General features: G+C 52.0%; 5 protein-coding genes and 1 non-coding gene across 11 annotated transcripts in view; 2 read left to right on the forward strand and 4 right to left on the reverse strand.

The window, feature by feature from the left end:
- The window catches only part of UBR7 (ubiquitin protein ligase E3 component n-recognin 7), a 16,307-nt gene extending 358 nt beyond the window's left edge, over nucleotides 1-15,949 (reverse strand). The window contains exons 1-12 of one of the 3 annotated variants that reach the window (XM_060166632.1): nucleotides 15,757-15,894; nucleotides 14,354-14,651; nucleotides 13,216-13,349; nucleotides 12,318-12,378; nucleotides 11,347-11,442; nucleotides 10,346-10,399; nucleotides 9,707-9,812; nucleotides 8,303-8,511; nucleotides 7,978-8,127; nucleotides 7,306-7,468; nucleotides 6,216-6,277; nucleotides 1-1,852 (exon numbers count right to left, since the gene is read on the reverse strand). The exon at nucleotides 1-1,852 is cut by the window's left edge and continues 358 nt beyond it. In XM_060166632.1, the coding sequence (XP_060022615.1) occupies nucleotides 1,760-1,852; nucleotides 6,216-6,277; nucleotides 7,306-7,468; nucleotides 7,978-8,127; nucleotides 8,303-8,511; nucleotides 9,707-9,812; nucleotides 10,346-10,399; nucleotides 11,347-11,442; nucleotides 12,318-12,378; nucleotides 13,216-13,349; nucleotides 14,354-14,359 (1,134 nt within the window). In that variant the 5' untranslated portion in view covers nucleotides 14,360-14,651; nucleotides 15,757-15,894 and the 3' untranslated portion in view covers nucleotides 1-1,759. Of the gene's footprint in view, nucleotides 1,853-6,215; nucleotides 6,278-7,305; nucleotides 7,469-7,977; nucleotides 8,128-8,302; nucleotides 8,512-9,706; nucleotides 9,813-10,345; nucleotides 10,400-11,346; nucleotides 11,443-12,317; nucleotides 12,379-13,215; nucleotides 13,350-14,353; nucleotides 14,652-15,756 lie in introns of all 3 variants that reach the window. The other 2 variants (XM_060166551.1, XM_060166716.1) reach the window with 2 other exon arrangements.
- Nucleotides 15,950-16,119: 170 nt separating this feature from the next.
- GON7 (GON7 subunit of KEOPS complex) lies at nucleotides 16,120-19,809 on the forward strand. The gene is made up of 2 exons (XM_060165786.1): nucleotides 16,120-16,368; nucleotides 18,922-19,809. Exons 1-2 carry the CDS (start codon nucleotides 16,161-16,163, stop codon nucleotides 19,014-19,016), a joined length of 303 nt encoding a protein of 100 aa, XP_060021769.1. The 5' UTR covers nucleotides 16,120-16,160; the 3' UTR covers nucleotides 19,017-19,809.
- A 10,852-nt stretch (nucleotides 19,810-30,661) lies between these two features.
- LYSET (lysosomal enzyme trafficking factor) lies at nucleotides 30,662-32,281 on the reverse strand. 2 transcript variants are annotated; one of them, XM_060166919.1, is made up of 2 exons: nucleotides 32,225-32,281; nucleotides 30,662-31,317 (listed from the first exon to the last, which is right to left on the reverse strand). In XM_060166919.1, exon 2 carries the CDS (start codon nucleotides 31,299-31,301, stop codon nucleotides 30,906-30,908), a length of 396 nt encoding a protein of 131 aa, XP_060022902.1. In that variant the 5' UTR covers nucleotides 31,302-31,317; nucleotides 32,225-32,281; the 3' UTR covers nucleotides 30,662-30,905. The 2 variants fall into 2 exon arrangements, with proteins under 2 accessions (XP_060022902.1, XP_060022824.1); XM_060166841.1 differs by lacking the exon at nucleotides 32,225-32,281 and adding an exon at nucleotides 31,773-32,218.
- Nucleotides 32,282-65,273: 32,992 nt separating this feature from the next.
- LOC132504686 (U6 spliceosomal RNA) lies at nucleotides 65,274-65,377 on the reverse strand. Its single transcript, XR_009535030.1, has one exon. It is a non-coding gene; the product is annotated as a U6 spliceosomal RNA (small nuclear RNA).
- A 16,228-nt stretch (nucleotides 65,378-81,605) lies between these two features.
- ITPK1 (inositol-tetrakisphosphate 1-kinase) lies at nucleotides 81,606-243,016 on the forward strand. Of its 2 annotated transcripts, XM_060167033.1 has the most exons (11): nucleotides 81,625-81,721; nucleotides 82,194-82,425; nucleotides 121,607-121,631; nucleotides 175,389-175,514; nucleotides 198,587-198,704; nucleotides 223,375-223,473; nucleotides 223,798-223,838; nucleotides 227,548-227,713; nucleotides 233,357-233,424; nucleotides 238,084-238,246; nucleotides 240,874-243,016. In XM_060167033.1, the coding sequence occupies exons 2-11, from the start codon at nucleotides 82,331-82,333 to the stop codon at nucleotides 241,230-241,232; spliced, it is 1,260 nt and encodes a 419-aa protein (XP_060023016.1). In that variant the 5' UTR covers nucleotides 81,625-81,721; nucleotides 82,194-82,330; the 3' UTR covers nucleotides 241,233-243,016. The 2 variants fall into 2 exon arrangements, with proteins under 2 accessions (XP_060023052.1, XP_060023016.1); XM_060167069.1 differs by lacking the exon at nucleotides 82,194-82,425 and having other exon boundaries at nucleotides 81,606-81,721.
- Nucleotides 243,017-246,710: 3,694 nt separating this feature from the next.
- Nucleotides 246,711-259,723, reverse strand: CHGA (chromogranin A). Of its 2 annotated transcripts, none has more exons than XM_060167194.1 (8): nucleotides 259,477-259,723; nucleotides 258,612-258,658; nucleotides 256,243-256,336; nucleotides 255,334-255,402; nucleotides 252,605-252,703; nucleotides 250,637-251,056; nucleotides 249,423-249,895; nucleotides 246,711-247,192 (listed from the first exon to the last, which is right to left on the reverse strand). In XM_060167194.1, exons 1-8 carry the CDS (start codon nucleotides 259,520-259,522, stop codon nucleotides 247,109-247,111), a joined length of 1,332 nt encoding a protein of 443 aa, XP_060023177.1. In that variant the 5' UTR covers nucleotides 259,523-259,723; the 3' UTR covers nucleotides 246,711-247,108. The 2 variants fall into 2 exon arrangements, with proteins under 2 accessions (XP_060023177.1, XP_060023158.1); XM_060167175.1 differs by having other exon boundaries at nucleotides 250,631-251,056.
- Between the last annotated feature and the right edge of the window lie 19,294 nt (nucleotides 259,724-279,017).

Here is a 279,017-nt window from a genome sequence, read left to right on the forward strand (position 1 = left end):
GACTGGGTCCTGAGCTGTCATAAGGAAGGGAGGAACTTTCTGATAGTTAAATCAAATGTCTGAGAAGATATAAACTTTCAGGCCACAACGGTACACAACTAGTACCACCTTGCAGAGGGGGTTCAAAAATCCTCAGACTTGGGACAGAGTTCCCAAGCTGGGGATGTAAACCATCTTGAAGATGCCATGAGCGCTCACCCTAGCCTTTCCACCCTTTCTACAAGGCCAGCTCAGAGCACACAGGCATCTCCTGTGGCCACAAGACCTTCCAGCTCCACACGTCACTCTTCATCAGGATCTGTAATTAGGAGGTTTGATGCAGAAAAACGAGTTGTACTATTTCTTTAAGTCCTTGACTTTCTGTAGGCCTAGTTCACCTTATCCAGGGATCGGTGGGCACTTGTGACTGCTGGACACACAAAAAATATTAATATACACTTGTGGCCCCAAAGCCTCAAATGTGTATAGTCTCACACCTCAAAGTGTGTCGTCTACTGTCAGGAAAGACCACGCTCCTCCAGAGGGAGAGAGCAACTGAGGGCTCTTTGTTTATCAAAAGGTGTTTTCCACATAGACTGAGGGGCTTTAAAGGGATTTCAAACCAACTGAAAGGACATCCCCTCAAATATGGGGTTTTCTACAACATCCCATGAGGTTCTTCAAAAGATCTCACAGTCATTAGGGACTCAGCTGTGGACAGTAACATTTATATACATAAAGCTCATCATTTGCACATGGGATCTCTTCCACATCGTCTCCCAAAACAGAGCACTCACTGCCCTGCTCGCTACAAGTAAGCTAAGCCAGTAGCTTTTTTCTTCAACACAGATTTAAGGGGAAAAATAATAATTTATTGGGGGTTCTAATACCATTTTCTTAACAGAACAATATCAAAATAGGTCTGTTTATAATCTAGGCTTATGAATATCCCTGATAATATAAAGAAACCCAGAGGACTTTGTAAACCACCATGATTTCACAGGGTAGTACCCGGTCTATTTTCTAGGCAGTAGAGAGGGACTAGTATAATGGCAGATTTTCTCCAGGAAGCCCTGTGAGCACTACAGTACTGAAATTCTAATATTCTAGTGCCAGTAGACTTGTGAATGAAATTTTAACTTTAAATTTTTTAGTAAAATTTGTAACAAAGGTAGTCTTCCTCAATCCTGCCATCAGCCAATCTCCTTGCCTGTGATAAACATCTAGGCCAGAAAACCATCAGTCCTGGCTACTCCGGAGGTTCGGCCTGGAGGAAGCAAGCTCTGAGATCCCTTCTAAGCTGTGACCAAAGCTCAGAAAAGAGAGATGTGGGAGAAGGGGCAGAACAGGCTTGAGGAAGCTTTGACCCAAGGCACCATGATCGTAGGGGTGGGGGGAATCTACAGAGGTTGGAGCTGACAGGAAGAGAACTTGACAGAGCAGGTCCTGGAAGACAGCGGCTCTGTGACAGGGCAGACACACTCGGGTGTTAAAGAGCAAATCATAAGGGAAAACAAAAACTAGTTTACTTTCTCAAAACCAAATCAAACTTCTTGATACTCATGAGCAAATAACCCTGGCTGGACTGGCGTGGTGGGGCTCAAGTCTGTGGAATGAGCTGCATTTAGCTGAGTCAGAAAGAACGCTGGTTGTGAAATCAGCAGGAGGAGGACGCTCCAGGGAGGACAGAAGGAGGACCGAAGGTGAAATATGCCTCTTTTATCCCTGGAACAGTGAGTGGCATCTTCACTGGCTGGACGAGAAGGCGCCATATTCCAGTCTAGCTGCAATAATACTGCATCCCATCCACTCTTCTTCTCTTTTTTGACTGAAATTCTTCAAAGAACTGCTGGATGTCCTCTCTCTTAACCACCTGTTGAGGGAGAGCGAAAATTAGGAAAGGGAACATCACAGAACAGCACTAACTGGTTGTAACATTCACAATCAAGTCCAACAGTACTGCTGATAAGGACTGTGTTAATGTGTAATTAATTATCCTATCTCCATTGCATAGACAAGCTCATCCTGGCTCAGAGACTGGCCAGTCAGAGTCACGCGGTAGGCAGACAGCACACTGGTACGGAGCGTGGGTTCCACCACCGCCCTTGGTTTCCTCATTAAAATGAGATGAAAGCAGCACCCACCTAACAGGGCCGTTTGAAGAGCAGATGAGATGTAACACCTGTGAAACACTGCCCAGCACAGAGCAAGTTCTCAGTGAATATCAGCTGAGAAGACAAGGGGCAGAGCCAGGATGAAAACTAGGTGACCAACGGTCTCCCGAGGCCACTGCTCTCCCCACGACACAGCCGTCTCGGGAACGTCCTTCAGTCCCGCAGAAGCACCCACAGCAAACAATCTGCTTTTTTTGAGATCTGTGCTCTCTCCTTTACTGAAAAAAAAGGAACCCCCAAACTCTTCCCTCTTCAAGAGTCCAAAATTAAAGATGTTTGCTATATAAATAGAAAAATAATTGGCAAAAACTATGGAAGCAGTACCCCCAGTAAATGGAATAATCATGTTATGCAATAAAAATGAGAAATTTATCTTGTATTTTATCGGAAAAAGGACTAGAACATCACATAGAAGTGTTTCTATTAGCAAAATAAAATATCAAAAATAAGAAAATAAGGGGAAATATGGATAAAAAAGTAAACCAGGCCTACCCGGAAGGAGTCCCTGCTCACCCCAAGAGTGAGTCTGTGCTGCAACTGACAGGTTTGTTAACATGGTTTTTAATTACAAAGGTAACACATTCTTATTATTATAAAGGAATAAAGGTGGGGCGGGGAGAGGGAGGGAAAGAGAAAAAGAAAAAGAAAGCACTGTAATACAGTGAGCAAGAGGGAGAGACAGAGAGAGAGAGAGAGAGAGAGAGAGAGAGAGAGAGAGAGAGAGAAGTAAGAAAGAGGACAAATACTTGTGTGTAAAGCGAAAACTGCCCTCTCCACTCCCCAGGGGTAAGAGCGCGACATCCCCAAATGGCACAGGCAACCTGAATAACTCACTGGGGGGAGACATGATCTGACAACTCCTCGAAATGAAAGAACTCCACACCAGACTGGCAGCTGACACACCAGTCTCACAGGCACCAAGAGTCAGCCGGGGGTCAACCTGTGAGGAATTAGAACCCCTCACAGACTCAAGATAGAGATGCTAACGCACTCTGAGGCAACCACAGCTCAGAGCTCTAGGGCCCTGGGCTTGGGAATGCACACTTATAAATGCTAGTAAATAGGATACTGGGGAGTTCCAGTGTGAGGGATCTGCCCCAGCTCAGATCAAACATTAAACGCTGAAAGGCAACACAAGGACATTTCTCTGGCAAGGAAACAGTAGGAGGAGACCTAAAGCCCACAAATTAGAGTGTGTAATCTTTAGAGTTTCTAGGCATCCTCAAATGGTCACAGCCAATATGCAGAGTAGAAATGTTAAAGAATAAATACCTGGGTCCAATAATGAATCATTTTATTGGTTTGTCCTAGAAAATTTGTAGTGTCTAAGTGTTATTATTAGTTTTTAGTCAGACACAAACATTAAATAAAGGGCAGTCCCTCATTTGACAACACCCAGACCTTATTAGCATTCTCTTCTATAGCCAAATACAACCAAAGCAGATGAGCTTTATGACAACTTAAGGTGTTTGTAATGTCGAAAACAAACAATAAAAAATATTTTTCTGTCCTTTTAAGTCATCACATCAGATAATCTCAAACTCATAAAGAATGGCTCTAGCTGTCACAAAGATCCATACACTGGAGACACATGTGAAGACTGGATAAAATTGTTTCAAATATGAATGGAAAAAGACAACATACCTACTTTTTTTCTTTTACATGAATTTAAGTGTGTGTGTAATAAAATCAATAAAGAGCACAGCAACCACAAACTACACAAAAGCAGAGGCAAGAGCATGTGCTTTGACACAACTGAAAGACCCTGAACGTCCACTAACAGTGCCAAGGTTAAAACAGTTACACCCGGGGCTTCCCTGGTGGCGCAGTGGTTGAGAGTCCGCCTGCCAATGCAGGGGACACGGGTTCGATCCCTGGTCCAGGAGGATCCCACATGCCGTGGAGCAACTAAGCCCGTGCACCACAACTACTGAACCTGCACTCTGGAGCTCGCGAGCCACAACTACTGAGCCCATGTGCCACAGCTACTGAAGCCCGCGTGCCTAGAGCCCATGCTCTGCACCAGGAGAAGCCACTACAGTGTGAGGCCCGCATGCAGCAACGAGGACCCAATGCAGCCAAAAATATATAAATAAATTTATTTAAAAAAAAGAACAAAAAAACCCCAAAACAGTTACACCCACAGACCCTCTTAGTTCCAGTAAGAGAGAAGCCTGAGGCTGCATTAAGCAGAGGACAGCCTTTGCAACAGAAACGAGAATAACTGTCTGTTAAGAGCTGCTGGGAAGCAGGAAGACGTCCGTCCCTAGTGACAGTGAGGAACATTCTCTAAAAATGAGAAAACCATTTAGGAAGTCTCTTTAACTTTGGACTTCACAATTCATTTTGCAGAAAGGCAGCATTGCCAGATATCCAGGCAGCTACAAGTTCTTCCCACATTTATGAGAAAGCACTTGGTTGGCAGAGACTTCTTCCAAGAAAACAAGTTTCCGGGCACGTCCCGAGTGTCCGTCAGACCCATGTCTGACTTCATTTGTCTGTCTAGCTATAGCAGAGCAAAACATTTTCTGTCCAGAAGGACAACTGTAGGCCACGAAAAGAAAAGTTTTGCTTTATATCTGCCTTTGGAAGATAAAGAAGTATTTTAGAAGAAAAAGTCCATCATAAATGTATGAGTAGTAAAGGGCTAGGAGGTATTTGTAAATTCATCTGGAAAACTATTTTATCTATTTATTTATTTTTTGGCTGCACCCCGTGACATGTGGGATCTTAGTTCCCCGACCAGGGATCGAACCCACGCCCCCTGCAGTGGAAGTGTGTTGTCTTAACCACTGGACCAGCAGGGAAGTCCCTGGAAAACTATTTTAAAAGATTACATGGGAATTCCCTGGCGTTCCAGTGGTTAGGACTCCTTGCTTCCACTGCAGGGGGCATAGGCTCATACCTGGTCAGGGAACTAAGATCTCACGTGCCACGTGGCCAAAAAAAAAAAAAAAAAAAAATTTATACGTTATAGAGTTAGTGTCACCCTTAAAAGCATATAGACCGTCCTAACCAGCAAGAGAAATGTTTTAGCCCCCCAATATAAAGTTGTTTTATTTTAAACTAGAACTCAAAAATCACAGAAAAGCGGTCTGGCTTTCATTTTTCCTTCCTTCTCCAAAAATCCCTGCTTGAAGGTCAGGACTGAGAGAATCAGTATGGCTGATCCAATGGCCCTCTCCTAAGCTACGATTCTCTCCAGATCAGGCATGACTGCTCCGTCTCTCATCTAGAGGGTTGGGAAGGACTCCTGATGTGGCTAGTCCACTGGTGTTTCACTACTATTGATTTCCCTTTCCTCTGCCTGCATTAAGCTCTCAGTCATCTTCTTCATCAAAGAAAATGAACTATGGAAAACAGTATGGAGGTTCCTCAAAAACCTAAAACGAGAACTACCATATGATCCAGCAATCCCACTTCTGGGTATGTATCCAAGAAACTGAAAACACTAATTTGAAAAGATACATGCACCCTAATGTTCACAGCAGCATCATTTACAATAGCCAAGATATGGAAGCAACCTAAGTGTCCATCAACAGAAGAATGGTTAAAGAAGATGTGGCACACACACACACAATGGAATATTAGCCATAAAAAAGAATGAAATTCTGCCATTTGCAACAACATGGATGGACCTAGAGGGTGTTATTATGTTTAGTGAAATAAGTCAGAGAAAGATAAATATTACATGTTATCATTTATATGTAGAGTCTAAAAAATAAAACAAATGAATATAACAAAACAGACTCACAGATATAAAGATCAAACTAGTGGTTACCAGTGGAGAGAGGGAGGAGGAGGGGCAAGTGAAGGGTAGGGGATTAAGTGGCATAAACTACTATGTATAAAATAAACAAGCTACAGGGATATATTGTACAGCACAAGGAATGTAGCCAATATTTTATAATAACTTTAAATGGAGTATAATCTATAAACATGTTGAATCACTATGTTATACACCTGAAACTAAAATAATACTGTAAATCAACTATACTTCAATAAAAAAGATACTTTATTCCAAACATACAAGGCTCTGATTAAAAGTCTAACTAAACTTACTGTGCCTTCATCAGCAAATCTCTTGAGATAGTCTTTAAGTTCAGTCTTCAAGTCATTGTATTCTAAATCAAAACACCAAAAAAAGGACATAAACTTTAGATAAGCCATTTGCATTTAGAAACAAAATATTTCTTGACCATTGACATTTGAGTATGTTAGTCTAAACCACATTTTTCTTTAAGTGAAATCTGCATAGAAACTTGTTCTCAATTTCTCTCAAATTCCTCCATTTTGACATCTGGGACACTTTTTCATTTAAAAACCCTCAAAAAACAGAGATATCCTCATTCCCAAAATGATTAGCTAAGAATTTTTTTTAAAGTTTTCCATCTCTCTGGAATTCTAGTGCTTGAAATATCTTGGACTTGTCAAACATTAAGTTTTAAAACTCGTGCACTCACTCAACAATTTATATTATGTACAAGGCACCTTGAGGGCTACAAAAATGTTTTAGATGCAGCCTCTATCCTCGGAAAGCTTTTACTCCAATAAAGGTAAAAGGAAATTAATCAAACAGTTACAAATACAAGACAGGAATAATCAATGTCCAAAAAGGGGCACAAAAGTGGTGGCATCCGAGTAGAAATGGCTAGGATGGAAATCACTAAAATAGGCTGCGCATACTGGGGGAAAAAATGTAAAAGCCTGTAATTAAGGATTTGGGAATGTTTCCCCTCTAGTGGTTTCCTGTGAACCACTGAAGTATCCTCAAGAACTGTCAAAAAGATGGCATGCTTTGCTCAAAAAGATGACATGTAATGTTCAATGAAAATTATTTCAGTGGATGGAAAAAGAAATTGATTTCCTTTTATTCTTTACTCATACATCTATCCTTAATCAAAATAGCATGTTATGGTTTCTCAAGCATGTAATTATTCTAGCATGTAACCCTAATTCAATGGAAATAGCAGCTAAATACCCAGCAACATTACAATCAAGCAAGTGTAGGTGAGGCCTACTATACAATTCCAAATTTAAACCATCTTTGTGTTAAATTAAAATAGGTTATTAGTTGTCTTCCTTATACATAAGTATTTTAATGGTGAAGGAAACTTCATGAACTTCATGAACTTTCACAAACAATATTTACCACAAATAAGTTCCACTTGCTGGACTCTGTTCATGCTGTTAAGGGTGTCCATTAGAGGGTCTCTACTGTCAGCTGCCTGGTCAACCTTGCCTTTGTTTTCATAAGCCAGAACTGTGTCACATTCATCTGTCAGGAACAGGACATCTAGATCGCCATACATTTTCTTTAAAAAATAAAACCAGTTTCCCCATTAGAACTGTATGTCATTCTCAGAAAGTCAACCTCATGAGAATCACTAAAAATTTATTTAAATAATACCCAGAAAAACCTGACCCTTTTAGCAGAGTTGCTTGAATGTTTTATTCTTTTTGCCCAAATCTTTTAGAAACCTCCCAACTTCCCAGTAGATATTATACGATCTAAGAGATGTTTATTTAAAAACCACTGACTTACTGTAAATTTCAAGTAATACGTGTTTCCAAGCAATTCTATGATATAAAAAAGATAAGCTATTTTCCACTGAAATGAAGCTAATAAAAAGTATTGCATAATTCTTAATTTCTTCCATAAGCATTCAGACTGCAAATACTATTTCATAAATTTGCTTAATATAAAAAAATTTTCAGTTCTCTATACTCTAATATCAGTTTCATAAATATACTTTTCAGGTGCTCTTATTTTAGACATCAGTCCACAAAACATACTAATATTGAAACTTGATCAGGTACTTACCATACAGTCTTTGCAGGTACATAACTTGCTACGCCAGTTCAGGGGCCAATAGGTGGCAGTGTCTTTCTTTATAAACTGCTTAGCTTTAAGCTCCTCAAGTTTGCAGCCAGACTGTGATTCTGTGTTGAGATGTTGATTCTTAAATGCTGTCTGAAATTAAATTAAGTTTTGAAGTGTGTTTTTTAAACTATCATAGTTTTCATAGTTTAGATTTTGTCAAAGGATTTCTTTAGGCAAAGGGTACAACTGAAACCCAAAGCTATATAGGTTACAGAATTAATTTTGCTTAAGTTTTATTTCTTTTATAGCTCAGATTTCATGTTACCTGGAGATCAGCTTCAGAACTAGAGCTGGTACATGGTTCGTTCATCTGCTCTGCTTTAACTTCCTTCTCAGCAGCCTTTCCATGATCTGGAACATCCTCTTTGAGGGCACCATCATGATGAGCTCCATTTTCAGGTTGGATAACTTCCTGGTCACCTACCGCATCAACATTCAGCAGCAACCCATCATCTTCAGCAGTTACTTTGGTTACTGTGGGTTCAATGAAAAAACACACACATATCCACAGACCAGTTAGCCAATGAAATCACTTGGTCTGATTAAAACATACTTCAGAATCTGGAAAAGGAGAAAGTCAACCTTAATCTCTGGAATAATAAGAAAGGAAATAACACTTTTTTAGTTTATGCCTGCGTAATCCAAAGAGTCAAATAACTGAAAAGATCATTTAAAAATACCAATCACTACTTAAGCAATTTCTATGTAAAGGAGAAAAAAAAATGCTATAGATGTTAAAGACAGGGACACCTCAAGAAGCAAGAGGCAATAGGAAGAGATTTAACTGCAAATAGAGGTAGAAGGGCAGTTTTAGAAAAAACAACAGCTTTTCTTTATGAGAGAAGGAAATCAGAAAGGGTGCGTGTAGAGACAGAAATACTGTGGAGAGAAGAGAAATGATAAGGGAACTCAGTTTGCATGATGGCATTTCAGTTTAGTAGGAAATGAGGCCATCTGCTGACAGGGAAGGAATGAAGGAGGGGCAGAGGGGAACTGTTAAGAAAACCTGATGAATGTGAAATAAATTCACGTCCAGCAGAAAGTGAGATTTAATTGTAAAGGGTATGAACAGAAAGGAAGCACACCAAGGTTAAGAGCTTCGAGACAAATCAAAATGTCTGATGCTACTTGTGGTTTGTATGGTGAAGTGTTCCCTAAAGGTGAGAAGGGCAAGAAATTATGAGGCCAGAGCAGGAGACAACTGACACTTTAAAAATAAATTAACACATATAGCATTACAAATAAAATAAAATATTTAATGCCTCAAGAACGTTCATTGCTGATTAGTGGTTTGGGGTCAATTTCTTAGAGTATAATAAAAGCACTATATGACAAACTATACCACCACCCTCTCCCCAACCAATAGCATGTCTTACATTTAAGAACAATGTTTATCTCTTTATCTTTCAAAATCCCGTTCAAAACTGCTTCCTCCATTTTCTCTAATTCTGGTCTCATCCATACTCTGTATCACGCCATTTAAGTACAAATTTGTTCTTGGTAGTCTCCCAATCTATCTATAAGCACCTTGTGGAGAAGGAACAGATCTTATACTTTTTTCCACAGAGTCCAATTAAAACTAGTTGATAAAAATTATGTACTGAACATACAAATTGTTCTGAACATACAGCACAAGTTGGTGGAATACCAACTCCACAGAGACATTTACCTGCCAAGTGTGCAGCATAAGCCCACAAAAAAGAACAGCGTTTCATGCAAGCCTGGCACACCATCTCTTGGAAATCTCCACTCTCAGGGGGAACGGCACCAAGATGCTGTGAACACAGAAAATCGAACATTTTCCTTGTGATCACCAAGTTGTCCAAAAAGCCCATTATTTTATAAAATATTGCGGGACTTCCCTGGTGGCACAGTGGTTAAGAATCCGCCTGACAATACAGGGGACACGGGTTCGATCCCTGATCCGGGAAGATCCCACATGCCGTGGAGCAACTAAACCGGTGCGCCATAACCACTGAGCCTGCACCCTAGAGCCCACGCGTCGCAACTGCTGAAGCCCAAGCGCCTAAAGCCCATGCTCCGCAACAAAGAGAAGCCACCGCAATGAGAAGCCCGCGCACCACAACAAAGAGTAGCCCCCACTCGCCGCAACTAGAGAAAGCCCGTGCGCAGCAACGAAGACCCAATGCAGCTGGGGGAAAGAAACATATTGCACTAGTATGCTGATCATATCTTTACTATATTTTTAGAAGAGTAATTATAATGTAAAATATAGTAAATGCCAAAAGACAAGATCTTTTCTCTTTCTGTAAAGACAATGTCTTTAAAAGGTAAAAGCTTTCCTTACCCTTCCATGGAACCAGTCTTCACAGACTACACACTGGATCATCTCATCTGGAATCTAACACGGGAAAGCCATTTGTTTGCTAATGATTACAGCGAATTCTGGGATACCAAAGTAGATCTGGCACACATTAGAATTAGATATTAAATAATCCTCTACCAATTCTGTAAAACTGCTATCCACATGCCAGAAGTCAGGGGAACAGGGAGAAACAGCAGTTCAAGGGGCCAAAGAAGTTCATTCTCCATGAACTGGTGTTACAGAAGGATTACATTAAGATAAGCACTTTGTGAGCAATTATCAAAGCTTTCATATCAGTTACTTAATATATGATTCCCATAAAACTTTATAAATAAGTAATGTATTCTCACTTCAGACATAAACCCAGGGCCAGGGAGGTAATGCGAATTGCAGCAAGTTGCAGATGTGAATGCACAGAATTTTCACTTTTGTCAAAATAAAAGAAAACTAGAAATTAAAACTCACATTCACCCACTTATATGTGCACAAAAAAAGGTTTAAAAATACATATACCAAAAAGTGTTAACAGTGGTTGTTTCTGGAAGGTAAGAAGGTACAGGAGTGAGGAAGAAGAAAAATTCTTTTTAAATTTTGTGTGTACGTCTAACTGAAATTTTTAAGAGGATCCAGTTTGTACACCCTATTTCTTTCCTTGCAGGGATGCAAGAAACTGAAGGTCATTTTCTGGAAAGTGTTCAGGGGAATGGAGCAAACAGGCAGGCAAAGAGGGGGGGAAAGGAAAAAAGTTCTGGCCTTGAGAAAGTCCTGTCCAATATTTCATTCTCATGATGTAAGAATGAGAATAATAGTTGGGATCTGTTCTGGTTGTAGCTCCAGCCCAGATTCATAAGAAGGGATACATCTAGAATCCTTTCACAATCCCCAAATCCCTGCTGAACAGCTAAAGGGTCAAATATGACAAAAGGCTGAGGAGTGAAGGCTAGAGATGACACAGTCCCGGTGCTAACCTCTAAATCTCTTACCTCATCTTCAGGATCAGGATAAGGTCTCTTGCAAATGCAGTACAATCCAAAAAAGTTGTCATTGTACTTATTGCCACAATTTATCTTTGCTTTGTCCTGAAAGATATTAACTTCAATATATAATATGGTCTAACTTTAACTATAATTTCATGCATCATGAAATTTATGCATTCAATAAATTTGTGCATTAAATATCTCCATCCACCAGAAGCTGGTCTTTAACTTTCAAAGTACAAAGGAAAAAAATTCATTCCTATTAAAGGGATACTTTTTCCAGGATACAGGGAAAAGTTAAAATTTATTTTCTATGTCTTCTTTGTAGCAATTGGAGAAAATGAATCATAAATATTAATTATCAACCTATGTAAGCTGACATTGGCCTAGAATTTCAAAAGACTTCTTAATGCCCAGCTGTGATAGCCAAAGCCCCCAGGTTACTAGGAGGCAGGCAAGGAAATTATCTAAAAATAATCTTTGAGGAGGGAAAAAGCATGACAGTTTTAGCAATACGATTGAACAATGTAAAGTCCCTTATTTTCTCTTTCATTTCTGTTATTTCATTGAAAGTTAGCGAATAAGCATAGTTTTTTTAATCCAAAAAGCACTGAAAAACTTCTGAGTGCACATAACCCACTCATTATTACCAAGTTTTATTTATTCAGTTTTTAAAGTCATCCCCTTTGCTTTAAAAACCTTAAAGCATAAGCATAATCAACATAACTAAACCTGAATCACTTTAGAACATTCCCCCACAAACCCTTCATATTAATTACAATCTATATTGTAGGCTCTGAAAAGGTTACTTAGTTTTCCAAAAAGTAATAAATGGGATACAGTCTAATACTGATTTTTCCATTTACAAAGAATAAGCATAAGAACTTCCTTTTTGGAAAATACTTGATTTTTATCCACTTGGACAAATATCAATCTCAGCTACTTTTCATGCATTTATAGTTACGGTGCTTACTTACAGGAAATAATTTGCATTCCAAATTTTTAAACTTGCTGTTTCCACAATCACAACGAAAATTTCTGAAACAAAGAAGGAAGAGCCGATTTTAATTTTTCTTCTAAATCTAATGACTTACTCTTTAAATTCATGTCATAGCCTCTTCCCTTTCAACTGGCTTCTAGGATCTAAAAAGTGACCTTGGTTGTTGTTCATGTATCCAATCCAGAATTTCTCCAAGCACATAACAATAAAAGATTTAATAATTCTAGAGATTAACATGCATAAAGACAACTATCTATATTACACAAACACTAATAAAATCATGGCAGAGCAGCAGGAGTAGTTGAGTTTGCACCATAATTTTATTTTAAAGGGCCCTCTGGGGACTTCCCTGGTGGCGCGGTGGTTAAGAATCTGCCTGCCAGGCTTCCCAGGTGGCGCAGTGGTTGAGAATCTGCCTGCCCATGCAGGGGACACAGGTTCGAGCCCTGGTCCGGGAAGATCCCACATGCCGCGGAGCAACTAAGCCCGTGCGCCACAACTACTGAGCCCATGTGCCACAACTACTGAAGCCTACGCTCCTAGAGCCTATGCTCTGCAGCAAAAGCCACCGCAATAAGAAGCCCATGCACCGCAACAAAGAGTAGCCCCTGCTCTCCACAACTAGAGAAAGCCTGCATGCAGCAACAAAGACCCAACACAGCCAAAAATAAATAAATAAAATTAATTAATTAATTTCAAAAAAAAGACCCTCTGGAAAAACTGCTCTCTCCAATTATATTATATAAAAACACATTACATTTTACCAGTGCACAACTACTTTGAATGCAAAAAAAAAAAGATTAAGAAAAAAAGTGCAGCTGGAAAAGAATCTAAATATTTGAAAAGCATTCAGCATCAGTCTCTGACCATTTTACCTTTTTGTGTATAGCTCAAAAAGTTTATGACTTCCATGACATTCATAACTGCAAGCTAGGCAAATTCCTGCTGGTTCTTCTCCCTCTGGGGTGCAGGTACTACAGGCATATAGTGCTTGTCTCTTTACTGAGCCCTAAAAGACAGCCCCACAATGGAAAAAGAGAGAAAAAATTGAAGAAACATGGCAGAGTCACCTAATGCCCATACTGTGATCTAAGAAATAACTGAAATCAGATTACCTGTGGTCAAGATTTTCCTGTAAAAAACACTGAGGCTAATAAAAAAGCTTATTCAACAGAATACCAAAACACTGTTGCATGTTTCATACACTAGTGCTTGTTTTCATATAATCTTTTCTTAAAGTGATAGAAAGAAGTTTAATATTTTCAGTCAGCTGTGAATAAGCTGGTCTGCTTAATCATTTCAACACAGAAAAATGTAGGAGAGGGCTTCCCTGGTGGCGCAGTGGTTGAGAGTCCGCCTGCCAATGCAGGGGACACGGGTTCGTGCCCCGGTCTGGGAAGATCCCACATGCCGCGGAGCGGCTGGGCCCGTGAGCCATGGCCGCTGAGCCTGTGCATCCGGAGCCTGTGCTCCGCAACAGGAGAGACCACAACAGTGAGAGGCCCACGTACCGCAAAAAAAAAAAAAAAAAAAAAAAAAAAAAAAAATGTAGGAGAATGTGTCTAAGTTTATGTAAGTAATAATCATACTTAATTTTGGAAAATGCTTGTGGTTCCACCAAAGAGAAAACCAATGCATTAAATGAATCCCTTTGATTTTTAGATGTATGCTGAAGTATTCAGAGGTGTAGTGTCATGGTCTGCAACTTATTTTCAAGTGGCTGAGGAAAAAAGAAAAAAGAAAGTCTATTACAATGAAGGGGTAAAAGAAAAAACAAATGTTGTAAAATGTTAAAAAGTGAATATATGTGAAAGTACACAGGTGTTCATAATATTATTCTTTCAACTTATCTGTAGACTTAAAATGTTTCAAAATAAAAAGCTGAAAGAAAAACAAGCAAATCCTGATAATGGATAGTACCCTCTTCTGGGAAGCGGGGAGACACAAGGAAGATACAAGGAAGCTTCTGGTATGCCGGTAATGTTCTATTTCTTGATCTGGGTAGTACGTTACCTGCATGTGTTTGTTTATTTTTTTTATTTTTTATTTTTTGTGGTAAGCGGGCCTCTCACTGTTGTGGCCTCTCCCGTTGCGGAGCACAGGCTCCGGACGCGCAGGCTCAGCGGCCATGGCTCACGGGCCCAGCTGCTCAGCGGCATGTGGGATCCTCCCGGACCGGGGCACGAACCCGTGCCCCCTGCATCGCCAGGCGGACTCTCAACCACTGTGCCACCAGGGAAGCCCTGCATGTGTTTTTGTTTATGCTTTCCCAAGACTTATACATGGTTTGTGCACTTTTCCACATATTTCACTACAATAAAAAAAATGTTAAGGAAGTCCGTTTCAAAAACCTAACTACATTTCAAAGGTAACTTACAAACAGACTTTTTAAAAAAAGGAAAGCAGGGAAAAAGTTGTTTCAGTGGTGACCAAAGGTTTTTAAATACCAGACAACATTAAATACATCTGACACAAGGTGTATTAAAAAAAAATGTAACCACTTTGCAGTGTAAACTCAACTGGACAACGATGACAACTGGTATTACGATCTCAGTCCGCACCACATAATGACCCCAAATCTCTCTCCACATCCTTCAGCGTTCCACTCCACCCCCTTGGAAGGTAACCTTCTTCCTCCTACCAATTCTCACCTCTTATTAGTTTTCTTCTACCCACCTTTCTCCATTTTTGTACCTACAAATATGGGATGAGTCACCAAACAAAGACATCACACCCCCTCAAATCCTTGTTCACGACATCTTCCAAATGCTTTCTCTCCTCCCCTCCCCTCCTCTGCCACTGCCACCAGCTGTTCGGGTCCCGGTCTATCCCCCTGGGGGGCAGACTGCAGACAGATGCAGTACTTGCTTCTTCTCTCCAAAAACCCAGCTAGCACTTGTCAAACTAAATTGCAGAGGAACCAGCTGTCCAAGAGCCCAGCCCACACGGGGAGATTTTCAAATCCAGAGCTCTCTCCTTTAACTCTGTTTTGACTCTCCCATTCGATTCCTAATAAATGCTCTAAAGATGCGAAAAGTAGAGACAAAGATGTCTGGATGTGAGAGGTCACGGGGACGATGTCGTGAAAAGCAGCTGAGGCACCGAGAAGAGACGGGAAAGGAAGGAAAGAGCAGCCGCTCCAGGGCCAAAGCCTGGAGAATCGTGGGGGCGGGGGGGAGCGGACGGAGGAAGACCGAGAAAGGAGGGGAGCCCTGCTGGACACAGGCTGAGGAAGGGGGCTCGGGAGACTAAGGGTAATAGAACAACTGGGCCTGCGATGGGGAAACGTACTACGAACAGCGGCCCCGGACCACCACGGGGGTGCCGGCCGCGGCAGGCGGGAAGACGGTAAGTCCAGCGGGGAAGAGAAGGTTCAGGGGAGCCCGGGGGAGGCGAGGCCCGGGCCGCGCGCCCACCTGCGAGTAGGAGCACTTCTCCGAGTCGCTTCCGCCCAGGACGGCGCACGCCTCATTCTCCAGCTCCTCGTCCTCCTCAAGTACGTCGACCAACGATACCACGGGCTCCAGCTCCGACTGCCGCCCAGCGGGCTCCCCGGCTCCGGCCATTCTCAACTGTCACCCGGACCGCCTCTCGGCCCCGGCGGAGGCGGGAAAAGCGGCCGCGAGGGGCGGGGCCGGAGGAGGCGGGGCCTCAGTGCCAGGCACCAATCCCAGAGACGGGGAGCGAAGGAAGGGGGAGGAGCGACTCCCGACAAACGGAAGTTACTCCTCTCCCTTCTCCCGCCTGCGCCAGCGGCGAGCTGGCTTCCGCTTCCGGGTGGCGCGTCATCGCTGCGCGCTCTGGAAGTTCGGCGGTGTCCATGGAGTTGTTGGCCGAGTACGTCGGGCAGGACGGGCAGCGACAGCAGCTACGGGTGCCCTGTGAGGCGCCGGGCGTCGCCGACCCTTTCCAGGGCTTGTTGTCGGGCGTGGCTAAGATGAGGGAGCTGGTGACCAACCTCCTTGGCTCCCCAGTACAGCGGGAAGCACAGGACCGGGTGACGGCGGATCCAGAGAAGGCGTTGGACGGTGAGTTCTGAGACGGTGCTGGAGCGACAGATGGGTGGGCAGGGGCGCCCAGGGAAAGTCTGCTCAGGGAGCCTACGTGGAGTGGCAAACTTGGAGAAAGTGAGCCTGGGGGGAAGAACTCCAACTAAAACTTCTTAGCACCTTCCGCCAGATCTGGGCTGTACCTGGGCTCATTTACCAGGGCTGCTTTTCACGATTCTCTTTGCATTTAAATCACACACACACAAAAACGTGCTGAACGTCTACTGCTCTATGCCAGTCATTGGGCTGAGCTCTGGAGAAAGAATGAAACTCAGTTCCTGTCCTTGTGGAACTCTGACCGCTGAGGGGTTAGACAGACAAACACTCTTATTAAAGAGTAGAAGGATGACCCTAGGCTCCTCTGCAGCTATTGCAAACCTAGAGAACCCAAGAAGACTTCAGAGAGGGCGTGAATTCTAAGCTGGGTGTTGAAGGATGGAAAGGAATCTTCCCCGGTGTAAAATTACGAACAAGTTTGGAAGACTGCCATCTGTCACAGAATAGGAGCAGGTTCCGAAGATTGCAGCAGATTTTAGATGAACAAGTCTTAACTCTCAGGGACTCCTTTCCTTTCCCAGTTTTGTAGGTGCAGTTTGAAAGTAGAAAAGGGAAATTTAAGTGTATTCGTTTTTTTTAAGTCTTGTCTTGACTACCCTGAGCTGAAGAACCTAAGAACTAAATATTAGAATCAGGACTTAATTTCTCTGTAGAGGAGCTTAAACTGTACTGTACTTTCCTTTCCATCTTGTTTACATCTTGATTGCCAGATAATGTGAAGGAACCAATTCAGAATATTACACGAACTTCAGATAATAGATTGTTTCCATGAGAGAGAAGTCCTGGTTCTTGCCTCCAAAAGTTCCTCTCTGATCCGTTGAAAATATTATCATTGGAATAAGGACAGGTATAGGTAGAGCCATTTTTATATATATATAAATATATATATAAATATATATAAATATATAAATATATATATAAATATATATATAAATATATATATAAATATATATGAATATATATATAAATATATATATAAATATATATAAATATATATAAATATATATATAAATATATATAAATATATATATAAATATATATATATAAAATTACTTACTGGAAAAGTAACTGCTGTCTGTTCTACTAATAGTGGGTCAGTAATATCTTCATACAGGAAGACATGCTTTTGTATATTTAATGAGGTCCCTATAAAGCTTCTGTTTGAATTTCCTTTGTTAAAAGCTGTAGAGATTAAAATGACAGATTTTATCTTATATGAATCATATCTTAACAAATACAGAATTTTAAAAATGTAACAATTATGAAAGAAAAGTGGTAGAACGCAACACTAGAAAGACAAAGAGTGGTGATCATTTTGTAATGTACAGAAGTATTGAGTCACTGTGTTGTGCACCTGGAGCTAACAGTGTTGTGGGTCAATTATACTTCAATTGAAAAAAAGTCATCATAATGACCAAAAAAAAAAAAAAAGAATCCAGTTACCAAATGTGCAGAAGACTTGAATATCTTATCTCCAGATAAGATATACAAATGGCCAGAAAGCACCTGAAAAGATGCTCAACATCATTGACTTTCAGGGAAAGGCAAATCAAAGCCGCAGTGACATACCATGCCATGCCCACTAGGAAGGCTGTAATCAGAAAGAACAATAACAAGTCTTGGCTAGGATGTGAAGAAATTGGAGCCCTCATACACTGCGGGTGGAAATGCAAAATGGTGTACCTTCTTTGGAGAACACTTTGTCAGTTCCTCAAAAAGTTAAACATAAATTTGTCGTACGACCTAGCAATTCTACTCCTACGGATTCCTAGTTCCACTCCTCGTTCTCCCGAGAGAACTGGAAACATGTTCCCATTAAAAACAAACGCACAAATGTTCATAGCTGCATTATTCATAATAGCTAAAAAGTGGAAACAACACAGATGTCCATCAGCTCATGAGTAGATAAACAAAATATATATCCATACAATGGATATTACTCAGCAACAGAAAGGAATGAAGTACTGATAAATGCTATACAATATGAATGAACTCTGAAAACATGATAAGTGAAAGAAGGCAGACACAAAAGGCCACATGTTTTACGATTCATTTGTATGAAGTGTCCACAATAGACAAATCTAAGAGATAGGAAAGTAGATTAGTGGCTGCCAAGGACTGAGGGGAATGGGAAGTGACTGCTAATTTGTATGAAATTTCTTTCTGGGAAGATGAAAAGTGTCCTGGAATTAGTGGTGATGGTGGCCCAACCTAGTGAATATCTAAATAAACTGTACGCTTTGAAAGTGAATTTTATGGTATATGAATCATATCTCAAAAAAAAACTGATAGAAAAGAAAGGTTTTAAACACCAAAATTCCCAAAGTCTTTTTAACTGTACATATTTCTAATTTGATATATCCATTGTTCTATTAATCCCTAAAGTGAAATGGTCTTATTATCAGCTGCTTTAGCTATGTATATTTCTTTCAACCAATGAACATATTGTCATACAACAAATATTTATTTTAAAAGGTGATGATGAAGATGATGCAGAAGATGAAAATAACGTTGATAACAGAACTAACTCAGATGGACCCTCTGCAAAACGGCCAAAAACACCAACTTAACTGTAGCTTTTATGAAATTTAAAAGACTGCTATGATATCTTATTTATCACACACTGACATTTAAGGAAGACTTGTGCTCTAATTTGGAAAGCATTTGCTTTGTTCCCCTGGGACAATTTTGTCAAAGAAGAAGCTTTTCTGCTGTTTCCATCAAAGAAAGATAGAATAAATGTTTAGAAAGGAATCTTTTTTCTTGAGTGAGAAGTAAGTTTCAGACCATGGAGATAAAATAGACATTTAATAATGTATAAAATCCACTATGTTGGCAACTGAATTCTTTCTTTATACTTTTTAAATACCCTCTGGATTAAATTGTGTGATGTCTACATCTTTTAGCTTCTGTTATAAAAAGTACATGTCAAGGTTCATGGACAATTATATTTCAAGGAACTGACATGAACAAGTGGTGAAAATTGGGTATTAAATTTAAGAATGGCAGTTCTGTATAAGTAGAAGTAAAATGGGAATAGAGAGAAATACTGAAGAGAAAGGAGAACCCTTGAGAGAGATCCAAGGAAACCTTGAATCCACACTCACACCCAGTACGCAGACTTCTGGAGACGATACCACTCAATGGATATATGTTTAACCTGTACCTTAAGAGAGTTATAAATGGGGTGTGCTTTTAGGCTGTGATGTGCTATTTATGTTAACACAAATATAAGTCTTTAGGTAAGCAACCTGTGTTGAATATAAAAAGATATTTCGTGTCATCCTGTAGTCAAACTTTGATTTTGCTTAGCAAAGGACTATCAAATCCTTTAAATATACATATGTATATATTCCTAAAATATATGTGTGTGTGTATGTATTCCTTTTCTGCTTGTCGGAGGGACTAAGGCATTTTTCATTTATTCTGCGTGTTTCCTGATTCATTTAGATAGCTAAACTGCAGAGAAATCAAGTAGCATGTACCTACTGAAACACAAATTGTCATAGAATTTTAGAGTTGGAAGTAACCTTACAGATTATATGATTTATTTCAGAGGTGAATCAAATGTGAGGTATTTGCCCTGAGTTACAGAGCTTATTGGCAGAGCTTGGGTTATACACATAGCCTTTGAAAGATTCCCGTAGCACTTTCCCAGTTACACATTCTGAAACCTCTAGCTTACAAAGTACATGCTATTAAGGAAACTGAATTTACACACCTTTTCATATCTTTAAAGTATTGTTTTACTTGGAACATCAGCCTTCCACTAAGTACTCTTATGTAATTAAAACAATACCAACTAGAAAAAGTTTTATAAATGGTCAGAAATTACCTTGTTTAGTTTGTGATAATGTCTCTAATATTGGGATTTCAGCTCAGTTACTGATTTGTAATAATCTTTTATCTTTATACAATCCTTAAAAAAACAAGCTGTATAATTAAAATAGTTCATACTTTTAAAGTAGTAGCTGAACTTTGCTCCTGAACATTTTGTCTCCTTCTGTGTTTAGTAAGTATGTTTATGAAGAAGAAATGTCAACATATTTTTGCTTGTGGTCTAGTGTTTGGAGGTCTGGGTTATAGGTCTGATCGATCTTTTTCTGATTCTAATACTGTCTTCCTAAGTGAGCCACATGCATGACAAAAAAGATTTTGAAGGTTTGAGGGACCGGCTTGAAGGACCAGTAGAAAAGAAATGCCTTGACTGGTTTTCTAATCTGAAAACCAGAGGTAAAACTGTTGGCCACAGGCATACAGGATACAGTTATTCTCTGAAACAGCTCCAACTTTACTGTTATACAAGAAAGTCAACCCCACAATCCTACCTAATCCTACCTTGATGCTAGACTTAGGTAATTTTTATTTATTTATTTATTTATTTTTGTGTGTGTGGTACGCGGGCCTCTCACTGTTGTGGCCTCTCCCGTTGCGGAGCACAGGCTCCGGACGCGCAGCCTCAGCGGCCATGGCTTACGGGCCCAGCCGCTCCACGGCATGTGGGATCCTCCCGGACCGGGGCACGAACCCATGTACCCTGCATCGGCAGCCGGACTCAACCACTGCGCCACCAGGGAAGCCCTTAGATAATCTTTTAAAATATGAAGTTCTAAATATGAAATATATGGACATATGCAAATATGTATATATGTAAGTGCTTTTGTGTCACATTAAATACTTATTTTAAGAGTTCTGTGGCCAAGGACAAGAACTTTTACTCTTTTATAATAGGTTACTGTTGCTTGGCTGTAATATTAGTTAGGAAGTTTGAACATTTAAACATTTCCTTCAGCAGAACTTTCTCAGCTTCTGAGACAATGTTAGGTCCCCATACTATATGTTTCTGTGGAACCTGGCCCCCTGTACTTACCCCCTCATAAAATGTACTTTATTAGAAGTATTTCTTCAAGCTGCTCACATTTTTTTTTATATATATAAATTCATTTATTTTTTGGCACAGTTGGGTCTTCGTTGCTGTGCATGGGCTTTCTCTAGTTGTGGTGAGCGGGGGCTACTCTTTGTTGCGGTGCACAGGCTTCTCATTGTGGTGGCTTCTCTTTGTTGTGGAGCACAGGCTCTAGGCACGCAGGCTTCAGTAGTTGTGGCACGCGGGCTTCAGTAGTTGTGGCGCACGGGCTTAGTTGCTCTGTGGCATGTGGGATCTTCCCGGACCAGGGCTCAAATCCATGTCCCCTGCATTAGCAGGCGGATTCTTAACCACTGCACCACCAGGGAAGTCCTGCAATATTTTTTTAAAACTTTTATTGAGAAGGCTTGTATTTTTAAGGAAATAAAGTTTGTTTTCTTCCAAATGGAAAAATGAGAGACATCTGTGGCCCTCAGTTTATTATGTAGTACTTTTCCCTACATCCTATTTAGCCTATTAAAGATACACCTATTTCTCGGTAGAACTGTTCAATCTACAAACATAGAATATCATTTCTTATCTAACATTCTGCAGTAAGATGCATACATAAGATATCTTAAAAACCTAGGCTTTAACATGTTTGGGGAAATTAATCATACTATAATCGTCCTGTGATGTCATCTTGCACATTTAAGTATATAGTAAGATTAGAGTGTAAAATTATTATAGAAATTGGAGAATATTTGTAAAATAACACTTTCGGTTTTAACAAATGAGAAACAAGTTGGTTAGTTTTTGTGATGAAGTTGGGTTCTTTTCTCACTACCTAGGGCATAATAAATTTCAGGTAGATTCAAGATGTTTAGTATTAAAAAAAAAAACCTGTAAAAGTACTAAAAGAAAATGGACTAAGAGTTTTTATAGTCTCAGAGTGAGGAAGGTTACCTAAGGAAGCTTTTTAGAAATCCAGACACCGTGATAGAAAAGATTAGTAAATGCAATTACATAATAATGAAAATTTCTGAATATTCTGTAAATGAGATTAAAAGACAAAGCGGGAAAAAGTATTTAGTATTTTCAACAGAAATGACTAAGAACTAAAATTCCTTCAGAAAGACAATAGAAAATTTCACTTCAAAGAAAAGTAAAACCACAATGCAATACTGTTTTCTTACTTCTCAGACTGAAAGGGCAAAAATTTTGATGCAATATTGAGCTGGAAAGGGTGTGAAGTCCATAATATATTGGTGGTGAGAGTGTAAATTGGTATAAGCTCTTCAAAAGTCAAGTTGATGATTCTGTCAAAATGTTAAATGTGAGGGGCTTCCCTGGTGGCGCAGTGGTTGAGAGTCCGCCTGCCGATGCAGGGGACATGGGTTCGTGCCCCGGTCCGGGAAGATCCCACATGCCGCAGAGCGGCTGGGCCCGTGAGCCATGGCCACTGAGCCTGAGCATCCGGAGCCTGTGGTCCGCAACAGGAGAGGCCACAGTGGTGAGCGGCCCGTGTGCCGCAAAAAAAAAAAAAAAAAAAAAAAAAAAAGTTAAATGTGCGTGCTCTTTGACCCAGCAGTTTCACTAATAGAAATTTATCCTATGGTTAATAGCACACATATGCACAGATAAATATATAAAACTATTCATTGTAGCATTATTCTTGGTAACAAATGATTGTAAACAATCTAAATGTTCATCAGCAGAAGACCCTAGTTAATTAAATTAAAAAAAAGAAGCACATTAGTACAATAATTCTGTGCAGCCATTAAAAAAAGACCAAGGTATAGCTCTATGTGTTATTAAGATCAATATGCAGTATATGTGTTAAATGAAAACTAGCAAGATGTAGAACAGAGTGCAGAATGCTTCTAATGGAGAATATTGGCTAGATATGCATATAGTATCTCTGAAAGGATAGTCAAACTGCACCTGGAAGAAGGAGTTGGGGTTGAGAGTGAGACTTTTCATTGTATGCTCTTGTTCTCTTTGCTTTTTTTAAATTTATTTTATTTTTGGCTGCATTGGGTCTTCATTGGGCTTTCTCTAGTTGCTGTGAGCAGCTACTCTTGGTTGCGGTCCATCAGGTTCTCACTGTGGTGGCTCCTCTTGTTGCAGAGCACGGGCTCTAGGCACGTGGGCTCAGTAGTTGTGGCTCGCGGGCTCTGGAGCACAGGCTCAGTAGTTGTGGCGCACGGGCTTAGTTGCTCGGCGGCATGTGGGATCTTCCCAGACCAGGGCTCGAACCCGTGTCCCCTGCATTGGCAGGCAGACTCTCAACCACTGCGCCAGTAGGGAAGCCCTCTCTTTGCTTTTTTAAAAAAGCATATGTTACGTATTTTTCTACACAAACAGAAAAACAAAAAAGTCATGCTTTTTTAATAAGGGCAGATCAGCCATATTAACAGTTTGTTTTATTTTATTTATTTATTTTTTAAACAGTTACTTTTAAAAAATTAGTTAATTAATTAATTTTTGGCTGTGTTGGGTCTTCGTTTCTGTGCGAGGGCTTTCTCTAGTTGTTGCAAGTGGGGGCCACTCTTCATCGTGGTGCGCGGGCCTCTCAGTATCACGGCCTCTTCTACTGCGGAGCACAGGCTCCAGACACACAGGCTTAGTAGTTTAAAACATTGTCATGTACGTAATTCAGGGCAAAAATTAACGAATCCAGACTTAAACAAAACAAAATGTCCACATTTCCCATCTGACTACTACTTTGTCAGAAAAGGGAGTATGCAACTTCTAAAGAGGTTTACGAGAGCTGGGCTAAATATGAGAATAGGGTACCATTAATGAAAGGGAGGAGGTATTTCTAAAACTGATGGGCCCAGCCTTAACCCTCTAGCCAGTGCAGTATTCTCAGAGTATAAAAAGAATTTCCCAATGTTACTGTAACTATTCCAGTTCTCAGGTGACCTTTGGGATCAGAGTTGCTCTATTTAAAGACATGGCCCAGACTTCCCAGGTGGCGTAGTAGTTAAGAATCCACCTGCCAATGCAGGGGACGCGGGTTTGAGCCCTGGTCCAGGAAGATCCCAAATGTCGTGGAGCAACTAAGCCCGTGTGCCACAGCTACTGAGCCTGCGCTCTAGAGACTGCGAGCCACAACTACTGAAGCCCACCCGCCTAGAGCCCTTGCCTGCAACAGTAGAAGCCACTGCAATGAGAAGCCCGCGCACCTCAGCGAAGAGTGGCCCCCGCTCGCCACAACTAGAGAGAGACCGCACGCAGCAGCGAAGACCAAAACGCAGCCAAAAAAATAATTAAAAAATAAAATAAAATAAAGACATGGTCCAGGAAACAGTGAATGCTAGACAGTAAGCCTCTATTTAAATCTTTTAAAAAATAGCAGCTCACGTTGGGGCAGCAACAAGGCAATTGGGGTACAGTTTTAAATAGAAATTTACTCTTATGCCAGAAATTCTGCTGGGTATAGAAGTAACTTCTGGAAGCACATTACTAGTTTAAATGAGTGCTTTATAGGGCCAAGGTATTGCCCCTTGATACCAGAGTACTGAAAGTGTGTGCTGTAGCTCTAAGATGTCCTCATGATATTTGCTGCGTATGTTTGGTGGTTTAGGAAACCATTGTTTTCATGATTGTAACTTAAGAATTTCTCAAGACTAACCACCACTTAAAACCTTGTTTGTGACTGTGGTCTATGTTTTTCTCGCATGAATAAGGAAAATCCCAAGACAGCCAACATCACAAGAACTGTTAGAAAAAATAAATTGAGAGACTCATTTTAAATCTTGGCCTTGAAAAGAATATATCCCTACATGCTGAAACTGGAAAGAGCTAAGTAACCAAACTTACCTAGAACACATGACAAATTATGCTATGCACTTGGTAACTTTGTTCTCTCTAGATTGTTTTGCAGCCTCGTGAGAGAGCTGTTGAGTGGCAATAAAAATCACTCATGCAGTAAATAATTACTGAGCACCTACTATGTGGCAGGCACTGTTCTGGGCATGGGGCACATGGCATAAACAGACAAAGTCCCTGCCCTCATGAAGTTTAGATTCTGACAAAATGTATAACATGTTATATGACAGTAAGTGCTCTGGAGAAAAGCAGGGGAGGCGGATGCTTAATTTTCAATAGGGTGGTCAGAGGCAGCCTCACTAAGATGACAGTTGAGCAAAGGTCTGAAGAAGGTGATGGAGCCGGTCAGGGCTGAGCATCCAGGCAGAAGGTACACTGAGCCCAGAAGCCCTGAAACATGTTTTTCTGGCATGTTCTAGAATCAGCAAGAAGACCAGTGTGGCTGGAGTGGAGCAAGGGGTGGAGGGGGTTGTAGAAAATGAAGTCAAAGTCGAGGGCCACTTACTTAGAACTTTGTGTGCCATGTTAAGGACTTTGGCTTTTATTCTGAGAAGGGGAGCTATAGAAGGATTTTTGAGAGGAATAACTTTTAAAATGATCCCTCGCCTCTTGTTTGATAGTAGACTTTTAGGGGACTTGAGCAGATTTTGGTGGGTGGAGAGATCAGCAGCTTATCTTTATAGACAGGTTAAGTTTCAGGTGCCTGGTAAGATATCTTAGTAAATATCAAGTAGGCAGTTAGATATTCAAGTCTGGAGCTCAGGAGCGAGATCAAGGAAGTGATAGAAATTTGGGTTTTAAAGCCATGAGCCTGGATGCAATGACAAGGGATTAAGTGTAGAAAAGAGAACTGAGGCATGCCAGCACTTGGAAATTGGGCAGATCCTCAAAGAGGAAACAGCAAAGGGGATAGGAGGAGCTGGTGAGGAAGGAAGCAAATCAGAAAAGTATCTAGAATTGGACTAATACATGGTAGCTACTAGCCACATGTGACTTTCATTAAAATTTAAAATTCAGTTCCTCAGCCGCACTGGCCACATCTCAAGGGCTCATTTCATGTGGCTCCTGGCTATTCATAGGGACAGCACAGATACAGAACATTTCCAACATCACTAAAATTCTATTGGGCAGTACTGATCCAGAAGCCAGCCGAAGAAAATAGCTCAAGGACAAGGGAGTGTGTCAAAAAGTAATTTGAGGGACTTCTCTGGTGGTCCAGTGGTAAGACTCTGTGCTCCCAATGAAGGGGGCCCGGGTTTGATCCCTGGTGGGGGAACTAGATCCCACATGCATGCTGCAACTAAGAGTCCACCTGCCACAACTAAGACCCGGCACAACCAAAATAAATAAATTGTGTTTTTTTTAAAATCCATTAAAAAAAATAATGAGGGGGAATTCCCTGGCAGTCCAGTAGTTAGGACTCCATGCTTTCACTGCCAAGAGCCCAGGTTCAATCCCTGGTCAGGGAACCAAGATCCCACAAGGCACGACACAGCCAAAAAAAAAAAAAGTAATTTGAGGACTGAGACTTGACCATTGGGTTGTTACATGTAAATGACTGGCAACCTCTTGACAAGAGAGCAGCTTTGGTAGAGTGGGAGGCAAAAGCCTGACAGAAGTGTATTCAGGATAAATTGGACGATAGGAATCAGAATCACAAAATATAGACATCTCATTCCCGACCTTGGGCTCTGGCTGGCAGCTGTCTGCAGTCTACCTGGTATGGTCATATCTACTCTGCCACCACTGCTGCTGAGGGGCCTGACAGGCCGGCCTGCAGCTCCTGGTGCTGCATGCCCAGATGCATTCCAAGCCACCATGGGAGCAGCTCAGGACCATGGATGTTGCCGTTGGGCTCACCTCCTGCTTCCTGTTTCCTCCTGCCTGGGGCAGGGTCTTGTCATACCTGGAGAGCTACAAGAAGCAAGAGTAAAGAGGGGTGTCCTTTCCCTTCTCTGTGACATGACCACCCCTAGCCTGTCCTGATCATGTCTACTGCATTCCTGGCTGGCCTCCCCTAGATCATGGCCTTCAGTTAGTGACCTTCTGCAGCTGATCTTCATGACCTCTCTTTCTCCATGCTTGACATCCTGGGACCACATACATTAGTTTATAAGTCTGCTTAACAATGAAGTCTATTTAAACCTTGGAAAAAAAAGAAAGAATATATAGACACCTTTTTAAAGATTTGCACAATTCAGACAGCTGGGGTAAGCCTACCATGAAATAATTGTTGACACTGTTCCAAAGACAAACACAGTTCTCACGAGTAACAGCTGAAGCTTTATGTTGCGTGAAAACCCCTGGCCCAGTAACTCTCAACCTTAATAGACTTGCTTGAAGACCTCCTAAAACAGGATTGCCTTGGCCCCTCCCCCCAGGGATTGATAGTTGGGAGGGACCCTGGCATTGTTTATGAGGAGTTTTGCTTTGTTTTTTATTTCCTTGAGTGATTCTAACATTCAGCCACAGTTCAAGACCCACTCACTGCCTTAGACCAAAACAAAAATACCAATGCATAATGATTCCCAACCATGGTCCAGAGTTATATGGAACTTTATCAATATATTGGAGAATTTATAAAGTGATGGCACATACTTGATGCAAAAATGAGTCATGTAGTACTGTGGTAAGCTTTTCTGCCAGTGATTTGGAGATTGAGAACATTAAATCCATCAAGAAGGAAATCAACACCAGATAATCTTAACATAGACTTTAACACCACCCGTGGTGAACAAACATACAGGTTTGATTATTTTATGGGTGCTGTAGCACTTTACCTGATGATTCCACTTCTGCAAAGAAAAGCTTGTTAATTATGAAAGCTTTGTTTGAAGTAGAATCAAATTCTAATCTTGGGGAATCACATTTTTTACTTTGAAACTGGTAACGTCTTTAAAACCAGAAAATTTGGGAATTCCCTGGCGGTCCAGTGGTTAGGACTCCGCGCACCGCCACTGCAGGGGGCACATGTTTGATCCCTGGTTGGGGAACTAAGATCCCATATGCCGCAGGGCAACTAAGCCCGCTCGCTCTAGAGCCCATGTACCACAATTAGAAGCCCAGTGCCACATCAAAGAGCCCGCATGCCGCAACTAAGACCCGACGCAGCCAAATAAAATAAATATTAAAAAAAAAACAAAAACCCACTAGGAGCTGTAACTGTTTTTCTCAATCTGGAAGCAAATATCACTGAGTAGCTATAGATACTAGGATGTGTCCCTTCCCTAAAATCCCTGAAGCACTTTTTACATTTGCCATTTATCTCATTATCTAATCCTGTATTCACAGCTTTTTGTATTGTGATGTGACTATGAAATAAGTGATCTGTTACAATACACAGGTCTCCTATCCATTGGTTTCAACCTCCACCTCAATCTAATACGGCTAAGGACTAATTTCACCTTTCTCTCTTTACCAAAAGAGTGCTTTGAACTATTAAATAGCCATTGAGAAAATAGGAATAATCTAAAACTTGGATAATTAATTCCTAAATAATCAAAAAACAGATTAACCCTGCAGTCTAAACCTTTGTGATTGCATTTGGAAATACATTACTCCTACTCTAATTATTTTAATATTTCTACTATCAAGGCAATATCTTGAAAGAAAGAGATGGACTGAGCATTTGCTCACCAAATCCCAAAATACTAGAATCTTAAGTGTAAGAAAGTCTACTTCAATAAAAAGGAATTACTGCCTTACAAGACAAATAGCAAACTCACAAACCCTGCATTACATCAAGCATTTATAAAACAAAAAGTAATGGAAATAATTTCCTTAAATCATTTCCAAACTATCACTGCCTCAAGACAAAACAAGAAACTGCTCAATGACTTTCCTTAATCTTTTCTTTGATAAGCAGTATAGTGGAATGATAGAGCTGGAGATCTGAAACCAGATATCCTGGGTTCAAATCCTAGCTCTTCCACTTGCTGTGTGACCATGAGCAAGTTGTTAATTGGTATGTGCTTCAGGTTTCCTCATTTTCCTCTACTCTGTAAAATGGTACTAGTACCAATACATACCTGCCTCATAGGACTCTTGTGCAGCATGAATGTGTATCATTCAGGAAACTGCCTGCAGCATGCATATTTTTAGTAAGTATTCAAAAGATACAAGTGATTTGGTTATCTGACCCTTGCAGAAACATATATTTCAAACTGCTGCTTAATTTGAAGATTCAATGTATTGTAGCAAAAAATATATCATTTCAGTAACTAGACCTTTGGAAGTAGTAAAGGAGAGAAATGAGATTAATTGGAGAAGAACAGAAGAATCTGATCGTGCTGCTTTTGAGTTACAAGAGTACCTGCTTTATCTTTCAAGTAAAAGCTTGCTATGGAATGCTCAGCCTTCCATTCTGGTCAAACCTGATATAAGGTAAAGGTTGAGCTTGCTTGAAAACTTTCAGATTTTCAGTAGCTCACACAAATTGAGAAAAACCTTTCTCAGTTCTTTTCCAATCTTTAGCATGGTTAGGCAGACAGTACCCAGTGCTGAAACATTTGTCATTTGTGAGAAGCACTACAGTTCAGTGATTAGGAATAAAGGCATCAGATGCCAGGTTAGAACTCTGCCTCTGCTTCTTGGCTGTGTAACCTTTGGCAAGTTACTTAACTTCTCCACCTCACGGTCCTTATCTGTAAAATCTGGATAATAATAGCTGTTATCTCATGGGATTGTTGGAAGGACTAAATGAGTTAATTCATTTAAAGCTCTTAGGACAGGGCCCAACGGAGTAAGCACCAAAAAATGTTATGATTCTTATTCAAATCGGTCAGTGTAAACATTTCCCTGGTATTGATGACATTAACTGTATAAAAATATATCTTGATCTCACCCAGAAAAGAAGAAAAATAATCCTAATTTCTAATTTTCCATGTTTTAGTTACTTGTATTGTTACCAGACATGAGGTAGTAAGTACAGATGCAAAGGAGGCAGTACAGGGATCACATCTTCATGCAATTAACCTAACGTCTGAAGACTGGACCCTAGGCAGAAAAGAAAATCAGGATGATGACTTGAGAGCATCTTTTAGATGTCACACATCTAACAGGGACTGTCTTAAGTATTTTCACTGAACACCTTGTTTTTATCTTCTATGTGTTAGATTTCTCAACTTTCAAACACTTAGTCTCTTCCCAAGTAGTTTAAAGAAAAAAGTTGCATGAATAATTCTAGCTAATTAATAATGCCAGTAGCATTACCAAAACGAAGAACACATTTTGCTTCTCAAGACAGCCATCACCTCAATAATTTTATACCAATTTCTCACAAGCTGATAGCAAGCAAGTATAAATAGCTGGCTTGGCTACAACAGGATGAACTGGTGTTTTAGTCTGAAGAATTTTAAAGCAAGCCAAGTAATTGTATAAAATTTAAATTTTATGACTATGTTTGGACCTTTTTACATTAAACACAATGGAAATGTTCATTTTTTTCCCCAAAGGAAAAATTTCTGAATCATCACTATGTTGCACAGTAGAATAAAAATATGAATCCAGGTACTTATTCAAGTTTCTAAAGAATTCAAATAACAGATAAAATTTTACTTCCAAAATCTGAAGTCATCAACATGATTTTGTAGTACTGTATCACAGGCTTTACCTAAAAATTCAATATTCAGATAAAGATAGTCCCCTAGTCACATTCTTTAAAAAGCCTCTGCCCCACCACAGCTTCCTGAGATCTGTGAAGAAACTGCAGTCTTGTGATCAGGCTTCATACAGTACTGGCAGTTTTGTACTTGTAAGGAAAAAATAGTGACTGATTTTATGTATCAATCAGTTGTAGTCTGCTGATCTGATTAGAAGCCTTGACAAATGCCTGGTGGCGATTGCATATAACTGCCAAGCATATGGGAATAATACAGTAGCCCATCGTTTTGGGGTCAGCTCTTGTACAAGAATAAAGGAACAAAAACATCTGCAAGTAAGGTATCAGAAAAATAACTGTCCAAAACCAGAAAGGTAGGGAGAGTAACCGAGCTTTCAAGGAGTGTGTCCATGTGGTTCCTTCAAGGGGCTCCTCTGGGTGCTGCTGAATGTGTTCCAAGGCCAGCCTATTGTAAGTCTCGTTGATTTCAAAAACATAGTAAAATGCTGCTGCACTTGCTAACAGATACAATCCCACTCCAATCCATCCCATACGCTGACGGAAGTTCATCATTCTCCATGCTCTGTGCCTTTGAGTTAAAACAACAATAACAACACAGTGAGGGTCTAGTAATGCTGTCATGTCAGCTATTCCAAATGTACTTACTTTTTGTCCAATGAGCTCTAAAATACTCCCTAACACATTTGAGGTTTAAAATAACTAAATTAAATTTACATCTATTAAGAAGTATAAACATCTTACAGGTTGTTTTATGTAATAGTTATGCGGAAGTAAAGTTTCAGCATATATAAAGTGTGCTTTTTACTGAATCCCACAGATAAATAAATCACTAAATCTGGCTTAAATAGGTCCAGCACACGTTCCCTTAAATTGTAATTAAACTAGTTCCCTAGGGAACATTTCACTTCTATACTTCAAATACTTTCTGAATTAACAGTATTGCTTCAGACATGAAAACTTGGTTCTACAAGTCAAACCAATATCGGAGCCCCCAAGTTAAGACAGCAACTCTTAAACACTTACAGTGGTCCCGAAAATCTTCCTGTTCCCACGGCAAGCGTTAAAGAGTCACTCAGCTCTGAATAATCGGGTGGCTTTGGCATTTCAGAGAAAGCCACCATAAAAGAAATCCCCGGGGTCACCGGCTGGGAGAATGGTGCGCACGGCCAGCCTGGAGCAAAAGCTAATTGTGATTAAGCACAGCGTGACTGCAGCCGGTCACGCGGCGGCCCGGCCCCTGTCGCCGCTGCCGGAGCCCCAGCCTGTGTCACTCGGCCCAGCCGGGAGACTCCCCAGCCACCCTGGCCTCCCCTGCAGCCGGCCCCGCCCCCTGTCGTGCTGCAGCGCCCGCCGCCGCGACAGGGCTGCGCGGGCGGCGCCAGACCCGGGCCTCTCCGCCTTGCAGCGCCGGGAGCCCAGTGCCCGGCAGCGGCCACAGGCCGAGCCTGCAGAGCTGGGCAGGTCCCGGATCTCACCTCCTGTCCCGGTTGGCCCGCCCGCCCGCCGTCCCGGATGCTGCCACAGCCGGGGCTTCCGGCTCGGGCCGGAAGCGCGCTTGCCCCGCCCCCCGAAAGGCCCGCCCCCTCGTGACGTTAGGGAGCCTCCGCCGTGGCACCGCCTCCCCGAGCGATCCCGGAACAGCTCTGCTGGGACGCGGGGGAGCTACGGAGGCGCCGGTTGTAGCTCTACCCTTCAGGTGGGCGGCAGTCTGGGCCTGGCCGCTTCAGCGCTCCTCAAAGCCTCTCCCTGGTGCTTCGCTCGTGGCTCTGATCGCCCCCGTCGTTCCTCGCCGCGGAGAGCACCGCAGCAACTGACGGTCAGCCATTCCCCGGCGCGCCTCTGCGCAGTTCGGATACCCCTCTCGATTGTCCATCCGAGTGCAGGAGAAGCCGCTCTCCCGCTCCTCGGACCTGGCCGCCCGGGAAGCGTCGGAAGCAGGCCCTGGTGCCTCGGCCACCGGCGACGGACCCAGACATGACTACTAGATAACTGCGAGGTGAAGTGGGACCCCGCTGTCTGCTGCGGGGCGCCCGAGGCCGGGAGAGGATAAGGTGGCTGCTTGCCGCAGTGCGGCCGGCCGCCGGCGCGGGTGCGCGGGGCTTCTCCGGGCTCGGGTTATTCATTTACAACTTGAACTAACGTGACTACTTCATCTTCACTGCCCGTCGGAACTGCAGACGTAGACGAGAGTTAACTCGGTTACCGTGGAGGAATACTGTGAATTGCAGTAGCATCAGTGGCCGGGACAAATTGGAATTTAAATGTGTTATTTTGGGCATCATGACGCTAAGCCTCTTAGAAGACTGGTGTAGGGGGATGGATGTAAACCCGCGGAAAACGCTGTTGATTGCCGACATCCCCCAGACCTGTAAAGGGCAGAAATTGAGGAGGCTCTGCGATCTGGTTTTGCTCCCTTGAGCGAGTACCGACTGCTCGGGAGGATGTTCCGGAGGGAAGAGAACAGGAATGCAACCTTAATAGGACTTAACTGAGGAGACGAGTCATGCTCTGGTCCCTAAAGAGATACCCGGAAGCGGGGGTGCCTGGAGAGTGATCTTTAAGACCCCTGACCCAGACAATGAATTTTTAAGCAGGTTACATGAATTCCTAGAGGGAGAGGGCGTGACATTGGGTGAGTTTACCAGAGTTCTTGGGTATGGAAACGACCTTTTTGACCTAGACCAGGACATGATCCCAGAAGTGCGGGCCCCTGTGTTGTCACAGGCATTAGATGAGGCTCTTCAGCCTGACCTGCAACACCTGGAATACAAAAAGCTGAGAGTATTCTCAGGCAGTGATCCTCCAGAGCCAGAAGAAGAAGAGTTTGAATCCTGGCTGTTTCATGCCACTCAAATGATGAAGACATGGCAGGTGTCAGATGCCGAAAAAAAGAAGGCGATTGCTAGAGAGCCTTAGAGGCCCGGCATCTGATATCATCCGCGTCCTCAAGATAAACAGTCCTTTAATTACAGTCCCTGAATGCCTGCATGCTCTGGAGCAGGTATTTGGGGTTACCGATAATCCTAGGGTGTTGCAGGTCAAATATCTGACCACTTACCAGAAGGATGAAAAAAAATTGTCTGCGTATGTACTAAGGCTGGAGTCTTCACTACAGAAACTGGTAGAGAGAGGAGCAGTTGAGCAAGAAGTTGTGAATCAGGCCCGCCTGGAGCAAGCCATTGCTGGAGCACACCGCGCAGAAAGTTTGCTCTGTCAGAGGATGGCTCAGCCCCTGGTTTATTGCAGTTACTGACACTAATAAAGGATGAAGAGGCAGCTGAGGAGGAGGCGGCCCTCCTCCAGGCAGGATTAGAGGGGCATTTCACCTGGATCTTGGGAAATCAGGAAGGGCTCTATGGCAGTGAGCAGAGCATAAGGTAGAACAGTCTGTATGCTCAGTGACAGACATTAACCAATCCCTGTCTTGTGTTGCCAAGTAACTCATTTTTGTGCAGTTCTCAGTATAATCCTTTGTCATTTCTGTGCCCATTTAATGTCTCCTAAATGTGTCATTGACTAGAAGGATGTAGTTCTGCACTGGTATTTATATATTTAAATTCACCCTGTGAATTTTTTTTATCACACACAGTTGTACAAAAAGTCTCATCACTACGCACATGTGATACTCTGAGAGGACACCCAAGGCTCAGGTGCACATGGTGATCCGATCTCGTTCAGATGTCAGCTTGTATGATAATAGGTGCAAGTGTAGCTGTCAGATGTGATAATGTGTCATAGATAGTTTTGGGCTGTGTACGGCCCTACATTAATCATGAAGATCGTGAGCAGTGGTTAAGAGGTCATTTTCTGTGTGAATCGGAATTTTATTGATTCTATGCCATCAAAACAAGAGGCAGAATTAAATGCTGCAGTTGGTCAGTTTGCAGCTTCTACCTCTAACCCCAGATTTCTGATGTGTGTCTCAAAGCATCTAGTTCTGAATATCATTTTAATAGGTTACAAAATTATAGATGTGAACTTATAAAATAAAGAAGTGTGAATAAAATGACCTTTTTACCCAGTTTGTTTGTATCAAGTTTCCAAGGGAGATTTCACTTGAACAAAGGGTTCCAAAAGCATGAATCTGAAAACCACTGAATTGCACAGTCTTAGTCCCTTGGACACTTTCCTCCTGGAGCCCAGGTGGGTAGGGAGTAGTTTTCTAAGTGAGAGTGCTGGCAGGACCTTCTCCTGAAGTACAATAGAATGAAATGAGACTGTGTAAATTAGTGCAAGTAGCAGGTTCAAAGGCATCAGGGCGTTGAATCTGGAGGGTGAAAAGAAAGACAGGAACATTGCATACCTCTGCACGGCAGACTGGACTAAATGTTCCATGTGCTTCCTCACTTAATCCTCTTAAAAATCCTGCAATATAAGAAAACAGCTAGTTTCAGAATTCTGTCATCTGCCTTACTGCAAGGTCAATGTTCTTTCCATTGCTAAGAAAGAGAAGCAGTCCTAAGGTGTCTGGACCCAGCCTCACAAGGGAAGCAGGGCAGATTGTTAACAACATTTAATAAATGAACTATTAGTATGTGTTAGTGTGGACTACATCTTAATCACTACTGCAAACTGGACACTAAGAAGTGGGGAGTATGAGAACCTGTAAGACCCACAGGCAGCAGGGAGGGTGGACATGGGTTAGTGATTTGGTCTCTAAAAAAAAAAAAAGAATGAAAGCATGAAGAAAAAATGAAAATTGCTGAAAGCTCAGACTGAAAGTCTTTATCTTTAATAAAAAATACCCGCAAAGAACCAATCCTGGGATATACGTTTTTGGTTTAGATTCGAAGGCATAGTATAATGTTTCTGTTATGATTAAATGTCATGGTTTCATTCTTTATAAGTTCCCGTAAGTTCTCACACTATGGAAGGTTAAATACACATCAAACCATCATGTTGTACCCCTTAAATGTATATAATTTTAACTTGTCAGTTACACTTCGATAAAGGTTAGGAAAGAGAAACTAAATACTAGATGACATATGGATAAATTCAAAGATATAATTCCGATCTTGTTTATATGCGTATAGTCATTTATTTGCCACCTTAGTAGTAAGAAGTGTTATTAGCTGCATTTTGCTGATAAACAGACACTGTGAATGTGTGCACACATGGGTGTTAATAAATGTTGCACCTCGAGGCTTCCCTGGTGGCACAGTGGTTAAGAATCCGCCTGCCAATGCAGGGGACACGGGTTTGAGCCCTGGTCTGGGAAGATCCCACATGCCTCGGAGCAATTAAGCCCGTGCACCACAACTACTGAGCTTGCGCTCTAGAGCGCGCGACCCACAACTACTGAAGCCCGCATGCCTAGAGCCCGTGCTCCACAACAAAAGAAGCCACTGCAATGAGAAGCCCGCGCACCGCAGCGCGAAGAGTAGCCCCCGCTCGCTGCAACTAGAGAAAGCCTGCGCGCAGCAACGAAAACCCAACACAGCCAAAAAAAATTAATTAATTAGAAAAAAAATGTTGCACCTCTCCTGTATGTGAGGCACTGAGATGGGGGGGGGGGCGGGGGAGTAGATTGTATAATTAAATTTAGGTTGTAAGCCCTGCCATGGAGGTCTACCCAGAGTCAACAATAATAGCTGACACTGAGCATTTGCTATGGAATAAGCGCTGAGCACCACTGAATGCATTTGGTCCTCCAACAATAGTGAGAAGCAAGGCCTTTTGTTTTCCCATTTTACAGATGAAACTGTGGCACAGAGATGTTAAGTAACTTGCCCAGGGTTTCCTAACTAAATCCTTCCAGGGTCAGGATTTATACTCAGGCCATCTATTTCCAGAGTTCTTGCTGTTAATCTACTCTATGCTGCTGTATTAAATTCTGTGAAAAACATACCATCATTTCCTCCCTTTTCTGAACGAGAGGATTGAAGAGCAAAGATTCAGTGGTGCGGGGGCGCGGGGGGCACATAGTCGGACTCCAGAGAGCTTTTCTTAAGGTGTCCTGGCATATGCATCTGGTAAACACAACATAATTGTAAAAAATGGCAGTTACGTTTATGAAATCAGGTGAAGTAATAGAACATGTTCTTTATAAGCTATGTTTCAAAAATGTAAATGACAAACAGATCACTAAAACACCAGTTGTGTTGGGATGATGGGACTATAAGAGTAATTTAGTTTTCTTTTGTTTCCTAAATGTGTTGTTTTTTTATATTAAAAATAAATATGCAAAAGAAGTGCTCATAAAGCAAAAATCAGTTGACGCATCAAAGGAACACAGGAGCAAGCCTGAAAGAGCTCCCACTGGCGAAAGCTACAATTTGAGGAACAAAGTGGATAGCGTAGTATTGGGTTATAACCCAAAGTATAAAATAAATATCCATGAGTTCATTATGATATAAGTAAATGTGGGAGAAGAGTCCAGTTTTCCTTACAGAAGAATTTCAAATCATTAGTGTGGCTATTTCCCCTTTTAGGAGTTGGAGTTTATTCCTGTCCCCCTTTAAGTGTGGGCTGAATTGAGACATAGAATATGGAAAGGAAAAATAGTAACTTTTCAGTGAACAAGCGTGGCAAGGACTACCATGCTAGGATAAGGTTAATATCAGTGATCAGTCCCATTGACGGCACGTATTCATGATAACGATGCAATGACAAGGGCACTTTATTTCCTCAGAACCCATAACCCAGTCTAGTTATGAGAAAAACACCAGACAAACCCACATTGAGGGACATTCTACAAAATACGTAACCAACACTCCTTAAAACTGCCAAGATCATGAAAAACAAGACTGAGAAACTGTCACAGACCAGAGGAGAGTAAGGAGACCTGGTAACTAAATGTAATGTGGTATTCTGGCAGGGATTTTGGAACAAAAGACCTTAATAGAGAAATGAAATCTGAATATGGTCTAGAGTTTAGTTAATAGTAACATGTCAATGTTAGTTTATTGGAGGTGACAAATTACTAAGGTAATGAAAGATGTTTAGGGGCTTCCCTGGTGGCGTAGTTGTTAAGAATCTGCCTGTCAGTGCGGGAGACGGGTTCGAGCCCTGGTCCGGGAAGATCCCACATGCCGCGGAGCAACTAAGTCTGTGTGCCACAACTACTGAGCCTGCACTCTAGAGCCCACGAGCCACAACTACTGAACCCGTGTGCCACAACTACTGAAGCCCACGCACCTAGAGCCCATGCTCTGCAACAAGACAAGCCACTGCAATGAGAAGCCTGTGCACCGCAACAAAGAGTAGCCTCCGCTCGCCACAACTAGAGAAAGCCTGAATGCAGCAACGAAGACCCAACACAGCCAAAAATAAATAAATTAATAAATAAACTTTTAAAAATATCTTTAAAGATGTTAATAGGGGAAACGACGTGAGTATACGCAAACTCTGTACTGAGAAAGACAAGTACCATATGATATTGCTTATATGTGGAATCTAAAAAAAAAAGATACAAATGAACTTATTTACAAAACTGAAACAGGCTCACAGACTTAGAGAATGAATTTATGGTTACCAGAGGGGAAGGGTGGCGGGGAGGGATAGTTAGGGAGTTTGGGATTGATATGTACACACTGCTGTATGTAAAATGGATAACCAACAAGGACCTACTGTACAGTACAAGGAAAAAAATACCAATAGCCAAAAGACATCAACAGCTATTTGGCTGCTCTAGTAATCAAAGAAATGCAAATAAAAATGATAAAATTCTAAAAACGAACAAACAAAAACTCTCTGCACTATCTTTGTAACTTTTCTGTAAATATAAAACTATTCTAAAATAAGATGTTCGTTGAAATATATACATAGATACTTAAACATACATACGTACGCAAGCAGGTAACAAATGGCCTGGGAATTAAGTCACTAGGGAGTGAGTAACTGGAGTGCCGGCCCTTCCCCAAAATGGTTATTCATCTAATCACCACCAGGTGGCGGTAAGCACTCAGGTTAGGCCTTAGCCAGAACAAAGCAGGGAAAGGGATTATTTCTTATGTAAGTGTCGTCATACCTAACCCCCCTCAAGGACTGGAAAATTTCTCGTCTTTTTAAAAATTTATTTATTTATTTATAAAAGTTTATTTATTTATTTTTGGCTGCATTGGGTCTTCATTGCTGTGCGCGGGCTTTCTCTAGTCACGGCAAGCGGTGGCTTCTCTTGTTGTGGAGCATGGGCTCTAGGCGCATGAGTTTCAGTAGTTGTGGCTCGCGGGCTCTAGAGCACAGACTCAGTAGTTGTGGCGCACGGGCTTAGTTGCTCCATGGCGTGTGGGATCTTCCCAGACCAGGGCTCGAACACCACGTCTCCTGCACTGGCAGGCGGATTCTTGACCACTGCACCACCAGAGAAGTCCCTGAATGTCATTGTCTTTCAAATAAGAGACTTCCAGTGACTTCTCTGGTGGTCCAGTGGGTAACACTCCGCGCTTCCAATGCAGGGGGACTGGGTTTGATCCCTTCTCAAGGAACTAGATCCCACATGCATGCTGCAACTAAGAGCCCACCTGCCACAACTAAGGATCCCATCTGCCACAACTAAGACCCAGCACAACCAAATAAATAAATAAATATTTTTTTAAATAAAATAAAATAAGAGACTTCCAGAAGCTCATCTCTAAAATCATCTAGTTTCCAATTTTGTGAAATGCACTGGGAGTGTGGTGGAACCGCTAAGGATGTTCTTCATTTGTACAGATGCATCAGTCCCTTTGTCATGGCCAGGCCTCTCTGCCAAGGTAGTTAGAAGATTCTATAAACAATAAGGTCTTACTGTATAGCACAGGGAACTATATTCAATATTCTGTGATAGGGGATTCCCTGGCAGTCCAGTGGTTAGACTTGGCAATTTCACTGCGGTGGCCCACGTTCAATCCCTGGTCAGGGAACTAAGATCCTGCAAGCCGCACGGCATAGCCAAAAAAAAAAAAAAAAAAAAAAATCCTGTGATAAACCATATGGAAAAGAATATTAAAAAAGAGTGTGTGTGTGTGTGTGTGTGTGTGTGTGTGTATATATAGATATATCTATATCTATATATATATATCTGAATCACTTTGCTGTACAGCAGAAATTAACACAACATTGTAAATCAACTATACTTCAATTTAAAAATAAAAGATTCTAGAAGTGTCATGGACCTAGAGAGGAAGTCACTGTTTCACATTGAGTATTTAAATATTTTTCCACATAAAGGCTTGAGAGAACTTCCCTGGTGGCACAGTGGTTAAGAATCCGCCCCCTGCTGCAGAGTAGCCCCCTGCTCACTGCAACTAGAGAAAGCCCGCGCACAGCAAAAGATCCAATGCAGCCAAAAATAAATAAATAAATAAATTTATTTTTTAAAAAAGAGAAGAACATTTAGATCGACAGTACTAATTCTTTTAAAGTACTATTTGCTTCTTTTTCAAACCTGCTTTTTAAAAAATATATATATATATTTATTTATTTTTGGCTGCGTTGGGTCTTCATTGCTACACTTCCTACCATACCCTTCCTCCTTTGTATCCAAAGCCATATTTGTTCACCCACTTCACAGAACTGTGTATTTCAGGTGGAACCTAGCCTTTCCCTGGCCCCTGCAGGGAGTAGGGGTGGTAAATCTTGATCAGTTTAAGATGATTCAGTACCCTTTGCCAAACTGCTTGTTTCAGGCGTGGGCAAATAATTCAATTCTATCCGGTGAAATACGAGCAGCTCTCTTTTCATCTTTATTTATGTGAGCATGACTCTGGTGCCAGAATACCTCAAATAAGATTCCAGCGTCACCATTTTCTAACTCTATGGCTTTGGGAAAGTTTATTAACCCTTTCTGGACTTCAGTTTCTTCAACTGAAAATGGGAGTAATGACAGCACTTACAGCGTCATTGTGAAGACCAAATGAATTCATAATGTAAAGTGCAGGGAACTGTACCTGCTGCACAGTAAGTTCTCAACAAACAGCTGTTGTATTTGTTCTCTGTTCCTGCACAACCAATTGCCCCCAAATTTAGAGGCTGAAAACCAACAGTTGATCCCTGGATCAAAAACCTGGGAGCGACTTAACTGGGAGGTTCTGGCTCTCTGACAGAGGTGTCAGCCAGGGCTGTGGCCGTCGCTTAGGAAATCTTCCAAGCTCACCCATGGAGGCCTCGCCACATGGCTGCATTGTGACACGGCAGCTGACTTCCACCATTTCCACCAGAAGCAAGCAATCCGAGAGAGACTGAGAGAACACCCAAGATGGAAGCCACAGTCTTTTTATAATCTTATCAAAAGTGGCATCCCATGACTTCTGCCGTATTCTACTCATTAGCAGCCAGGCAATAAGTCTAGCCCGTTCTCAAGGAGAGGAGATTGCATAAAAGTGTGAATTCCAGGAGGTGAGAATACTGGGGGCCATTGCAGAGGCCATGGCAGCTACTGGTGGTTTGTTTGTCTGTTTTACAAAGTCTATATTTTTGTTACTTCTACTTTGTATTTACCCTTTAAATGATTAAATTCCTCTATTAGATCCAGGTTAAAAGAAAAATAATCCTCCATTACATTCCTTTTCTCTAATTTAACTCTTTCATGGATCAGAGTAAGAAACACAGATTTGCCCTTTGTTCCTTCTAAAGGCTGCCATGGGCCTTCTCAGGTTTTACAACCAGCATATGTTCAGCTTTTTAGAGTTACAGGCATAATGACCTCCTCAGTCTCTCTCTACTCCAAGGAGTAAATGTCCAGCTGCTTCCTAGTTTCTGATTCCCTTCTGATTTCAACTCCTTCCCTTTGACTGCCCTTTAGGGAGAAGCAATAACCCCCAGGGCCCCTGACACTCCCATCATCCGGGGAGTGGGGAGAAGACTTACCTTGTCCCAACAAGCTCTGGCTTCTCAGAAACTATTCCTTCAGTATGCAACAAAAGCTTTTAAACTGTGCATTCCTTTGTGGGGCGGGGGGATAAATTGGGAGATTGGGACTGACATATACACACTACTATATATAAAATAGATAACTAATAAAAACCTGCTGTATAGCACAGGGAACTCTACTCAGTACTCTGTAATGACCCATATGGAAAAATAATCTAAAAAAGAATGGATACATGTATATGTATAACTGATTCGCTTTGCTGTACACCTGAAACTAACATAACATTGTAAATTAATTATACTCCAATAAAAATTAATTTAAAAATAATAAATAAAATGTACATTCCTTTAATCTAATGTATTCCATTTATAGAAATGTATCCCAAGATACTAAGTAAGAATGGCCACAAAGGGACTTCCCTGGTGGCCCAGTGGTAAAGAATTCAACTTCCAATGCAGGGGACGGGGGTTCAATCCCTGGTCGGGGAACTAAGATCCCACATGCCACAGGGCAACTAAGCCCGGGAACTGCAGCTACTGACCCCACACACTCTGGAGCTGTTGCGCCACAACTAGAGAGAAGCCCACGTGCTGCAACGAAGATCCCGCGTGTCGCAACTAAGACCCGACGCAGCCAAAAGAAAAAAATAAGGCCACAAAGAATGGGCTAAAAGAGTTTTCCTTTGCAGTATTTTTTAATCATTGTGAGAAAAAAATTGGAAACTAAGTGCCCAATAATAAGTGATAGGCTGAATAAATTATGCCATGCCCAAATGGCTATAAAATCTGCAGTGGTTAAAACAAAATTATGCTGGGTGAAACCATATGCAATCACTGTTTCTGTAGTTCAAAACTGAATTTTGGTAATTTCATAGGTTCAGCCTAATAAAAGGATATTGTTTGGTATACAGATAGATTTACAACCTACTATTGAGTGAAAAAAGTCGAGTGCAACAGTATTTATGGAACAATCTGTTTCTGTGTTGACAAACAGATAAATATATTTGTAAAGACAAAATCTGGCAAAGCATACATCAGAATGTTAACAGCAGTTATCTTTGGGTGGCAGAATTATGTGCAGTTTTATCCTTTTCTTAAAAAATAAAGTTTCTGCTTTTTTCCAATGAATACTTCCTATTGGTGTAATGTTTACACATTCTTAAATAAGTAAAAGAAAACCCAAAAAAGCGTAAGAAATAAACTCCAAAAGGCCAACCCTATTCTCTCATTTTTCATAGTAACTGATAAAGCGTGAAGCCCAGCAGAGGCTAAGCAACTTCTCCGCAGCGAGCAGGTGTATGAGTCCCAGCCAGCGGCGGGAGATTCCTCTAGTGTTGGGAGACTGGCCAAGCAAGGGATGCTCAAAAGATAGGCTTTTTCTCTCAGTGACTTGGGTTTGGGTTTAGTTGAGAGCAGAGCGACTGAAGAAATGTGCAGGTCCCCCAGGACCTCTGTGCTCGATTCCGAGTTTGCTCTCTCTTTTTCCAGCAGTAGCCCCGGTTTTGTTTGGGGATTTTCTCCGCCGTAGCTTAGCCATAGTTTAGGGGTGGATACGTGACCCAGACCTGAACTAATCAGCGAATCACATTCGTGCAAGGTGAGCACGGGACCCGAGCGAAGCCGCAGAAAGATGAACTCCATCTCCTCAGCGCCCTCTGCCAGCCTTTCTGTTGAAATTTTTTTCTTTTTCTTTTCTTTTCTTTTAAAAATTAATTTTTTAAATTGACCTATAGTTGGTTTACCATGTGGTGTCTGTCGAATTTTAAATTCAGATACAGCGTTACTTCTCACTCATCCATATTGTGTGATTATTCCATTTTTACTGACTTTCTGTCCTAATTTCATGGCTGTATTACTTTTACTACCAATGATCTATTACTGCCTAACTAATTACCTCAAAACTTAGACAACAAAAATCACTTATTATCTCTCACAGTTTTCTTGGGTCAGGAATTCAGACAGGGCTGAGCAGGGATGGCTTGTCTCTGTTACATGATGTCTGGGGCCTCAGCTAGAAGACTCTGAGGCAGGGGACCTAGAATCATCTGAAGTCTTATCACTCCCTTGTCTGCCCATTGATGCTGGGGCCAGCTCAGGGCCAGCTGGGGAGGGGTGGGTGTTGTCTGCCAGAAGACAGGATTTTGTCTGCCAGGCCTTTCCATGTGGCCTGGGCTTCCTCACAACATAGTGGTTGGGTTCCCAGGGGAAATATCCCCAGCTGTCAGGCAGAGGCTTTTTATGACCCAGCCCCAGAGGTCCAACAGCATCCCTTCTGCTGGACTCACCGGTTACTGGCTGGGCAGTCAAGACCCCTCCGCCACCCAGATTTAAGGATTTAAGGAAAAGGCATAGATCCCACTCCATTCCCATTGTGAAAAGAGCATGTGGAATGGGATAAATATATAATTGGAAAGTGCAGTCTGTCTCAATGGCTCATTATCCTTCATTATCATTCAGGATTTTTATTCCAGTTTTTTTTGGTTTGTTTGAGTTTGAGTTTATATTTTTAGTTTTCTACTGTTCCCTACCTTATTCCTGTTTCCCCCAGTCAGATCCATCCTTGTGTAAGGACCTGGGAAATACTGTCCTGAGCCCCTCACATGAGTGGAAGCCACCAGGGGCTGCATCTTATGATGTTTATGGGCAGCCCTGCATCCTAGTTTCTTTCCTCTGTTTGTTTTATTCTCTTTTGTGTTGGAAGCTTTTCTCAAATGAGTCTGAGAAAATGTGTGGTGGGTTCTCAATTGTGCGATGCTCCTTAGCTGTCAAGTCTCATCTCAAAGTGGGGCACTGAAAACCTGATTTTAAGCTCTGTTTTCATGGGTGGAACTTGAGGCTTCACCACAGGGTGCTGGGATAGCAGGCCAGCTTCTTGGTTGGGGGAACCCCCAAATGTCAGTAGCTAAAGGTCTTTTCTCTCTGACTGTTCAGTTTCTCCAGGGAACGATCCTTAAATTTCCTGCCCAAGGGGGATGAGCCTGACTAGTTACACTGCAGGAGTCAGATGGGATACGGAGGCCCTGCATCCCCTGCTGGGAATGCGGACCCTCATTACTCTCCAGGTTTTCCATCAAGAGCCTCACTTCACCCTACCTTGTGTCTGGCATCCCTGAGTCAGGAGCATCTCTGGTTCAAGTTCAACTTGTCCAGAGAATAAGCCTCCATCTCCTGCCAAGGTGGGGCAGCACAGGTTAGGGTTGGGCTCTGGGTGTCCTACTGTTCCTTTATCTGACTTTCAGCCAAATTGCCTGAATGTTTCCTGTGGCTGTTCTAGCAAATTACCCCAAACTTGGTGGCTTAAAACAACAGAAATTTATTCTCTTACAAGCCTAGAGGCCAGAAGTACAAAATCGGTTTCACTGGTCTAAAATCAAAGGGTCAGCCGGCTACCCTCCCTCCAGAGGCTCTAGGATAGAATCCATTCCTTGTCCCCTGAGGTGTGCTGGTTGCTGGCGTTCCTTGGCTTGTGGTCACATCCTTCCAATCTTTAAGGACACCATCTTTAAACCTCTTCGTCTTCATATGGCCTTCTCCTCTGTGTCTGCGTCAAATCCCTCTCTGCTTCCTCTTATAATTACATCTGTGATTACCTTTAAGGCCACCTGGATAATCCAGGATAATCTCTCCATCTCAAGATCCTTAATTCAGTCACATCTGCAAAGACCCTTTTTTCCAAGTAAGGCAACATTCACAGGTTCCAGCGATTAGGACCTGATATCTTTGGGGGCCATTATTCAACCTGTTACACCCTGTCTTCAGTCCCATGTCCTTAACAGTGCCTGCTTCTGTCCCTGGTGCCTTTAATGTCTTTGGACTTTCTGGAAGGGGTGAAGATTTGCTTTGCATTGCCCCCCCCCCCGCCCGCTGCAGGGACTTCCTCTTCCTCTGTACCTTCCTCTGCTCTTGTAGGTCAGTACCATTCCTTCAATATTTATCCTTATTCCAAAAAATGTGTTGATGTCTTGCTGTGGTCTGAATGTTTGTGTCTCTCCAAAATGTATTTGTTGATATCCTAACCCCCAAAGATGATATTATTAGGAGATAGGACATTGAGATATGATTAGGTAGTGCAGATGGAGCCCTCATGAGTGGGATTAATGCCCTTTGTAAAAAGAGGCTCCAGAGAGCTCCCTCGTCCCTTCACCATGTGAGGATACAATGAGAAGCCTTCAACCCGGAAGAAAACCCACACTTGACAATGCTGGCCCCCTGACTGCTGACTTCCAGCCTCCAGACTCTGAGAAGTAACTGTCTGCTGTTTGTAAGCCACCCAGTCTGTGCTATTTTGTTATCCTGCCCGAGTGGACTGAGACACAGCTCTCCCCGGCAGCAGACACACCCCCTTCTCCTTGTTCTCTAGGTCCATCTTTGTTTTAGTCCTTAGGTGAGTTTCAGGTGTAAATAAACACGTGTGTTTAATATACAGGGTTTAACCTAATATCTCTCCAATGTTTTTTTTTAAATTATTATTTATTTATTTTTAAGTTTCACTGGAGTATAGTTGATTTACAATGTTGTGTTAGTTTCAGGTGTACAACATAGTGATTCAGTTATACATATACATATATTTATTCTTTTTCAGATTCTTTTCCCATATAGGTTATCACAGAATATTGAGTAGAGTTCCCTGTGCTATACAGTAGGTCCTTGTTGATTACCTATTTTCTATATAGTAGTGTGTGTATGTTAATCCCAAGCACCTAATTTATCCCTCCCCCGCCCAGAAGTTTGGTAACCAGAAGTTTGTTTTCAAAATCTGTGTGTCTGTTTCTGTTTTGTAAATAAGTTCACTTATATCATTTTTTAAAATTAGATTTCACATATGAGTGATAATCATATGATATTTGCCTTTCTCTAACTTACTTCGCTTAGTATCATAATCTCTAAGTCCATTCATGTTGCTGCCAATGGCATTATTTCATTCTTTTTTAATGGCTGAGTAATATTCCAGTGTGTATATATATATCACATCTTCTTTTTTTAATTAATTTTTACTGGAGTATGATTGCTTTACGATGTTGTGTTAGCCTCCACTGCACAACAAAATGAATCAGCCACACACATACAGGTATCCCCTCCCTTTTGGACTTCCCTCCCATTTAAGTTACCACAGTGCATTAGGTAGAGTTCCCTGTGCTATACAGTATGTTCCCATAAGTTGTCTATTTTATACATAGCATCAATAATGTGTGTATGTCAATTACAGTCTCCCAAGTCCTCTCACCCCACCCCTTCCCCCCTAGGTATCCATACATTTGTTCTCGACGTCTGTGTCTCTATTTCTGCTTTGCAAATAAGATCATCTATACCATTTTCCTAGATTCCACATATATGTGTTATTATACGATATTTGCTTTTCTCTTTCTGACTTGCTTCACTCTGCATGACACTGTCTACGTCCATCCACGTCTCTGTGAATGACCCAGTTTCATTCCTTTTTATGGCTGAGTAATATTCCATTATATATATATACCACATCTTCTTTATCCATTCCTCTGTTGATGGACATTTAGGTTGCTTCCATGTCTTGGCTATTGTAAATAGTGCTGCAGTGAACATTGGGATGCATGTATCTTTTGGAATCATGGTTTTCTCCAGATATATGTCTAGCAGTGGGATTGTTGAATCATACGGTAGTTCCATTTTTAGTTTTTTAAGGAAACTCCATACTGTTCTCCATAGTGGTTGTACCAATTTACATTCCCACCAACAGTGTAGGAGGGTTCCCTTTCTCTGATGATTTTAAATATTTTTACAAATAGCTTTATTGCTTCTTCCATTTGTTACAATATGATATGTTTGTTTTCAAAATGGTCTCATACTAAGGGCAAGTAGATAGACTGCTAGAAATCACATCTCTTACCTAAAATCAATGGTCAAAATTTGAGTCCACCATTATAATGTTTTCAAAGCATATCCCAAACATGATGGCATTTGGTCCCTATGTACTTCAATATGTACCTCTGAAAAAATAGACCTTTTCTTATCATGCCAATATCACATCTGACAAAAGTGTCCCTAATGACCTGATATCCTCTAATACCCAGTTCATATTCAAATTTCCCTGATTAGCTCAAAAAAGATCTTCTTACAGTTGATTTATGGGAATCAGAACCCAAACAAGACCACACATGACCCTTGATTGTTATGCCTCTGAACTCTGTTAATTAAAGCGGCCCCTCTCCCTTTCTCCATGCCATGGCCTTGTTGAATCTCCAATGTTAAAAAGACACATAAGAAATACCTTTATACGCCCCACACTATTTCAAAGTGGCTTGGAGAGAGTCTAACAGGTGGCACTAGTCTTTGCTAGAAAGGCTGTAGATGTGACTTGGAGTCTAGCAGAATCAGCTGAGGTCGTCCTCATATCAGACTCCAGCCCTACACATTTTGTCCCCACAGCAGCCCCTGTACCCTGAAATACAGACTTTTTGAAGAGACATATATTTTCCTCCAAGGGTCTGGAGTAACCCTATCCAGGCAAAGTTATCTTTGGACCAAATGGGATCCAGGAGAAGGAAGAAACCCAAAACACCAAATTCCTTCTTCAGGGGCCATGGTGCCCAGAGGACGCCCTTGCAACACTCCCTTGAGCTGATGTGCAAACTGCTTTTAAAGAAAAAACAGGGACTTCCCTGGTGGTCCAGCAGTTAAGACTCAGTGCTCCCAATGCAGGGGGCCCGGGTTCGATCCCTGGTCAGGGAACTAGATTCTGCCTGCCACAACTAAGACCTGGTACAGCCAAAGAACGAAAGAAAGAACATTGAAGAATCCTCCGCTTGAATTCTTGTTTCAGAATATTACTGAAATAAGTATGAGGAAAGGGAATTTGTTGCGGGAGGGCGGGGAGCCTTTATACCTCCTTCTTATACGTGGGGATTTGCCCACTGCATTGGTTTCCTGGAGCTGCTGTCACAATGGACCACAAACTAGGTGGCTTAAAACAACAGAAATGTATTCTCTCGCAATCCTGGAGGCTAAAAGTGGAGAGCAAGGTGTCAGCAGTGCTCTGCTCTCTCTGAAGGCCTTAGGGAAGGATCAGTTCCATGCTCTCTTTTTGCTTCTGGTGGTGGCCAGCGATCCTCCGTGTTCCTTGCTTGTAGACACATCACCAAATCTCTGCCTCTTTCATCACATGGCCTTCTCCCTGTGTATCTCTGTGTCAGTTTTCTCTTCTTATAAAGATACCAGTCATTGGATTAGGGCCCACCCTAACCCAGTATGACCTTATCCTAACCTGCAAAATCCCTGTTTCAAATAAGATCACATTCTGAGGTTCCAGGTGGACGTGAATTCTTGGAGGACACTATTCAACCCAGAGGCCCCACACTGAGTCCGATTGGAATACAAAAGATATGGAGCCCACCTACTTCTATAGAAAAAGCAACACCTGATATGCACTTTCCCAGTCTTCCTGTGAGGTGCACACAGGTGTGTGACCTGGACTTTGCCGGTGGACACCTCCACAGAGGATTTTGTATCTGGAGCTGGAGCTCTTTTGTAAAGAAGCAGGGCAGGAGAGATTCTGCCAGCTGGTCATGTGTATTTGTCAGCTTCTACTGTGTTAACAAATACCCCCAAAATCTCAGTGGCTTCCAACAGCAAATGTGTGTTTGTCATTCACGGTTCTGTGGATGGGTTGTTGGTGTACTGCATCTTGGCTGGTTTCTCCTCGGTGCCTGTGGGCTGGGCTCCAGGCTGTCAGCTGGGGTCAGAAGTGCTTCACATCTTTCCCGAGCTCATGCTGGAGAAACAGCAGGTCCCTGGAGTAGTCAAGAGCAGGGCAGAAACGCTGCTCAGAAAGGGCACACAGTCAAGTTGCCCACATTCCATGGATCAGTGCAGGTCACACAGACAAGCCCAGAGTCAGCAGGGCAGGGAGGCATGGGGCGGAAGAGAGAAGGACTCCGTCCTGGAAAATAGCAGAATCTATCACACCAGGGCAGCATCGTCAGATGCTAGATGGCAGCAGTGTCCTTTCTGATCTGGTTCTGGGCTGTGATCCTGCCGGTGTTTCTGGCCCAATTTCTAATCTTTGGTCAGTTCCTTTTCAGCTTCAATCAGCCGGAGTGGCTTCTGGGGCTTGTAGCTCAGGGTCCTGAATGAAAGACAGGACATTAACTCCTCCCTGGACTTAAATGTGGTTTGGTGGTCACTGGCCTAGTGTCTTTCTGTCCAAGCCCACCCATCTGCCTGCTCTGGGGATGGGACTCTGAAAACCACATTCCAGACCTTGCCAGATGGCTTTCTGATGGGTCCAGCCCATCTAGAGAAAGGCTGGGAGGGAGGAATGGAGAAGGGACATCTTTCCTGCTGCTTGAAGCTCTTGTCTGCGTCGTCTTGGAACTGCGGTTGGTCCCAGCCTCCAGATTCCTTCAGCACCTCCAAGTCCGCTTCCTTGTGCCCTCTCCCATGTACCAGCAGCAGTGGGGCAGTGCCCCCTCCTCGGGGATGTCTTTTGACACGGTTGATTGGTGCCTGGATTGTCTCCAATCACTGTCCCAGGTTGGGGGCCTCCAGCTCGAGTTTGTCATTCCCCAACTAAGTACAGCCATGGGGCCTCCTCCCATCCCTCTCTCTGGGTGGCCAGGCGTGCCCTTGGGGCCCCTGGGGTCCTGGAGCATTTCAAGGAGGCATCCTCAGTGCATAGTCACTTGGGGACAGAACACAGTCTTGTGGCATCACTGGGTGTTGTCCCTGCCAGAAGCTGATCCATTCTGCGTGCAGACGACAGAGGCGTCTGTATCCAGAGCCTCCTGGGAGAAGCTGGTGAGGTTCCAGCCCCGGGCGGGCGGGGACTCAACAGCGCCTCACACTCAGCCCTTCCCGCTTAATCCCTTCACACAAAAGCCCTAGTCTCTCTCTCTCTTTCCTGGTAGAGCCTGATGGGCCAAAAAAACTGGACAATAAATCATTACCCATTGAAAAACTGGTTACCCTTGCCCCGAGGGCTGGAAGGACTCATTTTTTCATCTACTACTGGGAAAGGGAAGGGAAATGTTCAGAAGTATTTGCCCCCCGGGGCATGTGCTTGGGGCTGGGGGTGGGGAGAGACTCCCTTCCTAGACTGTGTTGAATCCTTCCAAGGCAGGGAAGAAAAACAAAACTGTTAAATTTTCATATTTAGAAAGTTCACGTGCTTCCCCAGCTTTTAAATGAAAGTAAACTTAGCAATACAAACAGGGCTTCCCTCGTGGCACAGTGGTTAAGAATCCGCCTGCCAATGCAGGGAACACAGGTTCAAGCCCTGGTCCGGGAAGATCCCACATGCTGCAGAGCAACTAAGCCCCTGCGCCACAACTACTGAGCCTGCGCTCTAGAGCCCGTGAGCCACAGCTACTGAGCCTGCGTGCCACAACTACTGAAGCCTGCGTGCCTAGAGCCTGTGCTCCGCAATAAGAGAAGCCACCGCAGTGAGAAGCCCATGCACCGCAACGAAGAGTAGCCCCCGCTCGCCGCAACTAGAGAAGGCCGGTGCATAGCAACGAAGACCCAACGCAGCCAAAAATAAAATACATAAAATAAAATAAATTAAAAAAAATACAAACAGAAACTCATGAACTTCAAATTAACATTAAATCAGCGTGATGGATGGTGCTTTACCGACATTGGGTCACTGTGAATCACTGGTGTGCGGTTTAATGGCAGAAAGATGTATTTTCAACTTGACCTTTTTTTTTCGGGGGGGGGCAGGTAATGGACTATTATTTGAGTTACTGACAGTATCAATGTTGATTTTTTGGGGGGGGTTGAATAATAAACTCCTTTTTAACCGCCTGTCCATTATTTTAATGAGCCAATCAGTTTAATTGTGCACCCTGCCAAACATAATACAGGAAATGTTTTGAAAGCATTTAGTGAAATTCTTTTATTGTTTATTTCTACCACACTTAACTGCTAATGCGTATCGTCACTAGTTGGATGGAAAGGAGATGAGAGCTGCAAAATCCATCATCTCGCAGGACCACCCAGTTCTCTTGCCATCTTCCTCTTTTTGAACTCTGGTGAAATATTTGCCTTCAATGATACAGCACACTGATTCATCTGCCATGAACGTGACCTTAATCCAAATGGAAAAGCAAGTTTAAAATGGTGAAGTGGTGCTTGGTTCTGGGGTGGTCATCTAGATGATCCAAAAATGAAACCACAACTTTCAAAACTTTTGGTAGAACCCATAGACCCCCAGTAATATGCCTACAGACCCCAAGATGAAAAGCACCACCCGAAAATAGATAGTTAGTGGGAAGCTGCCGCATAGCACAGGGAGATCAGCTCGGTGCTTTGTGACCACCTAGAGGGGTGGGATAGGGAGGGTGGGAGGGAAACGCAAGAAGGAGGAGATATGGGGATATATGTATATGTGTAGCTGATTCACTTTGTTATAAAGCAGAAACTAACATACCATGGTAAAGCAATTATACTCGAATAAAGATGTTAAAAAAAAAGTACAGTAAAACAAAACAAACTTTGCTTGAGGGAGCAAATTAGAAATACTTTACATAAAAATGAAAATTTTGCCATCTTGTAAAAAACCGTCAAACAGTAACAAAACTTCCTTACATATTTCTGGCGTTCATTCACTTCTGCAAAATCTCACAAATAAAAATATAAATGGAGCTGGAAAAAAGAAAAGAAAAGCACCACCCAGGGTTTCATGGGGAGAAGAAAAGAGAGATTTCTCAGTGGCCACATGCATGGGCCCTGGAGACGTCCTCTGCTGACCTGCAGAAACAGCTTGGGAAGCCTTCAATAGATGGAAGGGCCTGGGGGTGAGTTTCCAATGACAAATGCAGACAGCTCGTATACATTCAAGGAGGAGGCTTGATGCAGTCCTGGTCAGAGTGAGGTTCCTTCTGGAAGTAAACAACATAAGATATGATTGCCTTTCCTCTGTGCTTCTTTGAAACTTGAGCTGCAAATTTCCCCAAGAAGTCTGACATGAGTATGGTCTGAAAAAAAAAAAAGGAAAATAAACAGTTAACAATGCTTACCTCTGGAAAGTAGGAAGGAAGTAGTTAAGGAACTTCCTTTCCACCCTACTATATGCATTTTTCACATAAGCATGTATAATTTATTTTATAATTCATTTTATTAAATAATAAAGAGTGCCTCAACTCTCCAAGACCAATACTGTCCAGAGTGACAGGCAACCAGATATCTTGGATTTTCTGACTCAGCTCCAGTCTGTTCTTCTTTCGATGAAGTAACTTTCCTTGATTATACGAGTTAGATTCATAGTAGAAAATTGGGAAAATACAGTAAAGTGGGTAAGAACCAAACAAATTCCTACTAGTCAGAGATAATCATTACTAACTTAAAAATTTTTTTGTTAATTGAAATACAGTTGATTTACAATGTTGTGTTAGTTTCTGGTGCACAGTCAAGTGATTCAGTTATACATACATACATACAGATAGATGTATGTATGTGTATGTGTATATATATATATATATATATATATTCTTTTTCAGATTCTTTTCCATTACAGGTTATTATAAGATATTTAATATAGTTCCCTATGTTATACAGTAGGACCCTTGTTGTTTATCTATTTTATGTATAATAGTTTGTATCTGCTAATCCCAAACTCCAAATTTATCCCTCCCTGTCCCTCTTTCCCATTTGGTAGCCGTAAGTTTGTTTTTGAAATCTGAGTCTGTTTCTGTTTTTTAAATAAGTTCATTTGTATCATTTTTTAGATTCCACATATCTGATACCATATATTTGTCTTTCTCTGTCTGACTTACTTCACTTAGTATGATAATCTCTAGGTCCATCTGTGTTGCTGCAAATGGCATTATTTCATTCTCTTTTTACGGCTGAGTAATATTCCATTGTATATATGTACCACATCTTTTTTTTTTTTAACCACATCTTTATCCATTCCTCTATTGATGGACATTTAGGTTGCTTCCATGTCTTGGCTATTGTAAATAGTGCTCCAATGAACATTGGGGCATATGTATCTTTTCAAGTTAGAGTTTTCTCCGGATATATGCCCAGGAGTGGGATAGCTGGGTCATTTGGTAGCTCTATTTTTAGTTTTTTTAAGGAACCTCCAGACTGTTTTCCATAGTGGCTGCACCAATTTACATTCCCACCAACAGTGTAGGAGGGTTCCCTTTTCTCCTCATCCTCTTCAGCATTTATTATTTGTAGACTTTTTGATGATGGCCGTTCTGACCATTCTGATGGGATACCTCATTGTAGTTTTGATTGGCATTTCTCTAATAATTAGTGATGTTGAGCATGTTTTCATGTGCCTGTTGGCCATCTGTATGTTTTCTTCAGAGAAATTTCTACTTAGGTCTTCTGTCCATTTTTCGATTGGGTTGTTTGTTTTTTTGTTATTGAGTTCTATGAGCTGTTTGTATATTTTGGTAATTAAGCCCTTGTCGGTCACATCATTTGCGAATATTCTCTCCCAGTCTGTAGGTCGTCTTTTCATTTTGTTTACGGTTTCCTTTGCTGTGCAAAAGTTTATATGTTTGATTAGCTCCCATTTGTTTATTTTTGCTTTTATTTCTATTGCCTCGGGAGACTGACCTAAGAAAACACTACTATGGTTTATGTCAGAGAACGTTTTGCCTATGTTCTCTTCTAGGAGTTTTATGGTGTCATGTTTAAGTCTTTAAGCCATTTTGAGTTTATTTTTGTGTATGATGTGAGGGAGTGTTCTAACTTCATTGATTTACATGTAGCTATCCAGCTTTCCCAGTGCCACTTGCTGAAGAGTCTGTCTTTTCTCCATTGTATATTCTTGCCCCCTTTGTCAAAGATTAATTGACCATAGGTGTGTGGATACCACTAACTTTTCAAAGTACTTTCCTCCACTTCTTTGTGGTAAAAATGTCCTTTCCTTGAATATAGTTGTAATCACGACTTGCAGTGAGGGCAATTCAGTAGACTTTTTTTCCCCCAAGCAATATTATGACATAAGCGTTTCTCCCATGGTTCAGTAAAGACCAGGAGATCACTAACATTTGAAAATATATTCTGCAGATTCTGTCTTTATCAATTCATTGCCTAAATTTAAAAAAAATGTTTGCATTGAAAGATAATTATAGTCTCACAGGAAGTTGAAAAAATAGGACAGAGAGTTCCATGTACTCTTAACTAGCTTCCCCTAATGGTGACATCTTACACAACTACAGTACAATACCAAAACCGGGAAATTGACGTTGGTACAATGTACAGAACTTATTCAGATTTCACCAGCCTTTTCACACGCTCGTGTGTGTGCGCATGTTTTTATTTTCTTTATTTTTTTATTTTGTAAAGATTTAATTTTAATTTTTTTGGCCGTGTTGGGTCTTTGTTGCTGTGCGCGGGCTTTCTCTAGCTGTGGTGAGCGGGGGCTACTCTTTGTTGTGGTGCGCGGGCTTCTCATTGTGGTGGCTTCTCTTGTTGCAGAGCACGGGCTCTAGGCGCGCGGGCTTCAGTAGTTAGTTGTGGCACTCGGGCTTCAGTAGTTGTGGCTCGCGGGCTCTACAGCACAGGCTCAGTAGTTGTGGCACACGGGCTTAGCTGCTCCGCGGCAGGTGGGATCTTCCTGGACCAGGGCTCGAACCTGTGTCCCCTGCATTGGCAGGCAGATTCTTATCCACTGCACCACCAGGGAAGTCCCTGTGCGCATGCTTTTAACCTCAATTTTATTTGTAAAGGTAGAGAAACCTAAGGCTCAGATTGCTTTAGCCTCTGCCCGAGCTGCACTACTGCTGAAGCTGGCATATAAACCTAGGTCTGTCTGATTTGAAGCCTGCATATTTCTCACTTATTCTGAGGGGTGGAAGGAGCATCGGGAGACAAAAAGTTTTTAAAGGCACAGCTGAAACATCGAAAGCTTAAACAGTGTCTGAGGATTAGTATCCAGGAGATCCAGGCGTTGTTCCAGTAAGACGTTGGGGAAATCTTTTACTTCTCTATTGGCTTCAGCGTCCTGATCATAAAATAGGAGTGACCCCCGCAGCGCCCTCCTCCTAGAGCTGCTGTAAGATAGACACAATGCCCACAGAAGGACAAGTGTATCACACACACACACACACACACGCACACACACTGTTATTTTAATCCCCAATTTAGTAGCCCTCCTAAAAATGTTCTGGATGGGAAAACTTTAATAGAAACTTCTGAATCTGGAGTTAAAAGATTTAAGTAAATCGATTATAGTGTAGTTCCATGTGATGCTCATTTGAATTGTGGAAATCCGAAATAATGGAAGAATATGAAGAAAGCCTGATACTATGCCTCATAATTGAAATACAGAACCCCACCCAATTAAAATATTAGTCAAGAACCCCTTCATTTCAAAAGTGCCGAGCCTGGGTATTGTACACCGTTCATGACATTGCCACAGGGTGGCGCCACTTCAACAGGTAAACAAATACGTAGGCTGCGTCAAGTGTGGGAACCACAGTGGTGTGAAGGTGTATTGGGACTTTGAGTTCAAGTGGTCTTGGAAGGGCTGAAGCTGAACAGTGCATTAACGTTGTGATCACTTTTGCAGAAAGGTTAGCTGAGATAAAGCGCTATGAAGAAGGCCAGTCACTGTGATAGCCCTTGCTATTAATTTATGTGTGAGAGTTCTGCAAAATATTAGAGATGGTGCAGAGAGCAAAGGTCCAATGAAAGCACAAGACTACAGTGGTTGTAAAATCTGTGCTCTGAGGATTGTGCCCCCAACTTTAGAATTATTCGTGTGGGAAAATTATCCTTAGACTACTGAGTTTTGTTTTTTTTTTTTTTTTTACTGAGTCTTAAATAATGCAAATCTCTAGAAGCCCATCATTCTCATGACATATGATTGATCAGATTCGGATCCCTAGGAGTAGATCAGCTCAGCTAGAAAGGAAGTTCTGCTCTCCCAACCTGGCCCAGAAAACCCAATTGCCTCCAGGACACAAGTGAAGAAACAAACACTTTTTGCTCCATTTCATGTTAGGTTGTGCTTATTCTCCTTCTCTTGTTTAATCCTTATAACTCTACCTGGTTCTAGTACCCACCCAACCACCCCGATGGCTGATCTTCTGTCAGTGTCTTTTCCTTCCTTCAATAATGAGGAAACCAAGGCTCAGAGAGGTTAAGGAATTTGCCCAGGACCCCACAGCTGACAATCAGTGGAGCTGGAATTTGAACCTAGGTCAGGTGATACCAAAGCCTGCTTTGTTCCTGTGCAACAGGGTGACTCTAAGCTATGCTTGTGCTGCACCATCAAAAATTCAGCAGGAGCGGACTTCCGTGGTGGTCCGGTGGCTAAGACTCCACGCTCCCAATGCAGGGACCTGGGTTCGATCTAGATCCCGCATGCCGCAACGAAGACCCGGTGCAGCCAAATAAATAAATATTTTTTAAAAATTCAGCAGGAATAAACAGGTGTCTGTCTTTGATGGAGGCGGAGGGAAGGTATTTCTCAATAAGATATAATTGCTCTTTCGTAACATATTTCAATGTTCAAAGCGTTCTTGCACAGGATGATTTTGAAGATTGTTTAGATGGAAGCAGTCATTCCTTTTCTCCAGACATAATGCCGCTATCTGTAGTTCACATAGCAATGGCATGTCTATCAGCAAACCTCTATATCCGTGATTCACTTGCGAGATTTTATTTTAGTTGAGTCAGCAGCCTTTTAGTTTCCTGGAGTCAAGGAGAGGTTGATGTAGGCGGGGCAGAAAGGGTAGAAAATTGTGACATAGCAGCAAGGCAGAAACGGCAAGTGCTTCCCAATTCTTTGGGAAATCGTAATGTTAGTTTTTCCATCCACTCACCAAACACCGATGAGGAAGAAGAAAGCATGAGACCCTGGATAATTTACTCTTATTTGCCAGATAACAGCATCTGCCTTATAAGATCAGAATTATTCTGGAAGTCGGGTGGCTGTGTTCCTGATTAAATCGAAGCAGAAATGCAATTGAACTGCCTAAGTATGATGATAGGGGACATACATAACACGTTTTTCTTTTCGAAATGCTTTTACATCCGTTATCTTACTTTATCTCTGCACAGCCTCCCTGCCTTGAACAAACTTTTATTATAGCACTTATCGCCCTGTAGTTAATGTTCAGTGTATATGTCCATCTCTCCCGCTGGTTTATGACCTTCTTCAGGGCAGAAATCCTGCCGAATTTATGCATCTATAAAGCTCGAGCACTAAAGTTAGGGTTTGTTTCGTTGCAAAAGATAGAAACGCACTGGATGCAATTTAAGCAAAAAACGGGCTTTGTTTCAAGGATCCCCAGGGTAGGGGTGCAGCCGCTGCTCGGCAGAACAGGAACCAGGCTCTCTGGCGATTCCTCATCTCTTGCATCTGCCTCATTAACACCTCCTCTCCGTAGAAGTATCTTTCACTCCTTTCTGGTCGCCTCGGCTGAGAACTCGGCTGCCAGCATCTCCTGAGTGGAGATGTAACTTGTCCAGCCCTGAGCCAAGAGCCTTATCACTCTCTCTGTCCCAACCTCGCCAGTCTCCAGGAGTCAAGACCCTGATTGGTCCAGCCTCGGTGAGGTGTTCACCTCTAGCCCAATCAACTGCGACCAGAGGGGTGTGGTTCAATCTGGGACCCAGGTTGTTCCTAAGGTAGGGCACCCGGTGGGGCAGGAAGGAACAAAGCACAGTTCTCTGAAAACAGTGTGAAGGGGCGGGGCAGCTCAAACTATAGGGGGCCTCGTCTTCGTATATACTTAGTGCTCTGTAAACGCTTACCGACCTGCCTGGCTCTACGTGCTGCAGAATACTGGCCTTCTTTTAGTTCCCCAAACCCACCGAGCTCTTTCTGGACTTCAGGCTTCAGGATGGCTCTTCCTCGCCATCATGCCCGTGGCCTGGCTAACTGCAGCTCCTCCTCTGGAGCTACATTCGGATTCACCACCTCTTCATCAGATGGCCTTTCCTGACCCCGCCCAGAATATCCTGCTCTCTTTCTTCAAAACACTCATCACCTTGCAGTTACTTGTTTAATTCCTGCCTCCCTGCCTCTCTCCCCACAAAGACTCTAAGTTCCAGTGTTCCCAGGGGCCCCAGTAGCTCCCGGCCCCAAGGGCAGCCCTACGACTTGGATGTGGGGCAGCAGGGGCATCAATGCCCCGCTAGGCAAACCTTTGACCAACGGGAGGTGGGAGAAGGGGATAAATTCTTACCCTTTTTCCCTCAGTGGACTGTCCTGAGATGAAGCTTATGAGCTTTTGAGAGGACAGTCCTGGAAGACGAAGCACCCTGATATTGCCAGCGCCCCCTTCTCGCCCACCTGTCTTGTGGAGGGACAAGGATTTCTGCTCTCTGGAATTGCACTCCCTTAACGAGTAGCAGAAGCCTTTGCCTCACGCTCTGCTTTCTGGGGAACCAGGCCAAGTGGCTGACTCTAGCTGGCAGACATGAAAAATTAAGTGTATTGGCTTCTGCTTAGCACAGTGCTTCAACAATGGACCAGAAATCCCACTCTCGCTAGGCTCTGCTTTTCTCCACTTTAGTTGTCTTTTTTTTTTTTTTTTTTTTGCCATGCTGCGCTACTTGTGGGATCTTAGTTCCCCAACCAGGGATCCAACCCGTGCCTCCCACAGTGGAAGCTCAGTGTCCTAACCACTGGATTGCCAGGGAACTCCTCAGTTTTCTTCTTATTCAAGCTTTCTCTGAATGCAGGCAAGGTTGCTACCCCCAACTCCAGCTTGCTCTCATGCAAAGAATGCTTCTTACCTCCTGGCTTCACCTTGAGTCCGGAAGCTGACCCTCATGGTCTCTGACCGGCCCAGGTAGGGTCACACGTCTTCCTCTGACCCAGTCTCTGGGGGCGGGTGAGGTCCAAGCTCCATCTCCAGGTATTCTCGTCTTTCAGATTTCAGGAGCAGTGAAGATGTGGGCAAAGAGGCAAGATGAGGCCCAGGAAATGCCAAATTGGGTTTGGTGTTGGGTACGGGAGCAACACAGATGCAGATGGCAGGGAATCTATGAACCCTCTCCCCCCGTCCAGTACAGACAGGAGGAGGAGAGATCTGGGCGGCCAGCTCTCCATGCAGTCAGCTGGGGAGGCCAGAGCTGGGGCTGGCCAGGCTCACTTCCACAGCGGGCTGTCCCCAGAACAGGCTCTGCGGTCAAGGCCTAGGAGCAAAGCTCAGGCCCCTCCAACCCTGATGCCCAAGGTGGCACTGGCCGTCTCCACTCCACGGCACCATCAGGTCCTGTCTACCCTAGAGCTCTCAGACCAGAGCCTTCCCAGGGGCCCAGGAACACCACTACCAAGCACTGGGTTCAGACAGAGCTGGGGACCCCAGCCTGGAGGTTCCTCATTCACCACAAGCTTTCAGCCAGCTAGATGCTCCCCCTTCCCCGGGGAGACACTACCTTAGGTAAGTCACCTTCTAGAGGACAGCCAGAACTTACCCTGAGGCCAGGCCAGAGGCTCCCTCTGGGCCACCTGCTCAGTTACGGGGTCACCACCCCACACTTTGCAGGCCTTCTGGGCCTCAGTGCTGCTTCTCTTGACGCTCTTATTCCCACTGTGATATGGAGTGTCTGCAGTTTCATGGGTCCTGGGGCCCCATGGAGTTAGTTCTCAACCCCCAATTCCTAATGAGAAGTGTCAACACTCACAGAGCACTTAACCATACCAGGAACCATCTAAGAATTTCATGATTCTCAAGTTCTGGCCACACCAAGCTACTGTTCCCCATTCATGTCCTGCACTTTCTTGTCTACAGATTTGCACATGGCATTGCTAGAACGACTTTCTTTGTTTGCCTTTCTTTGTTTCTGCTTGGTGAGTTCATCCTTTAAGATCCACTTCAAATTTCGCCTCCTGCGTTAGTCATCTATCGCTGTGTAACAAATCACCCCAAAACTTTGCAGCTTAAATCAAAAAATATTTATTATCTCCCATCATTTGTGAGGGTCAAGGATCTGAGAGTGGCTTAGCTGAGTGGTTCTCGCTCAGGGTGTCTTATGAGACTGTAGTCAAGCTGTTAACAGGGCTGCGGTCTCCTCTGAAGGCTTGACTACCCACCTCGCTCGCCTGGCTGTTGGCAGAAGGCTTCAGTTCCTGGCCCCCTGAGCTTTTGCCATAGGGCTGCTCATGACCTGGCAGCTGGCTTCCTCCAGAGTGAGTGATCCAAGAGAGCAAGACAGAGGGGACCCAACACGGAAGCCACAGTCTTTCATAACCTGTGCTCAGAAGTTTCCTATCATGACTTCAACTTTATTCTATTGGCCACACAGACCAACCCTAGGGCAGTGTGGAAGGGAACTACACAGCGATGTGAATACCGGGAGGCAGGGCTCACTGGGGCTCTCTCAGAGGCTGCCGGCCACCACTCCCCCGTGCGGTCGTCAGGGGATCGGCAATTCGAATGTACTTCTGTGAAGCCTGTGTCATGGACGTTTTGTCTCTCTCCCAGATGGCAAACTCCTGGAGGATGGTTACTAAATCTTATTCAACTTCCCCTTCCTTTTTAGCCCCACATATCCTCTAATATAGAGTATATATTCAATAAACCTCAAATTAATGCTGAATGCATGAATAAATGAGTAAATAAATGAATGAATTAGTGATTCTCTAGGTGGATAGTTCAAGACTAGAGGAGACAGCATGAACTATTATATGATTAATTTCCCCTGTTTCCTGCCTCAAGATACCTAAGGAGTTGGTGGCTCAGAGCTCGCTTCCTTTTCCTCTGGTTACTTCTCCTTCCCCAACACCCCAGACTTGCAGCATCAGAGGGCTTGCTTGCCATCTTGGTATAATGATGGCCTGCCCTCTCATCACAGCTGATTGGACCAGGGCCAAGCACCTGACCCAAGCTGGGCCAATGGACTCCAAGGAATTTGAAATTGGACTAAGAGAGGCCAAGCTTCAGTCTGGCTGGTTTTTTGTCAAGAGGGAAAATCTGGAAACTGTTGGCAGTAGCAGTTCTTTGATCCATGGACTGGGGAGCAGAGAAAGCCAATCTGCCTCAACAGGAGACAAGAGTGCAAATAGAAGAGTGAGAAGGAGGAGAGAGGGGAAGGGTAGCCGAGGTTGCAGAAGCTCTCAGTTCCTGCTTCCAGTCCTATCGGAAACCTGGCTGCAGCTCCAGCTTGGTCCCCATGAGATACACATATATGTATACGTATTTTTAAATTTTTATACAATTTTTAAAGGTTACTTTCCATTTACAGTTATTACAAAATATTGGCTCTAGTCCCCGTGTTGTAAATATATCCTTGAGCCTGTCTTACACCCAATAGTTCGTACCTCCCAATTCCCCACCCCTATACTGCCCCTTCCCCTCACTTATATTCTTATAATAAATGGGTTTAAGCAATAGTATCCTGGAGCTGGTTCGCACTACCTCCTGAAAGCTAATTGTCCATCTTTCTCCATGACGTCACGTTGGGAGCTCGACATAGGCCACAGCTGCAGTATTTACACCACAGAAACTGGCAAATGCTACAAATCAGTGTCCCCACTAAAAACTGGTTATTAAACATTAACAAGCACATCGATGGTTTTAAGACAATTCCAGGGGGTTTCCGTAACATACAGTCCAAATAGTCTTTCTGACTATATCATCGGGGCAAACTCCTACTCATGCTTCGTGACCAGTGCATCTCCTGTGAGAAGCCTCATCTGGTGTTTGCGGGAAGCTGATTCTCTGCGTACTCACATAACCTAGGAGATACCATTAGACAATGCAGAATTCTGAGGGCTACGTGACATAGGCCAGGCGTAAGACAGACACCCCTCCTAGGCAGTAATTGCCTATTGGCCTTGGAGTGAAGTCCAGGCTCCTTATCACGGCAGAGGCTCTTCCTCTGAGCAGGGGCCCGTGCCCTCCTCGCATCTCGTTCCTGCCCACACCATCCCCACCCCATCGCCACACCCTGACCTCCTCAGCCTTCTCGATCTCTAGCCCAGAGTCTCTACCCCATGAGTTGTCAATCATTTAGAGAATATGATAAAGGTCATGGACCTTCACCCTGGAGGAGACACACATACAGACACACAAAGATTTGCATATAGTTTCAGGGGATTCATGGACCAAATAACTTCTTTTCTCTGAAGCCCTTTCTGACTCCTACGTCCTGTGTGCCCTGCTTTACCCCAAACATACCTCTCTCTTAGCACCTTCAGTGCTCTTAAACTTATGTTTAGTTTTGAGTCTTTTGCTACACTGGCTGCTCCTTGGGGAAGTATCTATCATTGCCTTATTTAGAGTACATGAGTGACCGAGGGATGGCTGAGGTGTGTCCTAACACCCAAGTTCTAATCATGAGATCAGGGTGTAGCTACAGACACAGCCTACTGTCTAAGCACAAATGTGCGTCATTGAGGCTGGCGTCAACATTGCTAAAGGGAGAAGATGCCAACCATAGACAGATTGAGACACACGCGGAAAGTGAGAGGCAGGCACTGCTATGGCTGGTGTATTCCCAGCACCAGTGGGGCGAGGCGTGGTTAGGGACCTGGGGGGTGTCTTGGACAAAGGAAGAGCACCCCAAGTGTGGTACCATGGGAAAAGCCAGAACTCTGGGTCTCAGAGATCTAGGTTCCGATTCTAGCTCTGTCACTCATGGCTTGTGACTGCGAGCACATTACTTTGTCTCTCTGAGCCTCAGTTTCCTCACCTGTCAAACCCTACTTTATTGAGTCACTGCTAAGATTCAAAGAGATGATCTGTTTGATGTGCCTGGGACACAGGAGTTGGTCAATAAAAGTTAATGTCCCCTTTTCCTGTACTCCTCTCATGTTGGTCACATGCAACAGAAATCAACTCTGTTTAACTAAAGCAAAACAAAGAATTTATTTGTAAGAGTGGCAGAGACTGCTAACTGTCCCCCAGTTCCTGTTATCCCTTTCTAATATGGTAAAGTAATTTTTAGCTAGGTACATAGTTGCTTAGCTAACTACTACATTTTTTTCCGCCTGCTTCCCTTGCAGATTGGCACAACTTGGTAACAATGTTCTGGAGAGTGTGATGTAACCAGAAGTGATATGTACAACTTCTAGGTCATGTCCTTAAAGAGGGCAAAAGGCGACAGGTCCCGTTACGTTTCTTCCAAAAAAAAAAAAAGAGAGAGAGAGAAAGGGCACATACTCACCTCTTCTCTTTTCTTCTGTCCTTCTGCCTGGAACAGGGATGTGCTGGCAGGAGATGGAGCAGTCACTTTGACCCATGAGGTAGAAGCTGAGTGTTGAGGATGCGGAGAAAGAAGACAGAAGGAACCTAGGTTCCTAATGACTTAGTGGAGGAGAGGCACCATACCAGCTCAGACTTTTTTTTTTTTTTTTTTTTTTTTTTTGCGGTACGCGGGCCTCTCACTGTTATGGCCTCTCCCATTGCAGAGCGCAGGCTCCGGACGCGCAGGCCCAGCGGCCACGGCTCACGGGCCTAGCTGCTCCGCAGCATGTGGGATCTTCCCGGACCGGGACACGAACCCGTGTCCTCTGCATTGGCAGGCGGACTTTCAACCACTGCGCCACCAGGGAAGCCCCCAGCTCAGACTTTTAAGGGCAAAAGAATTAAACTTCTATTTGTTCAGCCATTGTCAATCTTAGGGTTTTATTATAGCAGCCAAACCTATACTCTATCAAGTACTCAGTGCTATAGACTGTATACCGCTAAAATTTGTATGTTAAATCCTATCTCCCATATGATGGCATTTGGAGGTGGGGGCTCTGGGAGGTCAAGAGGACAGAGCTTTCATGAATGGGATTAGTGCCCTTATAAAACAGACCCCAGAGAGCTCCCTTGTCCCTTCCGTCATGTGAGAACAGAGGGAGAAGACGGCAAGCAGGCTCTTGCCAGAAACAGAGTCTGCCAGTATCTTGATCTTGGACTTCCTGACCTCCAAACCTGTGAGAGAGAAATTTCTGTTGTTTATAGGACACCCAGTTTATGGTATTTTTGTTATAGCAGCCAAATAGACTAAGATACTTAATAAACTATTAAGGTGCTCATGGTATCCAAAAAAGAGCCAGACAAATGCTTACATTGTTTTGACTTTGACTATTGTCAGTTTGACAATTATCTATTTGACCATTCGGTTGACTCTTGTGTTACTTTGATATACACACATCATTTTGCTTTTTTGAATATTCCCTTACATTTGGCACAAGATGTTCCAGGCTCATCTTGTAATTTCCATGCCTCAGCCTTGGACTCAACCATTTGAATAATGAGTTTTAGTGGTTTTGGTGGAGAATGGTGATTAGAAACCATGACCTGGGGACTTCCCTGGCTGTCCAGTGGTTACGACTCCGTGCTTCCAATGCAGGGGGTGAGGGTTCGATCCCTGGTCAGGGAACTAAGATCCCGCATACCATGTGGTGAGGCCAAAAAAAACCAAAAAGAAAAACACCACGACCTGTGTGCTATGTGTGCTTATTGATACAGAGCTGACACTGCTTCCAGGCTTTCCGGCAGATAGGAGTAGGAAATACATGTGTATATACGTATGTGTGTGTGTCTAGGTTAATACATGCATCTAATACAAACTCCTGCACCTATATATCCATTTAAAAACCATGAGTTTACACCAACATTTCTAATTCCAATTCAACACTCAGGGTTTACTCTAGTCCTTTCCTCTTTTTTTTTTTATAATTGTATTGCACAGTTAAATGTTACGTTTTGTATACTTCAATTATTTCGCCATGCAGCTTATGGGATCTTAGTTCCCCGACCAGGGATTGAACCCCTACCTCCAGCATTGGAAGCGTGGAGTTTTAACCACTGGACCGTCAGGGGAGTCCCCCCCGCCTTTTTTTTTTTTACCATGGACCGCTTCACGAACTTGCATGCCATCCTTGCACAGAGGCCACGCTAATCTCTGTATTGTTCCAATTTTAGTGTACGTGCTGCCCGAGCGGGCACTCCCTCTTTTCCATCAGACGTTACTCTCTCCTCTGATGGTGAGAAACTGGATCCCATTGTCTCCACACTATTTCCATGTTTGCTTGGTCTGCCTGTTTGTACCAATCCCTTGACCACTCAGGTCCCTCCTCGAGCCTGGCCCTACCATGGCCCCAGCCTGACCAAGGGCAGGGGGAAGAGACTAGATGCACATCTTAAGATATTATCAATCCCTTTACTTCCCCCTGCTCATCAAATAGCCTCCTCATTATAACTTGGCCTCCTGTTTAGCTTGCTTATAGGTACAGAACGAAGTGACCTTCTGGAGAAAACATTTCCCCCGTAACTCTGGGCCACAGGGAAGCTGAGATTGGATTTGCCTTCTGCTTGAAGAAAGAAGGTGCTAGTCAAAGGGCCTGGACTGCAGAACACCTTTGAAGGAGGATGCTGGAAGCACGAAAACTGGATGGTTCTCCAGCAAGAGCCTTGGGTGGGGACTCCTATACTTACTGGGGAGGCCGGCGCCCAGGTAGCTATTCTTCAAGAGCATCCAGCTAACACCCTTCTCGTCTTCTGATCCCATCCTCAAGTACAGCAGCAACCACAAAAGCGGCATCCCTGCCAGGCATTGTGCTGGTGGCTTTGCATGTCTTATCTCTTTTTAGTCCTCACGGTAATATTAGGGGGAGGCGCTGTGATGGTCCTTATTTTACAGATGAGGATACTGAGTTAAGGAGACGTGAATGAGGACTTCCCTGGTGGCACAGTGGTTAATAATCCACCTGCCAATGCAGGGGACATGGGTTCGAGCCCTGGTCTGGGAAGATCACACGTGCCGCAGAGCAGCTACGCCTGTGAACCACAACTGCTGAGCCCGTGTGCCGCAACTACTGAAGCCCGCGTGCCTAGAGCCCGTGCTCCTCGACAAGAGAAGCTACTGCAATGAGAAGCCCACGCACTGCAACGAAGAGTAGCCCCTGCTCGCTGCAACTAGAGAAAGCCCGCGCACAGCAACGAAGACCCAACCCAGCCAAAAATAAATAAATAAATAAACAAAAAACCAAAAAAAACCATATAATCTTAGAGAAGTGAGTGAACCTGCCCAAGGTCACGTGACAAACATCAAGGCCAGAGCTTGGGCCGTTGAAGTCCAGCTCCACCGGCTCCATTATCCTGCTCTGAGCCCTTGACCTCTCACTTCAGTGTTCTCTTGACCTCCACCGGTTGGTCTGACGCTACCCATGCTCTGGCTAGTTCTGTCTTTGTCCAGGAAATAGAGTCCTGGGCGCACAACAGATGTCAGTGCCAAGCTTTTTAAAAAGTACCACTGTGTGATATTTAACAGGTGCCCCCCCCAAAATATGTAACATACATATGTAAGTGATAAGACATAGTAATAAAATAATCCCCCGCCCGCAGACCTACCGCCCAGCTTAAACATCTGCTAACAAGTGCTTTTTAATTAGGCTTAATTTTTTACATTTTTAGAGATCCTTTGTATTTTCAAAGTGCAAAACTTCTCTCAAATTAATCTCCTAACTGGAAAGCTGAATATCCCCTATAGATTAGCCAGCTCCCTCCTTTTGTCACCCTTTCTCTGAGGAGTGAGTCCTTGACTACTGTGTGTGTGTGTTTTTTCAATCACATTTCCATCAACAAATTCTGTGGGTTTTACCTTCAAAATATATCACAAATCTGACCACCCTGGCCTCCTCCCCTAATCCAAGCCACCGTCAAGGCTGGACCCCTGCAGTAGCCTCCTAGCCACTGTCCATCACGCAACCACAGTGAGCTTCAAAAAAAAAGAAGGAGTTAAATTATGTCCCTTTCCTGCTTGGTCCTGGCCCCTGGGACATGTTTGTCCTGCCAGCTCAACCTTGAATCCTCAGCGCTGACCTAGGGCCTGGGACAGAGTCCATGGTCTTTGCCATGGCTGACAAGGCTCCCTTCCATGGGTCTTCTCTCCACCAACCCCCTGCCCCCATTCACAGACCGTATTGCTTCTGCCTGGAACACTCTTCCCCAGATATGCTCATGGCTCCTTCCTTCCCCCTGTAGGGCCCCTGCTCATTAGCACATTTGCCCCCTTTTATCACATTTTATAAGCATAAAAGAAATTCACGTAAGCATAAAATAAAACCTACCTAAGCACATACTTTTTTTTTTTTTTTTTGTGGTATGCGGGCCTCTCACTGTTGTGGCCTCTCCTGTTGCGGAGCACAGGCTCCGGACACGCAGGCTCAGTGGCCATGGCTCACGGGCCCAGCCGCTCTGCGGCATGTGGGATCTTCCCGGACCGGGGCACGAACCCGTGTCCCCTGCATTGGCAGGCGGCCTCTCAACCACTGCACCACCAGGGAAGTCCTAAGCACATACTTTTAAAAAAAAATCAATAGAATGTACAATAATTTAAGGGAAAAATAAAAGGAAATGAATATTTAATATGTATTTTAACAAATAGATGTTCTGGCAGCTCTCTGCACTTATACCTAGAGTTCTTATAAATGTGACAGCCACAAAGATACAACGTGTTGACTCAGATTCCACAGAGATGTGATTTCTTAAAACAGTGAACAACTCTTGGTGGAATCCCAAACAAAACATAGTGTAACCTTCCCTCTGTATACATAGTTCTTGAATTCCTGAAGATGCAGTGAGTGATAAATCTGTGTATAAAATACTTGCTGCTTATTTATAAAACCAAGTTAGGTTCTAGGTTCATATAATTATAAGCAGATTTTTCGCCTACATAGATGTCTGCTGGGATATTCCAGAGTTTCATGAAGGAGGTCAGTTTTCAGCCCCTCATTGCTTCACGTGTCTTGTGCACTGCAGGATGTCTGGTGTGCCCGCACCAGCCAGCTAAACACCGGGTATGCACCTGCCCGCCCTTATTGTGACAAGCAGAAAAAGCCCTGGAAATTGTCAGAATGTCCGCTAGTTGGCACAAGAGTCCAGGGTGAGAACCAGAGGTGGGCCCCAGTTCTGATTTTTCCTCTCTGCACACACCACTCCTTGACCTTGTACAGTGGTCTACATTTTTTGTTTCTGTTGCTTGTTTCTGAGACCAGAATGTGAGCTGCAGGAGGGCAGGGCTTTGTTTCTTTCGATGCCACATCTCCAGTGCCCAGAACAACACCTGGCACATGGAGGGCGCTCAGTGAGGGAGTGGATACATGAGTGGTGTCCAAGATCACCCTAATTTCCATCCCTAGAACTCAGCATTAAAGTGTGTGCAGAATCATCTCAGTAGAGAGGCTGGGAAAGGTTCTCAATGTCATGCCTCCACCAGGCGTAAGGCCTGGGTTTTGAGTACCAGGCACTCACCAGCCACATGCAGAGCCACCAGGCTATATACCCCTCCTGATAGACTCTGGGCAGGACTGTGTGTGACAGCAGAAAGAAGGCCGGCTTAGGAGCCAGAGACCCGGTTCAAGGTGTTGTTCCGCCACCCATCTGCTGTGTGACTTTGGGCTGGGTACTTGGCCTCAGCCTCCTTATCTATGAAGGGCAGTGGTAGAACCAGTCCAAAAAGCTAATTTGATACGAGGCCACGTAAACAGACATATCTATCTCAAGGGAAGAGATTTTGACTCTGCCTTAAGGCAGCCAGGCAGACCTAGGTGGGCTCAGGTGAGCCTGGAGCAGGCTCAGAAGAGAACAGCCAGCTGGAGGAAATGGGGCCATTCTGGCCTGGAGATAGAAGACCAGCCAGTGGGTAAGGGTGGGATGACTATCTGCTCCTCCCTGAAGGGCAATCAGAGGACAGAGAGTCTTGTTGGGTGTCCCAACGATGCCTGGTACTCCTGACCAGGGGTCAGAGTCCAGGAGGGAGGTCAGTGCTCACACTGCAGAAGTTGGAAGAGAAGGACTCCTCAGGGTGACCTCAGCTTCCAGCAGGCTTTTAGAGTCCTTTCACACCAAAACGTTGGGGAGATGGTCCCTGATGTCTCTTTAAGCTTGAACACACCCCATCCCTCAGCCCCCAACTGTCTGCTTCTTAAGGCTAAGATGCTCTTTTCTCTTTCCACTGGCCTTGAAAATCCATAAGGGACTTTCCTCAAGGACACCAAGGAAGAAGCTGCTCTGACCTATTCCATCAAGCCTTCTGGGGCCAGGCCTGCCTGGATATTTCTAGCTCTCCCCAAAGAAAACAAACATTTACCCACTAATATAAGCAGGCAAAATCTTTACCCAACAAAACAAACAAAGCCAGCTCCTCTAGGCCATGCCCAGCTTTCTTAATCCGGCATCGGGGAGAGGACCCTTGGCATCCAATCAACAGGGATAGTCCCACTCCCAGGAGAACGGAAGGAACTAACCCCAGGGGGCAGATGAAGGTCACATTCACAATGAGAGGGCTTCAAATGTTGGATGGGCTCTTCCTGGGTAGGGTTAGATACATCTGGGTAAAATACAGGAGGCCTAGTTACATTTGAATCTCAACAACAAATCCTTTTTTAAAGTATAAGTGTACCTCACAGCCCATTTGGGACATACTTATACCAAAAAATTATTCATTGTTTCTCCGAGATTCCAGTGTAACTGACCTCCAATATTTTTATTTGCTTGATCCGGCAACATTTGGGAGCTGCACGTAAATACGGTAAACAACTGGGGTCTGACTGGTGTCTTAAAAGGGAGTCAGCACCTGTCAAAGAAGGACTTCGTGCAGGTAACTCAGAGACTTAGTACCTGATGTCATTTACATATGAAAACTCAGCCCCTTTGCACTAAAAAACAGCTGAAAAACTGAGCAAGGCTGCTTCTGAGTAGGTATTACCATTTTAAAAGCTGCCCAGGAAGTTTGAAGTCAGTTGCAGCCTTTGGGAAATACTTTTGACTTTTTGATACTGAGGGAGTTTGGACCCATTATTCCCCTCATTTCCAAGGACAAAAATCATAAGTAAGCTTTAGGGATAAAGACATTCATCCAGAACTATCTATAATAATTGCTAACACGTTCATGGCAGTGCTGTACGTAAGAGAACTGCTGAATCCTCACAATAAGATTGAAAACCAGAGAATAGCTCAGGTCCAATATCAGGGGATTAGTTACGTGAGTTGATGGTCTAGTCACCAGACAACTAGGCAGTCGTTAAAACCAATGATTCTTAAGGCTGTTACAACATAGAGGATGCTTAAAGTCTGACGACGAGAGAGGCAAAAGCAGGACACGAAATTAAAATAAAAACTTGTTACCTGTTGAGAGAAAAGACACTGGAAGGAAATAAATGCTAATCCTGATTGTTAGGTAATTTTTTCTTCCATAGTTTCCTTTTTCCAAATGTCCTTTAATAAATGTATATTCATTTTATCATTAAAACAAAACAAAACAAAGCTGAAAAGTCTTCCACGATCCTCCCCATCTTCCCAGGTAGCCAGGCAGAATCCAGAATCTACCCAAGGTTATCTCCCAGAGGCCTACACTGTGATTCTCTCATCTTCCTTCCCTACCTTCTGATGAATTAAAAATATTTAAGAAATGCCTCTCAGGTGCCAGGCACAGCCCTGCAACAGAGCAGTTGGAATACGGAGCTGAGAAACACACAAAGCCTGCCCTTGAGAGTCTTACAGCCACACTTCTATGTAGTACCTGCTAATTCACCATTCTAGACTCACCTCCTCCAGGATGCCCGCCAGGATATCCACTTCTCATGGTCTCATACAGCTCTGTACATACTCGCCTGATTTTCCCACTAGATCATGAGCTTCTTGAAGCCAAAGTCTGTGTTTCTTTCTTCTGACTCCCCAGAGTATGTAATTGGCCTCAAGAGATATTTGCTAAATGAATGTTTCATATATCCTACAAACACATGGAAATAACTTGGTGGGTACTTCACCCTCTTTAGTTTGTCATTTTGATTTTCTTAGTCAGCTGCTTACCTCTTCCAGGCCTGGTCTAGCCTCTTCCAGGCCTGGTCTAGCCTCCAGTTGCTACATACCCATATATGAGAAAGGTTAAGATTTCCTTTTGTTGTAAATGTTTTTATGGCCTCACACATCTGAACACTGAACACGTTTGTATTCATGGGCTTGAATTCATCCTCCAGAAATCTCAGACAATTAGTTTATTGTTGTATGATCCTATAAAAGCTACTTTATACATGCTCGAATTTAGTAGTTTTAGGATAAAAACAGCGCTCATTTAAGTATAAAAAAAGAAAAGCGGAGAATTTATAAACGGGGTAACCATTCAGAGCAGAGGTCAGCAAAGCTTTTCTGGAAAAGGCCAGATGTAAACATTTTCAGCTTTGCTGGCCATACGGTCTCTGTCACAATCATTCAGCTCTGTTGCTACAGGAAAGCAGCCATGGACAAGACAGAGAAGAATGGGCGTGGCTGCATGCCAGCAAACCTTGATCGGTGCACACTGACATCTGAATTTCGTGTAATTTTCACATGACATGAATTCTTCTTCTGTGGACTTTTTTCCCCAACCATTTAAAAATGGAAGAACCATTCTCAGCTCATGGGCTGTACAAAAACCAGCATGAGGCCAAGTTCAGCTCCAGCCTCACCAGTCACACCGACCTTGGGGCAATTCCTTAATCTCCCTGCCCCTCAGCTTCCTCGGGTGTAAAATGGGAGGAAATAAGTGTGAACCCAGCGTAGGGCTGTTACGAGGACTGACAGTGATCCTGCATGAGCACTGTATATGTACATATATAAGGAGACTTATAAATGTATGCATAGTAGCTATTATTCTTTTAAACTGTAAAGAACATTGGGTACCTGATTATAAATGATGATGATAATTTTGTGATTCATTTCTTTCTGTATCTTGGTATAGTGTTCAGTCCCCGCGTGCATCCAAATATCTTGGGGAAGACTCTTCTCTCTCTCTCTCCTCTCTCTCTCTCTCTCTCTCCCTCCCTCCCTCCCTCCCTCCCTCCCTCCCTCCCTCCCTCTCTCTCTCTCTCTCTCTCTCTCTCTCTCTCTCTCTCAGACTCTAATTTCTTGGATTTCTTTACGTTGGTCTTAGAGGAACAGGGTTTTAGAATTAGACTCTTCGTTTCACTGTCCATTATCATCATGGTCTATGCTAGGTGCCACTCATTTATTTTTGAGTCTCACTCTCTCTCCAAGTTCCCTTCCCCTCATCAAGAATTCTGATCCATTGGTCTGGGGTAGGGCGCAGACAGAGGTATTGATTGTTAAAATCTCTTCAGCGATTCTAAGTACAGCCGTCTGTGTTTCATTACAGTTTCTAGTGTCTTGTCAGAGTGGCACGTTGACCAGCAGCAACAGCATCGCTGGCTGGAAGTGCAGGGTCTCAGGCCCTGCCCCAGGCCCAGTGAATCAGAACATGCACTTGAGCAAGATCCAGGTGATCGTGTGCTCGTTGGAGCTGAAGAAGCACACGGCTCTTGGGTCGTGTGTGTATGCTTCCCTTTCTGCAATCGACGTGTGCTTGGAAGTGGTGTTTGAGACTCGCTGCTGTAGATGGACTCATGTTCTAGACCCAAGGTTGGCCTGGGAAAGCGTCAACTGCTGAGACACGTGGGTTGTGAGCTTGTTTATACTTTTCCTTTTAAATCTTGGGTTCTTGTAAAGCGAGGTCCCTTTGCAGGCCTCTGACAGAGCTCAGAGGGCAGGACTGTGCCAGGAAAAGCAATTTAGGACCCGAGAGGCCACCAGGGGCCTCTTTCCCCATGACCCCAGAGGGTGGATGTCACTGGGGCTCATGGGGCTGCCAGGGGTGGGCTGTGGGTGGCATTGCTTAATATAGTTGGTCAATAGCTGTGTTTTCTAAGTGCCACAGAGGACTAAAGGAATGTCGCTAATGTTTGGCATGGAGGTTACTGATGGCTTTGAGAGGGACGTTTCCCAGGCCTTGGAAGGAGAACAGATGTCATAGAAGGGGGGCATCACGGAGACAAATCCCCGTGCACAGGCCTGGTCCCTGCTTTTTCACCACTTTGGCTTTGGGCATGAATATAATGGTGTGAGCAGAGAGCTGGCATCGCCCAAGGAGACTTTGGCCTCGCAATCCTTGGAACTTGGCTTTGCTCAGGTCACAGGCAGAGCTGGATGCTGCTGGCTTTCTCCCTCTGCCTCGGTTTATTGGCCTATACAAAGGGCATGTTGCTGCAGGCAGCCGCATTGCAAAACTCGATTGCACTGCCTCGGTTCTCTGAGTGTTTCCTTCCTTCTTTCCACCGGAGGTCTTGAGAAGAGGGTTCCTGTCGTAGACCTCTCTGCTTCTTCCCACAGCAACAGGGAATGGTGGGGAAAGCCCAGCAGGAGGCAGCAGGTCCCACTCTGCCATCCCTGTGTGGCCTGCAGCTGGGCACTTTGCCCATCAGGGTCCTCATTCAGTGTCAAGACGGGGAGAACACACCCTTCTTTGCATGTGTCTGTAGAAGTCTGTAAAGCAATGTACTGGGGAGTTCTTTGAAAACCAGTTTCATGGTCTCAGTAGCTGTGTATACTCTAAATGAACATCTCTTGAATTGAATCGTCTCTCTCCCACTAGACCTGCAATGTCAGTTTAAATCTCTCCTATGCCACTTTTTTCTGGCAATGAGAGCTGATTTAGAGTCTGATCAGTTAGTTCTGCAATCTTCAAGGAAATCAACAATTCTGGCAAAATCATCTATTGGTGTTAAAACCATTAGGAAGTCTATCAGCAAGGGAACGGACAACAAAATTGTGGCATATTCATCTAATGAAATAAGACAATCATGGGGGAGAAACCTTGATACCCACAAAAATATGTGTGCATATCACAGATAATGTTGAGTGAAAGAGTTCATATTATAAGACGCTGCTTATATGGAGTACTGAAGCAGGCCCAACTCATCTGTGTGAAGAAAGTCAGAATAGAGGTTTCCTTTGTGTGTGGGCTGTTATCTGGGAGGGGGCATGCGAGGGAGCCCGTTGGGGAGCTAGGAATGTTCTCAGTCTGGATTTGGGCTGTGGTTATGTGGGTGGAAACATATGTAAGCATCTCAGCACAAGAGGACCTTATGCATTTTCTGGTAAACATAACACCATCTATAATGTATTTCAGCCCAAAGCTTTTAACTTGAATCTAATCAAGATTTTAGATCTAACTTCTAGTTTCCAAGAAATGGAGACATAGACGGACAGGCTAAATGGTACCACGAGGAAGACGCTGAACAATCCCAGAAAGTTGGTCCTTCTGTAGGACAATCAACTCAGTGTCTTTCACGAGGGGAGTTGGTTGAGGTCAGAAGAGCTCAAGAGACATCACAACCAAAGGCAACGCAAGGTCTTGGTCTGGATCCTGGTTTGGACAAACCAGTCATAAAGAAAACTCATAGAGGCAAATAGGGATATGTAAATATGGATCAAGTTTTAGATGTCATTAAGAAATTGTTTACCCTGTTTTTGTTTAGTTTTATTTCTTTGTTTTTCATGTTTTAAAGTATGATAACACTAATTATTGGAAAATGTTATTTTCAAAAGATGCATACTGGCAAAAATCCGGATTCATTATCATCTTGGTGAAGACAAGCCAACCCACGGGACTGCCTTGGAAGTTTCCCTTTCTGTAAACAAACCTTTCAACAGGAAATGGACATTTACTGGACTTCTGTTACAGGTCAGCACTTTATATATATTTCTCATTTCATAATATCCATGTGTTTTTCCTTTTTATAACTATGTTTAGTTGGAAAAGCAATATAAATTTGATGAAAAAATATTTTAATCACTTAACAAATATGCGATGAAATATGATTCCTCTCACTGTAGGAACCTCCTTTTCCCAGTTCCTCTCCCTAAAAGCAGCCACTGTTTTTTGTGTATCTTTTCAGAAAACAGACATTCTCTGTCCACGCAAATATATACATGGATATGGGGTCCCCTACGTTTTTTTACTCAGTGGCAGCCTACCATCCACACTGTATTACACCTGGGTGTTTTGATTTAACGTATACGAGACAGGCTTCCATATTTGCTCTTATGAAGGCCACCGATGATCTCCCTGTGTTCAGATCCAAGGCCACCTGTCAGTAGTCCCCTTACGCCACCAGCTGATGGCTCTGTCCCCCAGCCAGGCATCCTGCACGAGGCTTCCGGGGCTAGTACTCTCCTGGGTTTTTCCTCCTATCTCTTCAGCTCTTTTGCTGTCTCCTCCTCTCCTCCCTGACCTCTGAATATTGTCATGTCCCTGGCCTTGTCCTTGAACTTTTCTCTGTCTACACTCACACCCTCAGTGATCTCATCCGGGCTTTATACCACCCCTATATTGACAACGCCCGATTTTATATCTCTAGCCTGAGTCATGCCTTGAACTCCAGATTTCTTATCAAATTGCTTGCTTGACATCTCCATCAGATGTTTGACCGATGTCTCAAACCGAAACTGTTAAAACAGAACTCCTGACTTAAGCTCCTAACGCATCACCTCCTGCCGTCTTCCCCATTTCACCTCCATTTTTCCAATTGCTCGGACTCTAAACCTCAGACATCCGTGAGTTTTCCCCTGCTCTCAAACCCTATATCCCACCCACAAACAAATCCCATTGAGTCAATATCTGACCAATTCTCACCATCTTTGCTGCTGCCTGGGTCTGAGCCACCATCATTCATTACCTAGATTATTGCAAGAGAACCCTAACTGGTCCCTCTCTCCTCCATCCTTGCCCCCCCACCCAGTCTCTCCTCCACACAGTAGCAGAGTGATCTTGGTCCTGTATTCCTCCAAGGAATCCTATCTTGCTCCGAGTAAAAGGCAGCATCCTTGCAGTGGCCCAGGAGCCGCGTGTGGTCTCTTTGTAGACTCACTTCCTGTTCCTCCTCCGTTGCTCATTCTGCTGCAGCCCGTCTAGCCTCCTGCCTGTCCCTTGTCAACACCAAGGCTATCTGAGAGCATTTGCTCTTCCTCTGCCTGAGAGCTCTAACCCCAGATATCTGCATGACTTGCTTGCTCACCTTTGTCACAGTTTGGCTAAATGTCACCTTCCAGTGGGATTTACCCTGACTCCTGGATTAAGATGGCGATCCGCCATTTCCCATCTTCCTTGTACACTTTATTATTTTTTTGTAACATGTATCACTTACTAATGTACTAGGTCATTTATGGGAATATAAGCTCCACAAGGACAGGGGGTTGGGGGGGGATCCATCTGCCTCCTATTTTTGCACTGTTTTCATCACTGCAGTAGCCCTAGTGCCTAGAATAGTTCCTGGCACATAGAAGATACTTAATAAATATTTACTGATTGAGTGAATGAACAGATATTATCCTATTGGATTGTTTAAATGGCCATAGGGGTCCACTTATGGATGATGGCGGCTAACACTCAGTAAGGCGTGTCTGATACAGTCCTTTATGAATTTAGACTCATTCAAACTTCTCGCTAACCTTGTGAGCTACTTTTGATAATCACTCCCACATAATAGATGATCAGGGCTTCCCTGGTGGCACAGCGGTTGAGAGTCCGCTTGCCGATGCAGGGGACGCGGGTTCGTGCCCCGGTCCGGGAAGATCCCACATGCCGCAGAGCGGCTGGGCCCGTGAGCCATGACCGCTGAGCCTGCGCGACTGGAACCTGTGCTCCGCAACGGGAGAGGCCACAACAGTGAGAGGCCCGCGTACCGCAAAAAAAAAAAAAAAAAAGATCAAACGGAGGTTTAGACAGATGTATTAACTTGCTCCCAGTCACACAGATAATAAATACTCATGCTGTTGTGGCCTCTCCCGTTGCGGAGCGCAGGCTCAGCGGCCATGGCTCACGGGCCCAGCCGCTCCACGGCATGTGGGATCCTCCCGGACTGGGGCACGAACCCATGTCCCCTTGCATCAGCAGGCGGACGCTCAACCGCTGCGCCACCAGGGAAGCCCCACGTTAGCTATCTTGAGCTAGCACATTTAACTTTGTGTCAGACTGTTGAAGAATGGGTTTACTTAACCAGTCTCCTACAAATGGACACCATCTTATGGTTCTCAGGTGAGGCAAGCAAGGCTCAGAGAGGTTAAGAAGCTTGCACAAGGTCACACAGCTAGAATGCTGGTCTATCGGCTGAACCCTATGTCTAAATTCTCCATCACTACATTGTCTCACCTCCCAAAGCCTCCTCCCCCAGAGGAAGGATTGGGGTTAGGAGGCCTTCCCTACTTCCCAAGTAGGAGGTGCCCTTCCTCCCCAAGGCCCTCTCTCTACTGTTCCTCTCCCCGCTCCAGAATCCTCTCCCAGAAGGCCCTAGGCCATGGACACACACTACCCCATTTAATCCCTTAATGGTTCATCTGCCTCCCAAAGGGAATGTAGATGTCTCCAGACTTCCCTTCTGGAGTTTCCCACCTCAGAGAGGTCAGGGACCACCTGGAGGGACTTACCTGAGGTTCATTTAATCAGTCACTTTTAACGAGCACTTCTGCAGGTAGGGAACTGTTAGAGGCAGTTTGGCTTCCTCTAGAATCCAGATAGCGCCCAGCCAGTATTATCTACTGTTTTTTAAAAATTATTAATTAATTAATTAAAAAATTTTTGGCTGCGTTGGGTCTTCCTTGCTGGGCGCGGGCTTTCTCTAGTTGCGGTGAGCGGGGGCTACTCTTCGTTGCGGTGTGCACACTTCTCACTGTGGTGGCTTCTCTTGTTGCAGAGCACGGGCTCTAGGCTCATGGGCTTCAGCAGTTGTGGCACGCGGGCTCAGTAGTTGTGGCCCACGGGCTTAGTTGCTCTGCGGCCTGTGGGATCTTCCCGGAGCAAGGATCGAACTCACGTCCCCTGCATTGGCAGGTGGATTCTTAACCACTGCGCCACCAGGGAGGTCCCAAGTGTTATCTACTGTTGTGTTATGGGAATAATGGTGAGCAGAGAAAAGCACAGTCCCTGCCCTCAAGGGGCTTACAGTCTAGTGGTGAGACAAACATTAGTCAAGTATACCACTCAAAGGGGCAAGTGGGATGACAATCCTCATTGGAGGTGCAGAGAGCTAGATGGTTGAGATGCCAGGAAGGGACACCTGGGCTAAGAGCTGGTGGATGAGTTAATAAGCAAAGAGAGGGAAGAACATTCCAGAAAAAAAAGGGCTGCATAGCTAAAGGCTCTGGGGACAGCAAGGACCACAAGAGGAGGCAGCAGGGTGAGAGGAAGGTGGTGGGAGATGAGGGTGGGAGGCCTTGACCTTATCAGGGAGTTTGGGTTTTACCCCAAGTACAGTAGAAAGCCACTTCAGCAGCGTGGGGTGCGGGGAGGGCAATGGTGCAGTCTGATTGGACTGATCAAATCTGACTTACATTCTGAAGACTGCTCTGGCTGAAGGGTGGAGAACAGACTAGCTGAACTAGTGGGCACAGAGAAGTGGGCAAGGGTTTTGGGGAAGGGTTGATGGGCTCTGTGGCACTGAAAGAAAGGAGAAAGTGGTGAATCTGAGAAATATTTGGCCTGAGATTGTGCCTCTTCCTTAGGTCAGCCCATATTCAAAGTCTGGTTGATTGAGCAGGGATGGGGCAGGCAGAAAGGCCCACTCCCTCGGTCAAGGTGGGACAGCTCTGAAGGGTGGTTCTAGCCCTGGAGCTCCCTGAGGGATGACCAACAACTTAAAACAGAAGTAAAAATATATAGTTTCCCATGCTCAATGGAGAGGAGGTTTGAGGCCATGAACTGCCCAGGGTTCCAGAGAAGTGTGGGTAGGTCCCTGGTCTTACCAATGCATGGGAGGATCCTGATTTACCCTGGGCTGGGGTCCTGGCCCTCAGAACCTGTCCCTCTCCTCTCACATCCCTCCCATCTCCAGAATGATGGTGAGCCATGGGGGTGAGGGGCCTCTTGACCTTGGGATGCTGGTTCTAGCTTTCCCTCTTACCTGCTCTGTGATCTTGGGCAAATCCTTTTCCCTCTCTGGGTCCATTGCTTCATTGCTAAGACAGGAAGTTGGAGTAATCAGTGACTCAGACTCTGAGAGTTTGTTGAAAGCTACGGTCATTATACATATAATTTCTGGCAGCTGCAGGGGTTCTGGAGGGGACTTAATTGGGCCTCAAGTTAAGAATCCTTACATATACACACTACTATATATAAAAATAGATAATCAGCAAGGACCTACTGTATAACACAGGGAACTCTACTCAATATTCTATAATAACCTATATGGGAAAAGAATCTGAAAAAGAATGGATATATGTATAGTATAACTGAATCACTTTGCTGTACCCCTGAAACTAACACAATATTATAAATCGATTATACTCTAATATAAAATAAAAATTAAAAAAAATAATCCTTGTATAGAAGCAACTTAAGTGTCCATTCATAGATGAATGGATAAAGATGTGGTACACACACACACACACACACACACACACGAATATTACTCAGCCATAAGGAAGAATCTTACTGTTTGTGACAACATGGATGAACCTAGAGGTTATTATGTAAGTGAAATAAATCAGACAGAGAAAGGCAAACACCATATGATTTTACTTATATGGTGAATCTAAGAGAACAAAACAAATGAACAAACATAATAAAACGGAAATAGACTAATAGATACAGAGAACAAAGTTGTGGTTGCAGAGAGGGGGCGGGGAATGGGCAAAATAGGTGATGGAGATTAAGAGGGACAAACTTCCAGCTCTAAAATAAATAACAGCACAGGGAATGTAGTCAATAATATAGTCAATCATATTGTAATCACTTTGTATGGTGACAGATGGTAACTAGACTTATCATGGTGATCAATTTGTAATGTATTGAATCATTGTTGTACACCTGAAGCTAATATAATATTGCAAGTCAATTATACTTCAGTTTAAAAAGAAGAGTCCTTGGGTGAGACAGTAACAAGCCCCATGTCTGATGACCTGCTGAGGACCAGTCGAATACCCTGTCTTAATCCTCCCCAAATATTTCTCAGGTTCACCACAGTTCTTTAAGGCAAGCATTACTTTCTCCACCCAGAGCTCAGAGGCAGAACTTAAGTGACTTGTCCAAGCTGGGAGGAACTGAACTAGGACCCCCCCCCCCCACCTCAAGCCAGGTCTTTCTAAAGCCAAAGGCTGTTCTTCCCATTTCAATGAGAGACATCTCTCCTCTCCTTCTGTCCCTACTCTGCACCACACCCCCTCATAACACCATACATTTTAGACCTCATAGCCACTGGTCTTTTGCAGCCTGAAGTGCTCTCATGAGGCAGGGCTTACCTCCTAAGGTAAGAGGGAGGACCTGAGGCCCAGAGAGGGTGAGTGGACTGTAAGGTCACCCAGCAGGGGTGCAAGGGGAGGGGAGATGGGGGAAGGGTGGAGCTAGCTGAGAGGTGGACACAGAGGACCTGTGTGCTCACTCCTAGTCAGGTGTGGACAAGCTTCACCTGGTTGTAACTGGGAAGCCCTGCAGGAAGAAGGATGGGGGAAGCTGTAATTAGGGGAAGAAGGCAGGCGCCTAGGGCTGGGCCTTAAAGAATGAGCTCCAGTTTGGTCAAGGAGAGTCTGTCACCCCTAACAACTTTGTTTTCCATTTCTCCCTGCCTCTATTCAAGCTATTCCCCCTTCTCAGGCCCGTCAACATCCTCGTTATTTTTCAAGGTCAGCTTAAATGTCTTCCCTGAAAATCTGAGACCCCTCCTACCCCCCATTCATTTTTTCTGCCGGGGCCTGGGGAGAGATGCCCACTTCTCTCAGACTCTTTGAAGGCAGGATGCTTCCCTACCGCCTCACAAGGCTTGGGCAGGCAGGGTGGGGTTAATGTATCAAGAGCGCTGAGGCTGCGGCCGCCCTGCACCCTGAAAGAAAAGTGTCTTCTGGGAGTGTCCCACCCTGATCCCTGATACTTCTAGTCTCTCCCCTCCCCCCCTCCGTTGGAGGGGGCCCAGAGTGTGATTGGTGGTTAACTTCCTAAGCCTGAGAAGGCCCCTGGGTGTTCATGTCCCCAACCTAGGGGCCCCCATCCTGGGCCTGGGTCTGTCTCCTCCGGGGAAGACAGATGATCTCATTTATTGCCTGCATCCGCCGCGCCCCCCTCCTCCCGCGCCCTCTGCAGCAGTTGGGACTGAATAGTGCTGGGGGTACAGAGATGCTTTTGATGAATGAAACTCAGTGGCTCGATCACTCCCAAAGGACAAGCAGAAAATGCCCACACCACGACTCCTCTCGCTTCTTTAAAAAGTAAAAGCACTTGGCAAGGGCTGCCCTAAATTCAGTCCCGCGCCCTCAGTCCCCAAGTTCAACAGCCAGAGCCTCGACACAAACACGCACCAAAGGACTAGACGGGGGAAGGCGCGGCGCCTTTAAGAGGCGGCGGGCGGTGCTGCCCCCTAGCGGCCGCCGCGGCCGCGCTTCCTCCGCCCCGGCGGGGTCCAGCGGGCCGCCCGGCCGGGTCAGCACGGCGGCGCCGGCGGGCTGCGGGCTAGGCCGAGGACGGGGACGAGGAGGAAGTGGCGGCAGCGGCGGGTGAGGACGACTGGGCGGGGGGAGCGGGCGGCCGCGTGCGCCACGCCGGGGTCCGAGCGCGCCGGGAAGGGCACGCGCCCGGGTCGGATCGGCCGAACGCGCCGCCGGGGACTCGGAGTGGGGACCGCGGGCGAGAGCGAGAGGGAGGGAGAGGAGGAGGAACTCGGGGGCGGCGCGCAGCCAGAGCGCGGGGGCGATCCGCCGTGGCCGCCGCTGGAGGGCGTGTTTCTCGGTCTCGAGCGCCGGGAGGGCGGTGGGCTGGGCGGCGCCGGCGAGGGAGGGCCTCCCTCCTCTCCTCCCCGGCCCGGCCTGGCGCTCGCGAACTTGCGCGCCGGGAGCCCGGCTGGCGGCGGGGGCGTGGGCGGTGGCGGCGCGGGAGGCCCCGACGCGGCGGCAGCCAGTGGAATGCCGCGCTGAGCGCCGCTCCCTCCGCCTGGGCGCCCGCCCCGCCCCGGCCCGCCCCTCCCGGCAGGACTGCGCGCCCGTAGCCCCGTTCCGCGTCCCCGCCGCCGGGAGGAGGTGCCCGCAAGCTCGCGGCGCGCGCCGGGCCGCCAGACTCGGCCTGTGGGCGATTTCCTCCGGACCCCAGCTCCCCGCCCGAAAAGGAAGATGCAGACCTTTCTGAAAGGGAAGAGAGTTGGCTACTGGCTGAGCGAGAAGAAAATCAAGAAGCTGAATTTCCAGGCCTTCGCCGAGCTGTGCAGGTATGGAGGGACGGGGCTCCGGCGTCCGGGGACCCCCGGCCTGAGCCCAGTTCAGCCTCAGCGGCTGTTTTGGGAGGTTAGAGCGAAACGGAAAGGAGCGGTTCGCGGGGACACTGAGTCCGAGTAGCCAGGTGGCGGTGGTGGCCGCCGGCTGTGTTCGAGAGAAGCAGTGGCCAGTATGGGCGGTGTGGCACGGACCAGGGCTCTCAGGTGCACTGGGACCCCGGGTGGGGAGACCCCTGGCTCCCCAGGGCACGGTGGGAGCGCTGCTAAAGGTGGCAGAGGGACCTGGGAAATCGGGGGGTCCACGCTGTCTGCCCGTGGCTGGAGGTTACTTTTGGACTGGAGTGTTTTTCTTCCTTCGTCCGCTTCCCTTCATGGAGAAGGGCACCAGTGTTTGTATGTTTGCGGACCACCTACTATGTGCCCCGCTGGTGCAGCTCTCTTTGCAAGAAGCTGTCATTGCATGTCACTGGATTAAGCCTCTTTGAAGCGAGTAGCAATACTTGCCATGTATGTGATTTGCTGTCTCATTAGAGCCTCGCACCAGCCTTGGGAATTGGCTGGGTTGGTGATTCAGGGCCACGTGTCTAAGAATGGGAATCTATCCGCAGAGAGATGGGGTACCTGGCCCCGGGTCCCACAGCTAGGGAGTGGCTGGTGCAGAGGAGGTGCTGGGTAGATGCTTGCGGTGTAGAATGGCTTTCCTCCCTCTGGGCTCCACCCCCCCGCCCCACCTCCCCATGCTGGTCCTCAGTGGGGGAGACTCCGGGTGTTTTAATAAGATCGCATTCTTAGTCCATTACAGATGCATCCAGTCTTGGGTCAGGTATGCCTCACCTTGTTTCACCACGGTGGCTTTGCCTCTGAGAAGCTGTTAGTTAAATCCTGCTCTCAGTGAAAGCCTGAGAGAATCAAGCTCCTCAAGCCTTTGCAAACTCTAGGGGGAAAACCCTTTTGTTATGCAGTGTCTCCACTTGGTAGCTTTGATTCTCGAAAATGGGTCCCACTTGCATTTTTGTCCCTGTTGGGTCACCAAACATAAAGATGAATTGAACAATTGGGTTTCCTTATCTTCTGGTGTGTGGAGCAAGTGGCCAGTCTGAGCTGGCCTGCGCAGGCTGGCCTGGCAGTACCTCTGTGCCCCTCATGCCTGTCCCCCGGGCCTGTTGCTCCTTTTCCTTGTTCCAGCCCCCCAGGAGCTCTTCTCCCCACCGCCAGAGGGGCGCACCTTGTATAAAACAGCTCCTGGCTCTGCATCCCTTGGTCTGGGGATGGAGTTGGCTGCCTTCTCTCATGCTGGCTTCCCCAGGAGAAAGTAAGCTTTTCATGGTCAGTAGGGCATGCCGAGTGGCCGGGGAATTCACAAGGAAACCAGGAGGAACTTGCAGCCAGAGCTTTGAAAGTGGGTCTGAAGACTTTTGCAGCGTCAAAAAGGGGCACTTGAACATTGCACCGCAGATACGCACACTTGTGGAAAATGTGCCCTAGACACTGAAGAAATGTGGAGAAGCCCCTTTGACATGTTCTCGAAGTCTGGTGCTGGTGTTAGGTGCCCGAGCTCCCCCTGCAGTCATCTAAGACTTGGGAAATCCCCACTGATACCTTGCACCCTTTTTCCTGAGGTCTCTGTATTTGTGTCATCCTGTGTCTGCAGCTTAAAGCATGAGGCTTGTCATCTGGTTGGTATGTTTTGCTTGGTAATTAGGAGGCTCTCGCAAAACAGTTCCAGCCGATACGTGTGGCTGGGTCCTCAGGCTGGACTTGCGGATTGGCTTTCCCTCCCCGTGGACCCTCCTGTCTTTAAAGAGGGGGCTTCAGGGCAAGCCGTGATGTCAACCGTTCTGGGGGAAATCCAGCACGGAGTGTTGATTTCTCTGAAGGGGTTATTGTGTTCAAAGTCTAGTTGTGTTCTTCTGGCCAAATGGGCTTCAAAGAGAGGAAGGGAAACATCTGGGTCATTCTAGAACCTCAGGAAACCCACTTTGTGTTTTCATCAGGGGTGCTTTAGATATTTTGTCACTTAAGCTTGGGAAGGAAAAGAAAACACCAAAAAATTTTTCTGTTTCTTCTCTCCTTTATTACTTTCAGGGCAGCGCCCCCTGGTGGCCGCGTTTTTGTACTGGGTGCAAAACACTCCCACCCTCGAGAGAGTGGCCGGAGTCCTTTGCTGCTCTCGTGTTTGATATGAATGCTGGTGCAGTTTCAGTGGCCGAGAAGGGGATGTAGATGGACATTGTCATGTGTTTGACTTTCACAATCCGGGGGTGCAGCGCTCCCATTTGGATGGGTGATGAATTGTCTGTGAGTTCCATAGTTAAGAAGTCCAGAGATGTTTGAAAATGGCTTGAGTCTCCGCTCCGAATGTTTGGGGCAGTGGCAGTGGCAGAGAGGATGACCTGAGTGGATCGGGATGAGTTGTTTGTTTAGTCGAATGTCAGTCAGGCCTTGTAAAAATCTTAGAGCAGGCAGGGGTGTGGGAGATCATCTCACCAGCCCCCCCACCCTGACCCCCACCGCTCCCATGCCCCTGTTTTTCTTGGCCACACCACCCGGCTTGCGGGATCTTAGTTCCCCAATCAGGGATCAAACCTGTGCCCCCTGCAATGGAAGCGCCGAGTCTTAACCACTGGACCGCCAGGGAAGTCCCCGCAGCCCCTCTGTTTTACAGACGGGGATATGGCATGAGATGGAGCAGGCGCCATACTTTTGTTCCTTTTGTTCAATTTCTAGAATGGATCCAACCTGGGCACCTTGAGACCCACACGGAAAGCAAGTCCTTTCTCCTTGGGCATCTCCGACAGTTGGGCGGACCCCCTCATTATCTTCATGGGGTCCAGCTGCTGCCGTTTTGTCTTGGAGACACTTCCTTGCAAGGCTGAGATGTGACCTCAGCAGGTGTAATGTCTGCTCTCTGAGGGTCATCACCCGCTGCAGGCATCCGTGGGCTGTTGGAGCAGGTCCCGCTGGGACACCTTAGCAGGCGTGAGGGCCAACCCTTTGGACCCTGGTGCACCTCGATGGGACGGGCTTTCTGGCTCCTCGACAGATGGGCCTTGACTCAGCTTGTTTTTCGTGGCACTGTTTGTTCCCGCCCCTCTCCTGCGTGTCTTCCCTTCTCCACGGGGACGGCTCTGGTGTTCTCTTACCCTCCTACCTCCCTTCCCCTTCCCCTCACACTGGAGCACACTTGCAGCTCCCTCACATCTCCCTTTGTGCCTTTTTGAGAAGTCCAGAAGGAACTTCAGGTGGGGAGCAGAGAAGTAAAGCTGTTAGTTGGAAATGTCTGGTAATTTTTTTTTTTTTTTTTTGCTGCGTTGGGTCTTCATTGCTGTGCGCGGGCTTTCTCTAGTTGCAGTGAGCGGGCTTCTCATTGCAGTGGCTTCTCTTGTTGTGGAGCACGGGCTCTAGGCCCGCGGGCTCAGCAGTTGTGGCGCACAGGCTTAGTTGCTCCGCGGCATATGGGATCTTCCCGGACCAGGGCTCGAACCCGTGTCCCCTGCACTGGCAGGCAGATTCTTAACCACTGTGCCACCAGGGAGGTGCATGTTGGGTGATTTTTTAATTTTTAGTTTTCTTAGTTCTCCACGGTGCCCCGTGTGGAAAGGCTGGCTGACCTGGTTCCCTTTGTCCGCGTTTTCTGTGTCAGCCCTCCAACGCCTCACCCCCCCACTCCTCTTTCCTGCGGCTGAACTTATGTTGCAGGAGGTAGTAGAAAGGCGCAGGACATCACAAAGCATTTTGGTGTAGAACGTGGGTGAACCTCTGTCTGTCTTTACTGTCGTGTTACCTGACTTTTTTTTTTTTTTTTTTTGCGGTACGCGGGCCTCTCACTGTTGTGGCCTCTCCCGTTGTGGAGCACAGGCTCCGGACGCGCAGGCTCAGCGGCCATGGCTCACGGGCCCAGCCGCTCCGCGGCATGTGGGATCTTCCCGGACCGGGGCACGAACCCGTGTCCCCTGCATCGGCAGGCGGACTCTCAACCACTGCGCCACCAGGGAAGCCCTACCTGACTTTTTAATGCTGGAACCTCATCTCACATCATCCTCCCTGTAGCTCAGGGTGGCAGAATGGGGAAACTGAGGCTTGGGGCATATGAGGGAATTGCATTCAGAGTGGAGGGCTTCCCTGAGCCCAGACCCCAGGTCTCTACACCTGGGGATGTGGCTGCCTTGTTTATTAAGAAGTTCTTTGCCCAGCTTAGGCCTGGGCTCTTGGAGGCTCCAGAAGGAGGGAGCTGGGAGTTTGGTGTTAACAGTACCCTGGCCTCCAGGGTACCCCCAGGCCATCCCTTCCCCTCAGGGCCCCTCAGGGCCTACATTCCTGTCTTTATTTTTATTTTCTTTTATTTTTTGCTGCGCGGCAAGTGAGATCTTAGTTCCCCGACCAGGGATCGAACCCGCACCCCCTGCAGTGGAAGTGCGGAGTCTTAACCATTGGACTGCCAGGGAAGTCCCCATTCCTTTCTTTAAATGAAGGAATCCAGAAGGTTCGTTTTTGCTGGGCTGGTTTAGCATTATTCCGTGCCGGGATTCTTTTGGGAGATTCATAGTGGGGAGGATGGAGAGCCTTTTCCTAGGTTAAGTGCTGCTGGTCTGGGAGTGGGTATTTTTCTGTTTGTCTTCGTGTCTGGGTCTGGCACCGTTTTGGGGGCGTGGAGGTGGGCAGAGGTGCTGACTTAGGTTTTCTTTGCAGCTGTGCATCGGGACTGTCCATACCCAGCCTTGCAAGTAAACACTTTCCAACAGCTTCCGAGGGAGCGAACTGGGCTTCCCACAGGAGAAGACGGCCATCTGGGTGCTGCTGTCTGTGGATGAGCCTGCCTGGGTCCCAGGCCTGGGTCTACAACAGGCCACCCATGTGACCCTGGGCATGTGACCCTGGGCATCCTCAGTGCCCTCATCTTTAAAGTGAGGATAATGACAGTATTAGCTCAGGGTTATGAGCCTTAAAAACGTCCGTATGCAGATGCATACTGTGCCTGGAGCTCTGTGAACGCTGGTTGCCGTCCTTGGTGAGGGGGGAGTGGGCTTCCGCCCACGAATGCCTTTTTATTCCCAGATCTTTGGCATCTGCAGTGTCCCCGGCCTGGGCAGTTTTTGGGTGACCCTGAAGTCCGGGAGGGATGCTGACTGCTCATCCTGCCTGGGTGTGGGTGCGTGTGGGTCCAGCGGGCACGGCTAAGGAGGGGCTGCCCTGCCTGGTGCCTCCCAGCATCTCCCTTCACACCCGGCCTGTGGGACTCTTACAGCCCCTTGGGGGGCGGGGCTGCTGTCCTCACCTATTTTATGGATGGGGGAGCCTGAGAAAATTACATTAATGCCAGATGATACTTCCCTTTTTTTTAAGTTCTGAGATTCAAGAGGAGGTTGTGCCGGGTTTCCTGAAAATGCCAAGAGTCTCCATGAGCAATCATGGTGCTGTTATTCATTAACATTTATTGTTTTATCTTTTTGAATATTAAATACATGCATATGTTAAAATAAAACCCAGAGGATTCAAAATACACAATGAAAAGGACTCAAAATACACAATGAAAAGTCAGTCCGTTTCCTTCTTGTTCTTGAGTTCCGGTCACTCAGGGACATGTGTTCTTGGCAGTCTCTTTCTCTGGAGGTGTATTTTTTTTTTTCCTTTTTAACTTTTTTTTTTAATTGAATGAAAGATTCTTGAAATTCTGTAGTGCTTTACAACTTTCACAAGTTTCACACATATGATTTGATATAATCCCATAATAACCTTTTGTAAAAGAAATCCCCTACTCCTATATTGCCCCTGCCCCCTCTCTCGAGGTGTTTTGTGCAAAACACAGGGTGCGTGTGTGTGGGGGTCTCTTCCGCCCATATCGTTCTGCCCTCGGCTCCTTTCTCGGAACACCGTGTCTTAGAGAAATTGAACATCACTGCTTCTTTGAAGACAGTTCTGTATCACTTGCCTCGTTTCTTTAACGGCTCTGGGGTCCAGATCTTAGAACAGTGGACCGTATTTCTTGCCCTGTGGTTGGCTTCTGCCGGTGTGGACAGTGGGGCAGGGAGTGCTCTGCCCCATCGCCCGAGTGCTCATTGCTAGATGAGTGAGCCCTGGGTCAAAGGGCAGAGGCGTTTTACTTTTTCGTGGCAGTTCTGAAACCACTCACCAGGACAGGGCACTGCTCACAGATGGCAGCGCATGGGAGGGCCTGTCACGCACACCCTCCCCGGCGCAGCTCGTGGACAGATATTTCTGATCTTGGCCACACACATGGGTGAGAAATGGCACTTTTGGTTTGCATTTCTCTTATGACGGTGAGATTGAGTTCATGTAGGCGGCGCTGGCTGTGCTTGGGCAGGCGTGGGGCAGAGCTGGGCCCGCTGGTGCATCAGGCTGGGGCCTCCCATCCTAACCCCTGGGCCCTCCTGCCTCCACGGGTTATGTCCCCCTCGTGATTTAGCAGGTTTGGGGCATTCAGTAAGTGCTTAGTGAAGTGCTGCATGAGTGCAGTTCCTGAACAGTGGGATGTCAATAGGGTTTCTGTTCCTACTTGTATTTTGAATTCAGCTGGTAAGCTAGCTTTTTGAGGGAATGTTCTGGTACCTCCTTTATAGAAAGTAAGATTCATTTAGAAAGCAAATCATCATTCAGGACCTGAGCACCTACTCCCTCCCTGGCAAGGCCGAGGTCTTAAACCCCTTCCCTCTTGGTGCGTGAATGGGGCCCATCCCGACCTTTCCCCCTCCGCTGGCCCTCAGGGACCCGGCCTGGGTGTGTGGCCTGCTTAGGGGAGAGTGCCGTGCTCCCCAGGGAAGCCCAGGCAGGGTGCGGTGCCTTGTCCAAGGCGACACAGCGGGATGTGGTAGGGGTCGCGGGAGGGGGCCCTCGCCCCACTCCAAGACCAGCGCGCCCTGCCCGCTGCCTGCTGAAGCCTCTTTTCAAACAGCGCTTCCTCTGGAGCCGTGAATGAGGCCGTTCCCATTGGGCTGTTTGAATTCCGCCTGCTGCTTTGTCTTGCCTGCTCCCAGCTGCCCTCAGAAAGCAGCTGCCCTTGTGGCCTGTGCCTCCCCAGCTGGGCCTCATGGGCAGGATTGCGTCGGCCTGACGGGCTGACAGCTCCCGGGGGTGCCCCATTTTTAGGGCTCAGGGGGGTGGATCTGTCACTGGCTGTGCCGATTTGAGAATCATTCTGTGAAGGATCCCCGGACTCCTGTCCCCTTCCCTCCCAGGCCCGTGGGTGCGGGGTGCCCACCCTGTTAACTGCCCTTGGTGTTCCCAGCAGCCCTGCCGTCAGAGCCCGCTGGGTAGACTCTGCTAAGCCGCCAGCTGCCCCGGAGGGAGAAGCAGGACACACAGGCCAAAGTCCCTCCCAAAGATGGCTTCTGGGAGATGCCTTGTTTTTCTTTCCTTTTGCTCAGGATCCTAAACCCTTAGTGCCCCCTGGCTGCCCGTGTTCTTTCCCTCTGCTTATTGTCTGTCTCTCCTTTGGAAAGTTGGTTCCATAAAGGTCGAGACTTTGACAGTTGTGTTCCCTGCTGAAGCCCCAGTGCTTGTACCAGGGCACACAGTAGGGGCTCAAGAGAGCATCTGTTAGTGGAGGAAGGAACTGACTGGCGGGTTTTGGAAGCCTTTTCTGTGTCCCTGTGACTCAGCCAAAGCTACCTGTGACTCTGGAGTGCTCTGGGCCAGGAAGGAAGACCCAGGGTGAAGGTGGTAGGTCCCAGGTCAGGGAGGAGACCGTTGGCTGCATTCCTTCATTCCTTCATTCACTCAGCAAGTCCCGAGCGTCCACCCTGGCTTGCCTTGTGCTGGTGCCGCTCCCTGCCCCCCTGCCCCTGGTAAGGAGATGAAGGGAAACCAGCCCACAGATACGTGTAAAACGCTGCGAGGTAGAACTAGAGCCGGGAAGCCTGCAGGTGGGAAAAAGCCATGACGGGAGCAGCTGCAGCCACTTCGGCGCCGTGCCGTCAGAGGAGGCCTCTCTGAGGAGCGACGTTCAATGAGGGGCCAGTGCCTGTTCCTCTAGGAGCTAAAGAGCTACAGGGCGGGTGGGGTCTGCTGCCCGGAGGTCACACGCCCTGGCCTGCCTCTGCCATGGCCCTGGGTTCCCTGAGGACCGAGGGCAGCCGTCTAGGGAAGAGCAGGCCAGTTTCCACATTAGACAGGCAGTGGTCAAAGGAGGCAGCAGGGTGTCCTGCAGTAGCATTGTTCCCTGACAGTGTGACAGGGGACCAGGGGGGTGGCCCTGGAACCTTCCTCCACCTGAGGCTGCAACTGTGCTCTGGGGGCCAGACAGGAGGACAGATGCTCCCCTCTGGCCTCATTCAGTCCAGACTTTGTGTTCAGGAATGAGCAGTTCTGGGCTTCGGGGGGCTGGGGCGAGGATGGGTGGGGGACCCTATGGCCCTGGTAGGCCCTAGGCCAGCTGACCTTTCCTAAAGCTCAGGTTAGGCCTCAGGTGCCCAGGGAGTGGGGGGAAGGATGCTTGCTCTCTTTTACACTCATTTACCTTCCTCCAGGCCAGTGTTTACTGAACTCGCCCAACAAAAGAAGCACTGGGGGCACCAGGGAAAAACGTATCCTTGAGTCCACCCCCTCCCCCTTAAAATTCTCCAGGGAAAGGGTCTGGGAGCCTCCGCTTAACAAGTGCCCTGCTGATTCTTCTGGGAAATGGACACTGTCATTTCCCGAACAGTGTTACTAGGCCTCATCCCCGAGCCATCAGGCACGTTTGACGCTGAGTTAAACAGGCGAAAGCAGCTTCCTTACTGTGGGGCTTCGCTGGGACAGGGGCTTCCCAGGAGGGCACCTGGGATGTAAAGGTTCCCAGGCTGGTCTGTTCGCGGAGTCCCTGTGCGGGACTCGTGTTCCCCGGAGCCCACCCTGGGCAACTCTGGTGAGGCACTCGCCATCTGCTGCCTCGTTTGAGCCTCACCACACGGGAGGGGGGCAAGGCAGGGGCACCAGGCTGCCCAGCCAGCTTCCCTGCCTGCTGGTTGCTACCTTGTGGGCAGTCCTGTTTCCCCTTTTAAAAATGTCTGGCCTCTGGCTGCTGGTTTGCACCGAAGTTCCTTAGAGATGGATCCTGAGGCTGGGGAGGAGCTAGTTTTTGCACCGGAGACATTCCTGGGGACCGGCTCAGCCAGGTGCACGCTGAGCATCGGGCCAGGGCCCGCAGCAGAGGCTGGAGCACAGCCTGCGGTGCCTTGTTCTGCAGCTTAGTCTGCAAACCCATGGGCTCCTCATCAGGCTCCGGCCTGCTCGGGTCTTAGAGCCTCTGAGCCATGAAACCAGAACCGGGGGCTTGTCCAGGAGGCCCTCCACGCTTCCGAAGGGCTGTGTTGAAGTTCCCTCCTGTTCCCTCCTGGATCAGTGGCTCATACCAGATTTCAGAGCACAGGGAGAACTTACCACGGGCCGGGCGCTGTTGTAGGTCGGGAATCTACTCTCCAAGACAGCATATCTCCATTTGCTAGATGAGAACACCGAGGCCTGGGGAGAGGTGTGATGACTTGCCTACTCACTCAGCTGTGAGTAGCAGAGCTTGGATTCACCCTCGGGGCTCCCTGACTCTTGGAACCCTGCTGTTTCTACCCTGCCAGGTGGCTTTTATCTCCGTCTTGAACGTGACATCTTGGTACCATTGGACTGATACCCAGTTTCAGAAGAAAACCAAGGCATTCTTTTCTGAGCATCGTCTGTGTGCAGTTTTGGGGCCCAGAGGGGTGGTGGGTGGTGAGATGTCTGTAAACTCGGAGCACGAGACTTGCCTGATTGACTGTAGATGACTGACAAGCCATTCCGCCTCCCCAGGCCTCTGCTCCTCCATCTGTAAAGCGGGCATAGTACACCCACCTCTAGGGCTGCTGAGCATGGCAGGTGCTTCGGATGTGACAGGACTCCCCCTCCCCGTGGGCCACCTCCCACGCCCTCCTACCCGGCCAGGCCAGGGTCTGGGGCCTTTGACCCATCTCTGGTGGAGCCCCCAGCCCAGGGCAGGCAGAGAGCCTCCCTGCCCGGCTCCCCTATCCTTTTCTGGTGTGGGGGACCTCCAGCGCCTGTGCCCAGGACATGCCCCCAGCCTCTCAGCTCACTGCTTCCTGGGAGGGGCTGTGGGTGGTAGATGGCTGCAGAGTGCAGGCCCCTGTGGCAGTTTTGCTTTCATTTCTGCCTCACGCCCTTTATCCATCCAACAGTCGAGGGCTGGGGTGTGGAAACCTCTGGAGCCCTCCCTGGGGCCCTCGTCCCAGTGCAGGTTGCTAGGCACCCCGCTTCCCGGTGGATGAGTTCGGGTGCTGTGGACTGTGCAGCAGTGAGCACCCCAGGGGTGGCCTGGGGCCACGGAAGGCTCTTCCTCGCAGTGCATTGGGCTGGGTCCCATGGAGGGGAGGGTAGTAGCAGGGCGCTGCAGGTTGTGTGTGGCTCTCTTTCTGTTCTCTGGGGGGCTTGGAGAGGAGAGAAGGGGGCATGTGTGTGTGGGGGTATTTGTGAGTCCCCAGGGGCTGCTGTGCTGTTTCCCGTCCTCCCGGGACCCTGGGCGTCTTTCTGAGGAATGTCTCCTGGTTTCTCTGTGGATGGGGTTTCCTCTTTGCTCCCCAGCCCGTGTTACAGAGGCCCAGAAGGAAGATGCAGAGCTAGTAGGTGGGGCAGCTTGGATTTGAACCCGGCCTTGTTGACGCTAAAGCTTATATTCTTTAAGATTTTATTCTAAACGTCCTAACATTCACTGTGGGATCCTTGAAAAGCAAAGGAATTCAGGCCATTCTGTCAGAGATCTGTTCCCGCCTCCCTGTGGGCAGGTCTGGGCAGGGGCTCCAGGGTCCTGTCGGGAAGGAGTTCGGCTTCTTGCGGAATCAGCCCCCAAGCCCCCCCCAGCCTGCACTTTGAACCGGGCGCAGCAAGGCGTGGCCTGTGCCTAAGGAGGTTTGGTTGCTCAGAGCCTCGCTGCCTGAGCCTCTGGGCCTCAGTGCCCCTGCTGGTGAGGAATGTGCTTATTCCCTTGGGGGAGCTGCTGTGGCTGCCCTGGCATGGAGCGGGCAGTGGGGTCCGTGGCTTGAGGCCGTGGATGTCGTGGCGTCATTTCCAGGGTTACGAGAACAGCTGAGCCCTGCGCATGACAGTAGCTCCCGATTCTGGAGCTCCAGCCACAGGCCTGACCCTGTGCTTTAAGGCTCCCAGTGCACACGCGGAAACAGGCTCAGAGAGGGTCAGGGACCTTCCCCGGGTTTCATAGCTGGTCACTCCTGGGGGTGCGATTTGAACAGCACTTTCTGTGAATCTAAAGCTCCGACCCTTGACCATTAAGAGTTTCTTTCTTTGTAAACGAAGGCAGAGGATGAAAGGATGGCTTTCCTTTTGTCTGAGCTCTTTTCTAATGACCCGTCCTCGGTGCCCTTTAGTTTTTAACTTTTCTCCTTTTCGTTTTCAATTTCAATTGGATGCATGGCTTGCCTGGAGTCAGGAAATTTAGGTGCTGGCTCCGTTGGTGTCCACTCAGGCTGGGTATCAGCTGAGTCACCTTTCAGCAGCGTTGCCGTCCGTCCTGTGGATGCTGGGTTTGGGCCGCCCAGTTTGCGACGTGCTCTATCCAGACAGCGTCATTCAGATTCCCAGGAGCCTGCCATTCCCGCCTCACACGCGCCTCCCTTGAAATCCTCTGAGCCTATGTGGATGAGGCCCCATGGCCTACTCTTCTGTTTAAATTGCCATGCATGTCCCTTTTTGGGGTCACCTTGGTGCTTTTTCTACTGAAGGTAGAGGGTTTTGGAAGCACCTTGGAAAGACCCCAAAAGCCTGGAAGGCTCTTGGGAACATTCTCATTGGAGCCATTCCTTGGCTTCAGAAGTGGGGGGATGCTTGTGAAAGAGCTTTGAGATCCGGAGCAGGAACTTGCAGGCTGGGGTGCTGGGTTCTGGCTGTGTGACTTTGGGCCAAGTCACCTAACCTCTCTGAGGCTTTTGTTTCTATACCTGAAATGGGAGTTTTCTACCAACCTGCAGCAGAATAGTTCTGCAGATTGGGTGAGCTGAGGCAGCTTGAGTGTTTTGTAGCGCAGAGCCTGGCTCTTGGTGGGCAACTGGTAACTCTGTTATTCAGAGTCAGCCATTAAGGGGTGATGGAGCTGTTGACGAGGAGCTTATGTCCAAGCAGCCCTCACATCTGGGAAGAAGATGGGCAAGCTGAGTTTCCGCTTAGGAAGCCGCTTAGGTAGGGCTGTGCTGGATTCCTTGTGATGTCCCAGGGACAGTGTGTATCTTGGTCAGTGGTGGGATGTGAAGGCTGACCCAGCCTCTTACTGGATGGGTGACCGGGGTGTGTTTTGGCCCCTCTCCGGGTCTTAATTTCCTCCTTGATAAGAATCAGCCTCGTGCGTGCGCACAGGAGGGGCTCAGCACACAAACTTGCTCCTTTCTTGTTCAGGCCAGAGGCCATCTCTGACAGAAGCAGGGGAGGGCTGCCCTTCACGCCCCCAACCTGTAGTCACGCCCTCTGTGTCGATGGGTGATGGAGAGTAAACTTCCCCTGCTGGTGAGATGCGGAGGTCCGCCACCTGAGAGGAGGAATTTCCCAAAACCTCGGAGCCAGAAGGGGTCCTTGCAGGTGAGGATTTGCAGCTCAGAGAGTCCAGCCTTGATGGTTCGTGCACACAGGGGATCGGCCCGATGTGCTGGTTCTGAGCCCTGGAGCCCACAGGTGCTTCTCCTCTGACTTCTGGGGAACCGCGGGTCGGATGTGAGGCCAGGGTCTATTCTTTTCTGTTCCATTCTGAACCATTGTTGGCAGACCCCGCCTCGTCCAGGATGAGTTCTTTTGGTTCCTGGGCCCAGGCAGTTGGGGGTAGGACCCCCAGCCTGGTGGTCTTTCCTGTCCTTCCTCCAACCTTGCCAGGAATGCCAAAAGGGTAAGCTCTTTGGATTTGGGTTGCTCCCCTGGGAAGGGCGGGGGGCTGGGCGGGTAGGCATATGGGACATGGACAGTTCTGGGGTGGGGGGAATGGGGACTCCCCTGGGAGTGAGACCTGAGGACTGGCCAGGTGCCTGCAAATCTGTCTTCACTGCCGGAGGACCCAGTGGGACTGCCGGAGGACCCAGTGGGGCAGCCGGGGCAGCCGTGTCCTCCAGGCTTCTCTCTCTCAATCAACCAACAGACGTGGAGAGTTGCTGGGATGAAGTTAATGATCTGAGCAGAAGAGCGATTGTCTGACTGATTTCTGCAAGTGGCAGCAGTGTCTTGGTTTCGGTAGAAGCCTCAGTGCCAACTGGGTTCAGTAATAAAGGGGCTCCTGTAAGTGGTAACTCCATGCAGAGGTCTGGCTTCAGGTATAGGTGGATTCAGGGGCTCTCGTAGTGTCCTCGGGACCCAGTCTCTCTGGGTCCCTGGCCTCCCTCGTGTGGCTCCATTCTCAGGCCCACGTGATACAAGGTGAGTCCTCACAACTGACCTTTATTCTGAGTGCCGAGTTCCTTGTGTGTTATCTCCTTTGAGCTGCGTTACACCCCATGAGGGTGTGGGCTTTTAGTACCCCTGTTTCCTAACAGAAGGAGTGAAGGCACAGAGAGGTTAAATAACTAGCCCAGGGTCACAGCTGGTCGGTGGCAGGACCGGGATGCAGACCCGGGCTGGTGGCTTCAGGCCCTCCCTCCACCTGGGACGTAGGTCAGCCTGGGCCACATAGATGTCAGCCAGGTGCTGGGGCCGGGGGAGTGCCCCGTTCCCTACCACGTGATCTGCGTGTGGGCTGGGTGGACCCCACGCGGGAAGCTGGGGACTGCCCTGAAGACAGTGGGATTGGCCGCTGGGCAGCCAGGGGAAGTGGGGATACTCCCTGGTTCTGGGCTCCGGGGCCAGGGCACTGTTCCCGGGGGGGAGTGACGGCCACCTCCACGAGTGAGAGCCTGAGGCTGGGCCCCTGGCTTCCTCTTTCCCCTCAAACAAACCCGAGCTGGTTCATTCCCACGGCCAGTCGGACGCAGGCAGATTCTGAGGGCCCTGAGCCCAGTGGTCACACAGGGGCATCCTGGAGGAAGGGCTTATGTAACCCTGCCTTGAGGGATGGGGTCTGGGGCCTTGTGCAGAGGCTGTTTTCACACCGAGTGTTTGGGGTGAGACAGTCTTGCGTTACGTAAACACGCCGTCGCCCTGTTGCCGTCTGGCCCTGCCCCATGCATGCCGGGGAATGTTTGGGTGCCTTTTTCCCGGGAGCCTGCGGGATTTCGCTGCTGTGAACTTTGGCCCGGGGGCTCAGTCCTCCCGCCGAGGGGAGCATTAGCGCGGGACGCGAGCCCTCCTGCCTGCTCTCCCGCACCCGAGCAGGCCTGCTGGGAGTGGTTCCTCCTGGAAGGGGAGGAAGTGACTGGTGGCCACACACCCAGGCCCTGCACACCTCAGGGCCCCAGTCCTGAGGGCCCCTGGCGAAGGGGCAGGGCTGGAGGCCGGGAGAAGGCTCAGGGTGGTAGGGCCTGGTGAGGGGTTTTGGTCCCTGATGGTTCCTTTCTGGAACCAGTGGGGGAGCAAGGACCCCTGGAGAAGCCGGTGGGTGCCCTGCTCAGTGCCCTTGCCCTGCCTGCCGGGTGCCTCTACTTGGGTCTTCCCCAATTCTCATAGGCCAGCGGTTCTTGTTAGTGGCGTGGCCTTTGGTGGCAGGTAGATAGAGGTAGTGGTGGTGGGAAAACAGTGTAAGGGAAGGCTGTCCCGGGCCCTCCCCTTTGCTGTGGCCACCGTGGACTGCAGGCCTGGACTGACATCTGTCAGCCCCCCGGTAGCTTCCTGGGGCTGTGTGATGAAGCAGCCGGGTCAGGAAGCTCACGTCTGTCTCATTCATTCTCACTGTCGAGCTGTGTGGCCTTCATCAGAGTCCCTGTTTGAGGGCCCCCAACTCGGAGGTCCCAGGGAGCGAATACTTCTGGTTTAGCTGGTCGGACTGCCGTTTGGGCCCGAGTTGTCAGCTCCTCAGGTCTGTTATGTGAGGGTGCGAGGAGGGGTCATTTCAGTTTATCAGCTGATTAAAAACAGCACTTGAAAACAGAAACCAAGCCGGAGCAGGTCAGTGACTTGTCTGCATGAAAATTCCATAGTTTCTTGTGGGCAGGTTTACATCTGACTTGTGAATAGCACTAAAAAGCTTTTGTTAAAAAAGAATAATGTACGTGATCAAAATTTAAACCACACCTAAGAGCGTGCAGTGAAAACTCGGTCTCCCTTACACTTCACCCCAGGCCCTGGAGGCCGCCGTGTTACCACATTCTCGCCTGTCCTCTCAGACACTTGTGTACGCACACACACACACATGCACAGCCCCCTTTTTTGTTTCTGAAACAGTGATGGCCATTATCCATGCTCTCATACAATTACCTTTTGTTTTTCGTTTCATACAGCTTATGGGTGATTCTATACTTGTACAGATGTTGAACTGTCATTGCCTAGGAAATACTATATGAACATGGCTTTACTCTTCTGTTTTAGTACAACCTCAAGCTTGAAAAAGACCCCTTGTCAGTTTCTCTTGGGGGTTCTAGGCTTGCCCCGGGGCTCATGGTTTGCCTTCTCCCTTAGTCTGCTTGGGCGGCCGTAACAAATGTCATAGGCTGGGCACCGTAAACAGCAGACGTTTATTTGTCACAGTTCTGGAGGCTGGGAAGTCCGAGATCAAGGTGCCTGCCAGTTTGGTTCCCAATGAGGGTCCACTTCCTGGTTCATAGATGGCCACCTTCTCTCTGTGTCCACACGTGGCGGGGAGAGAGCTCTGGTCTTTTCATCTTGTAAGGGCAGTAATCCCATTGTGGGGTCTCTGCCTTCATGACCTCATCTAACATTAAGTACCTCCCCAAAGCCCCCCCCATCCCAATACCATCACGTTGGGGGTTAGGGCTTTAACATGAATTTTGGGGGGACACAAACATTCAGTCAGTAGCATCTCACCTGACAGAGGTTGTACAGGGGTTGCCATCCATCTAAGGCTGGGGGTCCTCAGTGTGTGTGGGTCTCTACCTCCTGCCCCACATACATGTGGCCCTTAGTGGAGGTGCTGCCTGGAAGGAAGCCAACAGGTGTGCTGGTCCAGGCCTGCCGCTGGCTCCTGAACCCAGCCCCAGTGCCCAGGGCATGACTGACCTGGGGCAGGTGATGGGCCTCCTTTTCCTCGTCTGTAAAGTGGGCACATTAGCACCCAGCTGGGAAGTTCGGGGGATCAGAGGAGGTGATGGCTGAATTGGTGGACGTGGTCTCTGACACGTGATGGTCTCTGACACGTGACACGTGATTATAATTTACGCTCTTCCCCAAATAATTTTTTTTTCTGCCTAGAGATGAATATTTAGAGAGCTGAATATCATCTGTGATCTCAAAACTGGTCAAAGGAAGGGGTAGCTGGTGTGGCCCCTTAAACTGGGAAGGACCAATCTTGGTTGATAACCTCCTAACCCAGCACTCTTGCTGGGGCCGGTTGGTGGGGGGAGGGGGTCCTCTCTAGCTCCGCCAAGTCTGGATTTCCTCAGCTGCTTCCATCAGAGTCTTCTTCCTTCCCAGCCCCACGTGCTTCTGGGTAGGGTCCCCCACCAGCCAGCCCCTCACTCATGCTGAGTCCCAGCTGAAGGAAATGAAAGAACGTCATCTTTTCTCTTGGCATTTTTGGTCCTCTGTAAAGACAGTGTAACACCATGAAAGCAAAATTTGAAGAGACAAATCATTCCTCTACTCCTCACCCCACCACGTCTAGTTCCTTTTTTGTATGTAAAGTTGCAGAGTTGAAAACATTGTATGGGTAGCTTTTTGATTTTTGCTTTCTGCACACAGCCTTGTAGTGTAAACTAATTCCATGTTGCTACAGTCTTTTTTAAAAAATAAAGAAATAAACTCATTTATTTATTTATTTATCTTTGGCTGCTCACGGGCTTTCTCTAGTTGCAGCGAGTGGGGGCTACTCTTCGTTGCGGTGCGCGGGCTTCTCATTCCAGTGGCTTCTCTTGTTGTGGAGCACGGGCTCTAGGTGCATGGGCTTCAGCAGTTGTGGCACACGGGCTCAGTAGTTGTTCTCTGCTGACTCTAGAGCACAGGCTCAGTAGTTGTGGCTCGTGGGCTCTAGAGCGCAGGCTCAGTAGTTATGGCGCACGGGCTTAGTTGCTCTGCGGCATGTGGGATCTTCCCAGACCAGGGCTCAAACCCGTGTCCCCTGCATTGGCAGGTGGATTCTTAACCACTGCGCCACCAGGGAAGTCCCGCTACAGTCTTTAGAGTGATCTTTTAAAAATTTTTATGAAATTTTATTATGAACATTTCCAACATGTATAAAAGAAAGAATAATAAAATGAACTCCCTCCCCCCATACCAAGTATTAACCATTATTAACTTATGGCTCATCTTGTTTTATTTATTTCCCTCGTATTATTTTGAAGAACATCTCAGCCATAGTTCATATGTAATTTAGTATGATCCTTAAACGCTAAGGACTTACATAATCAATATGATCATGTATTTATAGTTTAATTTTCCTTTTCATAAACCAAATATCTTAAAAGATAATAAAAGTGTCATCATTCCCTACCCTGTCCCCCGCCTGCTGGCAAAAATGCTAAGGACTTAAAACATAATCCCAATGATGTTACCCCACCTGAAAATAAAGTACAATAGACGATGGTCCTTTTTCATTGCTATGTGATAGCTCTGTTGGGTGTCTACGCTGTGATATATTGAGATATAATCTTATGATTGAATAGTTAGATTATTTCCAGTTTTCTTGCGGGTGTGGATAATGCTGCATTGGATATCATTGTGAATATAATTGCCTTGCTTCCCTTTCTGATTCCATTACGTGTAAGTAAGAGTTTTATCAGTTATTGTGGAATAACAAACCAGCACCAGCGTAGCGCCTTTAAACAGTAACCACTTGTGAGCTCACTGCTCTTCGGTGCGGCGGTGCGGGCTGGGCTCCCTTGTGTATCTGCGGTCAGCGGCTGGTCAGTCAGGATCTCTGCTTCTGCGGCTTGGCCTCTGCTCAGCCAGGGTGATGGGGGTGACCCGGCCATGAAGTGTCTCATCGCCCAGCAGGCTGCCTGGGTGTGTGCTCTTATCCAGGGGGCAGGGGTCCAAGACAATGGGCGTTTCCAAGGCCTCTGGAGGCCTGGTCTCCCCACCACAGTCTGTTGGCCAAACAAGGTTCAAGGCCCACCCGGATTCAGGGGGTGAGAAAAATGAACTTCACCTCTTTCTTTTCTTTTCTTTTTTTTAGTGCAAAAATGGAATTTCCTCAGGGAAATATTGAGGCTGTCACATAAATCACCTGTTTCTGTAGAACAGTTGCTTCTTAACCTTTCTTAGAGGTTGTGGAGATCTTTGAGATTCTGATGAGAGCTATAGATCCTATTCTGAAGAAATGACATGTAATAATACACATATACCAAAACACAGAGAATGCCACAGGCTCTCTGAAGCAAAGGTTCTATGGATCCCAGGTGAAAGCTGCGTGTTTGACACAGTTGGCCTAGATTTTCAGGAAGGATGACGTGTAAGTATTCTTTAGAACAATTATCTTGTAAGATTTCTACAAGATAACCCACCAACGAGCAGTTCCATGGTCACATAAGTTTGGGGAGCAGTGCATACCTGGAGGTTTAAAACATACAATAGCATATTAGAGATCCTAAGACATCTTGCCAGAAAGAAACCTTATTGTCTTTGACGTAGCGTTTTGCGTTTGACATGTTAGCATCTTAGAGAAGACATTTTGGGAGACACGGCTCGGTCCAGTATCCACTCCGCGACTTATTAGCTTTGTGACCTTCGGCAAAGAGCTTAACTGTGTGAACCTCGGTCTTCTAGTCTGTGAAATTGGGACAGTGATACTAGTGCCACTCTGCTGGCTTGGTCGCAGCGGCAAAGTCATTGCAAAGGGTGCGGATGGCCAGGATGGAAAAGGCCTCGTCCTTTGGAGCTCCGGTCCATGGGGGGAGGTGTGTGTGGGCAACAGACATGTCAGCCAGTGAGGTAAAGGGGTGATTTCAGGAGGGAACAGGAAATGAAGTGATAGCAGTGATGTGAAGCCATCTGGGGACTGTCCCCAGGGTGGTGAGCGAAGGCCTTTCTAAAGGAGAGACTCCTTCTGTGACCTGACTGGTCAGAGAGAAGCAAGCTGTGGAGAGTCTGGAGCATCTCAGGCAGGGGGAGGAGCAAGTGCAAAGGCCCTGGGGTGCCTTAGGGCCAAGGAGCTTGGTGTGTTTGTGGAGCAGCAGGGAGGAAGGCTTGGCTGGAGCCAGGCTTGTGAGGTGTGAGGGAGGGAGCAGTAGAGGGAGGGAGCCAGATTCTTCAGGGCTGCCCACGCCGTGGCGTGCCGCTTGAGTTCTATTTATGTGAGAGGGGACAGCAAAGACTCCCATCCAATCACCCCACAAGATGGCCCTTGAACATGGATGACGCTTTGAAAGCTTTGGGCGGTGTTCAGAGCTCCAGGGCAAGGTGTTGAGGCTGTCTGTGCGTGTTATTCTTGAGAATGTTAAATGTCAGCTGAAAATCATTGGCTCCTTGCGCCCCGGGGCCGTGCTCAGCCCTCAGGTGGGCGAGGACCTGTGTGTGTGACTGTGTCCTGGAGCAGGCCGTCCTCCTGGCTGGGCGGTCACAGGGACACTTCTCCTGTATGCTTGGGGCAGCCTGGGCTCCCCTCCCTCCACCTGAATAACAAAGTGCCCAGAGCCGGCTTTGGAAGGAGGGACCTGGGTTTCAACCTTGCTTCTGCCACTTTCTAGCTCTGTTGTTGAACTTCTCTTGAGCCTCAGTTCCTACATCTGTAGGATAAGCAAAGCACTTTTTAACATTCACGGTTGATGTGTCAGTTGAAATAACGAATGTAAAGCCCTGTCGTTCACCGCCTGCCGCATTTATTTATTTATAAATGTTGGAAGTACCCCATCCCAGGTTCCTTGGTAAACGGGAGGCGTATGGTATTAAAGTTGTGGAGGTGGTGTTATCGGTGGTGCTGTGGGTCTGGGTTAGAGCCGGTACTAAGCTGGGAGCACCCGGGGGCTCAGCTGTGTGCGGGAGATAGAAGCCTTGAAGGGTTACGCTAGTTGTGCTCATGTTCGGAACAGCAGTAGTGGTGGGGGGCGGGGGCAGTTTTCTCCGTCTAGGAGGAGCCAGGAAGGCTTCCGCTGGGTCTTTGAGGGTCTGGAGGAGCTCACTGGACAGAGGAGTGTGGATTTAAGGAAGTCCACGTAGCGAGCCGGCATGTGGGAAGGTGTGATCTGTGAGGTCAGGGGTCCTCAGACAGGGACTCTGGACATGTCGGGTCAGGGGCAGATGGGGGCTGCAGAGAGCCACTGGAAGCCTGGGCTGATGAGCATCTAGAGAGCAGTGAGGTGGGGTACAGGGGAAGGAGCACCTCTGATGCGCATCCCCACTCTGTGAGCGGCAGGTATGGCTGTGCAGGTGAACAGGTGTGGTGAGGAGCCTGGAGCCTGGAGGTTCCCCCTCGCCCCTGGCGCAGATTCTGGCTGCCCTGCTGGGAGGTCCGTGCAAGTCCCTGAGCTTCTCTTGGGGATGGTGACAGTCCCCCCACTTGCAGGGCCAGTGAGTGGACAAGAGGTCCACGGATGGCACTTAGCACATGGCAAGCACTTGATGATGAAATGGTGGCTTTTAAACGGGGTCCTGGAGGGCGAGCCCGTCTGACAGCCTCTTGTTGATTTAGGCGAGGGGTGGTGTGCAGGGGTGGGGGGACGTCCCTCTTAGCCTCCTCTGAGCTGTGGGCACAGATGAGTTTCCAGAGCAGACCGACAGATACAGCCCTGCTGCTTGTTTCCTTTCTTTCTCATTGGGAAGCAGCGCAGAGCAGCTACCTTCCTCTGTCTGCCTCCGTCCCCTGCCTGGCAACCCCGCCCCCTGCCCCCCTCCCCCTCTCCCCCTGCCCCACCCCCGGCCTCCGGGAGGCGGGGAGGAGGAGACCCCACAGGTCCTCAGGCCTGAACCAAGGAGGAAACGGAGACTGGAGGCTCTTGCTGAGGCTAAGTGACCTCTACTGGACCCCTCAGAGTTAGAGCTGGGTGACCCCCAGAGCCTCCCTGCTGGGAGGGGTGGAGCGAGGCCATGGACGCTGGAGGGAGCATCCCAGGAGCCCAGTGCCATCCAGTCCATCTGGACCTTGGCATTTGGGGCAGGCTTGAGTCAAGGTCAGGTGGCACAGGACCCCGTGAGCCATCCCTGCAGGAGTCTGGGCCTGTCCCGAAGGCTGTGGGAGCCCCAGCAGGCATGTGAGCTGGGCCACTGGCCAGCTCCCATGGAGGACAGATCGGAGGTGGGCTCTGGGTGTGGGGAGGGGGAGGCACCCATGGTTGTCCAGGCGAGAGGTGACGGGGGTCCAGAGGGTGCGGTGGCAGATGGCGGTGAACTGGGCTGGTGGCTGGGGACGCTTGAGGACCTCATGCTCAGGTTGTGGCAGGAGCCCGCTTGCCCCCGGCCCGCTGAGCAGAATCTGCTTTGTGGCGGGGTCCTCGGGAGGTGCCTGTGCACGTTACACACTCACGTCTGAGAAGCACTGTGTGGAAACCTGCTGACCCCTGGCTGTGGGGCTGGGGGAGGGGAGGGAGAGTTAGGCCAAGGCCCGACCATGTAGGGGCAGCAGGGGGAGGAAGTTGTGTAGGATTTGGGGTGTTCATTGCACTCAGGTTCCTCACTGGGGTAGTTGAAGGTCTAGAGGACTTCCTGCGAAGGACTGAGAGCAGTGGGCAGCTCTGCTCTTGGGGCTCCAGAACCGGGGGGCCTGTCCTCTGTGAATGAGGTCGGGCCTGCCCCCCAGACTTGGGTGCTTGTTCATCTGCTTACCGGGTCAGGAAGTGGGTATTGAGTCCATAGATGCACGGCTGTGGGTCGTGAAAGTAAAGAGAATCCTGGGACTTCCCTGGTGGCGCAGTGGTTAAGACTCCACCTGCCAGTGCAGGGGACACGGGTTCGAGCCCCGGTCCGGGAAGATCCCACATGCCACGGAGCAACTAAGCCCGTGCGCCACAACTACTGAGCCTGCGCTCCAGAGCTCACGAGCCACAACTACTGAGCCTGCGTGCCACCACTACTGGAGCCTGCATACCACAACTACTGAAGCCCTCGTGCCTAGAGCCTGTGCTCCGCAACAAGAGAAGCTACCGCAGTGAGAAGCCTGCGCACCGCAACGCAGAGTAGCCCCCGCTCACCGCAACTAGAGAAAGCCCACGCACAGCAACGAAGACTCAATGCAGCCATAAATGAATGAATGAATGAATGAATGAATTTAAAAAAAAAGAAGTAAAGAGAGTCCTGCTTTTATGAGCGTCATTTTGGGGGCAACAGGTGGTGGCAAGTGTGAAGAGGAGAGAGCTGGGGGTGGGGAGCCCTGCCCTGTGGGGACAGGCTCGGAGGGGCAGATCAGGGGGTGTGTGGAACTCTCTGGGGTTTGTCCTTGTGCCTCTGTGGGCATCTGAATCCAGGATCTAGTCACGGCGTTGTCAGGAAGACATTTGGGAAGGCTGACCTCAGATCGTCTTGCTCCAGAGGCTTTCAAACCAGAGGCTGGATAGTTGAAAGAGACTCTACATGCAGGGAAGTGTTATTTTTTTATTTTCAGAGGCTATAAATGTATTGAAATAGACAGTATAGTCACACGATTCAAATCAAAAGGCAAGAAAGGACTTAGAGTGCAAAGGGTCTCGTCCTAGCTGTGCCCCTTCACCCCTAGCTTCCCCCTTGGAATTGTTTCTAGTTTTTTATGCTTCCAGGATATTCTGGCAAATGCAAGCAAAACACGTGTGCATACCTATATCCATATTTGCATAAATACACACACATATGCATATTTATTTATTTGAAAGTCTTGTTGTTTTGAACCAACCCCATGTCCAGGAAGGTCCAAATCCTTGTTCACAGATTTCTGTCGCTCAGGGTTCCTCAGCCTTCGTACGATTGACGTGTCGGGCCGGATCCTTCTGCTTGTCAGGGGCTGTCCTGTGGATTGTGGGACGCAGCAGCATCCCTGGCCTCCAGCCACTGGGTGCCACCCCTTCGCCCCATTGTGACAACCAAAAATGTCTCCAGGCATTGCCATATGTCCCCTGAGACAAAATTGCTTCCAGTGAGAACCACTGCTAGGCTGGCTTTGTTGCCACCCAGCCACCAGGTGTGGGTCTGGCCTGCTCTGGTGGCCGCTCTGGTGGCGCACTGTCCTCACACATCCGTCGAGGCCCGCATGGCAGTGTGCTTGTGGGCACTCCGTGTGGCTGGTTCTCTGGCCTGGGGGTCATGGCTCTCCTGTGCCCTTGTTGGAGACCCTGAACCTATCCCTTTATACTTCTCCAAACCTCGATTTTCTCATCTTTGAAATGGGGCTCTTATAGCCTTTCCCTTCCTTGGGTGCTGGTGCGGACTGGGGATGCCAGTATGGTGCCCGCCACCTCCTGAGCTCCAGGCTTATCCTGGGTGTGACCTCAAGTCCCTCTCAGTTCTGGGCCTTGGTTCTTGTGTATTAAATGGGGGGACCCTAGGAGGCAGAGGGCCCAGAGCTAAAAGGCATCCCCTGGGGAGAGAGCGGAATAGTGGAAGTCAGCCGCCCAGCCAGAGCCCGTGGCGTTTTAAAGCCCAGAGTCCCGAAGAGGGTTGTGTGCCAAGGTTGGGGAGAGCCGGGCTGCGGGCTGAGGTCAGAGTGCACGCTGGCCTGGCAGCTCGGCCAGGAGGGGCACACTGAGGAGTTTGGACTCAGGCCGAACTGGGTTTGCATCCCTGCTCCTCAGCCACTAGCCAAAGAGCTCGTGTAGCCTTTCTGAGGGTCAGGTTCCACGTCTGTAGAGCCGGCAGTGCTGTTCTGAGGCTTCAGTGGGAGAGGGAGGCTTGTTGACTGGCTGCCCGGGCGTCATTCAGTCCTCAGCACGCTGTGAATTACACTCCATTGTCACGCCCAGTTTACAGATGGGAAAACTGAGGCACAGAGTAGAGCACCTGGGTATAGGAGGCGTATAGAGACTGAAGCTGTCCTTGTTATTATTAACTGGCTGCTCTTGGGATTTGAGTCTGAACATCAAAGACCCTAAAGATAGAGAAAAAAAGAAGAAAGACATGCCTCTTGCCTTCTCGGGGAGGGCCCTGAGCCAGATGTGGAGGGGAGCTGGGCTGGTTCTGGGCTGGGTTTCCTGGGCTGGTGCTTCCCCTGGGCAGCTGGGAGTGGTTCTCGGGGAGCACTGGTGCCCCTGTTGGCTTCGTTATTTTTTGCCTTCAGGGGCCTGAATGATCTGTGCTGGTGGTAAAACATTCCTTGGGCTGACACTGTAACCCCACTGCAAGGGACGCTTGAAATTATATTCGCATTTGGGAAGCTAATTTTAAATAACGTTCTTCTTTCATAATTACATGCAATCAGCCAGCCAGTGTTATTGGGGGTTCTCTTTTTCCCTCAGCCAAGGGACCATCTGCTTTTCTCTTCCTGCCCCTCCTCCCAGCATGCAGTAGGCCACCTCCCTGGGAGAGGGACCACCAGCCCTCGGCTGTCTAGAGGCCCAAATGAAACCTTTCTTTGGTGACTGATGGGACAGCGGGAGAGAAGTGGAGGGTGGTGCAGGCTCTGGCTTGGGCGACTGGATGGGTGGGAGTGTTTGCTTTCAAGATTGAGGCTCAGGTTGGTGGAGAAGGTGATAGAATGTGATGTGTTGGTTTGGATGTTGTAGGATTCTGTGGATGCAAGTGACAGAAAACCCAATTCAGATGAGCTTAAGCAGAAAGAAAATTTTTTGGCTCAGGGAAGCAAATGGTACAAAAACAGCCCCTCAGGGCCCCAGGCACACCTCCTGCCCCTCTCGATCCTCACCATGGATCAGCCTCCATGATCTTTTCTGAGTTCTTCAGCTCCCTCTACCTCAGGACGTTTGCACATGCTGTTCCTGCTGCTTTGCAGGCTCTTCCCCCCACCACACATCTGGCTGCTCCTCAGCCTTTTGATCTCAGCACAGTCCCCTCTTCTCTGTCAGTCCCTCGAGTGTTCCTTTCAGAACATGTCACAGCTTGTTGTACTTACTTCAGTTGTTTGCTTGTTCACCCTCCCCTCTATGCTGTAAGCTCCTTGAGGACTGTGTGTGTCCACCATGCTGGGCATGTGGTAGGTGCTGAAGAAATAGGCATGAAATAAATGAATGAGTAAAAGAATGCCTTGGATGGAAAGCAAGCCATCAGGAAGAATCTGGTTTAAGAAAACCTTGGCCAAAAAAAAAAAAAAGAAAAGAAAAAAGACAGCCTCCTCTCCCCACCTCCTGCAAATTGGACCCTTGAGTTCTGTATCTTGAGTTCTTATCCTGGCAGTTAAGGTCATTCCTGGAGAATTGTCCAGCAGGTTAACGTCCTGCCTCGGGGAAGCGGGCCCCCCACTCCCCAACAAGGACTGGAACAGAGTGGGCTGTGTGCTTTGTCCTTACGTAAGGGGGCACCCAGGTCAGGAGAAGGCACTCTTTACTGGCCCTTCCAGCTGGGGTTTATCTCCTTGGGCTCCTCGGCCACCTTCTTCTTGGGCTGCCCTCTGTGTGAGGAAGAGGCTTCCAGTGCTGTGGATGGTGGGCAGGGGTGGGGATGTTCCAGCGTGGGCAGGTGGGGGAGGGCACGGAGTCAGGTGTGCTGGGAGCAGACGGGGTGCATGAGGAGGTGGGCACCTGCTGCAGAGGTCTTGAATGCTGGGGGTGTGGCGTGGGCAGCTGAAGGAGTGGGGGGGCAGGGAGAGGATGAGTCACGTCTTAGATGTAGAGGGTCGCAGGCTGGACCCCTGGGGGGTGTGTGGGGTCGGCAGGACGGCGGCCCTCGGGACGGAGGGCTGTGTCTCTTGGGGCGGGGAGGCTGCCCTTTGCTGGCACTGAAGCGTTCTCCTCTGGCTGGACCCGGGGCTTCCTCTTTTCGGTGCTTCTCACTTCTGCCCAGGGCCCCGGCTCTTGGCTTCGGGTTGGCGGCTGCTGTGACACCCTGCGTGGGGCTCTCGGAGGGCTTTCTCGGGCTGTTTGGGGCCTGTTGCCATGGCTCCCAGCTGCAGAGCCTGGCAGGGTGGGAGGCCGGGCAGGAAGGAGGTGGGGCACGTGCCTGCCTGCAGGGAGGAGGCTCTGGGCTTCAGCTTTTGGTGGTGGGGTCCTCTGGGGCCCCGGACTCATTCTGTCCTCCTCGGGGGGCCCAGAGGGCCAATTGCTCCTTCTCCTTGGGGGTCAGAAACGTTTAGAGATGGGGAAGGCCTCCTAAGACGTTAGCCCCATCCCCTTCCCCATGTACCTGTCTCCCCTCTGTGACACGGGCAGCCAGCCTTGGCTTGAGTCCATCCCACCACGGGGCAGTCGCCACCTGCCTGGACAGCCTTCCTTGGGGAGCCGGCAGCCTCTCCTACAGTTGAGCCAAAATCTGCCTCCTTGTCCCTCTGCTTTGTAGGAGGGGTTCCTCCTGCTTGGAAAGTGAGGATTTCAGGTGACACCGTGGCCAGAAGGAGCTGTCCGCCCCTTGGAGGGGGGGAAACAGGCATGCCGGCTCCCCTTGCTTCTGGGCCTTGGGTGACCCAGGCGTGTCCTGTCCCCACTGCACAGTGGTCTCGGGATGCCTGTGGCCAGTCACAGCTCCTCAGGCCTCCCAGGGGCCATGACACCCCTCCTCCAGGCTCCTGGAGGTCAGGGGTCTGAGGAAGGATTTCAGCCCAGACTTGGGGCAGTGGCTGGGCTAGGTGGGGGAGCAGAGGCAGGTCTGTCCAGAACAGTTCCTCCTCCGGAAATCCCAGAAGCTTCACCCCTAGCAGACCTGGCTGGACCCGCACCCTCATAGATCGCTGGTCAAGGATGGTCTTTGCTGACAGACCAGACCTTAGGCTGTGGTTCTGCTTGTTTGCTGTGAGTCTTTGGGTGAGTTCCTTTTCTTTTCTTTCTTTCTTTTTGTTTTTGCAATACATATGTATTTTTTCCATCTTTATTGAGGTATAGTTGACAAAATTGTAATATATTTAGAGTATACAGTGTGATGATTCGATATTCCACATTGTGGAAGGATTAATTGAGTTAATTAACACATCTATCCCCTCACATATTTACTCCCTTTTCTTGGTGAAAACAGTGAAGTTCTACTCTCAGCAAATTTCAGTTATATAATGCAGTATTGTCAACTATAGTCACTGTATTATTCATTAGATCCTCAGACCATATTCTTCTGATAACTGAAAGTTTGTCTGTTTACCAAGTTCTCCCCATTTCCTCCTGACCCCAGCCGCACCCCCAGCCCCTGGAAACCACCATTCTGTTCTCTGTTTCTTTGAGTTTGATTTTTTTTTTTTTTTAAGATTCTACTTAGGAGTGATGCCATGCAGTATTTGTCCTTCTCTCTCTGGCTGTTTTCACTTAGCATAATGTTTGGGTGAGTTTCTTAACCTCTCTAAATGTCCTCACTTGAAGAAATAGGACAGTCACACCCCCTAACGCAGCCTTTGAAATGAATGCTAAGTGGTCATTGTTGCCCATCTCATAGCCCCTCCTGGCCCCTGCCTCCTACCCTTGCCTCTTCCTCGATCCCCATTTTCCTTGAGTGGGGAGTGAGGGGCTCAGGAATTACAGGTGTTGCCAATCATTTGTTTGGGTTGTATCCAGGCCTTTGGAACCTTCCCTGAAATTTGAGGGTCTCAGAGGCACCAGGTGAAGCCACTGCCTGTTTCTAGAGTTTGCCGCTCAGTGCATCTGAAGTGGGCAGGGGCCAGGGCCTGATACCCCGGGCCTGTAAAAGGGGGCTCTGCAGGCCCTCACTGGCCCCGGTGTGCCTAGGTGCTGGGCTCAGGCCCCAAACGCCTGAGTTTGGAGAGTGTCTCTTGCATCCACTTGGCAGCTTGGAGCTGTGGCCTTCGCTGGAGCCAGGTGGCCTTGGAGCGGAGGGTGGGGAGGCCTAAGTGGTCTGGGCATTTCTCATAGACCTTGAGGTGGACCCAAGGGTCAGGAATATCACCGCTTCCCCCAATTTACAACCAAGCCTTCCAGGCCTGGGGCCTTAGGTCTTCGCCACCCAGGCCCTGGGTGCCTCTTCCCATCAGGGACCCATGTCAGTGTTTGGTTATATCCATTGCCCCTTTGGAGTCCTGCGGGCACTGCGCGGGCTGAGCCCCAGCCTCCTCCTTGGTGACTGTCGAGACCCCCAACGAACCTCTGGACAAATCTTAATCTGCCACCAGCCCACATGTGGGCACTTTGAGAGAGTGTCTGAGATTCCGGAGTGGCAGAGCTGCGAGAGCCTTGTTGTTGGGCTAGACAGAATAATGTCCCCCTCCGCCCAGTTGTCCTCAGAACCTGTGAATATGGTCCCTTAAGTAGCAAAGGGACTTTGCAGATGTGATTAAGGTCAAGGATCTTGAGATGGGAGACTATCCTGGATTATCTGGGAGGGCCTAGTGTCATCACAGGGGTCCTTATAAGAGGAAGGTCGGAGGGAGATGTGACAGTGGAAGCAGAGGTCAGAATGATGTGGCCACAAGCCAAGGAATGCAGGCAGCTTCTAGAACTGGAAACGGCAAAGGCATGATTTCTCCCCAGAGCCTCCAGGAGGAGCACGGCCCTGCTGACGCATTTTAGACTCCTGACCCCCAGAGCTGCAAGAGAATACATTTGTGTTATTTTCAGCCCTACTTTGTAGTAATTTGTTAAAACAGCAATAGGAAATGAATATACTGTTCTGATGCACCGCCTTTTTCAGAACCTGTCAGGAGGGACTAGGTCAAGGTCAGAGCCAGGCCCTGACTCCCTGCCCTTAGTCACAGACCAATGGGTAAGGTTGTTACTTGACTCCCTGGGCCTGTCTTCCCAACCCCCTATCCTGAAAGTAGTTGGGGGTTGGGGAAGTATTTGAATAAGGTGCTTGTGGTTTAAGTTTTCAGAGATTGGGGATGGGGCTAACCTCACCTTTGCTTTGATGTGACAGCAGCCTTGGTGCTTATGGCAGAGGGGCCCAGGGAACCCCAGTGCCCAGAGGCCCTGGCATTGCCCCAGCTGTAGTGGCAGCCTTCTCCTGGTACGCCTTGGCAGCCCCCCTCCTGGCCACCCCTGGGGCTCAGCTCAAGCAGCAGTCTTCAGAAACCTTCCCGTGCTCACCGCCATCGCCCAGGGGCTTGCTGTGTTCAAGGGCCCCGTGGCCAGCAAATGTCTGATGAGAGTCAGACGGGGAGCTCTGTGCTCCTGTGTTTGGAGTTCCAGCACAGCGCAGGGCAGAGATTCCCACCCCCGCCCCAACCATGGTGGCTCAAAGAACCCTTCTCTTGGTCTTGGATTCCAGCCCTGGGGCTGGAGGGAGCTTTCAATTGTAAGGGAGTGCTAGCAGCAGGATCTGGGTGGATGGAGATATTTAATCTGCTCTGGAATGCAGCCTGTGAAAGAGTGTCAGTGTCCCAGAAGCAGTCCTGGGACACACACTTGTGCAGTTATTTTGAGAGCGTGTGGCACCTTGAGGATAGGTGCTAAAAACAATTCAGAACTTCTTGGGCAGGCTTCTCCCTCCCCCAGTGGGTCCAAAGGGCAGAAATATCAGCACAGGGGTTCCTGTCTCCCTTCCTGCTGGAGCTTACCTTGTTCACTGGGCTGATGTTAAAGAGACTTCGCATTCCTGGGAATAAGAAACTGCTCTGAAGAGAACCGACTGAGTCATTAGCCCTGAGGCAGGTCGACTGACTGCTGGGGCTGGGGGTGGGGGAAAGCGCTGGAACCAACCCCTCCTGATGCCCCTGTGGGTCTCCCGCTCCTAGGGCCCATCCTTAATAATGAGAAGGAAAAATTTTAGCACCTGCAAGGGGGTAGTGAAAGACCTAAAAAGAATTTCAAGTAGAGAATTTTTATATTGAAAAGTGGAGGCGTTAAGGGAATTTCAACATTTATTTTCAGATGAAAAGTCAGGGTGATTTCTAATCTGAAACGTGACACTTTGGATGCAGCAGAACACATTCTTGGGTAATCTCCACCCATGCCTCAGTTTCCCCACCCTGAAAGTTGAGGGGGTGGGGTTTTAAAGTGCCTCAGCCCCTGTGCTGCCATGCGCCTCCACAGCAAAGGCCTGTTGGCCCTGGTGGTTCTGTTTTCTTCCTGGAGATGCCGGGAAGGTGAGTCACTAGCTCTGCCTCTTGCCCACATCCTGGGTTCATGAGGAAAAGCCACTTCCAGGCATCCCCTGGGCTCGTTCTAGGTCGGAAGGGACACGCTGACTCATGCCACTGCCGGGACCCTCTGGCCCACCTCCTGCAGGTGGGGCACCTAGTATGGGGGAAGGTCTTCAGTTACCGGAGGTGGTGACTGCAATCAGGGGAAGGGTTTTACATTCCCCCTGACGTCCCACCCGCGCCACCCCCCCCCCCAAGAAAAAAAGACATATGCTAGCTTCCAGTTTATCTGGTTCTTTCTTGGAGCTGTCCAAACAATTCAAATGTTTGCACTGGCTTTAAAATTCTCTTTGTATGTTGCCTTTGTATTGGGCCATTTCGATTTCTGGCACTGCCAAGAGAAGACAAATCCAAATTATGAAACCATCGACAAGTGAACCGGGCTGCCGAGGACGCAGACGGGCAGGGACACTCAGGGATGGACTGGAGGCTGTCAGCCTCTTTCATTCAGGAAGTGCTTGCAGAGTACCTGCCAGGTGGGGGGTGTCGGTGGTGGGCACGGGGCACTGGAATAAAGGACAAACTCTCAGACCTCGGGGGCTCACGGCCCAAAACTGAGCACAGAGCAGTCTTTTGAGTGTCCATGGCTGTGTGGCTAAAGAGCCATTACTTCTGCCCAGGGAAGGGGCTGGGAGCAGCCTCTCGGCAGGTATGATGTCTGAGCTTCCCCTGATGGACGAGCAGGACTTTGCCAGAGGAGGAGGGGCGTTCCAGCAGAGGGGACAGCTTGCGCAGAGGCACAGACTTGGGTCAGGCCTGAGTGTTTTTGTAGCATAGGGTCTCTCTTGAGGGGGTTTGATAAAGGGAGGGACTTGTGCCACTCCCCCCACCCCCGATGCCTTGTGTGCTGCGCCTCCAGATGCCTTGTGCTAGGAATTTGGGGTGTAGACAGAGGGCACAAGCCCCGATTCCTCAACGAGCGTTCATCAGTCAGGTTAGGCCCGGTTAGGCTACAGTAACAGGCATCCCTGAGAGGTTTGCAACAACACGTTTTTCTATAGCTCATTCAGAGTCCCCTCTGGGCCTGCGTTACTCTCCAGGGCTGGTCCTCTGCATCTCGGCGTTTCTCATTCTCGGTGCTGTGTTGCAGATCATTCTCTGTTTAAGGGCTGTTCTGTGCGTTGTAGGGCCTCCACCCTCTGGATGTCAGGAGCACTTCCCCGAGGTCTGACCATCAAAAATGTCTTCGGATGTTGCTAAATGTCCCCTTGGGGCAAAATTGCCCTGGTTGAGAGCCACTGCTAAGCTGAAGGTCCTCTTTAAATAGAGTTTTTTCTGGTTCCCAGCCTGGCTTCATAGCCACCCAGCCAGGCTTCTTTCCAGGAGTGGGTGTGGGATGGCTTTGGGGGCCGTCTGTGCCCCCCCCGTGCCCCCACAGCTGCTGACGACCAGGAGGACTGGCTGGAGAGCCGACCACTGGCCATCGACTGCTTCTCCTCAGGAATGACATGGGGCACTTCTGTGCACATTTCCTTGGCCAAAGCAAGCCACATGGCTATGCCTAGCCTGCTGAGTGAGTGAGCGTGTGTGTGTGTGTGTGTGTGCGCGCGCGTGCGTGCGTGTGTGTGTGTGTGTGTGTGTGTGTCCAGGGGAGCGCCCAGGAGGAGGAGAACTGTCATATTGGTGGTCACCGTTAATGTTCACTTTACTAGCTCTTAGCCTAGCAGGGGTCAGCGGCACGGAGCCAGGCGTCCTTCACATCCATGCTCTGTGCTGGGGTGTGGGGTCCCTGAGGAGGACGGAGCCAAGGAGGGCTCCTAAGGGGCTGTCCTGGAGCGTGGGTTAGGTGGTGGTGCCGGTGTGGCATTTGGGGTGGTGGGGACAGCGTGTCCCTCTGCGCACTCGGGTGAAAGAGAAGGCCCAGCCGCCTATTCGGGGAACCCTGAGTCCTCGGGAGACATTTCGAGGCCCTGCCTTCTGCAGGCTGGGGAGAGGCGGGGGCAGGGGCTTTGCCTGCAGGCCTCAAGGTGCGAAAGGGCCTGTTATTCGGGGCTCCTGAAATCTGGTGATTACCAAGCTGTGCTGCAAATGGCTGGGATGTGAATGTGCCTGGCTTTCCACTTATATAATTACACACTTCCCGTCTCTAAGTGGTTTTTAGCTCTGGTGCAGGTGCAGCTTCTTTCTCCCTGCCTGTTGGCGTGGGGGAAACCTGTGTTTCCGGGTTGATCCCCTCTGCTGTGAAATTGCTCCGAGGCAGCCTGGCCAGCCTCCCTCCCCAGCGGGATTATCCTTCCTCTGCTGTGCACTGTGGCCAGCCCTCTGCTGTGCCTGGGTGGGAGGCAGGTGGCTGTGGCTTTGCATATCGTGAGAAAGCAATTCTTTTTTTAAATTTATTTAATTAATTTATTTTTGGCTGCGTTTCGTCTTCGTTGCTGTGCGCGGGGGCTTTCCCTAGTTGCGGAGAGCGGAGGCTACTCCTCATTGCAGTGCGTGGGCTTCTCATTGTGGTGGCTTCTCTTGTTGCTGAGCACGGGCTCTAGGCACGCGGGCTTTAGTAGTTGTGGCACGCAGGCTCTAGAGCGCAGGCTCAGTAGTTGTGATGCACGGGCTTAGTTGCTCCGTGGCATGTGGGATCTTCCCGGACCAGGGCTCGAACCCGTGTCCCCTGCATTGGCAGGTGGATTCTTAACCACTGCACTACCAGGGAAGTCCCTAAAGTTTTTTTTTTTGGTTTTTTTTTTTTTGATGTGGACCATTTTTAAAGTCTTTTATTGAATTTGTTACAATATTGCTTCTGGGTTTTTTTATGTTTTGGTTTTCTGACTGCGAGGCATGTGGGATTTTAGCTCCCCCAACCAGGGATCGAACCCCTACCCCCTGCATTGGAAGGCGAACTCTTAACCACTGGACCGCTAGGGAAGTCCCAAGAAAGCGATTCTTGATGAACCCAAGGGCCCCCGTTTTGGCAGACTTCACTCTTCTTTGGTCGCTGCTCTGCTCTCTCAGAGCACCTGGAATTCTCCCAGCTGTCACGGGACTTTTCTTTCCGTGTTGGTCAGAGGGTACCGCTGTCTCGGCCTAATCCCCTCTTCCCTGCTGACTCACCATTGCATGTGCTTCACTTGCCCGCAGCCCTCGGTTCTCATACTTGCCCTGGAAGGTCTGGAAGGGTCAGACCCATTTAACAGATGTGAAAGCTGAGACCCGGGGCTGCTCAGCAACACGTCCTGTTCTTGCTGCTGGTTTTCGCGGGCCCCGCTGTGCTGTGAGGCAGGCCTGCTGGTGTCCCAAGGTGTACCTTGTTACCCTTCCTGGTGCGACACCCGGCAGCTGAGTCTCAGGCCTTATGGTGGCCTCTGAGTGGTTTGGGCTGGTGCCTCTGGATGGTCCTGCCTCCCTGGCTTCTGGGACCTTGCTCTTTTCTAGTCCTCTTGCTTTTGGTCCTCTTCACTGGACTCCTGTCCTGTATTGTCCCCCCCCCCACACCGTGTCATTTGGGGTGATTTTTGTCTTCAGGAAGTGGGTGCTGCTCTTACTTACTAAGCTCTGCTGTATTAAGCAAGACAGTGGCCAGTGACAGAAACTCAAAATCCACAACTGAAAGTCTAGAGAGGGCAGGCTCTAGGCCGGCTGGATTGGGGCCTTGGCCTCTGGCAAGGGAGAGCTGGGCTTTTTTCCTGGTGTAGCCTCCTTCTTGAGAGTCTGCCCATGGTGTCCTCAGACGTTTCCGGGACGTGCCCTTCGTGCTGCTGACACTGCCCCAGGAGCCGTCCTGGAAAGGCCCCGGTCTGGTCTGGCTGGGGTCCCGCGCTCATCCTGCAGCTAAGTGAGGTGCCAGGCCACGTGCCCACCCCTGGAGGGGCTGCAGCGCCTCAGTTTTCTGTTTGCCCATCAGAATCACATGGATAGAGGAGGGGCAGTTCTGAAAGGGCAGGAAGGCAGGGCGGAACAGAAGTAACAGGCCCCCAGCCCCAGCGTGGGCCCAGCAGTCCTGTGCGGTGGGGTCCAGGATTCTCCTCGCTTGACAGGTGAGGAAAGTGAGGCACGAGGTACAGTTGGGTCTGGTTCCGCGTTCTCCTCGTGGGGACGCCCCCCACCTCTTCCACGTCTGCCTGCCTCCCAGACAGGCCTGAACTGTTTGCTCAGCTCAGTGGGGGCTTCTGACCACCTCCTGGCACCACTGCGGTCAAAAACTGGAGAAGTTACCGTCTTCCTGCTATGCTCCGTCCCTGGTGCCGGCGTGCGTTCTCAGCCTGCTGCACCCAGACTGTGAGCATCACAGCTAGCTCTGGTTCTTTCGTGACCTCTACTCCTGTCCCCAAGACCTGGAGGGGCTGCCCCTGAACGAACAGGACCCCGCCCCTTCCCGGGCATATCTGGTCCTACTGCTCCTCAAGCGGCAGGAGTTGCTCCTTGGGGACGAGCAGCTGTTCCACACCTGGCAGCTCCAGAGGACACCTGGGAGCTGGACGAGCCCCGAGTTCCTCTCAGACCCTGCCCTTCACCTCCTGAATCAGAGCCTTTGGGACCGGACCTTGAATTTAGTATTTTTGACAAGTTCCAGGGGTGATTCTTAGTCATCTGTCCTGGCATTTGGAACCCACTGGCCTGTGGGGTGACATTCTGGGCCCCTGGCCTGTGCCCAGCCTGCATCTTGTATCCACTTCTCATCGCCCCCGCCTGCCCTCTCAGTGGGGCTTATGCTTCCACACTCCCAGATGACTTTTGGGAAGGGGGAACACTCCTCGTGTTATTCCTCTTTAACTTCTTCTCCCCAGTGTCTGTCTGTAGTTGCCCTTCAGTTTTTGTTCGAATGGCAAATGCCGCCTCCTCCTTGAAGCCTTCTCTGATTGCTGTGTCTTCTACCCTGAAAAGATACTCCGTTTTGTAAGTATTTTAAACTCCCCAAGGGTATGCTCTCCTTGGTCGTCTGGAGAGGGAGGTCCCTTTTGCAAAACGGATCCTCCCTTATGGGATATCCAGCTTTTGGAAAAGCAGGTTTATATTATGAGTTGTGAGGTACACCTCTGTCCAAAACTTATTAATCCAACATTTATCAAGGAAATGACAATTTAGAGCCTGCATTTTCTTGAGATGCAGGTTTTAATTTTTAATTATTTAACTTTTATTGTTACTTTTATTGTTACTTTTTCTATAATTTTAGAGGTAGTATCTGTGCTCATTGTCGAAAACTTAGAAACTACCAGAAAATGAAAAGAACCACACATCAGTTCACTGCTGCAGCCACAGTTAACACTGCAGTGTGTTCGCTCCCGATCTGTTTCCCCGGTGCCCAAGTATTTAAATGGGCTTAGCGTCCAAACTGGGTGCTCTGATGCGTGACAGTCCCGTGGCCCCGGAAGGGGTGTCATGGCGGCTCCTCTTTGAGCAGCACAGGGGAGCTTTTCTAGATAAATCCTGAGCTCCTCTTCTTCACTGCATCAACTGGTCGATTGACCCATGCCTTCACCAGGCATCTACTCTATGCCAGACCCTGGGAATGCTGACAACTGTTATTTTGTAAAAAAATATAAATTTCCCTAGTTTTGGGACATGCGTTAGAGGCACCTGGCACAAAATTCAAGAAGTGCACGAGGGTGCACAGTGAAAAGGAAGTGTCCTCACATCACCTCCCAGCCACCTTTGCCCTTGCCCTTGACTAGAGGCCAGGCCACAACTATTTTCTGGTAGTACTTCCAGATTCGTTCTGCATATATGCAAGCACGCCTTTTTTGTCCTGGGTGTTGTGCTTAACCCAAATAACTGTCTACGGCCCACAGGGTTTGCACGTTGCTTTCCCGTAGCAGTGTCTTGGAGATGACAAATGCATTATGGGGCCTGGAGCACTTCCTTGTTCTTTTAATTGCTGCCTAGTATTCCTTTGACTGCATGTAGTTTGTTAGTGGCCCCTTTTGGGGGGTTTAGGCGCTGCCAGGCTTTTGCTGTCTCGGGCAGTGGGGCAGTTAACGTCCGCAGCCTGAAACGCTTTGCCCGTTCAAGTGTGTCTGTGGGGTGAGGTCAGGGAGCTGGGGTTTTCAGGAGGAGCAGTTTACTCAGTTGACGACAGGTTTGGTTTCTCTTCCCTTCTCCCCCTCCCGTCTCCCTCCCTCCTTCGCCCCCTCCTCCCACTTCTCCTTTGGTGTCATGATTCAATTTCTGAACTTTCTGGTCAGGGCCGGGTTTCAGGAGCCCGCTGCTCGGGAAATGAACATTCTTGGTACCTTTGTTCTGCAGAGGTTTCAGGTGCAGAAGGGAGCCCCGGCAGGTTATACCTTATTTTCCTGAGTGGGCGGCGATGGGGTGCGTGGCATCCCACCACCCTAGGGAACGTGGTTTTCTGCTTGTGTCCCTAGGCTCCCCATCACACCGAGGCCCTGGGGCATGGAGACCAGGATTGCCCTCTTGGCACCTCCTGAGCCAGCTGTGCCATGACTGCGTGGTGTGGGGAGCCCAGCTGCAGAGCCAGCACCCGCTCTCCTGAGGCAGCCGGGCCTCAGCTTGCCGGTCAGAGTAATGGGCAATCACCGCGGAAGGTGCCGTGAGCGCTCAGTGGGCCTTAGCTCCTCTCACCACGAGGGTGTCTGGTGTACGTGTGGCCAGACGTGTGTGGAAAGGGGACCGAAGCCCTGTCTTTTCTGCCAGAGGTGCAGTTTATCCTGTTCTTGGTGCTCTGAGCTGCAGAGAAACTGCACTGGCTCCTGGGAGCTCAGCCCCACTTCAGGTTGTCAGTCTGTCCTCGAGACCACTTTTTTTGTTTCTTTTATTTTACGTGTTCCATCTGTTTTCAAAGTTAGAGTGCTGTTTGTATTTTAGGACAGGGGTAAGGAGGGTGGGAACTGTCTGGGCTGATGTCTGATGTGGATGGATCGGAAGTGACTGCAGCTGCCTTCCTGAGGACATGAGAGCCACACGCCGGGATAACCTGGATGCCGAGAGAATTAACTTGGAGGGAGAAGCCAGGCCGGGCCCGGCACCTGGCTGAAGCCCTCTCCACCTGGCGTGGTCACGTACACACGGGCCTGTCTCCTGCAGGCCGTCTGTCTGTCCCCGAGACTCGTCCCCTGAGGCTCCCCCCTCAGCTGTTGAAGATCCCCATCCAGGGCTGCGGGTGGGGGCTGGCAGGGTGAGGAGGCGCGCTGCGCCTAACCTAGCCAGTCACGGCCACAGGCCACGTGACCATGGCGGGTTACCGTCACCGATGCTCCCTTGGCGCCAGGATGGTCTGGGGATGAGGCAGGGGCTCTGGGGTGTCCACAGGGCTCAGAAATGAATGGCGTGGGTTGTGAGCCGACGCCTGGGTGTGACATGGGTTCTAAGTGACGCCGTCTGTCCCCCTGCCGTGGGCTCTGGTGGCCCAGGGCGGTGCTGTCGTGTCCAGCCCGTCCCCTCATGCAATCGTGGTAGCAGATGCATATCGGCTGCCTTTCCTTCCAGAACTGCAGAGAAAGCTGAGTGACGGCGAGGGCCCCGAAAGCATCAGCTACTGTGGTTTTCAGATGGGGTTCCTCGGGGCCCGGGGTCCTGGGAGGTGTCTGCAGAGAAAGCTGAGTGACGGCGAGGGCCCCGAAAGCATCAGCTACTGTGGTTTTCAGATGGGGCTCCTCGGGGCCCAGGGTCCTGGGAGGTGTTGGGTGTGGAGGGGCGGGCAGCCGGGCACGTCCTGCAGTGTGACCTGGTCACCTGCTGTGCCTTGCTGTCTTACGTGGTGGCCTCCTTGTGAGTTTCCACTCTGTGCCCCGGTGCTCGGAAGGTGCTGGGAAATGCCTGTTGGGAGGGTTGGCAGGTGTCACCCCTGCTGTGCCGTGTGAGGTGCCACGCCTGTTCACCGTGGCCTGGAGGTTCCTCTGGGGCTTTGTGTCGTCTCCTCCCTTAGGCTGTGAGGCTCTCGGGGGCCCAAACCGTGGCTGTTGCATCTGTATTGTCCCCCAAGGGCCAGGCCAGGCACAGGAACCGAGCTGCGGCTCCTGTGTCTATGTTCAGGGACGTCTGGATGCCAGGCGGGCGCACAGCGAACTTGCCTCAGACCCTGCTCCAAGGAGGGAGTGAGGGCGAGAGAGCCCCAGGCCTTGACCTCGCCTGATCACAGCCTCCTCTGAGTGTCTGTGGGGGCTCAGCCTCTGTTCTCAGGAAAGCGCACACGGCCCGGGCTGTTGGCGTGCTGTCTGCGGTCCACACGCGCTCCGCCCCCAGGGGACAGCTGGTCGGCGCTCCGGAACCATGGGCTGGGAAGCGGTGCCCCGAGTTGACCCGGCATGTGCGGGCCGGGAGAGGACGCCGTGAGTCTGGGAAGGCTTCCTGGGAGGGCGTCTGTCAGAGCCGAATCCTGAAGGCTGGGATGGAGGGTGGAGGCCGAGGCTTGGAGATGCCACGCAGCCCTGTGTGTCCTGAACCGCTCGCAGTAAGGGCTGTGGGCGGGGGAGTTGGCGGGGAGCCTTTGTGTGCTCCTCTGGAGACACGGACCCCAACCCAGGCTCCACGGGGTGCGGTGAGTGAGGGCACGCGTGTGGGAGCACGGCGGCCCTGGGATTGTGCGGGGAGACACGGGGAAGGCGAAGTCCAGGCCTGGAAGGATATTGGCGAGGACCGTGGTGGTTGAACCAGGCTCAGAGGGCGGGCAGGATGTCAGTGGGGCAGAGATGACCAGCAGTGGACAAGCAGCCGGGCAGGACTGAAGGGCCTGGGGCCTCTTGCACGTGGGAATGTGGATGGGCTGCGGTGGGATGGGCTGAGGCCGGCCTGAGGGACTGGGCCAAGGTGTCCGACCTGACCCGGGAGGGAGTGGGGTTGGGGGGTTGGGTTAAGGCCATCGGTGGTGGGAGGGTCTTGGGGTGGTCCAGGTTGGAGCTGTGCCCCCGAAGCCTTGGCCCCGGGATTGGTGTGCGGGACGGCTGGCCGTGAGTGGCCTCTAGCCGGCTTCCTCTGGGCACCCAGCCCCCTCTTTCAGCCGCAAGGTGGCTTTGAGGGCTGGCTAGGAGTTCATAAGCCTCCCCCTTGAAAACAAGGCCATTCTGGGGACCATGGCCTGAGCGGTGCAGCTGCAGTCTCCTCGCTGCTCTGCCTCCAGCTGGCCCTAGTGAAGTTTCTGGAAGGATGCTTCCTGCCTGCTGGAGTAACCTGTGTTTTCTTTGTTTTTCTCCACAGGAAGCGAGGGATAGAAGTCGTGCAGGTGAGTACAGACCACACCCTCGCCGTTGTTCAGCTGGGGGGGCCTTCAGCCCTCACTGTTCCCCCCTCCCTGAAGAGTCTGGGCGCTTGGCCTCTCCTTACGTGCTCTCGTTTTTAACTTCTCTCCCCGTGCAATGGACGTGATTGCCGCCCCGGCGGGACCGAGCTGGAGCTGGCGGTGTGTCGGGGTTGAGGAACTGCTCTGCTTTGCTGGTGCGGGAGTTGTGGCGCCCTTGGTGGGGGCGGGGATGGGCCGGGTGAGGGGCGTAGCCACCCAGCCACTCGCCTGTCCTCAGGCTCCGCTGCGGGAGCTCCAGCCCCCAGGGGCTCTGCTTCGGCTGTTAGAGCTCTGGGGACAGGCCTTCTCCTACCCTGGACCATTCTTGTATTATGGCTGACGTGGTATCGTCTTCTCCACCGATGCTCCTCCCCCTGCCCCAGGGTTCGTCCCCCTCCCCCTTGTCACCCCTTTTCTGCTCTCAGTGGCCATATCTGATCCTCCCGATGTACCCCTGGCCCCTGGAGTGTGGACTGAGTCAGTGGGGGCTCCTGACCCCTGTGTTGCCTCACCCTGGGTTGGACTTGGGTCAGGAGCTCACTGGGGAAGGGAGGATGGTTGGAGAGACTCTCCTGGGGGGGTGGGGGGTGGGGCAGGGTGGGGCTTGCCCTGTGGGCCCCAAATAGATGACAAGCTCGGACCGCATTGGACCGCAGCAGTAACGCCCGGAGGTTGGATCTGCCTGAGAGTGGGGAGGCAGGGAGCGGGGGGTGGGTGGGTGTGTCATGCCAGGGGATCCCTCTGGCCAGCTGCATTTGTCCTGGCAATGACAACTCATGGGGGATGGGAAGGGGGCCACTGCTCTCTGTGTTGACATGACGATTCCCTCAGCTCTTGGTCAGGGGCAGGCTGTGACATTTGCCCCAGAGGTTTGGCCTGCTCCCCAGCAGGTAGCGGTGGGTCTTGGTGAGACCCGAGGGTGGCCTGGTTGTGCTTGCTGTCGCCCTCTCTGTCCCTGTCCAGGGTGAGTCTGCCTGTCTGTGCAGCTCGGCTGGCAGCCCTTCTTCCAGCTGTAGCTGCAGAGAGGGTAACCCAGGCCGGGGCTACCTCAGGGCCGATGGGGAGCCTGGCCCTCTGATACAGTATCTGCAGTAGGTTTTCATAAGGCCTGCTGAGAAGCTCTCGGAGCCCTCCGTGTTAACGCCGGCCCCAGTCCCCCTCCCCACACCTAGTAGGTTCTGTGGGTGTTGGTCTCAAGCTGCTCTGCTCCTGGGACCACAGTAGGCCTGGTTGGTGGGGTGAGGCTGGGGGCCTCTGTCTGGCTGCCAGAGTGGCCGGCTGCTGAGTTCTTCCTCCTGGCCTCGCTCTTCGTAGCTTGTGGGTTGAACTTGTCACCCCAAGGCTGAGGTTTGTTTTGGGAGAGGAGGTAGTTTCTAGAAGCCTCTGAGCAGCTGTGTAGTTTTCATCCTGCCTCATCTTGGCTCTGCAGTTTCATGATCTGCACTGAGCTTTTCTGTGGACCTCAGTTTCTCCATCCATCGAAAGGGGGAGGTCTGAAGCCTACTAAAAAGTATGCTTTCAGCGTCATTTCTGATTGATTAGTAGTGGGTGCCTGGAGGATTCTAAAATCCGTGAATGGCTGAGGACAGGGATCGATTGGTAATGCCTGCTAGGGGTCCAACCGTGGGCAGAGGAGGTGCGGTTGTATTTGTGTCATTCTGGAGCTTAGGTGTTTCCTGCTCCAGGATGCTTTGGCTTAGTTTTGTCTCTCAGTCCTTTTTGACGGTTACCTTGGAAGCCCCCAGATCCTCTGTAGATGCTCCTATACCCACCACCAAGGCCTAGACCCATAGTTGGAGCGATCGTTGGAGGTTACCGTGTGAAGGGCCAAGTGCTTCCCTGAGGTTAGCTACAGCCTCCCATCAGGGTCCATGAGGAAATTTCTGTTGGGAGCTGTTTTTAGAGGAAATGAATTTGCGTGCTCACGAACAACCACTGCTTAAAAGGTGAAGAGATATGCTCTACCCCCAATACCTGATTTCTGTTCACACCAGATCCTGGACTATAGCACAGTGGGATGCCACCCCTCCCACGGGAGGGGAGAGGAGGGGGGACCGGGGAGGGTGCCTTGGAGCTTCAGGATGTGAGGGACAACGGAGGGGTCAGTGTGTTCTCTTTACATGGCTTCCTGGGAAGATGAAAACCTTTAATCCACTTTGTGGGTAGAATGAGAAACCGAAGCCATTGTTTTAGAATCTACCAGGCAGAAGAAGAGTTATGAAATCCTTTTTGATGGGTCTACTGTTCATTTTGGTGATGCCTTGAGGGAGGGAGGAAGTGGTGGCTGGGGACCAGCGTGAAGGCAGGCTGGAAGCTTTCCATGCCGACATCTAAAAATAAAACCCACCACGACACCTCTCTCTTCACCTCCTCCTAGCATCCCCGAGTGTTTGGAGAACTTGAAATTTCAAGACGTAGAGAAAAGGTTCTTTGCAAAAATTGGAAACCAAGCCACTTGGCTTTTTTTTTTTCAAAATCAGCCGAGCCTCTGTGCACCAGACCCCAGGCTGGTGGGCCACTGGCTGCTGGAGATGGGCGTTTGCCAGTCACTGGGTGGCAGTGACTGAAGAGGGTGAGAGTAAGCACACCACCAGCCTCCACCCGGCATTTCCTGTGTCAGGTGCTCTGAAGGCCATTGTCCCATTTTGTGCAGCCACCTGGTAATGTGAGTGGTGTTTCACGTCCATTTTAGACATTAGGAAACAGGTTCAGAATGTTGTGGCTTCCCTCAGGGAACTCAGCTGGTAAGCGGTCGAGTTGGATTTAGGTTCAGTTGGTTTGTCTGTAAAGCCCATGGTTTTTCTGATAACTGGGTCTCCCCTGCCTGTTAATAGATGGCTCGGTTTACTACTTGCTTCCATACCTGTTATTACCTGGGCTTTGGCTACTATTTAAAAAAAGCATGCTGGGACCTAGGGTCAGGAACCAAGACTGTAAAATGATGGTAAGACCTGCAGTGTTTGTCTTGGTCACGAGAGCTGTTCTTCCAGCTATTGAATGGCAGTAGTGACACTATGGGTGCTAACATCTATTGGGCACTACTGTATACCAGGCAATGATGCCATTTAATGGAAGGAAGCATTTGTGTGTAACCTCTCCAAGGAGGGGGTGGGAGCACATTTAAGAAAGTAACTCTTGCAGATCTTCAGCCAACTCATGTGTTAGTTCCCACAGCTGATCTGCTTGGGAAGGAGCTTGTAAACTCTCCCGTCGGCCCTCCATCCGTCTCTACAGAGGCAGTGCACGTAGTGGGGGCGGGAGCCAGATGGCCTGGGTTCATGTTTCTGACCGTCTGACCTCGGGCCAGTTTCCTAACCCCCAGGTGCCTCAGGCTCCCTGTCTGTAAAATGGGGATAGTAGTGGTGCCTGTCCCCTGGGATTGCTGTGAGGACAAATCGCATTAATTTGGGTAAAGCAGTTGGCACCGCGCCTGGCATACTGGAAGCTGGTTGTCTACAGGAGAAGCACACACTCTCATTACCCACAGGCAGATCTGCACGTGATGTGTGACCCCGGGGCATACATCCTTCTTGGGCAGCATGTGACTGGTTGTTAGGATCCTGGGCAGGTGAGGTAGGTCCACTTCTTTGCTTGCAACAGAATTGAAAGAGGGCCTGATTGAGTTGTCAGATGATAGGACATTAAAAATGAGTTTTGATAATAAATTACTGTAATTCTTGCCATATAATTCTAAAGGAATTCAGAGAATTTGCTATGGTAAATCTCTTTCCTTTCCATTTTTTAAATTTATTTGAATAGGTGGTTTCAGCACTATAAAAATTGAAAAATGGAGATAGAATTGATAATAAACACTGCTTTATTCTAGCAGTCGGTAATAGTCATCTCTGGATATGTGAAATAATTTAAAAAAAATTACCATTCATCTCTTCTGAGATGTATTTCTAATAAGGTTTAATTTTTATGATTCTTACTTGTACAAATTTATAATATATCTCTGTGATATTGATCAGTTATGTACTAATAGTAATAATAATTCAATCCAGAAGAAAACTTTTGACACTTAGAGCTTTATGGTCACATGAAATTAAAAAATTAAGACATTTATACTCTTTTTTTTTTTGGCCTCATACTACAATAGACTAATCAATGAAAGGCCTTCAAACATGAAATACACTGATAGTGGAAACACCTCTGAGGGATGTGGATTGGAAATTGGAGTTTGAGGAGGCGGAAGGAGCCTTGCTATCTTTCCACGTGTTTAAGAAGCGCCCGATTCTGTAATTTTAAGATGGATGATGGTGGATCTCAAATCACTATGGTATTTAGATTCCACTATATCCATTTAAAAGAGAAACAGTAACAGTTTTATTCTGAAATGTTAATATTTACAATATGTTGGAAATTACATCCTCTACAAGTATTTAAACTTACGATGAGAAATTTTAGATGTCAACTTGAAAATGTGCAAATTGATATATAGTTTTAAACATTTATTTTGGGAGGTTTGGTTTGAAGGCCACTGCTTTAGAGCGTTACCCCGTTTGCTTCCCAGAACCAGACTCTGAGGCAGACACCGCCTCGGAGCGGGGGTCGGCAGGCCGGCTCTCAGGCCATCAGAGGCCCCGCTGGGACTGGGCCACTTGGCCTCTGGGGCCTGTGTGTCTGAGACTCAGAAAGGCTTTGGCGGTGGGCTTGTCTGCGGGCCAGCTGACCTCTCCTAACGTGGGCCTGTTGGGCCAAGTGATGCTTGATAATAATAAACACCTGCCGTTACCTGCTCAGGTAGCGTGAGAAGGCCCAGGTAAGCCCGAGTCCAGCAGGGCTGGGAGGAATGGAAGTCCTGCTCTGTGATCAGCATTGGGACTTGACTAGAGCACAGGGGGAGAGTGGGACAAGATGCCCTCCACCCCTGTGTCCTCAGGGGCTACCTGTCATGACAGTGACGGTCCTAGGTACCTGTTTGCCTCAGTTGTCTCTTCTGTACTGTTGTGATGAGGGTGCTGGACGCACAGGGCCCCTTGACTCCTCCATTTCAGGCGTTAACAATTGGCCTTGCTGAGCCAATGAGGTGAGGGCCCCTCATCACCGGCAGGTACCATTTGGGAAGACTGGGCCCCCCCTCGCAGCAGGATTCAGCAAACCTTCACTGGGTGCCTGCTGTGTACCAGGCTGCAGGCGCTGGGAACTCACGTGGGCCCAGGCCACATCCCTGCAGCTCTCTGAAGTCTGCAGTTGGCAGCCAGGGGCCAAAGTGGTGGCGATCATGGGCACAGGCACGGAGGAGGGTCCTTACCCCGCCTGGTAAGTCAGGAAGGTTTCCTTCCTGGAGGAGGGCAGGGTGAGCCTGGCTAGTGGCGATGAGCCTTGGCCACCTGACAGAGCCCGGCTGAGAGGTAGATTCAAGCCCACAGCCCCGCTCAGGGCTGGACCTGCTCCCGAGGCCCTGCTGCTCCCAAAACAACTAGTGACCAAGCGTTGAGCACGGCACAGCCATCACGGCCCTTCCACCCAGTGAACCTTTGTTGGTAGAAAACATTCCTTGGCCACTTGGGTCATCTGTGGCCTGGGGCTCTGCGGAGGGCTGGGCAGGAGGCTTGCATCAGCCTTGCAGGGCGCCTTCCCCTGGGAGCATTTTCCACTCTGACCTGATCTGTGGGGAAGGCTTGGGACGGAAGCCTGTGGGTTCTCCATCCCTGGACCCCATCGCCCCTTTCTAGGACAACCCTGAACTCAGTGGAAGAAGATCCGGAGAGAACAACGTGCCTACTTCCCTGCCCACCTCCAGCCTTGGCATCCTCAGGAACGTGTACATCGCATCCCACCCCCTGCCCGCCAGGTTCCCAGGGCGGTCTTTCACCAGTTCTCTTCAAAGCGCCAGGGGAGAGGGAGATGACTGTTAGCCCGAGAGGGGCTGGAGTCTTAGTTTAAAATGCAAATAAGCAAGCTGTAAGTGTGAGAAGTACAGCTGCTGGTTCGAGATTCATTGTCCTCCTTGCAAATTCCTTGAGAATTCAGACATTACGAAACCCCAGTCTCTGGAGCAGCCACTGTTTCTCAAGCCGGTGAGGAAGTAAATACATTTCCCCAGCTTGCAAAAGAGTGAAGGGTGGGCTGCAGGCTTTTCCTGGGGGTTCCTGCAGAGTTGTCGCCTGCTTGAGATGTTGGAGTTCTTTGTGTGTTGTCTCTCCCTTTCTGCACAAAGCACTCAGGGCAGGAGGTTGGGTGGCAGAGGATAAAGCAGAAGAGGAAAGACTAAGAAAGAGAGACAGACAGACAGACGCCGAGAGCAGGCCACGTGCCCAGGGCTGATAGAGGACTGGGTGCTGGGCACCTGGAGTTGGAGGGGTGCAGTGACAGGGGCCCCAAGCCCGCGGGCAAGCCTGGAGGGTGGGGGGGCTTGTCTGTGCCTCTGTGGGCCCCGCGAGGACACAGGGGCAGCAGGCATGAAAGTGGGGAGTGGGCAGGTGGGGGAGAAGGCCTTACGGGGACGTTGATGCCTCTCGATACAGGATAAACGAGGCGTACGTGTGGGTGGGGAGGTGAGGTATGTGAATGTCATTTCGGGCAGGGAGCACAGCCTGTACGAGGACCCAGGGGCTGGGAAAAGGGGGTCTTTTGACTGTCAGTGGAATGGTTTGGAAGTGCCGAGGCCTCGGCCATGAGGGAGTCGGGAAGCAGCCAGGTCAAGAGGGAGGCGGGGCCAGCCCACAGGAGGGCCGGGTGAGCTGACCACGGGATGCTGGGGGCATCAAAGGGCTTCTCATCAAAGGGCTTCTCGGTGGGAGAGGTGTGCGCGCCAGTTAGAGGTGATGGGGGAGGGTCCCACTGGGAGGGCACATGGTGGGGGATTAGACAAGCCAGACTGGAGGGTGAAGAGCTGGGTCTTCTGGTTGGAGGCTGGGGCTGGAGCCTAACGGGGACCCTGGGTCTGGCTGGCATGGACGCAGTAGTGGATGGCAGGGGACACAGAGGGCGGGGTGTGGTGCCTGGGTTGCGGGGGGCGACAGAAAGTGCGGAGTCAGTCCTCAGACTGGGGGGCTTAGGAGCAGCAGCGGGGAGCGAACGCTGGTCAGACAGGTGTGTTGAAGGCGGGCAGCTAAGTTCAGTAGCGGCTTCCTTACTGAGAGCCGGAAGGAGAGTCACATGGCTGAGTGAGTGGTACGCCTTCCTCCAAGGATTATAGGTGCTGGATTCTCCATTCACCTTTAAAAAATGTATGTTATTTAGTTAATATTTTCACGATTCAAAATTGTTTTAATAAGTACGTTGTTCAAGGTGTCAAATGATTAATCCCCAGCTGGGTTCCCTCTGCCACCCAGTCTGTCTCCAGCGTGGCCCAGCTGGCTGACCTTGGTGCCTCCTGGATTTTATTTCCAGGTAGTTGGGGCCCAGGTAGGGCTGGACACCTCTGAACATTCTTCCTTCCATCTGCTCCCTCTGCTGGGTGCTCTGGAGCCCAGTGTAAGGGGCTTGGGGAATATCGGTTGCCTTGGTGTTTCTTGGGCCCCTGACATCCTTGCAGCTGGAACAGCCCAGGGCAGCCGCCACTTCCTTATGGGCAGGGGCTTTCTGAAGGCCACCTGAGTATGACCCTGATGCTGACCTCTGGCAGCAGACCCCAGCACCTCCAGGGAGGGTGGCCATGGGACTGGGAAGTTGGCTCTGCACAGAATGTTTCCATGTGGCCATTTGGAACCATAATTGGGATATAGATTGTTCTTGGCTGGGTTCAGCCTCCACGTGGATTCCAGAGGTCTGGGTTTGAGTTTCCGTTAGTCTGTTTTCTGTCTGTGTGTGATCTCACTTTCCTCATCATTAAATTGGGATGACACTTAGCACGCAGGACCTAAGACGCCTAACAGAAGTGCAAGGATTGTGGGCTTATTCTCCCTGATCCTTTGTTATGAACGGTGTGGTTTATATGTGTGTAGGGCGGGGGGATACAGCTGCAGGTGAAACTGTGCGGCTTAGAAAAATATGTCGAGCAAAGAATGTGATCTTTCTGTCCCCCCTGCCAAAGTAACACTTTTCGGTTTCTAACTGTTGTGGATTTTACCTTAATTCCTTTTTAAAAGATAGATTTCATTTTTAAAAAAATTGAAACACAGATATTTGTATCATTTTCAAAACTTTGAAAGTTGTTTTTATTCTTATTTACTTAACGTATATTTAATGGAGTTAGTCACATTTATCTGTAAGCATGATCCTCAAAGTATTTGTATAATAACGATACACGGGGCCGGGGAAGTGTTATATGTTGGGGAGCGCACCAGCTGTTCATAGTGGCTGTTCATAAGGGATCGTGTTTTGGAGGGCAGCGTGGGAAAGTGACGATGTAAGTGCGGTCGACGTCGACTGAATGGTTTCAGTTCTGCCAGTTTTATTTTTATTCTGGAGCTTTTTAGACTTGCTGTTACAAATAGCAACGCTCTCCGGCGTCAGCGCAGTCCTGCGTGGCTTCAGAGGGCTGTGAACCTCAGTTCTGGGGTGTTCCTTCCTGGCCTTTGACTCGCTGAGTCAACTTGAGTACGTCCTTAAACAGAAAGCTCTCCGGCCAGGGAAGCTGGAATCCGGGTGCCTGGGTGGGCTCTGCGGGAGCCAGGCACCCACTCCCAGCCCACCCCCACCCCGGCTGCAACACGGGTCCACACCGAGTCAGGGTTCCATCTCCTTGTCCCTCGGCCGTTGGTGGGCCTTCCGATTTCACTGGCCACCTCGGGGGATACAACAAGTAAGCACGTGAAAGCAAAAGGAAGAAGGAGCGTGGCGAAATCAGAAGGGCTTAAAAGGGACAGGAAGAGCCAGCAGCAGAGGTTCTGCTTTGAAAGTAGTCACCTGTTTTGAGGTCGTCGTGGGGTGAAGTTGTCTAGAGTGTTACTCAAAGTGTGGTGCGCCAGCCATTGCCTGGGAGCGGGTTAGAGGGCCAGCCCAGAGCTGCCGCATCCACGTCCCCAGGTGAGCCGGCAGCACGTTTCCAGTTGCAGAAGCTCCACTGCAAATAGTTGGTGCCCGTTTGAGTTGGGGAGGGTGCGCCTCCTGGGGCTGAGACTCTGTGTGAAATGGTGAATTGACCTGAGGGCCCCGGGTGCACAGCTAGCACTGGGAAAGCAGGAGTGGAGACGGGCGTTGCCATCTGCTGTTTCGCGGATCACGAAACGTCCTTAAACCTTTCGGTGGCTAAGAAGCTGGCATCTCCCTCTCCGGCCCCCTCCCCACTCTCATGTTTCTATTTGTGCTGTTAGACCTGTTCAGATGTCACCTTGCCAGTGACAGCTTCCCTGCTCCCCCCGCAGACCCCCTCGCCCCAAACTGGAGCTGCCTGTGGACTCGTGCTCCTGGGCCAGAACCCTCCTCTGTCTTTTTTTTTATGGTATATCTCATTGTATTTATTTATTTATTTGGGTATAGTTTCTTTACAATGTTGTGTTAGTTTCTGCTGTACAACGAAGTGAATCAGCTATATGTATGTATATATCTCCTCCCTCTTGAACCTAGCACCGCCCCCCCAGCCCATCCCACCCATCTAGGTCATCACAGAGCACCGAGCTGAGCTCCCTACGCTATATAGCAGGTTCCCACTAGCTATCTGTTTCACACATGGTAGTGTATATATGTCAATCCCAATCTCCCAATTCATCCCACCCCCCTTCCCCCCTGTGTCCACACGTCCGTTCTCTACGTCTGTGTCTCTATTCCTGTCCTGCAAATAGGTTCATATGTACCATTTTTCTAGATTCCACATATATGCATTAATATATGATATTTGTTTTTCTCTTTCTGACTTACTTCATTCTGTATGACAGACTCTAGGTCCATCCACCTCACTACAAATAACTCAATTTCGTTCCTTTTTATGGCTGAGTAATATTCCGTTGTATATATGTGCCACATCTTCTTTATCCATTCATCTGCCGGTGGACATTTAGGTTGCTTTCATGTCCTGGCTATTGTAAATAGTGCTGCGGTGAACCCTCCTGTCTCTGAGGAGGGCAGCCCCTGGCCCTGCGTGTGCTCTGTGTTTGCTGGGTGAGTGAATGAAGGACTGAGCCGAGAACTTTCTATTATGGAAGACTCACGTGACATAGCAGATTAGGGAGGGCAGTATAGGGCACCCTGTGTGCCCATCGCTCAGCTTGCTGTCCGTGACCACCTGGCCAGTGTCACTTCCTGGAGACCTCGTTCCCCACTGGACAGTTTGAGGCCAGTCTTACCATTCTGTCAGTTCATCCATGAATGTGTCACTGCATGTCTCTGTAAGGTAAGGACTAGCCCTTGTTCTTACCCTCTCAGTGGGCCATTCAGAGGTGGGTTGGGGTGCTGCCAGGTGATGGGCCCAGCTTCTGGGTCCGGCCCCTGCGCTGTAGCAGTTCCCGGCCCCTGGGAGGCAAATGAGAGGCAGCGCTGGGGCAGGTCCTTGGGGCCCTGCTGTCTTCCTGCTGACTTCAGGGCCACTGGTGGCTGTTAGAAACCCAGGATGTGCGTGAATTGCTTGGGTTCATATTGGTCCCTCCCTAGGGTGGTCGTTATAACGGTGTTGGGGAGATGATCAAAGCAATGTGGACACAGCCTTACCGTGTTCTGGGAACTTCTCTAAGCGCTTACGTACGTTAACTAATTTAATCCGCGCAACAATCCAGAGAAGGACTATTATTTAGTGCAATTATTAGCTCTGTTTGATGGATAAACGTTTTGTTTGTTTGGTTTTTGTTTTTGGCTGTGCCGCGTGGCTTGCGGGATCTTAGTTCCCTGACCAGGGATTGAACCTGGGCCCTCGGCAGTGAGAGCGCTGAGTCCTAACCACTGGACCGCCAGGGAGGTCCCAGTGGATAAACTTTTATTATCCTTGCTTTACGGATGAAGAAACTGAGTCAGAGAGAGCTTGCCCCAGCCTCTGAGCTGGTGTGAGGCAGAGCCGGGCCCAGCATGCAGGCTCTGGTCCATCTCATAACCTCTGCAGCCCACTGCTGCTTGTGCCTCATCTCTGAAGCCAGCGCTTCCTTGCAGTTCCTTTGCCCGGGTGTCTTGACCTCTCTCCTGGACTGGCCCATCTGCTGCCCAAGTGCTCTTTCCCAGACAAGCTCCATCCTGTCACAGCGTGGCTGCAGGGCCCAGCCTACAGGGTGAAGAGCCTTCCTTGGAGGGATCCACAAAGCCTTTAGCCGTTGGTTCTCACTCTGGGGAGCCCAGCCCGGGCCACGCCCTTACATGCACCCCAGAGCACCCTCTGCAGAGCCTCAGCCTGCTCCTCCGTGTATCCTGTCCCGGCAGCCCGCCGCGGCCTTCCTCCTGTTCCATCTGGTGGACACTCATTCATCTGTGTGGCCAAGCTCACTGCCACTAGCTCCTCAAAGCCTTCCTGGGTCCCCCAGGCCCAGAGAGCCTCTCCCTCGTCTGGGCCCCTCCCCCCTGTGCCCCCAGCCTCCTAGGCACAGAAGCTCCCATTCCGTGGCATAATCACATATTCTGGCAGCTTCTCCTCTTCTCTGGAAGCTCCTTAAGGCTGTGGACCATGTCTTCTTCTGGGGTCTGTGCCAGCCAGGCGTGCCTTCTGGTTTATAGGCGCATCTTACCGCTGAATCTTTGGAAATCAGTGGAAAATAATTAAATATTGTAGAAATATATGCATTAGAAAAGTTCCCTATCATTTTATTCTCCAGAAATAACCACTGCTAAGTTTTCCTCTTTTTTTTTTTTTTTTTTGCGGTTCGCGGGCCTCTCACCGCCGTGGCCTCTCCCGCTGCGGAGCACAGGCTCCGGACGCGCAGGCTCAGCGGCCATGGCTCACGGGCCCAGCCGCTCCGCGGCATGTGGGATCTTCCCGGACCGGGGCACGAACCCGCGTCCCCTGCCTGCATCGGCAGGTGGACTCTCAACCACTGCGCCTCCAGGGAAGCCCATCTCTTTTGGTTTTCTAACACCTATTTAAAAATCTTTTAGTACTTTCAAAACTGGTATGTGAAGATCTAATGAGCCTTTGAGTGGAGGAAGTAGAGGAATAACATATTTGTATATTGTGGAGGGTTCTTAACCTGTGCTTAATGGTGTGTGAAGGCTGAGGCCGGGTGAGGGGTCTTGGAATTTCTTTTTTTTTTTTTCCCCAGCACTAGGATGATACGTCACGTAGCACCACTTTGAAAGGTCAGAAAGTATACGTAGACCGGAGAATTTCCCTTGTACTTATGAAGTGCTAACTTGTTAGTTTGTCATTTTAGCTATTTCCAGAAAGAGAAGACTGTGTTACTTTCATAGTCTAGGGATATTCCTGCCTTTTAGTGTTCTGCTCTAAACTCTACTGTTTACACTCTTATCTCTTTCCCTGAAGGCAAGGTTAGTAAGATAGGATTAAGTCGAGGCTGAGGAACAGAGGAGGATTAATATTACCTGTCAGGCCCGCTGCTGTGAGGGTACAGCAGGGTAGTTCTGAGCTTCTTGGTAGCCAAAGCGTGCAGGGAAATGAGATTAGCTGCCATGGAGGAGAAGAACTCTTAAGTTCCCAGGAGGGGGAGTAAAAATCATGGAGAAGATTGAACCTTCCTTCCTCAAATGTTGAAGAACCTCGTCAGTGTCACAAATAGGAAATTATTCTCTTGACCTGGACAAAAAGGGAGAATTCCAAGAGAAGCAGAAGTATGGTGGCCTGAGTACATCCTCCATGAGTCTGTGGTGCAGGGACATTGTCCTTCTGGCGGGGGGAGGGGGAGCTCTCCTGGACCACCCCCACCCCCAGCCCCTCTGCCTGGCCAGCTCTCGTCCGCCTGCAGCCTCACTCTGGAGCCATCGGGATTTGCATTCATCTGCCAGCAGCGGATTGGAAATAATGGTGGCTTAAAAGAAATACCATGTTTATTTCTCTCCGTGTGAGAGAAGCTGGACGCAGGAACTTAGAGCTGGTGTGTGTGCTCCGTAAAGCTGCACAGAACCCTTTTCTCTCTGTGCCACGCCATCCTCCGCTCTGGCTTCTAGGCTCCAGATCACCTCCTTGCCGAAGACGGCTGCTGGGGCTTCAGCCATCGTGTTGACATTCCAGGCCGTGGGAAAGTGGTCAGGGAGTAGGGCACCCTGCCTCGCACCTGAGTCTGTTCTCCCTAGGTGGCCTCCCCAGAAGTCCCACGTTACACTGCTGCCTATCTTGCCTTGGTCACGAGTGTTCTAATAGGCACTCGATCCTGGCGGCCAGCAGGCTAGAAGTGCGGTCTTTTTGCTGGGCATGCTGTCACCTCACATGAACTTGGAGAAGAGAGTGGGCATGGGTGTTGGGCTGCAGCTAACTCTGCCAGCACACTCGGGCTCTGGACTTATAACTGGACAAGTTACCCCCAAAGAGCTGTTGACAAAAAGGCAATAATACTGGAACCGGCCTTGCAGAGTTGTCGTGAGATTGAACCAGTGCAGGGAAGGAACAGCGCAGAGCCTGGTACGTAGCCGTCCTCAGAAGCAGCTGTTTGTTATTATTTACTGGAGCCATTATCCTCGTCGTCCTTGCGGCGCATGGAAATTCATATGAATCTAAAGTGTTGTGCAGGTGAACGATTGGGTTGGTAGCTGAGCCACAGCGAAAGGATCTCTCTTGTTTCATTTATTATCACAAGTAAAGAAAAAGAAAAGAAGCCAGAAATGTCTACAGCGTCAGTTACACTTGTCTGGTTTGCTAAGAGCAGGGCTGACAGGGACGATGCTCCTGCTGTGGTCCCGTGGGGTCCCCACTCGGGGGTGCCCTCCTGGACGTGGCAGCCCGAGGCCTCTCCTAGACTGGGACGTGGGCAGCCTGGTTTGTGGTGCCCTCTGGGATTGGAGCCGAGTTTGCCCTGGCTGGGGGCAGGCTGATTTACCTCCTGTTCCGAGATCTCCCTGCGCCCAGCCAAGGCATCACCTCTGAGGGTTGCTGACCCCTGACCCTGGCCACATAAGCCCTCCTCCCCAACCTGGCATGCTAGCTTCCCCTTGGCTGGGGGAAGCCCCAGGGGGCATGTGCACAGCTGCGATTTCATGGCTTTTCCAAAAGTTTGTGAACCCAGAGCTGCAGCTTGGCTCCCCTTCAGCCATCCCCACCTTGAGAACCCCCCGGGAACCCCGCAGTCTCCCCCTCGCCTTTCTCCCAGGTTCTCTGATGTTCTGTATGGGTGACAGGCAGGGGCAGACCTTTCAGGGACCCAGTCGGCCTGGCTGCCTCGTCCCCCTTCCCCGCAGGCCAGTTTTCCAGACGGACCAGCAGTCTGAGTCTTTCTCTTTTTGAACATCCTGCCGTGCCCTCAGAGCATACCCTATAAGGAGATCCCGGCTCACGCTGTGTCCCAAGAACTTGGCGTGGAGCGGGGCTCACTCATCACTTCCACAGAAGCCACTTGGGAGGCGCTCAGAGGTCCGATGGGAATGGGGGGGGCTTTCATCAGGTGTCCTGGGGGAACATTTAGGGCTCCCCGGTTCTCAAAAGAAAGTGACCAGCCTGGGCACCTGGGCAACGATCACCTAGTGATATTGCTTCAGCGCTCTGAAATGCCCACGTAATGATTCCACAGTGCTGTGATGTCTTTGGGCTGCGCTTCTGTGAACCAGCCAAGGTGGCAGCAGTGATAGTCTGGGCCTTGCCCACATTCCCGCTTTCCAGGTGAGAGCGCTGAGGTTCAGGCAGGTGGAGTGGCTTTGCTCTGTGCTGCCCAGAAGGTGAACAGCAGAGCTGGGATTGGGTTCCAGGCTGTGCAGCGGCAAAGCCAGTGCTTGCTCTGCTCCTTCCCACCTTCCCCTGGACCGAGAATTCAGTGACTGGCCCCTGGTCCAGCTTCTCCCCTTCGTAGCTGTGCAACCCTAGGCAAGTGGCAAAACCTCTCTGAGGCTCATCTACCAGACAGTGACAAGACTGATGAAATGTGATGAGACCAGGGCAGGTGGGAAGGCCTTCCTAAAGGAGAGCCGTGAGTAGCCTGAGGTCAGGTTGGGGGCTGGTAAGGATCTTCCAGCAGCTCACTGGTTTTCTTGCTCCTGAGATCACTTGAAGGGTCTTCTGAAGCCCATCCCTTTGTCTGATGGGGCAGAAATTTGGCCTCGACTGGGAGTCTCTCCGATCCCTGGTGGGTGGGGCAGGCAGGGTGTGGGTTTCCTGGCGTGGAAGCAGCCCTTGCCTCCCTCCCTTCTCCCTGCCTGGGCAATATTTTTGCTGCAGGCCCTGCCACGTGGAAATACGTTATTTACAGTGTTTTGACAGGAGCATCAAAAGCCTGGATGAGAAAGGATGCCTTTGGGACTGAGCTAATGGCCTAGGAGTGTGGCCTGAGGGGAAGGGAGCCTGGCACAAGAGTAGGGGGAGATACACAGTGCGGGGCTGGGGGTACCCATTTATTGAACTTGATAAATATGAGGCCCAGCCCTCCCCTGAGCTCAGTGCTTAATAAGGGTATGGACCGAGTGAATATCCCAGGCTGACCATTCCCGGCTCCCACTTCAATAAGGACAAGGGTGTCCCCAAGCCAGCTTTGGGCCTCAGCCTTCCCACTTTGCTGTCTGAGGCCTCAGTGCCATCATTTGCCTGATGGGGAGAAGATGAAACACGCTGAGGTGTGTTGAGGCCAGGCCCGTCTGTCCACAGAACCCAGGGACTCTCTAGCCGGGTCGTTCTGGACCCGTTTGCTGCCTCAAATGGTGTGGTGCTGCCGTGGGACCCGGGCCACCTGCCAAGGCGGCACCTCCGTCCCGCTTGATCCTCTGACCCTCCAGGAGCAGTTTGAAAATGTCTTTCAAAGTGGTCCAGGAGAGCCTCCTTTGTGGCTGGTGAGAGCAAAACATCTTTACCTGTGGCCCAGAGATAACCAGCGGCCACCTGTCACGAATGTCCTTTGAGTTTTTTCTCTCTGTAGAAATAGAACATGTTTATATATATATATATATATATATATATATGTATATATATTTATATATATATATTTTTTTGCGGTACACAGGCCTCTCGCTGTTGTGGCCTCTGCCGTTGCGGAGCACAGGCTCCGGACGCGCAGGCTCAGCGGCCATGGCTCACAGGCCCAGCCGCTCCGCGGCATGTGGGATCCTCCCAGACAGGGGCACGAACCCGTGTCCCCTGCATTGGCAGGCAGACTGTCAACCATTGTGCCACCAGGGAAGCCCAGTTTATATATTTTAAACAAAATTGTTTTCTGTTTGTACCCACTCCCCTCAGACACACTTAACATATTGTTGATCAAGTTTCCCCTTTTGTTAAAGGCTCCACTCAGGCTTGTTTTCTTTTTTCTATTTTATCTATTTATTTGGCTGCACCGGGTCTTAGCTGCGGCACACGGGATCTTCATTGCAACATGCAGGCTCTTGGTCGCGGCATGCGTGCGGGATCCCTGAGCAGGGATCGAAGCCGGGCCCCCCTGCGCTGGGAGCGTGGAGTCTTAGCCTCTGGGCCGCCAGGGAAGTCCCACAGACTTGTTTTCTGAACGGCTGCATAATGTTCTCTCTGTCGGCAAAGTTACTGAATTCTGTGGTTCTGGTTTGTCACTTGTAAATAGTGCTGTGATGAACACCTGGTTCTGATATTGTTGGGGCAAGTTGGTGATGACTTCTGTGGGCTATATGAATAATAAATCATATTTGTTGTTTTCACAGTTTATGAAAAGTAGTATGTACTCCTTGGGGGGAAAAAAAAACCAAACATTATAGGGAATTGTAGAAAGGGACATTGGTTTTGGAGTTTGTCCTGCTGGACTTGCGGATGCACCCAGGTTCTGTTTCTCTCTCAGGCGTCCTCTCTCCCCTCCTTCAGTTCTCACCCACGCCCCGGAGCCCCCCTCTCTGTCCTTCATGGTTGGAGGCTGTTGCCCATGTGTGTTCCCGACCTTGGGAAAGGGACGGAGAGTGTGGACACATGCTGAGGTGTTGGCCCCTGGGTGGGTGGTCTCCAGCACCGCCGGGCTACAGGCTGCTTCCCTGGGCCATCCACCATCTGCACCGTGGTCTTCCCGCCCTCTCTGCGACCCCTCCTGCTTCCAGGTGCTTTGCTCTTCTTTGCACATACCCGCGGTTTGCTAGCCAAGCTGAAGTTCAGACCACTTCTGAGAGTGGAGCGCTCCCGTCTCCCTAACACCAACCCACGCACCCCCCCCCCCCACCGGCAGAGGCGGCGAGCATCTCCGTCAAGGGACCAGCCTTCTCCTCACAAGTGCCGGTGGGCGAGTCATTTGCCTTCTGGTCCCAGCCTCCTCATGTGGAAGGGGATTTTCACGGCACCTTCCTCTGAGGTTGAGAAGATTCACCGAGCTAGAGTCAGGACGTCTACTGCAAGGCCTGGCACGAGAACCGTGTTCGGAAATCTGTGGCTGGTGCGGTGCGCCAGGATTCACCCCGTCCTTCGGCTGCCAGTCAGTTTTCGGGGAACTGAGGACTGGACAGTTAGTTTTTGAAAAAGAGTATCAAACACCAGCTTGCCTGTCAGGTTCCCTTTGGGGTGGGAGAGTTGGGTACAGCCCGGAGTCAAACCCTGCAGTGCTTCTGTGGTGGGAAGGGCCCAGCCCAGACTTCGGAGGAGAATTTCCAGTGTGGATGTGGGTCACTGTCCTACGGGATCCTGACCACGTGACTTCGAACCAGTTCCTTGTCATTGCTGAGCCTGGGTCCCCATCTTTCTTGGACATTTAGACTTTTATCTTGGTAGTTCTGGGAGGTGGGAATCTATTTATCATTCTCCCTCTTGTGCAGATGAGGAATCTGAGGCTCAGATATGTCACTTGCTTAAGGACATATCTAAGGCCACAGAGCTAGCAAGTACCAACCACTGGGGTCTTTGAACCAGAGAGACCTGACTCCCATTGGCCTGGGCTTTTGCTACTCTTACCATTCTCCCCGCCTGCCCCAGTGCTAACTGGACCTCCCTGGTTTCCCATAAAAACCTATTGTGCCCTTCGAGACTTTTCCGAGGATGCCACACACCCAGCCCTGTTGTCTTGCATGGGCCTTTGCAGCAGAGCAGAGTCACCCCCATTCCTGAGCTCTGTCCACTGTCCCTTCCCTCCCCACCCCCACTGATGCTCGCCTGTTCTAGCCTGTGACCCCTTGTTGGGAGAAGGCCCGCACCTGCCCGCCCTGCTTGGTGGTTCTGCACTCATCTCTCCCACCCAAGTTTGTTCCCGTTGTTCTAATCCTGTAATGTTCGGTGACCTGGAGAGTCTGACCAGGCGGCACCTGCGGGTGTTCCCAAGTTGTGTTCCCCGGGCTCATTGCCCTCGTGCAGCCGGGCCGGCTTTGGTTCCTTCTCTATGGAACAGGCTGCTGGCAATGATGCAATGTCTGGGGTTCCATCTCACCCTCCCCTCCTGTGAATCTCTGACTCTTCAGAAAGCGGGGTAGAAAACCTCCCAGTCATTCTCTCCATCTGTGCCTCCTTATTTCTTAGCCTTTCATCTTGAAGACAGCCTGGTGAGGTTGCCACGCTTGCACTGCAGAGTTGGAGATCTGAGCCCTCCTGGGTGGCGCAGGAGTGTGAGTGAGAATGCGTTGATCCGTTTGAAGCAGGCCCCTTTGATGGTCTTTAAATAGGGCAAATTTCTAGAGAATTCAGCCAGCTCCCCACATCAGACCCCACTCGGGTGCACTTGCTGTGGGTGTGGCACATGCACACGTGGCTGCCTCTGTGCGCACAGTGGTTTGGAGTCAGCTGACCGGGGTTTGCATCCTCTCTGACTTTGACCAGCTGTGTGACCTTGGGCAAGTCACTGCGCTTCAGGCTCATCATCGTAATGGTGTCAATCAAACTCACCCCTTTGGGAGGACCAGATGGGCGACCGCAGGCGCAGGCGCTGTATAAACTGTAAAGCGCCCTACGAGGTGAGCAGACGTGCCGATGCCCTCTCCCCAGCAGCACCCAGCTTCAGAGGCTCAGGAAGCATTTCTGGCCACGCCCAGTTTTCAGCCTCGCAACGTCACGCTCGAAAAATGCTCGCACGTGGCTTATTCAGCTTTAAGTGGGGGCAGATTCTGCAATGGGCTGTTTATTGTCCGCGTTGGATTTTTAATTTCTTATAAATTCCCCACAAATTGCTGTAGTACATCTCTATTTATTGAATCTGTCAGGGTTGTTTATGGTGCTGAGGCCTGGGCTCCCGTGTTTGTGGGCTGTTGCCCTGGTGACGCCAGGGTCTGAGACTCCGGAGGGGAGGCCCTGCCCCAAGGTGGCGTGGAAGGTTCTGGAAGGGCTGGCAGTGTGAGGTAGAGAGAGCCACGGCTGTTGCACGGAGGGCCAGCCTTGGGTCAGGCAAGGTGTTCAAGACTGTGGATTCCATGCCAACTTTACCTCCTTCCTTCTGGCTCCCGCCTTCCCATGGGGGGCGCACTGCTCCAGCCTCCTAGCTCTGCCCCTCCAAGCCCTTGCTGCTCCGAGTGGGTCTGGGGACGGGCAGCGCCTGCACCGCGGGGCACCTGTGGGAAAGACATACACTCCCCAGACTTGCTGGCTCACAGCTTGCGGTTCAGCAAGATGGCAAGTGCCCTCTTGCCTGTGCCCGACACACTGCCATCGGGTGACCTCTTCAGGACACCCCTGGGGCTCCCGGTCCTTAGGACAGAGCCCAGGGGCCTTGGCCTGGCAGTCCTTTGTCTCCACCCACCACCATCTTACCCGAGATCTTTCCAGCTCCATCTCCCCCATCCCCCTCGGTCCTGCTGCATCTATCCCTCCACCCCTCCAGCTCTGCACATGCCCATCTCCACTTGCCGTGGCTGCCCCAGCTTTCTCTCTCTGGGGAATTATAGGCATCTCGGAACAGGCAGCTCCTGAGAAACCTCCTCCTTGAAGCCCTCTCTGCTTTCCCTGGACTGGGTCAGGTCCAGCTTCTCCGGAGCGCTCCTGCGATCCAAAGGCCTCACCTGCCTCAGCCCCATGGGGCTGCTTGACCCACTTTCCCGGCTCTCTCCCCTCACTACCGGGTGCTCTGGCTGCCCCTCCTGACTCCTGCGGGCTTGGCCGGCAGCCGGCACTCAGGAATGCACTGCAGGCAGCCGGCCTTCGCCCGACGGAGACTTGAGGCTGGGCTTTTCCCAGGAGGCTGGATGCTCCGTCCTGGGGAAGGGACGCGGCATGGCGTGGATTGTCGGGAGCTCTCGGCCTTCAGTCGAGTCCTGATCGGCATCTGGGACTGGGGACTGGATGAATAGAAAGGCAGCTGCGGGAGGAAGGACAGAGGGACAGCTGAGAGGTGTCCTGACTCTTGTGTGCAGGTGAGAATGCAGAAAAGCTCAGAGGCTGGCCTACAGATGTTTGTTGAGTACCTTCTCTGGGTCAGGCAGTGTCCCCAGAGGCTCTGGGGACTTAGCAGTGAACAAAAATCCCTGCCCTCATGGAGCGTCGACATCTAGAAGGGCAAGAGACTAAAAAGAGATAAACGTCTGAAGTGAGTGAGATGGTGCAGAGCGATAGGGAGAGAAATAAAGCAGGGTAAAGCACTGGGGATTGGTGTGGGGTTTGGGAACATGGCTTGATTAAAGCTGAGCTATCCCTGCCCTTTGACCCCACAGTTCCACCCCAGGTATCTACCCAAGAGAAAGGAGTGCTGTGTCTACCAAAAGACAGGCATAGAATGTTCAAAGCAGGAGTAGTCATAATAGCCTCAGCGTGGAAACAGCCCAGATGCCCATCTGCTGGAGGATGGGTACATCAGGGTGTCATAGTCACATATGCAGCGATGACAGCGAACCAAAGACCACCACGTGCAAAACACGGATGTCCCGTTGACATGCTGCTCAGACCTGGAAGAGCACTGATAGTAAAGTTCCTGAACAGGTGAAACTACTCTGGGGCGGGGGTAGGGGGAGCTGGAAGGCAGGCTAGTGGTTACCTCTGGGGACAGGGACCCGGGGGACCTGACGGGGCTTGCTGGGGTCCTGCAAGTGTTCTCTTCTCAGTCTTGATCTCGGGCATCCTTCTGTGAATCTCCGTCACACTGCTCCCTTGTGATACGTGCTTTTTCTGTTACCGTGTGTTATACTTCAGTAAAAGGCTCATAAAACATAAAAGGCAAAGGAAAAAAAAAACCAATGGGAAGCAGAGGGTGTGCTGTTTTCTGTAACACGTACCCTTGGGCTCTCTCTAGAACATGGGTTCTTAAGCAGCAGTGCCTGTCGGGACACAGGCGTCCCTCCGGAGGCTCCCTCTGGGGAAGAGGCTCCCCTCGCCACGGGTGACAGGCTCCAAGGAGAGACCACCCGGTGGGAAGCCAGCAGCCTCAGGGACGTCCTCCTTGCCCTTCATGGAGGGACTCGAGCCTCCCTGGAGTCAAAGGGGTGCAAATTCTGTACCCCCAGCCTCTGGCCCGGAGCAGGCACTAGTGAGCACTTATGGCGTGAAGGGTGTTCGGACGTGGGCTCCAGGCTGTAGCAGCTGCGTATTACAACCTGCATTCCCTGTGGTGTGTGCTTACCCTGTGCCCTGCGCCGTATCCCACTCCAGCCTCTCAGTACCCTCCATGTGCAGATGAGGAAACGGAGGTCAAAGCAGGTACACGTGGTGACTTGCTCCAGTTCCCCACCTAGAAAGTGGGGACTGTGGTTGACTCCAAGTGGAGTGACTCAGGCCAGCGCTTGATGTACTGACTACACCAGAGGGAGGGGTCAAGGCGGATGTGGGGAGGGAAGACGGTGAAAGCTCAGTTGGATGAATGAGCCATTGGATGGGCTACAAGAAAGTGCCTTCAAGAAAGCCCGCCTGTCCCCACCCAACTTCCCCTCTGTCAGTTGTGACTGTTAATTCCCTCCTTTCGGTGTCTTCCCTGAGTACCAGAGCTGTGTGGTCTGACCTGCCGACTCCGAAACCTGGCTGTGCTGCCCTCCGCCCAAGCGTCACCCCCGCTCCACAGACCACCTGCATCACAGTCACCTTCTTCTTCTTCTTTTTTGTATTGTATTTATTTTATGGACTACTTTTTTTTTTTTTGCGGTACGCGGGCCTCTCACTGCTGAGGCCTCTCCCGTTGCGGAGCACAGGCTCCGGACGCGCAGGCTCAGCGGCCATGGCTCACGGGCCCAGCCGCTCCGCGGCGTGTGGGATCTTCCCGGACCGGGACACGAACCCGCGTCCCCTGCATCGGCAGGCGGACTCTCAACCACTGCGCCACCAGGGAAGACCCTTTTTTTTTTTTCCTTTTTCTGCCGTGCAGCTTGTGGGATCTTAATTCTCCAACCTGGGATTGAACCTGGACCCTCAGCAGTGAGAACACGGAGTCCTAACCACTGGACCGCCAGGGAATTCCCAAGATTTTTTTATTTAGAGTGGTTTTAGGTTCACAGCAAAATTAAGGCGAGGGTACAGAGTTCCCAGGCACTCTCTGTCCACACACACACACACACACACACACACACACACATACACACACACACACACACACACACACACACACACACACAGCCTCCCCCATTACCATCTCCCACCAGAGTGCTGCATTTGTTACAGCTGATGAACCTACACGGACATGTCATCATCTCCCAAAGTCCATAGTTCACACTGGGGTCTGCTCTTGCTGTGGCACAGGATAATGACATGTGTCCACCATTATAGTGTCGTATCACAGTATCAGACACCATATAGTATCATGTCGTTTCACTGCCCTAACAGCCCTCTGTGTTCTTGTATTCTTTTTAAAGTATTTGAGGAAAAAAATGCGCACACGTACTGTTGGGGGCAGCATTAATTAAATCAAAATCTCGGGGGTTGGGTCCTGAGCTTTGGTTTATGTTAAAGTTCCCCAGGCGATTCTGATAGACAGCCAGGGTGAGGCTCAGTGGATTAAAGCCGTGGTTCTCAAACTTGAGTGTCACTAGAATCCCCAGGAGAGCGTCTTCCACCGGGTGGCCAGCCGCACTCCAGAGTCTCTGAACCAGCAGGTCTGAGGGGCCCGAGAATTTGCATCTCTGATAAGCTTCTGGGTGTGTCGACACTGCTGGTCGAGGACCCCCGTCTGAGGACCACTGGTTTTAAGCAGTGGTGGTGAAGAATGTGGCGGGGCACATCCAGGGGATTGTGCCCAGGGGCCCTTCCCTAGACTGCGCTGCCTGCTGGCAGAGTGGGGGACTGAACCTGGGAGGGGAGAGGCGGCACCTTTCTTCTGTGCCTGAGCTCATGTACTCTGGTCGTTGGCCCCTGGGGATCCTGGGTTTGGGAGGAGGGTGGTGAGGCAGGCAGGTATTACGTGAGTGCAGGGTGGACCAGGACAAGGGGTGGGTTGCTCGCAAGCCGGGAGGCTGGTGACGTCCAGGCCCCTGGATCGCTCCCAGGCAGGCTCTGGGCATTTCTTTTTGCGCTCCCGCCGGGACAGATGGGACCCCCAGGATAAGGACAGCCCAGACTAAGCCTCCCTGGGTGTGGGGTGTCAGCCAGTGTCTGACACCAAGACGTAGACTTTATACAGAGTCCAGGATCATGGGATCCTGGTGGGGGAAGCAGGCTGCCGTAAATCTGCCTGGCATCTGTAATAAAAGACCTTCAGGAGAAACCCAGTCTGCTCTGCTTGGCCTTTAGAAGCCCAGCAATAAAATCAGTGTAAATATAGCTAACATTTGGGAGTGGTTTATAAAGCACTTGAAAAAAATCCCCGTGTAAACCCCAAGACAGTCCTGTGAGCTGTAGAGATGATTAATCACCCTGTCTTTTAGATGTGTGAATTTTAGGGTCCCAGAGCTACTAATTGGCAGAGCTGGGATTTGAACCCATGGTGCTTTCTGTTCTCTCAGTTCTCCCCTACCCCCATGTGAACCCTCAGGCAGAGATTAAGGCTCCTCCCAAGCAAGCTCTGGTGACCAAAAGGGTGAACTGAAGATACTGGTTCTCTCAGGAGTGGAATGTGCTGGAATCTCTCATGACAGAGCTGTTCTTGACAGTCCTCACTCAGAAGGTATAGAAACCACTGCCCCATGTGTGCTACAGTGGCAGGGACTGGCAAGGTACTCAGCTTTCAGATTGAAAGACTTCTGCTACATCTGCTGTTTTCCATTTCCCACGCTAAGGAATTGCGAGGCACAGGGTGGTTGCCCAAGCTCATTGGATTAGGGCTGGCAAGAGGGGCTAGCACAGTTTGAGCAGAACCCTCCAGAACCTGCTTTCTGAGGGTGGCGTTGCTGACCCCCACATACAACAGGCTCCCTTCCACCGTAGCTGCAACTCTTTTATCTACGTTTGATTTGTGGGGGATTTCCTTTCGAGCAAGACATCACAGGTCAGAGAAGGTTTGAAAGTCACTGGTACAGGGAGCAGAGTCGGGAAGACGGAGGTCGGGTCCAAGAGAGCCAGGGCCCTGGACCCCGGCAGCCTACTCTCCCCGGGCCTCAGTCATTCAAGGTACTGTGTGTGCAGAGTGCTGTTGAGCAGTGAGGCGAGCGGGATGGCCAGGGCGGTGAAGCCCTGGGAGTGGAGTCTGGCCATCATTGGCTTGATCCATTCATCAGGCATTCGTTCATCTGTGTGCCAGGCCAGCTGGGCTCTGTGCCGAGCACGGGGATAGAGTTGAGGGCAGAGCTGCCCCACTCTCCGAGGAGCTTCCCATCAGTGGGAAGACAGAACCTGGCTTTGGGGAGACTCTGAATCTCTTTCAGTACCCTCTGGTCACCATCACTGGAGAGCGTAGCATTTTAATCTCCTGCGCAGGTACTGTGCACGTCTGGTGTCTGCTGACTCCTTGGCGTCACTCACTTCCTCCCAAGACCATGGTGGCGCCACCTACTGGACACTGTTGGTCATGGTGGGCTCTGCCCTGGGTCGGCTGTGAGGTCTATCTAACCTGTCCCCACCTGACCCCATCTTTCAAGAATTACGCTTGCCAGACCTCTTCAGGACTGGGATTTGCCACCTGAGTGGGTGAGGGAATAAAAGGAGGAAGCGTTAGTCATGCGAGGAGAGGAGCGGGAGCTAAGAAGGACCTCGCAGCGTGGATGGAGGGGATGCTCTCAGAGACCAGCTGCAAGAGACGCCCCCTTGAGACCCCTGACTCCTGGTGTCAGCCTTTGCTCCCTTCTCTCTTGCGGTGGACTTGGCAGAAGTAGCCAATCGGGAATCTTGGAGAACCATTTGGAACAAGTGATGCTCACGAGTGCAGGGCTCCGTGTGCAGGACAGGGACCTGGTGGATCACAGGGCGGGCTGGAGTGGAAGGACCTACCTCTCCACTGCACAGACGCGGACAAGATAAGAGGGGCTGTATTCTGCCCATTCGAGACTCTTGGAAGACAAACCTTTTACAAACGCAGTTCAGTTCTGATTCTACACACTGGCAACACGGACGAGAGAAGTAGCGTAACCACTGGGCTTTCTTTAAAATGTGCTTTGTGGGGGTCCCCAGGGCAACCCAGCCCTCCTTGTGTCAACCTGCAGATCAGCCAGATCTGCTTCTCTTTAGGGCAGTGAGAAGCTCTCCTGCAGCCTGCCGTTCCCCTGGCTTTTGCTTTGCCCCAGGAAGTCTGATCCTCGCATGGTCTTTTGCAGCCGGGTGAAGCTGAGTGGAGCTGTACTTGTCGGCCCCTACCCTCGTCAGGCCTCGAATGTCTGGGAAGCATCTCTGCCTGGAGGCACCGTGTTCTGTATCTTGACTCACCTCCGTCCCCTCCAGACTTGCTTCCTCTCCTGTTTTCTTGAGTCATAAAGAAGTAGTGCCTCCCATCTCCCACCCAGGCAGCCAGCCCACGTCCCTCTGTCCCTCCACATCCACAGCTCGTCAGTTTGGGGCCCTGGTGGTTCTCCCTTTGGATGTTTCCTTGCCAATCCCTACCTCCGCCCTTCGGTCGCAGGTCCCCCGTCACCCCTCACCTAGCACGGCCACACCTCTGACCGGCATCCCTGCCTCTTGGCCCAGCTTCCACCTTGTGGCATCGTCTCTCATCGAGACTACCTGAGTCACTCCCCTGCTTTCCTTGTCTTCAGATGAATGTCTAGCCCCCGAGAACCGCTTGCCATGCTCCTCCCAGGTTGGGCTCTGCCACTCCCCGAGTCAGACACAGCGAACCCCTAACTGCCCCATCTCTGCACATGGCTGTCGTGACCCACCTTGGCACACCGTTTTCATCCTAAAGATGCAGGTCAGGTGTCACTTCCTAGTGGCAGCCTTCCCTGACTTCCCATATGCGCCCCCCACCCCCCGGGAGACGGCTCACTCCTGGGGGCTGCTGCGGGCCTGGCCCAGGATCCCTGGTCTCCCTCCAGACGCTCTGCCGTTTAAGGTTGACCAGCTCCTGCCCCCCACTCCCCCTCACCCGTGAGGTCCTTGAGGGCATTCGTCTAAGTACTTAGCAGAGAACCTGGCACGTGCGGGGGTGGGGGGGCTTGATAATTGATTCTTCCTATTTGTTGACTTCACCCTAAGGTCACGTAGAAGCCACAGAAGTGTTTTTTAGGATTTGTAAGGGGCACGTGGACTCCATTTTTCTTTAGCATCTGGGAAGTTGCCTTCCTGGCACACCTTCACTCTCCATCTTCCACCATTTCTCTTTTGCCCCAGGTGGCATTGGTGATTGACTTAGGCCTGTCATGACAACATAGTTCCCTTTGTCCAAGACTTGCATCTCAAGCCTCCCTTACAGCTAGAGGCACCCATGTCTTGCTGTTCGGACCAGTAAGATGTAAGGGGGAAGAATATTTCCTGTTACATAAAGGTAGCAGTTTGACCTTTGTCCCCCTTTTCTTGCCTTCCAGATACCCTCTGGGGACAGGGTACCTAGAGCTATGGCAGCTGTTTTATGACCAGGAGGCGAAAGGCGTGAGGACAGAAATCTGTCATAGGAAGCATGGCAGAATAAAAACCAGAAAAGAGCCTGGGCTCTTGCTGACATCAAGCTGTTGAAACCCTCTAGAGACCCACCTCCCTCTAAACTTTCTGTCCTCAGGTTCAAGCCATTTTCAGTCAACATTTCTTAAAATCAAACACATCTTCACTGTTTATTCTGAACTTGGCTGAGCTGGTTTTTGTTAACAAAGATCAAGTGTACCTTTGGGATGAGTCTTGGCCATCATGGAAACAAAACTTTGAAGGTGGAAGGCACGTGCCAAGGAGAAGGACACCAGTGCTGTTAGTGTTGAAAGTTTAGATGCCCAAGGGGTTGACTGTTGGGGCTCATGTTTATTTGGACATACGTTATGTTAAAAAAAAACAAATTGTACTTCGTGTAGGATAAAACTTAAAAGCTCTTTAGGTAGTTAAGTGACAGATTTTCAACTTGAAAGGAGACTTAAGGAAATGTGAATAAATAGAATTTATTAGCACGTATGTCTGAAAAAGTCTAGGTTGATGGGTTTTAGGCCATCAAGGACTCGAATTTATGTCATCGGAAGCATTTCTTCACTTTTCAGGCTCCTTGTGTGGGTTCCGTTGGGGCAGGCTTTGCCAGGTCGTGTGAAAAAGGTTGCCAGCAGCTCCATCCCGTAAGTTTAACAACTTCATAGGAAGCGAGTATGACTTCCCTTTTGCCCTGAGTTCCAGCAGAAGTCCCCTGGCTGGCTGACGCTTGCTGGTTCTGATTGGTCCGACTTGGGTTGCATACCTATTATATTAGTTACCCGGGGCTGCCATAACAAATTCAAACAGCAGAAATTTATTCTCCGTTCTGGAGGCAAGGAGTTGGAGATCGAGGCGTTGGTAGGGCCACCCTCCCTCTGGCTCCTCCTTGCCTCTTACAGGTTCTGGAGGCCCCTGACCTACGGCTGCACCACTGCAACCTCTGCCTCCGTCTCCACCTGGCCTTCCTCTCCCTGTGTGACTGTGTCTTCGCATGGCACTTTTCCTCTTCTTATCCGAACACCATTGTACTGGATCGGGGCCCACCCTAATGGCCTCATTCCAGCTTGATTACCTCTACAAAGACCCTGTTTCCAAACAAGGCCACATTCGCAGCTGTGGGAGCTAGAACTTAACCTATTTTGTTGAGGGACACAGTTCAACCTGTAACACCTGTTCTTGAATCAGACACAGGTCTGGATGATGCGATGTTCTGATTGGCCAGGCCCGAGTCCCATGCCCATCCTGACAGGGAGGAAGGGGTAAACCCCTGGGAATTTAAAGTAGGCGAGAAAGGTTCTCCCCTGGGACTCTATGGAGGGTGGGCCGTGGATGCAAGGCTGGCAAGAACAGTCGGTGGTTCACCAGCAACCTGCCTCGCTCGAGGACCCAGGCGTTTTCGTTTGTGTCTTCTCGCCCACTTCAGTACCCGCCCCTGCCCTTCCATTTTCTGACTTTGGTTAGCTGAGTTGGGAGGAGGATGGAGAGAGAAGGCAGAGGCCGTAGTGACTTCCCTACTCGCTGTTCACCCTGGACAAAGGCTTATGGGGGGCATCCAATGGCGGCAGATGGCTGGACGCCAGGTCGTGTACACTGCTTGCCCGTCCACCCTCTGGGTGGTTCCGTTGACTGCTACTGATGTGGGGACCCGTCTGCGTAGGTACCTCAGCAGCCGAGCTTTGACGATAACGACCGATCCGTTTGCCGTTTTTGTTTGCTCGAGAGTTTCTCAGCTGCCGTGAGAGGCAGTGTCATGGCGCAGGAGAAGGTGGTCGGAGTGTCCCGTCCACGGAGAAATGGAAAAGTACTGATTCCCTGATTCTGCCCCTGGCTTTCCTGGTGACCACTCACTTGGAGGTATTTTGTTTTGTGCTCTTTTCCCCTAGTCTTTTGGGCTGTCGCTCCCTACCTGGCCCTTCCCCGTGGGTCCCGAAGCTGCAGAGCACCCGGGAGCCTCTGGGCACTAAATCGTGTCCAGCCGTTTCACCACTTCCTGTAGGCAGGTCTTATCTCTTTTATGACAGGGACATGGTTCATGGTTTCCTTTTATCAAGAGCACCCGGTGGGGGACACGCTGGGGAGGAAATTCGAGCCAGGCGGTGGGAGGCAGCACAGATCCTGGTGCCCCTGCCCTGGGGCCCTGGGTTAGCACAATTCCTCCTCGACAAAATAGGAAAGGAACTAGCCCGAGGCTTGCTCAATGGTTGTGACTTTCCTGTAAGCGACTTCCTGTAAGCAAGTTTGTGCGTGTCTGGGACCCTGAGCACAGCCCACAAAACGGTCTTGAGTTTATGGTCGGCCTGGGAGGCGAGATCAAGATGGCCTGAGAGTTAAGATTTGAGTTGTGTTCAGACCACACACAGGCAGAAAAGAGCCTGGTCAGGGAGGGGGTGGCAGGGAAGGGGGGATGTGCAGGCCACAGGGCACGGGGCCAGGTTCAAGGACTGGGAGGGGCCAGAACAGGGAGCCGCTTTGGGAGGCAGTGAGCTGGGAGTGGGGAAGGCAGGCGGGGGCAGTGCGGGTTTGTGTAGGGGCACTGGGGAGCCATGGAAGGTTTTTGAGTGGGTGAGGAGAGCAGTTCAGGAAGGATGCTCTGGCAGTTCTGGCCCAGGGCGGACTGGGTTTCTCCCAGGCTAGAGACTGGACTCAGAAATTAGTTCCGAAACAGTGAAAAGTCTGAATTAGAGAGTTCATTGAAATGTACTGAAAACATAACTTAATTTTAATTACTGGTTCTTGTTAATCAGTCCCCTGATTTGCCTGTAACCAGGGCCTCTAACTGGCTCTTGAGTGCTGTAGTACCTTTCAAGAAGACACAGCATCTCCCTGCCTCTAACCTTTGCCTCCATCCTGGTGATTTGTTGAAGAGCCTTTGTTATGAGGCAGCACAGCATACTTCAGGCCTTGTGCTCTGCAGCAGGGCTCTTTGGGGTCATTAGATGAGTTGAATTCAAAGGCTGCACTGAGGGCTTCCCTGGTGGCGCAGTGGTTGAGAGTCCGCCTACCCATGCAGGGAACACGGGTTCGTGCCCCGGTCTGGGAAGATCCCACATGCCGCGGAGCGGCTGGGCCCGTGAGCCGTGGCCACTGAGCCTGCGCGTCCGTCCGGAGCCTGTGCTCCGCAATGGGAGAGGCCACAACAGTGAGAGGCCCTCGTACCCGGAAGGCTGCACTGAAATCCGCCCCCCAGCACATGCACACACACGTTAGAGGAGTTGAATTCAAAGGCTGCCAGAGGAGCCTGAGGGTTTGCCCGGAGACATACCTGGCCCATCTGCCTGTTTCTGAGAGGTGAGGCTTGAAGATTTGATCTGATCTTGAAATGCTCTGCGTGCAGTGGTGAGGACACGGCGCCTGGTGAATCATCGTCATCAGACCTGGAACTTCAGACGCAGACTTTCATCTCAGGCTGAAAGGCCGCGTGGCCTGGGCTGTGAAGTCAGGGTTCTTTAGGGGACAACGTACAGGGATGGGGCCCTTAAATGTGCCTTCCCCCCACCTCTCTGGCTCCATAGCTGGACTGGTTCTGGCCCTGGAGCCCCAGAGCCTGCCCCTGGCTGGGGTCCCTGGGGCTGTACCCAGTTGGCACAGTGTGGATTTTCCTCCTCCCTCCTTCCTAACCAGCCTGGGTACCTGAGGCGGCCCTTCCCGCTGGTGTGAGACAACGCCCCTCGTCCCACCCCCACCCCCCCGCACCGACCCCACACCCCCGCTTTTCCTCCTCCAGAATCTGAGATCCCCATGGAGTCGGGGGATGGTCAGCATTGGTCTGTTACCGCATATCATGAACCCCAGGCCCTATGTGGGCAGCTTTCAGTCCTTTATCTGGAGGCCCTGTGGGTTATCCACGTCCCAGTTTCCACCTGCTGCCAGCCTCGTGCAGCATCACTCGCCAGGGCCGTAGCTCAGCAGGTGGGGGAAGGTGGTTAATTAGCACCCGCCTAGGCTTCAAGCTCAGTGTCATCCTGGACTCTCAGTAATTACTGCCTGACCTTCGTTCCGTTCCCCCCACTCCCTTGCGGCTGGGCCTCAGCCTCCCCAGCTGTGTAGAGGGGGTGGACCTGGGGACTTGGACAGTACCTGGCCTGCAAGTGACACACTTGGCCCACACAGGACATTTACGTTTTTCTCTTTGAATTCGTTGCCACTTGCCCGCAGTCCCCACTGCTCCCTGTTACCCCGCACCGGCCGCTTCGTTGTTTATGCTTCTTGTGCTCCTCCATTTGCTCATAGGCTTGTCCCCGTGGAATTCCCCTGCGGCTGGTGGCTCTGGCCTTCCTGGGTGATGGGGCCAAAGGGGAGAGCGGCGAGAGGCTGGTCCTTTACAAGCCAGATTCCAGAATGATGGGAGCAGAGAGCTCTGGGGGAGGGGAGAAGGTTCCCCGTGGGCTCAGAACTCAGGGTGGGGATGGGGTCTGCATACTGGTCTCTCAGGCAGCAGCTGTGTCAGGGACAGAGTTGAGACCAGAGCTGCAGGAAGGTGTGGGTGGGCCGTCAGGGGCCGGGGGTGTGGTGTGGGAATGGCCGTGGGCAGCTCCCTGCAGGATGCTGGGCAGGTGCCAGGCCTGCCCCTGACAGGTCATGGAGAGATTGTGGTTTGAGCGTGGCCCCCAGAACCCTGATACACTCCAGGAAGAGGCACCTGATTATAGCGCTCCTGGCCTTAGGGCTTAAAGATCTTGGAAATCCAGTCTGGCTTTAATCAGGCTACAGATAAGAACTAGCCTCCTCCCAGCCCGGCTGGGGCCGGCCCAGGCCGGGGTGCACAGTCCCCACCGGGCGTATTTTGTACTTTGCTCTTCCAGGCGCGTAGGGCTGGGCGGGTGGAGCTGCCTGTTGGTGTGGCCTCAAGATGGCATTGCCCCTGCTTGACAGGGTCGCAGGTTTCCTGCTGGTAACAGCCCCAAAGGGAAGAATGCTCAGTGGGTTGACCCACACGTGTGTTAAATGTTTCCTGCAGTGACCCAAGAGAGCATGTGGGCTTTCGTCACCTCCATCCCCACTTGTGCTTTCCCGCTGGTATTCCTGCCTTCAGAAGCCCACCTGGCCTGTCTTTTACCTGCCTCCCCCAGGGAACCCTTCCTTACCTCTCGCCTTTCCTCTCGCCTCTCTGCACACACTGGGGTGGATTTGAATCCTGGCCTCTCTTAGCTGTGTGATCTTGGGCAAGTCATTTTACCTCTCTGAGCCCCAGCTTTACAGCTGTGTGTGCCCTGAAGCCACCCGTGGCCCAGGTGGCTGACCTGGGTCAGTATTTTGTGCCAATACCAAGCTGTTTTTAAGACTTTACTCAAAGCGTGGGCCTCGATGGGCAGCCTGGCTTTCTTATCCTGGGAGTAGCTGCGTGAGAAAGGTTTTAGGGATAGGGCTGAAACTTTAATTTTCTTCTCCTTGTCTGAGGCTCCTTTCCCTTTCTCTGCCCACTAGCATCTCCCTGTGTTCCTGAGCCCCACAACGTCCTGAAGCCAGGACCTGGGTCACCCCACCAGCCCCAGTTCCCCCTGAAATGAAGACAAGGCAGACAGAAAAGGGACTTTTCTTCAAAGCCCTGTTAGGGCCCAGCTCTACCTGGCCCAGTTCCAGCCACGTCCGTGGAAAGGGTGTATGATCAACAACCTCAAACCAGTGAGATCGCAGCCTCAGACAAATCCTTTTGCCAAATCCTTTTACACGTTGCAGGGGGGTGGTGACCTGAAAAAGTAACAGGTGTTTTCCAGAACCTCCAGCATCCAGGCCCACCCAGGGACTGGCATTGAAGGTACCTGGCTGAGGAGAGAGGGACTGTCTTCGTTCTTAGCTGTACTTTCTGTTCATTTATGACTGTCATTCATTCAGTGGACGTTTATTAGAATATCGGGGCAGCAGTAGGAAAAACATGTTTCACATGTGTTAGATCTGTGTTTCAGTCCTGGCTCTGTTCCTCTGAGACCTGGGACATTTATGGTATTTGTACTCTAGAAGGTTAATGTCCTTAACTTAAATGACTTGAGCTGCCCCCACTGCAGGGGGCGTCCTGAGGGTTGAGATGGGCCTGAAGGTGCCCGCACGTGGCAGGTGCGCGGTAGGCCACCACCGCTGTTGTCATTTTGTAGATGGTGTGCAGTATTAGACACCGTGGGGGGCACAGGCCGGGTGAGATGGGGTCCTTGCTACCGGAGCTCATGGTCAGAGAGGGTCAGCCACAGTAGAGCTTTGCTGTATTTTGGGGGTTTCCAGCATCTGAACTTCTCAATTTACATGTCTTCCCGTGGATCACGGAGGCCAGGCCATCCTGCACTTGGACGTGGACACGTGCTGGGTGTGGGCACATGCCAGACCACCTCCTGGCCCTGCTGTCCAGGAAGCAGGGACAGGGAGCATTCATGGCCGCGGAGGCAGGTGCCAGCCGGACGGGGAGGGCACGTGCCTGGGTGTGGGCCGCGCAGTGTGTCCTCTTCTGACTGCTGCAGGGCCCGCTTTGCTTGTGCTTCAGGGTGCAGCCTCCCTTGCCGGGGTCCGGTTTCCGGGCGTGGCTCTCCTGGCTTCCTGCCGACTCTGGGCTGCACGCTGGCCTTTTTAGTGGGGCCCTGTTCATGGCAGCCCTGGGGCAGTTCTGCACTCACACCCCAGAACCCACTGGTCTCTGGGACTCGGAGTAACACATGCTGAGAGCAGGGAGGGGGAGAATGATTGCCATGCCTACCTGCGGGGAAGGGTCAAGGAAGACTTCTTGGAGGAGGGGGCATTCAGAGGGAACTCTGTGGGATAAAAGGCCTGCCGGGAGGAGGTTGTGGGCAAGGTTTGGACAAGTGTGACCGTGAGGAGAGAACATAGAATTCAGTTATGCAAGGGGTTCCTTCCTCCCTCCCTCGTCTTTCCTTCCTTCCTCCCTCCCGCTCCCCTTCCCCTTCCCCTTCCCCTTCCTCCCTTCCTTCTGGTCAGCCTGCCTCATTCAAAGCCCAGCTCTGCCACTTGCCAGTACAGCCTGGCCCTGGCCTCATAGCCTCTTAGAATCTCTTTCCTCATCAATGAGATGTAAGTGACAGTAGTGTTCACCTGCTGGGGTCTTTGAGGAGTGAAGAGTCGAGGACAGTGCCTCGTGAGTGAGTGAGTCGTGCTGGAAGCCAGGACGGTTGGTAAGCAGGTAACCCTGACCTCAGGCCTGCCATCGGCAGTGGTAAGAAAGGCCAGGGCAGGCACAGAACACTGTGCCCCTCAGACTCCTGCCCAGGGTTAGTCCATAGCAGCTGTGCAGGATCAAACAATGCCTGCTGCCCCGACGCTGTGTTGACGGGGAGGAGAAGTACACGCGGAGCGTCTGCCCCGCGCTCTGTGCGGCTCGCGTCCTTTCTCCTTCCAGCCACTCGACACCTTGTGAAGTGGGTACCCTCCTTCCTTTCTAGCAGGTGAGGTTAAGTGCCTCGCTCCGCCCCAGGGCCATCCAGCAGGTGGGCCAGGACCTGGCACCGGCTCCCTCTGCCTCGCAAGCTTGACTGTTTCCACAACCCCATGTGCCCTCCGCGCCGGGGGTGGGGGGAGGCAGGCTTGGTGGGGGACAAGGGCAGCACGCCAGAGTGGCCACAGAGCCACGGCCTGCCCGGGCCCCCCGAGGAGGGAGTGTGTGACCATCCCCTCTGGGGAAGGCTGGGAGCTCACCAGCTAGAGGAGGCGGAGGAACGGGCCCCCGAGACCTGACCCAGCGCTGGCCTTTGACACGTACTGCGTTCATGGTCGGTGGCGGGGAGAGGGGAGCGGGCACGGGCAGTGTGACAGGGGACCCTTGTGCTGTGGCCGGGAGCTTGGACCTCACTCTGTCTTTGGTGGGAGCTGGTGCAGGTGGGGGTGGCATGGTGGGCAGAGACCTGCCTCTTCCCCTCCCCCTGCTCTGTCCTTGTACCTTAGGGCCACGCCCGGGACCCTGGGCCCAGGCCCTGTTCGTAGCAGGAAGCACGCCTTGGTTCGTGAAGTCCCAAGGATGGGCCTTGGGCTTAACATCTGCCCTCACGCAGACCCTCAGAGTGCTCAGTTCTCTGGTCTGTAAAATGGGTGTGGAATCACCTGACCGTTCTCTCCTCCCAGGGGAATGGTAAGGATGAAGAGCCTGCCAGATGTGTGAATAGGTAGGTTTTAAAATTAAGGCAGTTTTACCCAAAAGGAACAAAACGTTTCCTGAAACCATGGGAGATGCGCTGGGCGTTCCTTGGGTAGCCTGTGTTGGAGGTGGGGGGACCCCAGTGTGTGCTCTCACCCCATCCAGAAGAGAATGGTCATTTGGGGGTCTGGGGAGCTGGATGCAGAGGCAGTGGGTCTGCAGAGCAGGGCCCCCTCTGGAGGAGTTGCTGAGGGCAGAGAAGGTCCTGGAGGAGAAGTGAAAACGCCCCTTTCCCTCCCACCTCGGCTTTGTGGACGGCAACGGTACCAGCCAGGGGCTGGGGTCAGCCCATCCAGTGGTATTGAGGCCACACACCGGCCCGGGCACTACCGGCCTGCTGGAGGTGCCGAGTAGGCAGGGCATGTTGATCCCGAGAGGCCACCAGGTGTCAGGAGCCGCTTCAAGTGACCCTTTCCGGGGCTGGTGCCTCCTTTCCCTCCTTCAGTGGTAGCTGAAGCCCGGGGGGGTTGAGTGGCCACCCACGCAGGGTCTGTGTGTCTTAGGTTTATAAAGAAGTAGACACAGAGCGAAGGAGGATTCTTATAGAAGTTCATGGGCCGATTAATTGAGGAAATCCTATTCCAAACAAGGAGGTGGGGATGCAGGGTGTTCCTGGGAAGCAGTGAGCAGGAAGGAGTCTTGCTTGGCCGACAGGAGCCTGGGGAGGGCAGATTGGGGCCGGACCCCAGCTGGAGGCAGGCACTCAGGAGCTCTGGGCTTGGGCTTCCTTTGGTAGCATAAGGGGAGTCATGGGTGGGCTTTTGTCGTGGCTGGGCCCCCTCGGGAACTGGGTGCAGGAGGATGCCCTAGCAGCCGAGGGGGGCAGTCAGTAGCACAGGGAACTTACTGCAGAACTTGGGAAACATCTTTTGGGGCTCAGTTCAGAGAAGAATTGAGCAAGAAACAGGGCACAGGTAGCAGGAGTAGTTGTCGAACATCTTATTTTCTGGCAGGATCAAGAACTGAGGTTTCCCACTAAATGCATTGTTTTAGGCAGTTGCTTGGAGCTTACCTCTTTGTCTTCTGAAAAGTGGTTTTACAGGTTTAACCATATATATCCCACTCCTCTTTCCCTTTTAAAAAAAGAGTATATGGGGTACAATTTAATCCTTTTTCTTACGTTATTGTACAATTAGAAACAACCAAATGTTAAACGGTAGGGAGCTGGTGAAATCAATGATGCTTTATTGGCCTTTAAATGGCAGTGATTTAGAAGAATGTGTAATGCCATAGGAGAATGTCCATTAGAGCACTTACTGAAAAGGAGGGTCCAAATCTGTTTATGTAGTGTGACTCCAGTTTGGGGAGATATATCTAAAACTTGGAGGGATGTATACCAAGGTAGTATTGGCTACCTCTGGAATCGAGGAAGAATTATCTGGTGTGAATAAGTAACTTGGAATTTAAACATCTCTTACAAGGAACAGCTATTCATTTGATCAGGAAGTCGCATTTCTTCATAGCCACATCTGATATCTTTCCAGTCAGCCTGATTTTCTTTGTCTCCGCTGTGGAACACTCTAGAACCTGAGCTCCTGGCAAGCAGAGGAGCCCGAGTCCCATCTGGGCTTCGTGGGGCGCCAAGTGGCATTACTGTCTTGGGCTTTCAGACCGCACCCTTCTGGAAGCTGTGTTTGTGTTCCAGCCCCGCCATTTCTAGCTGCTGTTCTTGAGTCCTGGGCCCGGCTCCCCTGTGTGAAGGGACCGAGCCTGCAGGTGGCTGCGAAGGTCAGGCTGCTCTATCCTGGAGTTAGATCGAAGCCTGAGCTGGGCCTTCATCTGTGGTTGCCATTTCATTCCAACAGTGAGACCCAACCTTCATGCTTCTTGAAATACCTTAAAGAATCCTTGCTAAGTTTTGAATTTTTGTTAAGAGTCAGTGTGAGTTTGACCCCCGGGCCTGTCTGAAATAAAGGCAGATGCCCCCTCCCCGCCCTTACGAGCAGGTGGGGTCTGACCTCCTGGGTGAAGAAGTGCTCTCCATCTCTTTTCCTGTCATTCTTGCCCTGCTGGCCATGCGAGGGACATGGAGGTGGCTTTGTCCTGGGGCCAGGGGCTTGGCGGGGAGATGTGCTCTGGTTGGGGGGTTGCTTTGCGGCCCCCAGGGATTGGGACTGACTCAGCCAGGCTCTGCCCCAGAGCAGGGAGCCACCCAGGGAGCAGGGGACAGCCCTCAGGGCCAGCCTTGTGCAAGAACAGCCCTGACATGTGAGGTCACTGCCCAAGAAAAAAGGAGCATTGTTGAGTGGATGAGGGTGGGGAGAATATCGGGGTTTTCACTAGCCGGAGGCTCTGTTCTGGGGTTTTCCCAACTCCCCCGCGATCCCCACTGTGGTCTGGGCTGCACCCCTGGCGGGTACAGCCTTTTTCTCCCCTCGAGGTAGCCTTGCTTTGGTAGCTGTCCATCTCTTCCAGCCCCTCCTGGCTCTGCTCCAGGGAGATTTTTCTTAGCATTTCCCAGCTCTGAGAGCCATCCTCTCCCTGCCCCCTGGTACTGAGATGAGTGGGAGAGAAGGCAGCTCGTGTTCTGGGTCATGATCCCAGAGCAGAGAGAATAGGGTCAGTGTTCCCAGGCGATGGGTCCGAGCTTGGGGGGTGGGGGCAGGGGGGAGAAAATATGGAGCCGGACAGGGGAGCCCTCTGCCCCAGGGACCTGCACTGCTGATTTGGGACCTGTGGGGGGAGCAGTGGGGAGGGGCCCCCAGCCAAGAGAACAAGTCTGGAGGGTCAGATGGGCTGTGTGCCCCTGGCAGCGTCTTCGAGAAAGCCGTGTTTATTAACCGTTGGTGACGTCAGAAGAATGTGTCATCAGCTGCTTATAAGAGGAGCCTAAGTCCCATTTCTGTGTGTTCTCTCCCTGTCTTTGAGTTTATCTTAAACCTCCACGAGACGTTTGCAGTTTTTCTCATTGTGACCTTGACCGTATGCCCTTTGGACATTGCGGTCCTCCGCACCCTGCAGGCATCCTGGGGCAGGGCTGCCAGCAGGAGGGGGCAGTGTCTGTCCCGTGTCCTCGTTTGTTCCCCGTGGCCCTCTAGGCTGCCGATCGTGAGCTCCTTGGGACGGGGCAGATTTCACTCATTTCGTAATTGAGGCTTGGGGAAGGGGTGGCCTTGGTGAACACGCCCTCCTACCTGTTTCCATCCTCTCTTAGGATGCTCTTTGGGAATTAGAGAACCATGAACTAGTTATCAAAAGTGCTCAGGCCAAGGCTGGGAAGCGGGTAGCCACCTGGTACCACATACTTCTTCCCACCAAGTTTTGTCTGGGACATCCATGCCCATGGTTCAGTGCCGTGGGCCCCAGAACGTTATGGACCCCTGGCCGGGCCACGCTCAGGGTCCCGGCCTTCAGGTCCCGGGCTGACTCAGGTTTGGTTGAACCCTGGCTTTGCTGTCTTCTAGTACCAAGGAGGGTTAGACGGGTGCAGCGCTGCAGGGCGCTAGTCACCGCTCAGCCTATGGTTATTGCTGTCCTGGACGGCCTCGGTGGTGCCTGGCGGACCACTCCTTCCCATTCCTGGTGTCAGGTTCAGCCATGCCGGTTTCCGCTGCCCCTTCCAGCAGCCCTACTCTTCAAGCCCTGTGTCCGAGGCAACGCTGCCTCTTTGGCCATCTGCTGACCTCCCATTCTCCCTGGATTCCAGATGCAGGATTTCCCTGGCGCTTTGGTCTGCACTGCTGATTTGGGACTCCCTGGTAAATGGGTGCAGATGTGCGCCCCCAGACATACCTTCATGGCTCAGCCCACCGGCCACCTCCTCTGAGTGGACTTCCTGACTGCCTGCTTGAATAACTGCACCTTCATTTGCGTCCCTGCCGCACTCTTGGTCATTCTGGAAGAGCTGCTGTTCTCTTATGCCTCACTGCCCCATGGTGCCTGCGTCTGCCCCCGAGAGCCTTCCCTGCCACCCTGGCCTGGGGTCAGGTGCATACACAGCGAGAGCTTGGTTCCTGTGTGTTGAATGAATGACTGTGAAGTAGCCTGGCCAGGTCCCCGGCATCAGCGAGGAGATGAGACAAGGGACGGTGCGCAGGGGTGAGCAAGGCATTGTCCTGGGAGATTCCAGGGGAGAGAGGCGTGTGCTCAGCAGCAGGCTGGCAGGTAGGCCATGGATGCCCAGAGAACCAGCCCCTCAGTGCTGCCTGCGGTGGGGCGGGGAGGGAGAGGCCTGCGAGGAGCCGCCAGGCCTGAGAGGTGAGGGGTTTGCAGGAGGGTGGGGATGTCCAGGCGGAGGGGCCCACCGAAGCCTGGGCCCAGCGGAAAGGGCCCGCTGCCCCGTGTGCTGCAGCTGTGACTTGTCCTCTCCCCCTGGTGAGTTCACTGCCGCGGCTCTCATCTCAGTTTCTGACTTGATCTTGCTGGGCGGGTCAGCACGCATCCATTCAGCCAGCAGGGACGTTTGCCGAGTCCCCACCTCACACGGGTAACCAGGACACGCCCCGCCCTCTGAGGAGGAGAAGCAGAGCAGACAGATCATCTCAACCCAGGACGGTCAGTGCTACGGCAGAGCCCACCTCCCATGTCCATTCCTGGCAGAAGGTTCTGGAAATGCACACAAATAAATGAGTATAGGCATAACCGGGCAGAGGGACTGGAGTCACCTTCTGAGGACGCTTGTAGGCTCCCCAGAGAGAAGTCGAGTTTTCTGGGTCAGGATCAAGGAACTCAAGGGTCTCCTTGCCTTCCAACAAATCCCGCTGCTTTACCTTTCGGTAAAGCAGAGACAGGAAGGGGTGGTTGCCGTAGGAACTGCTGGATGCTGCGGGATCTCCCTCCTAAGTCAGCCAGCCTCTGACTGACTGGCTGGGGCAGGATGCTGAGGGAGGGCACCGCAACCAGGGTGTTGGATCAGAGGTTAGGAGGGACCTATGGGGAAAATATTAGATCGCTCTTGGGGGCTCACACTTTGGGGGTCTGGGACCCCGGTGTCAGAGCCCACTCTTTTTTTTTTTTTTTGGCTGCTGGTTTTTTTTTTTTTATGTTGGGTCTTCGTTGCTGTGCGCGGGCTTTCTCTAGTTGCGGCGAGTGGGGGCTACTCTTTGTTGCGGTGCGTGGGCTTCTCATTGCGGTGGCTTCTCGTGTTGCGGAGCGCGGGCTCTAGGCGTGCGGGCTTCAGTAGCTGTGAGAGCCCACTCTTTTCTTCCACTCCTGGCTTTGGAGAAAGGCTGTGGCCAGCACCCCGTACCCCTACTGCTTGACAGGCATCTGTCCTGTGTGCACACCCCACCCCATCCTCGGTCCCCAGCCACTCGGTCCCTGTATATTCCTGCTGCTTCCCTCCCTACCGCCATTACTGCCCTGGTTCTACACCTTTCTCTTTGCCCCCGTGCAGCCCAGGAGCCCTCCTGTGCCCTGGTTTTATCCTGCTACACACGCATACATGGCCTTTCTCTCCCATTACAAACCCTCCCTGGCTCCTGAGACCCCGAGGGATCTGTGTGACCCTCTTTCTGGCTTCTCCTCTGTCCCCAGACTCCCACCTCTTCTCTGACCTTAGCCCCTTCACACGCGCTGGCCCCATTGCCCGCTGCTCAGGATCAGTTCCAGTGTGGCCTCTTCCCTGACGAAGCTTGCTCTCTTTCGGTTACACCCCTCACCCCCGACCCTGGCTGTCCTCACCCCTTGCACGGTCCTCCACTCCTGCCCGGGCCACCCCTGTGGTCACTGTGTACTGATTCCTGGTTGGTTTTCTCTCTGCCTTCGGCCCTGGTCCTTATGCCTGTGCCTAGCAAGGGGCCAGGCCCAGAGGAGGTGCTGGGGATGTTTGACGGGAAGAGTGTCCCCTACGTGCAACATTGATAAAGGCTCCTGCTAAGATGAGAAAAAGTAACTGCGCGCTAGGCTTGGCAACTCTGTGTGTTGATACAGTGGCTGTTTCTTCGAGTTCCTCCGAGGTGCAACTGTGCTAGTGCAGTTAGTTTAAACTCGATGTCACCCCCTCCAGGACCTTTCTGAACCTGGTACCCCCGCCCCCCAGGCTTAGTTTGGGTGACCCTCGGGTCTTCCTCTCACCTGTAGGACTGCAGTTAATACCAAATTCCACTTAGTCACAGGCCTCTGAGCAGAATCTATGACAACACTTTTGCATTTGCTGATTTGATTTTTTTTAACATCTTTATTGGAGTATAATTGCTTTACAGTGATGTGTTAGTTTCTGCTTTATAACAAAGTGAATCAGCTATGCATATACATACATCCCCATATCCCCTCCCTCTTGCATATCCCTCCCACCCTCCCTACCCCACCCCTCTGGGTGGTCACAAAGCACTGAGCTGATCTCCCTGTGCTATGCGGCTGCTTCCCACTAGCCATCTATTTTACATTTGGTAGTATATATAAGTCCATGCCACTCTCTCACTTCGTCCCAGCTTCCCCTTCCCCCTCCCCGTGTCCTCAAAACTACAGTGAGGTATCACCTCACAGCAGTCAGAATGGCCATCATCCAAAAATCTACAAACAATAAATGCTGGAGAGGGTGTGGAGAAAAGGGAACCCTCTTGCACTGTTGGTGGGAATATAAATTGATATAGCCACTATGGAGAACAGTATGGAGGTTCCTTACAAAACTAAAAATAGAACTACCATACGACCCAGCAATCCCACTACTGGGCATATACCCTGAGAAAACCATAATTCAAAAACTCATGTACCACAGTGTTCATTGCAGCTCTATTTACAGTAGCCAGGATATGGAAGCAAACTAAGTGTCCATAGACAGATGAATGGATAAAGATGTGGCACATATATACAATGGAATATTACTCAGCCATAAAAAGAAACGAAATTGAGTTATTTGTAGTGAGGTGGATGGACCTAGAGACTGTCGTATACAGAGTGAAGTAAGCCGGAAAGAGAAAAACAAATACTGTATGCTAACACATATATATGGAATCTTAAAAAGAAAAAAATGGCTCTGAAGAAGCTAGGGGCAGGACAGGAATAAAGATGCAGACTGGAGAACGGACTTGCTGATTTAATTTGTAGACCCTGGGAAAAACCTGCGACTGATTTCATTCCTCCGCCCCGCTTTAGGAAGTGGAGCCTTTGCCGTGCTCGCGGGCTTTTTCAGCTCTCTGCTTTCACTCTGAGTCTCTTCCGGGCGTCTCCTTGTCGAGGCCTCCTAAGCGCCTCTGAGCAGCTGTTGCCGCAGTGAGATGGAACTGCCAGGCCCTTTGTGGAAGGCCCGGACGCAGGCCCACCCCCGGCCAGAAGGGCTGGCGTCGCAGGGTGCGTGAGCTGTCCTGTCACCACTGTCACCCGCTGACCTGAGCTTAAAAGCTGAGCTTAAAGACAGCTGCCCAGAGCCGTCGAGTGCATTGCAGTCTCCCCGTCACGAGTCTTAGCAACCTGTCAGGGTCACCACGTGGCACTCCGGGAAGTTGCTGATCAGAAGTGCATCAGGCTGCCCCCTCCCGTGTGGTGTGTGGTGATCCTTGGGGACTTTCTCCCATTGCAGGGCAGGGGTGGGCAGATACATTGCCTAGGATTTTCCGTGGTGGTTTGGTCAAGTTTCTACATTTCTGTGACCCGGCATTCTCTAGAATTCTCCCAAGTGAGTTCGGGAAGGGTTCTAGCGCCAACTTTCTCCCTCTGTCAGTGGCCAGTGCACACGAGCATTTTAAAATACTTGAGCCCTGCGCTGAAGATGCCAGTTTGACTTGATACTACCCAGCGCCTTTTCAAGCGATTTGGAGAGCACTGAACTTCTCTTTTCCATGGGATGTGTTTAATTTTTTAAAAATGCTTTCATTAACATTATATCAAATACCAGTGTGGAAACTGCCTCAAGGAATGCTCTTTTTGGACTGGAAATAAATGACTATAGAAAGGATACTGCTTTGGGGCTTGAAAAAATAATCTTTGCAGGCTTTGTAGAAGTTTGACTCAAAGTTTTCCTTTCTTATTGTTAAAGAGGAGGCACAAAGAGTGTGTATTTTTGGCCTGGAGAATTCTTAGCCGCTTGTGACGCGAGCTGCCAGTTGCCGTTCTGCAAAGATCGTGGAGATAAAGGCAACATTGAGATGTGTTTTCCGTTGTCAGCAGGAAAAAAAACACCCTGGGCTGGGAGCCAGGGCTGGGCAGGGAGCAAGGGGGCATGGTTTGGGAATCCCAGCTGGGGGTGGTCAGCTATTCTCATCCCACCAGCTCTGGGTACCAGCCCTGGGGCCCTCATATTACAGACAAGGAAAGTGATGGCCCCCCGTTACTCGGCCGGTCAGTGCAGGCTCCTGACCTGCCCTCTTCAGAGTATCCTGGTTCTTGAAGTTCTTTCTTAAGCCCTCTGTTCTGTGAGGCCATAAAATTGACAACTGTGCATGTTAAGTGCTTCCAGTGTGTTCGAGGCCGGTTGCCGACCCCTCACAGGTGTTAACTTCCAGAGTGGCCTCTTCAGAGAGAACGGAGAGGTAACTCCCTGCCCAGCGCCCTCCGGGGGCTTCCCCTCCCTCTGGGGACACCTTCCCAACTCCCAGTCCTGTCCTTGGCAGCTCTACACAACCTGCGCCATGTCCTTGTCCCCCTCCCCCGAGACCCCCCCACCCCCAGTGCAGCCTGTGCTCGGGGCCCCACCCGGCTTTCCCCGTTCCTCCTCCATCATTCCTGGGTCCTTCTCCTTGTTCAGGTCTCAGCTCAGATGGTGGGTCCTTGGGGAGGCCTCGCGTTAGTTCCCTGGACTGCCCTGTAACGAATTCAAGATTGTGCGGCTTAAACAACAAATGTATTGTCTCACAGCTCCGGAGGCTGGAAGTCGAGATCAGGGTGTCAGCGGGGTGGGTTCCTTCTGAGGCTGTGAGGGAGCGCCTGTGCCAGGCCTCTCTCCTAACTTCTGGTGTTACTGGTGATCTTTGGTGTCCTTGGCTTGTAGGTGCCTCACCCTGATCTCCACCTTCATCTTCACGTGACATTCTCCCTGATGTGTGTCAGCACCCAAATTTCTCCTTTTTATAAGGACACCAGTAATATGGAGTTAGGGGCCCACCCTACTCCAGTATGACCTCAGCTTAACGAATTACACCTGCAACGCGCCAGGTCCTAAATAAGGTCACCTTCTGCGGTACTGATGGTTAGGACTTCAATCTCACCTTTTTGCGGGGGCGGACAGAACTCAACTCCTAACAGGCCTTCTCTGATGAGTCCGTCCCACCCCCACCCCCACCCCAGTATGCTCTCTACACTGATTTTATTCATGGTGTGACGCTTGATGGCCACCTGAAATTATTTTTTTTATTTGTTTATTGTCCATCTTCCTCCACTAGAGCATGAGGTCCTGAGTCAGGGAGCTTGGCCGTCCTGTCCACTGTTGTATCTTCAGCACTCAAGCAAAGCCAGGCACAGAGTGTTCACTCACAGGAACTGCTGAGTGAATGAACGAATGCATGGCTGGATGCACGGGTGGGTGAAAGGATGAGCGAACGGCTGAAAGAGCGGCCCTGCGAAGCAGGTGCTCTCATCATCCCCACACGCTGAGATTCCGAGAAGACAAGGCCCGGTTGAAGAACAGTCTTTTGTGTCTGATTCGCGAAGCAGTAGCGGTTTCTCTTTTATTTAAATCTTAAAGAGCAGAAGCAAGGATTGCTGTGATCGCGTTCTTGATGTTTTGAGTTTGTCAAATGAGACACGTCTCACCCTATGTGCTTTTGCACATCCTGCAGTCACGTTCTGCTCCCTGCAGACACTCACCCCCGTGGCCCGCGGAGTGCCGTTCTCTCACACCTCCATCACCTTGTTGGCCGCACGTGTCGTTCGGGTGGAGGATGCAGCATGCGTTGGGTACCAACTTCAAGTCTACCATCTGGGAGGGAAGTTGGCATCCAGGTCAGTCAGTGCTTGATCTGAAATCCTCGGTAGGAAGTGCAGGGAGAAAGGTGAGAGCCAGTGCAGGGCTGGGGTCGGGGAGGCTCTGGAAGAGGGATGGTGGCATTTGAACTGAGCTGGCTGAGAGCTCAGATGGAGAGCCTCACCCCGTCTCAGCCCAGGCTTTTAGCTTTTTGAGCTTTTTTAGGTGAACGGAAGCCTCTCTGTGGGGACTGTTGTCCCTTTGCCTCTTTTCCTCATCCACCCTCTTGGGTTCTTGAGGGTCAGTGTCTGGTGACTCTCCGATCCTGCATTATACTTGGTTGTAGACAGGCACCCAGAGGCAGGGGCCCTCAAGACACTCATGGTCTGCTTGGGAGGGCAAGACTCAAGCCCAGGAAGCCATGCGGGTGATCAAGGGGTGGCTCCTCCTTTGCTCTTTTGTGCTGTGGTTGGAGCCCGGCCTTTCCAGCCCCCGGAAGTTCGTGGCCTGCTAGCTTGGCTGAGAACGCAGCTACTGTGAGGCCTTGGGCCTCTTGAGCTCCCTGTGGAGGCCAGGCCTCCTCTCTGCGGGGTGCACATCACCCTGCTTGTCCCCTGGGCATGTATCCTTGTTTGCTCTGTGGCCCCCAGGCACCCTCGACTTTCTCACCCTGCCAGGCTCGGGTGTCTGCAGCCTGTTCCTGGGGCCACTTGGACTTCTGCAGAAGACTTCGACTGGGGGTTCCAGTGGGCCCTGTGGAACCCCCCTCCCTGAGCACCGTGTAGGCATACTAAGCTAGGGGGCCTTGGGGGTCCTGGCCCCTGGGAGCCGGGACAGCGTGCTGAAAACAGAACGAGGGCGATGGCTGTGGGGAAAGGAGCAGGTAAAAGACTGGGGTCAGAAATCCCTTGGGCCTGCCCCCCACTGGCAGCGCCCTTCTGTCTTCATTTGCTCAGTGCACAGTGGGGCTAACATTTACTTGGAGGAGTGGCTGTGTAAGTGCTCCATAAACATCGTGTGAATGGATGGGTAGGTTGATGGGTGGATGGTCTGAGTCTTAGCCTCAGGGAAGCATTTCAGCACATGTTAGCTGGTCTCTGGCATAGCTGGGCACTGTGCCAGGCTATGCAGGGGTCGCAGGGAGGAGCAGGACACAGTCCTGGACCTCAGCGAGGGCACACAGGCCAAGGAGAGCTCTTCTTCTGAAACTCGCCAGTGGTGTAAGCGTCATGCCTGGGGCCCAGAAAAGTCCGACCTGAACCCCAAGGGCAGGTACTGGTTGGTCTCGGAGGAAGCGGGTCCAGCAGGCACTGTGCCTGATGAGGGTCTGGAGGGCCCGAGAGCAGAGAAGCCTCCAGGAAGGGAGAGCTGACACTGCTCCTTGGCACCGTGCCTGCCGGAGGGCCTGCTGAGGGCTCAGCCCGGCACTAAGGCTTTGCCAACACTGTCTTAAATGCTGGAGGCAATGACTTCCCTGGCTGTTTGAGATAAAGTTGGCATGCAGATTCCCAGAACTTTGGAGCTGCACGCAAGGGACCTTCATCTTTAGGCCGTTGAAGGAGTTGGCCCTTCCTCTTCTGGGGGAGAAGGTTATCCACGTGTCTGCCTTAACCAGATTGTTGTTTGTTATGCTAGTAATTGGAGACCAGTTGCTGAGAGATTGGGGCATTGGGTCAGGGAGTGTTGGGGCAGAGGCTGCCGGGGTGACCAGCCTGCGGGTCTTGGTGGCCAGCCCCACGTGACCCCCAGCTCCTGAGGTCTCTGAGGGCCACTTTGAGCTCCTTTGGGAGGGAGAGTCGCTCTTGCTGGGAAGGGCCTTCGGGCTGCTGTCCCCTGTCATCTTTTGGAACCAACCCCGCCGAGAAACACGGGACTGGGACTGCATCCTCCGAGGCCAGGCACCCTTTTGCAGTCTGTCCCTGAGGCACCAGACCTGACTTTTCTCTCAGGAGAGCCCTACTTCTGCCCGGCAAGGCCTTTCCATGTTGCATGTGGCAGTTCTGTCCCCGCTCCTCAGACCTGTGGAGAGTCCAGAGGAATAAATCAGACTCCTGCCCACTTGCCGTTGATCAGGGCCATTGAGTCTGGACCTTGGCTGGGTCAAAAACTTCATCTAGTGACTTGCATTGGAAGTCACAGCTGAAAACACGCCATCCGCAGGGATGAATTGAGGGGCAGAAAAGGGATGGGAGGAAAGCCCCAGGTGCACGGGGCACCCTTTGGCTTAGTGGCTAATTGTCTGCCTTTGGCAGGAGAGAGACCAGGTTCCCATGCAGCTGTAATGGGATGACCTTGGGCAGGCCACTTAACCTGTGACCCAGTGTCCTCACCTGCACCTCCCGCGGTCAGTGCTTATTAGCTCGTCTGCGGCCCAAAGGCAGGACTCTGTGTTACTTATCATCATTAACAATGACGGTCCATTTTAATGTGGCAGCGTGAACACGTTGAGGAGTCTGATATGAGCTAGGACAAGTGACCTGGCTTTGCAGAATCCGAATTCTCGTCTGCACCTGAGCTCTTGTTAACCGTACGTGCGGGAAATTTCCACTGGTCCTTAGTAATGTGAAGACCAAGAATAGGGCAATGGAATGGCTGATCTTTTTGAGTGCACAACTGAATAGGAAAAGCATACCTCCTGCAATTCTCCTTTACTGTCACCATTTTACACACTCACCACGTCTGATAGCAGGTGTCGGGGGGCTTTTCCCACACCACGCAATCCTGCGACACCAGCTGGGTGTCCCACGGTTTAGCTCAGTTTCGACCCTGACCACCTGGAGATGAGTGTCAGATGCCACAGGGTAAGGACTCAGTCCCACTAGATGAATCCTTGCAGACTTACCAGATGCTGATTGCAAGTTTAGCTTGTTACCTGTGCTCCTGACCCCTCACAGGTTCCCATGACCCCCTCCTCTAGTTTGATTAATTTGCTGGAGTGGCTTCCGGAATTCAGGAAAACAGTGGACTTACTATTTACCAGATTATTACAGAGGATTATGGGAAAGGATACAGTTGAACATCCAGGTGGAAGAGGTGCGTCAGGCAAGGTACGTGGGAAGAGGCTTCCGTGCCCTCTGAGCGACCTAGTCTCCCAGCGCCTCCATGAGCTCACCAGCCAGGACGCTCCCTGAGCCCTGTACCTGTGGAATTTTCTATGAAAGCTTCATCACAAAGGCATGATTTGTCGTGATTTCATTTTCCAGCCGCCCCCGCCAAAGGATAGGGAGTGGGGCTGAAAGTTGCAGTCGTGGCTTGATGTCATCATGCCTTGATCTTTCTGGTGACCCGCCCCTATCCAGCCCACCAAGTGTTGCCCCATCAGAATAAAAGACACTCCTGTCATCCAGGAAAACCCCATTTGAGGACAGGCCCGTGTGGTCACCCCCCTCGGAACCTGAGTTTTCAGGCCAGAAGGCTTGTTGTCCTGGCACCGGTGCACGGCTCCTGCACACTTGCTCTGGGTTGGGCTCCGTCCTAAGTAATTTACACACATTAACTCGTTCAGTTCTCACAACAGCCTGAGTGGGGACCCATGAGAACGACACAGAGCTTAAATAATGTGCCAGGCCTCATAGCTTCACAGCCACTCCTAACAAGACCCGGCTGCCGAGCACGGTTGTGCAATGGTAACCACACCTGCCTGATGTCCTCACTGGCTTCACCTGCAGCCTTTGCAGTTGAGAGGTCAGTTGCAGCCTGTCTGGGTGTTCAGAGAAGTGTAGACTTTTTTTAGCAGCCCAGGCCTCTGGGTGGAACACCTTGCATGTTGCATCCAGAGAGGATGAATGGCCCCCAGCGGGAGCAGGTGTGGGAGCCAGTTTTCCCGAGTCCCCAGCCTCGCCGATGAACCTGCTTCTTTTGTATCTAGCTGGTTATTGATCATGTCAGGGAAGCACGTGCGGGAGTTTGGGAGCGAAGGGAGAGCTGGCAGTACAGCCCAGAGAACCCTCCAGAGAGCTGAAAGCCTCTGCCTTTGATCTCATCTGGGCACCCCACGCCCTTCCCCCATCCACACTCTCCCCTCTGGGGACCGTATCAGGGTAGACTAACTGCCAAAGCCGCAACCCCAAATTCTTAGTGGCTTAATGCACTGAAGATTTATTAGTTGTTCATACCACAGCCGAATTCGGGTCCCCTAGGCATTGGAGTCTTCCGCTGGTCCTTGGCTTCCAGCCTGCAGATCAGGCATGAGAGAGGGGCGGTTATGGGCCACCCCTCACCCTACCCGCCCCCCCCCTTGCCCAAGGTGCCATTCAGGGGCCAGTGCTGTAGGAAAAGCTCTTTCGAATGAGGTGGTAGCTTAGGGCACCTGAGGCATTTGGAATTGATAGATACAGGAGAGGATTTAATGCAGGTGAGTCCTGCATCGTTGCAGCTGCCCCCTCTACCTGGATTACACCTCCCTTCCGCTGCCCATCCCTGGAGGTCCCATTCTTCCTTCTCCCCTCCATGGCTTGATCTGGACACCTCCTCCTCTGGGAGGCTATTTCAACCCTCTTAGCAGAAAAGAGTCACCCTGCTCTACGGAAGGTCCCTCCTCCTTGGTCTGCGTTGTTCACTCTGTTCTTTAAAGCTGCCAGCGCATTTAGCAAACGTTTACCGAGCTCTTGCCTGGAGCCCCGGTTCTAGGTCCTGGGGATGCCAAGCCCCAGCCCTGGTCTTTGGGGATCTCACGGTCTTGTGGAGGAGACAGAGGGTTAAAGAAATGCCTTTATACGTGGAAGTTACAGTGCAATCCTGGAGGGATGTGCAAGAGGGTCCTGGGGACACGGGTGAGACGAGGGAGCCATTAATTCTTCCTGTTGGGGGAGGGGTGAGTTCAGAAGTCTGGAAAAGGATTGAACTTCTGAGCTGGGACTTGGACGATGAGTAAGAGCTCACATGTGGACAGGGGGATGCGGGGTGGGGGACATCCCAGGCAGAGGGCTCGCTCTGGCAGAGGAGCAGAGCACCGCCCTGTGCAAGGTCTGGGGCAGCCGGGGCTGCATCCAAAGTGAACAGATGCTCCTACGGCCGCCTGAGGTCCTGAGTTGAGGAGGCAGGGGTCGTCGTCTGTGCGTGGTGCACAGGTGGGGTCCAGAAAATACTTGTCGAATTAACAAGTGACCACGCAGAAGCAGGAACCTGTCTGGAGGGCTCATCTCTAAACGGAATGTTCTCATCCAGCCCTGGGCGGTGTAGTTACGACATCCTCATTTTATGAATAGGGAAACCGAGGCACAGAGCAGTTAAGTGACCTGCTCCAGCCCAGAAGCCTCTGAGCCGGGAGGGGTTTCCAGGCATCTGCTGTGCCCATTATCCCATCCTGTCTTCCTCGACCAGGTGGTGGGGAAGGCGGGGGTAGGCGGAGCCCAGCTCACCTTGGGTCCGGGCCTGGGCATGATGGGGTTGCTTGTTTCGGAGGTCAGAGGTGACTGTTAGGCCACCGGGGTCTGCGGGCCTTTGTCCCATCTCTTCCCAGCCCTCCCCCCACCTTAGTCTGCCTCACTGCCTTCTTCGCTGAGGAAACAGGGGGCCCTTGTTCCCTCCGAGTTCTGAGTGCTCACAGAGCAGCATCCAGCGTTGGCCTCACAGGAGGGCGTGAATTGGAAACGTGGCGCCTGCAGACCCCCTCTGGCCACGGCAGGCGGCCCTTTCATCGGGACGCCTTGTGACTGGCTGAGAGGGACCCTTTCTGAGGAAGAGAACAGGTCCCTGGGACAGTTCCCTTTTCTGCGAACAGAGTGGGGTCAGAAAAACAAAATGGCACAACTGAAGTGAGTTCACTTCCACCCGAGCCCCCATCCCCACTGCATCTGGGAAACGAAGCCTCTGAGGTGCCTCCCCTGCCCCAGGGTTCCCTCCTGTGCAGCGTCCTCCATCTGAGGGTCCCTCGGCTCTGACACCCCCCCTCCTGAGGGTCCCCTCTGCTGCGGTCCCCCTCCTCTGCAGGGTCCCCTCCTCTGTGGCGCTGCCTCTCCCTCCTGAGGGTCCCTCCTCTGCAGGGTCCTGGGGTCTCTCCCACGTGCGCCCAGAGCCTGCTGAGTACCACTCCTGAGGATGCAGCCCCAGAGGGCCTTCTCCCCCTTCCCAGCCAGTGGAGAGAGACTGCCGGCTCCTTGGGGTAGACCCCCTCAGGATGACAAAGGCTTGTCTGGTCCATTGAGGAAAGGCAGTGCTGGAGGGCCATTTATTTATTTTATTTTATTTTATTTATTTTATTTATTTATTTATTTATTTATTTATTTATTTATTTATTTTTGCGGTGCGCGGGCCTCTCACTGCTGTGGCCTCTCCCGTTGCGGAGCACAGGCTCCGGACGCACAGGCTCAGTAGCACATGGCTCACGGGCCCAGCCGCTCCACAGCATGTGGGATCCTCCCGGACCGGGGCACGAACCCACGTCCCCTGCATCGGCAGGCGGACTCTCAACCACTGCTCCACCGGGGAAGCCCTAGAGGGCCTTTTAGAGCCACTGACAGCACTGCTTGTGCCCCAGCAAGGATGCTGCAGCGATGCTGAGGGAGACCATCCAGGCCTGACGTGTGTCCTGATTGCTGTTCTCGTGAAAGGGTTTCACTGGCACAAAAATGCTTGGAAAATACACAAAGGAAGGTGGCCGGCTTCCAAAACTCAACTGTTTACCTTCAGTGGGGCGGCTGGGAACGTGGGGAGCTTATTTTCCAAACAGCCCACGGTTGTCAGGTCTACAGGCCTTGGGTGATGCCAGGCGAGCGTGAGCTGAGGGCATTTCCTGCCCACCTCCTTCCCCAAACGCACTGGGGCCCCAGGTTCCTCTCAGGGGCTGACTCTGTCCCCTCTTGCTGCATGGGAAATGTTCTCTCTGGGATGGGGTTTCTGAGGCCCGGGGCGCCCTGCCCAGCATCACCATGTGACCCAGTTCTCTTCCATCCGTGGCTGTCTTGGTCTGAAAATATTGGCTTCTTGTTTTGGTGCCTGTCACAGCGGAGCCGCGGTTACAGCACAAATGGGCTTGTGTCTGTGGCACCTCTGAGAATGAGCTGTCCTTTGCCCGTGTTCCCACTTCCCACCGGCTGCTCTGCCTTCCTTCCAATTCTGTTTTATTCTGGGAAGTGGAGTTGGATGGGAATGTAATAATGAATCCGCGGACAGAACCGGAAAGGTCCTTGGAGTTTCCTGTTTTTTATCCAAGGGGAAACTGAGGCCCAGGGATGCCGCTAGGCTTTTGCACAGGCCCCAGGACACCTAGCAGCTTGGCTGCGGGCTGAGCCCATTGGTGTCACTGTGTGTCCAGGCCCCAGCCGGGCCACCTCCCACCCGTGAGACCTTGCCTGGTCATTTTTCCTCCTGGGCTCTAGGTGTCCTGGTCTGTGAAGGGGGACCATCACCCCCAGCTCCTGGCTGTGCTGTGAGGACAAATGCGTTTCCCTTCCCCGTCCAGGAGTCCCAGAAGGTGGGCAGCTTCTCAGCTGGTCTCATTTTTGCTGTTTTGTACACAGGCTAGTCACCACGGGGAAGGATCGGTGTCCTTCAGTATTTTCTTTTGGTGAAGTCCATGGGATTTTTTTTTTTTTTTTCAAATAGGTAAAATCCCTTAACATCTTTCCTGGCAGACAATAAAAAGGAGGAGTTAAGGATATCAGCAGAAAAGAGCTGGTACATTCCGAAGCCTTAACGGAAAAAGAGTTTAAATGAGGGAGGATGGCAAGGTGTGGGCAGGGTCAAAGGAGCCAGCGGGAGGTGGTGAGGCACCCCGAGAATGGCGGGCTGTCACCACCCCAGGCCTCAGGGGACTAGGGGAAGGGAGAGCTTAGAGACAGTGGTGGTCGTGGGAGAGGGGCTGCCCTGCGCAGTGGGGACGGTGGGAGCAAACACCCAGGCTCCTCTCCCCTCTTCTGCTGGTGTCTCCAAGTGGCCGGACTCGGCCAGCAGCCAGAGGACAAGGCAGCTGGGTGGTCGTGGCTGTAGAGGACAGCGTCCCGTGGCACAGGGCAGGCATGGGGCGTGGGACAGGCCCGGCTGCAGCTCTGCCTCTGCCCTCTCACCGTGAGGTCCCAGGCAGGTCTCAGGAGTCTGTGTCTGTGGGATTCCTTCTCACTGTGTGGTTTGAAAATGAAAAGAAACGAACGGACATACGTTTTTAGCACAGTGTCTGCCTAGAGCTGTCACCGTGATTTCTTTATGAACGACTTTGAAACAAACAGCCGGGAATCCCGGAGGGAGGCCCCCCTGGGGGTGGGGCTGAGGGCAGGGATGGCGCTGGTGGCTGTCTCCGGCCTCTGCTGAGGCCACACAGGGGGTCAGCCAGGTGCCGGGCTGGCGCCGTCCCCTCCAAGGGAGCGGGCCACGCAGCTGGTGGCGGCCGCGTGCCGGGCGGCAGACATCTGGCCAGTCAGGAAGCTCGGTGTCAGGCGGCCCCGGCTGTTGGCAGGTGCTGCTGTCTTGGGGGTCAGGTGATGCCGACTGTCTGTCAGCCAGCAGCTCTGGCTCCCCCCGGGGCCCGATCTTCCTAACCCCACGCTCTTGAAAAAATAAACACGCCCCCCAGTGGAGCCGTGCCTCAGGGACCCCAGGCAGCCCGCTGCCCCGTCACTTTGTCATCATAGGCCCTGATCTCAGTGTGAAGTACCAGCTTCTGGTCTCTCAAAGCAGCAGCTCTTAGATTCGCGCAGATCACAGCTTTGTGGAGACTGTGTGTAGTTTTGTGGAGAGAGTGTCCGCTTGCATCTCAGTTCAGGTCTGGCCGTGTGACTTCAGTCGTTGGACTTGACCTCCCGGAACCCTGGTGTCCCCACCTGAAAAACCTGGGTGGTAGGGCAGCTGCAGTGTGGCCAGTAAATGCTTTCACAGTGACTCTCCCTCGATCCACAGAAACTTCGTCACCCTGATTCCACGTGTGTATCTTCTGTGTCCCGGGCCGCTTGGGGCTCGGGGACAGAAGTGTAAACACAGGGCCTGCCCCGGAAGGGCTCCAGGTCCTCAGCGAGTTCATCCCATTCGTCCCGTCCTGTCCCACGAGTGCCAGCCCTCCTCCTGCCCCCTCTCCGTGCCGCGGGGACATGCAGAGGAGACGGGATAGATGGGGCAGCGGGCTCAGGAGCTGAAGTTGTTCTTTTTCTCTGTGTCTCCCGCTTGTAGCTGAACCTTAGCCGGCCAATCGAGGAGCAGGGCCCCCTGGACGTCATCATCCACAAGCTGACCGATGTCATCCTCGAAGCCGACCAGAACGACAGCCAGTCCCTGGAGCTGGTGCACAGGTTCCAGGTGCGTGGAGGGGTGAGGCGGAGGCCGGGAGTGGTTCTGTGCATTTCCAAAGCCGTGGAGCCGCCTTGCCGTGTACTGTGTACACACGGCTCTGCCACTGCCAAGAAGACACGAGCTTGTGGTCGGGCACTTCCCTGCCGGGACCTCTGTCCCGTCGGAGGCGAGACGAGATTGAACCAGGGCACTGTTGGCACCCGCTCTGCCCTCTACGCTGAGAGACCTGATTTACCGATCTGAGCACTGCAGAGTCCGACTCTGCACGTGCCTGTGCGTCCTCAGCGACACACAGCCGCAGCCACAGGCGTGGAGTTGGCACAGGAGCGGAACCCTCTTGCCACCCCTGGAGAAAGGGACCCCCAAGGGCCTTTGAACTGGAGCGGCTGCCCTTGGCCCCCGAGTCCTGCCGTGGTGGAGAACCCCTCTCCGAGCTCACGGCTTTGACCCTGAGTGCCCATCTCTGAGCTGGGACCAAGTCTTCTTGGCTTTTCCCTTCTCCCTTCCCCGTTTCCCCAGCAGCCTGGGTCCTGACCCCACGGTAACCCGCCCGCCACCTTGGGGGGGCTGCCATTGCCGCTGCTGACCTGCCCTGTGTTTTCTGTGTTGTGGACAAGAGCGTGATTCATTCCCCAGGAAAGCGGCTCAGGGGTCATGAAAAACAAGGTCATGTTATCAGTGAAAATGCAGCTGAGAGAGAGAGGGCCTCCCTGTGGGAGGGATGCTCGAGCCAGCGCTTTGCAGTGTGTGATAACCGGAGGGTTGACGTCCTGTCTTTCTTTATCAGGACAAAGGGGACTCTCATCGCCACATAGCAGCCCTCCTGCTGACAGCATTTTCTTCCCCTATGTGTCCAGGGTCGGTGGCCTCAGCCTCCCTCACTTCCCTGTGGCTCTCGCCCCCTTCTTGACGGACTCTGGCAGATTCCCGCTTCCCATGAGCCCTGGTGGCCCGTTTGTGGCCCTGCTGGTGTCCTGTCCCACTCCCCCACGCAAGTGGGGAGGTGCGCTGTCCACACGTGGTGCCCTGAGGGCCTTTGCCTGGCCAGCAACCTGAAGTCTCTTCCGCTTCCATGGGGCTGGGGGGCCGTGGGGAAAGGCGTGTTTGGGCTCCTCTGTGAGCTCACCAAGCCTCAGTTTTCTTATTTGTAAAATGGTGTTAGTACCAGGAAAACCTCATACCGTGTCGGGAAGAGTAAACAACACGATGCGTATGAAGTGCTTCACCCGGTGCTCAGGCCCCAGCCAGTGCTTAGTTGGTGGTCAGTACCAGTGTGATCACATGACCCCCTCGAGCCTTAGTTTCCTCTTCTGTAAAATGGGGTTGCTGCTAGGTCCTACTTCTTAAGGTGGGCAGGTGGCTGTGAGAAGTAAATGTCTTTGAGTATGTAGAAGTGTCTAATGTTTGCTGAGTTCTTACACCTGCTCCCACCATTACTGCCTGTGTCATTACTTTCTTAGATAAAGGACTGGGAGTTAGGGAGCAACCAACCCTGGGGGGCCTCCCACCCCCTGCTCCCCACAGGCACACCCACAGCCCACGGTGCAGGGCAGGTGGTGGCTGAGCACTGAAGGGGAACTTGGTCCCCTGTGTTCCTGTTCTTGTGCAGAGAAGGTTGGAGAGCATGTCAGGCGGCACGTGGGGACGTGCAGCTTCAAGGGTTTCAGCCACCGGCTGCGTTTCCCAGGGAGGTCTCGGCTGGGTCCCAGGAGTCTGTCCCACCCGGGGCACACACAGCAGCCGGCCCTCAGATGCCTGAGGTGACCTCAGGATAACCTTCCAGCCTCTCAGTATCTCCGGGATAAATTTTCACTGCCGTCTGTGCTTGAGCGTGAAGCGGATATCTGCTAAGGCCGGGATGTTTCCTCTTTTGCGAAGAGCACGATCCTTTGGGGAGGAGGGTGACAGGCTGCACTTTGCACAGGCCCCGAGAAGAGAGGAGAGGGGCAGGGGCCGGTGGAGAGAGGGACTGAGAGGTGCCAGGTGAGGCCTGCTCAGCAGCACGCAGGCCATCCTCCCGCCACGGGGCCCCGGGCTGTCGGCGCTGACCTGGTCTTCCCACCCTGCGCGGGATACAAGATTCAAGTTCAGAGCCAGGCCATAGACTGACACCTGACCTTGACCGTGCCGTTGTTTTCAGATTCCTGTTTTAATATTTATTCTCGGGACATGAACAGGGAGGCACGGGCTTAGGTGCGGGGAGGGGCCCAGGGTCAGGAGAGGCAGAGGGACGTTCAGATTTCAGAGACTGGGAAGCAGGTCCCCGGGCTTGGGTTTGCAAAGCTGGCCTTTCTGCATTTTGTTGTAAGGAAACAGAGAAAGGTGGTTTGCCCCAGAAGGGGCTCAGCTCGAAGGGCCTTCACCAAAGGCGATACTCGGGTCCCTGGGGAAGTGGCTTGGGGCTGTGTGGGTCAAGATAGATGAGTTTCTGAGATGTTTCTGACAGCCCTAGAGCATTCCGCCCATGGGATGCTTCCATTAAACCTCCAGGACCCAGGGATGGACAGGAATTCTCAGAGCTGAGAGGTTATGCTTTTTTTCTGGCTGCCCTTGTGGACAGGTTGGGGGTTGTGTGTCTGGAGCTTATGCAGATCACTAAAGCTGGTTGCCATAGAAATCAACTCCCAAGCTGCCACCTCCCCCCGCCCCCCCACCGAAAGGAATACTGGCCTCGAGAGGGCTTGGCGTGGAGAATGATCAGGATGATTCAGTTGTTTTTCTGCGCCAAGGTTCTCGTGGAGCCGACGGCCTGGTGCCGCCGAGGCTGTGCCCGAGATTCAGTTTTCAGGGAACAGACCTGGACAGAGGCCCCCTGGGGTGGTGGGAGGGCTTCCTGGCCTCTAGAGCTGCTTCTTCAGGGGAGCGACCAGAACCTCCTCGCTGTGGCACCCAGGGCCAGCTGTCAGGTGTGGCCCGTGGGCCGAGGGGGTGGCCCTCCTGCTGCTGCCCCAGAATTGTTCGAAGTGTTACGGTGACTGTATTCCATGAGTCAGGTGGGGCTGTCTGGGTGGGTCTTCCTGGGGTTTCCCTGAATGAGCTCGGAAGGAGGAGGTTTGAGTCTAAACTGTCGCCTCTTCTCCCCATCTCCGTTAGCTGGAAGGATGTTAAGTGTCCCCCAGATGGCCCCTGGACCCCCTGTGTGACCACAGGGACAGCTTCCTCTGAAGTGGCACAGTGCTTGCTGAGCTCCGTCCACAGGAGCCCCCAGCCCGGAGGGGAGGCCTCGGGAAACCAGGAACTGCACTCGCAGACCCCAGGGTGATGCACTAGGAGACGCGCAGACCTGATCGCCGCTCATCCTGACTAAAAACTCTTTCACACCTTTTCATTGCGATGATAGTGAAGACTGTAGCCTCTGACGTGGCCCGTGAGGCCTGCAGTCTGGCCGCGGCCTCCCTCCCCCCCTCCCCAGCCTCATCTTGTCCCACCCGCCCCTTCCTTGCCTTGCTGGCCCTCCTGCAGCAGCTGCTCAAGTTCTGAGCTCTTTTCCACCTCAGTGCCTTTGCACAGGACGTTCCCTTAATTGGAATTCGTCCCCACCCCCAGCTCTCAGCTCAGGTGTCCCTTCCTCAGGGATGTCTCTCTGATTACCTGACTTAGGACACATTCCCTGTCCCGGGCCCTTAAAACTTTGCACCTTTCCTTCCCTCTGTTTGGAAGTTTGTCATTCTCTACTGGTTGCTTCTGCCAGTCTCTCCATTTGGGGATTATAGCTCCGCAGGAGCAGAGATCACGTCTGCTTCAAGCTCCCCGGGTATCCCCTTTGCCGCACACAGTGCCTGGTACGTAGGAGACATGTCTACGTGTCTGTGAAGTGGAAGAGCGTCGTGAGTGCGGGGCTGGTGCAGGACGCCCGTGCGGGTCAGGGGTGGGAGAAAGTGGCTCCAGTGGGTAGCTGGGCAGGGGCGGGGAGGGCTCACGAGGCAGACAGCACCGCCTTTTGGGTGCATGTGGACCTCCCTTCGGATGTGGGGACCTGCAGGTACATAAGAGTGGAGAGAGTGCTTTTCACACCAGGCTGTGGGACTTGGACTTTATCCTGAAGGCTCAGGGTGGGAGCGATAAGATCAGATTTAACTGGAACGAGAGGCCCTGCTTAGGAGGGGGAATTACCAGTGCAGGATGAACTCCGAGCAGTGGGGACACTGTGGTCATTGGAACCTGGCAGTTTTCTGAGATGGAGAGGGACTCATGCCATTGGAGGCTCAGCAGTGCCCCCTCCTCACTCCAGGGCCCCTGTGGTCCTGAGCGTTCCTTGCTCAGCCGTGACAGGCCAGCCTCTGAGCGGTCCGGCCCGGCCCTCCTGGGCCTGTGCAGGACGATGCTCCGCCCCCCTCACCTCTCGGGTCCCGTCAGCTGTTTGGTTGTATGAAGTGGATCTGGGAGGGTGCTCTTCCCTCGCCGCGGGGATGTCGGCAGAGAATGCACACTTTGCACGTTGGGTCTGCGTCATCATTACCTGAAAGGAAGTAGCATTTCAGTAGCCCAGCTCCCTACCCCCTACCCCTTATCCTTTTAAAAAACAAGTTTATTGAGATGCACATCCCATACAATTCACTCTTTCAAAGTGTACCATCCAGTGGTTTTTAATGTATCCACAGATGTGTACAACCATTACTACAGTCAGTTTTAGAACATTTTCATCACCTCAAAAAGAAACGCTGTACCCTTTAACTGTCACCCCGTGCCCACCCCAGCCGTAGACAACCACCACTTTCTGTCTCTATAGATTGCCCCGTTCTGGACTTCAATATGCATGGAATCATATAATACACCATCTTTCGGAATTCCCTGGTGGTCTAGTGGTTAGGACTCTACGCTTGCACTGCCGAGGGCACGGGTTCAGTCCTTGGTTGGGGAACTAAGATCCCACAGGCCACGTGTAGAGGCCAAAAAAAAAAAGACAATACCATCTTTTGTGACTGGTTTCTTTCCCACAGCATAATGTTTTTAAGGTTCATCCATGTTGTACCGTGGATCTGTGCTTCTTTCCTTTTCACGGCTGAATAATATTCCAGTGTATGGCTAGACCACATTGTGTCTGTCCAGTCATCAGCTGGTGGACATTCGGTGGTTTCTGTCTTTTGCCTGTTATGAAGAACGCTGTTGGAAACATTCATGTGCATGTTTTTTTTTTTTTTTTTTGCGGTACGCGGGCCTCTCACTGTTGTGGCCTCTCCCGTTGCGGAGTGCAGGCTCCGGACGTGCAGGCTCAGCGGCCATGGCTCACGGGCGCAGCCGCTCCGCGGCATGTGGTATCTTCCCAGACCGGGGCACGAACCCGTGTCCCCTGCATCAGCAGGCGGACTCTTAACCACTGCGCCACCAGGGAAGCCCTCATGCGCATGTTTTTATGCGTACGTGTGTTTTCATTTCTCTGGGGTATACACCCAGGAGTGGAATTGCTGGGGCCGGTGGTCGGTTGAGGAACTGCCAGACTATTTTCCCTGGTGGCTGTACCATTTTAGATCCCCACCGCATATAAAGGTTCCAGTCTCTCTACATCCTTGCCAACACGTATCTGGCTTTGATTTTAGCCGTCCTAGTGGGCGTGCAATGGTATCTTGTAGTTTTGAATTGGTTTAAAATTTCCCTGGCAACCAATGATGTCAAGCATTTTTCTGCGTGTCTGTCCATCACTTGTATATCTTCCTTGGAGCCCTCCTTATACTCTGTGTGCAAATGTCTAGAGCCCTCAGATTTGCCTTTTTCCTCCTCCAGACTGTTGGGCGCCCACAGCAGGGTGGTTAGGAGCGCTGATAACTGGAGCCCTTGCCTGGCCTCAGAGCTGGCCTCCCCACTGCTTGCTGGCTGGCCTTTGGCATGTGCTCAGTTCCCTCATCTATAAAAAGTGGACAGCCATCGTCCACACCTCCCAGGACTGTGGGGGGACTGAGTATGTTAACACGTGTCCAGCCCTCAGAGCAGCCCTCAGATCCTCGAGGCGTGAGTTGAGAATCTGCTGGGGCCCGGCCCCGGGGCAGGAAGCGGGCCCGCATGTGGCCCGCCGCTCCCTGGCGGTGTAGCTGCAGGCTCCAGTGTTCTCCTGAGATGCTGGAGGACATCGGAGAGGATGACTGTCAAGACCCCTCCCTCTCCATTCTGTGGGGACTGGCTCGGCCGCGCCGCAGTAACGAGCAGCTCCCGGGACCCAGCACAGGCCTCCTTCTGCCCTGTGCCGCACACCCTCCGAGGGCTGGCTGAGCTCTGCTGCACGTCTGGGACCCGGATGACGGGCAGCTGCTGACGGGTCCTGGTGGCCGAGGGAAGAGACCTCAGTGAAGCTCGTCCTGGCTCTTAGCTTCTGCCCCAAAGTGACACAAGCTGGGGACTCCTAACGTTTCAGTGGCCACACGGGTCCTCCAGGCAGGGATCAGGGAAGTAGGAGCCGCCTGCAGGCCGGGGAGCCGAACATGGTGAACAGCAATACACAGGGCCCTTTTCTTCTAAAAAATAAAAAGGACGCTTCAACAAGTTAACATGCAGGATGCCCTCGGCCCCGAGTGCGTGCAAGTGTTCACCACTCTTACTGTTAGCGCCTGGCGTGTGAGAACACGTGTAAAACACTCTGCCCAGCTGGAGCACTTAGTGACCACTCGGTTGTGTCAGCTTGTTATCATACCGTGACGATAGTCCAGCAGCCTTATCTGTGACTGTCGGTTGCAGCCAACTTGAGAGTGCTTAGAGAAGTCAGTGAGACAGTGATTATGAAAGTGTCCCCAAGTGAGAGTTGTGCTCTGTGACAGGGGGGTGGAAATATGGACTGTCCTTAGAGGCAGGGCCGGGTGGCCTTCAGGGGGACTTTGGATACTGTGCCTGGCTCCACCGCTCACCAGCTCACCCACCTGGGCCTCGGTTTCCCCGCCTGCCATGCCAGGAACACACCAGGATGCCAGCAGAAGACGGTGGCATTGAGAGCAGTGGTACCCAACCCCAAAGGCCATTGCCGTGAACAGCGGTGATCACCTCCAAGACCACAGCTCCGTTTTACTCCGAGACCCCTCTGGCTCCGAAATGATTTCACAGCTGTGTTGACTCAAACCCTGTCGACCTCAGATGTTTACTGAGCAGCTGTCAGCATGGGGCTCTGTCCTGTGTGCTGTAGGCGCAGAGGGCAAGTAGAAGAAACAACAGTTTTTGTTGTTGGAGGCTTTCTAATCTGATTAAGAAGATGACGTCTAAACCTATCAAAAGTTAAGTGAGTTTCTGTCTGTCTTGGGGGCAGTGCCTGGTGGCATGTGGGCCTTCTGGACGGGGGTCAGAGCCCTGAGCACCAGGGAATGATTCAGGCCGTCACCATGGAGCCACGGGAGAGGCCACCGTTTCCTGAGCACATCCCAAGTGGCCCTCTCTGTCTTGGGCACTTCACATCTTGTATCTGTCTCATTGGATGCTTATATATCAATCCATGGGAAAAATGGAATTACTTCCCCATTTTTTTAGGTGACAAAACTGAGGCCCAAGGAAGTTAGATCACTTGCCTACAGCCAATCAGTAAGAAGGCGGCTGTGCCCTTTTCAGATATGCTTCAGAGGGGCTTTGGCCGGCAGCGGACGGAGCCCTGGAGGGTTGAGAGCCAGTGGTTCCCGGTCCCTGTCTAGCATTGCTCTGGCATCGGTGGTGCCACACGATGATAAAATGTTGGCCGGCAGAGGCCAGGGGAGGCAGAGCTGGGCAGATCTGGTGGCCCTGGCCCGAGGACAGATCCTGTCCCGGGAGGCTGTGAGGTCAGCCTCCCCATGACTGCTGCCCTGGGTCACGAGGCCCCTCCTCCCGTGGCGGAAGTGGCCGCACAGTCCACCCATTGTGCGTCCAGGCCAGGCCAGCGGGCAGTGGCTGTGAGTCTCTCATTCTGCCCCAGGGAGCTTGGGGCCATTTAGGGCCATTGAGTGTCTGCAGGGCCTTTCCCTGTGGCAGGGGAGGCCAGCCCCCCAGGAAGACGCACAGCTTTATGACCCTGCCTGTTACCTGCCCAGAGCAGAGATGGACTTGGTACAGCACTGGGTGGGGCGGTGGGAGGGACGGCCACGCGAAAGCCTGAGCTCACCCGGCGCGCTGGCCGTGGTCCCTCTGTGTGTGTGTGTGGACAGTCACCATTTCACAGCTCAGGGTTGGAGGTCTTCTGGGTTTTAGAAATACTCATGTTTGCTACTAATACATTTTCCCAAAGTCATAGGGAAAACCTGTGTATACACATTTCAGGGTTCCTTAGTTCGGCCCTGTGGACGTGTTGGGCTCCTCGAGTACCAGTATCTGGGTTTTGGAGATTGGGAACCCCCACCAAGAGGTCTGTAGTCCCGTGGGTTCTTTATTTCAGGAACATCTACGGCAGGAAGGTGTCTTCCACTCTCCTCCTGGCCTCTTTGGGGCCGTGACTTCCTGGCTTGCTTCTGTGCCGCCCGTGTGGTCTGTGTGCCCACGATAAAGGCCCATGTGGTTTCTTTTGACTTTGTGTAATAAATCACAAAGTCTCTCACCAGCCAAGAGTAAAGCTGCTCTGGTGGGCCGCGGGCTGGGCCTCCGCTGACCTCCGTCCTCTGGAGACGGACAGAGTGAGCCACGAGGACCTTCTGTGAGCCCCTCCCACGCTGGCTGGGGTCCATGCCCCCTGCCTCAGGCCTCACACACTCCCTGGCTTCTAGCCCCTGACCTGGCCAGTATCTCGCAGTCTCTCCATTGATCCATGAGATCATTCGTCAAATAACCACTGTGTCATTCATTCCACAAGTCTTAATTGAGCACTTGCTGTGTGCCAGGAATCCTAAAAGACATCGCAGATACAAAAAATAAGGCAGGTCAGGTGGATGCAGCCCCCTTCCCCACGGGGTGTGTGTGTGTGAGTGTGTGTGGGTGTGTGGGTGTGAGTGAGTGTGAGAGTGTGGGTGGGTGGGTGTGAGTGAGGGTATGTGTGGGTGTGAGTGAGGGTATGTGTGGGTGTGAGTGTGTGTGAGGGTGTGTGTGAGTGAGTGTGTGGGTGGGTGGGTGGGTGTGTGAGTGTGTGTGTGTTGCTATAGGGGAGGCAGGATTGATGCTAAGAAAACACAAGTAAATGGAGGAAAAGCACCGTAGTCTCCATTTACGGTAAGTTCTAGGAAGAAGAAAAATCAAGACCTGTGATAACAGGGAGGGTGTTATCCCCTCTCTGAGGAGGTGACACTTGAGCCAGGCCTAAAAGGCCTAGTGAGCAGGGGGAGGGAGTGAAGCAGGCGAGGGGCTACGTCTGCCAGGCCCCTTGGCGAGACGGGCGCAGAGGCCTGCGGGCCTGGAATGGGCTGGTGCAGCTGAGCGCAGCAGCGGCGGGAGAATGCGGACCGAGGGTGCGCTGGCTGCCACTCCGAAGAGGGCTGAGGGTGTGCAGCAGGAAGCGAGACAGTTGTCGCAGCACTGGGGGTCATTGCCAGGGTCACGGCCGGCAGCAGTAGCCGTCTCTGTTCTCTGTTCTGCTGCAGCCAGAGGCTGGGAAGGCGGGGTGGCCTCGTGCAGGGGAGAGGCGCCCAGGCCTCCCCCGGCCCAAGTGGCCCCGCGTCCCAGAGTTCAGCGGCACGCTGCGAACTCTGCTGTGGCTCCAGACGACTCCCCTCTCCCCGCCAGCGGCGCTGGGGCGCCCCCAAGTCCTGGCTGTAGCCTTGCTCACCCAGCAGGGCAGGAGCGGGCGCCTGCGCTTGCTCTGGGCACTGGGAGTCTGACTCCGGCTGGAGGGCTGTGGCCCCGGCTGGGCGGGCAGAGCCGGCCTGTGGCCGGGGTCCTGGGAAGCAGCCTGCAGGCAGGGGCCACGCCCCAGGCTCACCTGGACAGGTGTGTGGAGAAGGCGCGCGTGGTTAAGACGGGTGCTTAAGGAGTGAGGGGCCGCTGCTGAGCCGGGGCGGACCCGAGCTGCTGGGACCAGGCAGCCCCTGCCCACTTCTCACTTCGCTCAGCTGTTGGCTGCGACACCTGGTCACATAACCACTGGGACCCCCTCCGGTCCCGACAGTGACCCCTGAGTGGAAAGGCCAGCCTGTCCTGGTTGAGTGTCAGCCGGCGAGGAGATGCCTCCTCCTGGCTGGCACCCAGCCCTGCAGATCCCTCCCCAGGCCCGGAGGTGGTGTGTGGCCGAGGTCCCTGTTTGCCTGAGGACCTGAGCAGTGCCGTGGCAGTGTGACAGGGCATGTGACATTTGTCAGGTGCTCAGCCTGGCCGGGCACGCTGCCAGTCTCCCGCTGACGGGAGGTGGAGAACACGTAAGTTTGGTGCTGAGGTCTGGGGACAGAAAGGGAGGTATTGTTCTCGTCGGGGGCCTGGAAGCGGGGGAGAAGGTGTTTGTTGTCTCAGATGGTAAAGTGTTCCGTTTCCTCCCCGCCCCCTCTTCCTCAGCGTTCGGGGTTACACTTTGATGGGATTGCTTTTCTTCATGGACTTATTGTGAGCTCTGTCAACCACAGTGTGTCGTCCCCACGGGGACCCTGGTTTTCTCTCCTAGATGGCTGAGCGAGGCGCGTGTCACCGCAGACCGTCTGGGAAGATGACTCAGGCGGATGGACAGTCGTGGGTGGCATCCGGCCTGGAGATGGGATGGGGGTGCCTGTGACCCGGGCACACTGGGGCGGGTGTGCACCAGTGGGTGTGCACCTGGGTGTGCACACCCAGGATGCTGGGGCCCGGCCCCGCCTCCACAGGTGCTCTGCTTCCCTCCCCCCACCCCCCACCTGGAAGGGGTTTCCCTCTGCTCCGTCAGTGGCGCAGATCGCATCCAGTTCATTCTAGAGCCTGGCGCCTGGGTGCTCCAACCTCTTCTTGTCTCTTCTGAACCCCTGGTTCTGTGACTTTTGTTCACCCGCAGGGACAGTGGGGCGTTATTGCTGGTGTTCTGCTCCCAGGAAGCTCCCCAAACGCTCCAGTGTTTCTCCCACCTTCTGCCCCCGGGACAGTGAGTTTAACCAGCCTATTCATGCACTGTGGTTCTGGTGGATTCCGTAGGCATGGCCTTGCCCGTGTCCCCTCCGTCTGGCTCTCTGCCGTCTGACGTAGGTAACACATGCACATGCAGCAAATTCAAGGAGCCTTTTCCCACCCCTGCTGCCCGTCCAGCGCATCCCCGTGTTGGGGGCAGCCGTGGTTGCAGCAGCCTAGAGCCTTTTTAGGTGAGTTCCGTGTACATGAGCAAAGACGGTCTTCCCGTCCTCACACAAAGCCATTATTCTGCGTGATCTTTCTTGGAAATGATTTCATATCAGTCCTTCCCTCATGCTGCCTTATTCTTTTTAATGGCTGCATAGTATTCTGTTAAATGGCCTTAAATCCTTTTCTTAACCATTTCTCTACTGATAGACACTTAGGACATTTCTGATCATGTTTCGGAAACATGCTGCAGCTGTTAAGTATCTTTGTACCTATATCTTTGTGTGCACGTGTATGGAATTATGTGGGATAAATACCTAGAAATAGAAATGCTGAATTTATGTAGTCTTAATTTTGGCTGTTGCCCAATTTCTCTCCATAGAAGTTGGGCCAATAACACTCCCTCCAAGCAAGTGCTGGCCCATGTCCCACCACTTTGGGAGGTGTTTCTAATCGGTTGAATTTGGCCAAGTTGCAGAGAATCGGAGAGTGCCGGGACCCTAGCGATCACCTCCTCATCCTGTTGTTTTTTTCCGTGGGGCACTCAGGGCCCTGGGAGGGGCAGTGTCTGGGCCACCTTGCTCCTGTCTGGTGCTCGTGCACACCCTACCTTTCTCCTCTGTACTCCCTGTGCTGCAAGGGCCTGACCCCCCGGGCCTGAGCTCGTGGGTTTAAATAACGGGTCTGAAGAGCAAAATAGGCTGAGGGGCAGATTGCATCGTCCTTTTCCTTTCAGCAGCTCTGCCGGATCAGAGACAGCGTTGTGCCAAAGGTCAGGCGGCATCTCTGTCCTTCCTGAGCTGCGAAGCCCGGCGCACGTGCCCCCAGGGCCGGCACTGCGCCTGACGCCCTGCCCAGGCCTTGTCCCTTCCAAGCTTGGCCCCTTAGCCTTGCACGCCTCTAGACGGGTCACCGCCAAACTCCGAGCTGGCTCGTCACTCCCCGCCTCAGGACCCTGTTGCTTTAGGATCAAGTCCAAGCCCCTTGGCTGGTCTGTCTCCAGCTGCCTCTCCCGCCTGTCTTCACCTACGTCCACCTAGCCACGCGGGCCCCTCCCCCCATGCCTCTGCCTTTGGAATGTCTTTTCACGCGTCCCGTGCCTGTGACCCTTTGTGGCTCAACGTCATTGGCTTCCAGAAACCCTCTCTCCCCTCCTCTTCCCCGCTCTCCCACCCGCTCCCCCATGTGGCAACCCTGCCCTACTCTGTTATCACCAGTCACCCCCGCATCTCTGTCCACTTACGAGCCCCCAGTGAGGGTGGGTGGGATGTGGCCGCTCTGAGGCTGAAGAGGTGACCCCCTCCCTCCCAAACACACATACACACCCATCACGGGCTCTCACCCTCCCTGGTCTCATGCTGTCTGGGAGGCCTCAGGCTGGGGGCACAGACACCTGAGATCTCTCTGGAATACAAACGAGGGTTGGTTAAGACCAAGGCATCTGCTGGGTGGGGAAGCCCAGCTCTCGCTGGGAGCCATTCGAGGAGAGTTAGAGAAGCGGCAGTAGGTGAGGACAAGCCGTCTAACTTGCCAGGCTGAGTCTGTGAGGGCTGGAGAGTCATCTGGTGACTGCAAAGGACAGTCTCAGGGTGCGTATGGGCTTGGTTGGGCTAGTGAGTGGGTGTCTGTCCCCGACATGGAGCCATGTCCTGCTGGCCTTCTTCCCTCTGCTGTGTCCTACCCCCCTGCCAAGTTGTCCTGTGCAGTCACAGTGCTGTGCACCTGCGTGAGGGCAGCAGGCCCTGGGCTCCCATGTAGCAGTCTGGCTCCATCAGGCCCAAAGAGCTTTCTTTCTTTGTTTATCATGTCACAGAATCAAAGAATCCTAGAACTTAAAAGTCAGAAAGGATGTTAAAAATACATTATTCTGACTCTCTTGTTTATAGACGAGAAAACTGAGATACAAATAACTTGTGACCTTCAGAAGCACACATAAAGTTAATGGTGATTCCGGGACTTGAACCCAGATTTCTAGACTCTGCCTTTGCCTTAACTTTCACAGTGCCTCAGGGTCCTGGTGCTGGGGTCCGGACTACCCTGGTGCTGCAGCTGGCCTGAAAGGGGTGGTCTGCCAGTGATTGGAAGGCAGAAGCCTTGGCTGGCTGGCTGGCTGTCAGGGACAGTTACACAGGTTGCACACTGAACAGCTCAGTAGGCTGCAGACGGCTCCCTGTGTGGCTGGACTCAGCGGTCCTGCCCCTAGTATGTACCGGATGGTGCCACAACCTTCTCTTGGCTCCTGGGAACCTACGCTCAAGGTTTAGCCGCAGGAATCTCCAGGCGCAGCCCTATGCTAGATCCGGCTGCCTCTTTAGACCCTCAGCCTATGATTCTTGGACAGCCACGGGTGGCAGGGTTTAGCTAGGGCTGTGGCTGCCTGGCGCACTGTTACATCAAGGCTCTGGGGCCTAGTGTGGGTTCCTCAGGACTGTCCACGGTGTGTGGTTTTCTGTGAGCTCTAATGAACAGGCAGGTATTCTGAGTGGTGCCAGGAAGGCTTTGACTCAGAGACATTGGGTCCTGGCCTCAGTGGATTGCAGGCTTCGGTGGTCTGCCCAGAAGATTTGTTACTTGTCCACCCGGAAAACTCTGCTCAGCCCGGCTCATGACCTCGTCCTCACCTGCGGCTGCCCTCCCAGCGACCGGTCTTGCTCTCGGCAGAAGCATATACCGTGCCTCTGAAGGTGGGATCGCTGGCGACACTGCTGCGGTGTTAATCCTCCCTCCACGGGGCCCATTCCTTCACCCAGCAGCGTCCACAGCGGCCCTTCTGTGCGTCGGGCACGCGTCCTTCCCTTGATGCCACGCGGATCCTCCTCCCAGAGGCCGCTGTGGACTCCGGCGTCCGGCCACGCCATTTGTTTGCTCTCCTAAGAAGTGTCTGTCTTCAGTTGTGTTAGTTTGTCTTGATCCCAGATTGGGGACAGATGCAGACTGGCCCAGTGTGGTGGTCCCTGGGGGCCTTTGAGTGAAGAGTGAGGCGGGATGCAGACCCTGGGGTGATGGGGGAAGCAGATGGGCCTGCAGCCTTTCCTTTTTTTTGCTTTTCCTTGTGCTGCCACCAGACGCAGTGTGCCTGGCCTCACGGGCTGAACCACCAGGCTAAAGGCCTCTAGGCTAAAGACTTGGCCTGGCAGAACATGAGAAAGGCTTACTTTTTTCCCTTTTAACATAAGTTTTAAAAGAAGGTTTTTAGATCTGAGAAAATGTAAATTTTTTTCACGTCACAAAATTATTTAGTGGCACCAAGATTCTAAGATTCTAAGGCGTCTGATTCCCAGTATAGTTTTCATTCCACTAAACCTCCATGACTTGGTGCTTAAGGAAAGGTTCAACATCACCACATGGTAACTGTGTGCCCACGTAAAAGTACCCAGTCTTTTTTGTTTTATGTAAATAAATAACTAATGGAAAATTTTAAAAAAATTTTTTTTTTAAAGAATGAAGCTGAGTGATCCTGGCTAGAGCTCGAATTGAGATGCTTTTTTTTTTACCCAGGTTTGCTATGCCTGTTTCACTGACTAGAAACTAGAGGGCTCTGGAGCCAGATGGTGTGGGTTCAGGTCCCATCCTGGCTACCTCCTAGCTGGGGGAGCCTGGGCAAGGTACTGAGGTTCTCTAAGCCTGAGTTTCTCTGTCTATCAAATGGGGCTGCTAATAGGACTTACTATATAGGGTTGTTGTGAGGAATATAGTGTCAGTTGCTGCAAGGTGTAGGACATTGTCCTGCACTTGGTGAGCGTTTAGGAAAAGTTAGCTGCTATCATTATTACTGTTGTAATTATCAATAATAGTAACACATCCTAGCATCTTGCCAGGACCTCCATCATGGTGTCAAGACTTGAGGAACTAGAAGCTTCCCGGCTTTCACCTCCCACTTGGTGTGGAAGGAGCTCGTTAAAAGGCCAGCCTTTGTGCCATCAGCTGAACGCTCTGGGTGCCGGTCATGCTCTCAGGAAGAGCCAGAAGGAGTGAGATTCTGCTGAGTAAGCCCAAGGTCACCCCCTTTCCTGTGAAAGCCCCCACGAGTCATTTTTAACAGCTACAGGAAGTCATTTGAGTTCTTCCTCAGCACGCGCCTGGTGGCTGAGTGTTAACTGAAACACCCTGATTCGTGGGCTTCTGGGAACCTTCTTGGAGAGTTCTGTGCGTGGCGTGTGGGGTTCATCTTGAGTGCCCACGCTTCTCTACTTCTAGAACCAAGTGATAATCAGGATTCTGAAGTCCCATTGGGGTATTTAGCACAAAAGGTGGTTGTAATTCCCAAGTGATCGCCGCCGTGATCGGTGGTGGTGGCTCCCAGGGCCGTGGAGGTGGTCGTGGTGGAATTGGGCCCCGTTTTCCACTTTATTTATTTATTTTTTGGTGGTACGCGGGCCTCTCCCGTTGCGGAGCACAGGCTCCAGACGCGCAGACTCAGCGGCCATGGCTCACGGGCCCAGCCACTCCGCGGCATGTGGGATCTTCCCGGACCAGGGCACGAACCCGCGTCCCCTGCATCGGCAGGTGGACTCTCAACCACTGCGCCACCAGGGAAAGGCCCCGTTTTCCACTTTTGATCCACTCCACGTGGGAGGCTGGAGTCCCGGACCAGGTAAGCACAAGGCAGGCCACACTGCAGAGCAGGGACTGCAACCCAGGGCCTTGCTGTTTAGTCCAGTGCTCGCTTTCTCTCCGTGCCCACCTTTTTTTTTTTTTTTTTTAAATTGAAGTATAATATATACAGAGAAAAGTGTGCATATTGTGAATAGCTTGATGAATTTTTGCTACACACAGATACACCGTGTACCGAGCACCCGATGAAGCAGTAGAGCAGTGCCGCTCCCCTGAGCCCGGCCCAGCCCAGCCCTGCCTGGCTCTGCCCTGCCCTTTTCCTCTCCTTCCTCAGCCTTGGGCAGTGGGCTCCCTTCCTACTCCCAGTGCAGAGCTCCTGTCCTGCCCCGTGACATTCTCTTCCTGGGGTGGGGAACAGGGCCACTGGAGAGAAGGAAGCCAGTTACCAAACCAAGAGATGGACTTTCTCCAATAAACTGGGCGCCGTCAATTCCCTATTCCACGAATGGCTTCCAACCTGGTCCCCACCCCCCGCCACTGGTCCTGGCCAGCAGGATTTTGGTGAAATTCTCCCTCCAGCCTGCAGGTGAACGCGCAGAATGCTTGGCAGGGAGCCGGTGCTGAGCTCACCCAGCCCTGCACGCGCCCCTTGTTAGCATTCGCCGTGCTGTTCCCTGCCCTGCCTCCGCCGGAGATTGACAGCACCCCAAGAACAGGGCATCAGGCTCGCTCCCGCTCTGGGGCTTGCATAAGCGCCTGCTGGATGTGAACCCACGAAGCCATCTTTCAAACAACCGGCCACCCAGAGACCCAGTAGGAGACTCTGCTCGTTCGTGGGAGGTCCAGGCAGCTCCCAGCCTCTCCATCCTCCTCCCACCGCTGGCCCCAGGCTTCGGTCCTCTGTTTCCTATTCTAGACCTGCCCTACTGAGTTGTGGACAGATGAGGACTGAGCTTACAGAGGCCCCACATAGCAAGTGGGGAAAGCAGGAATTTACGCGGGTCTGGCGGCCTCCAACTCCTTCCTACGCGTGAGACCTCTTCCCAGCAATGGCCTTCACTTGGCAGAAGAGGAAGCTGAGACCCAGAGAGGAGACGGGGCTCCCAGCACTCTGTGTGGTGGCCCTTCCTCCATCCTAGCTCGCCTTCCTCCAGAGGCGTAGATTTCCAGAGCCGTCCATCAAACCTGAATTCCCAGTCCTGCCGTCGGGGTTAGAGGCTAGGCTGTGCCCGGCTGGGCTCTCAGGGGCACACGGCCCAGCGGGCAGCCTTCCAGCTGCTGGGTCCCGAGCGTGATGAGGTGAGGCCGTGCCCGGGCACTCCCTCGCTCCAGAGCACCAGGTCCAAGGCAGGTGGCATCCTGGACCCACATAAGCGCCTGCTGTTAATGCTGGCCGGTTTACCTATTTTTTTCTTGCTTGTACTTTTGGTATCATGCCTAAGAAACCATTGTCTAATCCAAGGTCACAAAGATTTACACCAGTGTGTTCTTCTAAGAGAGTTATAGTTTTAGCTCTTACCTCATAGGATTTTTATGTTAAGAGAAATAGGACTTGCCCACCGCTTTACCCAGTGGCGTGCGTGTAGCCAGTCCTGGGTAAATGGTAGCTGCTGCTATTCTGAATTATGATTATTTATTATCCTCTTTACCATGAGTCACCCTCATTGTGTCTCCCATCTGGGTGGCGGCCTCCTGCTCCTTCCTGAAAGATGGTGTTGCTGCTCGGGCTCCTTTCTGGCACAGTTGTGGGTGCAGGGAGTTGAAGAAAGGGAGGACCTCATTACTTTCCCCACTCCCTCCATTTCCCCCCGAACCTTTTGTTTTGGGAAATTTAAAAATGCTTGAGAGGATGCTGCAGTGCGCTCCCCGTACGTCACCCAGCTTCACGAGTCAGCAGCTCGTGGCCGCTGTGCTTTCACCTGTGCCTCACCTACTTCTTCTTTTTTTTTCTTTTGCGGTACGCGGGCCTCTCACCGCTGTGGCCTCTCCCGCTGCGGAGCAGAGGCTCCGGACGCGCAGGCTCAGCGGCCATGGCTCACGGGCCCAGCCGCTCCGCGGCACGTGGGATCTTCCCGGACCGGGGCACGAACCCGTGTCCCCCGCATCGGCAGGCGGACTCTCAACCACTGCGCCACCAGGGAAGCCCCCTCACCTACTTCTTTCCCTGTGCCCGGTTATTGTGAAGCAGATGCTAGACATCATATTTAATCTGTAAATTGTTTTAGTACACATCTCTGAAAAATGAGTCATTCCTTTTTTTTTTTTAATTGAAGTGTAAGTTGATTTACAATTTGTTGATCTCTGCTATACAGCAAAGCGATTCAGTTGCACATATATATACATCCTTTAGTATTCTTTTCCATTATGGTCTATCACAGGATATTGAATATAGTTCCCTGTGCTACCACTTCCTAGAAAGAGACCTGCGGTGTTTTGGGGGAGTGGGCCAGAGCCCTGTTACCTCCTGAGGATCCGGGGGGTGGACACTGGGTGCCTTTGCTGCTTCCCTGTGAGGAGCGGGCTGGCCAGCTGCAGCTGGGCTCTGTCAGGACCTGAGCTGTCTGCAGAGGGTTGCTCGCTGGGCCGGGGACCGTGTCATGCTCTGGTTGCTCCCCGCAAGTGCAGAGGTGGCCCGCCCCCCTGTCTGCCAGGCAACGGGCTCAGAGATCTTAGGTCGGGTTGGGCCCTAAGGGTCTGTGTGCTGTAGAACCATGAGAATCCTTTTTGTTTTTGTATCTACCAACTCTTTTCTTTTTTTTTTTTTCGTTCTTTCTTTTTTCAAAATTTATTTTGGCTGCACCGTGCAGCTCTCAGGATCTCGGTTCCCCAACCAGGGATTGAACCGGGGCCATGGCCGTGAAAGAGCTGAGTCCTGGGGCTTCCCTGGTGGCGCGGCGGTTGAGAGTCTGCCTGCTAATGCAGGGGACACGGGTTCGAGCCCTGGTCTGGGAGGATCCCACATGCCGCGGAGCAACTACGTCCGTGAGCCACAGCTGCTGAGCCTGCGCGTCTGGAGCCTGTGCTCTGCAATGAGAGAGGCCGCGATGGTGAGAGGCCCGCGCACTGCGATGAAGAGTGGCCTCCGCTTGCCACAACTAGAGAGAGCCCTCGCAGAGAAACGAAGACCCAACACAGCAAAAAAATAAAATAAATTAATTAATAAATTCCTACCCCCAACACCTTAAAAAAAAAAAGAAAGAGCTGAGTCCTAACCATTAGACCACCAGGGAGCTCCTACTACCAACTCTTTTCATATCTGTCACTGTCATCTCGTTGTCCATGGCAGCTCCCTGAGATAGGTTTTATTCACAATGTACGTTTACACACAGGAAATGAAATGTCAGAGATTAATTCCAGTTTCTTCTTCACAGACATAAGGTGGCAGAGGCAGGATTTGAACTTGGGACTCCCACCTGCATTTTCTATTAGCTGAGAGCAAATCCTTGTGTCCCACTCCTTCTCCTTTCCTGGCCATACATGGAACTGCGGAGGAAATGGTATCTCTCATGTTCATCTCGGTTCATCTCTCATTCGACTCAGATTCTCAGTGGGGAAAACTTGACCCCTGCCCACTCCTCCCCAGCCCAGCAGGGGGCCCGGTGCCCCCTCTTGGCGTCATCACCCCATGGGCCTCGGGGGGCGGGGGCACCTGGCCCATCTGTGCTCCTTTGTCAGTATTCTCTAGACTTCTTCCTGGCCCTGCTGACCCCGAGCTATATATCTCTGCGTTTCCCTTGCTTTAGCTGCTTAAAGCCAGACTCTTCCTTGTGAACTTCCAGGATCCCTTTCTAGGTGTTTCGAGGCAGGCTGTCTAACAGAACATGTGTTTACCGTTTGCCATGGAGACGGTTTGGGCCTTTCTTCCTCGAGTGGTGATAAAACGGTAACAGGGCGCTCACCCTTCCAGCAATTTGTTTGGCAATTCTAAGAGACCTGTGGAAAATGCATGAAGCCTGCGATACAATAGATAAACTGAAAGGCTCGGAAGAAAACCCGCCTGTGGATAATGGGGCGATTGGAAAAACTCTTTCTTTGCCCTCTCCGTCCTCGTCCCAAAAGAGATCATGTTTAGGAATAATTCCTCTGTTAATTCTGATGCTTTCATCCCGGGTCAAAAGCTTGTTGGTGCCTGCTTGTCACATCTTCCCTCCTTTGGTTTCTTCTAGCTTCTTTGGCTTCAATTCACGTCTTAATGAGTCTGAGTTCTCTCAATAAAGGCCGCTGCCCTAATGCACAAAAGTGGAACCAGAACCAGCTTTGTGTTATCTGCCAACCATGTGGACATTCTTCTCGGTACTGCGGTGGGGACATCTGAGGGCGGGTCGTGGTGTACTGGACCTCGGTGGCTGGGGGAGAATTGGGCCAGCCCGTCGAAGCAATGTCTCTGATGTCGCCTTCCTTTTGAAGGAAAGCGGTGAGCTTGTGTGTGTCCCTGCCATTACCTGTAATGCCTCTACCGGTGGCTGCCCGTCCTGTTCTAGAACAGCCCCATGTGTGTGGCCTTGAAGTGTGTCTCCTAAACACTACTCCTAGGTTTCTCCAACTTATACTCGCAACTCACAGACAAGGAAACCGAGACAAGAGAAACCCAATGGCTCACCCGAGGTGACAGCGGAAGGTGATCACAGCGGGAGACTCGGTTTCTTTTTTTTTTTTTTTTTGCAGTACGCGGGCCTCTCATTGTTGTGGCCTCTCCCGTTGTGGAGCACGGGCTCCGGACGCGCAGGCTCAGTGGCCATGGCGCACGGGCCCAGCCGCTCCGCGGCATGTGGGATCTTCCCGGACCGGGGCACGAACCCGTGTCCCCTGCATCGGCAGTTGGACTCTCAACCACTGCGCCACCAGGGAAGCCCTGAGACTGGGTTTCTTGACTCTCAGTCCCTTGTTCTTCCCTCTGTACTGCACTGCTTCCTGGCAGGGGGTGGTGAGGGCATTGCAGTGCTTTCAATTCATAGCCCAGAACGTGAATTCATTGGCCAGATCCGGTAGGGGAAAACCTAGAAGGCTGTCATTCGTCCAGTGTTGTTTGCACCCTGCACGATGCCCTGAGCGCTGTGGATGCTGTGAAGTTTGTTGAGTGGATGACCTTTTAACATGAGGACATTAACATGATTTCGGTCGTATATGTCGATCTTGGTGTCTCACGAACGACATGCTCTTGTGGCAGTGTAGATCTGGTTCAAAGGAACAGGCTCCGGTAAAGGAACAGTGCCGATGGGGAGAGTTGCCTCTGGGGAGCCCACAGCAGAGAGGTTCGGTACCCTGAAGTGAGGCTGAGGAGAGAGAACCTATCCAAGTTATATCCTTGGATAGACCTTCCTTACAGACATCTCTCACCTCGTTCCCACGTCCCCTGGGGGTGCCAGACGTGGGCCCTCCTGCATCAGCTGCCTGCTTCTTCTGTACGAGCAGGGCAGCGGGCCAGGCTCTCAGGAGGAGGAGGAAGTCGCGAAGGCAGCTTCTGTTCTGCATTTGGGTCTGCAGATGCACGTGCTGGGAGAGGACCTTCTGCGGCGAGAGCGTGTAGGCCCTGTGGCGTTTACAGGTGTGAGGACGGGAAGAAGGCCTCCCCAGATGCGTGCACTGGCCACCCCTCAGGGACGGAGACTTCTTTTAAACATCCAGAGAAAAAGACACCAATAAGCTCATAACCAGCTACTTTGGTATGAAACATAAGGCAGGAACAGATTTCAGAGAGGTAGATATGAATCTCTGGCTTTTGTGTTGAGAGCTCTTAAAAATGATTACTAGGAACCAAAATAGGTTCACCAGGGGAAAAAAAATCCCAAATGGAGCGTTCTTTTTTCTGATAAGGTTTACTAGAAGAGAAGCATTATGGCTTTTGCTCCTGGCCTCTGCTGACCTCGCTGACAGATCTTGTGGAATGGGCGAGGAGGGGTGAATTAAGCTGGTGTATTTATTCCCTGGGGCTCCCGTAACAAAGTACCACAAACTAAGAGGCCTAAAACAACGGACATTCATTCTCTCACGGTTAAGGAGGCTGGAAGTCTAAAATCAAGGTGTCTGCAGGATTGGTTCCTTCTGGAGACTGAGGGGGAATCTGCTGGTGGCCGGTGGTCCTTGGCCATCCTTGCCTTGTAGCTGAGCTCGGTCACCGTCTTCATCTTCCCACAGCCTTCTCCCTGTATGTCTCTGTGTCCAGATTTTCCTCGTCTTGAAGATACCAGTCAATGGATGAGGGTCCATCCTAATCCTGTATAACCGCATGTTAACTCGATTCCATCTGTAAAGACATTTCCAAATAAGGTCATGTTCACGGGGACCCGGGGTTAGGACTTGAACAGATCCGGGGGTGGGTGTGCACAGTTCAACCCACAGTAACAACAACAGCTAGTGAATGGCCTTCCTTACACCCAGCCTTGTCTCTGAGCCCCTGTCCTGTTCCAGCATCCCCCATTTGTGTCCATAGAACCATGGAGTTTTAGAGCCAGAGGGATGGTCTCATTTACTTTGTCTTCCTGACAGTCTGCTCTAGCCCCCTGTTGTGACTTGGAGCTCTTGGAGTCACAGAGGTGTCTCATGGCGGCCCAAGATCCCCGAGTTCTTTTCCTGGACACATCTTGCTCTGTCTTCTGTTGAATTACATTGCAAATAATGGTTTCTTGTTCCTCATGTGCCTTAACGTTATTTCCCCAAGAAGATTGTAACTTCCTTAAAGACTAACCTTATCATAGTTCTGCTTGCATTTCCATGGTCTACCATGAAGCTACTGGGTATTAATAAGCACTTACTGGAGTGAGCACCTGCGGGCCGGGTGGCTGCCCCATGGCGAGTGTCTCATCACCTTCCCACAGACCTACTGAATCCTGGCATCCCACTCTCCCCAGCCCTGCCTCAGAGCCCTTGTCAGCACAGGGTGCTGGCCACTCATTGAGCATAGTCCAGCCGTGGAGCAGATCGGGTTTTAGGTGAGGCTTTATCCAGGAGTTGAACAAGCTGACCAGAGCTGAGTTGTTCTCCTTTTCTCGGCTCTGTTTTCTCACTTTGGGCTCCATCAGCTCTCTCTCCTTCAGATCCCAGAATGACTGCTCCCAGCTGCCTGGTCTCCCAGCTTCCTCTTGTCCTCAGGGAGGGACAGTGCTCCTGTCCCAGCATTTCCAGCAACAGCGCTGAGCCTGCCTCTGATTGAATGGACTCGGGTCACATGTCCTCTCCTGAGCCGGCAGCCCCAGGAGGTGGAACATGCTGATTGGCCTGGCCAAAGTCACGTGATCCCAGTGGGGCTGAGTGGGTAGAGGCCGTTTCCTGAGACCAGGTGTTGCCTCAGCCAGAGGTCAGGGCTGGTGGGGGGATGGAGAACAGAGAGATGGATGTGGGGATGGCGCGCGGGATGCAGTCTTGCTTGTCACCCTCGTTTCAGCATCAGTCTTCCCTCTCTAACCGGAAGGAGTGTTCTTTCCTCTCAGGAATACATTGATGCCCACCCTGAGACCATTGTCCTGGACCCCCTTCCCGCCATCAGAACCCTGCTTGACCGGTCCAAGTCCTATGAGCTCATCCGGAAGATCGAGGCCTACATGAAAGGTACGGACGTGAGTGGCTCAGCCTCCATGGCAGTCGGCCCAGCTCGTGGACACAAGGTGGTCGTTGCGTGGGGTGGGAGGAGGGACGGGGGTCCAGTCTTTTTAAGCACTTTGACACAGGAAGCAGCTGTACGTTCTGGGGAGGGCCTTTCCTTCTCCCTCTGTGGCCAGCAGAGTTAGGAAGTAAAAGTCCTAGGGTGCTCTCTTTGGGAGACTGGCTCCAACCACTTCAAGTTTTGTTGTCTTAAACCCACGAGTGCTGATGAAGTATCCAGATAAGACAGTGGTTAGAGAGCAGAAGTGCGTGTAGAATAGCTCAGCGGCAGGCGGGCGAGTGGAGTTACGTAACCGGGCGAAAGAGACAAACAGAGAAATTGAAGGGCCTTTGATCAAACACATGGAGATATGTAATGTGGCGGCTGGACCTTGCGGGGTACGCTCTGTTCTCGCAGGCGGGAGCCCCCCTCTCAGCTGCGGGAGCGTCTCCTGCCAGCTGCGGGCCCCTGCCCCTGAGGACTCATCCTCCCCACGTCCCAGGGCAGGGCAGCTCCAGAGAAGTCAGGCTGCCTTTCCAAGGTGTTTGTTTATGTGAGAAGGGCTTTTTGGAAAGATTCACGTTCACAGTAACCTCCTAGCTCTGCCCCCTGGTCCAGGCGTTCCCTGCTGAGAGTTCTTGTTTCACTTTAAGAGAAAGTGCTTTGCCTGGGCCTTGGGGCTGCGTGAGAATCCATCCTAGAGGCAGGAGAGGCAGCCCTTGTTCCTGCCATCCAGGCCACATGTGTGTGACCTACAGGGGCTGCCTTGACCCCGACCTGGATGGTGACTTGGGCCCAGGTGTTGTTCACGTGATGGTTGGACTCACAGGACCAGCATGGGGATAATGAGCGCAGGATTTACTGGGTACGTGCTGTGTGCCCAGCACCGGGCTCAGCCTTCTTCTTACAGTCTCTCTTCTGGTGCTTCTTTATAAAGGTGGGCCGGATCATCCGTCCTCCCTGTTTTGCACAGGAGGCTCTGAGAGGTTAACAGGTACACCAGCATCACCCAAGCCTGTAAGCTGCAGAGCTAGAATCTAGCCACGTCTCTCTGACTCAGGCTCCCCAGCTCCTAAGCCCTAAGCTTGACTTTCATGTCCATAGTCAGAGGGCCCTGGATCTAGCAAGCACCTGGCATGGATGCAGTCATGGACCCTGGTCAGGAGAATTGGTGAGTGCTTGGTTCTCTAAGGAACCTGCCCTGTGCAAGAGCTGGCTGGTGGACCTGGCTGTCCTGGAAGAGGTCTTGAGGCATTTTGCCCTGGGCGCCTGGCCGTCACCAGGAGACAACATGGACATGACACTCTTGGGGGGCCCCAAAGCAGGCAGCGTTTTTCAACATGCCAGCATCCTCCCATCCTTGGGTCTGGAGTGGTCAGTGACCGTGTCAACTTCCGTTCCCTTTGCGTTCCTTCCCTGGGTTGAACCAGAGCCCCCAGATGAGAAGGAAGATCTATAGTGATGTTTTGGCGGAACGTTGGTTCTGGAAAGGAAATCCACCTTCTCCCAGGAAGTGTGTGTGTTAGATGCCAACTATCTGTGAAGGGACAGGAGATGACAGTATGGGGCCACCCAGGAGTGGGAGCCACTGTTCCTGCTCAGCACTTTGCACTGGAAAGCGCTGAGGCATCTGGATTGGATCTTGGAATCTGTCTCCATTTTCATGGGTAGAGAATCAGGGCTGGGATCAAGGGTGAGCTCAGACCTAGAGCGTGAGCATGCGTGTTCAGCGGGCTGGACTGCAGGGTGCACAGGCAGCAGGGTTGTCGCTGGGGGGTGAGTACTGAGGGGGCGAAAGCCTCCCAGACAGGCCGGGGGTGTGAAAGAAGCAGGGAGGGAGCTGAAGTGGGGTGCTTGTGTGGACTTGCAGACCATCGGTCAGAGGGGGGACTTCGAACACCTTGGGCAGTTGGGAACTCCATTCGAGAGCAGCCTTTGAAGGTATGGGAGCTGGTGAGTGAGGAGATGAGAGTACATTTCAGACAGGCAGTGCAGACGCGGCCTAGAGGTAGATTTTGATGGTCGTTACTGTTGTGAGGGTGACCTCCCACCCAGCCACAGGTGTAAGGGGCTGGTGACTGGCCCCCAGCGGGGACACAGACAGACCCCACTCAGCTCCAACCCAGCTGAGGTCAGCTCAGGGGCTGCCTGCTAGGAGGCCCAGTGAGAACTTGTTGACCAAACTCTCAAGACCGGCTTGGTCCTGGGCCAGCAGGAATTGTGTGGGTGGGCCGTGACCGCTGCACCCTGGGCTTTCCTTATCGTGCATGCCGAGCCGGGCTGGTATTCTTCCAGGAGCGCAGGCAGAGGCTGGGACTTCCTGGATCCTTTTCCTGCCCACCCGGGGCGGTACATGCGGAAGCACTGCTGGCTCCCACCTCCCATCCTCCCAGAGGCCAGGCTGCTCCTGGCGCAGATACAGAGAACCCGCTCTGGGAAGCGCATCCCTGGCGCTCCCCTGCCACACTCCTGCGATTCCTGGAGGCTCGCAGCCCTGTTAGTCCTGCTGTAAAGGGCTGTAATTACCCTTTCAGCTCCTCAGGTACAGCAGTCCAGGTGACACCGCTTTTGTGTTGGGAGAAGGGGCTTGGCAGAAACCCCTGGAGCTGTCGCCACCCCCATGCCAGCGTGGCTCTCCCTGTCCTCAGAGAGCCTTGGTGGCGGCACAGAAGACAGGGCAGTGGGAGGGGCTGCTGCAGGGAGGCGACAGGGCTCCCTGCTCTGCACTGGGGGTGGGCTGGTGGGCTGTGACACATGGGGAGGGTCCCCCGGGGCTAACAGGCAGAGCCCTTGGACCGAGGGTCCACGCTCGGACCATGCATCGCTGCACAGAGCATCAGCTGTGGGGGACAGGTGAGGCCTGCTGCCCGGAGCTTCCAGCCTCACCTGTCTGAGGACCTGGGCGGGTCTGTGTGGTTGGCGCCATCTTGGTTCCACGCTCCCGGAGCTTATCTTTTCCTAATTCAGAACCTGGAGGGGAGGCAGGGTCCTTCCGGCTGCAGACGTGTCAGCCTGAAACCCGCTGACAAAGTTGCTGCCATAGCAGAGACCTGGAGGGTGGATTAAATGAGATGGACTTCGTTTCTCTCTCGCGTAAAAGCCCAGAGGGAGGCTGGCCGGTGCTGGCGAGTGACGGCAGGGACCTAGGCTTCCCCCAGCTCGTTGTTCTTCTGGCGTGGCCCTCCTGGTCCAAGGTGGTGCTGAAACTCTCACCACCACATCTACAGTCTAGACGTTAGGATGGAGAGGGGACTAAGAAAAAGGGAGCAAAGGGCAACAGCCCTAGGTATCTTCGAAGGAAAAATTCTGGAAGCTACAGTGATGTTCTTTCATACCTCAGTGGTCAGAACCGAGTTACGAACTGAGCTGCAAGGGAATCGGGGAAAGTGGTCTTTATTCTGGGCAACCATGTGGCCAGCTAACATTTGGGAGCCCCGTCACCATGGCAGAACAGGGAGGATGAGTTTGGGGCACGACTAGCTGTCCGCCTTCCCCTCCGGGGAGTGGCTTCCTGCCTGCGGCATCCATGGGTGAATGGCTCTTGGAATGACCTTTCCCCTTCCAGCTGGCCAGGGTGGGTGGCCTCAGCAGCACGTTCCTTCCACATAACAGCTCATATGACATGAGGTCAGTAGGCTGACGGAGTGATCCACCCAGAGTGCCTGGGCCCCAGGTTCCCCTAACAGGTGATTGCTTCTGGGCGGGGCTGCACCCACACCCTTTAGCCAGAGGCAGAGATGGCACTAAACCTGGATCCGGTTCAAACCAAGTACAGGAGCCCCCCGGAAGTTGAACACTGCCTGCTGCCGGCTTGCGGGGAGCGGGAGGCTGCGTCACCAGCCGAGATTGCTGGACACGCATCTGCAGGCCTCTTCTCTCGTGGGCACCTGCTTTCCGCATAGGGCCGGGGTTTTGAGGTGGGAGCCCCGAGACCAAGGCCTGGCTCTGCCGCCCTAGGACAAGTGATCCTGGGCAAGGCTCTAGCCGACTCCTGAACTGGCCGGAGCGATGGGCGAGAAAGCCGGGCTGTGATTGGAGATTGTGGGTTTGTGTCCTTGGCCCTGGGGGCAGCAGGTGGTGGAGGGTCTCAGGCCACAGGGCAAAGGGCCCAGAGGCCCTTCCAAGACGGCTGCCGATGAGGTGTGGCTGCCCCGGCAGCTCCCACACATGCGCTCTGGGGGTGACAGATGGCCGTCCGGACGCCGGGCCTCCCTGGGGACGGGGGGTGCACACCGCAGATCGAGCGCCTCTGCCTGTGGTTTTCTGGGAGTTTAATCAGGGCTCATCTTGCAGGCCGCTTGGAGGCTGGATTGAAATGGAGTAATCCAGACACCAAGCAAAGAGAAAATGACATTCCGCAGAGCCTGGGAGACACGATCCCCGCAGAGCAGCCGCCGCGGGGTGGGGGTGTGTGGTCGAGCCGGGGGGTCTCACTCAGAGGTGGGGGCCGGCTGTCCGCCCTTGGTGAGCTGCGGAGGGCCGTGGGTGGGAGAGGAGAGAGCGGGAGGGGCCTTGGAGTCAAGGCCTGGGCCCCAGGTCCGCCCGTGTCCCCAGTGTTGTGGTGCCTGCAGGTCACCGTTCCTCTAGGGCCGCTTTGTCAGCGCTCAGGGGGCACCCCGACTGCATGCCAAGCACTGTGTTCGCTGGTTTAATCCTCACGATGACCCTGTGAGACGGGCAGTACTGTCACCACCCCGTAGCGGTGAGGATGCTGTATCCATTGAATCTAGTTGGTTAAGGCCGCAGAGCTACTAGGGGCAGAGCTGGGGTTTGAACCCACGCCATCTGGGTGGGTTCTTAGCCAGTGGTTCCCGAATCCGGCTCCCGGCCTGACGAGGAGGGGTCGAGGCCACAATGGGTGCAGTGTGGGCTCCGGCCCTGCTGCTCTTGATCCGCCAGCTGGCACTGCCCCCGGGTGCCCTCTGGTGTCCAGGCGATGGCATCGTCCAGACAAGATCCCTGCTTCAGTCGTGGAGTCTCTGCCCCGTGTGGTTATTGAGGAAACAAAAGTCCTGTCCCTTTTGAGAACAGCGGTACATCGTAATGGAAGAGAGCAGGCTTCGGCCCTGACAAGCCTGGGCTGAAATCTCAGCCCCACTGGTGCGGCCTGGGCGGTCACTGGCCCTCTCGGAGTCGTTTGCTCATCTATGATGCGCGGTTATCATCACCTCGGGGGAGGTGTGGGGAAGGTCTGGCCCTGTCCACTGCAGCAGGTGTGGCCCAGAGTTGGGCTCCCGGTGCTCTCAGCTCCTCCCCTTGGTCCCACAGGGTGCCCGGGGTTTGGGTGGGAGGCACGTGGCAGAAGCTGGTAGTTAGTAGCAGGGCCTAGAATCTCGGAGGACAAAGAGGAGAGGGGTGTAGCCCCCCGAGTCAGGATTAGCTTCCAGCTCCGATCTTGTGCAGGAGGCTGGCGTTTTGGAGTAACCCACCAGGACGATGCTTCGCACACCTGTCGGGTGGGCCTGTGAGGAGCTGGCCCCTGTGGCACCTACCTGCCCGGGGCTCCCCGGGTGTCAGCCTGCCCACGTCACGGGGCCGAGGGGTCAGGTGTGAGGGAGGACTGGCGCCAGGCCAGGCCTGGACACACTGCCGGAGCGGGTGGCCACGGAAGAGGCTCGGGCCCCGTGGGCTGACAGGGAGGCGGGGGCCTTTGCCTGGGTGCTCCGTGCCTGATTCCACTCCAGGACTTTGGGGCGTTTGGGAGAAACATTGTCCTCGTTCCCACGTCAGCCACTTCCAGCCATGCAGGCAGAGACCCCGCGTCCAGATGGAGGTGCGGGGTCTGCAGAGCAGGGTGGTAGTGGAGCACCGCCTGTCGGCCAGGCCGAGGTGGGCCCCGTGTCAACGTTAGGAGGCAGCTGGTCCTGAACCTGGCCCTGCCCCGGGCCCTGGCGAGTCTCCCATCTGTCACCTGCACGGAGGAGGTAAACGCCCTCGCCCAGGGTGTCGTGAGGAGAGCACATAGGGCCGGCCTGGCCCTGGGTGGGCGGCTTCTCCTCCCCTTGTTGCTAACCCTCGCGAGGGGGCTGTAATGATCCCCTTTTTCGGTTGAGAAAAGAGAGGCTCTGGACGAGATGCCAGACTTCCTGCTCATCTGCGGGCACATGGAGATGCTCGGGCCTGTCCGGCGCCTTACACAGACCCTGCTGGGAACCCCTGTTTCCTCCTGACCCACAGACCCGCCCTCTCAGGAGGCACTCCCGAGTGACCCCCCGCACCAACCCAGGCCCTGATGGCTCCTCCAGGCCTGTCCCTGCAGCCCCTGCCTGGGCAAGGCTGACCTGGGCCAGTAGGTGAGCCAGACGCTGTCTTTGTGACCTCTGGCTCCCTTTCCCCTTGTTGAGTTGACTGACCCCTGCAGACTCGAGATCCCCAGAGCCTTCTTCCCCCTTCACACGCAGTCTCCCAGTGCCCAGGTGAGAAATCTCAACATCTCTTCCCCGGGACATGATAGGGCAGACGGATGCTCAAACACACCTGCTGGTCAAGGTTGATCAGAAAGTACTAGACACCAGTCATTTACACTTCAGTGTGAATGTAAGACCCACCTAGTGTCTTTCCAGCCGAAAGGTTTTTTTTTTCTTTTTTTTTTTTTTGCGGTACGCGGGCCTCTCACTGTTGTGGCCTCTCCCGTTGCAGAGCGCAGGCTCCGGACGCGCATGGCTCACGGGCCCAGCCGCTCCACGGCATGTGGGATCTTCCTGGACCGGGGCACGAACCCGCGTCCCCTGCATCGGCAGACGGACTCTCAACCACTGCACCACCAGGAAAGCCCCCGAAAGAGATCTTGAGCTCTTGATGCCCCCAAACTGTTCTCCATATCTTAAAGATGAGGAGAGAGGCCCAGAGAGGTGGGAGGACTGACCATTGGCCACTCTGTGCCTCCAGCTCAGTCCAGGGGACACACGCCTCTGCAGTAGTCCTTTCTACAGAAGCAGTGCTGTAGTGAATCTGGACTCGGATGGCCTGGCTGTGTGCATTTAGGCCAGTTATTTAACTGCACCACGGAGCCTCAGCTTTCCTATCTGTATAATGGGAATAATGATAGCAGCCCCTTCCTCACAGGGTTGTTGTAAGGATTAAACGTGGTTATGCATTTAAGGCATAAATACTCAATAGATGGTAATTCTCCTGGGTGACACTGGGCTGTGGTGTTTCAGACCACACGTGGTGTGTTGTGACCCTGTGAGTCCTGGGTTCCTGAGATTCTTTTTAGCACCAAATCCATGCTGGCATCCTTGATCGTGACCTCTGTGACCCTGTGACCAGGCCCCTTGGACAGCACTCCCCTCTCCATCCATCCTTCCTGAGCACCCACACCCATGTTTGAAATGCATCATGTGTGTTTATTTTTAATTATATCACTTTTATGGATTTATTGTAAAGTTCACGTTAGCATTCCTCATATCTGTGATGGATTGGTTCCAGGACCCCCCACGGATACCGAACTCAGGATGCTGGAGTCCCTTACATAAGACGGCATAGTGTTTGCACAGAATCTACGCACATCCTCCTGTATACTTTATTTTTTATAGCATTTTATAAATGTATGTATGTATGTATTTATTTTTGGCTGCGTTGGGTCTTCGTTGCTGTGTGCGGGTTTTCTCTAGTTGCAGAGAGCAGGGACTACTCTTTGTTGCAGTGTGCGGGCTTCTCATTGCGGTGGCTTCTCTTGCTGCGGAGCACAGGCTCTAGGCGCGTGGGTTTCAGTAGTTTGGCATGGGCGCTCTAAAGCGCAGGCTCAGTAGTTGTGGCTCGCGGGCTCTAGAGCGCAGGCTCAGTAGTTGTGGCGCACGGGCTTAGTTGCTCCGCGGCACGTGGGATCTTCCCAGACCAGGGCTAGAACCCGTGTCTCCTGCATTGGCAGGCGGATTCTTAACCACTGCGCCACCAGGGAAGTCCCAGCTTATATACTTTAAATCATCTCTAGATTACTTCTAATACCCAATGCAATGCAAATTATATGTAAATAGATGTAAATATAATAAAATGCTGTGTAAATATTTGCTGGCACATGACAAATTCAAGTTTTGCTTTTTGGAACTTAATGGAATTTTTTTTCCTGAATATTTTCCATTCGTGGTTGGTTGAACTCCGTGGATACAGAGGGCTGACTGTATGCAATTTTTTTAGTATAATTGTTATTTTTAAGTAATTTTAAACTTACCCAAAAAAGGTGCAAAAACTGCTACACAAAGTGCCCATCTGTATACCTTTGCACAGCTGCGTCCAGTGTCAGCATCTTGGGTGACAGTTTATAGTTCTCTAAGCCAGGAAATTCACATCAATAGCAATACGGTTATTAAACAATTTCGCAGCTGTCCCACTGCTACCCTGTTCCTGGCTCAGGATCCAGTCTGGTTGTCCATCTGTGGACTCCGTCCACCTAGAGCCGGGCCGCAGGTTGTTTGTCTTTCATGACCTTGACACTTTGGAGGAGCCTTGACTGTTTATTTTGCTGCGTGTCCCTCAATTTGGGGGTATCTGATGTTTTCCCCTGAGTAGGTGGGGATTCTGCATTCGGGGCAGGAGCGCCACACCAGCAATACTGTTCCCCCCACCGATCAGGAGGACATGACATCAACGTGTCTTCCCACTGGCTAATAGATTATTTGGTCGGAGTTGTGTCTGACATGGTTCTCCTCTGCAAATTTCTGTTTTTCTCTTTGTGTTGGCATCTCATAAGGATGCCATAAGTTATCTCACAAGGAGACACTTTGCAGTCATCCTGTTTCTTGTCAGACTTTTACCCACTTTTTTTTTTTTTTTAAAGCATCCATTGATGGTTCTTGATGACAGTTGCTGCTATTACGGTTTTTGCCAAATGGTCTTTGTATAGAGTTTTTTTTTTTTAATAAGTTTATTTATTTTTGGCTGTGTTGGGTCTTTGTTGCTGCACGCAGGCTTTCTCTACTTGTGGAGAGCGGGGGCTACTCTTCATTGCAGTGCGCGTGCTTCTTATTGCAGTGGCTTCTCTTGTTGTGGAGCACAGGCTCTAGGCGTGCAGGCTTCAGTAGTTGTGGCACGCGGGCTCAGTAGTTGTGGCTCGCAGGCTCTAGAGCGCAGGCTCAGTAGTTGTGGCAAACGGGCTTAGTTGATCCGCGGCATGTGGGATCTTCCCGGACCAGGGCTTGAACCCGTGTCTCCTGCATTGGCAGGCGGATTCTTAACCACTGCGCCACCAGGGAAGTCCCTATACAGAGTTTTAAAGAGTGAGTGTGCCTCCCTTCGCTCCAGTTGCACTGGAAAGTGACAGGGACTTCTCGGCCTTCTCAGACATCCATGGTGGGGAGGGGCATCCATGGGGCCCCAGCATGATCTCATCTGTAAACAAAGGCAAAGGCAAAGGTGAGAATTAAGAAGGAAAAGGAAAAGTTGGGGGTTGTGTCAGATATGGTGGAGAAATCGGGAGTAGACACGTTTCTTTGCTGCAGGACTTTTCAGAGCCCTTATGTGCTAACATGAATCTTCAGTCTCTCAGAGGCAGGCAAACTGCATTTTACCACCGGTGGAAGTTGCGCTGATAGCTTATCTTTACAAATAGAGAAAAAAATGCTAATTAAATTCTGACACACCATAAATGATGAGCCACATCTCAGCTTCAGAGATGGAAAATGAAGAAAACAAAAGAAAACAAAATCCACGCCCTAGAATCGATGAAATACAGCAATGTTTACCCTTTTCCACTTAATCAGTTATGGGTCCCCCCTCTTGTTTTTGTTGCGCTTATGGTAAGAGGCCTGGTCCACCCAGCACACCTCAGGAATTGCTGGACTGGATGCCTCCTGAGGGCCGCTCACCTCCAGCCCTGTTCAGATCTGGTCCTGAAGTCCCTCCGTCAGCAGGCAGGGCCCTGATTGCCAGTGGCTCAAATCTGTTTGGCCCGCACCTCTCTTCCCAGAGGCAGCCGCTCTTAAGTATGGAATCCATCCTTCTAGGCTCTTCTCATACATGTACAAATACATGTGTGCTTAAAAAAAGAAAGAAAGAAAAGAAACAGTGTCCTACTACTTGTGTTCTCCTATAACTTGCTTTTTCTCCACTGAACATATGTCTTGGCTTCTTTCCAGGACGAGGACGACTAGGTCTGATCTGCCCTTTTTGATGACAGCATAAGATTTCAGCATGTGAATGAAAAAACCCACAATTTACTCAATTATACTGGGCTCATAAAGTCATTCCAGTTTGATTTGGATTTTTTCTTTTAACTGAGCTGCAGTAAACACAGGTCTTTGCATAGGTCTGTAAAATTAATCCCTAGAAGTGGAATTTCCCGAAGACCGTTATAAACGTTTCTCACTTCGCAGATATTGCTGGATTGTTCTTCAAAAGGTGTGAACAGGGCTTCCCTGGTGGCGCAGTGGTTGAGAGTCCGCCTGCCGATGCAGGGGACACGGGTTCGTGCCCCGGTCCGGGAAGATCCCACATGCCGCGGAACGGCTGGGCCCGTGAGCCATGGCCACTGAGCCTGCGCGTCCGGAGCCTGTGCTCCGCAACGGGAGAGGCCACAGCAGTGAGAGGCCTGTGTACCACAAAAAAAAAAAAAAAAGAAGAAGGTTTGAACAAATTTTACTCCTTATAGTGTGTGGCTGCTGGAGAAATGATAACTGTCTTACCTTCATTTGCATTTCTTCCATGATTGACAAGATTATGCATTTCTTCTTGTGTCTGTTGCCCCTTTGCATTTCTTCTGTGTATGAATTTTTTCATGTTAGTTGCCCATTTTCCTCTTGGGTTGTTGGTCTTTTTCTTATTGATTGGTTAGAGCCCCTTTGGGGGTTAAGGAGATTGTCTTATTGTTTAAATATATGGACTGTTTCGTTGCTGGAAGCTTCATCTTTGCACTGGACCAAGCTAACATTTTCTATTCTGCTTTTAGAATATGTATGGCCAGAGAGAGCGCTTCAAATATTATTTTTTAAACGTCTTGAAAACAGCAAAGGCTGCTGCATTTTGGGACTTGGAGCCGAGTGGGGCAGTGAGCCTTTGGGTCCGGAAGGGGCCATAAATCAGTGCCAAGCTGGAATGGGACTCAGGAATGTCCCTGTCTCCACCGGGGCCAGTGTCTAACTTCCACACTCCTGGCCTCGAGCACACTGGGTGCAGATAGCACTCTGTCCCCTCGAGAAGAAACAGGTCCTTAGCTGAGTCAGACGGGATGGAAACTGGTCCAGCTGACCAGGGCCATGTCAGACTGGGGACTGTCAGACCTGTGGCCTGTGTTCCCCTCTGTCCCTGCCCAGAAGCCACCCCCTCCCCCAATTTCGGGCTGGTTCCCCACCTTCCAGTATTTTCGCCAACAGCACACCTGTAGCTGGGGAGCTGAGGATCGGGCTGGTAGCAGGGAGGTAGCAGCTGCAGCAGGGCCTTAGGGGGGCCCCTCAGAAGCCTCCAGGGAGCAGGGTAGGGGCTGCAGCCACTGCTGAAATGCACCCATCCCCCTACCCAGTGTCTCCAAATAACACAGTCAAGGCCCCCCTTTGAAAACTCATAATAACCAAGCCTATTAGTTTCCTATTGCTGCATAACAGGTAACTACAAACTGAGTGGCTTTCAACATCCTGCCTTCGTTATCTCACAGTTCAGTAGGTCAGAAGTCTACCTGGCGTGGCTGGTTTCTGGTCTCACGGTGTCTCAGATGGGAATCAAGGTGTCAGCTGGGCTGCGTTCTCATCCGAAGGCCCCGAGGAAGAACCCGCTCCCAGGCTCATGCTTGTTGGCAGGAATCACTTCCTTGTGGCTGTAGGACTGAGGTCCCAGTTTCCCTGCTGGCTGTCAGCAAGGGGCCACCCTCTGCTCTTATAGCCCCCATATTCCTTCTCATGGGCCCCTCCATCTTCAAGCCAGCAAAGGCTGTCCGGCCCTCCCTGTGCCTCAGGCAGCACCAGGCTGGGCCTCTGCACGGCCCACCTGCCGAGCCCTCCCTCACCACGTGAGCGGCAGGGACACAGCATGAGCCTGTCGGCACTCAGGAAGTGCCGCTTCTCTTTGCCTCCCCTCAGGGGGTCCTGGGGCCGAGCACCATCCAGGCTGGCTCCTGGGCCCTGAGGCCTCCAGGTTCACCGCCTGGTCTGTGTGGCCGTGGGCCTGGGTGGATGGAACCCTGGCCTCTCCTCACATCCGCTGTCCTCATGTGACCTTCTGAGGTGTCAGGCCCCTCTTCCCCTCAGACGCCGTGGGTGAACTGGACTGTGAGTAGTGAGTGCCCGGTCGTGCCTGGGGAAGGCTCGCCCCGGGTTGCCTCAGCGCCCAGCTCCCGTACAGCCTTCACTTCCGGCCTCGCTCAGCCTCCGACTCCGTCTGAGCCCCTTGGTGCCTGAGCCCCGGGCAGGGCCTTCTCTCTTCCCTTTTCCCGGAGGGGGTACCTCAAGGGCCACCTGTGTCCTAAGCCTGATACTCATGAGACAGTCCTAGCTCCTGGGGAGCCCTCACCCCATCGTGGGTTCAGAATGGATGCCCAGGTTGTTGCCTGGGCCTCAGTGCACAAGGAGGAGCAGACCCAATGCCAACTGACGGCAGCCAAGCCGTACGTGGTGCTTCCCCCGGCACGGCCCTCACGGGGACTCATCTAGTCCTCACATACTCACAAGGAGCCTAGGGTGTAGGAGCCCGTGTTACCCCCATATTGCAGATGTGGAAACAGAGGCACAGAGGGGCGACCAGCCCAGGGGGAAACAGTGGACCTGGGATCGGAACCCAGGCACCCAGCCCACCACTGCCTACACCCATGGCCTACGAGGGGCTACGTGGATGAGGATCTGCCTCTCCCAGGATCAGCCCAAAGCCCTGGCAGATTTCCAGGTGGTTCCCATGAGTCAGGCTCCCCAGTCCCCACGTCTCCAGGGCATGCGGCTTCAAGGGCTGGAACTTGAATGACTTAAACAAAACAAAACATATTATTTCAACTTCATGTCATCTGGGGCTGTGAATGGGTCTGAAGAGACAGGATGATGTCACCGTTGTCCAATCGTTTCCACCCTTTTGAAGCCCGACACAAATCCCCCCACGAATCCAGCCTCTGTGCCTCAAGGGGGCCTCGGGCTGTAGGGAGAGATGAGTGACCTTTAATAAAGGGAATGCAGAGTGAACCGGAAGTAGGTGCTAGGGGATGCGCGGGGGTCAGAGCAGGGGACAGTTCCCGAGTGTTACTGGGGGGAATCAGCAGAGGTTCTGACTTATCGAGGTGGGGCAGGGCGGCTTGGGGGCATCCCAGGAAGATGCCTCCTGAGGAGAGAGGGGAGGCAAGGGTAGAGCACTGCCTTGGGGAGCCCTTCTGTGGCCAGGCTGGTGGACGGGACATTATACTGTGGACCGGGGGGGGGCAGGAGAGTCAAGGTAAGGACGCGAAGCGTCCTGTCCTCACACCCAGGCCCGGCTCCACTTCAGAGACCCCTTCCATCTCTTCTCGTCCGTGGGCCGGCCCTCCGGGCCTTTCCTGGCCGCCGCCTCCTGATCCGGGCCTGCGGCTGCTTTCCCTCCCCGACTTGTCTGTTCTGCATTGCTGGGTGGCTACCATCACCACGAGCCAAAAAGCCACTCGGTTGTTTTCAGAGGGGCTGTCAGGCTAAGACTTGGCTTGCCCAGGATGCACAGACGTCTTTCCCCGTCTAGGATTCGGGAACACGTGGCTCCTGCCCCTAACAGGATGACGGCAGGGGCCAGGTGACTTTGGACAATCAGGCACCAGACGAGGCATGAACACTGGAGTCTGTGGGTTGGCGGGCCAGGCCAGCACTCAAGCCCCGTGGCCACAGTCACTAGGGCTGTGCCAGACCAACAGCGCCGCGTGGTGGCCAGTCGAGGAGTTGCAGGCCACCTCCTTTCTTTCCCTGTGCTGGTCAGTTGTGTTCCTCCATGCCGCCCTTTCTCCTTTTGTTTCCGGGCTCACAGCTCACACTTATTCAGTTCATCTCACACACGTGCACTTGTCAGAGAGTTTCCACTGACGGCTGCCGTCTCTGAGCAGCACTGAGCTAGGGGTCAGGCCAGGTCCTGACCCCAAGGAACGTACTGCCCGGTTGCACAGTCAGACCCAAATGTGTGGAAGTTTACTAGGGGACCAGAGATGAGCAGGCAAACAAGGTAGCGACGCAGGAGAGAGATGGTAGTGGAACAGGTGAGACTGCCAGTAGGAGATGCTGGGGAGGTGTCATTGTTAGGAGACAGCTTGTTCCCAGGGGCTTCGGGGAAGCTGAGTGACACCGGCTGAGCGGGTTGTTGCCGACTGGTGGGAGGAGGGGCGTCCCCGAGGCGTGTGGGGCGGGGGGTGATGAGGATACCGCTGTGCGTGGAGCTGGGCTGTGGCTGGGAATGGTCTTGGCTCTGCATCTGGGAGGAGCTGGGAAGTGAGTTAGATTTCCAGGGCTGCTACAGCAAAGCACCACAGACTGGGCGGCTTAAATCACAGAAGTTAATTTTCTCACATTTCTGGAGACTGGAAGTCCAAGGTCCAGGTGCTGGCAGGGCTGATTTCCTCCGAGGCTTCTCTCCTTGGCTTGTAGGGGGCTGTCTTCTCCCCGTGTCTTGTCATGGTCTTCCCTCTGTCTCCTGTCTCCTCTTCTTAAGGACATGAGTCAGTTGGATTAGGGCCCCCATGTGACCCCGTTTTAACTCAATCCCCTCTTTAAAGGCCGTATCTCCACATAACAGCCACATGCTGAGGTCCTGAGGGTTGGGCCTTCAGCATATGAATTTGGGGGGACACAGTGCAGCCCGTAATGGGAAGGCAAACAGAATCATGTCGCAGGAGCCTGGAAAGGCTCTTCACTCACGTCAGCCTTGGACAGTTATTGAGCCGAGAGCTGCTTCAATATATAGGTCGGAGCTTTAGGAAGATGATCCAGGATCCAGCCGCTGTGTGTAGTTTGGGGTGGATGGTAGGTGAGGTGGGCAGGATGCCAGGAATCCAGTGGTTTGAGGGTATCGCAGCCACAGTGGGGAGAAGATGGTTCTGGGGTGAGAGTACCACGAAGGGGGTTCCTTGGTTAACAACCGCCAGCAGCTGGGAGGAAGCCCCAGCCCTGGGCCGCCGCACTTGTTCTGTCTGTCCCGGCGAATCATCCAGGGCTTGAACCTGGGATGGGTCGTGCCGGGCAGGCTGGGGCCACTACAGCTACCCAGACGCCGGGGTGCAGCCGCCCTTCCTGGAGGGAACTGTTTCATAATTTTAAAATACATTTTGTAAACGTGGGGCAGTGGGAGACAACCCTGTGAAGTCGGTACTATTTTTGTTGTCCTCTTTCCCGCGAGGAAGCTGAGGCCGAAGGAAAGTTACTTGGCCAGCGTGGCACAGCTGATATGAGCTGGAGCGGGGATTCAAACCCAGGCACGCCAGGCCCTGGTGAGCCCACAGGAGAGGCCTCCTCCGAGGTGTGGGAGAAGAGGGTGCTCGGAGGAGGGGGGTGGCCTGACCCAGGGCTTGGAGCACGAGCAGGAGCTTCCCAGGCCAGGAAGGAGCTGGAAGAAGGGGCTTGCAGGGCCGAGGGACCGGCGTGTGCAGAGAGGCTCCAGGGCCTGTGAAATCAGGGGGTTAGTTTTCTCAACTCTCAGAAGATTGAGGGAGAGCCGGGACCCTGCCCACGCCTCCCCGCTCCCGTGCCTGCTGTCAGTGACACGGTGGATCTCCTCACTCTTCCCTCCTGAATAAGGCTCTTTCCTGCCATACAACACAGGCCCCGGGGAATGGGGAGTGGCCCAGGGAAGCAGGGCGGAGCCCAGCTCTGAGAGGCAGCATTTGGTGCCCCGAGCTGGGGGGTCCTGGGCCGAGACGTGAGGGAACCTGCCTTTTTTTTTTTTTTTTTTTGCGGTACGCGGGCCTCTCACTGCTGTGGCCTCTCCCGTTGCGGAGCACAGGCTCCGGACGCGCAGGCTCAGCGGCCATGGCTCACGGGCCCAGCCGCTCCGCGGCATGTGGGATCTTCCCGGACCGGGGCACGAACCCGTGTCCCCTGCATCGGCAGGCGGACTCTCAGCCACTGCACCACCAGGGAAGCCCGAACCTGCCTTTTGATAAGGGCCACCTCCCTCCGGCCAGGAGAGGCGGGAGCCCAGGCCAGCGCTTCGTTCATTCACTTGTACACTTGTTCGTTGGGGATGCAGCCATGAACGTGGTAGACAAGGCCCCTGCCTGAAAGGTGGAGCCCCAAGTCGAGGCAGCAGCTCTCTGACTGAGGAGGGAGGGTTTGCATGGACTGAAATTTCCGGCCTTCACCGAGGCCCACCGGGATGTCGCCTTCCCCTGAGGAGCCCTCCCTGGTCTCTCCAGGATGCAGTTAGAAGTCTGCACGCGATCCCTAGCGCAACCCCGCTCTCCTGGGGGTCGGTCTGCTGGCTCATACCTGAGTCACACGCTCCCTCGGCTCTGCCTTCAGCACGCAGGGCTTGGGGTGCACCTGTTGGGAGCCGGGTGAGGGGCCCTTCGCCACCACCCGGCTCCCGGAGGCACCTGTGAGCCCAGAGGCTCCCCTGTCGTGTCGTTTGGGGGTGGGGGTGTGAACAGATGGCAACTCCAGGCCCTTGCCCACCACACTCCCTGCACCCCCATCCCCGCCAAGGGGGAGCTGGCTTCTTTAGCTGGCATTTCGCAGCACTTTTTCCTCATCCTTTCAACTCCAGCAAGTAGACAGGAGTGATTCATTATGACCCCCGGTCTACTGATAGGAGCCCAAGACCTGAAAGGCCACGTGGCTTGCCTGGGCCCAGGGGAGCTGCCGGAACTTGCATGCACGTCTCCGGGCCCCCGTCCAGAGCTTTCGCTCACTGGGTCATGCACGGTCCTCGCTCCCAGCCCCCCACGCCAGCCGGTGTCTCCGGGCCTCGCTCCCTCTGCCGCGGGGCCTGCTCGACCCTGAGTGACCGTGTGTGCGGGGGTGGGACCATTCACTATGTCACCCGTCATCCTCCCTCATGAAAGTACTGCCCAGATTTCTGAAAAAGGGACTGCCTGGGGCTGGGAAGGCATGGTCAAGACCCAGCATTGCTGGTGCCCCAGGAAACTGCCCCCGTCCCTCTGGGAAGCAGCATGACCCTGCGGCAAGAGCGCGGACCCCCTCCTGGGAATGCGGCCTGTGGAAATGACTCATCACAAGCGCAGAGCCTTATCACGCATGAGAGGTGTTCAGTCCATGGCGGAAGAAGATTGGCACAAACATGAACGTCTGACCTGAGGGGAAGCGTCGCCAGTCAGGTGACCAGGAAATGCAAAACCACGGGAAAATACTGGTGGCAGCATTCGGTAAAAACGAAAAGGAAAGTCCAGTCACAGTCATAGCAAAGTAGATAAGCAAGATGCTTCTGCAGGGGAAAGTCCTCCAGAGAAGCCAGTGGCCAGGCTGAGAGGGGACAGCTGTGACAGCTGTCGTCCTTTCAGATGGAACAAACCTGGGTGGGCAGGCCTCGAGGGAGCGGAGTGTGAGGACGCAGCGGTGGCCCGAGGGCCCAGGTAGCAGGCAGGCGGCCTGGAATGTGGGACATTGGCGCCCAGGCACACTGACCATAGGCTCCGCATCTGTCCAGATGTGGCCTAGATGCCCGAGGAGCTGGCCTTGTGCGGAGGGCGCTGTCAGAGATCGGTCCCTTCACTCAACAAGTACTTGTTGAGCGCCTACTGTGTACCTCAGTGTTCTAGGCACTGGGCCCACAGCAGTGAATAAACCCACCAGCCCCTGCCCTCATGGAACCATTGTTCTAGAGAGGGAGACAGAACCCTCGAATGTAGTAACTCCTCCCCCCGGCACGTCCCAGGTGAGTCCTCCCCGCTGCCTAGGAGCACGCAGCGGGCTCCAGGCCCTCGGAGCTGCTTCTCTGGCCTGTCTGCAGGTCCTCTCGCCTCAGCACAGCCCTCACTCGTGGGTGTCATTCTCTGGGGCCCCGCCCTGCAAAGGATTCCCACTCTGCATGTCCTTGGGGACTGTCCCTGCCCCAGGTTTTGTTTCCACTGGGTATCATCTGGGTGAAGAAGTTATACCTGTCTGGGAGAAAAGAACTGAAGCAGAGTCTTGTCACAGCTGTCCCCAGGCCCTGCATCGCCGGGGTCCCCCCAAGGCTTCCTTCACATCTGTGTGCAAAGGGCCCGTTCTCCTGGCACCATGCTGGGCACAGCCAGGGAACCAAGGAGGGTGAGGCCCGGGGCCCAACATCCCCGGTAGCTGGACATGGACCGGCGGCCACGATTCAGAACCTACCCACTCTCCTGTGGGCAGCCCAGGTGGCCTTGCCCAGTGTAGCAATAGAAATAGCAGCCACTGCTATGTGCCTATTAGGTGCCAAGGCCTCCCAACAACCCTCTAGGGAGGCATCGCTCCCATTTTACAGATGAGAAGAGCAAGGCCCAGCATTGTTCAGTCATTTGCCAAAGGTTACAGCTAGTTTACCCCAGGTTCAGTCAGGCTTCAAGGCTGCGCCTTCAAAGTGCTGTCTCCGCCTCTCCCCTGCCCCTAGTTGTCCTCTTGTAGCACCTGTTTGTCATTGTCTTTTGTCCTCTTGCTAGCTCTGTATCACCTGCCACCAGTTGCATGGGGGCGTGGCCACCTGCCAGAGAGGACAGGGCAGTGATGTGACTCGGACACCTGGATTCTCACCCTGGGCCTGCCTATGACTTGTGTATGGTCTTGAACTGTTCTCTTCCCCTCTCTGGACGTGATAGGACTTGCCATCTCCGAGGACCTCTGGCTTCACGTTCTCTGATGAGGGTAGCAGAGAGGGAAGAGCGGGTGTTTCAGGTTCCCAGGGGCTAATATTTCAGCTCTTAACAGAATACAACCCACCATCTGACTAAAAAAAAGCCTCTTTCCAACTCCCATCCAGAAATAAAGATGACAAATAAATAAGCGGCAGTAGCCTTTTTCGGGGAACCAGAAATAGCGCCCAGTGCTGACTGATAGAAAGAGTCCTATTCTATTTGGGGGAGAAGAGCTGTTGGCACTGTTGGGACTTTCCCAGGGCGGAGCTGGAGGGAACTCTGCTGTCGCTGTCCCTCACATGGGGCGGGGCCGGCTCCACCGCTGCAGGGCCCGGCTGCTTCCTCGACACTCCCACTCAGGAGACCTCTGTGTCCACGAGCTAGACTGATGTCACCGTCTTCATCTCAAAGGCTGGGTCCATTTGTATGACCAGACGGCAGCGTGTCCTCAAGCAGGGCCTTTGCACTGGCCGTTCCGTCTGCCAGGAGCGCGTTTCGTTTCCCCCAGATGCCCAGGCTGACCGCTCGCCTTCCTGTGTCTTTGCTCAGCGAGGCACATCTCGATCACACCTCCACTTCCACTGGCAGCCCCCTCGCGCTCCCCGTGTCGCCTGCCAGCACCATCTAGCTGTCCATTTTACTCATCCATCGGGCTTATTGTCCGGTCCCTGCACCTGGAATGTCAGCTCCACGAGGCAGCGTTGCTTGTGTTCCTTCATTGCTGGGTCTCTAGCTCCAGGGATACAACGCATTTTTTTGTTGGTGACCGGTTGTTGAAACCAAAATAGAAACGGTAGTAGTTTCTAATTTACTGTGATTTCACAGGCGTGGCAGGGTGATTTTGGCTACAAGCAGCCAGAAATTGGGTCAAGCAGTAGAGTCATCGTGGTCTGCTGTACCCGAAATCCAGCGTTGGGACAGGCCCTGGGTGTGTGGCAGCCTGCAGCCCAGTGAGGGACACAGGTTCCTTTCCAGCCTCTGCCTTGCGGGCACAGGACTGCCTTCCCCCAAGGCTGACCCCCACAGACTGAGCTTGGTCTGTGGGCGTTTCAGGCCGCATGATCAGGGAGGTCTTGGTCCCGGGCCCACCCTGGAGAGGGCGTGGGGTTTGCAGCTGGTAGTGCCTGTTGCTCAGGGTGTGGTCAACAAGCTCCAAGTTAGGATAAAGGAGGAAGAGCATGACGCTGTGCCTGGGCCCCTCTTTCTTGTCATGCTCGGTCCTTGGCCTCCTCTGCTGGGTCCTGCCATCACCCAGGCTACCACCTCAGACCCCAGAGCCTGAGATTTCAGAAAGGTGTGGGTGTCTGGCCTAATGCTGGATGCAGCCTGTTCATGGGAAGTGTCTCGTCTCTGCATTTCATCTGGACCCCAGATCTCTCCGGGAGAGCACTCTCCTCATCCTTCTCTGATTCACCCTGGCCTTGGCAGGGGCGGGGCTGGGGGAACGGGTCTCTGCAGGTTTTCTGGAGGATCGAAGGAGACACTGTACCCGAAGCATTTTTAGCCCAGTTTCCCGCAGGGAGCGAGTGCTCGCGGGGTGGCAGCCGCTACCGCTGGGGTTTTTTCCTTATTTTTCTTTTTCAATTGGTATAAGCCACATACCATAAAATCCACCTTTTTAAAGTGTAGATACAGTTCAGTAGGTTTGCATATATTCACAGAGTTGTACAGCCATCACAATTATCTAATCCCAGAACATTTTCATCACCGCAAAAAGGAATGTTCCCATTTGCAGTCGCTCCCCATTCCACCTGCCCTCCAGGCCCTGGCAACCACCAGTCTCCTTTCTGTCTCTATGGAGTGGCCTATTCTGGACACCTGGGATGAATGAAGTCATATATTTTGTGGCTTTTCTAACTGGCTTCCTTCACTTAGCAGAATGTTTTCAAGGTTTATCTATGTTGTAGCATGAATCAGTGCTTTTTATGGCTGGATATATTCCATTGCATGGTTATATCACATTTTGTTTACCCACTCATCAGTTGATTGACATTTGGGTTGTTGCCACTCTTTGGCTGTGATGAATCACGCTGTTATGAACATTCCTGGACAGGTTTTTTGTGGACATATGTTTCTGTCCTCTTGGTTGTATAGCTAGGAGTGGACTGCGGGGTCGCACTGGAACTATGTTTAACTGTTTGAAGAACTGCCACACTGTTTCTCAGAGCAGCTGGACCATTTTACATTCTCACCAGCAATGTCGGGACACTTGTTATCGTCTGTCTTTTTGGTTGTAGCCAACCTATAGGTGTGGTTTTGATCTTCATCCCTCTGATGGCTAATGATGTTGAGCATCCTTTCCCGCGCTTATTGGCCATTCATAGGTCCTATTTTGAGAACTGCCCATTTCAGATCCTTTGCCCTTTTTTTTTTTTTTTTTGCGGTACGCGGGCCTCTCGCTGTTGTGGCCTATCCCGTTGCGGAGCACAGGCTCCGGACGCGCAGGCTCAGCAGCCATGGCTCACGGGCCCAGCCGCTCCGGGGCATGTGGGATCTTCCCAGACCGGGGCACGAACCCGTATCCCCTGCGTCGGCAGGCAGACTCTCAACCACTGCGCCACCAGGGAAGCCCTGCCCATTTTTTAAATTGGGTTATCGGTCTTTTAATTGTTTGGTTGTTAATAGTTCTTCATATATTTTGGATACTAGACGCTTATCAGATATATGATTTGCAAATATTTCCCCCCATTCTGTGAGTTGTCTTTTCACTTTCTTGATAGTGTACTTTGAAGCACACAAGTTTTACATTTTGATGACATCAGATGTGTCTATTTTTACTTTGGTCGCTTGTGCTTTTGGTGTCTAAGAAACCATGTCTAATCCCAGGTCATAAAGATTTATACCTGTGTGTTCTTCTAAGCGTTTTATAGTTTTAGTTCAAATGCTTTTTCTGCACCTATTTTTTTTAAAGGAATAACTGTTTTTTGTTTTGTTTTTGTTTTTTAATATTTATGGCTGTGTTGGGTCTTCGTTTCTGTGCGAGGGCTTTCTCTAGTTGTGGCAAGCGGGGGCCACTCTTCATCGCGGTGCGCGGACCTCTCACTATCGCGGCCTCTCTTGTTGTGGAGCCCAGGCTCCAGACGCGCAGGCTCAGTAGTTGTGGCTCATGGGCCTAGTTGCTCCGCGGCATGTGGGATCTTCCCAGACCAGGATTTGAACCCATGTCCCCTGCATCGGCAGGCGGATTCCCAACCACTGCGCCACCAGGGAAGCCGTTTCTGCACCTACTGATAGGATCGTGTGGGTTTCATCCTTTATCCTGTCGATATGGAGCAGGCACTTTTTCTACTAGGGAGGCCGTGGTCAGTAGCATGGACTTGGGAATCAGCTGCCCGGGGATGAGCTCCCAGCTGCACCCCTTACTCACTGTGTGACTCTGGACAGGGAGCTTCACCTCTCTGTGCCCCATTTTCTTTATCTGTAAAATGGGGGTGACAGCACCTCTTTGCGGGGTTCTTGTGAGGGTGGATGATGGCTTTGCAGGCTGTGTGGAGTAGTGTCCGGCACATAACAAGTGGGGTTTATTGACTGTTGGCCGTTAGCCGTGACATTACTTGAAAGCTTTGGGCTGGGGTGGGAAGGGCCTTGAAGGCGGATCTAAAAGCCAGGCAGATTCACCTGCTCCGAAAACTCCCGAAGCTCTGACCGGAGGTGGTCTGTTTGACTCCAGGGATCTCCGAGTCTTCCCATGGGAGGGCTGGGTCCAGGGTGGCCATGCCAGGCCAGGTGGGCAACTGACGCAGACCGGCCTGCTGCCACACGCTCCAGTTTGTTTGGCCTGGAGCGTCACACCCTGTTAGGGCTGGGCTGGAGGGGCTGCAGCAAGGAGCCTTTGCGCAGAGCGCTTCCTCCTTCCACGGCCTGCCAGCCCCTCACCAGTGTTTCCACCCGGCTCTGACTCTGGGCAGGGGGTACAGAAATGGGGCCTGTTTAGATAATGGCTTACAGCTGAGAGCCAGGACACAGACACACACACACACACACACACACACACACACACACACACACACACACACACACACACACACACACACACACACACACACACACACACACACACACACACACACACACACACACACACACACACACACACACACACACACACACACACACACACACACACACACACACACCCCTGCCCCGCCGCCAGCCCTACCTCCCTGCTCTGATGGCCCTGGCTTCTCTTCCCCTGGCCTGCCATGTGAGCCTGGCTCCTTGTCCTGGCCCTGTATGTGGCTGTCATGACCTTGGGCAAAGACTGCCTCTTTGGGCCTCTGTTTCAGCATCTGTCCCTGAGGAATACGAGTGCCCCGTGCAGAGGGCCTGCCTCGCCGTCTGCCAGGGCTCCACCCTCCCTGGGTCCCCGAGAACCTGCCATCACTCTGCGCCTGTTTGGAGTTTGGACTTCGCTGGCGGGGGGCGGGGAGGGAAATTAAAACACTTTTAATGTTCCCTGTGTAATTCTTGGCACTGGCTTTTATGAGATATGTGAAGCTGGATCTTACCTTGGTTTCAGTGTTTTAATGTACTGACCTCCTATCCAGCCAAGTAGCTAGAAGCTGTTGGAGACAAGCTGCTTTACTGTTTGCTTTCGGTTTGGTTTCCAAGTTTGTGGCGGGGATGGGGGTGTCACCCCCATCCCACTAATGCTCAGCCTTTCCCAGCTCCTGTGCCCAGAAATACAGGGTGGTCTTACCTCCTGGGAGCTGGTGCCCTGAGTGGGGTTGGAGGTGGACTGAGTAGTAATAACAGACCAGTCATGCAACTTAAAAATCAGTAGAGAGATTCAGAAGACACTTTGTTTTCCCACGAATAATCTGTTCTGCCCTCACTCGGTGTCTGGCACCAGGAGTGTCCTGATGAACAGAGCACACCCAGCTCCCAGAGCTTCTCAGAAAACCAAACACGCCTGGAACCCACAGGGTGAGCGAGCACCCCTCCAAGAGTGGGGGGCTCAGGAAAGCAGCGGCATGGGGGTGGGGCCGGGGCTGGAGTGTGGTGGCAGGAGGAGGGCGATGCCTGTGCTCGCGTGTGGCCCGTCGGGGTGACAGAGGGGTCGGGAGCCGCCTCTGTTAGGTGGCGAGAGGCTGCATGCCACGGGTCCCTGTGTGACTGCGAGCCACTCTTTAATCCCCCCACCCCCCTCAGCGTCCTCCCCACGGGATTATTTGCAGACTTCAGAGGCGATGTACGTAAAGCCCTTGGCAGAGCTAGACCTGGGATAAGAGCTGAAGGGCTGGTGTCATTCCTGTGATTATCATTAAGCTGATACTGCCTGTGGAGGGGGAAATCTTTTTTTTTTTAACATCTTTATTGGAGTTTAATTGCTTTACAATGGTGTGTTAGTTTCTGCTGTGTAACAAAGTGAATCGGTTATACGTATACATATATCCCCATATCTCTTCCCTCTTGCATCTCCCTCCCTCCCACCCTCCCTATCCCACCCCTCCAGGGGGTCACAAAGCACCGAGCTGATCTCCCTGTGCTATGTGGCTGCTTCCCACTAGCTATCTATTTTATGTTTGGTAGTGTATATATGTCCATGCCACTCTCTCACTTCATCCCAGCTTACCCTTTGGAGGGTGAAGTCTTTATTGCCCCAGAAGTGTTCATAGTTGATTGAGTGAAAATTTGAGTTACAAAACAGTACCTCGTTGTGGAGCTGTGTGTGTGTGTCACATGCCCAAGTGTGGGCTAGGAGGTAATCGCAGTTGTATCTGTGACTGTGTCTGGTTTTCACTTTTAGTTGATCTGCAGCCTTTGCCGTTATCATGTATTGGTTCCGTCACTACAGAAACGCTATTAGAAAATGTAATGAAAGTCTATGCTCTCATTCCCGGGGCATGTGGGTGACTGCGGCGGCGTATGGGCCATCAGATGGGGTGGGCAGGGGCTCTGAGGGGGCCCCGGGGAGAGGGCGGTGCTGACTCGGGCTTCTCCTCCGCCCCCAGATGACAGGATCTGCTCACCACCCTTCATGGAGCTCACGAGCCTGGGCGGAGACGACACCATGCGGCTCCTGGAGGAGAATGGCCTGGCCTTCCCGTTCAGTGCGTATCGCGCCCTGGCGCGCCACGTGGGGGCCGGGTGGGCCTTAAACTTCCCCAGGGTGCAGGCAGGCCTCGGCTGCCGGGGAGGGCATGGCCCCGGGTCCCTGGCTTCCTGGGTGGTGAGGGCCTGGCCTGGCGGCGTCCGTCCAGCTCACCCGCGGGCAGGTGCTGGCCCTGGTCGAGTCCGCGCCGCCCTCCAGCTCCCACCTGCCCCTCCCCTGAGGGGCTGTGGGAGTTGTTAAGAGTTTCTCCATGTACCTGCAAGGCTGGGCTTTGTGGGTGAATAACCTCGCTCACCCCTCTTTTTCTCTCCCGCACCCACAGTTTGCAAAACCAGAGTGGCTCATGGTACCAACTCTCACGAGGTGAGTGGAAGATGTGACGACTTGACTGCACTGTCCCCCGCCTCCCCGCCCCGGCCATCCCCCTGCCCCCGATCCTTTCGGCTCGCGGTGTCTCTCTGGGAGCCCGCCTAGCCTGCTGCTCCTGAGGTTGTGGGTTTGTACGCTCTCTCCACCCACACCCTGTGCCTGTCCTGTCCCCGAGGCCGCGATGGCTGTGCCTGCCCCCTTTGTGCCCGTGCGAGCCAGGCCTCCATCTGACCAGTCCTTTGGCCTGTCGGTGTCGGTCACTTCCTGCTCCGTGCCAGGCACTGGCCTGGGCCCCACTGAAAAGATGCCATCGCTGCCCACAGGGATCTGCCAGGCCTGCTGAATTTGGGAAGGGGGTGAGAGGAGGAAGGAGCACCCTACCTGCCGTGTATGTGACTGCCCCACCCTCTCATTCATTTCTGTGTTCACCTGGTAGTCCTTCCTGGCCTTGGGTGCCCCGGGAAGGATGTAAGATGTGAGTCCTGGCCTGGTGGGGAGCACAGAGTCCCGGAGGCGGAGGGCACCAGCGGGGTGTGGTTGGGAGATTGAGCGGAGGAAGCCTTTTGGGAGCTAATGGCCGGGCAGGGGCTCTGCTGGGTCTGTTGCCGTCCTTAAGAACCATGCCTGGGACATTGTCTTCAGGGGCACAGCCCAGCCTGGGGACCCCCGCATTAGGTGCATGGGAGGACACCCTGGGCTGTAGACATTTGACCCACCCAGAAGGCCCTGTGGGAGAGTCTGTCCCAGGCAGCCCTGCTGTCAGAAATGCTCCCCCAAGACCTATGACTAAACGTGGACAACCCCGGCGTTGCGCCCTGGAGAAGAAGTATGTAGTGTCTTTATCCCTGGCATGTAGTTATGGGGAAATGTCTGTAAACAGCTGTGTCCCTATGGTGTGGTACATGCCGTGATGGGGCTGCAAGGCCGAGGAGTCCCTTTGCTTGTGGGGGGAAACGTGAGGGCAGGAAATCCTGGCCTGTAGCAAAGGTCAGCTGTCTCCCAAGGTCAGGAGCCCTCGTGGAGCCAGGGGTGTGCGCCTGGGCCGGGCCCCGGGAGGGAGCAGGAAGGCCTCAGAGCAGCCAGAATCGTGTCCCCGGAGCCCACGCTGCCCTCGCTGGCACCAGCGCCCGGCCCTTTTCACCACCAGACGGTTCCTCTGTTGGTCAGTGTCTCGGGGTTTCCAGGACAGAAAGGCGACTGCAGCCATTAGTGTGATTAGACCGGCCTAATGCAGAATAGGTCAGCCTGCCAGGAGGGAACCGCTTCTGCTGTTGACGTAAGAACTTTGGAATCACACCAGCCTGGGACCAGGTCTGGTTCTGAGCACCACCGGCTGTGTGACTTTGGGCAGATTACCCAGCCTCTCTGAGTTTCCGTCCCTCACTTGTAACTGGGGATATGGTGGCTGTTGTGAAGGATAAGGGAGTTGCTGCGTGTGCTGCCATGGGGCCTGGCCCAGGGAGTGTTTGATACGCTGTCGTGGAACCAGTTGCCCTGGAGCCCACTGGGTCATGGTTGATGGGGCAGGGGTTCCGGATCGAGGTGGCCACCCTCCTCCAGGGGAGTCTTGACTCCATGGGGTCAAGTGCCTTCAGGGGAGGCTATTTCACCCCTCAGTCCAGTTATCCAAGTCTGGCTCCAAGGTGTGTGCCACGTCCCCCCCGCCACTGCCCCACCCCTGGGCCTCCCCCAGCCCGCCATGCACTGTTTCTGGGAGGGGCTCCTCTGCTGGGTGGGGGTCAGGGACAGAGCCCTGAGATTGGGATCTGGGGTGTTGCAGATTCCCAGGGGGCTTGTGTGCCGCGGGCCATCTGCCTCCTGGGAGGCTGTTAGCATCAGAGGGACGCCCCCTCTGGTGGGGCGCCCTCCGCGGCATGAGCCTGTGGGTGGGACGCCGAGGCTCGTCACCCATCTCAGGGGTGCCCGGGGATGCCGAGTGCAGCGAGGATGGAGGACATCTCCGTGCACGTGATGAGCTCTACACAGGAAAGGGGGCTTTCTGACCGGGGTCCTCCCCTGTACCCCAGTCTGCCCGAGTCCTGCCTCTGGTTCCCCGGTCCCTCGCTCAACTGAAACCGGGACTAGTTTGTTTTCATCTTAGGGTCACATGACGGTTTGGGCTCTTGTCTTGGCTTTAAGCTGGTGTAAGCACGCAAGTGTGCTCCACTTGGAGTGTGTGGAATACCACACCCCCTCCTTTAAAAACAAAAACCAAAACCCCACTGAGCCAAACGCTCGGAGGACCCCGGAGCTACCCCATGGTGGTTATTTTATTTATTTAGTTATTTTTAATTTTTTTGGCCACACTGCGCGACATGCGGGATCTTAGTTCCCTGACCAGGGATCGAACCCGTGCCCCCTGCAGTGGAAGTGCGGAGTCTTAACCACTGGACCGCCAGGGAAGCCCCACCATGGTGGTTACTGATGCTATTTCACAGGTGAGGAAGATGGAGCTTAAACAGGGCTTACGCAGCAAGCGCCAGGGCTGGGTCTTGAACCCGTGTACGGCTCTCTTACTTTCGTCAGATGGCTAAGGAGATAATTCACTGTGGTGCACATGCGCGCGCGCGCACGCACACACGCACACACACACACACGCACGCACGCACTTTTCGTTTCCCCGTGTGGCCTGGATCTCTACTTCTGCCCCACCCAGCTGAGCCCCAGGCATATCGTGGTGGTGCTCTGCGACAGTTGCTGGGAGAGGCAACAGCCAGTGTGGCGGCCAGCTGTCCAGCCCCGTTACCCCTCCTAGCAGCTCTGGGCATCTGGTGGCTCCTTCCTGGGGCCCCGTGGACTTGAACGAAGCATTAGCCGTGGCCCCGGCACTGGCAGCTGGCTGCGGTGGGCCTGCCTCGGCCAGAGCGGGCAGGCTTTCTCCAGCCGCCCCTCTTCCCATCTCGACCTCAGTCCCCTGCCACACCCTCCTGGTGGAGCCTTTGTCCCCAGAGGATTCAGGGACGGGGAGCGGCATGTTCCGTTCCTCAAGTGCTCGTGTGGCTCACTCAGTGTGTAAGACGGCAAGGCTGGGGGCTGTTGGACCCCAGCCCATTCCGGGCTCTGTCACTTTCCAGCAGCCACTACGTGCCTCAGGCCTCAGTTTCCTCATCTGTAAAAGGGGCGTGGTGTCGGTGCCCACCTCGGGGGTACATTGTGAGGGAAACACCAGGTGATTCATGCAGAGTGGTTAGAACAGGGCCAGGTGTGTCATGAGTACTCAAAAGGCAGCACTTGTCATTATGCAGGCTTGGACCCAAGGCCTCCCAAACCCTGATCCATTGTCTTCCACTTCCTGGCCGAGCCACCTGCCCCCCTCCCCACCCCCCATCCCACCCAACCAAAGACTTTGTGGAGGAACCTCTAGGAGGTCATAAGGGTTAAGTAGTACACAACCCAGGGGGTCCCATTCCCTGGGTGCAGTGTGAGTAGTGGAATTATGCAGTGCACAGCCAGCTCATCCTTCCATGGTGGGCCTGACGGTACAGGATTTCCAAACCCTCGTAGCAAGCGTGGGTTGATCCCCAGGTGTTCTTCTCAAGTCCCTCTCCACTCACCCTGGCTTGAAACTCTTCTTGGGGAGCCCTTGTGCTACAGGACCAGGGGTGGGCCTTGGTGGCAGTGCTCTGGACAGGTAACACACCCCGTGCCGGAGGCTGAGGACGTGGTGAACTCTGAGCAAGCCCTTGGCCCCCTGTCTCCCCAGATGGCCATCGTGTTCAACCAGGAGGGCCTGAGCGCCATCCAGCCGCCCTGCGTGGTCCAGAATTTCATCAACCACAACGCCGTCCTGTACAAGGTGTTCGTGGTCGGCGAGTCCTACACCGTGGTCCAGAGGCCCTCGCTGAAGAACTTCTCCGCGGGCACCTCAGGTAACTGAGCCCGCGCCGTCTCTGGATGCCCTGAGCTTAGGGGCGTGGCTGGAGCAGGGAGAGGTGATCTGGAGGTTGGAAGAGCTGTGTCCAGTAGCTGAAGAGGTCTTGGGGCACGCCAGGTCATGGTAGGGGCCCCGTCTGTCTCTACCATACATTGCAGGAAGAGCCTGAAAGCTCTCTGCCCCCAGGCCGCTTCCCGGGGCCCCGTGCGGTCACGAGGCCCACAGGGAACACGCTGGAATGGGTGATGGTCCCTTCGGCGAAGCCAGGGAGGGGGAGGGAGGGAGGGGCCCCTCATATTTTGAGGACCAGAGCGCTGGCTGCTTTATCACGTCTCCTTTTTCCAACTGGGAAACACTGAGTTACCTGCTGCTTCTGCAGCTGCTGAGGTGGACGCATGCTCTCTTCGGAGTCAGCACACAGGGCGCAGGACTTCCCGGCTGTGGGACCCCGGGCAGGTCAAGGGTGGCCACAGTCAGCCTGCCGGGTACCCCACAGGGCTGAGGAGCGCATCCGTGAGCGTGTTTTGGATCAGTGGATAATGGCCCTCCGTGTCCCTCAGATGTCACGCAGTGGTGGCATTGCAGGGTTCTGCCAGCGTTGGGGCATCTGAGGGGGTCCTCTAGGGAGGCTGAGGGGCTCCACGCGCTCAGCTTTTCTTCAGCTGCTCACCAGCTGCAGGTGACCCTTGGCCGTTTCAAAAACTGACACTAAGATAAGGATTTGCTGGTATTGGGGCCGCTTAAAAGACTGTTCTAGTGGTTCTGGAGGCGTCTCTAAGGCAAGTTCCAGGAACCTTTGGAACAGTGGCAGTGTCTCTGGAATAAGCACGGTTTTCCAAGAGGACCCCTCGGAGGATGTCTGGTTGCCCTGGTGTGTTTTGCTCTCACTCACTGTGTGTTTCTCTCTGGACGGGAAACCCGCCATCACCAGATGAAATGTCCAGACTGCGTTATTTCCCTCTGAGCAAACAGATGTGTCTTCCTAAAATCCCTCTGTGGGACTGCCTGTCACCGTCCGCTCCTCATGGCTTCAAGCCACTCCTCTGTTGTTGTTTTTGTTTTTTTAAATAAATAAATTTATTTATTTATGGCTGTATTGGGTCTTCGTTGCTGCGTACGGGCTTTCTCTAGTTGCGGCAAGCAGGGGCTACTCTTTGTTGCAGTGCGCGGGCTTCTCTTGTAGCGGAGCACGGGCTTCAGTAGCTGTGTCATGCGGGCTCAGTAGTTGTGGCTTGCGGGCTCTAGAGCGCAGGCTCACTAGTTGTGGCGCACGGGCTTAGTTGCTCCGCGGCATGTGGGATCTTCCTGGACCAGGGCTGGAACCCGTGTCCCCTGCATTGGCAGGCGGATTCTTAACCACTGCGCCACCAGGGAAGCCTCAGGCCATGCCTCTTGACTGAAGTCCAGCTGTTCGCGTCCTGTCTCAGCCGTTCTTCCCATTAATGCAACCCAGAGAGCAGACACTCTGGAAATGTGTGTCTCCCTCCACTGCCCTTCTGAGTGCTGGCGGGGCTTTCAGGGCATCCCAGTGCTCACGCTCGTCCTTCCCTCTACCCACTGGGCTGACGGAATGATCTGGGGGTGGGGGACCGATGTCAGGAGGGGTCTTTTTGTATGTGACTGTGTACTGGCAAGAGGCATTCTTATCAATTGTGGGCAGGTTGAGGCTGATGTTTTTTTAAGCCTGTTTATATTGTTTCCTGATTTTTAAACATATGTTCTTTAAGTCTACACAAAATGTATTAAGGGAAGAGTAGGTATGCCTTTTTATTTATTTTACCAAAAAATCACTCCATCTCTAAAAGAAATATACCACGTGGTTTCCTTCCTTTCCACATGAAAAGTCCCTCTTTTCCTTCCCTTTTTCTCCTGGTTGCAAAGGCCTGGGCCAGTTTCCATCTGGGAACCACTAGTGGCTGGGCGTGAGCTCTGTGTCCCATGTCTGAGGACAGGGGCTCCGCATCTGTGTCTTCTCATGGCCATTCCAGGTTGCCAGTTTACCATAATATGCAGGCTGGGGCCGAGTAAATCAGGGGAGAAACACAGAGCTAATGGAGAAGTGTTTATTATGCCCAGGCGAGCTGAGTGATTTTCACTGTGTCCATCCCTCCATCCCCCAAAACTGATTCTGTGTCCACTGTCTTCAGGGCATCACACCAGCTCGTTGTTCTTTTCACGCGTGTGTTCTCTTTCTGGATGAGAAACACAGTGTGACAGCGGCTCTTTAAGCTGGACCCGTTGGGCAGGGGGCTTCAGGGCTCTGGCTTCTTTCCAGCCCCCTCCCAGCTTTCTGGTTCCCATGGCCCTGCGTGGCGGGCTCGCCGGTCTCCCCTGTCCATGCAGGGAGGTGGAGGCTCCTTGAGTGGGATTCTTTTGACCTGCAGTGGTGATGAGGACACCAGCTTTCCCTCCACAACTACTGTGTTCTTTTGATTCTCAGATGTACTTTTGGTTTTCACCTGTTAGCATCTCTGAAGTCAGGTGTGTCTTACGGCCACAGGCCTCTTGCAGTCGCCTCTGCTGGAACTGAAGACACGTTTTTACAGAGAGGGTTGAGGTTGGCCTGTGCCAGCCCCAGCCCTTGGTCCACGGTCTTGGGGAGACTGCTCCCCTCTCTCCACTAGTTCCAGAGTCGCAGTGGGTGTGTTTCTCTGCTCCCCTTTCTGTGCAGCGGGTTTATTTCTGTTTCTTTTCCTCTGCGGGCACAACGCCTCTGTTAGACTCTACACGTGGGCCTTTTTTTCCTTAGGGGTATGTATATAAAGGAACGACACCGCTTACCACATAGAGCAAGGGTCAGCAGGCTTTTTCTGCAGAAGTCCAGAGTAAGTGTTTCCAGCTCTGTCATAATTATTTAATGCTGCTGTTGTGGCCTAAGAGCCGCTGTAGACAGCATTGTATGCGAATGGGCGTGGCTGCGTTCCAATAAACCTTTATTTACAAACACAGGTGGCGGGCCAGATTTGGTGATCTTGCATCGAGAGGCCCTCAGGTGTAACAAATGCCCTGTTTCCTTGCACCTGCCAGGCGCTCAGCCCTGGGAGCCAGCAGGGAACTAGATAGTCAGCCAAGTGTCCTGCCCTCGTGTGTTCATCTTCTAGCGGGAGAAACTACACACCAGGGAAGAAGAGATGAAAGGACGAATTGTGGCAGCACAGATGAGGGACCGCAGAGGAACCAGTGGGTCCCGGGACACCGCTGGGCGAGGGGAGCCACTCGGGCGGGGCAGCCGGGGCCCCTCTGCGGAGCTGATGCTTGCGTGGGATCTGGGAGGAGACCTGGGCCACCGTCTGCAGCGCCATGACGTGCTTTATCCCCCGCCCCCCGCCAGAGATGTGAAGATTAAGCAAACGAAGCTGAAGAAGGTGTGGCCACAGCTCACACCTGCACCTCAGACCCCCTGGGATATTTGGGTGCTACACTTGTCACTTGCTCCGCTTCTTTTGAACCTCTTTTGCTTGTCTGTAAATTGGGGACAGAAATACCCATATTCCTCTTATTGCCTCCCCTCTCCTGTGGGCGTTCTTGGTGTTCTTCCCGGGGCTCCGTGTGACTCGGGACTAGTCCAGGAACAGAGAGGGGATGGGCCCCCCCAATGCAGGGTGCACCTGTGATCAAGGTGCAAGGGCCCAGCCAGGCTTATCTTTAGGGAACTCGGTACCCTGAAGCTACCCAGGAAAGCTGGCACCGAGGGATGCTCTGACCCTTTCTGACCCACCTCGGCTTCCACAGTCTCCTGGTTCATCAAATGGCCGGAATCCGCTCCCACTCTGTCCGGCCCCTACTCAGGCCGCACATGGGGAGGATCTGAGTAAAGGGCAGCTCTCCCCTCCCTGCTAAACAGTCCTCTGGCCAGGGCTCCCAGGTCAGCGTTAGCCAGGAGGAGAAACGAGTCTCCTTTGAAATGGTCCACACTTTCGATCTTGCCACAGGAAGCTGTTGGGCGACAGCTTGGCTGTGTCCACCTGCTCTGGGTGGCCTTTCTCTCCCCAGGCCTGCTCTGCCATCCTGGCGATTGCCCTTGGGTCCCACAGGGTGGGTGGGAGGCGCCCTGAGCTCAGTAGGACTGGGCCAGGCTGGGCTACAGGCTGAGAAGGTGGGCAGTACCCACAGAAGGCCGGAGCGCCCATCCCAGCTGCTCCGGGCTCTGGCCCGTGGAGCTTGCCACCCTCCGAAGGCTCCCTTTTCTTGGCTGTCGGCGCCCAGGAGTCGAGGTTGGTGGGGCTGCTTGGCACCAGTCCTGCAGGGTGTTTATTTTCCCCAGGCTCCTCCCCAGGACCGTCTCTCGTGCCCCCCGTCTGGACTGGCTCTGGTCGGAGCGGTAGGAGGACTTTCGGGCACACCAGGGCGGCAAGGGGCCTGCATGCCCCGCTAGCGGGAAAGATGCCAGGTACATCTCAGCGCCTGCCTGCTCAGCCTCCGCCCGAATCACTTCCTCATGCATGATTGTTGCGGCGCTGTAATCCTGGAGGTGGTGGGGGGCGGGCGTTGGCAGCCAGAGCAGGTGCCTCCTCGGGCTGGCCCCTGGCACACGGCGGTGCTCAGCCAGGGCCCTTCCTGGCCTGCGCTTGGAGGCCTGGGTCCCAGGGATGCGCAATGTGTCCTGCAGGACGGGAGCCGTAACGCCCTGCCAGGAAGGACTAAAGCAGAGGCCGCTGGGGCCGCGTTGGGCTCGTGGCCCGTGCCACTCTTGGGGTGGGGGGATCACAGTGGGATGACGGCCTTTACCAGATCCCAGCCCCGAGGCTCGTGGTTTTGTGCCTCGTGCATTCGTGTGCCACACTTCCAGCCGCTGGAGGACGTGTTTCTGACCGACTGACCTGCCTTTACTCTCCAGGGGGTGAAGGAGCAAACCAGCTGCTCATCACTCCCAATAATCTTGGGATTGATCTGCCTCTCGGGTGCCCCCATGGGACCGAGGGGGCCCAGGGGGCAGTGGGAGCAGAGAGGGAGGGGGTGGGAGATGTGGAGGGTATTTCATGGGGCTGTGCTAACTTCCAAAGCCAAACTGTATGCTTTCTTGGATGGGTCCTACAGAAGCCCATGCTCTGATTTCCGATTTTTTCCTTAAGTAGTGGGGAAACAGCAAAACCCTTTGTATTTTAAACACTCACGTGCCAAGTGGCCGCCTAGCCGTTTCTCAGCTGCTACCCTGAAAAGGCATTCCGTGGGCAGAACCGGGAGGGGAATGCTGGATTAAATGGCATCAGTTGACCTCTTGACTCCGGGCCTTTGATATGCACATATGCAGCATTTCCCACTCACTTAGCCCCCCTTCTGGTGCCATGTCCGTAAGACACTCTAGACACGCTTTGGGGAGGGGGGGCCTCGGGTATTGGGGAAAATCAGGAATGGTTGTGTAAGACGAGAGCAGAGGCAGAGGTGCGCTCATCAAGCCGTTCATTTTTCTATGGGAAGGAAAATGGAAACAGGAGCCCTGCCTGGGCGTGCGGGTCTCCGTGGCGTCCTGTCTTCCTGGGGTGGGTAGGGAGGCCCAGGTGGCTGCCGCTGGACGCCGAGCCTGAAGGCCACTGTGGCCTGTGGCTGGGGTGGTGCTGTCCCCTGGTGTCGGGTGCTGGAATCACCGTCCCTGCCTCGAGCTTCTAACTCCGGCTTCTTCCTGTCTTTGCTTTTTCAGACCGTGAGTCCATCTTCTTCAACAGCCACAACGTGTCCAAGCCAGAATCGTCATCGGTGCTGACCGCGGTATGTCCCTCCCGCCGAGCCCTGGGTGTGGGGTGCTTTTGACTGTCCAGCGGGGCAGGGTGGCAGGACCTTCCCCCCAGGCCAGGGACCCAGGGCGGTTCCAGAGACCTCTCTTCCTCGCGTGCTTCGGGCCTTCGTGCCAGTGGTCATCACAGCCACGCCCGCTCATTGCTGGGCTACTCCAAGTGGATGATTTTCTAACTCCTCCTACATGAGGAAATCCCCCCAACCGTGAGGAATTTGAAGTCCTGCTTTCTAATCTGCCTTTTGCCTGATTTAAGAAGAGGGAGCAGAGCACCACCTCAATTTTCCTTTTTCTTTCCTTGCCCACGTGAGTCCAGGGAGCGTTTGTTAAGAGCCTGCCGTGTACATCTGGGGCTGCTGGGGTAGTTCACGGTGGGTAATGGGCTCGGGGTTGCTGTTCAGCGAACGTCGCTGCGTGTCAGGCTCCATCCTCGATGCCCTGCGGCCCAAAACAGCCTTGCAGGGGTGGACAGACATCCCCACTTTCCTGAGGCGGGAGGGCTGTGCTCAGCCAGGTTCACAGGGCTCCTCACTCAGGGACAGAGACGAGATTTGACCCCAGATTAGTCTGATGCCAAAGCTGGGTGCTCCGGGAATTTAGGATTTCTTATCTCCCTGGCAATTGCTGAGCAGTTAGAAGTCAGCGCTGGGCCACCCTCTGCTGTTCCTCCATGTGTCCTGAGAGCCAGGGGTCTCTGCTGCCACTGCCGCTGAAATGAGCCCTCTGCCAGCTCTCCACTCCCCTCCTGGCCATGCTCGGAGGGTTTGCCAGTGTCCCATCCACAGCAGACCCCCACCTCTAGGCCTCACTCCCCCTCGTTCCAGGTTAGGGCCTCCTGTCCCCCAACCGAGGCCGCCTGTGCTTTTCTTGTCTGTTTCTGGTTCCTGTGAGGAGCCAGCTGTGTGCTGCGGGTTCGACAGAGCACAGGCGTGGAAGGGACCTGGAAGGAACACCAGCGTCCCTCAAGATGTTAATAGACATTCCCCGGGAACAAGTTTTGTGGTCAAGGATGCTTGGAGAACAACCAGATTTTAAACAGAACCCCTCAGTGCCTGGCTGTGCACATTATAAGACGTAAATAGGTGTTCTGTGCAAGAAAACGTTCTGGTCTCTTAAAAGCTGCAGAAACTTCAGGCTGGCCCAGCTCTGCAGGGCATCTTCCCTGCGAGGCTCTCAGACCGTATTCGGCCTGTGACTCTTGGAGGGGGTTGGCATTCTGCAGACTTGCCGAGAGGCTATCCCTGCCACTCCCCTGGCACAGAGCAGCTCTAGTCACCGCTGGGCTGTTACCTGATGCCAGAGGGTCACTGTGAGGGCCAGAAGCAAAGTCACCTTCCTGGCTAATCACCCACCTGCCATTCAGCCTGCGTCTCTGTCTGCCACGTGGGAAAGGTCGGCCTGCAGACCCCGCGGGGCCTCCTCTCCACGTTTAGGCCCCGCTGCCATCTCCCCCTTCCCCCCAGCTCATGACTGCTGTGTGGGGATTCCCCCAGGGCTGGCAACGTGGAAAAGAGAAAAGGGAAATGCAGGCAGCCGTCCCTTTTCCACTCGGGATGTCAGGCCCACATGCACAGCCAAGGCCATCCCCAGACCTGGGTGTCCAGACAAGCCCCTTAGCATTCTCCTGCTCGCCAAGGTCCCTCCAGTCCCCATCTCGGACTCGTGCAGGTGCCGGGAGCCCTGCCCTGGCCTTGAAGCCCCCCCTCCTTCCCTGGCTGGATGCTCCCAAGGGTGGACGCAGCTCCCACACCCAACTGGCTGCCCCCCCAGACACAGGGTATTGGTTAAGAGTGTGACACTGACAGGACTGCCTGGGGTCAGACCGAAGCTCCACAACTTTCCAGCTGTGTGGCCTCGGGCAAGTCACATTGCCTCTCTGAGCCTCGGGTTCCCCGTCCCACCCTGTAGGATGGTGGTGGTGTTCAGGGAGTCCCTAGATGAAAAGCACCATGGCAGTGCTGGGTGTGCAGTAGGTGCTCAGTCAGTGTCAGCTGTGATGGTGACGGGTGACCCCGGGGGTCCACCTGAGCACCTCTTACCACCTCCATCGCCTCCCTGTTTCAGACAATCAAAGGGCTCCAGAAGGACTTCTGAGATTCCTTAGCTGAGAAAGTGCTTTTATAAACAGCGGGGTCACGAGGCTTTGTAACAGAGCAGCAGCCATTGGTCCCCTTGCTGCCAGGCCTGAGCCACAGGCCTTACGGGCGAGCTTCGTGGATCCCCACCACAGCCCCGTGGCGGTAGGGGTGTTCTTATTACCCTGTTTCCTGGGGCGAGAAAACAAGACGCGGCAGGGCCTGTTATGGCTCAGGGCACGCAGCGGGGACTGGGCAATGCCAGGCGTCCTCCCAGGGCTGTGACTCGGTGAGGGACCCGGGCCGCAGGACCAGCGGCCAGGCTGCTGACCTGGGCTCAGGCAGGTGCCTGTCACAGCGAAGCTAACGCAGATGCTTAGACAGCATCTCCCCTGGACGAGACGCCGGGGCAGCAGGGTCATGGGCGCTGTTGGGGGTCGCCGCCTGCTGTGCAGAGCCGGTGGATGTGGCTTTCACAGTAGCGCACGACGGTGCCCAGTTGTGGGGTCCCTGCCCTGCACGTGTCTGGGAGTTCCCCATGAGCCATTCGGCTTCCTGAGCTGGGGGTAAGCACCACGTGTCCTGGGTACCCAGGGCTCTGTCCCCAGCCTACCTGACCCAGCCTCGCTTCATGTTAACGTTAGTCGTTTTAATGTGAACCGTTCAGTGGCGTTAAGCACATTCACAGTGTCGTGCAACTGCCACCTCTGTCCAGTTCCAGAGCATTTGCATCACCCAAAAGAGAATCCTGTACCCGTTAAGTGTCACCCCTCATTCCCCCTCCCCCCAGCCCCTGGCAACTACGAATCTGCTTCTTCGTCTCCATGGACTTACCTGTTCTGGACCTTTCATATTAAGGGAACCGTACAGTGCGTGACCTATTGTGTCTGGCTTTTTTCACATAGCCTGACGTTTTCAAGGTTCATCCACGTGGTAGCATTGTGAGAACAATATTCCATTGTGTGGGTAACCCATTTTGTTTATCCAGTCATCTGTTGATGGACATTTGGGTTGTTTCTACCTTTTGCCTATTGTGAATAATGCAGCTATGAACAGTGGCCTACAAGTTACACACCTGGGGTGGAATTGCTGGGTCACATGGTAATTCTCCATTTAGCTTTTTGACCCAGCTTCTGTTTTATTTCTGCTGGGTGAGCTCCTGGGCTTCCCCTTTGGCCCCGAGCCCACAGTCCATAGGACTCTGCTATCTCCTGAGCACCACACGTGAGCCCTATTCCGGCTGACGTGCTGCCATCCATGCCCTGAAATGCAAGTGGAGCGGCTCCTCCAGCCAGGCATGTGCTGTCCCCATCACATCAATGACCTTGTGATTCCTCCCAGCAGTCTGGGATGGAGGCCTCATTGGCCCTGTTTTGCAGATGAGCGGGCTGAGGCACACAGAGGCCAAGTACTTTCCCCTAAGACCACAGAGCTGGGAAGTCACGGTCAGGATTCAAATCCGGACCCCTCGGACTTCAGTCCTTCCCAGGGCGGTGTTCTGCTTCCTTGGAGGCCCGGGCCAGGGGCCACGCTTGAGCCCATGAAGACTTGTGTGCCTGTCCCAGGCCAGCTGTGATTACAGCAGAAAGCGAGCGGTGTCAGCAGGAGTCCAAGGGACGGCCCCACGAGCCCTGTGGAAGCTTCGCTAAGAGCTGAACTTGGACCCGGGAGTTGGGCAGCAGCAGCAGAGTAGACTCTTTGGGGAAAAGCGCGCTGAGCATGAGTTAGTGTGGCCACACCAGAGTTAGCGACTCATCCGGAAGGGGAGAAGTGTAAGCCCCACCCAGGAGCCCTGTGACCACCACCGCTACTGCCCACTTCCGGCCAGTAAATGAAGGCCGGTCCACGGAACCTATCAGCTCACAGCCTTGAGGCTCCGGCAGTGGTGGGCCAGTGTGGTGATGCTGACAGAAACTCCCCCTGCTGCCCGCCTCTGCCCTAACAGTTCCAGCTGCTCCCAGCTCTCTCCTGTGGGTTCTTACCTCTGCACCTTTGCTTCCACTGTGCTCTCATCTGGGTCCCTTCCCCCCACCCCCCTCATCCTCCCCATCTTCAAGGTCCAGCTCACAGGCTCCCTGAACCACACAGTCTTCCTGGGTTCACAACAGACTCTCCATCCCCTTCCTCCTTGCTAAGAGGCTTGGGTTTTACAGGCTTAAATGCCTGGGTCCGAATCCAGCCCTGAGCTGTGTGGCCCTGGACCGGCCCCTGACCCTCTCTGAGCTTCAGCTCCCCTGTGTATAAAATGCTGATAACGGTGCTCGCCTCCCTGCTGGTTATGAGGACTAGAGGTCACGTGCGCTGTATACCTAGCAGCTGTCCAGCCCTTGGCAGGACTTGGAAATGGCCGTCCTCGTGCCGACTCTGGTGGGTCTGTCCTGCCTCTTGCCTGCGGGTAAGGCCCGGCCTGTGCCACCTCCCTGGGGGGGTCTCTGTGTGTGGCGAGGCGTGGAGCCTCCCCACCCGGGGCCTGACTCGTGTGTGTGTGTGTGTGTGTGTGTGTGTGTGTGTGTGTGTGTGTGTGTGTGTGTGTGTGTGTGTGTGTGTGTGTGTTGGCAGCTGGAAAAGATCGAGGGTGTCTTCGAGCGACCAAGTGACGAGGTCATCCGGGAGCTGTCCCGGGCCCTGCGGCAGGCACTGGGCGTATCGCTCTTCGGGATCGACATCATCATCAACAACCAGACGGGGCAGCACGCCGTCATCGACATCAACGCCTTCCCAGGTGAGCGGTGGGGCCGGGCGCCGCCTTCACCGGTCTGTAGACTGGCAGCCTTGGGCGGGTGGTGGGGGCCGGAGAGTCGGGCTGACCAGCTCCATCCCTCACTGTCTGGGGCCCAGGGTCGGAGCAGCCCCCGCTCAGCCGCAGCCCCACCTGCCAGTGGGTTTACAGGGCGCGTAGTGGGCCTGCAGCTAAACGCGTGTTCTTTCCGCTGCCTCTCCTGGCCCGGTGCCACCAGCAGTGGCCTTTCCGGGCCAAATCTCAGCTGACCTCTTGGGCCCTTGTAGGTTTAAAGAGCTGAAAGGACACTGGAGGGCATATAAATCCCAGTTTACACGCAGGGAGGGAGGGAGAAGTTGTCCCAGGTCATACGGCAGGGTAGTGGCAAGGCCGTGCTCCTCCCCCCACCCTGAGCCACCATGCTGGGGACACGCTCGGATCCGGCAGCTCCCCGCGGCTGGGGCGTCTGCTCCATGCTGTCTGCGGCAGCCCTGAGGCAGGAAGCACTGCCGGACCTGCTGCCCCACCAGGCTCTGCCCTGCACCCCTCAGATCCCAACTCAGGGAGGGGCTCAGCGGGAGACATCACCCGAGAACCCTCAAGGGGACTGTTAGCTTCAGCAGTGATGGTGGTGGTGGCCCTGGGCTGAGCTACTTCACAGAGACACGTGCTGAGGCCAGGCGACTCCCCATCTCACGGCAGGTCAGGGACAGTGCTGCTTCGCTCCCTCTGGCCCAGTGTTCGCTCGTGCACAGTGGGAACACTTCTCCCCTCCTAGCAGAGGAGATGGCGTGTGCACAGTGCCTGCCCTGCAGTGCTCCTTCACGCCTCAGGCTGCGAGGAGCCGTGGGCCGGGCCTCGTCTGGGGGCGGCAGACCTGTTGCTGAGGGAACGGCTTATGTTCCCTGGTGGCCTGTCAGCGGATCTCAGCTCTTCTCCCCTGCTCGCATCTCTGTCCTGGAAACCCAGCAGCACGTCTGCCGATGACCCGTGACTGCCCTGCCCTTCACCCCCGGCCCCAGGGCCGAGGAAGCGCCCAGTCCTAGAGTGGGGCACCCAGCACCACATGTATTCAAGGCACGGGTGGCACCAAAGGGCCTGGTTCAGATCCCAGTGCTGCTACTTAGAGCTTCGTGTCCTTGTCTGTAAAATGGAGATAACCCTCAGGTCCCGCTCCCCGGGGGCTATCAGGATGCCACATGTAGCCGGGGGCCAGCACTCGGTGAGCCTGGATGAACGCTAGCCCTGGACGTTGTCACCATACCCACCGTCACAGTGAACACGTGTCCACCTGCTGATGGCTCTTTTGGTGTTTGGGGCTGGTTACTTAACTCTGTGCCTCCATTTCCTCATCTGGAAAATGGGGACAGAGGGTTGCGATGCTCAAGTGAGGGCGTGTTGAGAGGGCAAGTGCTGTGCATGCCAGTATGTACCCAGTTTTGTTTTTCCCCTGGGCGCCTCTGCTTGCCCCTCTCAGCCTCGGGCTCCCTCAAAACCACAGCACTGTTTGCTGGACACATAAGAGCGTGCACAGTGAGGCAGCCCCATCTGCCTGGCCCCCGGGCAGCCTTTCCTGTACGAGCTAACGCACCTGCCCAAGTCCGAACCTTCATTCTCCTGCAGCTCGTGCCAACGGCTGTGAAGACCATCCCAGAGGACGTGCGAGGGGTCGGCACCTCTCAGCACCAGGTCTGGTGTCAGCGATGGGGTCACATCCCGGGGCAGGGGGTGGTACCTGGGCCCCCTCCCGATGCAGGCACGCTGTCCCTTTTTGGGGACCTGCTTCCTGTCCCGATCACTGTTCTTGCAGCTGTGTGCCCGGTTCTCATTGCTGCAAATTGGTTCAGGCAGGTGGGGGCGGGGGCGCCCACCCCGTGTCGAATTTCTTTCGAAGCAGCTTTCAGAAGTCAGCAAAATCCTCGAGCCAGATCCGAAATTTGCTCGATGGGTGGCTCCGAGGACTGTTTGCTGACATTCGCAATTGCATCTGTGATGGGAAACGCAGGCCCCAGGTGGGTCCCGGCGGTTTCTGTTCAGGAGATCCGGGCCCGCTTGTTAGGGAAGCCGTGTTAGCGTGGTGGCCTTGTTGGGGGGTGCGCAGAGTACGCAGCGTGGCGGGCCTCCTTGCAGGTACTGATACTTTGGGGGTGAGAGGGAAATGGACTCAGTTCCAGGAGCAGCTGCTGTTGCTCAGGCCTCACCCACGTTCCAGCCCTCCCAGTCCTGCCCACAGGAGCCCTCCTTCCCCCGTCCTCAGTTTACACACAGGGAAGCTGGAGCTGAGCCACGTGGAGGGGGAGGGGTGTTTCTGATTCAGAGCTGGAGGAGCGGACCTTCTGTCCTGCCACCTCTGGCCACTCCACCTCCCCCGCATGATGGCATCAGACCACGTCGGGAGGGGGGTGATTAAATGAGATGCCAAAGCTGTGCTCAGCAGGGACAGGGCGCTTTCTCAGCGGCTTCTCACCCTCCGGGGGCAGCCGAATTCAAGGACTGGCCTCTCAGGGCCGCACGCACGGGGCTTGGAGTCCAGGCTGTGTGCACTCGACCAGCCCTCGTGGGCCCGGGAGCCCCTTCGCGCCCCCCGCACCCACCTGGCTCAGCTTGCTGTCTGTCTCTCCCACCCCCAGGCTACGAGGGCGTGAGCGAGTTCTTCACGGACCTCCTGAACCACATCACCACCGTGCTGCAGGGCCAGAGCGCGGCCGCGGCAGGCACGGGGGACGTGGCCCCGCTGCGGCACAGCAGGCTCCTGGCGGAGCAGGCGGGTGGCCTGGCGGCCGAGCGGACGTGCAGCGCCAGCCCCGGCTGCTGCAGCAGCATGATGGGCCAGGAGCCGCCCTGGACGGCCGAGGCCGACGTGGGCGGCGTGGGCGCGGGCAGCACCTCCAAGCTGCCGCACCAGAGACTCGGCTGCACCGCCGCCGTGTCGCCCAGCTTCCAGCAGCACTGCGTGGCCTCGCTGGCCACCAAGGCCTCCTCCCAGTAGCCACGCATGGGGCCCAGGACCCTGAGGGGCAGCGCGGGCTGCAGAACACACACACGCTGGGCGAGCAGCTCCCGACGGTGACGCTACTACTAAGAATTCCCAAGGATCTGATTCTCCTTCTCCTTCTTTTTTTTTTTTAATTTTTAACCTGATTCTCTGATGTCATGATCTACATGAGGGGTGGGGGTGGGGACGGAAGAGAACCCCAAGTGGTCCAGCCTTGCGGAAGAGGGACAATCCCGCCTGATTCCTGCTGTGCAGATCTCTCCACTGAGTTTACACACGCTTGTGTTTTCAACACTAGGTCTGAATGTGAGGTGGGGTGTGCATGCGTGCGTGTGTGGGGGTGTGCGTGCGTGTGCGTGGTCGCCGTGCGTGTGTGAGTGCCCAAGCACGTCCACGTCTGTTCTTCTCAATGGCTGCTGTGGCCCAGGCCTCGGGGACCCTGGAGCAGGCCATCCCTGGTCAGGCTGTCGGCGACTGAGCAGAGCCAGCAAACGGTTGCCCGTCTCTCTTCTCTCCAAGCCGCCACGCCAGGCCCGGCCCGTTTCCCTTACCGCTGGCTTCAAGCCCCATCCGGTGTGCAGCTGCCCGCCCCCGAAAGCAGGAGGAGCCCGGGGAAGCAGGGGCCCCAGCTACCATTTCCTCGTGGATTCCACGCAGGGAGTCTGGGCTGTGGTCCACCTGCTGCCCGCTCACGAAAGCAGAGGAGGAGGAGGCTTCCCTGGGAAGGCCACAGCCCTGGGTTGGCCGCCTTTCTCCACGTGCAGCTCCCTGGAGTCCACTAGGCCCGTCAGCACGTGTCCCACGCAACGGGGCCTCCTTCCCTGACCAAGCGCCACTGCTCCCTGGACCCGGGAGGAGCCTGCCTGGCTGGGAACCTCTGGGCTGATCCTGCTTGTGCCAAGGATTTGTGCTGTGACTTTGGGCCAATCATTCCAAGAGTCGCCGGGCAGTCATGACCAGGGAACTCAAGGGCAGGCTTGACGCCCTAGCCCCTACAGTGCAGCCTGTGTCTCCGTGACGTCAACCCAGATGAGCGTCTCCTTGGCATCGAGGCGATTTGGGGCTCTCCCCCCAGGCAGGAGGAGGCTGCACGTTGCTCCACACCTGCTCAAAAGGCCTGATCCACCCCTTTCATGCTCGCTGCCAGCGCCAAGCACTAAGCCAGCCAGGTGCGAGGGGGCTCGCAGCCCCAGAGGCAAGAAAGCACATTACCCGCTTCTCCTATTAGAGTCGCCCCAGCCCCTGATGGCAGCAGACAGACCACCAGCTGATCAGTCCAAGCCCGAGGTGCAGGCAGGCCGGCAGCCCCCTTTGCAGAGAAGGGGGTCAGTGAGGGGCTTTGTCAGTCCTCGGGCCGTGTGACCATCTGGCGGGATGCGTAGGACCCCCTGAGCATAGCCTTGTGTCTTGTCTCATCAGTCCCTCTTGAGGAAGAGGAACAGGCCTCTGGGCCGTCCTCCGTGGTCCAGGGAGGATGGACTGAGAGCGGCCGCTGAGCTGGGCACTCAGACACCTTCAGGCCTGGTCAGCAGGGACGTGGCGGTCGCCCACTTTGGGAAAGGAAGGGCTGGGGGGAGGGCGGCTGCCGTCAGAAGTGCCCAGCTGTCCTAGAAACCACGGGCCCTCCGACCACCGTGTTTACACGACTTGAGTGTTGAACCCTGATTATAATGTCTGTACGTCGCCTTTCCTAGCCTAACCCCAAGCACCGGGGGAGCAGGAAAGCGTGGCCGGCCTCTTGCACTGCTTTGTCTCCAAAATAAACTACTGAAATCAAACTGCATTTCACACGTGTTTACAAAACGTTGCTAAAAGCCTGTGCCCTCCTCCAGTCTTTTAATAAAACAGCTTTACGTTTTTGAGTAAAATTCCAGTCCTGATCGAGTCAGGACAGGTCGGGAGTGCAGGGTGACCCGGTGCCAGGCGGGGCCCCTGGCCACATCGTGTCCTGTTTAATCGATGCCTCCCCTCCGGCTCTCACACGTTAGCGTCCAGGGCCCGGATATCAAGTAACTGTTTTGCAGTGACGTGGCACTTTCCACCAGCCTCGATGCGGGTGGCCAGCAGGGTGGGGAAACCGAGGGGCGGGGTTAGGCTTCATAAAGGCCCAGGAGCTGCGTGGTGGGTGGTGGGGAAGGGACTGGCCACTCTCGAGGGCATGTGCGGGCCTCTCCCCGGGCCCAGCGTCTCTGCAGGGGTGGAGGGAGCTGTGTCGGGGAGCGTAGACGGGGAGAGGGTTGCGAGCAGCAATGAGGTCTCACCAAGCGACCCCCATCCTCAGTGTCACCTGATGCACACTGACCGGGTCCCAGGACACCGGCCATGGAGTTGGTCTCCTCTTAGGTCTCCGTGTCCCTGGCCCTGGGGCTTCCGCATCAGGGGAAGACAGACCCCCTCAAGGCCCTCAGCCTTTGCGGTCTCTTCTTCCCCAGGGCTTGGTGCTGCTGCCTCTGGCCACTCTCAGCACCTTCGAGGGCCCGTGGGGAGGCCCTGCTGTGGTGTACACGTGTGGTGCCTGGAGCCGGCCCTGCTGGCATCCCGGGGGCGGTTGGGACTCTCCTCCCCAAGCTGTTTTGCCAGTTGGTGGGCCTGTTGGGGGCCGTGCCCTGCGGCACCTGGGTGGTGGTCAGTGGCTGGGGCTGCCGAAGGGCTCCAGGAGCAAGTGGCGGGGCCACGTTTCGCCTGAGGCCTTGGGTAGGTTCCGAGGGTCACTTGCAAGGTCTCTGCCCTTGGCAGCCTGGAGCAGAGGCTGCGGGCCGGGTTCTGCTTGCAGGTTGCATCATGATGTGGTTCCACGAGCACTCAGCCCCAACTGAGTATAGGAGCTGGATGTCTCCTCCCCACGGGAGCGTGGGGGGTGGGGGATTGCCCTTGGAAGCACGGGTTTGCAGCGCGGGGTGGGTCGGGCTGGATCAGAGATCCTGCAGCATCACCTGCAGGAGACGGACGCAGCTGGAGTCCCCGGCGAGTTTATGTGGGGCATTGTCTGAGTTAATGCCATCAGTGAGGGAGAAAACCTTGAGAAAGGATTCCTCTTTACCCAGAGGACTGCCGTGTGCGCTGTATGGAAGGTTGAAGGACGCTGGCAGGAAGCCATCCTTTAAGCCAACTGGGAAGAGCAGCAGTTGTCTGCCCTGCGGCCCCTCTAGGACCGAGGGACACTGTGGCGCCCTGTCCTTGCTGGAAGACTGGTCCTCAGCTCAGGGACTCGCAGGCCGCTGGCCACACAGAACCATTGAATGGCTTCACTGGTGTCCCTGGGGTTTGCATCTGCCCTCCCCTCTCCACCCTAGAAACTGACCCTTCACCCAGCGGGATCCCCGACAGCTCGTCTCTCTTCCCGGGCCATGGCTCAAGGGCCCCTAAGCTCCAGAGACCTTGAGCGGCGTGCTGGCTGTCCTGAAGGAGCACAGCCCCTGCGCGTGGCTTACCACGAGGTAGAGGAGTACATCCACCCTTGACGAAGGTTCTGGCCTCCTCGGTGAGCCTGGCCACGCCCTGATGCCGCACACAGCGCCCTGCCCGTGCCGGAGCCTGAGCGTGAGATGCTGCGGCCGAGGCCTCCAGACGGGCGGTTCTCCTGTCGGTCCTGCCCTCCGTGCGCAAGGCTGTGCCTCTGCCCCTTCTCTGCACAGCCTTGCCAGTGTGATCTTGGAATGGCCCTCCACCCACATGCTGTTTACTGGAGAGCCGACTGTTGGCATGGAAGCACCCGGGCCCTTTTCCTTCTGGTTCCGACCACCAGGCCCCACCCAGACCACCTGGGGCCTTTTCCAGAAATGGCTGCATTTCCCCTCTACTTCCAGAGCTGCCCATGACCTGGCGGCTTGGAGGGCCTGTCTCTTTCCCACAGCCAGACCAACCTCGGCTTCCAGGGCTGGCGTGGATCCCACTTCTGTGAAGCTTGCTTTCTCTTCCGAAAAGCTTCTCCCACAGTGATTTCACCAAGACGTTGGCAGTTCCAGTTCCGGCGCTGACACTTGTGCTTTGTGACAAATGTTTGTTTCAATCCTGTTCACGAGCCACGTTTGCCAGAACCCCAAGCTGGCTCGTACTTAACGTGTGTGCATACGTGTATATGACGTTTATGTGAATCTATATGTACTATGTGTAACATCACGGCTTCTGTAAAAACCAGGAACCTCTGGCTCTTTTGACTTGGTTGCACTTCTGCCCCGTGTGTTTATGAAAACACAGGTGGCCCATCTCTGGGATGGGGTATCTCAGGGACAAGGTGTCCTGTGTTCTCTTTGTTTGCGAAGTGGTCTTGGTGGTGGGTGTCCTGATAGCTGACTAGTGGAATACAGTTAGTGCTGTGTTTGTTATTTCGGTCATTGTTGGGGATGGGGTGTAAACCTGCCCCTTTGAAACGTGTGAATAAACACCTTATGGCGCCAGCTCTTTGGAGGGTGTCCCTCTGTGCTTCAGGGGGTGAGAGGCGGCAGCAGCCCCCTCGCCGGACTCAGGAGAGGCCCAGACTTGCCAAGACCCCTCAAGTGACTTGTATCGCCGTTGTAGTGGTTTTCTGGTCCAGGCTGTCTAGACCCTCGAATCCTCACCATGATCTGGTGAGAGGTCATAAGTATTGTCCCCATTTTATAGATGGAGTCTCCAAGAGCACCAGGAATGCTTGTCCAAGCTCTACAGCTAGGCTGGGGATTCCAGGCCCACATTTTCTGGGCAGTATGTTTCTTGAAGTCAGGGCGTGTCCGGGCCATTTCTGTGTGCCCAGGCCTGCCGGGCCCATAGCAGCTGCTCACGGGTGTTTGTTGAATGACTGAATGATCGGCCCTGATATTCAGCTGGTCCACACCGGTCCAGCACACCAGCCTGTCTGTTCCGGTTGCATAATCCTGCAGCCCCCGTGGTTAAACGTTTTGGGCATCATTCCTGCCTGTGACTTCGATGAGTCATGTCACCCTGTGAGCCTCAGTTTGCTCGTTCTCAAAACTGCGACTAAGACTGCCGTGCTATAGTGAACCATTAAGTTCAAGAACTTCAGACGCCCCAGAGTCCTGTGCACGTATCAGGTCAGAGGGGATGACAGATTTATGCCGAGGGGGGCCTGCAGCTCAGAGGCCCAGGTCAGGAACTCCAAAGCTGGCTGGGGCCTGTGGCCTTGGTGACAGTCACTAAACCGGGGCTTGTCAGGGCTTCCACCCAGCAGAGAGAGAACAGAGGCTGTTTTCCCAAACTGGCCCCGCCCCTGCATGGCCCAGTTCATGTGTGGCTGGGAGATAGGGGAAGAGTGTTATTTAATCCCACACATGCTTTGGGGCAGGTGTCAGCACCATTTTACAGATGAGGAAACTGATGCTTCAAACAGCAATGTCACTTGCCCACGATCCCCTGGCTGGAAAGTGGCCCAGAGTCACCCCAGGGGAAGTGAACCTCCCCTTGTCCTTTTGCCTGAAATCCAGTCCATCCTACCCCACTTGGAGTCAAGGCGGGGGAAGGTTCAAAGAAACAGGAAAGAGCCCAGAGCAGATTTATTTATCCTTAGATAAATTTTGTACAGAGTATGTTAGAGTCAGGAGTTCTCAGCTTTCACCCAAAAGTCAGAAGTTATTGCAGTTGTGCCCAGTGGCTCTAATGGTGGAAGGGAAACTTCGAGAAAGCTGCCCGTGTTCAGAGAGAGGAAAATTGTTTAAAGTCAGGGGTCCGCCCTGCGGGGGCCACACTGGGGCAGGGGTCAAGAACAGGAGGAAAGGAGCGTAGGGGCAACAGGGTGGCTTGGGCTGGGGCAGGTTGGGGGCAGCCTCCCTACCGGAAGCAGCGCCCGGGCCATCTGGCCAAGACCTGCAAAGGGGACAACAGAGCCAGGACCACAGGGTGCCTCGGGGCCCTGGCTGGGGGGGCCAGCCGGCGCCTCAGCCCCGCCGCAGCCCCTGCAGCTCGTGGGCCACCTTCTCCAGCTCCGCCTCGATGGCCGACAGGCTCTCCAGCTCCTGGTCCTAGGAGAGAATGTGCAGAGTCCCACGGGGACTGGCCCAGGGAGCCTGTACCAGCAGCATGGGGCGTGCAGACAGACTGGTTGTGCCCGGGCTAGCTGTGTGGCCCTGGGCAGGTGGCTTTGCCTTTCTGCGTCTCAAGGGCCTCATCTGTTCCGTGGGGACAGTGATGCCACCCTGCGGGGCTGCTCTGAGGGGCACGGGGCGCAGAAATGTGCCCTGGTGGACGCAGGCCCACTGCCTCCTGAATGGCTCTGGGCAGGCACGTGGAAAACGAAGCCTCCGGTGCCCTTCAGAGCGCCTTCCAGTGCCCCGACCCCAAGGCCTAGACTGTGACGATGGCTTCCTGGGTGAGGCCGTGCCTGGGTTTCCTGTCTGCCACGGGCCTTCCTACCTGAGGAGTCAGCAGTCTGTGGCCCAGGTTTCAGGACGTGAGACCTGCCTAGGGCTGGGCTTGCATCCTCAGTCCCAGTCACTGGGTGCCCAAGCTCCAGCTGCCAGGGTGGTCCAGGGCAGCAGGGGACCCTCTGGGACTGACACCCAGAGAGCATGCCCTCAGACTCTGAGCAGGGGTCAGGGAAGGCCACGCCCCAGCTTTGACCTGAGAGGGGTGGTCTTCCTGGGGTCCCTGCCTGATGCCAAGCAGAGGGCACCCACCTGGGGCCCAGTCAGAATAGATGGATGATGGTTGCCATGGAAACAGGGACCCCAGAGGCCCCCATCTTGGAGTAGCCCCCGGGCAGGAGTTCTGTAATTCTGGGGCTGTTTCTAAGATCTTTGGGCTGAGTGGATGGGGCCCTGCTCCGTCCTGTCCACAGGACTCAGGGGTCCCCGTTTCTCCGCCCTGCAGTCCAAGGCTCTCTCTGCCTGTGGAGAAGGGAAGCAGGAGGGTGCCCCAAGGCACCTGGCTCTGTCCAGCTTCTGTGGGTGGGGAAGGCAACGATCAAAGGTGCCCAGCCTTGGGGAGGGGGGGGGGCAGGCTGCTGCTTCCTGGAGCCCCGTCCCCTCAGTCCTTGGAGACATAGGCAGGTGACCTCTCTTAGCGCCAGCTCCCAAGAAGGAGGCTTCTTCCTCTCAGGCTGCTGGGACCCTGGTCCCAGGCCCAGGGAATGGCTCGGGGACCCAAGGAAGGGACCACATCCTCTTCTGGGTGGGCAGAGAAGAGCACTGGGGCCAGAGCCTTAAACATGTCCCACCCCCATAAGGCCCCGATTCCCACCTGGGCACTGAGGCCTGAAGACCCCCCAAGGCCTCCTCCAGCCCCAAGGTGGTGTCGCCTGCCTGCCCCAAAGTCCCATCCCATCCCCTCCTATGGGACCATGTCCCTGCACCCCACTGAGCTTCCCAAGCAGCCCTGGGCATGGCCAGGTTTTCAGAGCTCGCGTGCATTCTGGTCATGATAATGAGGTGAGCAGAAAAGACTTCTTACCCCCTTTTCACAAATGGGGCAACCGATGAGGCTCAGAGAAGGGGAGTGATTGGCCCAAGGTCACCCAGCTAGGAGGCAGGACCCAGGTCTTCCGGCACAGGTCCGTGCCTTCCCCACCCATCACCACCAGGCCCTGAGGTCCAGCTGGCCCTGCCCCTGCTGCCTTCGCCATCGGGGTGGGAGGCAGGGCCTGAACCTGGGAGGAGGGTGTGGCTGGGCTGCACGGGGGCCAGGAGAGGACATGGCTGGAGCAACAGTAGGGCCTTCCCAGGATGCCTCCAGTGTCCCCTCCTGCCGTGCCCTCCCAGCTCTCAAGGCCAATGCTGCCCTGAGCCTGGATCCTCCAGGCAGCAAGTAGCCCTCCCCAGGCCAGTCCCTGCCAGGTCTTTTTAGTTTCCAAGCTCTCTCCATCCAAAGCTCCAAGCTCCACCAGTCAGTCACTCCCTTGTCCTGCTCCCAAGCCTGCAGAGGCTCCCTATTGCCTTCAGGACAAAGTCCCTGCCCAGCACCTCTGGGAACAGGCTTGACTCACCAGCTCTCCAGCTTCTGTCTCCTGTCCGCCAGCTTTCCTGGGTGCCCCCCTCCATGAGCTGGGGTTCACTTGTCCCCCTGACACACCCTTTCCCTTGTCCCTTCCCAGCTTCCCAAGAGCCCCCTGTCTGAGTGCCCCTCCAGTCCCAGACTCCAAGGGGGACAGTGTCCCCTTAGTGGCGCAGGGGCCACATGTCTGGTTGCAGCTGACCCCCAGCTGGGCCCATGCTCCCGGGGCCTGGCCCAGGGCCGGCTCCCCCCACCCATACCAACCTCTGGTCTGCGGTTGGCGCTGCCCTCCTCCTCTTTCTTCTCCTCCGGGTAGCCACGCACCGGTAGGGGCAGGCCCGCCTCGACGCTGTCCTCCCGGGAGGATGGCCTCCAGCCTCGTGGCAGCCGCAGCCCAGGACCGCTGAAGTCGTAGCCCCGGGCCCGGAAGGAGAGCTTCATGGCCCGGTCAGGGTCTTCCTCCGCCGCCTCCCCCTGCGGCCGCCTCTCGGCGGTCAGCTCCTTGTCCAGCTGGTCCATCGCGCTCCGTCGCTTGGCATCCTCCCACTCCTTGGAGAGCCGCCCCTCCCCCTCCTGCTCCGGCTGCGCGCTCTTCCCGCCCCGGAAGAGGCCTTGCGGGGCCCCTGCCGTCGCCTCCTCCTGCAGGCAATGGTCCCGCTCCCCCTTCCCCTTGGGGGACGGCGCCTCCTCAGCCCCAGTCTTCCCGGCTCCATCCACAGCCAGAGCCTCGGGCCAACCTGGAGCAGGCGGTGGACAAGAGCAGGGGAATGAGGGAGGCACCGCCACTTTCCCCGGTCCCTGCCACTCCCCGGGGCCTCTTTGTGGCCACGGTTGGGACCACAGACCCCGTAGGCGGGGTCCAGCTCAGCCCCTCACAACGGATTCCATTGGGAGGGAAAAGCCATCTTGACACCGTGCTTTTCAAGACCCACTAAAGCTCTGAGGGGTGGGTTGGCCAGAGTCTGCCTCTTCCTTCGGCCCTCTCACCCCAGAAGCCCTGACCCGGGGGTCACCCACCTGCGGAGGGAGGGAAGGCCCTGACCAGGGCCTCACGAGGAGCCAGGGGCTTTCCTAAACCCTGGGTGAAGCTAACAGTGTCCCCAGACCAGCCTGTTGCCACCTGTCATGCTGTCCCTCTGTTCCCAAAGCCCACCCACCCGCGCTGCAAAGTCCCTCTCCCCTCCGGGGGTGGGGTGGGGGTGCTGGGGAGGGGCTATGTGGAACAGTGGGAGATGCAGGGTTTTGGAGTCAGACGAGCCTGGGTTGGAATCTCAGCTTTTACACAAATTAGCTGTGTGACCATGGGCAAATTACTTAACCTCTCTGAGCCTTGGTTTCCCATCAGGCAAATGGAGATAATACCTACCTTTCAGGGTTGTTGTGAAGGTGGAATGAGATTGTGGGTGAGGCCCCCCTCCGTCCCATCCCCCTCTCCCCGACACATTTGTTGGTGTCTCAGACGTCATACATACTCTCACCCCTCTGCATCTCCTTGTAGCCGAGGCTCGGGTGGGGGTTAAGTGCTGTGGTGGGGGCGCTTTCTTCCTCCAGGACAGCCTCCTCTCCAGCCTCGGCCTCCTCTTCTCTCTTTGCCTGCTGCCCTTGCTCGGCACTCAGGCCCTTCTCTCTGCCCACTGGACCCTGGGAGGGGCCCTCGCTGTCCTCCTCGGCCTGTGGGCCTGGGTGTTTCTGGCTGGAGAGGCTGGCTAGGGGTTGGGTATTGGAGGAGGCCTCGTCCTCCCCTGGGGCCTGGTTGTCCTCCTCAGCCTTGGACCCCTGCCCAAGCTCCGGGGCGGCCTGAGGCCTGGGTCCATCCGCATCTTCACCATTCCTCTCCACCTCTTTAGAATCTCCTCTTTTTTCCATAGCATCCCTGGAGGACATCTCTTCTGTCCCCTCTACAGAAACAACAGAGCAAAGTCAGGCCCTGAGGACCAGGCTGCATGTGGGATCTCCCCAGAGACCAATTTCATATCTTAGCCACTGTATCTCTTGGCTTCCAGTAAGCCCAGCCCAAGACACCCATGAGAGAATTAGGGTTGCCCTCTCCATGTCTAGGTTTGACCTGAGCGCAACTGCATTATGTTTCTTTCTCTGTGATTCTACCTCTCGAAGCAAGATGTGATTTTTTTTTTCTAAAAAGACCTTGAAAATGACCCCAGAAGATAGAGCCTTGAATTTAAAATTAAGACAGCAGTTGAATTGCTGTGTTATCTTGGGCAAGTTCCTTAACCTCTCTGTGTAAGAGGCACCATTACTGCAACTTCATTCTCCCCTCTGTGCAGGTATTCTGTCTTGAGCATCCTGTGAAAGTGCTCAATTCCTCAATGTTTGTCAGGTTTCATTAAAAGGTATTTTCTTGTAGCTGCTTTGAAGACAGCCTTCTAACTAGTAAAAATTCCTCGCACTGCTAGAATGATCACTGTGGAACAAGACACTACCAAGTACATTCCATCATTTGACTCCAGGACTCCAGGTGGAAAAGCTCCCATCCCCATTTGACAGAAACTCAAACCGATTCTCAGAAAGGTAAGGTGGCCTGTCTGTGCTCACAGTCAGCAGTGCTGAGCCTCGAACCCGAGCTTCCAAATGCCAAGTACCGGGTGCTCTTTGCACTGACATGTGGCTGCCACCCCCATTCATGCTACACTATTCCCCTCCTACAGCCCATGGCGGACATCTAGAGTCAACCAGACACTCATTTCCATGGAGCCAAAATGTGGGAGTCCCTGCTGTGCCCCAAGCAGCCACTAGGGTGACAGCCCTGGCCAATGCAAGGGCACCTCGGCCACACCAGCAGGCTTCCCCTCTCAGCCCCGACAGAAGACCACTGAGATCCCCGCTCTTAGGAACTGGCCCTATTCACTCACCTTCCACATGCAAAGAGCAGGGCTGCAGGGGCAAGTGTGTGGCTGTTTCTAGGCAGAAAGGTGAGTAACAGAGCATCCCCTTGACCTAAGCCATGATCCGTGACCCCTAAAAGCTCTCTGGTTTCAAGAAAGATGATCCAGGTTCATTTAGTGTTTCAAACCTACCCCTCTGAGATCCTGCTGCCACTTGGCTATGCTAAGGCACCACTAATTCCCAGGAGGGCAGGCGCTGGGGGTGGGGACCCTGTTGCGGTGGCCACTGGGAAGAGTCGAAGCTGCCCATCCACCAGGCCAGAGACTTCCTGCCCGAGAGTGTCAGTCCCTGAAGTGGGCAGATGGGACCGATCAAGGGCTTTGGAGTGAGACAGACCCAGAGTCACATCTCCAATTATGCCTTGGGAAGGTACTTCAACCTCCCTGGGACTCAGTTTCCCCATTTGTAAAGAGAAGGAAATATGAGCTACCTTACAGGGCCTAAAGGAGGGCTGCTGACTCCCAGGAACCCTCGATCTATCATAAGTACTGTTATTTTCATCCTCCCTCCCCTGGTCCCTGGCCAGACTGGTCGGCACTGACCCTTCAGCTCGGCCTGGTCATTCTGCTTCTCAAGAACCTCTGAGAGTTCATCCTCGTAGCTGCTGTGTTTCTTCTGCTGATGTGCCCTCTCCTTGGCCCCTGTATGAAAAACGGAGAAAAATGTCCCATTTGGTCTGAGCTCCACATGTTTGTCTGTGAGAGGGAAGGCCTCTGTTTCCTCATCTGTAAAGTGGGCACATCATGTTCTGGGCTTGCCCAGTGAGAGACTGAGGGGGTAGGAGCTGGTGGGGGGTGGTAAGGGCTGGCCGCCCCCTCCTGGCCCCATCACCTCTCCAGACTCCATTTCTCACCTAAAATAAGAACAAGCCCTGCCTGCTGGCTCATGGAGCAATAAAGGCGCAGATGGAGCAGATGGTCCCAGGGGCAGAAGTAGAGAGCGGAGGGCCCTCAGGACCTGGCTGGTAGCTAGGGGACCCTGCAGCAAGAGGTGATAGTGACTGCTTGTCCCCTCATGGGGGCTCTTGATTCAGGCAACCCCTGTTCCCCTGGACCCCGTAAGCCCAGGCTGAGTTCTTGTCTGCATCCAAGCCTGGGGTCAGCACCAGAGACCCTTCTCCCTGCATCAGTCCCTGCATCAAGCTATGCTGTCTGCTCTGTCTCTACCCATCCCTGGTTCTTGATGGTGGCCCGGGCCAGGCCAGCTCTGCAGCTGGTGGTGATTTTTTCCCATGATGAGAATTTCTGGGGTGGCCAGAGCAGGCTGACATGGGGGCTGTGGGCCGGGGGTACGTCCAGATCTGGCCCCCGGCCGACTGGGGTCCACACTTCTTGGTTAATTCCTTGCTCTGTGACCTTGGGTGACTTGGGCGATCCAAGACCTGGTTGTTCATCTATAAAACAGGGTTGCTGCATGGTAAATGCTAGGATAGAGATGTGCAGAAGACATGAGAGTACAGAAGAGGGAGTGGGTGGATGAGTGGATGTATGGATAGATGGATGGATGGATGGACAGACAGACATATAGATCTATCCCATACTCTTTTTTTTTTTTGCGGTACGCAGGCCTCTCACTGTTGTGGCCCCTCCTGTTGCGGAGCACAGGCTCTGGACGCGCAGGCTCAGTGGCCATGGCTCACGGGCCCAGCCGCTCCGTGGCATGTGGGATCTTCCTGGACTGGGGCACGAACCCGTATCCCCTGCATCGGCAGGCGGACTCTCAACCACTGCGCCACCAGGGAAGCCCTATCCCATCCGCTTTTTTTTTTTTTTTTTTTAAAGTTTTAAAGTCTTTATTGAATTCGTTACAATATTGCTTCTGTTTTATGTTTTGGTTTTTTGGCCATGAGGTATGTGGGATCTTAGCTCCCCGACCAGGGATCGAACCCACACCGCCTGCATTGGAAGGCAGATTCTTAACCACTGGACCACCAGGGAAGTCCCCCCATACGCTTTTAATAGAAAATAATAATGTACCTGTATACTGGACACTGTTTATATTAGACACACACACACATATGTGTGTGTATGCGTGTAAACAGATGTTTCAGGACACATTCCCTATAGTAGTCTCCATTGACATTATATTTAATTATTTAAATGCAGTAAGTCAGTCACTCAATACTTAATTTAAAAATTATCATACTGCACTCCTAGCAACGATATGCAGTGGATGTTGTCTTCCAGGAGGACGAGCGAGTGAGAGAAAGAATGGCGTGCTAACTTGGGGAGGGTCTCAGGGAGCCCTCCTGCTGTGGTTATTTTCACTTGCCACCTCCCCAGATCCCAGTCTGCCCCAGAAGCCTCAGAGTGGGGGCCTTCCCTAAGCCCCAGCAGCCTTCATGCCCTCCACCCTAACCCCATCCAAGACACAAGCCCAGCCTTAAAGATGGGTCCTCACTTTCTTTGGAGGGAGACGCAAGATTCATCCTTGAGGGCCATTCTCAGGGAGAGGCACAAGGGTGCCTATGGCCCTGCCCCAAATAAAAGCCACTTCCCACAGGGAGTCAGCCTGGGGCAGATGCAGGGCCAGAACCCATTGTTTCCAATTTGCCAGGGAGGCCTCTGTGCCTCACATGAACCCAAGATGGAGCCTGGGGCTGGGCAGAGCAGCTAACTCTGTGGGATGACATCAGCCTAACCCTCCTTCCCAGCATCCTATCCAGGCTCTGCTTGAACATCCTCAGTGACAAGGAGCTCACTACCTCACAAAATCACTCCATTCCCAAGAGCATCAGTAGATTTTCTTAACCTCTTGGAGAAAGCCATGTCTCGCTCTGAAAGCACACTGAAAGTCTGGTCTGTGTTTGGGGGCAAGCAAGACCCTGCTTCTCCCATCTCCCCCTTGAGCAGAAGCTCACGAGGGCAAAGGGGCCCCTCCTCTCTCCTGGAGACCAATTTTCTTTTCTGTTAACAGAGAAAAGGGATCCTCTCTGCAACCTAGTCTTGAAAGTGTCCCCTCTAGTGTCCCCTCTAAAGTGGCTGAACTCCAGAGACCGTGGGGTATTAGAAGAGCTGCATCTGGTCTTGGGATGTCCTTAACTTACTATGTGACCTTGGACCAGTCACTCAACCTCTCTGGGCCTTGATCTCTTTAATTACATTAATTATAAACCGGACCAGGTGGCACAGAGGACCCCACCTTGCCACCCTATAATTGAAAGGCAATAACTGGGTATCAGAAACAAGACCTTGCTCAACCTTCCACCGTGATTTTCTGACTCTCGGTTACCGGAATTTACTCAGATTCGCGTGCAGCGGTTGGAAAATACCTTGGAGAGCGAGGTCTTGGAGCTCTTTCAGCAAATTCTGATGTCGCAGGATTGAGAGGATCCGTTCATCTGCAATGAAAAAGAGTCGTTACGGGTGGTTTCCAGAGAACGGCCCAGAAAGAGATTGCCATCAATATTTTCAGCTGAGCACAAGGAATTTATTCTGGAAACTCAAAACCTGGGTGGTAGCAGCAAGATTGGGTCTTGAGGTAACACTTCTGAAATGGCCTCCCTTCCACGGTATCTCTCCATCTGCTATTATATCAGAAAGGTCAGCCACAGTCCCTGCACCCAGACCTTCGCCAAGAGATGGCAGCCCCTGAGGTGATGCAGGGGTGTCTCTAAGCACAACATGTTCTCTCATCTCCATGCCTTTGCCCGTGTTGTCCACACCACCCGGGGTGCTCTTTCTTCATTTTTCTACTTACTGATTTTCAACTTTTTTCTTAAAGCCCAACCCCAACGCTAATGTTGGATCTATCCAGCATTGACTGCCTGCTTGGAAAGCTTTGTCCTTCTCATGCCCACCCACCCACAGTGTTCTTTTCTTCATCGTACATCTAGAGGGTATCCACCGGGTGCCAGGGGTTGTTCTTGGCACTGGGGATATAGCACACAAAGCCTTGTCCACAGGGACCTCACATTCTGGCGGCTTGCTGTTCCAGCCCTGGTTTCATTCTGCCCAGGATTCTGGTTAATTGTGTTCATATCCGTCCCTTCTGCTAGTCTGTAAGCTCTGGGCTCACAGGGGCTGTAAGCCCTTCATCGCTCTATTCCACCCTGCACAGGCCTGGCTGAGGCAGGCACTTGGTCAGTGACAATCACTGAATTCCATCCGAAACCACACACCCATGTCCTTGCCCCCCAGCCCAGCAGGCAGCAGCCCCTCACCCCAAGCCTGGCCCATACCTCCTCGGAGTGTCTCGAAACACTCCTGGCTGACAGGCATGGGGCTGGGCTTGGAGAGCGTGTCAGAAATGACCTCCACGATGCACTTCATCACCTGGGAAGAGATTGGGGCAGGTTGGGGCTGCTTTGGGCATGGGGCTCAGTTCCCTGAAGTTCCAGGGTAAATTTCTACAGAGGACATAAGGACATTCTCTTGTGTCTTTAGGAGTCTATGGACACCTAGCTCAGGGGCACAGCTCTGCTTTCTTAGCTACATAGTAACAGCAATAGTAATAATTAAAAACAAAACCAAAAAACCTTACACAGTGCTTACCAAGTGCCAGGCACCCCAATCACCAGGCCGGCAGGAGCCCCTCTAAGGTGAGGGTGGGTAACCTGTACCCTCTCATCCCAAGGGTTTCTCTGAAGATGGGGAAACTGCTCCTGGGCATTAGAGGTGTGTCTTGCAAAAGTACTTTAGACTTGGAGATGCCCAAAAGGTCACCTATCTCCAGGAGGCCTTTCTGGACCACCCAGTGGAGAAAAAAGACCTTTCCTGGCTCTACCCTGTCTGGAAACAAGACTTGGAAAACTCTCTCTAGATATCCATGGTGTTGTCACATGCAGGGAGTGACAGCCTCACAGTCTGGCTCCATAGTCACCCACCAGGTGAATCCCCTGGCTGGATGTGGGCACACATCCATCTGCTACATCTGGGTGTCCATCCCAGGCCGACAGCAGCCATGTCTCTGAAAGTCTTATCTAGTGGCCAGCAAGGTGCTCTGGATAACCAGGCAGCCAATAAGTGAATGATATCTGAAGATGGTGCCAACTGTAGTGTGATATCCTAGCTGTGTGATCTTGGGCAAGCGACTTGACCTCTCTGAGCCTCAATTTCCTCATCTGTAAAATGGGGGTGAGAAGACCTTCCCAACTCCCCTCCCAGGGTGATGAGGCACAGATGGGAAAATACTCTATAAAGTGCCACACACACCCAGGGAGGGAATCACGACTCCCAACCTGCTTCAGCTGCCTGGAGTTGGGCAGAGGAGCAGGAGGCGTCAGACACGCAACAGACAACACTGGTGGGGAGTGGCGGGGTGGAAGGCTGTGTCTACGGGATGCCAAGGCAGCCCATCCAAAGATCCAGGATGGCAAACCGGCAAACAGGCTCGACGGTAGTCGTGGCATCCTAGGTTAAAACATGCAGGTCTTCACCAGCTGCTCCGGTGTCTCTGACCCCAGGCTGCTGAATACAAAGTGTGTCCCATAAGGGACCTGGCAGGGAGGAGCTTATAGCCTGCACCCTGTATCTCCCTGCAACCAAAAGTCTTGCACTGGGGAAATCAGGTAACCACCAGTCCATGAGGACAGATTCTGGGAGAGAGGAATTGGTTATGGGTCCCAAGAGTGATGGGGAGGTCATGGAAGGAAGCTCTAGGAATAAAAATGCTTATTTACCGAGGACCAAACTATGTGCCAGGTACTTCACATGATTCCAATTCCTTACAACTCCCCTCAAAGGAAATATTATTATAGACAGGGGAATAAGGGGAAGCTCAGAAAAGTTAAGGAATCTTCCCAACATCACACAGCTACAATGAGTGGTATAGGTTTAAATTTAGGGCTGTCTGTAACTAATGAATAGGAAATGAGCAAACTGAGGTTGAAATCTCTTTGACGTTTTGGGTTTCAACTACAGCCTCTCTGGAATAGAAGAAAACAGCTCCTGAAAAGGCAGGGAGTAGAAATTTCTCTGACTCCCAAGTGGAGGTATCTGTGAACATCAGAGACTGGAAAAACAGCCCCAACTCAGACATGAATGAATTTCGAGTATACACCCAACACAGAGTGTCTTTTGCTGGCCACAGAAGCCCCCATCAGTGTCTTCTAAGGCCCTTTCCTGGGTGACCTCCACCAGCAGCCCCAACTGGCCGGGACCCTGGGTGCAGGAGCCATGATCAAGAGTGTTCTCACTGTGGCCCTTTGGGAGACTGGGGGACGGGGCGGGTGTGTTGCTGGCAGGGCTCTGGGGAAGAGCAAAGCGGGAGGCCGGAGCCAGGCAGACGAAGACTGTTCCTGCAGGTCGGTGGACAACCACAGCCTCAGAGAAGTCACCCCCGCCAGCCCGTGGTGGGCCTGTGAGATTCGGAGTGTTCAAGACAGGGGGCCTGGCACCTGGGCCCCGCGGGTAAGACACAGGCCCCATCGGGCTGCACACCCAACTCAGAGGAGGCGGGGGAAGGCCCCAGAGGAGGAGAACAGGGAAATCTAGCAGACTTTGATGTCTTCTTTCGGCGAAGCCGTCCCCAGGCTCAGCAGCCGCAGTGCTGGCTCTTGGCTTTATGCTCCTGGCCCCCATGCCGGGGCATCCCCGCACCCCTTCTTACCTCAGTGTCCCCTTTATTTATAGGGCTGTTCACAGGGAGGGCAATGACTAGGAAGAAAAAGAGAGAGCTGGGGTCACTCCTCTGCTCCGAGGGGAGAACACGGTCCTTCCAGACTGGTTCCAGGCGCGCTCCCTCTTAAGACCACCTCCACCCAAATGAGATGCTGAACTGATTTTATTTCCCTTCCCCAGCTGCTGCCCCACCCCCCACCCCCACCCCGGAGGTGGCTCCCAGAGGCTGCACTGAGAGCCCTAACCCTTCCCCTTGGGAAAGCTCGTGCTCTGGACGGTGTGTGTGAGCTGAAAGCAAGAGCTGTGCAAACAGGCCAATGGCTGAGTGGGATCGGGCTGGGGGAGGATGAGGGAGAGGCAGAGAGACCCCAGAGGTGACAGAAAAGAGGGTGAGGGGAGCGGAAGAGATGGAAGAGGAGGACTGTGACGGGGGATGGGAGAGGTAGAAGTCAAGCGTAGACAGACGGGGGCAGAGGGAGGATGCAGGGGGAGGCAGGCGAGTGGGGAGCCCGCAGCGGTCCTCCCACCTACCCCGATGACCTTGGCCGGCCACGACGCAGAGCCGCCGCCGGCCCTGAAGCAGCCCAGACACGGGGTGGGGACGTCAGGGCACCCTGCCCCGCGGGGTCGGGAGTCCGAGTCAAAGAGTCAGGCCTGCGGGATCAGCTCCCGGGCCCCTTTGCGGGGTCGGGTGGGAGGCGAGGCGCTGTCCGTGGCGCTGAAAACTCGCCGCGCCGGAGGGAAGGCATGGAGGAGCGCGCGGCGCTGCGCGGTGCCCGGACCTCAGGGCAGGCAGGGCAGGAGCAGGCAGGGGCGCCCGGGACCCTCTCCCCCAAGGCCCCGCGCTCGCTCACCTTGCCCGGCGCAGAGTAGAAGCGCTAGGACCGCTGCGGAGCGCATGGCGAACCCGGGGCGCCGAGCAGCTGGCGGTCTGGGGCCGGGCGCAGCGCGCACTGGGGCGAGGGGTGGCTGGACTGGTCGCTCCGGGCGGCCTCGGCGACACAGGCGCGGGGATGGGGGTCGCAAGGTCTCTGCGTGCGTCCGCCTGTCGACCCGCCCACCGCCTTTCCCGTCTGGGCTCGGGCACTGCAGCAGTGGCACCCTCGCGCCCCACTTATATACAGCCCGGACCCCGGAAATGACGTCATAGGACCCGCCCCTACCCTCCGGGGGTCTGGCCGCAGTTCGCAACACCCCCAGCCTCACGGCTGTTGCCGATGGCCACCGCCTCACACAGCTCTTGGGTGAGGCAGCGAGGCGGATATCTGGCTTCCAGGAGGCGGCACGGGGGACTCAGCGGATCGTCCACCCCTCGACAGCTCCACCGACTTGCTGTGTGTCCGTGGGCAAGTCACCTCCAGTCTCTGGACCTCGTGGGCCGCCGAAGTGCGCTGAGGTCCTGCCAATTCTAGCGCACCACTCCTTGCTCCTGAGGGCCCCCTCCTGAGGGGGTCTTGCTTCCTCGATCCCACTGGCTGGAGGCATGCTCACCATTCAGGGCTCCCTCAAATATCTAGGAGGCCGTCTAGAGGTCCCCGACCCCTTGTCTGAATCAGGCCTCTCTCTCTGGCAACCCAGTTTTGTGCTTTCACGATTTCTAATATGCATTTATTTATTTGAATAACGTTTAGTCTTCATTGCTTTCACAGTCCTGAGCAGGGCACCTGACAGAGTAAATGCCCTTAACTGATAACTGTTGAATGGACTGATTGAAAGTTCAACCCACAGATGAGTGAATCCTGGGCCTTGGCCATTGTTGGACAGCGCTCATGGGGGTGGGGAGGGAGGGGTAGGGGACAGTTCTTGATATCAAGCCGAAATAGAGGTCTTTGTAACTTGTACTCATTAGACCTCGTTCAGCCCCTTAGGATCGCCTTCTTGTGGCTGATAGCCCATTTGTGTGTTTGAGAACAGCTCTCACATCCTCCTGAGCGTTCTCAAAACCTGGATGGTTTGTGTGTAAGGCTGGTTTCCTCGTTTGTTTCTCTCTGCCCTGAGGCCCTTATGCTCCGGCCACATTACTGTTCTCACTCTTTGCCACCTGACCCCACTGTCATAGTGAAGCGGGTATCTGGGCAACAGTTTGGCATCAGCTGGCATCGTCCAAGAGCCCCTCCTTCTTCCTCCCATCTGCTGCTACTTCCCACTTCCCACCCCTAAAGGAAAAGCTGGCAGAAGCTCAGAAGAGACTAAAAAGGTCCTGTTCATGCAGGTATTCATTCATTTAACCACTGTTTGTTAATCACCTACTATGTGCTTAGGACAGCTCTTAGCTGCTGTAGGTATGCACGGTATGTCAGGTGGGGACAAGTGCTGTGGACAAAAATGAAGCAGGGAAGGGGGATGGGTGTGCTGGGGGAAGGGGTTGGGTTATATTTTAAAGAGGGTGGATCTAAGGAGGCCTCACCAAGGAAGTGACATTTTAGCAAGTCACCTGAAGTTGCTGGGGGAGGGGGTTGCATGTGTCCAGGGGCAGAGGGCTCCGGGCAGAGGGACGGCAAGTGCAAATACCCAGAGGGAGGAATGTGCCTGGCGTGTTCAAGGAATAGTAAGGAGGCAGAGGGAAAACAGCCTGGAGAATAGAGCTGAACATTAACATGGAGTCTGTCTCAAAAACTTGGAAATGCACAGAAATACAGAACATCACTTGTACTCACACAACCCAGAGAGAAGTACTGATCACTTTAAAGTGTATGTTCTATAGTCTTTGTGGAGCTGACTCCCTTGGTAAAAGACAGTTCCCAGTGAAAAACTTCAGTCAAACACTGAAAACGTAAGCGCCCTTCTGATGTGGGTCATCCTGAATGTGGTGCAAAGGTTTGCAACATACAACCCTGTGCACAAACCTCTGTAGCATTTGCAATTCTTTCATGTCATTTCATATAACAGTAGGTGAACGCCTCAGTCGAAGAAAATGGACATTTTAAGACACTTGCTGTGCGTTGCCCAACTGCCGTGGAGAAAGTTGAACCACTTTCCAAGCTGAGTGGATTTTTCTCCTGGGAAGTTTCAGAGCACCTGCCACCTTCCCGGGAGCACTAGTTCTCCAGAAGTCTGATCCTGTTTGCCCCGTGAAGCTACGCATAACCAACCGGCAAAAGTCTCCCATACTAGGTTTTACAAGTGACGACGCCAGTAACTAGCACTTACACCATGCCGTATAGCTCTTCAGAATGTTTCATCACTGAGCCCTCACGGTAAGCCTCAGCCTAAGTTAGAGCAGGATTGTTTTTATTCTACTTTGCAGATTTGGAAACCGAGACCCAGGATGCTAACATGAGCTTCCAAGACGCCACATGGCCAGTGAATGGTAAAGTTGGACCTAGAGCTTGTTTTGCTCAAGTGCCCATGTTTCCCCCCATCTCATGATTTCTCACATGCTGTTACCGCTCCCTGGAATGCCTCTCATTATCATTCCGCTCCCTCCCCTAAAGCCTGGCAAATGCTCCCATCCTTTTGAGGACCTGAGGTAATTGCTCCCTCCTCTCTGCCTCCACAACATTTGTGTGAGTGTTTATCACACGTGGTCGGCATTTTTTGCCTCTAGATCCTTCTATCTCGTTGCACTTTGAGCTCCTTGGGATTTGGTCTGCGTCCTGCTCATCTTTCGACTTCAGTTTCTGGCATAGTGCTGGGCACGTGGTCAGCACAATGGAAAATTGAAAGAAGGAGAAAACTCACATCCATCGATCCCATCTTTGGCTTTGGGCTGGATTGGTTAGGTAAGGATGAGCCACTGGAACGAAAGACCCTAAAATACAGTGAAATAAGATGGGGTCTTATTTGTCTCTTCCACAACAGTCCCAGAGGGAACAGTTTGGATCCATGGGGTGGCTCTGTCATCCCCAACAAACATTTTCCACCTTTGATATCAAGGCAGCTATTCTGGTTGCCACCATTTCTCAACCATCTCAAAGGGGGCAAACGGTAGATGGAGACGAAGCAGCTTCTCTGTAAGGTTCTGATGCAGACCTTGCCTGCAACACTTCTCCCAGCCCACTGGCTAGGACTTAGGCACGTGGACACACCTAGTTGTAAGGGAGACTGGGCAGCCACGGGGAGGTTCTGATTACTAAAGGAAGACGGGATGCTGGAGGACGATGAACATTCTGTACCACACAACCCATGGGGGTGATGCCACCAACTAACCCTTGTGGAAAACTTGCTAAGAACCAGGCACTGTTCTAAGAGTTACAATACAGCCCTATGACGTAGACACAATTATTATACTTGTTTACGGATGCAGTTTTACAAGAGAATGAAGCCCAATACCCTAAGGCATTCATCATGAATTAGTGTCTCTTGCATGCGTCTAGAATGGTACGAATTATGCACCAGGAGCCAGGCATTGGGTTAGATGCTTGTCTTTGTTTTTAATAAATTTATTTATTTTATTTATTTATTTTTAGCTGCGTTGGGTCTTCGTTGCTGTGCGCAGGCTTTCTCTAGTTGCAGCGAGCGGGGGCTACTCTTTGTTGCGGTGCGCGGGCTTCTCATTGCGGTGGCTTCCCTTGTAGAGCATGGGTTCTAGGCGCACGGACTTCAGTAGTTGTGGCTCGCAGGCTCTAGAGCGCAGGCTCAGTAGTTGTGGTGCACGGGCTTAGTTGCTCCACGGCCTGTGGCATCTTCCTGGACCAGGGCTCGAACCCGTGTCCCCTGGATTGGCAGGCGGATTCTTAACCACTGCGCCACCAGGGAAGCCCCAGATGCCTGTCTTTGATTGGGTTTCCCCAAAAGCAGACCCTAAGCGAGGATTTGGGAGTGCTTCATTTGGAAGTTATTCCATGAGCAAGGGAGTAGGAAAGTGAGACAAGGAAAAGAACCAATGAAATGTGTATTGATAAGCAAGTTACCACTCAGGGCAGTGGAGACTCAGTCTAGCTGGGACTTACTGAGAAACTGTGTAGGACACACCTCGGGATTTTTCCACTGGGGTGAGGACGCTGGGATACTTACCTGTCGATTCCTTTCCCTCATTGAGGGTCTCACCTGAAGACGTTGATTTCCCCGCACTTCCTGTCTGCTCTGTGAAAGGGCCAAGCAAACTCCCACTGCCAGAGAATACCCTCAGACAGAGAAACACCAGAAGCTGTTGGCATGTATGGGAACTGTCTACAGGTAACCTCCGAGGTGGTGCAAAGGGACATAGGTGGAACACTGACATCTGCTACAGGGCTTTATACATGTTATTTTATTTCATCTTTACAATAAACCTGTGCCTAAGATATCAACATCTCTGTTTCTCATATGCAGAAGCCAAAGCTCAGAGAGATGGAGGAACTCTTCCAAGGTCACACAGCTAGGAAACGGTGGAGTGTGGGGACCAGTCGTCTGTCTGTGTCACCTCCCTCTATTTCCCATGCCTTACGCCCTCTACCAGCCTTATGTTTAACTGATCTTCATCATCAACCCCCACCCAAAACTACTGCCTTCAGGCTTTCTAAGGTTTCTCATCTCTGAGAAAGACAATTGATGTTTTTCCAGCTTTAGGTGGATGAAACATGGTGAAAGACTCTATTTATTGCTCCAAGTCTATACAGGCAATCTCCATAAAAAACCATGTCCTGGCTTTATATATAAAGTTTTGAACAAGTTCTCTAGCCCCCATTTCTAATCAGGTCGCTGCCCCTGAGCCCCTCTTGTCTTGACATTCCGGAGCCGCTTCTGCTTAAAGCAAATACCTCTCATCTGGCGCCCATGGTCAGGTCCTTGTTTTGTTTGTTTGTTTGTTTGTTTCCACCCCCCCCCCCCGACAAATGTTCTTTCTGTGAATCACTCCTGCTGAAATGCAAAAACCTAAGGCCAAGATGTGGTTAACTCTCCATCAATTATGCAGTAAGAGGAATCAGAGAGAAGGACGGTCTGCTCTGAAGGTGGGCTTAGCAGCCCATCTTAGGATCATGTTAGAGTACTAGGGAACCAGTATTTCTCAGTCTACCCACTGCTCCTGGCTCCCCCTGACAGTTTCCCAGATCTACTGCCAAATTTTGACCCACGCACAGAATGTGTTATGATTGTAGCTAAGTATATATACTGCCTTGGTTTTGTATGTTAGATGAAGCATTGAGCTGAGTAGGTGGTGGGAGCTATAGCATAGCTCACCGAGAGCAGGAGGCAGCGGGCAAAGCAAAGTCAGGAGTTCTTTACCTTGTGAGTATATGGAGGACACTGTGGATTAGATTGTTCAACCTCCATTCCAACCCTCTCCAGGTGGGCAGAAGTAGGAAAACTAAAAACTACATTTCCCAGAATCCCTTGCAGCTGAAGACTTGGATGTGATTTAGGTTCCACCAATCAGAGGTATTTGCTCAGTAACTGTGGAGAGAGACAGGGTGCAGAGCCAATATGTTGCTCCTGTGGACATGGCGGAGGTGGGTGGCTCTCGAGTCAGTGGCTGTGGTAGCGTTCTGACTTGGCAAGAAGTTTCCTGATACTGGCATGGGCAGCTCCCGTGGCAGCTCAGTTCTGGGGTGTGGCTTTGTGAGCTGTTTCTGGAAACACACTACAGTTAACTTCTTCAGTCCTCCCAGTGATTCTGTAACTCATTTACTATCCTGCTTTCTGCACCTGAACCCCAACTGAAACAAGGAAATAGCCAATAAGGACAGTGAACAGTTCTGACAACAAACAGCAACACTGGGGTGAAGGGTGTCCAGATGAATAGGTGCTGATGGTGGGAGTGTTTATAGACCCCTTGTCAGTATGTCAAAGGAAAAGGACTACTCAATGCCAGGCACTATTTATTTCCATATCACAGACAACACCATTTAAATTCATTCAAACCATGCAGGCTTTATAAAGGATATCAACACTTCAGGGTTTGATCACGGGCATAGAAATCTCCTGGTTAATGGGCAGTTGTCTGAATTAATGCCTTAAAACGATCAGTTTCCAGGTCTGTAAGAAACTCAGTGAGTGACACTGGTATTGCCAAGATTCTAGTCCCATTCCTGAGGTTCAGAGATGGAAAGGCACTTACCTAAGATCACACAGCAAGTTGTAAGAGCCAGAACTGGTTCTCCTGGCCCTCAATTGTTCCATTGCTTCAGTGAATGAAAAGAGTGAAGAAATGGATGAAAGAGGTATGGGACTGGCAGCCAAAATGCTACCCCCTAACTCCAGAGTCCAAGGGCCAACCTGGGGTTGGTGGGGAGGAGGAGAGAACAGAAGGCAGATTTGGGCAGTGAGAACAACACTGAAATGCTTTTTAAGGACTCACTCTTTAGTCAAATTCAGAGACAGAAAATAGAATGGAGGTTGCCAGGAGCAGGGCTGGGGAGGGGGGATGGGGGTTTGCATTATGGGAACAGCATTTCTGTTGGAGAAGATAAAGAATTATGGGGATAGATGGTGATGGTTGTGCAACAATGTGAGGGTACTTAATGCCACTGAGCTGTAAACCTAAAAGTGGCTAAAATAGTAAACTTTATGTTCTGTGTATTTTACCATGACAAAAAATTTGAAAGCACTCTCTATGGCCACTGCTGTGTGAGGATACTGGCTGCATGAAGGTGGCTGCCTTCTAGTTTGAGGAGTGAGAGCAGGGGGACAGAATCAACATCCTAGTCTCTCTGTGGGGCAAAAGCTGCCCCCCAGCTAGCATCCCTGGGAGCGCTCCAGGCTCTAAGCTGGGGGAGTGGGAGTCCTGCTGGGGGTGCCCACTGGGGAGGGGCACCAGAGCCCCCACCAGAGCTGGTCTCCCAGGACTTCGGAGATGGCTCTCACAGAAGTGCACTCCCCCAGAATACACCACCAAGGGAGACGCCAGAGGCAGCCTGTCTGTGCCCATGGGGAGCGGCAGGCTCAGGGCTGGCTGCAGCCCCAGTTGCTCCCCTCAAGCCCGTGAGCCTAACTCTAGCAGATGCAGTCCAAGCCCTGCCCATGTCTCTTGGGCCTCTCAGGGTCCTGGGCCACCGCCCACTGCCAGGATCTACCCCTTGGTGCCCAAAGGGTTTTCACAGAAACCCAGAAGTCTGCTCTGCTCGCATTCACCGGAAGCTGAAAGCTCAGGGACTTGCCCTCAGATGTTCATTTATTTATTTTTTCAACAAGAGAAAAATAGTTTATTAATGCATGTGGTGCACCTCACACAGGAGAAATCTCGGTGATGAGTAACTCAAAGAGATGGTTAGAACTTGGGCTTATATAGCATCTTAACAAATAAATTTGTAGAGAAGTGACAAGAGAAAGGAAAAGGATTTTAGGCTTCCAGGGGTGTCAAAATATGGGAAGGTAAAAATTTGGGGGGAAGCCAATGGAAGACAAGTGTCAGAGGTTCATTTAGAAGCACCCCACCTTCCTCACCCCTGGGCGCTATTCCAAGGAGGGGTTTTTTGTACAGCTTCTCATTGGCTCCCTGAGGAATTCAGCTGGTTCCTCACCCTGGGGTCGGGCTTGCCTGCACACACTATTGCTAGCACACTCCTTATTGATTTCCTTTCCTCTCCTCGCCCCCTACCCTCCACTTCCGGTTCCTTCCCACCCCTCCACCAGTTCCTCGAATCCTTGACCCTTGACTTGCAGAACCCATGCCGAGTTGCTGACTGCCCCTTCCCCCGCTCCCCCGTGCTCTGTCTGGGGTGTGGGTGGTCTGACAGCATCCATCCCTCGATCCCTTGATGGGCCTCCGTCCTGAGCCACGTGGAGCTCAGTGCCTCTAAGACTCCAGCCCTCTGTCCCCTGATAGATTTCCCTCCATCCCTAGCTCTGGAGCTTGACTGTTCTTCACATTAATTTGGAGGGTCACTCTTTAGACTCCCGTCCTACCCAGGAAGTAGCTTGTCAGCTCTAGACCACTTCCAGGCCTCTGACCAAGGTGAGGTCCCGATGGTGAGGAAGGGCCAAGGCCAGAATCCTCTGGGTTGGGGAGCGGACGTTGCATCAGGCAAGCTATAGCGCTGGAATGAGGGGGTGGAGAGAGCCCTGGAGCCAGATGCAGAGTCTACCCAGGAGCTACCAGCGAGTCTCCAAGTGACCCTGGTTCGTTTCCTACTCTCTGCCTCAGTGTCCCCACCTGAAACATGGCTGTGAAGATGCAGGGCACACAATTGTGCTGAGTGTAAATGAGATCTGAACCGCAGCACCTGACCCTTTAGCACACAGTGACTGCTTCACACACCTGTGATGAAACCCTACCATTAATATCAGGAGGTGGAGGTTCAGAGAGGTCCCAAACCTGCCTAATACCACACAGCCTGGTGAGTGGCAGAGGCAGGAGTCGACCTCAGGCTGTCGTGTGGAAAGCCGGAATGTGGAAGTTTACTGCTTTTAGGTAAAGAAGGTAAATGTTAATATCATCTGACAGTAAATTGAGACTCAGAGATGGGCAGTGCCTTGTCCCAAGTCACACAGGGCTGTAATGGGAGCCAAGTGCTCCTGGCGCCGGGCCTTGGGTTTTCCTTCCTGGACAAGACCGCCTTCCCCTCCCCCCGAGGTTGCTAGTGGTGGGGCTATGCGGGTAGGGCTGCCGCAGGCCTTCCCCAGGGGTGCACAGTTACCTCGGGAGGTGCACTCTGGCCTCTCTGGACCCAGCCTCTTTCTCCCCAGTTCTACCAAAGCTGTTAGGGGACAGGGTAGGGGAGACCTTCATTCAACAAACATTTATTGAGCACCTACTGTGTTCCAGGCTTTGTTCTCAAGGCTTGGAGTATGCTGGTGAAGAAAAGAAGAAAGACCCCTGACTTCTTGGAGGCTGGGGAGACAGGCAATAAACAATAAAACATAAGACAGAGAAAGACAAATATTATATGGTATCACTTAGATGTGGAATCTAAGAAAATGATACAAATGAACTTATTTACAAAACAGAAATAGACTCACAGACATAGAAAACAAATTTATGGTTACCAAAGCAGGTAGTGAGGGCAGGGAGAGAGATAAATTATACACACTACTATGTATAAAATAGATAAACAACAAGGACCTACTGTATAGCACAGGGAACTCTATTCAATATCTTGTAATAACCTATAATGGAAATTATAACCTATAATGGTTATAACGTAAAACCTATAATGTAATAACCTATAATGGAAAAGAAAAATAGATGATAGATAGATAGGTAGATAGATCATTGAATCACTTTGCTGTACACCTGAAACTAACACACTGTAAATTAACTATACTTCAATTTAAAAAATGGTTAAAAAACCCAATAAAACCTAATAAATAAGCACATTATACAGTAGGTCAGAAGGTGGTGATGTTGGGGAAAAAAGAAGGAGCAGAACAGAGTAAGGGGCCTGAGAATAGCTGGCTGGGAAGTTGTGACCTCATCAAACAGGCGGTCAGGGTAGGGTCCCATTGAGAAGGGTCAAGGGAGAGAGCCGTGTGGACATCTGGGAGAACATTCCAGGCAGAATGAACAGTCAGTGCAAAGGCCGTGGGACAGGACTACACCTGGCAGATATGAGGCAGATTAAAAAGGCCAAGGTGGCTGGAAGAGAGTGAGTGAGGCAGAGATTAGTCGGGGATAAGACAATATTGGGCCAGATCAGGTAGGGCCTCGTGGGCCTTGGTGGGGACTTTGGCTTTTACTTTGAAGAAAACAGGAATCACTGGGAGAAGACGGGCAGCAGAAGGTGGGAGGAACCCAGAGGCCCCAGGGTGTTGTGTAGATGTGCCCATCAGGCCTAGCTAGCTCCCAGCAGCCCAGACACCCCACTTCCTTCCAGAGGGCCTGCAGAGATGCTTCTGAACCAGGAGTCAGGGAGAGAAGAGGAAGCCGTTGCCACCACTGCCCCAGGTGCCCTGAAATGTCCCCTTTGAGGAGCACCAAATCCCAGGGAGTGAACCGCTGCTCCTCTGGCTCTGGGGCTCAGGATACCTCCACGTGAGGAGTCCCTGCCAGGGGGGTCCTTCAGAGCAGCCTTCTGCCTGTGCCCCAGAGAAAGTGGCAGCCGCTCATGTGATGGGGGAGCCCAGGGCATTGGGCAGGGTCAACACACCCCGGCCCTGCCTGCAAAATCACATTTGCCAAACACGCAGCTCCTCTAAGCCCCTTATCGGGCCTCCAGGTAGCAAAGCTCTGTTGCTGGGCAATGGTGTTGTATCTGCGAGTTCTGCACAGAGGTTGTACGAGGTGATTTCATTAGAGCCTCTACCATCTGTCTCTGCAAACGTCCCCAGGGGCCTCCAATTAAGGTTTTGCTTTTCTTCTTTCGCAGATGTTTGCCTTAATCTAATAAAGCAGTTTACAGGCTTCAGTGGGCCCCAGCCCAGGAGGGTGGTGGGAGAGGCAGGGGGAGGTTGCCATGGGTGCCAAGCCCTGGACGCAGAGGCGAGCTCACGGGGGCTCGAGGCACAGCAGACTGGAAAGAAGGACCCGGCCTGGGCCAAACTGCGACACAAGAGGTCTTCCCTTAACCCACCTCTCCTCCTCCTTCCTGCACCCAGATTCCCACAGGGGCCCACAGCGGCACTGCACTCCCAAGCAGGATGTCTTTTCTAGGGAGACACCTCTGGGCCAGAAACTTCTGGATCCAAGGGGGAGATCACCTGGGAGGTGGATCTGCAGAGGCTCCATAGAGACAATGCTGTGGAAGAACTGCTTTGTGGCGTGCAAACCCAAAGTCATGCCGAGGAGACCAGACGCAGGAAACCAGGGGTCTGGGGGAGAGAGGATGGGTGAGAGGCAGGCTCAGGGCAGAGGAGAGTAGAGCAGCTGGCCTGTTTGGCCGAGGCACTGCGGTAGGGAGAGAGGCGGGAGGCACCCCTGCCCTCCCAACAGGGTCAAAGCAACTCAGGGGGCTTCTGGGATGGGGCCCCGCGGCCAGGACTCCGAGGGAGACGGGACCCCAGACCCCAACCTCTCAGTTCTACAGGCCCCCAAAAGGCTGGCCTCCAGAGCCTCCCAGGGAAGAGTCTTCAGGTGATTTCAGGGCGATCCTGGTGCCCAGAGCCCCTGACCAGCTGGCGGAAGCCAGTTAGGATGGTGAAAAGGGCTGCACTTTAGAGTCTGGTCTGGGTTTGAATCCTGGCTCTTCCTGGTACTACTGTGTCACCTTGTAAAAGTCACTGAACCTTCCTGAGCCTCTGTTCCTATTCTACAAAATGGCCAAAATAATTTTTTGCATGATTTCTATGAATTGAACCGAGAGAATTCAGTCACCAACATCTGTCAGTGCCAACTATGTCTGGGGCGTCTCGGGAGCTGATAACAGGAGGGAAAGCCCCAGCACAGTTCCTGGGTGTCCCAGGTGGCTCTCGTAGCTCTCTCCCTGTCCTCTCTCCCTCAGGCTCTGTCCCCTGGGGGAACACTTGGTTCGTGTGGTCCATTTTGTATTGGACTGACTAACAAGCCACGTCCTTCACTCTTCAGCATTGGCAGGGCTGGGCAGCTCAATGTCCGGGAGTGCCTCCGTTTTCTCATCTGTAAAATGGGGGGTGTGGATGATACTACTTACCTCCTGGGGCTACTTCCCTGTTGGCGCAATGGTTAAGAATCTGCCTGCCAATGCAGGGGACACGGGTTTGAGCCCTGATCCAGGAAGATCCCACAGGCCGTGGAACAACTAAGCCCGTGTGCCACAGCTACTGAGCCTGCGCTCTAGAGCCTGTGAGCCACAACTACTGAGCCTGCGAGCCACAACTACTGAGCCCACGCGCCTAGAGCCCGCGATCCGCAGCAAGATAAGCCACCGCAAGGAGAAGCCCGCGCATCGCAACGAAGAGTAGCCCCCGCTCGCCACAACTAGAGAAAGCCCGCGCACAGCAACGAAGACACAACACAGTCCCAAAAATAAATTAATTACTTTAAAAAAGAAAGGAGTGGCTGTACAGTTGGGTGCTTTGACACAGGGCCTGCCCACAGTGAGTGCCACGTCACTGCACCTGTCATTGTAGTAGCTTTAGGATGTGGTTTTCCTTCAGGTGACTGAGTATCTCTGATGTTCAAGCTCCTCACAGCTGCATCTAGTGCCCTGCAAAGTGGGGGCCCGGAAAAGGGGTGTTGGGGGGGGGTGCTGGAGCCCCGAGTGGTGCCGATTCTGCTCTCCACAGATGGGCAGGTGGTGAGCAATTTCTCCGGCGTCAGGCCCTGCCCCTCTGCAGGCAGCCCAGCTGGGGAGCGCCGGCCTGGATGGATGCATGGGGAGCTCCTAGCCGGCCGGGGCCTGCAGGCCACTCGAGCATCTTCTCTCCTGCCAAATGCTTTCAGAGCCAGTTAGCTGGGCAGCCTTCTCCCCCGAAGAACAGGCTGTTCTCTCCCCTCCTCCCCCAGCCCCCGGACTCAGAGACCACGAGCAATGTGGGCTACCCTTCTCCCCCTGTGTCCCCGCCCTGCAGGAGCCCGCAGAAAGTCCTGAACTGGGTGGGGTTTAATCAAGGACCTTCCCTCCTACCGAGACCTAAGTCCAGGTGCCACCCTGGAGTCCTCAGCTTTGTCCACCTGCCCCGAATACCCCTCTTCCTTCTCAGACTGGACTCTGCTTCCGTGCTTCTTTGCTGAGGTCAAAGCTCTGCTCTCCCACCTGCACCCCCAAGCGGAGGTACCACAGTCTCGGCTCTGTCAGGCGTTTACTCTGCGGTATGGGGGACCCACGGAAGTGGGGTGATGGGTCACCAAGCACAGGGAGGTGAGGAAGTATTACTCAGGGGCAAGCGGAGCTAGAGTATGAGGGCGTGCCACAGGTTCACCTTCCAGCAAAGGGAGGAATTCGCCCCCTCAGAATGGCCCCCTCATATTTCTTTGGCCTCCTCTCTTATTATTCCCCTCCCCTCCCCCATCAGCCATACTATACTAATTACTGTTCTCACCCCTCCCCCCTCCCCTGTGTCATACGTACTGTCACACACACTCCTGCCCCCATACCTTTTTCATGCATTCCCCTGCCAAGAACGCCTTCTGCTATTGCTTGTTTTTCTCAAACTTTAAGGCTCAGATCAACTCCTTTCAACACCTTCCACTCCAGAAAGGGTTTCTGACCAGCCCAAACCACTCAGATCTCACTATCCTCAGAGATCTTTTAGTCCTTACTATTTGACCATCATCAGCTACCGTATTAGCCTGGGCATTAACCTCATGTAAATATTCTATCCGCTCAACTAGATTTCAAGCCTTTGGAGGAGAAGGACATTGCTTCAAATCATCCTCAACCCTACAATCATAGGAACATGACCTGTGTTTTGTCACGGAGATGAAAATAGCTTAACCCAAATACAAGAACGATGGTGGAATTTCTCACAAGGTGGGATACTGGTCGGGGAGATGTCTGGGGGACCTGGGTGCTTTCAGAACCCTAAAGATGTCATGTCACCCTGTGAACATACTCGCCCTGGCTCTTCAGGTAGAGGCAATTGAGTTCAAATGATGCTCCACAAACTCTCTGATTTACTCTGTGGCTGTAGGGGAAGGCAGTGGTCTCTCAGAGGCACAGATGAAACAAGATTAAGGGCGGCTTCATGGGCCGCTGTCTATGCTTCTGAACCGTCACCTCCCTCCAGGGAACCCAGGACACTGGTTAATGATTTTTGTCTGACAGGTCCCAGGGGCCATAGTTTTTAAGATCTTTTTTTTCCCCCCAAGCTTGTTCAAGCTTTTGAAATTTTTAGATAATTATAGAATAATTAGAATTGTGGTTTTGTTTCTCCGTTGATGTAGTTGTTCTTTTTCATGGCATCTTATTCCCGAAGAGTTAGCCATTTTCCACCTCTGAGAAGTTGGGTGGTAGGGGAGTCGTGTGCCTCCTCCATTGAGTCCCTCACAATGTTATTTTTGTGGTTAAGGACCCTCCTTGCTTCATGGGAACTAGTGCAGCCCCATGTCTTGCCTCATTTTAGAGACATTGTCCCAGCTCTACCTCATAATGACTGGATGGCCTGGGGCAGGTCTGTTCACCTTTCTGGACCTCAAATTTTTCCTTTAGAAATGGTTGAAATGATGGAGGGAGGGCTTTGGACTTGATTTTCTGAGTGGTCCCTTTCTTTGCTGAAATCATGCCTCCTGAGTCACTGGCCATGTCTCCCACATCTCCATGAATACTTCCTCCCAAGCTCTTTAAGATAAACAAAAAAATCTAGGACATTTCCCACATGAAACGCAAGACAGTTTTTTTGTGGGTGGCCTCACTTCCGATCGCTAAGAATAATGGGAGGGCTCAGCCTGTGATACCCACTGCATCTTAGAAGGACATTTGAAACATCCGTTCTTCCACTTTTACTTCCAGGTGACTTTAACCATATCTCAGCTTTCTCTGATGGAAGACACATGGTGAGAAGCATTTGGTCCTAAATGTAACCAACGAATTTTGTTCCGTGCATGCCAGCTCTTCTGGAGAAGATCTGTGCCTGGACAGAAGGTTTGGGGGGCAAGAGCCCTCTGACTTGGCCTCAGAACCAGGGAGCCTCCCAGCGTGGAGGGCCTCTGAGCCCTTCAGCTGCTGTCATACCCCTGACGATGGTGCTCTGAAGAAGCCATGGGTCCCACTCCAGACCCAGTCCTCTTGGCTCCCAGCTCCAGGCCAGGTGGTTCAGGCTACCCCACCACCTCATCCTGGGATCCCAGGATCTCCCAGGGAGAGAGATCTTATTCCCAAGGCACTGAATGCCAATAAATATTAAACACCCAAGTGGACATAGGACAATGATATCGAGAGGCCAGAGAATTTTTACCAAAGGTGAGAGCTTGGTCTCAAGTATGTTTGTCCCAGAATTCCAAGGCAGGAAAGGTACTTGGGAGGTCACCGTGTGTCCCCAGCGGCCTCTCCAGTAGCAGAAGGGAAGAATGAAAGGTGCACACAGAGGACTCCAGGGGTCCCCACGCCCTGCCTCAACTCCTAATTAAGAAAGACAACCTGGCCTTGGGCAGGCGGTGTGGGCACGCACGTGCTTCTCTGGAAGAAGCACTGCAATGAGCTACCACTACATGCCTATTGGAACATCTAAAATTAAAAAGACTGATTGTGTCAAGTGTTTGTGAAGATGTGGAGGAACTTGAACTCATATACTGTTGGTGGGAACGTAACATGGTACAACTATTTTGGAAAACAATTTTTCATTTCTTGAAAAATTAAACAAACACCTATACCCTATGACTAGCCCTTCCACTCCTAGGTATTTACCCAAGAGAAACGAAAGCATTCAATACTTGTACATGAATATTCATGGCAGCTTTATGTGTAATCACCCCAAACTGGAAACAACTCAGGTATATATCAACAGATAAATGAATAAAAATGTTGTAGCATATCCGTTAGTGGGTGATGACTTAGCAATAAAGAGAAATGTACTGTTGAAATACACAATATGGAGGAATCTCAAAGTAGAAGCCAGACAAAAAAATACATAGTGTATAATTCCGTTTGTATAAAATTCTAGGACGTGCAAATGAATCTATAGTGAAAGGAGGCAGATGAGCCTGTGGGTTGCCTGGAATGTGGACGTGGGGAGGGGAAGGAGGGATCACAAAGGGCCAAGAGGAAATGTGGGGAGGGAATGGATGTGTTCACTATCTTTTTTTTTTTTAATTAATTAATTTTATTTATTTATTTTTGGCTGCATTGGGTCCTTGTTGCTGCATGCGGGCTTTCTCTAGTTGTGGAGAGAGGGGGCTACTCTTCATTGCGGTGCACGGGCTTCTCATTGTGGTGGCTTCTCTTGTAGGGCACGGGCTCTAGAGCGCAGGCCCAGTAGTTGTGGCTTACGGGCTCAGTTGCTCTGCGGCATGTGGGATCTTCCCGGACCAGGGCTGGAACCCATGTCCCCTGCATCGGCAGGCGGATTCTTAAGCACTGCGCCACCAGGGAAGCCCTGTGTTCACTATCTTGATTGTGGTGATGGCATCCCAGGGGTACACATATGTCAAAACTTACCAAATTGTACATTTTAAATATGTGCAAATGTATGTCAATAAAGCTATTTTAAAGAAAGGAGCTGCCACAAGAATCTAGAACACACTGAGAATACATGGAATCGATGCCTCCCAGCTCCAAGCTGGCTTGAGTATCATGGGGGAAAGAGTTACTGTCCCCACCTGACCCAAGAAAAACCTAGAACCCAGAGAGGTTACGTGCTGGGCCTGAGGTCATACAGCAAGCCTAGGACAGAGCCCACGACAAGATTCACACTTCTACCTCTGGATCCAGCACTTCTTCGGCAGGGCACTGGCTATACTCCCAGGAGTCATCCGTGGCCTGTCGGCACGTCCTGAGCCAAGGGACAGTGTGTCCCTGCCACCCGAAGATATAATCTCCCCTCCACAGCTCACTCCTCCCTGACAGTGGCTCCTTGGTGTGTGCTTGCAGCCAGGAGACTGACCTAATTTGTGGAGGCCGTGGTTATAGCATCTCCTCAGGGAAGTAATAAAGAGTGAGAGTGAGATAAGGGACAAAAGCAATTACCTGTTGTCTGTGGCAGAGAAGGACACAGGCCAAGCTGGTGATTCCCGTCCCTGTCCCAGCATCCTGGAGAGGCTGACAGGGACACCAGCCCAGGAGAGCACCCCAGGGCACGGGGTCATAGTTAGGGGGTGGAAGGAATGGGGAAGGAGTAGGAGTCGGGGTGGGCTGGGCCAAGCACCCACTTGGTTTCTGTCCGTGTGCTCTCCTCTGGGCACCCACATGGTGTCTGGAGTCAGCGCCACAGAGGGACCCTGGCTGAGCTGAATGAGCGCCGGCCTTGAGCACGAACAGGCCTGGATGTGAAGCCTGGTGCCAGCAGGGCCTCAGTGGCCCCACCTGTGAAATGGGGGTCACGGTGGCCCCTGCCTCCTACGGTAATGACCTCCCCTGTAAGGTGGGCCACCCTGCTTCCCCTTCCCTTGCTGTCCTTCTGGCTTATTTTCTCCTCATACTGTGCAAACCCAAGGCTGGACCAGCTGAGGCAGGAGGTCTTGCTGCCCCTGGAGAGTGGGTGGGACAGTGAGGTTGTGGAGAACAGGCAGCCGCCGCATTTACTGGGTGCTGCTGCGTCCCAGGAGCTGGACTGAGCACTTCACAGGCTCGTCCCTGCCCCTAGCCCCACGAAGGACTTACTGTAACGCTACCTCACCAGCAAGAGCATTCAGGCCTTGTGAAATTAAGTCACTGCCCAGGGTCGCAGACAGTAGAGAGAGGCAGAGGCAGGCCTTGAACCCAGGCAGTCTGACTCCTGAGTCCATGGCCTTGTGGATGAAGCTCACCACTGGGTTTCTGGGTCTTTTCTGAGTCCTATCCCCCTGGCTGAGAGGTTTACTCCAGCTGGGTTCCAGGTTCAAATTCTCTCTGCTACTCCGGCCGTGTTTGTGATCCTCACATGTGCACCTCACTCTACAGTTTACAAAGGACTCTTCCATCACTTACACCACCATAAGTGGTTCCAAATCCCTTGAGAGAGGAGAGGGCTGCTATCATCCCCACTTCACAGAATCTATAATGAAGTTTCATTGCCTCCACCCCTGGCAGAGAAGGTGATGGGGGTAAGAGAACACTAGGTCTACTTTGCCAAAAATCAACTTGCTAAGAATCATTTTGCCAAATAGCCAATTTGGCAAATTGACCCATTCACTCAAAACTTGTTTCTTTTAACAGTTTATACTACTGACATAATTTGTATTGAATAAAACAATTTTAAAGGGGAAAAAAAAGATACGGCTCCCTTCCCGGGGGGCAAATGGCTTTACACACCTTGGACAATTTTGTTTGCACAGCATCCCTGAGAAGCAAATATCATCAAGTCTAGTTTATAGATGCTGAAACTGAGGCCCAGAGAAATTAAATAACTTGACTATGTTTACAAAGCTGGGGCGTGCCTGAGACATCTCCTCCCAGATTTGATGGACCCCAAAGTCCAACCTCTTCACCACTTTGGAACTGGACACAGCCTAATCCGATTTCAGTGAATGGTGAACATCTAATCTAATCCAATTCAAGGGGTAATAATTAACCCCTGATTCCCCAGTCCCTCACAGGCCAAGGCTCTGAGGTCCTTTATTGAAGGTTTAGTCCTGTCATTTTCTGAGTCAATCAGACAATATTCATTCATTCATTCAATACAAATTTGTAAGCACATGCTCTGTCCCCACAGCCATGTTGACACTTGGTTTCGGAGTGCCTGTAAGTCATGGTCCTTGCCTTGGAAGAGTTTACTGTCTGGTAAGGAGAGAGATGAGCAAAATGGGTGAGGAACCTGCCCACTTTGTGGGTTGCAAAGTGCAGAAGCCCCGTGTGTACCTTGCTGTACTCAGTACAGAGGAAAACTGTCTATTCTGAGCCTCCCTATTCAGCAGTTTCCCAGGATTCCAGATCATGATAACTAATCAGACCAAATCAAGTGCAAATCAAGTGTCTATTTCAATCTTTTTTTTTTTTTTTTTTTTTTTTGCAGTATGCGGGCCTCTCACTGTTGTGGCTTCTCCCGTTGCGGAGCACAGGCTCCGGCCGCGCAGGCTCAGTGGCCATGGCTCACGGGCCCAGCCGCTCCGTGGCATGTGGGATCTTCCCGGACCGGGGCACGAACCTGTGTCCCCTGCATCGGCAGGCGGACTCTCAACCACTGCGCCACCAGGGAAGCCCTATTTCAATCTTTGATGTCATTTGCTGCCACTATTTTATCCACTTGCATTTATTTCAATCATTCATCCAACACAAACCCTTACTTATAAGGCTCTGGGCTTGAATGAATGTATAAATAATCATCATCATAACAACAACCACCAAAACATAGCTAACATTCATTGAGAATTTATTATGTGCTAGGCACTGTTCTAGGCACGTCCCATTATTCATTCATTCACCCCACAACAGCCTTGTGAGGAAGGTACTGTTATTGTTCCCTGTATAAGATGAGGAAACGGAGACAGAGGAAAGATGAGGATTTTGTGCACTACAGATGGTATTGGACAGCTATCAGTCATCACTGGATCTCTGGGTGATCCAAATATGACCTGATCTGGGAGTTAAGACCCTCCCCCAGTGCAGGTCACCTCTTGCTCTCCCTGGTCCCTGGCTCCAGCGTCAATCGTTCACATCCTTGTGTGCTTTATATAAGGCTCCATGAGAACAAGCATGGGCCCCTTGTCCCAGGGCTCCAAGGCATAGGCCTACCTGGACTAAACGTTCAGGATCGAGGTACATGGGACTGTGGGACCGCCCAGCAGCCCCAGGACGGGAGGAGGTCTCTGAGAAACATTCATGGTGGACATGTGACTCCTTTCCCCTCCAACCTTGTCCCATCACCCACCACACCCCTTCCCTCCTGCACATCGTATGGAAGGTAGATGCTGAGTTGGTCACGGGATGTGAGCAGGACGGGGTGCCAGGAAACGCTACTTCTCATCCAGATGTGGTGGAAGTGAGAGAAGGAGCCGGTGGGTCCTCGCTGCTGAAATAAGCCTGGACTCTATTCACTTGTTCTAGTTTCGTGAGAGCCCAGGGGACAAGGATGCCTTCCCTCCCCCCGACCCGTCCAACCCCACAGGTCA

This window comes from Lagenorhynchus albirostris, chromosome 1 (genome assembly GCF_949774975.1).
Source record: "Lagenorhynchus albirostris chromosome 1, mLagAlb1.1, whole genome shotgun sequence".
In the NCBI taxonomy this organism is placed as follows: Eukaryota; Metazoa; Chordata; class Mammalia; order Artiodactyla; family Delphinidae; genus Lagenorhynchus; species Lagenorhynchus albirostris.

What these genes read in the sequence shown, in the direction of transcription:
- GON7 (XM_060165786.1), top strand. Translation starts at nt 16,161, where the DNA reads ATGGAGTTGTTGGCCGAGTACGTCGGGCAGGACGGGCAGCGACAGCAG. An exon ending in TCCAGAGAAGGCGTTGGACG is followed by an intron (nt 16,369 to 18,921) that starts GTGAGTTCTGAG and finishes TTATTTTAAAAG; the next exon opens with GTGATGATGAAGATGATGCA.
- LYSET (XM_060166841.1), bottom strand. Translation starts at nt 31,870, where the DNA reads ATGGTGGCTTTCTCTGAAATGCCAAAGCCACCCGATTATTCAGAGCTG. An exon ending in GGAAGATTTTCGGGACCACT is followed by an intron (nt 31,318 to 31,772) that starts GTAAGTGTTTAA and finishes TTTAACTCAAAG; the next exon opens with GCACAGAGCATGGAGAATGA.
- ITPK1 (XM_060167033.1), top strand. Translation starts at nt 82,331, where the DNA reads ATGCAGACCTTTCTGAAAGGGAAGAGAGTTGGCTACTGGCTGAGCGAG. An exon ending in ATGGTACCAACTCTCACGAG is followed by an intron (nt 223,839 to 227,547) that starts GTGAGTGGAAGA and finishes CTGTCTCCCCAG; the next exon opens with ATGGCCATCGTGTTCAACCA. An exon ending in CTTCTCCGCGGGCACCTCAG is followed by an intron (nt 227,714 to 233,356) that starts GTAACTGAGCCC and finishes TTGCTTTTTCAG; the next exon opens with ACCGTGAGTCCATCTTCTTC.
- CHGA (XM_060167175.1), bottom strand. Translation starts at nt 259,522, where the DNA reads ATGCGCTCCGCAGCGGTCCTAGCGCTTCTACTCTGCGCCGGGCAAG. An exon ending in TAAATAAAGGGGACACTGAG is followed by an intron (nt 256,337 to 258,611) that starts GTAAGAAGGGGT and finishes ATCTCTTCCCAG; the next exon opens with GTGATGAAGTGCATCGTGGA. An exon ending in TGACCAGGCCGAGCTGAAGG is followed by an intron (nt 251,057 to 252,604) that starts GTCAGTGCCGAC and finishes TTGTTTCTGTAG; the next exon opens with AGGGGACAGAAGAGATGTCC.